Genomic DNA, 288,358 nt, shown 5'->3' with positions numbered 1-288,358 from the left:
TCTCTGGTAAGGCATTCTCTTTGAAACGAGGTGGTTGTGCAGATGACAAGACTGCCATCTGCCACCTTAGATCAATGAAATGGCAGAACAATGCCTTTTACAAGAATACTTCATACTTTTCTTATCAAAAATACTTACTGCCACATAGTAAAAATTTTCTTTAGGTAAAACAAGTTCATAGATATCATAAAGCTTTCTGTTCTCAATCCCTTCATCCTCCAGCCTCTATTGATACTGAGGATTGCTCTAACATAGGTGTAGGACCTTACACTTGGCTTTGTTGAACCTTATGAGGTTCACAGAGGCCCACTTCTTGAGCTTGTCCAGGTGCATCTCATAAATATAAATAATTTACACTGTTAAAAGCTTTTAAGCCCATGTTTCATCCTGAAAAGTCTTCTGAAGCAGCTAAAGCAGATCCTAATAAGAGCAACAACAAAGGAGAACAGGTTGGAATAGCAGGAAGGATAGCAGGAATGATGCCAGCTGTCTACATTGGTTTTTTTCTTTTGTTTATCTTCTGATAACACAACCATAGTTTTACATAGACAGCAGTAACAGGCAGTTATTCTATGCAGAATAGTGTTTGTGACTCAAAGATGATGATGTGATCCAGAGAGGGACAGGCCTGGTACAACAGCAGAGCCCTTGAACAGTGAATACATGATGCAGCGAAGCAGTAGGAAGGGGCACAGCCTGGCACTGGACCCAATGGCTAAGGTCACCCATGTTCAGTTAAAGAAATGCAGGTTAGGAGCTGGACAGAACTGGGTTTAGGGGTAACAAAGAAAACAAAGAAATAGTATCTATTATACATAAAAGACACCATATACAGTAAATTTGAGTGTAGCATGGAACTGCAGATCAATGAAGATGGAGAAAAGATGTAAAAGGGTATTGGCAGACATTTGAAATTGCCACAGGTTGATCACAGAATGAGGAAGAAGAAACCATCAACATGAGCATCATATCTGTGACAGTAGAGCCCAGATGCTGACAATTCACCATAGCAGCTCACAACTGCCACCAGCATGAAACCATTAAGTTCAGCATCTGGCATAGTGGAGATGTGAGCCTGATGCTGGGAGAAGAGGTAGACCATAGGATGTGTGTCTCTGTGTGTGTAACACTTAACTGCAATATTATTCTCTTTTAAACGGATATATTTGGATTAATTTTGGTTAGACTGCTTTGCATTCAGTTATACTAACAATAAACTTTTAGCTTTGCTTATGTAAAAGAAAGATGAGCTTCCTCTGTGGCCACAAGCATGATTTTGTGTAAGACAGCCCTGCAGCAGCAGAGAGAATGCTGGGGCAAATGAATGAGGAAAAAGGCTAGATGAATTTTTGAGTTATACGAATATTGAAGCAGTAATCCTCTCCTTAGTACACCAAATTCTAAAAAAATAAAATAAAGAAAACTTTGAAAGCTAGACAGACTCTGGCTTTAAATCTTTGGAGTAATGTGTAGAAATTAAAGCAAAGGTTGTCATTACTTAAGGGCCTATCTTGCTATTTTTAATGGAGAAATTCACACTAGTTTTTTTTGATCTTTAAATTCACAACCAAACCAAAAATCCTGAATTTACCAAATCTTCTCTATATGCAAAGTAATGTGATGACAGAAAAAAAGAGTAATGATACATAAGGTAGGAAATATTTAAAGTACTTATTGCCATAATCAAGTTTTTTCTCTCTGTCACAATGGCAAATGATGTGTCACAGGGGTAACTAGCTGAACTAATTTTGTCTGCCTAATATACCAGTGAGCTAAAATACTGTTCAGTAAGGACACAGATCTTGCTAATGCTAAAATAATAAATAAATGTGACTGAGCAGATGTGGTAAGAAGCCTATGGGTTAGTTACTGAAAGTAGTAAAATTATGAGCAATTGGGGGGAAAAAAAAAAAGTGCCTGGAGTCAACTAAAAAGTAGCTAAGATTAACTGTAAAACACTGCAAGATAGCATTTGGGGACAAAAAAGAGCAAGGGAAAATATGTCATAAAGCAATGAGCCACAGCAAAATCTCTTATGATCAAAGGCATAAAGCATGTGCTGTGAGGCTTCTCTCCCTCAGGAGCAGAGTACAATTATTTCAAACTAGCTTACATTTGTGATAGTAAATAGCCAAACAGCAACTTTGACTATAACTCACCAAAGAACTGGTGAAGATAGTGACTCACATGCACAAGTAGGCCAGGCTGAGCTTCTGGTGACTAGAAAATACTAAAAATGGTGATATAAAACCAATTAGTTAATCAAAGACAACTGAAGAACACACACACACACACACCCTGCCCTTACTACAGCTAGTAAGCTGAATGGAAAAATAATAAAGTAAAAAGGGAAAAAAATAAACTTTCCCCTATTTTAAAAGCCAAAAAGTATTTCAATAAAGAATTTCTCTCAACTTATCTGCATTTGGTATATCGTGCATATAACCAGTTGCTAGGTTCACTCTGACCAAAGAGGTCAACCTCAAACAAAAGCATATTTAATGACTACTTGTAAAATGAACCTAAACCACAGTGAAGGCACAGCTCAAGGGCATGAACTTGCCACTCTCAGATTTTTATGTGCCACAATTAAACAATATTGTGAAATGGCTGCATCCCACCGCTGCAAATTTTGGACTTTGCTTTTACAAGATTTACTTACTGAGAGTTAAATGCTGTCCAAGTTGTCATCTCCACATCAGTACATCAAATTAAACTGACTTTTCAAACGAGCTTCTAATCTGTTGGCTGAAAGATTTTGGGGGGGAGGCATGATCTTGCCACATAGTATTTCCCTTGTTGCCAGTTTGCATCCAAGCAATTTTACCTCATGGCATTTACTGCCATGTTAGATGACTTCATGTTAGATGACTTCATAGAGCTTATTTGAATTCGCTTCACTTTTCTGGCATTAGAGCAGGCTATTCACACACTGTACACTGGTTTTGTTACAAGCATATGTGAGATTTCTGGGATGGAGAAGTTGATGCACTAAAAAGTATGCTAACAGATTCAGCCAGCATACTGTCAATTTTCCAGTTGTAGAATCTCATCTTCATATAAGAGGGTGATGTAAATTTTTGTAGTCTTCATTGTAGGAGCATACAACTCTATCTGAATGGCTTTTCTGGCAAAACAAATATCTAATTCATGATATTTCAACAGAAAATGCTGAGGAGCTGTTTCTTCTCCACAGAAAAGCACGATAGTGCTGCAAGATGAAAAGAAAAAAATGCTGGATTTGGTTTCACCTTCGTACCATCTGTAACCATGGCCTGTGTGGCTTCCCCAAATCCTCTTTAATTCTAGGGATTCTCATGTGTTGGACTCCTTGGCAAGGTAAACACTACCTTGAAGAACAATAAAGTCTGTAGCTACAGAAGAGGTCCACTAAGTCTTGGATCTCAAAACAATTTCCCTGCAGTCTGGTAAGAACAGGGTAAAGACACAGCACTTGAGCACCAAGACCTATATAGGCATACAGTGGTATGGAGCAGAACTGTGTGAGCCTACAGAAAATAAACTACAGCCACAACGCTGGAACAATTTATAAGCTGTTATATCAGTAGGAAAAGGGTAAAAATTTAGGGGAAAACTGTTTTACTTATTTGCACAGCAGAGGGCCAGAGCAGCAATACAAATATGCTGAAAGCATGCAATAAATGGCAAGTGTCTCAAAGGATGAAAAAGATGCTATATTCACTGCATCAAGGATGAAAAGACCCTGACTGTTCAGCCTGAATCCTGCTAAACTGGCAGAGAAGACATTTATGCAACCATGGAAGCTTTACAAAACTTTCTAGCACTAAACTCATTAATTATGGAAGATTTTTTTTTTCTGTTTCATAAATAAAACTTAGAAAACTTTGTTGTTCAGCTACATGGCAAATCACTAAAGCTACCACGGCAACACCAGGTTGAGAAGACCTTAAATGATTCAGGAGGATAGATGACATAAGAAAGGAAGCAGCAGAAAATTGACTTCTTCATGGTATCTGCTTTGGTCTTACAGCTTGCACTAGAAATTCCAGCAAATACTACACTATGAAAAGCAGAGAGCTGCAACAACATTATGGGATCATGCAGCAAGGAAAGACATCCAGGTAGAAAGCTTGGCCCAGAGAACTCTCAAGGTTGCATGTTTTTCTTGGTTGTTCAAGAAGAAACAATGAAAAGCAGGAAGAAATGAGAGTTCACAGAACACGGACAGACTGGTGCAAAGAACCACAACCATCTCCTCCCAGAGGCAATACTAGAGAATTGCAGATTCATCAGTTGTGATTGCAACACAAAGTCTACTGAGAATACCATGGTACCCTGACAACTGTTTGATTTAAAAGGCAATAAATGAGGCATTTATTTCAATTACAAGGGGATAAATAGAAAAATAACGGTGATAGAAGATCTGCTATGGCTGATTTCATTAGCACCATTAATAGTCATTCTTAAAATATTTGTTTAGCAAGTGAGCCACACCCTCCTCGGCATGTCCATATGGTGACACATACTGTTAATGTCCTTGCTCTCCTCCCCCTTAGGGAAAATTTGTCCTTACATTCACACACCACCTCCTAAATGAAGTGGCCATGGGGTGAATCTGAAAGACAGCTCACCCTGTGGCAGTCGGAACTTTCCCGGGCCGTGCCTTCACGGAGGCACAGCCCAGCATTACAGGGCAGCATCCTCAAAGCTTGTCCGGGCACTGAGGAGTTTTTTGGTGGTGGCAGTTAAAGGAGAGAGAATGGTGAAATGCAACTCTGTTAATGTAAATGTGCCATGCTGGTTGTTTTCAGAGTTGATGAAGACACCCTAGTCATGGTTCATCACTAACACAGGCAGACCCACAAGGGCTCCAGAGGATGATGTTATTGACTTGGGTAGTCTGAGGACTGCAGCTGCACTTCCAGATGTCACTGTGATACTTAAAAGCCTACAAAATAGAGAAAGTCTGTGTATATCATCTTTGACATCCTAGATATATTCTAAAGGACTGATTAACATTTTGACTATAGCATATTTATACCTCAATGTGTTTTTTCAAGTATATAATGCATGGAATTGCTTAGTGTCCTTTTAACCAGTTCAGTAAATTCAGGTACCCCTGGTTTTTTGACTGCTGTGAGGGTAATAAGCCCAGTTATTAAAATCCCATTTTGTGGACTCTCAATGTTCTTGCCTTAGAAAAAGAACAAAGACTCAAGAGTTTCAAACATTTTTCCCTTTTCCCTTAAAGCTCCCTGTAGTCTGAGGTAAAAGCAATTTAATAAAGCCTCCTTCTGATGTTTACAGCTCTAAAAAGAAGGAGAAACTTCAGAAAACTTTACCAGAACACTAAGACAAATTGGGGGCATATTTTTTTTTTCTACCATTTCCGTGATGTCTTCCATACACTTTTACATGTCATCAAACCAATTAGCCAAAACAAGACCTACCAGTGAACAAACTGAACCAGAATGACTTCATCATTTAACAGGAATAGCACCTTTTCAAACACAACCATCCAACTGTCATTTCTTTGAACCATAGTGGGACATCAAAGATGATAGATTAAGAGCAAAGAACGGTAACTGCTGAAAAAAACCCTGACAATCCAAGAAAAAAGATTAATCAAATAGAGGTGCAAATTAAATCAATCAAGCTCTAGCAGAGATTTTAGTACAAACATTAATCTTTGCACATCAAAATATGAAGAGTGAAAAACTTTACAGAATTTTCCAAGTGTTAATTACTACAAAGTCTGGACTCCTGAAGAATGACTTAGAGTTTAAAGCTGATCTGTTTGCATATGTATGTGTTAGAACACTGGAACAAGACCAAAGAGGAAGAACAAATTGCTTTATCAGAAGCCTTTCTATGCACATAAGACGTTTTCAGTCTGTGTATGTCCAACATCCATTTATAGGAGACCATGTATGTAAACAATATTACTAATACCACTAATAAATGATAAAGGGATATACAAGCAGCTGCAAACAGGGTACCTGAGCACAGTAGCACTGAGCCAAGACATACTCCTAAGCCCAAAACCTTAGACAGCTTTTGAGTTTGTAGTGCCTGGACTAGGATATGTGAAAGCCAGTGGATTCTCAAAGGCACTTACTTTCATAGAACTCAAATGATATCTCTCAGAAATGAAAACAATCACCACCAAGAAAAGTAACATTTCTTTCTATTATGAAAGAACAACTTTCTGTTATGAAAGAACTGCACAAGTTAGAGTGATCACAGAATCACAGATTACTGGGGAGTAGAAGGGACCTCTGGAGATCATCCTGTCCAGCTCTACTGCCAAAGCAGGTTCAACTAGGTCAGGCCACACAGGAACACAGGCCACACAGGAGGGTTTTGAAAGTCTCCAGAGGATATTTCACAGCCTCTCTGGGCAGCCTGTTCCAGTGCTCTGTCACACTCACCACAAAGACATGCGTCCTCCTGTTGAGGTGGAACCTCCTGTGTTCTGGCTTATACCCACTATTCCTTGTCCTATCACTGGGTACCACTGAAAAGAGACTGGCACCTTCATCTTGATGCATTCAAAAGCTTCACATGTACCAAGTTAACATGAAGAACATAGAGCAACCTCCCCTGGGACAAGCAGTGAGATCTATGAGGTGGTCATTGTGCTGTCCTGGGAGGATGAGGCTAGACCTAGGGAAGCCAATATGGACCTGCAACAAAAAAAACACATACAGGTCATACTTTGATACTTAGAAAATTAACTCCTGCCCTGTTTTTACATAGGGAATCCACAATTATTAAAATTATTGCCAGCTTTTGTTACCCTTTCTTTATGCCAATGTTCCTGCAACAGCACAGCAGCTATTTCCAATTCCTTCCTCAGCGACAGACAGGCGTGAGAGCTCCTGTACTGAACACATTGATAATAAGCAAGGCACACATTTGGATGAAAAGTGCACAAATGAATTGTCTATCCTGTCCTCTGCCTTTTTCTGTTGTCCATGTGATTCCCACTTCATAACAGTGCTTTCAAAGGATTTCTCTGGGGAGAACACTAGAATTAAATTACATCTCTTTTTGATTGACTACAAAGCAGCTGTCAAACAAGCAAAGTGTCTCCAATGTCCCTCAGAAGCAATAGTAAATAGCCGCTGAGATAAACATTGCCAAGCTGGCTATGCCTAGCAGTGCTAGTGCTGAAATTTGCAGTGGTCTTAAATGGGAGGACAGAAAAGTATTTAGCAGCAAATAATAAAAAGAACATACAAAATTCATAAGACTCCAGCCAGTGAGAACTTGTGCGTTTTGAGAAGTAAAAAAAAAAACCAACAAAAAAAAGTAATGTAATGCAAATAGTTCACATTTGGTTACCAGAGGGCCTCCATCCCTGAAAAATATTGAGGCTTCTGTTATGAAAACACCATGGCTGCATCCAAAAAAAGGCCTATTCTGTATCTGTTACTAAGTCCGGGTGATGAATAATGTGGATGAGACAAAATGGTATCTTAATTGTTTTTCTGGCAAGAGACCCCTCCAGTCTGACCTGTCCTCCCCACCTAGCCACATTATCTGGGTTTTTACTATTGCGTGCTTCTACTGGAGGTCTACCAAGGACAGGACAGTGCCTTGCTCTGGTTCTCTGGGGAACTATCCCCTTACTGATACAGGGATGATGCTATAGTAAGATGACAGCCTTACAGCGCTAACTATGGAAGGCAGGATGCAGGCGGGGCAGGGGGGGGAAGCCAGTGTGGGAGCAAGGAGGGGAGAGAAATGTAGCAAAGTACCAGCCAGCAGCTTCTTAATGACAATGCTAGCGTCTACAAAATGAAACAGAATTCAACCATAAGCAAATCTTACGTTTCTTTATACTGTCAGCTTCTTGTCCAGTGTACATCACTGCAAACTAGGCACAGCGTTACCCCCCAGATCCACGAGGTGGCACTCTGGCCACAGCACTCAGCCTGCTCACTCACCGGCAGAAGGGGCAAACTGGGCTTTCTGCTCGTTCTACTGCACTGTGCAAACCTGAACACAACAAATCAACAGTTTCTTCGAAAATAAACATACAGTCAGATTTTGGGAGAGAAATACCCTGTAGGTTCTGCCAAGATGTTTTGGTGGAGTTTGTGGGGTTTTTTTTCTTGGTTTGTTTGGGATTTTATTGTTGCTGGAGTTTGGTTTTGTTTGGGGTTTTTTGTTTGTTTGGTTTGTTTGTTTGTTTGTTTTGTGGCAAATGCAGAAATAAAATCTGGAGGCTTAGAAGCATGGATTAGTGCACTGAGAAAGTCCCATCAGAGACCAAAAAAATCCCTTTTTTTCGTTCCTCCTCTCATTTACATGTCTTTGTCCCCTCCCCAAACCCCTCCCCTTATATACAGCCTGTTTTTTTCTGCCCCCTCCCCCCCTTTTTTTTCCCTCCCCTTCCCTTTAAAAGCCCTTGAAATTTTGCTGGGAAAGGCTGAAAAGCCATCTAAAAAGGAATGAACAGTCATTCTGGTAAAAACATGTAACTCCTCTACGCTGTTAAACCACCTGGAGCTCCAAGGACAAAGAAGCTGTTCTGATGGTAGGCTTGTCAGCTCCTAATCCACCCTGTGAACAAATAGCACTTGAGGAAACTACTTCTTTGGCACTGGCTTAGCGTCTCTCTAAAGAGGAGACATAATAGAATATTGTAAAAACACCCTCTCCCAATCTCTCCTGAAATATTGTACACTCAAAACCAACTTGCTTTTCCTTTGTACCTCTCACTGTTTCACAGGACTCACAAAAGCATGCTGATTATGATTTGATTCTTTAGACTCCCTCTTTTCACTGGAGAATATCCTGTCTACAAGCAAGAGGACATAAGGCTTGGCTTCATGGAGAAGCTGGTTTGCAGGGAGCTAGGGACTGCACTTACAGCACGCTAACCACCACAGTAATTTGTCACAGAAGCATAGTTTGCACTGAAGTTCTCTCTAGCACCTTTCTTACTCCCCTCTGAAAATGGGCTGTACTCCTCCAAGGGTTGGGGTGGACCAAATGTCTCATTCCTACCCCACTTTCCTGAACAGGGCTTACCTAGCAAGAGTAAATGAAAACTGCCTGTCTGGTTTAATGATGGTGGTGCTCTTACATAACTTACCCTCAAAATCGTTTGCACTCTCAGGGCTAAGTACTCACACTAAGGAGAATTGTTTTCTCAGCAGAGGTGGTAGCAAGGATTTATATCAGGGGAATGAAGTGTTTCTCTCCAGTTGAGCATTTTGTTGTGTATGTGTTACATCACTGAACTCAAGTAGCCTTCTGAGAAACAGATCAAGTTCTATGTGTGCAGGAGAGCCAGAAGGGGGAAATTCAGTCTCTAGCCTGTATGTTCTTTTAAGATGCTTGGTGGATAAAATATGTTGTAAAATACATAAGAAATAGGGCATGTTCAGGCACTAATAGAGCTAATTTATATTTCCCAGGCAAATAAAGAAAAAATTGCTCTCATTCACTCATAAATAATTTTTTTTTGACAGCATCCAACAGAAGGACACAGTCTCAAATGCTTGCCTTCTAATGGAAATGGATGGCAAGCTAGAGAGGTGCCCTAATGACAGAGCAACTGCCAAACACCCAAACACATTTTCTTAGGAAAGCAGAGAATCTTACCTAGAAGATGTCCTTAGGATACCAGAATCCAAAGTTGTCCTGCTTGAAGAGCTCTTTGCATCTCAGCGCAGTAAGGATGGCTCTGCAACTGGACCCCCTCTGTTGTTTGACTGGACAGTGCTGTGTTTTGCAATGTGGGTTACTCTAAACATTTCAATCAGCTCTATTTCACAATACACAAGGAAATTCAGACAACACACCCCCTTTACACAAACATCATTAAGATAAATACTCAGGTGGTTTTTTTTCTTGTTCCTTTTGAGGTGTTGGGGCTTTTTTTTTAACCACTTCTTTTCTCACTGAGGCTAATTAAAAGTGTGAACAATCATCCTACAGACGTACTTTAGTGTCACCTAAAGAGAAGAAAAGGCAGTTCTCCAGTAGTAATAAACACATGGCTTTTTTGTAAGACAGCACAAATCTAGTTCCAAAATCTGCACACAAAGTTATCTCAACAAGTGAGGCTGACCAGCAAAATGAAAAATCCAATAAAGGCAGTTAATAAGCAAGAGGAGCATTTATGTCAGAGAGTTTGGAAAACAAACACCCCACCCCACCCCACCCCCCCACCCCCAAAAAAAAAATACCCCAAACAAACAAACAAACAAACAACCCACAAAACAAGCAAACCCCACCACCCCAAACCCCAAACAAACACACACACCCCAAACAAAAACTTTAAAAAAAAACCAACCAGCCCAAACTCTGCTCCTTCAGATGCACTAAATCTTTCTTGGTAATCAGTGTAACGCAATTGAAACAGAAAGCCAGACACCTTCAGCCAGAGAGCTGGTAACTACCATGCAAGTTCCACAAGAGGGCAGCAGATGCTTGTCTTTGAGAAAGAAAGGTCATGGATATACTCTTTCCCCATCCTTTTCCCTCCTCCATGATTATTATTCCACTGAAAAACGTAACGAATGCAAACGTGCCTAGGCAGCTGGGGGGGTGGGGGACGACCACGACGCACGCTCCTATCTGACTGCAAGCTGACAAAGTAGAAGGTGTCATGTAAAATACATGAGAATCACAGGACGTAGTTGGAAGGAACCTCCAGAGATCATTCAGTCTAATTCCATCCCCCTACCCCGGCTGCCAAAGCAGGATCACCTAGGGCAGATCACATAGGAACACATCCCAGGTGGGTTTTGAAAGTCCCGATGGAGGTCCCTGTAGTACTATAGGCTTGTATTCCTGGCGCAAAAGGGATTTTAAACCTCTTGGACACCAGAGTTGATTTCTGAAAAATAAAAACCAAAAATTACAAATATTCTTAGATGCACACTTTCCACACTTCCATCAATCCTGTCATTCAGGTAAGAACTTTCCTGGTCTGTACACAGTCACAACCTTTTCAACAACAGAACTGCAGGATAAGTTCAGATGAGTCACTCTGGAAAACAAGGGAACAGAATTTGTCCATGTTGATGCAGAAAATAACCTCCACACCTTAATACTTGCAATAGCATTAAGAACAACCAAGTAAATTTATCTCTCTTTCTTTAGGTTAAAAACTGCCATTAAAGCCCCCTCGCTGCATGGAGAAGATTGTGTCTAACGCAGACGCTGGCTCATCCTGCTGAAGGGGCCATGGCAAGCATTAAGCTGAAATTCTTTTGATTTCTCCTGAAGCAGCCAAAATGACTGACCGCTCCCATTAGCATTTCTTGCTAATGAGCTGCTGTGCTGAAGGCTGTTTTTTACCACTAGCACATTCTGTGGGAGATGGGCCCCATTCAACAGAGATTTAGAAAGATGCTGGGGGGCTGAAAGAACAGAAAAAAACATCAGGCAAATATTTAACGACTAGCAGTGCCTGGCCAAACAGGGGCATTTGCTCCATTTTGAAAGTGATTTAGAAAAGAGTTAGCTATCATGGATGTCAATTAACATCAACTCTGTTATAAAACATCTGCAGATGGCATAAAGGTTCTTCCTTCACTTCAGTGCTTTTGGAAATCACAGTATTTATCATTACCCGGGCACAATGCTTGCACTCCTTTCCCTCCTGCCCCTGCATCTGCAGAGACAAACCTGTTATATATGTCTTTCAGATTCTCTCTTTGATACCCCTCTCCAGACTGATGAAAAGAAATATTAAGGGGGAATCATACAGGAAGCAAAACAAGGCTTTCAGATTCTTTCCTTAAAAGCAACAGAGGAATTGTGCTACAAGAGGTGGGTCATCAATAAAGCAGCAGCCGTCTGGACAGCTGTTTGACCAGGTTTTTGTCTTTCTGAGGCTAAGTCTCAGAGCCTCAGAGACAACCCCATCAAATAAACGTGGCAAGATTGATACTCCAGCACAAAGTCTGTCACATACAATCTTTTCAAAGAAGTCAATCATGCAAACAACTGCAATTTGCATTTTGTAGTCTAAAGATGGCATTTAACCGTGCCAGGTAGCCATATAAATGGACAGATAAATACCCTTTACATATGGTGTTGTTTTCTTGCTGTATGCTAAACAGTTTGTACTTGAGACTCCCTAGATGCCAGAACTGCATCAGTCTAGGATCACTAATGTAATCTGAAGGATTCATGCGAGTTCTCAGCTCTGTGGGTGATTAGGCCAGAGGAGTCTACCAAAAATAAGCAGCAGGAAAAGACTCCAACATTTACCAGTTGTGGCCTTTGGATAGCATTCAGCCAGAAATTTAGATTATGATTTTTCCTTCATAATAGCAGGATATTAAAAACAACAATAATAGGAATATAGCAAAAATTCATGTAATCCCTCTACCCATTCATTAAATCAGCTGAAAGATGCAAAATTCAGGTAAAATAACGGGGTCCCAGATATTTTTTTCCTCTTCAGTTACACCTTGTAACTGTGGATTTCTAAATAATCTGTTCAAGATGTTTCATCAGTTTTACCAGCAATGTTTAGATGTCCCTTTTTGCTAGAATGACTTACCTGCAAATATAATCCACTGCTCCTAGAGATTTTATGGTTGGTGGAGTTTTCTGCTCTTTGCTATCCTTCCTTTTACTGAAAAAAAAAACACCCTAAGCAAAACCAAAACCAAACCCAAGCAAACAAAAACCCCAAACCAACCAAGCAAAACAAAAAACCCCAAACACCACCAAAAACCCACACCAAACAAGAAGAAGAAGAAGAGCTCCATGAGAAATTCCAAGGAATGTTATAGTAAGGGTTTCACAGTCAGTAGTAGTTTATTTCACCTCACTGTTATTTGTTACAGGCTGCAAGCATTTGCAAAAGAAGTGATGCAAGGGAACTTTGATACTTAGGAGATATATTGGGCTGGTAGGCAGACACTCCACTCATTTCAGGACAATCTATGAGCTAGCTAGAGTATTGTAGGATAGCTCTGTGTGCTTGACACTTATGAAATTGCATTTTAGGTAATGATACACTTCCCACCTGCCTACTATCTATTTTCTAATCAATTCCAATCTGCTTCCCAGGACAGTAAACCAGTTTATTTCTGTTTAACACACACCTTTCTGGCTAATGACTACTTCTTTTGTTGCACATAACAGGCTGAATGTATATCAGTACCCATACTTTAACTGTGGGGGTTTTTCTGTTTTTCCTTTTTTTTTTTTCCCCTCTAAAGAAGTTTAAATCTTCACTACTCAGATTATCATATTGTATGGGAAAAAAATTATGAAACCCTAGGGAGATAAAAAGAAGTGGCACAATTAATTGTCCTCTGGACCATAGAATCACAGAATTGTAAGGGTTGGAAAGGACCTCAAGGATCATCTAGTTCCAATCCCCCTGCCATGGGCAGGGATACCTTCCACTAGATCAGGTTGCCCAAAACCACATCCAGCTTGGTCTGAAAAACATTCAGGGAAGGGGCTTCTACCACCTCTTTGGGCAACTTGTTCCAATGTCTCACCACCCTCATGGGGAAGAGCTCCTTCCTAACATCTAATCTAAGTTTCCACTGCCCAACACCCTAAAACATCCCTCCCCAGCTTTCCTGTTTCCCCCCCTTTAGATACTGGAAGGCCACAATAAGGTCTCCTCAGAGCCTTCTCTTCCCCAAATCAACAACCCCAACTCTCTCAGCCTGTCCTTATAGGAGAGGTGCTCCAGCCCTCTGATCACCCTTGTGTCCCTTTTTTGAACATGTTCCAGCACATCCAGATCTTTCTTGCTGTAGGGACTCCAGGACTGGACACAGTACTCCAGGTGGGGTCTCATGAGGGCAGTGTAGAGGGCACACATTCACAAACACAGTTTTCAAGGCTGCATATAAAATGTACTAGTTTCAACTTACCCTGAGATTCAAACAGTAGCTTTTCAAATAATGGAAATATCCCTACTTGATATAAGAGAGATGCTTCAAAATTTTCCAAGCAGGTCTCAGCTAAGTAATTTCTTTTTGTGGTACTTTTGAAGGATATGAATTTGAGGACACTGATTTTGCTGCCTCTGTATTTTAGTAGCTTTTTTTCCAGATGAGGTGAAAGAGATGTGCCACACTGTGTAACAAAGCATGGCACATTCTCAGGTTTGGACAGAGATGACGTGGCATATTTTACTTACTGTTCATGTATCATTTGCTTTATTTTGAGAAACTGTCCTTTCTCTTGGTACAGCATAGCTATGTTATATGAACTGTAAAAGGAAACTTCAGTTATTGTTCAAATGCACTTGACATCTTACTAAGTGGGGAATGTTATCGCTCTCTCAGATGTTTTGGCTTCTGAAGGTTAAGATCCTGGGGATTCTGCCAGAAGGCAGATGCTGGGCTGGCAGACGGCATATCCTTTCAGTCATGGGGGTGTTGTCCTTCACTTCTGAAAGAAAATTCTCTTGAATAGTTGTACAACAACCTCTTTTAACTTGCTTTTTTTCTATTGAAAAAAATCTAGTAGTCCTGTGAGAGGCCACCGGTTCCCTTGGGATTCATTCCCACTCTGCTTTTCCCAAGGATATTCATGATCTTATGGCCATCATCTACTTTAACTTTTGTTCTTCTTTTTCTTTTTTATGAGCAAAAGCCACAACTGTAAGCTTGGTTCTCACTTCATTCCTCTGACAGAGAAAGCATTCTTCCATTTGATCTAATTGGTTACTAGTTTATGTGTTTCCTTACCTCCCATGACACTTTCCTGATCCATATATCTAGCCTCTAATCCTAGCCAAAGGCAAACAAGGGTTACTCTGTCTGAAACTGGATTAGCAACAGAGCTCTGAGCTTAGTTTATCAGGAGAGGATGCCTAACAGCTCTTCTCAGTTTCTCTGTCCTTTTTTTTTTTCCTCTTGTGCATAACATGAGAACAAGATGTGTGACCTGCACTGAAAGAATTAGAAAGGACAATAAAACTCAAAAATCATGGTGCTCCATAAAAACAAAATTATATGAATATGCTTTTTATATATATATATATTTTAAAATAGCAGGAAAAGACTTGTTTTTCCTCTGGTGGTCTAATTTTGGTAACTCTTCTCAATCTTACAAAGGGCAATGGTTTGACATTAGAGAAGAGAAGAGTAGGTTGGATGTTAGGAATAGGTTCTTTACCATGAGAGTAGTGGAACACTGGAAGAGTTTGCCTGGGGAGGTAGCTGAGGCCCCATATCCAGAGATATTCAAGATCAGGCTTCATGAGGCTTTGAGCAACCTGATCAAATGGAGGATGTTTGTGCTGACTGCAGTGGAGTTGGACTAAATGACTTTTGGAGGTCCCTTCCAACCCAAACTGTTCTATGATTCTGAGTCTGTTAGGATCCTGGAGGCAGGGGACTACTGCAAGGTACAGGGAAGACTACCTCAAACCAGGGAAACTGTCATTGGGGGTTTTCAGGAGAAGACTTGATGGGGTGCTTGGTGCCATGGGTTGGTTGTTTAGGTGGTGTTGGGTTGGTTGATGGGTTGGACGGGATGATCTTGAGGGTCTCTTCCAACCTGGTTTATTCTATTCTATTCTAAACACAGGGTTCTCATTGAAATTTCACCTCATTTGCTTTACCAGGACATTTCCTCACCACCATAGCGTTATATCGAAGGGAAGGAAAACTATTTCACAGCAAATGACTTGTAGCTGGAGTTATTTCTGCTTGCAAAAATGTGCATTTTTAAAGTGGATTCTTTCCAAGTATCCCATTGCATCCACCATTTGAGTGCAACGACTCCTGTCCTCTGCAGCTAGACTTCTTGTTAGTGTGGCAAGTTGCCTGAGAGCAATTTCTGTCTCTTCCCCACTATCTGCTCTCGCCTCACCGATTTCTGCTCAAAGCAATGGAACTATATCAGCTGTTAAAGACAGATGTTCAAATAAATACCTAACCAGTTACACAATTGAATTTGAACTACAAGCAAGCATCATTTTCACCTTGTTCTTCAGAAACAAGAAGAAAAACATTTTCAAAATGAAAATGAGATTGCATAACCATATGCACTCTCATTCTCCAAAAAGTAATTATTGAAGTGCTTGACTCTAGCAATTTAAAACCTCCTGCTGTAAAAAGCAGGTATGGAAAAAAAAGTATAAAGAGGAAGACAAGTCTCTTCTTTTTAAGGACTGCTTGGAGCAAGGACTGTCTACAGAAGCCTGCATTCCTGGATGAATCTCAAGTCACCTTAGCTCTGGGGCCAATTTGGCTACCACTGGTATAATTTGTATCCTCCAGAGACACCAGTGATGAGGGACTAAGTTCTTGAGAGAAAGAGCACATAGGCTCTAAAGAAATAAAACCTTTTCTGAGAGGTTCAAGACTAATAGAAGCTCATATCTAGAGTAAGAGTGATTTCTGCATCTTAAAATAAATCTGGAAATCAGAACTTCCTGTTTTAAATAAGGTCTTTGTAAACCCAAATTCTTATAAATAATACAATTGAAAACTGAGTTTATAGACCATCAGACTCTCAGATGGTATTATTATCATCTGTCAACACAAAACAGAACACTGTTCAATGTTTCAAGAGTTTGTAGACACCTATTTCACAATCCACCAAAGACAGCAGCATATTATCTTTACTTATGGGGAAGAAGAATGCGGCAAACACCAACTAAATATCTTACCATGGGAGACAGAAGATTGTGCATCAGGTCTAAGAAAAGATGATAGCTTTCCTACTGCCTCAGTGATTCTTTTTTCATAAGGCCATTTTCCCTTCTCCATGTTGCATCCTTTTTTAAGAAAGTTTAATTACCACCTTTTGACAATCATTATATTGAGTAAATTAAAATGAAAATAGATTTTTCTTATTTTTTTTTTTCAAAGTAAAAATAAAATCAGTAAGATCCAAAACCTGAAAATACAGGAAAGAATGAGTAGCTTGCATTTTCTCATACCTCAGAAGAGAAAGAATAAAAAATAGCAAAGAAATGCTTCATTTTCTTTTACATTTTAGTAAGTATACTTTTATCAGACTTACCTTCCAAACACAAAGCTTAACACACTTGAGATATACTTGCTGGTTTTCACAGGACAGTAAGAATTGCAGCCAAAGGACCTCTTTCAAGTCTGTATTTTGGCTCATGTGTTGGATAGTTTCTGTTGTTTGTGAATAATAAATGAAGTGGATAGCACAACAAAAATGAGCCTTCCTTTGGAAGCATTGTACATTATAACTTCTTTCAGAGGAAAAATAGTTTTCCTTTTTGTAAACTTGGAAAAACTATCCCCACACAATTTAAGGCTGTTTGCTTTACCTTTTTACGTTTGATCATGGCAAATATTTTACTGAAAAACAGCTTCTTATTTTACAAGATCCATTTTCAAGTCAAGCAACCAGCACATCCTGCTGTAGTCACAATGGAGATGACTATGTACATTTAAAATTGTTGATGAGGTACAATCATTGATAAAGTGAAGATAAAATTGTCAATAAAGTGAAAATAAAGGAATGGCAATGACTTCCCAGTTATTTTCTTGAAAAAGCACCACTATAAGTTGTCAAGACAGTATGTATCTGCCTAATATATGGTAGGGTGGTAGGAAAAAGGTAAAAAGCAAGGCAGATGTTGCAGTCAAGGTTGGAAGGATGAGGGATGTAAGAACATGTGAGAATACATGCACAGATATATTCATATTCAAAATCTAGATAGAATGAATATTTATACTGTAATATATTCATCTTGTGTATACTTAAAATATTACATTATCTTCTATATAACAAAATCTTCTTAATATTTTAAGTGGAAGCATAAACTAAAGAATTTGAGTTGAAAATCACCACAAAAACCTAATTATAACCAATGTTCTATATCATATTTAAATGAGGGAGCAAGCAGTCCTACAAAAAGGGCAAAAATCCAAATTGTGGAATAAAGAGTTGGCTTCTTGTCTGAGTAGCTATGTGACAGAGCTGGGAAGTCACCTGTAAATACCCAGTTGATCTGGCTCCAAGTCTGAGCCAGCAAGCACATTCAAGTCTTGAAATGACAGTGTAGATGTGAAATGCAATTCATCAATATTGTCTGTTTTTTTGGATAAGAAACAGGAATTCAAGCTGGTATAAAGCAGAGAAAGTGTGCAGGGGAACAAGCTCTGGGGACATTCAGAAGTTAAGCAACTGGACAGCTGTGACTGTGTTTTCTGTTTGCCTCTTGTAACCTTTTCTTTCCAAACTTATGATTTCCAAACTTAGTCTGTAGACCTATAAAACTAATTTTTGCCTTACAGCTAAGTCTGCATGGTGTTGGAGACAGTGAGGATAAGTCTGAAACCTTGCAATATTTCCTACAGATTGAGTGCTTGAACCTATCCAGGAAGGAATTTGGACATGTCTGAGAGCTTCTGAAGGACTTTTGTAAACAATAGAATATTTTTAACACAGAACATAGTAGATATTTTGTAAGCAAGATATTTAATAGATAAAAATAGGTTTTCTCTGTCAGGAACCCTAACCAGCCCTCAATTACCATGAGATGAATACAGGAACACAGAAGCTACCAAGTGTGTAGTGAGTCCACAGAGTGCTGCCACAGATGATTGGAAGAGGAAAAATATATAACAAAAGTATAAAACAAATTTATATAACAAAAACCTCACAGTATGTTAAGAACAAAACTGGGAAGCATATTTTGTTTCCCTCCAGTTGTGATTCCTAGGCTCTTGAAACAGGCCATAGGATAGACATTGAATTGCAGGTTATGGCAAGGCTGACAAATTATTGAGTCTTTACACCTTTTGTGACAGGTTGTTCTGAAAGAAAACAATTAACCATGTACACAGAACCAGAACTTGCATTAATAATGATATTTTATTTAGCTCATATTGATAATTTGAAGCAAGAAAAGAGAATTCTGCAAAGAAGAAAGTATTAAAATAACGTGTGAGCACATGTGTTTGTGGTTCTTCAGAGAGAAAATATGCAAAAACGGGGAAAAGACTATGTATGTCTACAAAAAAACCCAAAACAAAACCAACACAACCCCAAACAGAAACAACAACAACAAAACCCCAAACCAAAATACAGAGAGATTTGCTGAATAATGCTTCCATTACACAGGGAAGAAAACAAAAGCAAAATAAATCTCCTTAATGACAAATATCCAGTGAATTAAATTACTTCCAGTAAAGGAAGTAAACAATATAAATTCCTGGACAAGATGGAACAAGAAGACTTCTAGAATAAATGAAGAAAAAGTACTTGGTGAACTAGAGCATCCTAAATGTTAAGACACTTTTAGATGGACATTTCCAGAAGAGTGCTAGGAAAGATGGTAAAAGTATGGTATTCAAATAACATTATATGAACTTGCATGTGAAAGTAACTCTGGAACAAAAATCCAGACAAGACTGGCAGTTGCTTACAAAAATTTAATATTTGTTGGATATTTATGAACTTGCAGAACTTGCTCACAAAGAGATGTAAAATTGAAAGGAATTCATAAGCTGTCCCACGTTTAAAATTATTTAGAAAGTGGAGCTTATTTAAGTGCAGTTGTCTACTTATGCCTTTAAAAGCAGGTGCCCACTAAATATCCAACAAAGCTATCAGGAGTTGTGATTACAAGAGCCTAATAGACAGGGTGAGATGAGCAGCAAACACAGGCAGAAATAAATGTCCAACTCTCCAAACATCAGAGAACACTTTCAGCCACAAACACACCAAGCCCAAAATAGCATTTTTGCAATTTTGGAGATTTATTATTAAAATCCTTAGCTGAGAGGAACATGTCCTTTTATTAAAGGCTGGTTAGTCATTGTGAAAGATAGAACAACCTCCACTTCCAATGACTCCATCTATTGGGAATAGTATCTTAAGCATTTAGTGTAACATCGGTTGTCTTATGCTACCTTTTGCTGGCTATTCTCACTTTGCATACTGTGCTGCAGCTCCCCAAGTTAAAAAGGGTTGGAGAGTGACCATGCTTAACCTGGCCTAATAGTTAAAAGCTGGAGATATCATACTGGTGAGCCAGTAAAGAATTTGAACCTGGATATTCCACTTCAGCTCTAAAAAAATGTGCTCCAAACTGACAATTCTAGCAAAAGCAACATGAAAACATCCCAAACCTTCCAAGTGATGGACTGCTACACATAAAGCTAAAGGCTGTCACCATCATATTACTTATTTTCACTGTCATTAGTGATCATAGTACCAGGCAAAAAAGAACCACCTGAATGTGAGTACAAGAGCTGAGTGCAGCAGTTACTCTTTGAAATAGGTCTAAAGTAAAGAGGCAAGGCTATTCATGGACAGGGGAGTTCTCTGATGGGTTTCTTTAAAGAACACGAAGAGGAACCTACCTTATAAAACAATGATAAAGTGGACATTATAAGTGAACAGAACCACCCCTCAAAAGCATTCCAGAGCTCAAGTCTAGGTTTCATAGAGATAAGCAGGAATTCAAATACCCCCTCTCCTCACCTTGCAATGTCTCTTGCTTGGTAATTACAGGATGGCAGTTCCCATTCCAAATCCATCTCACCCATCCAGCTTTGGTTTCTTCTCCAGGGGCAGGTACCAACCTGTTATGCACCCAAATTATGTGCATTCATTTATTCTACTACATCTAGGGCTTCCCTCAATCTGTATTTTACATCCTTGTTGCTAAAGTAGGTCCTCACGATTATGGGATGAGAAAAGGCTGTTAATGGTTAAAAGGCACTGATTTGCTAATGAAGTCTAAGATAGGTTCAGCTGAGGCAAATTTATGGGTGAATTGGTACCCTCATTATTTTCCTTGATGATGCAAAACTTTGTCATGCAAAAAGTCTGAAATCTCAAATAAATGTATTTATTGACATGAAAACTTAAAATGTAAGGGTCAAGTAATCAGGAAGATTCAAACTGTAGTGTATCTTGTGCATGAACATGAAATATCCTGTTGTTTGGTTTTGGGTTGTTTTTTTTTCCAACTTAAAAGAGCTATTATTAGAAATGCAGCTCTTTGTGGGTAAGTGTGGCAGATGGTGCATAGGAGTGAGTGGTGAGCAATTTACAGTAAACAAATTCTTTATCTCTGACGGGTCATGGGGAGAACTAACACGGTCCCCAATTCAGTAAGGGGAAAACAGTGGCGTTCAAATGTACTGATCATGATGAGACACATTTATAAAGAAAAAACAAAGCCAATACAAAGTCTTTAGATTATCATCTGAGAAACACTTTTTCTGCAGAAATTTTAAGGACATGCCTTCTGGGGCTGACAGCATGATGCAATTTGTAAAGGTGCTCCAATGTGCTCAGCATCTACTCTTGAGAGAGGCGTTACAGGCTCAGCACCACTGAGGTGGTCAAATTTAGTCCAGGTGTTTACTGACACACCACAGCTCTTGTTAGTGACAGTTATACATGGCCTATTAGGTACAAATAAGAATTTATAACTAATTTAACCACATGTCTCACAAGAAAAAAGTCAGATTTTCCTCAGCTTTGAGGAGTCTGTTATCTGTCTCAGAAGCACATAAATTCCTGTTTGGATAAAGCAACCCTAACTAAAGGAATGAGAAGGATTTTTCATACACAATATATTCATAATAAATTTAGTTCTGCTCATACTAGCTGCTGCTATTAGTGGCAGAACAATGGTTTTCAAACATAGTTTCTACACCTTTAAAATTTGGGCTCAAACAGCAATCTCTGCTTAGCATCACCAGTTAAAGGTGGAATAAGCAAATGCCTTCTTATGTAGACGATGAGCTAGCCAGGTTACAGCTATTCTATACTGTCCCTCCCTCCCATTAGACCTAAATTAATGTTGCATGGAAATTAATTGATTAATCAACATCTGGTTGGATGTAATATGTCTGAGAACTGTTTTAGTCTGAATGAAATTGGTAATGAAGCCACTTAACTTCTCTGCAATTCCATTTATTGAACTGAAAATACAAATGACTGCATTTTTCGCACACAGTGAAAAAGTAGCAAATCCTGTTTTCCTTATCTTAGCACCAAAACCCTACCAGCTCACAGCCTCCACCAGAAGCCTCTGTCCACCCCTGCTTCTTCAGTAATTCCTTCCAAAACCCCAAGATGTCACAGGCATGTGGCAATGCACTTCAACATAGATGTTGCTTCCCAAAAATATTCAATCTCCATATTTTCTTTTCTACTGTTTACTTTTCTAAGCTTAACTGACTCATATTCTCTAATTTCATGGATTCTATGAATCTGTGACTTTATAGCTTATAAACAGTCATGGACTACAGCAAAAGCCTCTGCAGATCTCCCTATAATTACTGTTGCTTGTAACATGTAAGTAGCATTTGCCTGTGGAGTCAGAAAAGATCGAGAGGTTGGAGAAGATTTCCTGAGAACAATGACTTGCAAAAATACATAGCAATAAATCTGTTTATAGAAAAGAAAATAAAGCGCTGAACGCATTACTTCTCAGTTTCTTATCTCATGCACTTTTTAAAGCCTCAAATCTTCCTTTGCCTGGCACTACAAGAACCATTAAAGCGTTCACAGAACCCAGTCAGTCATTTCCCCAGGGAAATTGCTGTGTCTATCGCTAGCATCAAGACTAACAAAATTACTTCTCTTCCATCCCCACCACCTTCAACAATGAAAAGATAACAATGGGATTTCAATAAATAAATGCTCTCAACTAGTATCTGAAATCCAAACATGGAAAGAAATATCATCGTCACCCATTTTCACAATGTCAAATAGTAAGAGAAAGGAGAATTCAGCTACAGGGTTGAAAAAAAAGTTGTTGTTTTTTAAATCCTTTTCTTGTCCAAATAAAATGCTATAAAATCATTGGTAAAACAAGTGTCTATACCAGGGGATTTTGGATCTGAGTTTGCTACGCCATTTCAGCCTGAGCAATCACTCATCTGTGTTGTCTTATTCTTTAACATAAATAAATACAGGGTTTACATTTCTAACACTCTTTGAGGCAGTGGATTCTGAGAACTTCAACATCTCCAGTGGCTGTGGAGTATTACTGTGATTTAAAACCCTTGCCCCTTGTGCTATCACTGCAGGTCTTCTCTACGATGGAGTAGGACTGTTTGCAAAGGCCTGTAGTGATAGGACAAGGGGCAATGGTTAGAAACTAGAGAAGAGCAGATTTAGGTAGGATGTTAGGAACAACGTCTTTACCATGAGGGTGATGGAACACTGGAACAGGTTGCCCAGAGAGGTAGTTGAGGCTTCATCCCTGAAGATATTCAAGGTCAGGCACAACAAGGCTCTGGGCAACCTGATCTAGTTGGGGATGTCCCCAGTCACTGCAGGGAGATTGGACTAAATGGCCTTTGGAAGTTCCTCTCAACCCAAACCTCTCTACTCAAGGGAGGTTTGAAATGTTTGTAACTTTATATATAGTCTGTTTTTTAACAGGAAAAAAATCTAGGGCCACTGGCAGGTTTTAGATGGTTGGCTGCACTTTTAAGACATCTGCATACAAGTCAATTCTATATGCTTTTGGAGGTGTTAGTCCGTGCTTCTTTATCAAAATTAACTTATGCTGTTTGAAATTTTCTTGATCTTTTGTCAGGTACCTGATTTGGTACTTCTTGATATTGAGAGCTACAAAATAAGCAGTTTGAAAAAATAAGGTGAACAATACAGCTGATTTTTCACTGCAATAATAAATAAGCTTGGAAATAATTATCTAGTTGCATCTCAGAGAGCTAGGTTCTTGGCTAGGAAGTACTGAATAACTTCAGGCAACTTCCTGCTCTACACAAACCTGCTTTAGCAGGGGGATTGGCCTAGGTGATCTCCAGAGGTGGCTTCCAACGTCTACCATTCTATGATTCTGTGATTATCTAGAAGACAAGTAAAATTCCTGCTTATTGAGGTTAAAAATGAAGAAGAAAACCAAACCAGAACAAAACATTGGGCTGGGAAACAACATTGAAGGTCATTTAGATGAACAGCCATTACTGATACACTGGATTCAGCTACTGAGTCCATGAAAACTCCAGGAAAGATATTAAACCTCTCCTTCTGACCTTTGTATCCAGTAAAATCAGGGATTTTTTATGACACAAAATTGTCCCTACCAATCTACACAGCAATATGTCTATATAAAAATGATTGTGTCTACACAGCTTCAAGAACATATATGGACAAACCTTTTATTATCAATCTTTCATCACATAATATACCTCCACGTCTTAGAATAGAAGCATTGTTTATGAAGCACAAATTATATTTTGCCTACATAAAGATATTTAATCTAAGAGCTGTAATGACTAAAACGTTATTTAATATGAGGTTTCTATGTACTTTAACTACTGTAATTCAGGACAAAACCACTGAACTATATTGCAAGAATGAAAGTAGGGTAGTTCCACTAACCTGTAGTTCAGGAATATGAATTTCAAGCTTTCCTCTTTCTTATCCCCATTTTTTTGTTTGTTTTATTTTTAAAGTATTATGAGTTAAACATGTCATTCAATTTTTTGGGCCACATTAGCTATGAATCTCTCGCTGCCCCCTTAATGAATGATCAAGGCTGTTTTGAAATATTCCAAGTTGGCTTCCTCAGAAAGTGAAGTATCCAAGTTGCTTCTTAAAAACATTGATTATGACACTTTTCCATTTTATATTATGGTAATACAATTAAAATTTTCAAATGAGTTATTTACTGAATATAGAACAATTTTAATCAGTTTGAAATCCTGGCTTTTCTGGTTTGGAGAGGATGATCATAACACCCCATAAGTAAAACTCTTAAAATCAATTCCTGATCATTTCTTTCCAGTTAGGTGTTGTAGTTCAGTATGCAAATCGTTTCTGCTTCTCTCTCTCTCACACATAGTCATACAAATATTTCTGCTTCTTTCTCAACAGCCAGTGCCCCATGTTATAAGAAGAAAGGAAGAAATTTGAATTAACTTGTTATCAGAAACTATCAGATGAACATATTAGTATTATTTATAATTGCTGCATTGTTGCCTAAGGAGCCAGTTGCCAAGGGAATCATTAAACCCACTGATTTCAACTTTTAAGGAAACCTCTTTCATTTTATCCACAAAGCAGAAAAAAGGCTAAACTAGGCAGAACAAATAGAACTTCTCTGAGATGTCTGATAGAAAATTCCCCAGGATGGAAGCTTCAAATGGGTACAATAAATCTTGATTTTAGAGTTTTACCTCAAGGGAAGCAGGGCAATGGGTTTGAGCAACCATCTTGCAAACAACATATCCATAACAGAGTATGAACAATGAACAGAGACATTGTATACTAATCGTTCAGGATGAATAATGAAATAATTGTCAGTGTAAATGTGCTAATTCAGTCCTGATCTATATATGGCCAGAAAAGCAGAGTGTAGCATCATCCTTTAACAGCCTTCTTAGACTCTTGCCTATGCATCTTCTTAGACTCATCTATACACCTTCTGTGCTGCCCTCTCTACACTCCCTGTGTGCTACTTACTTGATTGAGTTACTTTCTACATATTATTTACATATATATAATATAAATATTATATTTATACATATTTAGTTACTTTCTACATATTTGATTTAGTTACTTTCTGAAGACTCTCCTAAGGCGTACAAATACTGGCCTACATCAAGATTAATTTCTCTTGGTGTATTAAGTGGCAACATAACAGAGAGTACCTTCCAAAACTAACCTTCTGTTACAATAGCAGTACTATCTGATATGACTTTCAGTCATGCTTTTGTGTTCATCCTCCATGACATGACTAAATACTTTCCTCAGTTCCACTTCTCACCCTGAGAAGACACTATTGAGTCAGGATTATATAGCAAACTCCCTGGGCCTGACTTATTCCACTGACCAATTCCATTCATTTAGTGAAGGCACTCCATTTTGAAATACACGCCCATTAGTACTAGACAAGGAGCCATGAGTAAATGGTTTCAATGTTCATCCTACTATGCAGCTAAATCCTGTCAGCTACTGACTCCAAAGCACCAGCTGTTTTGGAAATAGTAAAAGACAAAGCAGAAAGAGAAGAAGAAAAAAACAAACAAACAAACAAACAAACAAAAAAAAAAAAAAACAAAAAAAAACCCCAACAACTGAGGACATAATCAGCAGTTTGAAAGTTGCTGTGGAGAGTGAACCCAAGGATCAATGCATCCAAAACCAGAAACAAGCAAGGGAAAGCAATCTTTTTTGATCCTCATTACATTTCTTCTGTTACCAGCATTCTTGCCTGAGTTTCTGCCCTGTCTCCTTTTCCAGGCTCTGGTTGTCCTCCACTTCAGATAATTTCTCCTGCTTCAGAACTGGAGATTCTAACATAAAGAGCTTTCCCTTATTCTGGGAGTGGTTTTTTAAAAGCACATCAAATTTTATTCTAAATCTTAGATTAAAATGTTCCAAGTTCTGACAATACTGTGATCTGCCTTGCAGCCCTTCCCAAGGGAATGTTTCACCTTGTATCATTAGATTTCTACATTCTAATATGTGAGCAGGCTCCAGATGTCTACATCAAAACATCTAAATTTTTGCCAAAACGTTACACCCACTTCCTTTGTCTCACGGCTACGTGTGATGAGTTGAGGCTTAGTTCCAACACTGGATGTACCAGCGAATCATTTCTGTACCACAAAATCTGCCTGGAAACTTTCAGTTTTAGCAGCAAACATGCAAAATCCACCACAAATATATTTTCTTTAACTCATGTACACCTTTGAGTGACTAGTACTACTTAGTAACTATAATTACTTATATAGTGTTGAAAGAGTGGATTACTGACCTGTAAGTATATCGTATTTTAATTGTAACAGAAAATTACCATTCAAACAGAGAAAACTTAAGAAGTTTGCAGTGTAACCTTTCCTCATCCAGTTTTTAATTTTTAAGGAGCTCTAAAGATATTACTCAATAATTTCATTTTGGTACAACTCGAGGTGAGGAGAAAGTTCTTCACTGAGAGAGTCATTCATCATTGGAATGGTCTGCCCAGGGAGGTGGTGGAGTCACCGTCCCTGGAAGTGTTCAAGAGGAGATTGGACGTGGCACTTGGTGCCATGGTCTAGTCGGGAGGTCTGCTGAGACAGGTTGGACTTGATGATCCTTGGGGTCTCTTTCAACCTTAGTTATACTGTGATACTGTAACTGTTGCAGTAAATAGTGAGAAAGCATGTAAAAGCATATTAGTGAAGCCAGATGAATGCCATGCCATAAATATCCTGTCTTATTCTATAACAAGTCTAAAGTTCCGAAGGTGTCTATAAAAGCATTTGGAATTATGGTAGATATTTTTAAATTATGACAAATTAATGATTTTTTTTAATCTAAAGAATTATTTTAACTCCAAGTGCTAAAGAGGTTATGGAAGATAAAAGGGATATTTTGCTTGGACAGAATACCAACATGCAGTATCCACATGGGAGAAAAAAGGATAAAGGTATGCTTGACAGAAAACTTCAATAATTTCACAATAAAACCCTTGTTAGTTAGCAAAAGTCAATGGAACAAACATTGATATCCTTTGTCCTTTTGTAAATTACCATAGGGTTAAAGATTCATATATTTGCCTTCTTATCTTTTTCATTATATCAGCATCTCCAAAACTTAATGCAAAATCTTTGTTCCGTATTATGAAGCATTAGGCAATAAAAGGATTTCAAACTTCTCTATTCTCCATTCTATCATTTACATAAAGAACATTTGCACCAAAAGATAAGTTCATACCAGTCCTGAGGTGGATCGTAACAGAGCAAGTGTGCTGAACCATGAATAAAAAGTGTCTATAAAGACCACAGGTAAAGTGTTAGTAGAAAATGATTTCTGAAACCTTCAGGAGTCTGAAGACTTCCTGAGATCAATTTTACTGTGTCCTAGTTTGGACGTACATGATGCAAAAATCTTTGTTATTGCTGTGAGATGGCCTCAGCAGTTTGCAACATTTAGAGGCTTTCCAGTCTTTAGCTGTAAAAGATTTAACAGCAAATTTTGTCCTTGGTAGCTGAAGAATATCCTTCTCTGTGTATGCTGAGCTTTCTTGCCTCTTATCTACTCCAATTTTCCTCTTCTTTTTTTTTTTTTTTTGCAAATTTTTGAAGCTGCAACATGATTAAGAGAAGACAGTTCAAATCCTTTGTAAAGACAAATGTTAAATACTTCTCACTGTTCTCAGAATATTCTCTCTATTAGCACAGTTATGATCTCTGATAGCTCAAAGCCAGATGTTTCGCAGTTGGATGGGGGTGGCCACAAAGAAGACTTTTATGTGCTTAATTAATCTCAAACAGGAAATTTCTGGATCTTGATAGATGGTGAGAGAACTATTTCAGCATTCAAATTATTATAACAATTCAATCTATTAAAAAACATCCCTTTAATATATGCTTCCTCTATAACATTTCATTTTATTTTTACAGAACTGTTCCTCTGCTTTCTGTAGCATCCCACTGCAGGACCAAAGCAACATCCTGGCTTGCATAAGGAATAGTGTGACCAGCAGGAGTAGGGAAAGGATCATGTCCATGTACTCAGAACTGGTTAGGCCACACCTCAAACACTTTATTCAGTTTTGGGTTCCTTATTATAAGAAAGATATTGAGGTGCTGAGATGGGCTCAAAGAAGGGCAATGAGGATGCTAAAGGATATAGAGAACAAGTCTTGTGAGGAGCAGCTGAGAGAACTGGGGCTGTTTATCCTTGATAAAAGAGGGCTGAGGGGAGGCCCTATCACTCTTTACAACTACAGGAGAGGAGGTTGTGGTGTGGTGAATGTTGGTCTCTTCTCCCAAGTAACAAGAAACAACAACAGGAAAGAGCCCCAGGTTTCACTAAGGGAGGTTTATATTGGATATTAAAAGAAACTTCTTCACATAAAGGGTTGTCAAGCATTGGAACTGGCTGCCCAGGAAAGTGGAGGAGCCACCATCCCTGGACATATTTGCAAGGCAGGTAGATATTGCACTCAGTGTTGGACTTGGCAGTCCTGACAGTTGGACTTCATGATCTCACATTTCTTTTCCAACCAAAATTATTCTATGATTCTATGCTAAAGATGCATTCAATTAGGTGAACTTTTTAGAGTGTCTTGTATCTAAGAGACCCTCAACTGCTACTAAAACTAATTAGACATACATATTTCAGCAAAAATGGAAACTCACCTGTCTCTTGAAATGTACTATTTACTGTTTTCATCAAAGTAGCTTCAGTAGAGGCTGTTAAAGTAGAGGTTATAACTCCTGAGTTATGGCCCTTTGTGTGAGGCATACTATAAACCCAGAAAAAAATACTTTTAAAAAAATAAAAAACTGACACTATCTGCCAGATCACAATACTTGATTTGAACAACACAATGAGTAATTTAAACCTACATATTCAGACTGTTCTGCACGTGCCAAGTTCAAGAAGAAGAGATGTTAACAAACCAAGATCTGCAAGTAACGTCATCTAAAATGTGTCTTTTAAGCAGTGAGCACATTAAGAAGCAACTCAAGGCATTGTGTGCACATGCTGTCCTGCATTTTGGGCTCTGAAGCTGCATAAACTCTTTTAATGCCTTCTGACAGCATGGTGATCTACCTGGCAAACACATTCCTGGGCTGCTTAGCCTGTCAGCAGACCTGAAGAGAAGACAGTCTTTCTGCTCCACCTGTCAGCTCCCAATTTGCTGTAAAGTGAGAAATCCGTCTGCTGAATTTGGGCAAATGATTGTAGAAACACTGCTCAGCAGCACCCAGGCTGTGGCACGAACAGCTGACAGCACAGCTTTGACTGGCAGGTTCCTATGTTTTGTGGTGTTGAGGAGAAGTCTCTGATGATTTGCTGAGTAAGAGAAATGTCTGACTCTTTTCCTGGAGAGTCATTGCACTCAACCAAAATGCACATGCAGAAATTCCTGTTGCTCAGGCTTGTCACTGTTGTGCTCCTTCCTCATCTTCTAATTCTTTGTAATGTCTCTGAAACAGCACAAATGGCACAGTTCATCAAAACATAGCAGGCACTGTAAAAACAAACATGGATAAAACCAAAACCCAAACCAACTCTAGAGCTCCATTATGGTGACCGAAAAAGCCTCCTGCTATGTAGTTCTTGCATTAAGCAGTAACTTTGCAAAAATCATTCCTGCTGAGTAATAATGCCCTTATTTTTTATTATGCTTTTTTAAATCTCTCATGTGTCAGGAAAAAAACACCACAGGATGTGAATGTTTGAACATTATGAGAATGAATTCATAAGCCAACTTTGTCTGCCAGAGTGTTGCTAAATGCTGCAGGGAGTGAGAGACTCTGCGCGTGGTCAACCAAAACTGCTCTATGAAAGAAAATAACAAGAAAAACACCCAAACAAACAAAGACAAAAAATCCAAAGCAAACCCAAAAACTCAGGGAAATGAGGGAGAGAAAAGATTTCTGACATCTATTTAAAGATCATGCAGCTACATGTGTCCAGCTCTGGGCCACTCAGTTTAGGAAAGATGTTGAGTTGCTGGAAAACGTCCAGAGAAGGGCAACAAAGCTGGGGAGGGGTTTGGAGCACAAGCCCTATGAGGAGAGGCTGAGGGAGCTGGGGTTGCTTAGCCTGGAAATTGTTTCTCAAAAGTATTAATCACTTCTTTTAAACATTCTTACAGTAAAGGCCTTGGCATTAATGCAACACATCATCTCATGTAAAATCCTGATCTTACTTGCAGTGACCATGAAAAGCATTTCACTCTCTGTTCTGAAACTTTTTTGAAGTGACACTTGCTCTTGACTTCTCATTAATTTGTCATTTCCTTACCTTTGCTCTTGACTTCTTATTAATTTGTCATCTCCTTACCCTCTGCCAAACACAGCAGTACAAGAATAAGTAGACTTTTAAATCAATCTTATACAATTAACAATAAATTCAGGGGTGAAACTGAGACTAGATTAAAACAACATCCTGGAGATTGAAACAGAATTAATAAATTGGCAAAATTCCAATGTAAATGCCCATCAGATCAATTTAGAGGACACTGGTATGTGCACAGTAAGATTTATAATGCCTGCAATGTGCTGTGGCATAATTAATAAAGCATGGCTGGGGTAAAAATTAAAAAAAATAGTTAAAGAAGAGCCACTCCATTCCAATTAGTTTGGAAATAAACTGTGTAATGTGCTGGAATTGTCAGAGTACATATCCAAGCACAAATACGACAAAGAGAAGGTGAGAACAAACTTCACACTGTACCTCACTGAAATTTTTATTAGACAAATCCAGTTCTAAATATTTCCATTCTGTCTCTAAATAGTTTCATTTACAGCTTTTTGGGTTCTCTTTCTCCTAATGCATATTCTTACCTGTTTACAGACCTCCTTTTTCCATAAAACCCAAATTGGTTACTGATGTTTTGACCAGCTGTGTCACCAAACTCCATTACACATCATCTTCCATGGTACCACACTTGTTACAAACATAGTAATGTTCCAAGTGTTACCAAATGCCACTCAGTTGTAAGTCAGCCCTTTAACTAATGGCAGTCCCATTTTCTGAAAACTTTAGAGCAGAAGCAGGGAAAGAAACATAACACTGCCATTAGACAATTTTTTTCCTTAAAACAAATGAAACTAAACCCAGAAATTAACTGTGGTGTGAGTGTGCCATCTCACAGACTTTCTAAATAAAGAAAGAAAACTTGGGTCATGGTCACAGAGAGGTAGCAGGGAAGATCAGTGCTTTGAGCCTAACACCAGACTTACAAATTGAAGGCCCCACTGCTGTGATACGGTCTGCTGTGCTTGAGCTGCACAGGGTTTGTTGCAGATTATGTCAAAGCTACTATATTTTATAGACATTCTCACTCTGGTTTGTTGCCTGCAGAGAAAAAGATTAATCTTTCTTTTCTAGACTCCTGCTTTTCTTGAAGGAACAGGTAGTACGGACTGCCTCAGCCAAAAGAAGAAAATCCTGTTCTCAGGCCTCTCAATATTTCTATGCTTCAGTTGCACTGTTAACCCATTTCACAGTGGTTTTGGGCTGTTCATTTGTAGCGTGCTGCTTCAGCCTCTACCTCTTCCTTCCTCCCCCTTGCAAGTTATAATCATTACAGTCATACGGCATCCGTCATAAGGCTTCTCTTTCACAGGACCTTACACTCAGAGACATCATGGTAAAAAACACTTAAAGGCATTCTAATGCTTTGTGCTTCGTTCCATTTATTGTTTTACCAGGCTCCACCACATAAGCACGCCATGTGGTCTTTCAGTATATGTGACGTTGCACCTCTACAAAGTCTTAAAACTCCCTTATGCTGTGTACACACTGATAGAAAACAATACAACAGTTACTGAACACTTGTCACACTCATCTGAAAGCAATTTTCAGAGCAAGAAAACACAGCCCAGTGATCTGCCCTAGAAGAGGCACACTGAAGGAGACACCTTCTCCTCTTTAAATTCATTGCACAGTCAGACTCATCACCCTGCACCACCATCAAGAGGTTGTCAAGTATAGCAGTTTGTTAAATTCACTGTCCCACTCCACCACACTGCTCCAATTTTCACCCATCAATTCAGTGACAAGTCAGAGTACAAGTATCTCTATCATTGAAATAACCACAGGTATCTCTATTATCAAAATAACCACCACTAGCTTCTACAAGCTCCATGCTGGGACTCTGCAAAAATTATCTGGGATAGTGCCTGGACTAGACGGCATGAATTTGATTTTATGCAACCCAGTATTGTAAAATGGGCCAGAATGACTACAAACAATTTAGATTCTGCATTATTAAAGTTAATGGTAATCTTGGACTGTTTTTGGAGTTCTTTTCAAATTTGTCTGTTTGATAGAATCATAGAATCATACATGGCTTGGGTTGGAAGGGACTTCCAAAGGTCACCTAGTACAACCTTACTGCAGTGAGCAGGGACATCCTCTACTAGATCAGGTTTCTCAGAGCCCTGTCAAGCCTGACCTTGGATATCTCCAGGGACAGGCTTCAACTACCTCACTGGGCAACCTGTTCCAGTTCTCCATCACGCTCATAGTAAAGAACTTCTTTCTAATGCCCAATCTAAATCTACTCTTCTCTAATTTCAAACCATTGTCCTTTGTCCTGTCATTACAGGCTTTTGGAGCCAGACCCTCTGCAGCCTTCTTGTAGACCCCCTTCAAGTAGTGGAAGGTTGCTATTAGGTCTCCCCAGAGCCTTCTCCAGGCTGAACAACTCCAGTTCCCTCAGCCTGTCCTCATAGCAGAGATGTTCCAGCCCCCTGATCATTTTTGTGGCCCTCCTCTGGACACACTCCATCAGGTCCATGTCTTTCTTGTGTTGAGGGTACCGGAGCTGGATGCAGTTCTCCAAGTGAGGTCTTACCAGAGCAGAGTAAAGTGGCAGAATCACCTCTCTCCATCTGGTGGCAACACTTCCTTTGATGTAGCCCAGGATGCAACTTACCTTCTGTGCTGCAAGTGCACATTGTTGGCTCATGTTCAGCTTCTCATCCTCCAGAACTCCCAAATGCTTTTCTGCAGAGCTGCTCATCCCTCAGCCTGTATTGAGGATTGTTCCTGATCAGGTGCAGGACCCTGCACTTGGTCTTGTTGAACCTCATGAGGTTTACCTGTGCCCACCTCTCCAGCCTGTCCAGGTCCTTCTGAATATCTATTTTATTGACATCATCATATTAATTCTAATCACAATTGTGTACATTAAGTTATTACTTTCTAAGACAAACTTTCCACTTTTCATTTTTTTAATGTCCACTAACATAAATTTTTAGTATATATTACTTGTGATCAAGTATTCAGAGCTATTTTTATGTAGGCTCAGGCTGATGGCCTGAGCAGAACTACTTACTCAGACCATTTTGCTCTAAGGACAGAGACGAGGTCATTGAAGCAGAATAAGCTAATCCAAGAACTCAGAAATGAGAGCAAAATGCTTGTGATGACCTTTCACTTTATGCAATAATTTATCTAAAACAAAAGTTCCTTTAATTTGCTTTATAATGGTAATCACAGGAAATGACTGGCCAGCACTCAGAGGTTTATCTGAAGTAATTAAACATTTTTCTAACCCAGAATTTCTTTTCCCATTGATGAGACTTGAAGTTCAGTTCATTTCAGCTGGAAATGCAGTTCTAGAAGGTCAAAAAATAAACTTGTGCCACTTCTTTCACCTTCTATTAAAGATGTATCAAACTACCCATGAACATTCATACTGTATATCATTGAACATGAATGGGCTCAATGGCCTGTACAGAACAAGGGTATTGAGCAACCTATTAGACATGCTGACAAAAATACAATATTTGGGTCATATTGTGCAACATAAAAATAATTACTTCAAAGTTACACTAAAAGATACAGCTTACTTAAAACTACAGACAACTTTTCTACTTCATAAGTAATTTTTCTAATAGAGAAGAGTAAGTATATTTGTGCTGGCTTACCATTATATTTAAATGCAGTCTTGAAGTCTGTTTGATAGCATTATATAGTCACAAGTTGTGTTTAGAATCTAAAAATAAGAGTGCACACAACAAGCACTATTTGGTCTTGGTTTGCTTAATTTTTGCCTTTTTTTTTCCTACTGAAGAAAAATAATATGAGTATTTAAAACCTCCAGTAGAACCTTAAAAAAAAACAACAATTATTTGCAGATTAATTAGCAATCTGATATCAGCAAAGAAAATAGTTTTCTCATCATTTATGACAGAAATGTCATCATGGTAAAGATTACAAAAAAGAAGTAAATAAAGCTTCTCTGTTATAATCAGGTTCAGATAAAGTTTAGGGTATGAACAGTCCCCACTAAACAAGAATTTTGCATTTAAGAAACTCTTTAATGTCAAAAACATCTCAACTTTACCAATTTGACTCATAAAGGACATACCTGAATGAATGAAAGCAAACCAGGAAATCTCATTAAATGTTGCCAGCAGCTTCAAATCATTATGAATTTTCCAATACAGCATCTGATAATTACATTAGTTTTCCAATAATGTAGTCAAATGTCTCTCATTACAACTAATTGAGAAAGTACAACAGATTACCCAGTCTCACTGTTTTATGAAAAGAAAATCATGTTTGGTCAACTCTGCCAACAGCTGAACACATTAACATGCACCCAAAGGTACAAACATAGAATCATAGAATTGTTTCATTTGGAAAAGGCCTCTACGGTCATTGAGTCCAACCTTTGACCTAGCACTGCCAAGTCCACCACTAAACTATATCCCTAAGCACCACATCTACATCCTAGGAGTCTGGCCAGCAGGTCAATAGAGGTGATTCTTCCCCTTTACTCTGCCCTTGTGAGACCACACCTTGAATAATGTATCCAGTTCTGGTGCCTCCACCATAAGGACACAGAGCTGTTGGAGTGAGTTCAGAGGAGGGCTACAAAGATAACTGATAGGCTGGAAGACCTCTGCTATGAGGATAGGCCAAGGGAGCTGGGGTTGTTCAGCCTAGAGAATACTCCAGTGGGAGTTTTATAACTGTCTTCCAATACCTGAAGGGAGCCTACAGGAAGGCTGCAGAGGGACTTTTCATTAGGGTATCTAGCAATAGGGCAAGAGGGAATGGTTTTAAGCTGAGAGAGAGTAGGTATAGACTGGATTTTAGGAAGAAGTTCTGCAGCACAAGGGTGGGGAGACTCTGGAATAGGTTTCCCAGGGAGGTTGTGGATGCCTCCTCCCTCAGGTTGTTCAAGGCTAGGCTGGATAAGGCCTTGAGCAGCTGAGTCTAGTCGAGAGGGATCCCTGTCCATGGTGGGGAGGCTGGAGAAGATGATATCTAAGGTCCCTTCCAACCTAGGCCATTCTATTACTCTATGACACATGTTTCTTGAATACCTCCAGGGATGGTGACTCCACAATTTCTGCATGTCAATGCTAACCTTTCTACCAGTCAGAATTCCTTTATCAGATACTTTCTCCTATGCAAACTTCCATAATTTACCTGTAGAAAGTGTGTGAGGCTTTATATTCACAGTCATTCTTTGATTACAATCATAAGCATTTTTAGTCACCAAGTCTCAATAGGTTGCTAATTTTCTCTGTGTGAAATTGAAAAGCTTTCCTGGTATTCCTGAGACCTAATCTGTTCTGACCTTCAGGGTCATAGTTCTGGGGCACAGGCCCATTAGCTTTATATGAGTGTTTCTTGGACAAAACCTGGAGGCAAAAGGACAGGACATAACTGGAGCTACACAGCCCTTACTACTGGAAGGGAGGTGTACACTGGAGGAAACTAAGGTGGAACTTGTAGAGTTGGCAGTCAGGCTGGTTCTCCTCCAACACAACAATAAAATCCACATCATCATCATCATCATCATAATTATTATTATTATCATTATTATTGCAGTTATCCAGTTAAGTAGAGCAACATATAGCAGAGCCCTCTATAGCTAAGTGCATCGGGCACTGATGTGGTAAGACAGGCAGAGCACAGAGAACCTACTGCCAGTTTGGCAGAAGTACTTTTCAAGCCTGGGCAAAGGGCATCTCTCAGTGTCTGCAGTGTGAAATCACCTCAAAACCATAAAGCCTACTTGGAGGCATAAACTAAATGGTCATTCAGTTCTGAACTCCTGTGTAGTCCTTGGTAGCTTACTTAAAACAAAACAAAACAAAACAAAGCAAAACAAAGCAAAAGTTGAAGTAATGAAAGAAAATGCATTTTTAACATGTCCCTTATAAGTCTTCACTCAGTGGTTCTGAACTCATAATTGCCTAAAACAGGATGAAAGAGGGAAGATGCAACTCTGAGATTCAATTATTCATGATAACATTTGGAGTCACAAGCATGACACCAAAAGCCTGCAACCAGAAACAGCATGCAATTACTGCTCTAGATCTGTTTTTGACACCATCCCCTATACATCACCCATGTGTTTCAGAGACTTCAGGGCTGGAGGCCATGAGAAGCATATGCTTTCTATTGCTTTACATACTTGTGCCTACCAACTAGAGACCAGTGTGGTCACTGCACTCAGCTATTTAGAATAGAATGGAATAGAATAGAATAGAATAGATCAGGTTGGAAGAGACCTTCAAGATCATCATGTCTAACCTATCATCCAACACCACCCAACCAACTAAACCATGCAACCAAGCACCCTGTCAAGTCTCCTCCTGAACACCTCCAGTGATGGTGACTCCACCACCTCCTCGGGCAGCCCATTCCAATGGGCAATCACTCTCTGTGTAAAACTTCCTCCTAACCTCCAGCCTAAACCTCCCCTGGCACAGCCTGAGACTGTGTCCCTTGTTCTGGTACTGGTTGCCTGGGAGAAGAGACCAACCTCTGCCTGTCTACAGTAGTGAATTTAGTAATTTAATAGTAAAGTCGTTCCCTTCGAGTCCTGGGCATCAAATGGCATCCATGGTTCAATGCCCCAGTAGAGCTCTTCTGTCCTTGTTCAAAGAAGAAAGTACAGATGATGAATTAAAAAAAAAAATAATAAAAATAATTAGGTGGAAATTCTGTGCAGCTAAGTCTGAATATATATCAGCATTTCAAAATCTTGGTAAAAAAATCCCATAGAAACTTTGCCTTTACATTTGAAACAAGTTCCTGCCTAATAAGCACAAGGGATATCTATAGTAATATCAATAACAACAATAATAATAATGTTGATAAAGGAGACAGCTCTGCAATGAATATGATAGTGATTAATTTGTCAGAACTTCCAAATGGCCATTTCAGCACTGCAGATATGTCATCATTGATTTTATTTATTTTTTTTTTAACTTACAGCTTTTAAAATATTTATGGCTTAAATCAGCAGCAGACACAAAATATGCATGGAAAACAGCACAGGGGAAGTTGTGGCACATTTGAAAGGTGCTGCATGGAGAGCTACAATTATTGAAGGAGTGGCAAAACATGAAAATACCACAGAAAAGAGCACACTAGAGGAGCCAAAAAAAATAATTGCAAAAGATATAAAAGGATTCATTCCTAATACAAATCAAGCATTGCTTTTTTCTACAAACCCTCCATTTCTGCATTTCTGATACCATTTTTCCTTATTAGTAAATAGGCTATCCAAAGCAACAGATTTATTTAGGAAGATGGGCAATGGGAATGGATAAGAGAGCACTGCAATGAGCCAATACATTATAGCTGTGTCATGTCTCCCTATTCAGGAACCATTAGCTGCCATCCTGGCTCCTTCCATGCAAACACTACTTGGTTAACATCAAGTACCAATTTATCACTCACCAATAATCTTTCCCCTCAGAAACTTAAACTGGGAAATGGCTTTCACTGACTGGCAGGATAGGTTATTCAAAGTCCTTCTTTTCTCTCTGCATCCAACATAATTTTTTTGCAAAAACCTTGGGAGAAAATGGTCATTATTTAAAGGTCAGTTTGAAGAAAATTAATGCATCTAGTTAAGAGTCCTGAAAACCATCAACACCAATCCTGAGCAGAAAAGATGGACTGTTAAAGCCAAGGAGGGAACACAGGAAGATGCACTGCTGAATATAAAAACTTCCTGGGTCCCTCAGTGACCATATTGAATAATTGAAGCCATTTGCAGCCCTTCAAAGGACCAAAACTAGCATTCAGAATGACTGTGTGCATGCTTGTGTGTATGCATGTGCACATCTACATTTCTGGGAGAGGAATAGAGCTTGAAATCATAACATTGAGATTAATTTATTTTGCTCTCATTTCATTCGGCATTTTTCTAAGTGGGGCAGACAGCGTCGCAGGTGTAGAACAGAACCTGCAATCCATAAAATTTCAGCTAATTCAAAAGAAAAACCTAAATTCTCCTTATCATGAAAACAGCAGTGATTTAAACGTTGGCAAACAAAATTATTTATCAACAGCTGCACGACTTCACAGAATGAAACCCAATTCAACGCTAGTCGCAAAGAAACCATATTCCTTTCTTTAATGCAAAGATGGGAATGAAAATGAGTACTGTAGTGACTGATAAAGGGGAGCTATTGCTTTCCAATAAGGTAAATGGCACAAGCCTGATCCCTGAGTAATTTGGCATAAAAGTGGTTTTCCTGGTAACATGAAAAGGACATTGTGTGTGGAGTCCCTTCCCATCGATTCATTCCTTCTTTTCAGGCTCCGGTGCTGCTGGAACAGATTGTCAGCTCTAGCGCAAACCCAAGTGACATCCGATTCACCCACTGGCAGCCATTCAAGCCTATCTGGGCAAGCAGGCCTCTGTGAACTGGGAACTTCAGGTTTTGTCTACAGCGTTTATCAGCAGTTTTCATGCTGCTGAAATGATCTTGGCAGGGCTGCTTACAGTAATCCCTCACCTCTTTGTGCAACCGCTGTTTGCAAACGTAGCTCTCCTTACTTCTAGGTGTGTTATCTTAAGAGACTTCAGCCTGGAAAGACTGTGCAAATGATCAGTTAAATTGGGCTCCTCAGACAATTCGGATGATGTGCAAAATCAATGCCCTGTAAAAACTAATATAGGGTGGGGTTTTTTTAATGCAATTAAGTTAACTAGCTGTATATTTAACCTTAGCATTTAGATCCTCCAAGAGTGTGAAGCCTGCAAGTGGTAAAGTACCCCAAACATCACCTAAATACATTTCCTTTGGATCCTAGTCATGTCCTTGGGCTCCAAGAGCCACTTTGGGGGTTCAATAATGAAACAAAACCCAATGTGTTAAATTCATATTAAGTAAGATGAGCCATATGCTTAAACAGACAGGCTGTGGAATAATAGAACAATTGGATGTATATATGAAGGGAGGAATTTAATTTATCTGTACCTACCATCATACCCAGGAGCTGGATAGAAAAGACACCAAGTGAAACAAATTGAGTTAACAGTGTGCCTCAAAATATCTATGAGTGAATGTCTTGCAAGCCTGAGGGAAGAAAAGGAACCAATCTATACCTATATATAATCATCAGCATATGGTACAGTGCTTTGTATCATAATTAGATATTATCCAATGAAAGTTTGCAAGAATAATGCTAATTAAGACCCAAACCAGGAACTCTGGGGAGTCCTGAAAATAACTGAGAATGAAAGCACAACCTATTTTAGGCATTTATTAAAGCATTTATCCATTCGATACATAAGCATTGGTTCTTCAAAGCCAGTCTGAAACACTTAGACAACTAAGATATAAACAAGCTAAAAAAGTACCAAACATATTCAAAACTACAAAGCTTGGATGAGAAATATTGCCATGGGTCAGTGCAATGTCAGAAGAAGAGGGAAGTTTTGCTATGACTACACTGAAAGACACCTATGCTCATAACACATTAAAAAATAACTTCACAATTCAATAGTTTGTATGCAAGATGACCAGAGTCCAAGAATAAAACCTATTTCTAAATGATTCCTGTAGCTGTTCCTGAAATGATATATTAACCATCTTTCCATCACATTAGTAGTGAAAGAGCTGAAAGGTAAAATATACAGTAAGTCCAGCATTCAAAGCAGAAAAACTCTCCTTGAATATAACCCTTAAACCCATTAATATTGTGTGTCATTTAAAGATCAGTGAAACATGCAAAGAGGTGATGGCAATGTTCTAGTGAGAGGAGGAATTGAGTAGTAAGATTCTATTTGTTTTTCAATAAGGAATAATTTATTGCCAAGATTAAGCAATGGACAGAAAATAGATTATTTTTTTTTACCTGCTAGTACAATTCTCATACTCATTCAAACACAGACTTACAGATTTACAGATTGCATTGGGTTGGAAGGGACCCTCAAAGGTCATCTTGTCCAAACCCCTTGAAGTGAGCCGGCACACCTCCAACTACATCAGGCTGCCCAGGGCTACATTGAGTTTGATCTTGAATGTCTCCAGGGACAGGGCCTCAATGACACATCCCTGGGCAGCCTGTTCTAGTATTTTACCCATTTCATTGTGAAGAACTGCTGGAGTGGGTCCAGAGAAGTGCCACAAAGATGATCAGAGGGCCGGAGCACCTCTCCTATGAAGCTGGGCTCAAAGAAAAAAAAGGCTCTGGGGATGCCTTATAGCTGCATTCCAGTACCTGAAGGGGACCTACGGGAAGGTTGGGGAAGGGCTGTCTAGAAGGGCTTGAAGTGACAAGACAAGGGGCAATGGTTTTAAACTGGAACAGGGTAGATTTGGGTTAGCTATAAGGAGGAAGTTCTTTATGATGAGAGTGGTGAAATATTGGAATAGGTTGCCCAGGAGACATTCAAGGTCAGGCTTGATGGGGCCCTGAGCAATCCAATCTAGTTGGAGGTGTCCCTGGTCACTGCAGGAGTGCTGGACAGGATGACCTTTGAGGGTCCTTTCCAACACAATGCAATGTGTAAATTTGTGAGTCTATGTTTGAATGAAGACCTTTGAGGGTCGCTTCCAACCCGAAGCTCTGTGATTCTGTGTATATACTTAAAGGAAAGTTACATAAAGATGACTACCCACCATGGCTGAGTGGTGTACCTCTTCACCATATCAATAGCATTCTTCAGTGTTTCTGTATTACAATGAGAGTCCTTAGATGATGGATCAATTATGCAAGTAAGCGCACTAAATCCCTTCATCCTGACTTACCAGTCCCTTCAGCATGGAATCAAACACTTCTTTATTCTGTAATAGCAACCTGCATGCTATTTTCCTTCATAAAAAATTACATTCTTACCCAAAGACTTCTTCTACTTACTTATAGTAGTCATTTAAACTATGAATTAAGCAGTCCAGTCTTGTCTTGACTCTAGATAGGTTGACTTAAAGTGTGCCTCCTGCCTGAAAGCAGAACGTGCTGATATCTTTCATCTGCAAATACTGATATTTTTTTAACATGTCTGCTCTCTTCTTATCATACCTAATCTCCTGATATACTAATGACATGAATAAAAACCAAAACACACTGTGATTTTTTTAAAATAGGATTTAGTAAAAAAGAACTTGGTCTGTAAGGCACAATCACAGTCCAAATATAATATAATATTATATTATATCCCTGCCATGCAAATAAATGAATATTTTATATCAAACACATGATCTCATTAAAAAACCCTCAGAAATGAATCATTAATTATCTTCACATCTTAAATTGATGCATGTGGGAAACTTTCTTGGATTTATTATATGTTGGTGGCATAAACTGCTGTGCTACGCATTCAGGTACAAGCATAAATTGTAATCAATTTTCAAGACCTGGCTACATACTACAAATATGTATGTATGCATTCTGTGATTCTATGTGTGTCAATAATGTGGCTTTTCATGCTATTCCATTAAGAAACACCCCAGAAATAAGCAAACAAAAGGGCATCACTAGAATGTGTCAATTCTATTTAATCCCAGGTTTAGTTTGTGTATATGCGTACATATATCTGGCGTATTGTGTCCAGCAATGGTGCCCTCAACAAAAGAAGGACATGGAACTGATGGAGCAGGTCCAGAGGAGGGACACAAAAATGATCAGGGGGCTGGAGCACCTCTGCTATGAGCAAAGGCTGAGGGAGCTGAGGTTGTTCAGCCTGGAGAAGAGAACACTCCGGGGAGACCTAATACTGGCCTCCTGGTACCTAAAAGGGGCTACAAGAAGGCTGCAGAGGGACTGTTTACAAAGGCCTGCAGTGACAGGATGAGGGACAATGGTTTGAAATTAGTGAAAAATAGATTTAGATTAGATGCTAGGAAAAACTTCTTCACCATGAGGGTAGTGGAACACTGGAACAGGTTGCCTAGAGAGGTAGTTGAACCCCAGGGAGGTATTCAAGTTCAAGCTCAACAGGGCTCTGGGCAACCTATCTAGTGGAGGATGTCCCTGCTGACTGTAGGAGGTTGGAGTGGACAACCTTTGGAGTCATCCAACCTTCCTGTGGACCTTCCAACCCAAACTATTCTACGATTCTATGAATTTCTATTTACAGGGCAACAGGCATTATGACAGTGTGGACTATCATTTGCCAACTTTTAGTGGAAAATGTCCTTTAGAGAGCTTTACTGTAATGGAAAGCTCAAATACCAGAAATGTAGGTCTGATGAGATAAACAGTGACAGTATAGAAATCAAAATATTTTGTTGTAAGACAAAAAAAAAATAAAAAACCCAGTCTCTGCTGAATTTTCTCACATGGAAATGAAAATTCTTTTGTGCAGTGACTGACACAACTTAGAAATGACTAATGTTAAAAAAAATAGAGGCTTCAAGTAATTGTTCAGCTGAAAACTTTAAAGATAAAGCAGAATGAATTAAGGAACACACATTGTTTCCCCAGCACCCTAAGCAAGAAAGTTTCTACCTTTTATTTTATGTTTTTTTTCCTCTTGCACTCTGAATTAATATTCTAAATAAACTGGACATTTGCAATACCTGGCAAACAATTTGATGTCATTTCTCATTACAGCAGTCCTATTATTCTATAGCATGCCTATGAACAGACATAATAAAAATATGCAAATTTGCCAGGAAGTCAGTACATTTTGCCCTTAGTCATATGCAGCACTTTGCTTACTGTGTATAATTAGCATATAAAAATAAATTGGTGTCAGGGTTCTTATTCACTTGCTTTGCTATAAATATAAGTTAAATCAACAGGTTGAATTAGGTTTTAGACAGGAAAACAAATAAAAGCACTAATCTTTAAATGCAGAAGAGTCATTCTGCAGCCATTCATATCAGAAAAAGTGCGTTGCAGGTTCCATAAAGGACATCCAAATAATTTCCTTGAATTAGCGAAGTTAAGTTGATAAACAGCAAGAGTTTGGAAATTCTTTCTATGCCAAATAGAAATAATTGTAATTTGATTAGAGTTTTGTCATAGTACAACTTCAGTCTATGACACAAATGTAATTTGACCATGTTCTAAAATACTTTTTATAGGAATACTCACTTGGTAGGATGGCATGAAGCATGCTAATTGTTCTCATTATTAGAAGACTACATTATGATCTCTATAAAAGCAGAAGACTATGACTTTTCCTCAAGCTCCTATATCCCCAGGAAGAAAACTGTATTAATAAACAAAGGTTTTTCAGAGTGGAAATGAAAAATCCATCTCCTACTATATATTAAATCGCTCTGTAACACAGTTTAAAACAAAACAGTACTTCTGGTGGCATTCAGTCAAGTTAAAATCAAGCAGATGGCAACATGGGCACGTGCTTGTGTGTGCTTCTATGTGTGCAGGGCCATGTGTGCGCACATTATTGTAGATCAGAGGAAATGATTCATCTTAATTATTTGCAGACACTTCTCAGCGTTGCAAACCACTTCCAGTTTAGCAAGAATGAAAGCAAGGTTCATTTTTTCTTCAGAAGAGTCCAGCTCAGAGAATACATAGAATAAACCAGGTTGGAAGAGACCTTCAAGATCATCGCGTCCAACCCATCAACCAATCCAACACCACCCAAACAACTAACCCACGGCACCAAGCACCCCATCAAGTCTCCTCCTGAAAACCTCCAGTGATGGCGACTCCACCACCTCCCCAGGCAGCCCATTCCAATGGGCAATCACTCTTTCTGTATAGAACTTTTTCCTAACATCTAGCCTGAACCTCCCCTAGAGCAGCCTGAGACTGTGTCCTCTTGTTCTTGTACTGGTCGCCTGGGAGAAGAGACCAACATCCGTCTGTCTACAAGCTCCCTTCAGAAAGCTTTGCAGATTTGGGTTCAGAAGCATGAGCAGGACAGTGTCACTAACACTGTATTGACCTAAAGAAAAGGTGAATAAATAATTCATAACTATACAAGGCTTCTTGACTAGATCTATAGTCATAGTTTATTTCCTCAAATATGTAAAATGTTTAGGGAAAGAATGCAGCCTCTGCTGAAGCAGTCAATACTCTAAACAATGTTACTTAAGAACACTAAGCTAACGGCAGCTGAAAAGTGTTGCCCACAAATGTCAGCTCAGTGTTCTTCTGAGTGCTGAGGAAATCAGTATGTCAGTTCAAAGGAACTAGTGCCTTCTGCCAGGATCCAGGAGAGGAGGCAGAGACAGCAGAGGAGACTTCAGTGGTGCCCTACAACAGGCCCTGGCTTAAGGTGACTGTAGTACAAACATTATGCTACTGACACACTAGCAGGACCTCCATGTGGTCTCAGACACTGTTAATGTGCCAGGGTCAGTTACACTTGTTAAGGTAGGGAATGTCACCCATGGAGATGATATTTACATAATAGAAGAGCTGAATGGCAGAGAGAGAAGGGCAGGTGCTTGGTTTTAATGATTGTGTTGACCTGTGTATTGTGATAAAGCAGCAATCTGTTACATGAAGACTACAAGAAGATACACAAGCCCAAGCCACAGCTCCTCAGAACCCTTCTACCATGGTGATGTACTTACAATGTCATAGCAAATCAGCTGCTTTTTTTTTTGTTTTGTTTTGTTTTGTTTTTTTCACATGAGTATAGAATAATTTCATAAGGCAAAACAACACAGCTTGTATGATCATATGTGATATGAATGACTCTGCTGCTTGCCATGCTAGCATAGTTTAACTCCAAAGAGTTCTTGCCAGCTTTGATTGTTTCCTTCTTTTTCATCACACCAGCTTTCTTGACATCAGAGTGTCTGTTGTGCTTTACTTCACCCACAAATCTCTTTTCTCCCAAATTCACTGATTCCATTACCTGTGCCCACATAACTTACCTTGCTTTGGCAGAAGAGAAAGAACGTATGGCCTCCTCCTCATGAAGTAATCAATACTGCTTCAAAGATAAGACAGCCAGCAAAGGCTTGTAAATAAGTGCCACTTCTGTCTTCAACAGCCCTCCATAGGTGACATTTGCAATGCCTTTAATCTCAATTGACCTGACCCAAGGGAAAGATGACAAAAGCCCCTGATGATTCAGAGCTCCTGAGGTTACTGTTTCACCCAAGAATCACCACCTTGTGTCACATTGCTTTTCTTTTAAAAATACTCAACCCTGGGGCTTTACAAAGATGTTATGTCCACCATGGATGAACTCTCTAATGAATGATCATCAAATGATGAACACATCTTTGTTTAAGGATGTACTCTAAAGAAGTATGTACTCTAAAGCAGTAACACTGTGGATTATACTCTGGGGTGATTGTATTTCTAACAGAGCATTTGGCTAATGTAGATGTAATGAAACACCGACAGCAGCTTCTACAGAACCACAAAACAGAGACAGCTACTAGAACAGCTCTGTAACCACCATTTTCTATGGGGACATTCTGTCAGCAGGGTGAGGCAGGCAGACCCTTACAGAGCAAAAGTTTACATCCATCCTTTTGAAGAAAGAGTGAGCAAGAGAAATGCTACAGTGAATGATAACCTAACAGATTAAAACACTGATTTAAAACATTATTTTCTACCTATAATTCTTTCCCCCCTCCCCCGTTTATTTAAAAGATGTTTCATCTATGGTTAGACATAAAGAGATGCAAAAATATTTATCTGTATGGAAGTAAACCAACAAAAGAATACAAGAAAAATATAACTTTATCTGTGTTCCCTCATAAACTGGTCATAAAGTGAAAAATATTAATTCCTTCCAAGGAATATCTAGGAGACTGCCACCATTTTTCAAAAATACCATGTGTGTACTGTCTTGCAAGTTTAAACTTGTGTGGCTTGTGATAAATTCCAGAGGTCAGTCACCTTCTAAAGATATCAAACTGCTGGTCAGTAGAGCAGGACTTGTGCACAAAGGAATGAAGAAAAGTTCCTGAAGCTTCTTTGCCATTGTCAGAACTTAGTGACATTTAATTGTGTCAGCTTCAGCTTCACAAGCATCACTTAGGTTTGAATATGTTTGAGTAGTTTAAAATTTAAGGAGAGGAAATAAGAAAAACAAACAAGCAAACAATTGAAAACCATTCCCAAGGCCAGACCGCAGTTCTGTTTCCATTGCCATGTATTTCTGAAGAGACAGACAGTAAAACAATAGGCCAAAATTGCTGATGCACTCTGAAAGGGAGTACAAAAATCTGCAATTTGAACAGTTGCACTATGAGTCTTACTTCAGAAGGCAGCGTCAGTGTGAGACTCAGGAGTTTACTTGGACCATTGATCGCTAAGGCCTGCAAGAGCTCAGCCTGCCACCTTCCTACAGGCTGAAAGGGAATGGCTGCTCTAGCGTGCTCCTTCCTGTCCTCCCTCACTGACCTCAGCATCCCCATGGTTGTCTCTCATTTTCCTCTTCTCTCCCAAAACAAAGGGATGTGCCCTCTTAAATAGGTGAGGTCAGAGGTGAGTCCAGCTTTGAAGCTGGTAGGAGCTTCTTGAAGCTTCTTTCAGGAGTCATGGCAGTAGCCCCATTCCCTGATAAAAAAACACCAAACACAAACTCAGCACAACAGAATAAAGAATGGGGAGGGAAAAGGTTGGACTTTTTTGTTTTAAGAATCTTAGTCATAAAATTTTTAAATCACATATCAAACATAGTAAATGATAAGCCCTGGCATTAAGAATTTAATATGCCACTTGATCTTATTCTAACAGTTAAAACATTAAAAATTATATTCAAAAATTAAAAGATATATGTCTTAGCTTGGCCATTTCTCTAAGGTCACTGTTGTCACTGTTCCATCAAAATCCTCAAAAGCACTTCCACCAAACTACCAGCAGAACAAACCCATAGGCTAGAGCAAAACCTTCACTAGGAGCAAAACCTTCTCTTGCTGAAACTCAGAATGGAATGAAGACTGCTTGATTCTCCTTCATTTCTACAGTTCCTAAATATTAGTGATGAGGTATTACTATAATTCATATAAAATCCAAACAATAGTGGCAAATAGTTATAATAATAAGGGCTCATTGTGAATGAAGCAGTAGAGGGAACAGGTCATGAACTTGCATGCAAGTCTATAATTAGGCACTTTATTTAATTGTAATAAATGTTTAGGTTTAAAATAATCTAAACCTTCTACCTCAGACTAACTGCTCAAACAAGAATATAAAATTATTAACTATGCTGGGAAAATGACATAGCAATTAATCATTTCAACAAACTAGTTATTTTCATTGGTATAGAGGTTACATCTTCAGTCTTATCTCAGACCCTAAGATGGCTTTTGCCCTACTGTAAAATTCCCTCTGAAGATTATCAAGCCTTGGACAATACAAAGGTGGGAGATTAATTCAACCTTGGTGTACTTTCAGAAAACATTTGGAACTGCCATTTTTCTGGTAAGAGAACCTAAATCAAGTGGGCCTTCATGACTTCAGTGGTGACAGCACGCCCAGACAAGAGGAAATCTTTCAAAAAGGACACCCCCAGGTTACAGGGCAGAAGCAGGGTGCTTGGTTATACATTTGTATTTAAATTGATAACAGAGAGAAACAAATAGGCCAAGAACAAGAGCTTTGTGTATTTTTCCTTCTTTAGAGAGATACTTTTACTTGAGATTCCAAGCAGTTTAGGGGACTAATACATAGAATAGAATACATAGAATAAACCAGGTTGGAAGAGACCTTCAAGATCATCGCGTCCATGGGAAGATTTAGATAAGCATGCTACTTTGCAATTAAAGAATGAACACTGAATTTCTTTTCAGACATAAAGCATCTCCTAATACTCCAGCTGATTCAATATTTGAAGGTGGGGTTGATATCTGAAGATCTAGATGAAAAAAAAATATATATCAAATGATTATTCAAATACTTAAGAAAAAAGTTTATTTCATGACACATCTTTCATAGCAAGATACTAAAAGATTCAGCGTTGAGTAATAAAAGATTCAAATACTGGTAACTGAAACAATACTAACTAATTGTATTTCAGCAATTTAAACAAAAACATCCCAAAGCCTTTCTTGTGGGTAACACAGTTTAGGTTCTAACTTTTATATATCACATCTCTTCAGCAACTAATTAGTGTTACTTATACCACAAGGGTTTTAAGCACTTGCTGAACACTGTCTCATAGAGCCTTTAAAACCTTCACAACTCATATGATAATTAAAGATTGATGTTTTCTCTATATTTTTTGTTGATTTGTTTCCAGGTCACTGGAATTGGCTGGTTTTGTCTCAATTTATTTCACAGCCCCAACTTGTAGACTAGCCAGAACTGGTTATTATCTCCCATCTATAGAAATGAAAGCTCTGACATCCACCTGGGAAAAACTTTTCAAACCCCAGTAATGAGTAATGTGTCTACGAGCCACAAGTTACTAGATTTGTTATATTGGTACTTCCCCAAATGTTTTCTCTCCATTTCAAGAATGAGGCTGCTTCTCCCAAACTCTATCACCTGTTCAGCTACATAGCTGAGTAAAAACTGATTTCTCTTGGTATCTCTCAGTGCAAATTTCATTTGGTACAAATGGTAACATTCACTATAAAACCTGGTGGCAAATTTATGCGGTAAAAGGAGAGATTTTATTCTCCCAACAGAAACTAGAAGTATGTAGCAGAGTAGTGACATTAATTGCTTTCAGCAGTAATTCTTTCTTTGTGTGACTTCTAATTGCTGATGCCTTGCAAGAGCACTGCAGGCTGCCTGGCTTTACCTGAAAGATATTGGCAGTGATCAAGCTATGGGCTTGTTCTGATAGACTCTTCTTCTACCACAAGATGGCAAACACAATATATAAACCTTCAATAATACACTAAAATTTACAGTTACTAGATCTATATGTATATGATGTTCATTACTGTCCTTACTGCATGAACCAGAAAAGAAACAAAAAAGTCTCACTGTACCATTATCTGCGACTGCATTCATTGTGTGTTATTATTTCATCATTGCAGCTATTTCAAAACAACATGACTTGGCAAGACAAGAAACAAAACCAAAACAACAACAACAACAAAACATGAAAAAAAAAATGGATCAGGCATAAAATGACTGTATTTTTGGTTAAAGTGCAGAACAATAGCACAATATAGGTATGGTAGAGCTTTTTGGTTTTTTTTTAATTCAGCTGTTTAATATGCTGTAGGTATAAATGAAACACTTAAACCAAGCATCAAAACCGAACCTTTCAGATGTTAATGTGATGATAGCTGTGTTATTATGAGCCTAATGATATCTAGTGCACACAAGAATACATAGGTGTCATGCTGAGAAACCAATGATCTGGCTCTCATTCTGACTGCAGGCAAAGAATATCTCATCAAGGCTATAAATTTCATGAGTCTGTTCCCAAATTTAAAACCCTTAAGGAAATGGTTTTCATGGTTCAACAGTTTTAAAGGGTTGCTCTTACTTGGCTTTGTAACAAGGAAATTAATAGTTCTTCCAAAACAAATCAGAATTATGCCATAGCTGCATGCATTTTCATGCTGTTGCCTTCAGCATTTTACTTCCCTTGCCAGATAACATCACTGCAGAATCCACATTGAATTCACCGTGGGGAAACATTTATTACCTGCTATGACTTCGCACTATAGCCTTAGATAGGTGATAGAAATCGTTTACTCATTTCTATGTAAAAATTGTTTTCTTTAGGTCATGTGAAATAGAGTCAGTTTCTAATCAACCTTCACTTTTCACAGAGTAAAACCTATCCAGCCTAATGTCAGGGAGAGTTAGTTTCTCTAGCGTGATGCAGAGCAGCCAACCAAGAGGTAGACAGCTTATGGGACTGCAATAACGAAGAAGCACTGAAGTGATCTACTTCTGTCAGGATGGTTTCTTCCCTGTAAAAATTCTGACCATGCAAATATGGAAGTGTCTGAGAGAAACAATCACGTTTAAAGAATTTTCTTAGTTTAAAGGCATAAAAATGCTTTCTAATGAGCAGAAAATGAATTTTGTTTTAGGATTAGCTGTTGTATGTCACATTTCATGCATATATGCACTATGACTAGTGCTACTTGGGAGAAAAAAAAAGCAAAAGCATAACTGAGCACCAAATGTCCAGCATAGCAATACATTTGAATATATCAATAACAAAATACTCTGAATTCTCATTTTAACCAGCAAGAAGTTACACATATGCTGGGATTAAAATACTGAGATATAGCCTGTGTATACAGAATACTTATGAATGCACAGAATTTTACATCCAACTATTTCAATGCCTGTAGAGCTATAAACAGGAGATAACAGCATTTGTGTTTTGTCTTGTGCCAATCATTTGGAGCCTTGTCTTTAATATGAGAATTTAGTGTTCAGAGTAAGGATCCTTGTGTGACAAAAAACCCCAAACAATCAGGTAATGTACTAAGGGAATTAATCTAATAGCAAACTATTGTACATATATCTATGCTGTATCTATGATATAACATAAACCATATTCTCATAAATCATAAATGTTCCTCTGTGGGTGAATGACAAGAATTTCCACATCTCAGATTGCTGACACCCATCGTGAGGCAGCTTAACATTCAGACGTCATTTTCGAAGAACAAAAATCATAGTAATAGACAAATTTGCTCTTCTCTGTGGATGAAGCCTGCAATAGGTGGAGTCCACAAAATTCACAAAATTCTCTTCCACTGGAGAGAAAGAGCAAACATGGAGGACTGAATATAAACCAACAGTAATCCATCATAAACTGCACAAAAAGCAGAAAATTTGCTTTTATATAAGGAAAAAGACGGTTTCTCCTCAAGCATGGAAAACACAATTATCTTTTAAGCCACCCCAAAATAGCTATCACTGATGCATACCAGAAAACTGCAATTCCCAACCAGAATGGGAAACAAACAGTTCTCCATCTAGCCTTTCAGAGCAGCAAGTGAATCCTAGTATCAAATAACTGCATAAAAGGAGAGAGAATAAAATGAAAAGGATATTGGCTGCTCAGGCACATGTACAGAGGGGTGTCTGCATATGACTACCTACAAGGAATATACTGCCCCATTAAAATGTCTGTAATCAGCCAAATTAAAGCTGTCAAAACTTTTTCTCATCCCACCTCTAAATTAGTGTTTGAGCATCTTTAGATAGGATTTGAGCTTCACCCTACAGGAAGGCTACTCTCAGCATACAAACTGGCTTGTGTTTGGCTGCAGCATGGACATATGTCTGATAAAAGCCACAATGTTCTGCGTTAGGCTTTCAACTTAGTTCTGATGAAGAGAAACAGAAGTATCATGTCATAGTCATGTGGGAGCATGTAGCAGTCACTCTGGAACATGATTTAATGCTCATGGTGGTGTTAGGTTGATAGTTGGCCTCACTCTTAGAGGTCTTTTCTAACCAAAACAATTCTATGACTATTGCAGCTATGAATTTTGCCCTGTGTGTCCAATAATAAAAACAAATACCCCAACAAAAAAATACCCCAACAAAACCCAACCACCTGATACTGGCAGTCTGAAAACTAAAAAATACACAAAACCCCCAATCTAATGCAGCCATAAGTTTTAATTATATCAGAATCAAGATTAAGGAAATGAAATCACCCACTTAAGTTTAAACCCCCCCCCCCCCCCCCCAACAGTAAAAAACACTCACAAAGACGTAAGAACAAAATAAAGTTTCCTCCATTTTTCTGGAAGGGATGAAGATTAGGAGTGCAATTTTGTTTCTGTAGCTTTTATCTCACTTCATCCCAAACCCAGCTGATTATGCTAACAGTGCTGGTCATTATAATTTTGCAGTAAAAGTTTCTGAATTTGGGTATCTGAATTTTGAATTAATTAACTTAAAGGGACAGGTTTTTATTGATCAACCCTGAGTATAGATTACTGGTGATACAGGTTGGATTTCTGAAAAAGGAATTGCCTAAAACTATGATTTATGTAATTATGTTTTCATGTTAAATTTTTAAGAATTTAAGAAAGATGCAGAAAAAATCCTTTTCAGCTCATCAGCATTATGCATCAAATGCATCTCTTAGTGTCTCAACCATTTTTCTCACTCAAGTGTTCAAGAGTCAAGTAATACATTTCCATACAAAACCTGAACATCAAATAACACCTTTCTCATCTTATGCACTTGCACAGTCCCAGGCTGTCACAGAGCTTAGACTCACAGCAAAAGGACAAACCTGCTGCCACAGATAGAATAGAAATAGATTATTTTGCATAAATTAGATCCTATCTGCTCACTTTGGATAGGGTCATTTGTGCAGATAAATCTAAACACCAAGTGCACAGGGGATGAGAGCGGGCAGGGAGGCCAAGACGTAGCCATAATCTATCCCTGTTAATAGAATCATAAAGGTTGGAAAAGATCTCTATGATCATTGAGTCCAATTGCCAATCCAACACCACCATACCCACTAATAAACCATATCCCAAAGTGCCATGTAAACAGGTTTTTTGAACCCCTCCAGGGATGGTGACTCTACCACCTACTTTGGCAGCCTGTTCCAAGGCCTGAACCACTCTTTCAGTACAGAAATTTTTCCTAATATGTAACCTAAACCTCCACTGGTACAATTTGAGGCTGTTTCCTCTCATCCTATGACTAATCACTAAGGAGAAGAGACCAATCTTCACCTCACCACACCCTCCTTCCAGGGAACTGTAGAGTGAGGCAGTCTCCCCTCAGCCTCCTTTTCTCCATACTAAACAATCCTAGTTTCCTCAGTCACTGCTCATAACCCTACCTTTGTCTAAGTCCTGCGAGAAACATCATTCTCTCATTTTCCTGTAAGTTGCTTGTTCTGTTCAAAATTTGGAGGCCTTTCAGCCTTTAATAATGGCAACCCTGCCCCTTCTGATCTGAGAACTGACCCAGGCATTCTGGGCTAGCTGGGAAAAAAAAAAAAAAAGAAGGAGAAACCTTCACTTCATTCTCATCTCCACAGTGATCCTACAAATCACTATGCACTGATAGGTTCATAAAGAGCTGCATGGTAAATCTGAGCCTCTGCATTTCCTAAATCTGTCTCTTTCACTGCAGTGAAGTCAAAATCATATTCCCCCTCCTTTCTGAGATGGCTATAGTGGTTGAGCTGCACCAAATGGACCAATGCTGAATTTATTTTATATGCTAATTTACATGATAGCTGCATTCGTTAAAATGAGATCTAGTGTTATTAAACTCCTGTAGAGTAATTGTGATTGAAATTTGTCCACGAGCTGCACACATTTGAACCCCATGAACCAGAAAAGAATTTATAAAAGATACTGCTTGAGCACAGGCATGTTGTTTTTAAAATATCTGAAACTATAAATTATACAGACAGGGAAAAAAATCGAGGACAAATACTATTTACAATCTGATTTAACACATCAATACAGAAAAACAGTAAAAATAAAGAAGAGTGGAAAAAGAGGTAAACTTTTCCAGATGAAGACAATTCATTTCACTCAAGGGACTTTCTGTGTGTTGCTCTAATCCTAAAACAGGATCAGTAAGATTTTTGGTATCTTCATTGCAGTCTGTGAAACTATCCAGCTATAAATCTCCAGGCCAGAAAAGCAGGGGCAGAACTGGAAATTGAAATGATGAGCATAGGAATTGAAGTTTTTTCTTTAGATTTTCACTACTCACTTAAAGGTCTAATGAGACAGCAAGAAATTATTTGATTCCATGAGAATGGAAAGATTGGTATAAAGGAATCATACCCTGGCAGGCTGTCCTAATCAAGACAAAAGCTTGACATTCATTAACTGAGAATGATCACCTGAAAGTGGAAAAGCTTACACAGAAGAAAATTACAATGTAACATGAAACAAATTATAAATCACATGAGAAACAAACATGTCCAACTAATTACTTGTGAAAACCTACTGCACATACTGAAAAATCCTAGCCTGCACCCAGTCCTCAGTAGCATTCTGATCAGAAAAAAAAAAATCTGAGAACTCATTTAGTGGAACATAATTACCTAACTTTTAAAAATCAAAGCTCATGCTCAGAAATACCAAAATATGTCTGAGTTATAACTATCCTTTAAGGATAACATTCCTTTGTAGAGGGGAAAAAAAATTAGAAGACTGACCTGTTTGCTTAGTAAATGCTATCAGGGATGAATAACCCATCAGCTTTCTAAACCGTGTTCAAAAAGCTTTTTGGAAGTTACTGGTATGGTGCTCAGTTCTGATAATTCAGCTTTTAACGCAATCAAGAATATCACCAGGAGCTACTTAATTAATTCCCCAGTGCAGCCTGATTTTCATTTTCAATGACTTTATTGAGAACTTTTCTTTTTTTTCGTTAATTTTACAATGAGAAACTATAATCACTGTTACAGAACTTGCAAATACTTCAAACAAGGCAGCGATTGCCTATTTTTTTGATTTTTTCTGTTCCAAATTCAGCTCCTGAGATGGATTTTCTGCCTCAGCTCCATTTTCATCTTCCTGTAAAAGAAAATGAAAACCTGAATGTTAATCAACTTACTGAAGAAATACACTTTTTGTACTTATGCATATGCATAGAATTCTGTACAGACTTTCACCACCTTTTTGCCTAATAAACACAGAAATAAGCAAAAAAAGGCCATTTATGCAAGCATTTGGTTTTGCTCAAGAATTGAAATAAAGATTCTAAGAAATTTAAACATGACTAATCACCTACATTTACAGAAGAAGAATAATTGAATGAGTAAGTATTTCACTGACCAGTTTACTGGATGGTTACCTGAAGAAATTACCACACCATACATGGATGGCAAGATATTCAGAAGCCTGCAGCAGTGTTGCACACCTTTCCTTTGTTCTTGACCAGAGGTTTCCACTAAATTACTTTCAGATGCAAGAACTTTCATCACTGTTCTAAAAATTACTTTTGAAAAGCATCTGCCATTGAAAAATGTTTCATTTTTTTGAGACCAGATACGTTTACTTCACCATTTGATAAAAGACAATAAATTTAACTTCAGAGACACTTTATGTGCTGCAGCATCGTATTTTTGTCCCATCTAGCATATTTTCTTGACAGGTCTGCCAATTTTCCAATTACTTGTACCACCATATGTTATCTGAAGTTCAGTCAGGTCTAAAATAGGAAACATGAGCATGTCAGGCAGCAGCATGCTTACAATATTCTACAGCTTCAACTCCAAGAGTAGGGCTCATAATTCTCTACAGGTTCCTCTGGATTTCACTGAAAAAATGAGGTGACATCATAATGTCCGTTTCCATAGGAATGGATACTATTTTGTATCCAATACAAAATCATGACTCCCAAAGTATAAATCATGGAAGACTGAGAAAAAGTTGCCTTTATAAGGCAACTTGCAACCCATTGCATTACGAACAATTCTCACCACGCATTTAAAGAACAGTCAGTTTTCCTGCCTGTTTTAATCCAATATACAGAGAAATGTCCTCAAAAACACAAAAGAGAACAAAGGAACAGAAGTTCAGGAATGAAGAAGCGTCCTAGATGCTGTAACACTACTCATGACAAGTCAACAACTGAGAGAAAGGAAATGCCAGAGAGTTAATTGGGACCCAGGAATCCAAGGTTCACTTTCACTGCTTTAAAAGAGCACCTTCATTCTTACCAGAATCACAGAACATAAGGGCACGGAAGGGACCTCGAAAGGTCATCCAGTCCAAACCCCATGCCAAAGCAGGATCACCTAGAGTCACTCAGGAACGTGTCCAGGTGGGTTTTGAATATCTCCTGAGAAGGAGATTCCACAGCCTCTCTGGGCAGCCTGTCCCAGTGTTTTGTCACTCTCACAGTGAAAAAGTTTTTCCTTCTTTTTTTTTTTTTGGACTTCCTTTCACCATCAAAGGGTATTTTGAAAAGACAATTGTAATGAAGGTTTAGAGACAAAACATATATAGGAGGACGATGTGAGCACCACAAAATAGAATTGCAGTGGTAAATCTCAAAAAAAATATGGTCACGTATTATGTGATACTATGCTAAAGTAAAATTGAGAAGCTGGTTGTTCTATTTGAGAAGCATATACTCCAAACCATTCTGCTTCTAAATCCTCCCCACTTCTGGGGATAGAATCACAGATATACTGAGGCTAGAATAGACCTCTGAGATCAAGTCCAGCTTATGACCTAACACCACCACACAGACTAGACCATGTCACTAAGTGGCACATCCAATCTTTCCTTAACACCTCCAGGGACAGTGACTCCACCACCTCCCTGGGCAGTCCATTCCAGCATCTAATTAAGCTTTCCACAAGGAATTGTCATTATTCCACAGAGGACATCTTAATTTTGTAGGGGCACATTTACTCCATCTCCACTACCCAAGAACAGAAACTGACTTTTCATTTTAAAACAGAAACGTAACCTCAGTGTCTCTGAATATGGGGGACTGCTGCACAAAACACAGAGCAATGATGGTTGATCTTTCTCACAGTATGAATTATCAAGGGAAAAAACTTTTTTTTGGTCAGATGTGACTTCAGCCAGATCAATTCCCAGACCCGTGCACTGTCACAAGAACAGTAGTGCAAGCACAAAAGAGATGGGAGAAATGATGGGTGTGGGACACTGGAAAGTATCACAGAATCATAGAATGATCTGGGTTGGACGGGAACTCCAAAGGTCATCCAGTCCAATCCCCTCTGCAGTAATCAGGGATGTCCTCCACTAGATCAGAGTGCCCAGAGCCCTGTCAAGCCTGACCTTGAATATCTCTAGGGATGAGGCAAGGCCTCAACTGCCTCCCTGGGCAACCTGTTCCAGTGTTCCTAACATCCAAACTAAATCTACTCTTTTCTAGTTTGAAGCCATTGTGCTTTGTCTTATCACTATAGGCTTTTGGAAACAGTCCCCCTTCAGCCATCTTGTAGCCCCCTTCAGGTACTGGAAGGCCACTATTAGGTCTCCCCGGAGCCTTCTCTTCTCCAGGCTGAAAAACCCCCACTCACACAGCCTGTCCTCATAGCAGAGCTGTTCCAAGACCCTGATCATTTTCACAGTCCTCCTCTGGACCTGCTCCATCAGGTCCATGTCATTCCTATGCTGAAGGCACCAGACGTGGATGCAGTACTCCAGGTGAGGAGTCACCAGAGCAAAGTGGCAGAATCACCTCTCCTGATCTGCTGCCCATGCCTCTTTTGATGCAGCCCAGAATGCCATTGGCCTCCTGGGCTGCAAGAGTATACTGTCTGCTCACATCCATCTTCTTGTCCATCAGCACCCCCAAGACCTATTCTGCAGGGCTGCTTTCTATCACCTCATGCCCCAGCCTGTATTGATAGAGCCACCAGTTCTGGCATTATTGCAGATTTCTGGCAGAAAGTAAGTGACCACAGCAGTCTGAAAATTGTGACCTGATGACCGGTTACTAATGACTGAAAAGTATCAGAAAATTTTGAAGAATTAGGAGTGCAATATGACTGCCAGGACACTTGGCAAAGGTTTGAGTGGACAATTTAGAGCATACAAAATTAAGTGTATTTCAGGATGTGAAGACTGTTTTTTCAGTTTGCTGACAATGCAAAATTCCTGTGAAATACTGTATTTTTTTTCCTTTTTTAACAGCCCAAGAGACATCCCAATGATTGCGCTCAGAATACTGAATTGGTTGGAATTTCTAATGCCATTATTAATGTTTGAATTTTCAGCTAAAGAGCCTATATAGCTTAATGCTCAAGAAATTATGCCAGACTGCAGATTAAACATATTTAATATATTTGTTTTACTAATTACCACCTATCATTATCATCATTATAATGCTTTTAATTCTGATGGACGGCAAACCTTTTATTTTCATGTTATCTGCTAAAATCCAGTCCATGATGGCGGAGTGTAAAGTTGTTATTACAACTGGCTACACAGCAGATGAAATACTGCATTCTAGTTTATTTCACAGAAATTCAGTTCACATTATTTCTATTCATGTCTCACATCTCTATTTTATACTACTCTTTATTTTGCTTCCATGTGCTTATGACTCTGAAATTCCTGAAACAGAGAATAAACATTTTGATGTTAAAATGGTCACTGGTCAAAGTAGGTTTTGCTAGCAAATGCCAGAAATCCAGTTTCTCTTAGTATCTCTTCTGACTGCAGACAACCACAGACTCAAATATTATGCAATGAATTTGGAACAGGCCTAAAAGATGCCTCAGCACACATCTGGTGACTTTTAAGAGTAACAAAGTGAAATACTCAAGACCATATTACATCTCTTGCTGAAAAAGTGCATTTAACAATATGAATACTATTTTTATGTTGAAATGAATGATGTTTCCTAGTCTGGAATTGTCATTATTTCAGATTTACAAAACCAACAGTGATAAGGATAAAGTACAAAATTTTATTCCACTAGTTGATGAAATTAAATCTGGGAGATTAAACAAATCCTAACTCTAGAAGGAACGTGACACTTTTATATGTAGAATACATCACAACCCAATTAACTGTGCAAAGAAATGCATAGATTTGTGCATTATACCACACCTGCAATTTCTAAAGTTAGAATAGAATAGAATTGCATCAGAACAAGAGGACACAGTCTCAAGCTGTGCCAGGGGAGGTTTAGGCGGGATATTAGGAAGAAGTTCTTCCCAGCAAGAGAGATTGGCCATTGGAATGTGCTGCCCAGGGAGGTGGTGGAGTCACCATCCCTGGAGGTGTTTAGGAAGAGCCTGGATGAGGCACAGGGTGCCATGGTTTAGTTGATTAGATGGTGTTGGGTGATAGGTTGGACTTGATGATATCAAAGGTCTTTTCCAACCTGGTTAATTCTATTCTAGTCTATTACAAAGGTATATTCAAATATGTGCTATGCAAACTGTATCTAAATTTAACAAACAGATATATACTACAGTATCATGCAAATGAATATCTGAATCATAACCAAGTATGCAAAACACAAGAATACCTTAATATAAAGAGGAATGACTGAAGGGGCCTCCATGCTACCACATAATATAGAAATACCATCTCAAAACGACTCAGGACCAAATTCAGATACTATTAGTTTTCATAGTATCTCAATATGACTGTTGTACTAAGCTCCAGTCATGGTGTCCAGCTGGTACTTCATCTGCCTCACAAATTCTAGCTAGAAAACCACCAGTAGGTGAAAAGACTTGTAACACTCTTCCAAAATACATCAGCAACAAGGGACTTCAGAAACTAGGAGAGCTTTTCTTTGTGTATGTTGAAGTCTAGCTTTCCAATGCCATATGCCAAGTTTGGAGGAAAATGAGTTTTGAGTAAAACCTGGGTGTTAAATCAGGCTGTTAAATAGGCAAAAGGGGAGTAAACAGCACTAACATTTAAGCATTACTTTTATTCCAAAGCCTAGGCTAGCTTTTTCAAATGTATTACTGACAATCCTTATAATGAAGAGTGGTGTAAAAATACAGAATACAACTGAAAGTTTTTTTGCCAACGGATATAAGAAGCAAATATAAATTTCTTGTAGAGATGACAGTTTTCTGTCAGAGTAGCTATGCAGTGATAAGGCAGCTGTTTGTTTCCCAAGAAAAGGAGACCCTTGCTACATGGATCATTTTCATAGTGACAGCCTTGACAAGTTTGGCATTTGCTTCATGAAGTATTCTGAAGCAGACATAAGAAAATGCCCCCTCTGGGACCTATGGCAAGCTGACAGTTGTACATTTTTACTGCACGTCTCCGTTAATTCTTACTGTCAAAGCCTCCACCCCCCAGATTCCTACAATTAAATCTCTGCTGCTCTGGTCTGTTAAAAAATGGAGGCTATAACTAAGCGTTATAATGCAAGCAAACATGACACCAGTTAAGTGGACACAGCTCTCCATCCCATTTTGTTCAGGAAGAGCAACATTTAGCTGCTGGTTTCCTTCACCAAAGCAGTACAAGGCACCGTGCTCTAGGTGGCAATGCAAGACCAGGAGATCTATTTTTGTACTAGAGTTCCTCTCAAGAAGCTACAAGCAGCTGTGTGTTTATCACAAACTCTTTCTTTTAACTTGTGCTAGTACAAGAACTGTCTTTTTGAAATGTTTGTCAGTGTTCTGTATTTTCTCTTCCCTTGTTTCTAATTCTGATTATACAGATGAATTCCAATGCAAGAGCCCTCACCATCAAATTTTATTTAATGCTTAGTACAGAAGTGGAATTTCATGCCAAATTTCAAATCTTCCATCTGTTTCTCTCCTTTTAGGAGGCAACCATTCCACTGAATGGCCCTTTTGGCTGACTGCCACTACAGTTGGGACGCTCTTCAGGGCAGGTGCCTCTCCTTGAAGAAAGTAGAGGAAAATGTTTCCTTGTTAACAATCTGAGTCTTTAAAGGTTTTGGTTTATGAACTTCAGAATCTGTCTATAAATGCTTATATATCACAGACCTGAAACATCAACTAAGAAAAAGATGAAAAGCAACTATTAAACAGGATTGTACTGTGCCTAGATGGGATGTTTCTCCTAAATATCTACTCTGGTCTCAGAGTCCACACATGCATGAATTTTCAACCCTTTGAGTCTGACACCATCCTAATTAAGATTTGTTTTTCCCTAAGGGGAGTTGTCCCACACTTAAAAGACTTAAATTTGTGTACATATGAACATATATATGGAAACTACAGTAGTGTTTTCTACTTCTTATGAATGATAAATTAAAATAGAAAGCTCTACTTCATAAATACTCATCATACTATTATGAGATAGTATTCAATAGCCTACACATGCATATTCTAATCAAACAAAGATGATTTCATGTATTCATTACTATACTCCCACACTACACATTTACTAAATTACAAGATGCAAAACTTCTTCATGTTTGTAATCTTGATACTAAGGCATCAAATGGCTTCTTACACTAACTACAAGAGAACAGAAAGGTGCTCAGGCCAATGAGGAATGAGTAGCTCTTATAAACAATTGTATTTCTAAGTATTGTTTAATAAAAACAAACAAACAAGAGGCTAATTTTTAACTCCCAAATTGTTAGCTTAGTTACTAAATTATATCTTATTTTTTTGCATGTTTTAACTGTTCACAAATAAGTTTGGCTACAGACAGCCTTTTATCTGAACATTCTTTGTCTCCAAAATGATTAACAACATTAAACAGAAAAGCAGGCCCAACTGAGTGATGGAAAAATGCTTGTGTAAGCTACAATCAAGGCATGCTGCCTACAGTCAAAGGCAGCTGAAAGACATCACTCTGAACATCACTGAAGTGCGTGTTTTTTGGTGGAAAAAGACAGCACTGCCACATGAAAGGAACACATTTATCTCAATAACAGAGGAAATCTAGACCCTAATGAAAATGTTTTAGGAAAAAATGAATGCATTGCATGCTTCTGATCAAAATTAATTAGAGTTTTAATGTTTTACATTCGCAGCATAATTCTGTAAATGGTGCATTTATTTCATAGTAATAAACACTCGGTTCATTAAGTAAAGTTCAAAATCTGTGTTACTCGCTACATTTAACAACCTTTGGCCCTCTTCCTCAGTATTTCTTGATTCAGGTTTCCAAAGCATTGAATAAGCAATTGAGGAATACAATTAAATCTCATGACTCTGCATATTTAGGATCCTTATTTCATCTAAGGCAAAGAGCAATTAATCTACCATTCTATACTGAATCCCAACGTTATCGAGCCATGGTGGATACTAAATGAACTTACAGAAAATGCTTAATTAAATTACTGTAAGAAGTATAACCAAAGTTTTTTTCTTATGACAAAAGAAAATGCACATTAAGTCAGAAAGAGCCTACTGCAGTGTTATAAATTTAATAACTCGGGAATTCATGAAAATATTGCTAGAATCTGACAACTAGCAATTTGGAAAGCTTCCCCCCTCCCCTTTATATTTCATCAGAACATTTCACTTAAATACAGCTGATAAGTAGAAAATTCTTGGAGTTGATGAGCAGAAAATTCTTTAAAAATAATTAGTGAGCTTAACAAGACTACAGAGTTGATAAAGAGATACCCAATTTAGTGAAATGACAAAATTGGTGAAGAACTCCCCTTATTATAATTGGTTGGAATGCAGGAAGGGGCAGATGGACCTTGAAGAAAGGAAGATCAAACAGGAACTGGGATTTTCTGTGAAATACTTCTGTCATTCTTAGATAGATAACCTTTGTATAGATAGGAAGAACCAGGACTTTCTGTGAAATATCAACATACCTCTGTCATTTTAGGTAGAAAACTTTTTGCATGTAAGCATGTACTGAAACCTCTGTTGGTACACAGGCTTTGGGAAAGATCCCCCTGTGTCCAGCGCTGTAATAAAAGCATAACACGAGAAACTTACCGAGTTTCTTGTCCTTCTCTAAATCACAGCCATGAACTCAGGCTCAAGGCATAAAAGATGAATCTTTCAATGGAGCTAATGTGATGACAAGTAAGTCACTTGTTTTCCAATATGTAATGTAAGTAAATGATGTAAATATGGCTTTATATTTGCTGTCATACTGTGTTTCTATATTTAGTCACAGCCCACAAGGTTGCCAACAAAATTGGTAGAAATGGATGAAGCTGTAGAAGGAGATGAAGGATGGACTATAACTGAAAATAGAACGTGCGCTACTGATAAATGAGAGACAGAAGAGGCTTTTGCTCTTTTAAAACACAACAACCCACCATTTCTTTCAGGAGGCCCCCCAAAACACATGCTGACATTTAAGTCCAAAATACAGCAACAGTAACTAGGTACATGTTTCAATGGTTTCAACATTCATTAAATAAAATCCCCAGAAGAACATTCTAGGCTAGGATCAAATCCACATCTTTGTATTAACAACCAAGGTGCAAACTCTCATGGAAGACCTGCACGATTCCTACTGCTACCACTCATTTAATCTAAATTAACACTGGCACTGCAGACATACCCACAAGTAAGCATCATTCCTCTACAAGCTGCATAAACATACTTTTAATTTGACAATATAATCCAAACAAGACAAAAAATCCGTGGCTTTAGAAATTGGAATTCAGCTGCTTTGATGGTAAAGGAAGGCTTGTAGATTTGTTTGGGTTTGTATGTTCACTTTGTATTTGAAGACAGCATTTACTCTTCTGATTCAGTAATGACACCTAGCAGTCCTGTTTCACACAATGTATCAACCCAGCTGTATTTGAAGCATCAAGGCTATACTGGCAATAAACAGATAGTCAACTTTGAGTCAAAATTGTACCATTTAATATATCGAGATTTCAACAGATGCAAGCTGAACAGTATCTAAATTAAAACATGAACATATTAGGTTTAACAGGAGAAAGAATTCTCTTTGATCTCCATTTGTTTTTGCCTTTCCAAGCCAAATATTTCTAAAGGCAAATATTATTTAATTCAGTGGATATAATAAGGGATGTTTTGGCAGTTTGTCATGCTAGTGATATTGCTTCACTGCATTTTTTAAACGTCAGAACCTGATGAAATTCTTTCAATTGGAAGTACAGCAATGTCCAACCATTTAAGGTAACACTATCATAAAAATGAATTTTGCTAAAAACCTGCCCTGTAAAAGCAGCAGCTGCCTCTAAGCACACTCTGATATCCTTCCCAAACTTTTTCCCCTCTATCAATATTTATACACTTTGTTAAAAATCAATCAATCAATAAATAATTGTCTTTCAGAAACTTAGAATCAGGTGAATTGGCAGGCCTCAGCTTGGCGCAGGTAGCCACCTCAAAAAGGTTTCCTTACCCCTTTTGGTCTATGGTCCATTTCTTTCTGATAAATTTACAAGTTACTGCTTCACTGTACTACATCAAAGTAATCTTTTGGCTTGTCAACAAGTTGCTTCCCATCTCTGCCTGCCCTCCAACAAATCACATGTAACTTTGTTAGAAGAAAACAAGAGAAAAAAATATTATGGTGTGACACAAGTACTGAAAGATTCCCAAAGCTAGGGATATTTGGATATAACTAATTAATGGGTTATATATTTGTGGTAGAAGAGCTCATTAAGGAGATCACATTATAAATCATTATTTATCTGCATTTGCCTTAAAACCCTGAAATGACTTAATATCATTGGTTGAAGCTCCTTTTGAAGTTCATTAAACTCCACTCCTCAGAAGACTACTCAATCTGAAGTGTTTTTTGTCTCCCACTACATGATACCACAGCTTTTCCAAGAGATAATATTCTTTATAACTGTTAAGGGCCACAACTTGCAAACACCTACATATGCATTGTTGCATTCAAGTCATCTGATTGCTGAACTGCACAGTTCTGTTTCCTGGTGTTATGTATGAAGTATTGAACACTGAATTGAAGTAGTCCCTCTATCAAGTATGGCAAATAAATTATGGGTATTTAAGAAGAATATCAAGCTATTTTCAAAGGGCTATTTTTTCCCCAATTCCTAGTGCTGCTAGTTAGTTGTCTCTAGAGCTTCTTCTGCCCAGCAGCACCTCACGTAGGGTTAGCAGTGGTCCCACAGCGATGCTTGGTAGTTGCTGCTCTCTGCTCCTGTACAAATAGCTGTTCCCATAACTGTCAGTATTACCTAACAATATTGAGCAAAAGCTTATATATTTGTTCCTTTTACTTAGCTGCAATCTATCTGTACGTTTTTATTCATCAGATTTTCTCTTACACATACAGGAGCTCCAGGAATTTGATATCATAAGTCTAAGAGTTAAAAGCCAGTGACATCTTTAGTCACAAAACAAAGTACAAAAAATATAAAGATTATGGTAAAAAAAAAAAAAAAAAGGCTCATGGTTTCCTGTGGCAAATGCTACCTAGTATTTGATACAAATAATTTTGCCTGCTCCCATCTGGAGGTACCTTCATCAAGGGTTAAGGCTGTCCCAGTCACTACATGAGTGATTAATGCCCTCTATTAACACCTGTTCCTTAGTAAAGGGAAAGAGAAAGGGAACGTGGGAGAGAGGCTTATGAACTGGAAAAGAAAACAAAAGCTACTTTAATAAACATAACATTAATAAAACAAAATATATACAAAACCCCTGGCTGGACACCCACTGGACTCAGTGGCAGATGGGAATCAAGTTCAGGAGATGAATTCTGGAACTGGATTAAAGAAATCATGGATTGGGACGGAAGGCATAATGGACAGAGTCCTCCTTGGACACTGATCAGCAAAGAAGAGGCTTGAAGCTTTGTGATCCCTCAGCTTTATACTAAATTTGATGTTTATGCAATGGAATTTCTTGCTTGTTGGTCCTTGTCTGCTCTTCCCCATAGGAGTACCCTTTTACTCTGTACCACCCATGCAGTGACCTTGGTCTGCACACCAATCCTTGCTACTAACTAGAAACAGCAAATACTATCCCTGCTAGAAGCAGACACTGTCTGCAAAGACATGCCATTGACTTCAGAAAAGGCAGCTACTGGGAAGAGACTGAGCTGAACAGTGAAATCATTGAACATTCTGTTCTAGCTCAAAGCAGGACAACATTAAACAATGCAACACATCAACAACTGCAGAAATCACTAACACTACTATTTAGATCAGCATTTAAATTTCAAAACAAATGGGCAACTATACAAATGCATCTGCTAATGTAATTTTAAAATGTTAAGAATAAGAAAAATACTATGAGGAAAATGCTCTCTTTTTGTAGGCAAAATAATCCAGGATCTTACTCCTCCTACGTTAATTGATGCATCCCTTTGCCTGTCAGTCCTCTCCTTAACGTCAGTGACAGTGACTAGCATTAATCATTCATGACTTGAAGTGAACTGATGTATTTTCAATCCGTCCAAATTCAAGGAAGCCTTTCAGGACATAAGTTCTTCAACAAAACAAAAATGCCAAAAAAAAAAAATTATTAGCTGTTTCTTCCCCTGTCCACTCAACCCCCACACCCAGAATGATGCTTTTTAAGGCCTGGATATAGAAAAGTCTCTACTTCCTTCCAAGATTTTGCTGTTCAATTTGATAAATGGTAACGTATCAATAAAACATTTACCTATCACATTAATTAATAATCCAAATCTTGGCCAAGTCATATCTTGCCACATACTCTACAAAGACATCTGGAAAGTCTGATCTTGCAGAGCCTTAAATCAGTTATGAAAAAAATAAAATGAAAGAAGGGCAAGAAGTAAAACCTCATGAAAGGTAAGTGGGTCAGGACAATAAGCACATACCTCAATAACATTGTTGTGCCAAGTGTGGCTAATAAATGAAGAATGATTAAAAAGTCCATCATCAAAATGTAGGTATATAATTCTTTATAAAACAAACATACTGCTTATACAGGACAGACATACACATTCAGACAGTTATTGCAGATGTCTTATCAAAATCGTACTGAGCCTTAAGGACTCAGCCTGCAGAGGTGTACTTTAAGGAAGGGAACAGATCTGAGGTCAAGGTGAGAATTCCTCATACGGTGTGCAGAGAAAGCTGAGAAAACCTCTGGACAATGAGCTGGAAAATGTCACTGAAGAAGAGGGAGAAATGGAGGAGTGGTATGCACCAGGATTTATGATGTAGGGGAGGGTCACTAACAGAAACCAGGATAAAGCTAATGCACGCATCTACAGTAAAGCAAGGTCTGAAACTCAGATGAGGAATTTCTCAGCTAAAATCTCTGACATTTCTCCCCCTACCATAATACATATTTGGCCTGGAGGTCGTGGTAAGTGAACTGGTGGTTACATTAAAGAGCTTACCCATAAAACGTGAATAATACTTTCAATGTCAGGCCGGAGCTCTATGCATGAAAAGATTTATACAAGTGCTAAGTGCTGTCATTGTTATTACATTCAGAAAGTACAGAAGACTTTAAAAGCATTAACTTTTCTAGTGCAGAACATCACCTGTTCTTTCTGAAACCAGCAAAGAAGACACAAAATGAATGCAGTTATTGCAAGAAATTGTCTGGTTTTAAATTCTGATGCATATTTTTTTGTCTCTGGGAAAAGCAAACAACCATTAATAGCAGGAATTTTATGATGCACGACCTGGTATAATATGCAGTAAGCTATAAAGCATATGAAAAACGGTTCTACTTTATCTAAACTTGTTTTTCATCAGGAAATTATTTAATTGCAAAGATGCTTTGAGAGCAATCTGAAGGCAGTGTATAAAATAGGTGTTTGGCTTGGAAGGATGAAAACAGAATGGAGTCAGTTTTTAAAACATAATGAAACAAGAAAGTAACTACTGAGTCAGCACTAGTACACCAGCCAGAGGGATCAACTATACTGTTATTCCTCTTTTTCAGAAGGACAAGTACCTGCTCTCAAGGAACACCACACCCTACAAGCATTTGAGTGGTCATCAGTCTCCTCTCTGTGATAGCTGCAGTGGTCAGCTTAAGTTAGATCAGCTTTTTCTGTGAACATACTTTTCATAGAATGACAGAATGCCTTGGGTTGGAAAGCACCTTTCAATGTCATCTAGTCCAACTCACCTGCAGTAAGCAGGGAAATCCCCAAATAGATCAGGTTGCTCAGAGCCCCATCAAGCCTGACCTTGAATGTCTGGCAGGCATTGGGCCCCAACCACTTCCCTGTGTAACCTGTTCCAATGTTCCACCAGCAACCTATTCCAGTGTTCCATGACCCTCATAGTAAAGAACTTCTTCCTAAAGTCCAATCTAAAAGTCTACCCTTCTCTAGGTTACAACCATTGTCTTTTGTCCTAGTGCTACATGCTCTTGTAAACGGTCTCTCCCCCTTCAGTCATGGAAGGCTGCTACATGGTCACATCAGAGCCTTCCCTTGGCTGAACAGCCCCAACTCTCTCAGCTTGTCTTCATAGGAGAGCTGCTCCAGCTCTCTGATTATTTTTGTGTCCCTCCTCTGAACCCTCTCCATCAGGTCCAAGTCCTTCTTGTGTTGAGGGCTCCAGAGCCGGACACAGTACTCCAGGTAAGGTCTCACCAGAGCAGAGTGGCAGAAACACCTCTCTCAATCTGTCTTACATCATGCAAGGGTAATTGTTGAAGGTGGGTCCCAGAATTACATCTTTGAGTGCACAACTTTTGGATGTTTAGTTTCTGATGTTGACTTTTTAAAATGTATTGTTTATGTCCTGCCTTGTGCTTACAATTCAAAATTTGCTGTTTACTCAATGGACATTGGAAGCTTCACACATGACATTCCCTTCATCCAGGAACAGCAATAATTCATTTGCCCTAGTAACACAACATTTTCGGATACAGCAAGCATTGCATCTACATAAAAATCAGTATTTCCTCCCTGAAAATTTCATTCATTGACAAAAATTAAAGGCAGTTTTCTTTGATATATATTTACAACTTCAATTACAGGAGGACAGCCCAACAGTTTAAAACACTTGCTCTGAACAGAGCTGTCACTAATACAGTATTTACAAAGCGATTTCTGCATGAATGGGATTGTTCCAGGCTGAAAGCGACATTTTTAATACCATAAACAAACAAGAGATGAATGCTCAAAATGAACTGTTTAACAGGGGTTTATGTACCCCCTGTGTATTGTATTTGGAAATGAAGCCCTTAAACTCAGAGGCAGAGGGATTCTCTGTGGATTAGGAGAAACACCCGCAGCCCTTTCAGCAGCATCCTTTTGTAGACAATTTGGCACTAACACTCTGTTTGCTTCAGCAAATGACATCACGCTTTGTCCTTTTAATCCCATTTCTACCTTTATATAGACTAAAGTGTAGTGAAAATACTGAAAGAGGATACCTGGAAATGAATTGTGTTCAAAACCTTATGCAGGTGGTAATCCAATCCCACACAGTCAGATCCCCATTAACTGGGAAGTTTAACCCACATCCAGCTTCATACAAACCAGCATTCAGCACTAGCTATGACCGGATATAATTATCACACATCAAGACATGACTCAACAAGGCAGATAAGAGGCTAGGTCTTGACAGAAAGAGGAGCAACAGGCACTCTACTGAAAGCCACGCTAATTGATTGTAACACTTATCCCAACTTGAATAGCTCAGATTTGTAGGTTATTACAGCATTAGGTGCTTTGCTGGTGCAGTCCCCAAGCGTATAAGCTACCCCATTCAGCAAGAGCTTCCTCGTTACCAGGTATTATCTCCTTGTTATCCATATTTCAAACAGCAGCCCCACACATAGTAGACAGGAGCTTATTCAGAAAACCCCTTCTCATATTTTACTGCCACAGAAAACAGTGATTTCCTAGTCAATGAATATTACTGTTTTGAATGAATACTTCTGTTTTTTCTTTCTTGGATTGATTAACCACAGGAAGCAACTTGGGCAATGTCCTGAGAACAAGAGGCCAGCAGCTTGCCACCCATGTGTGCTGGCAAGGAACAGCCAGGAATCCAGCATCACTGCATGTCTCCCTTGCAGAAGCTCTGAGCTTTGATGACTCAAAGGCTGCTTGTGGACATGATGTCAGGCTGCCTGTCTGCACAGTCAGATTCACCAGGTATTTAAAAGAAAAATAAACCCCCAATAATCTTTAAACAGCCTAAACATAATGAAAACATACTACCATCACAACATTAAGCACCACATACTTTTTTATCCTAGACAAACTAGTAGCTTTTCATAGAGGTCTCTGTCTTTAACTCATGCCTTGAGCAGAAGCAGGAGAAGGAAAATTGTCCCTACCCAAAAGAAAAGATTTCACTAAACTAATAGATTACAGACCTGTGATTCAATCTGCAGAAAAAGCACAAAGCAAGTGAAGCAAGTGCCAGAGCTCACTGGCAGCTCACTCTAACAACCTCTAGTAGCTAACTGCAGTGCTCCTAGTTCCCTTCACAGTGGGAAAATGTGACAAAGATCAGCCAAGGGTAAATAACTTAGTTCTCAGCCTTGGGGATCCACGCTAAGTTCTTAACTGGCTACTGCTGGCGTTTGTGAAGCAAGCATTTTCTTAATGTAGCCTCAAACTGGGGAGCCCAAAACTAGACACAATACTCCAGGTGTGGTCTCATATCCAAAAGCATGGGATAGCTGAACGTGAGTGGTTAATTTACAACAGGTATGACCTCATACTTCACTATAAACCTGTCATCATATTGTACCTGTCTTATACTGAAACAAAAATAGATATTGTAAAGGGAAGTGCGATGGGCTGTTGTGAATTCCAAGTTCTCAGTGCAAGCTACTGAAAGCTCTAGGTAGTTCTCCAGAAGCAGATCCATACAGATGTAGAAAGATTGATTTTTTGGAATGAAACACTGAGTTTTATTGATTCTGAATTGTGTGTTGTCTGCCTAGTCAATGTTTATTTTCAATACAAAATGTCTTCATTTTGAGGACAACTACACTGAGAGAAAAGCTTTTACAATCTCACTTAGGATAGTCAGTGGAAAATGGAATGGTTCATTTGAGTTCTTGTCTTTGTTAGTATTAATTTACTCAGATTCTTCAAAAGGCAGGAAGAGTCAGTGAACCTGCAGGTCAAGACCAAACATAAGTGGCTGTCTACTGTCCTGAAAATAACACTTTCCAGAGTGATGCTCATTATAAATTGGGCACATAGAATTTAGAGATACAACTGCACTCAATGTCATTGCTTCTCTCTCATATGCAGTGGAACCTACCAGTTAAACGAGGTCCTCATCCCATGTGTAGACAGCTATTTTGGTTGAAGTACTGTTATTTTGAGGCCTCTTGAGGTGACTGACCAAAATTTAGCATATCTAAACAACATAATCTTTAAAAAGATACCTAAAAGCCTAATCAAAATGTGAAGAGAGCTAATAATTTCTATGTGCCTTGATACAGAACCACTCTTAATTTCAATGACCATGACTCATTCATCTATCCTGTGTTGGAGATCTCTGAAAGGTAGACAATTTGCTTATGCAAGATACAGTTTGTGGACAGCAGAAGGAATACCCAGAACATAACTCTCCACCCTTATCTACCACACTGATGTTAGGATGGGAAAGTGCAACCATTTCCTAATATGTTTGCTAAAAAACATATGCCAAGGGCAGGTGGCAAGCAAAAGAAAAAGAAGAGGAGACTCAGGGGTGACCTTATTACTCTCTACAACTACCTGAAGGGAGGTTGTAGACAGACGGATGTTGGTCTCTTCTCCCAGGCAAGCAGTACCAGAACAAGAGGACACAGTCTCAGGCTGCGCCAGGGGAGGTTCAGGCTGGATGTTAGAAAAAAGTTCTATACAGAAAGAGTGATTGCCCATTGGAATGGGCTGCCTGGGGAGGTGGTGGAGTTGCCATCACTGGAGGTTTTTAGGAGAAGACTTGACGGGGTGCTTGGTGCTGTGGGTTAGTTGCTTGGGCGGTGTTGGATTGGTTGATGGGTTGGACGCGATGATCTTGAAGGTCTCTTCCAACCTGGTTTATTCTATGTATTCTATGTATTCTAAATGAAGACAACTTTGAAACTTTGTTTCTGCAGATTGCCTACCCAAGAGTAATTCCACTAAATAACCGCAAAAGATAAAGATTCAGAGTCTGGAGATATTGGAAATATCTGGAAATATTTACAGAAAGACTTAAAATTGAAATTGCCAGTTTCTTTCAAGCTACTGCTCATGCAGTATTAAACAAGTTTTGTTGCCTTATCGTAGTAATTAGTTTTGGTTTACATTAATGACATTCTTATCATGCCTAAGATGCTAACGCAATGTGACAACAGCAAATACCGTAAGATCATTTAGCTTATTCATGTCACTAGCAGGGACCTTCCCAACGTAAAAATTGCTTCCAAAATGAAGGACTGCTTCTGTGTTTTTGTCATGGAAAGGAAGGCTCCAATCTCACATTGTCCTTTAATATCCAATTATTAAAAATAAAGTAATTACCAAGTTCCAGGCAGCAGTTCTAAACCACAATGTTAAGTGTTCCCCATAAGATTATATTTACATACATTTCCAGTTTGATACATGACCTTCCCAAATCTTTCAGCTTGTTTCAATGTCACTGTGATGTCATACTAATCAATGATTAAAGTTAAATTTATTTCAGGGGGAAAAAAACCCTCTTGGTGTTCAAAGTAAAATTCTCATATCCATCAGAAACACCAAGACTTCAGTTCAGCTTTCTACTTGTTTGCAAATAGCTGCTCTGCCTGTAACAGATGCTTTTGGTCTTTCACGAATGAGAACAAAAATGTCTCTTCGGACCAAAAGCCTTGGAGAGCACCTCTCAGAAGACACAGACGCTCCAGCTGCAGCTGGAATTATGAAGCATGTGGCTGTAAGTGTGTGACGTGCTGCTGCTGCTGCAGCAGCAGCTCAGGGCATGAGAAAGAAAGAAAAGAAGCACAAAACTTAACCACTCGCCCTCAAATGGGAAGCAGGTACATTTCTCCCCTTGTTATAGAAATATATATGACCCTTGACAGCACTTCAAATCAAATGGCTGTAAAAAGGGACAGCTATAAATTCTGCAAAGCAGGTGCAGGGTTTCATCACACACAACTTTTCTCTTGTGCTATTATTCCATTACAAATAGTACCCACACTTTGGTGCATCTTCTTGTTAGAGAAACTGGAAGCATATAAAATGCGTTAAGATGCTGAATCACTGTATTTGTGTATAAAATGCTTCATGAGAAATATTTTGAATTCTAATTATATTCTTATTAACCCAATTACTTTGCTATGTATATATTTGAATATAATAATACACTGTGATATGCATCTCGTGGTTTAATTGATTAGGTGGGCTGGATTGGTTGATGGGTTGGATGTGATGATCTTGAAGGTCTCTTCCAACCTGGTCTATTCTGTTCTATTCTATTCATCTCTGTTATACTCACTGCTAAGGCTAATTTTAACTAAATGAAGAGTTCATTCATATATACTCACTACAGGTTGATTTCATGGTGTTTTTTTGGCAAAAGATATTACTCCCGTACAAAATAGTAAAGTGCTACATATCTCTTAAGCTTTCCAATATAGCTTAAGCTTTCCAGGACAATAAAATCTGTACCATTACACTGATACTAAATAAGCATCATGATTGTTCATGTGTTCTAAACAAAACAGCTGCAGAACTAGTATGAAGTTTACCACAAGCTTGGTCCAACTTTCACTTGACCTTGACTTTTTGTTTTAAAAAAACCCCAAAAACCTAAAACCCAAAATAGCTGCAGAATTAGTATGAAGTTTACCATAAGCTTGGTCTAACTTTCACTTGACCTTCACTTTTTATTTTAAAAAAAAAAAAAAAAAAAGGTTTTCTTATTCATATATACATTTCTGTTGCAGATGGGGTTAAACTTGTCAGAAGCATTTTAATAAAATACTGAAGATCTCCTTTAATTTATGGCAGATATATTTTCAAGAAGGAAAATGCTGATATTATCTTGGTTATAAGCTCGCTGCTGAAATGATTTAGATATTATTTTCCTTTCACACAGTATCAGTATAAAGCTTTTCTTTGCAGGCAATGAATTATAGTTGACACTTCAAGCCTATTCTATCAGTATCTTCCAGTTCAGAAGAATGAGAAAACATAAATATTTATTCTATATATACAGACGAGACAGAGGACTCTGATAAAAATGATCCATTATGGAATGATGAATAATTGTTACACGTGTCACACTTAGAATAGCAAAGGGCAAAAAAAAAATTGCCACTTTTTAATATGAGGATTTGAGGTTATTGTGTAAATAAAAATGCTGTCAATTTATCACATTGAGCCGATAAGTGTTTAAGCCCAGTGATTTCTGATGACATTCACTTCACAACTACATGGATGGTGAAGCTGCTTGATACAGGTCCTTGGTCTGATTTGATAAAGTCTATTAAAGCTCTGCTTTAACAGTGGAAAAAATATTTATGCAAACAGCCCTCCATTTTTCCAGTTTACATGTGGAATAATTCTCTAGCTTAGGCTTACCAATTAGTAAGACCAGGAATCCATTTATTCCTTTAAGTGATCCATTCACCATCTTTTATCCTGTTTCTATTACTACCTTACATTTCTCTATTATGCAGGCTATTATAACTTGCTGAATAATAAGCTCTATAGGGGGAAAAAAAGTGACATTTACAAATGTTTGAAACAATATTTTCAGTCTTATTGTCAGTCTTTCCTTTTAAAAAAAAGAAAATATCTCCTATGAAGTATAAACCCTAGCTAAAATGTAGTAAACAGAACAAATACAATTTGACCTTTTATTCAAAATGCCTGGTTCTATACTAGAAGTGGAGGGATATAATTTTTCCCCCCATTAATATTCAGTGCTTTTAACCATATAGCCCTGACTGTAAAACTGAAATGTATTCACAATACAAAACATGGAGTTAAAAATAAATAATCAAACTGGCAAGCTCTTAGGTAAACTTACCATGAGAAAAGTATAAAATATAATTGCACAGAGTTATTTTCTAATTTGTGTTATGGGTGCTTCATGGACTGTAACATAAAGATTCCTTGCTTATTAAATGCAAATTAAAATGCATATTGATTTAAATGAAAACAAACTAGCATTAATTCAGTAAACAAAAATCAGGAAGTTCTAAAGTTAAAATACTCTGTGAAAAATGGCAAAGCCAAAGTGCCACAGCTGTGTTAAACAGTGAACAGTGAGCTCTCAGATGCTAACTTAGCAGAAAACCAAACCCTGAAACCACACCACATATACAACACTGCATGTGAAAAGGGCTAATTTTTTACACTATTTCTTGGCTTAATCAGTCCACCTGGACACTGGCAGGTTAACTCTTGGCATAAGGTTACAATAAATGTTTATCTAGGTCAGTTTTTGTCACCTTCAATGGCCACAGGCAGATACCCAAGGAAGACTGCAAGATGAAGGCAAGAGTAAATCAAATTTATACATATTAGTTTCCCAAATTAAATGCTACTACTAAATAGTAGTAACTTTTCAGATAAAGAAATTGCATCTGAAAGGCTTAATATCATAGGAGGAACTTAGAAAACAGACTTTAGGAATAGTAATATTATTTTAAAGGACATTATAAATTCTTTCACTTTTTGTTCTTAGATAAAATAATTCAAATGTTTGCCTCCATGGCATATGGAGACATTTTGCAGGGTGTCACACCTATGGTGAAGGAGAAAGTTTTTTCTACTTGATCTGTCTTATAGGAACAGGAGTTGGAACTGGCTTTTGGTACATTTGTTATGTGCTTCCCCTGTTTTAATAACTTGATGCCTCTGCAGACATTGGAAGCTTTCTTCAGTAACACCATGACTTCAAAATTAGGTTATTTTTATTCTGCTGCTTATCAGGCTAAAATATGAATGATGGTGATTTTGGATTATCTACAGGTTCTGAATGGCACTGCATCATTTTTGCCTCTATCTGTATTTCAAATATCATCCTTGAAACTACAAAGAGGTTGTTAAAACAAGCAACATTTTGCAGAAACAAACATTTCAAATTTTGCACAGCACTCAGACACACAAATTATATTCTATGGGTGACTCCAGTTTTAAGTGCTGACTTACTGAGATCTTTTTGCTAGAGCTAACTATATAGACTGTCACAAAATAAGAATAACCACCTCAAAAGAAGAAACGAATGTTCTCTTTCTTCATGCTTCCTACTTTTTCATGTCTTGCCTTCCATTTTGAGTACTATTCTTCCCAGATTCAGAGCTACATTAGAACAAATATGTCCTTATTGGCTTTGTGTTTAATTTTCTACACTTCTCCAAGAAGATATTATCTCATGGTAGGACTTTGTTTTCCTAAGCTACGCATATTTATCTTTGTAATACCCATCCCGTGTGAAGTATATTGGATAAACTGAGTATCTAGAGAGAGAGTGCTTATATGCAAAGTAGTCCATTGAAAATTTGGAGAAAAATGGAGTCAAGTGCAATCAAAGGTTTGGAAAACACATTAAAATGGAAGACTAGAAGCTCACAGTCTACAAAGGCTTATATACAGGGAAAACTGAAAACAAATGAGCCTCTGATCTAGCTGGTGAAGATAGAAGCTGGACTAAGACAAATCCAGACTACAAATCCAACTAATATTTACCACTGAGGGTCAGCACATGAAGCAAACTATTATTCAGGGCCTCGGGTTCACTCTGCATAATTTGAAAAGTTTATAATGAACACAGATATCTTATTTGCAAAAATATCCTTTATCCACAGCAAATTTAGAAGAGAAGCACTATGGCATATACCACATAATAAATTAGAGTATCAAATAACAATCTCTCCTGGCCTTCTAATCTATGAACCTTTGAGAAGAAAACCTGGCTACTAATAAAATTGAAGGTATCACTAATATTTAACACATTAAACAAGTCCAACAATTAGCCAAACACACAGGGAACACTTCTATTGTCATTCTCTTGCACAGATTTAAAGCAACTTTCTACACTGACTGCTCAACTTGCAATTTCAGTCATAAATCTACCCCAAAGCAGAACCTCCTACTTAAATTCATGCTACATTTGGAGAGAAGATAACTCAGGTTAGAGTCCTAGATTTGAACATGGCTCCCTAGACCTTGTTGCATCCACACCAAGAACAACAGAATTCCAGCAAGTGAGGTGTAGACATGTACTAATACTCTGAAAAGATTTCTTCTGATAAGGATCACACAAAAATTCACCAGGACACAGGCAGGCATAACACTTTCTGAGTATTTCAATGCCTGCCCTTCTTGATTCAGAATCACAGTCTAAATTTTGTGTAATTACTCACCTATCTGGAAATCTTACAAGCAGTAATTGATCTTAATGTGCAGAAAGAAGAGAAGGATTTTCATTAGTTAAAACATGAAGCAGTAGCTCTTCAGCCACTCTCCAGAAGAACCCAAAAAGGCTAAACTGAGAAGAAGGCTGCAAAATGCTGAAAGACCTTATTGATCTATAAGAACCACCTGAAAGGATGTTGTAGTCAGGTGATTATCTCTTCTCTTTAGTAGCAAGTGATAGGACAAGAGGAAATGGCCTCAGGTTGCACTGGGGGATGTTTAGGTTTGATACTAGAAGAAACTTCTTCACTAAAAGGGTTCTCACAACACTGGCACAGGCTGCCCAGGGAGGTGGTTGCACCCCTGGAAGGGTTTCAAAGATGCAGAGATGTGCTGAGGAACATGGTTTATCACCAGATTTGGTAGAGTTAGATAATGGTTGGACTCGATCTTAAAGGTCTTTTCCAACTGAAACCATTCTGTGATTCTGTGAAAATGAGGAAGAAGTGCTCCTTTTATGTGGGTAAATAATGAAAAAGAAAGAAAAAAAAGAAAAAGAAGAGCCAGAGATACTAATAGGCATTTTGAGGTTTAGTTTAAGTTAATTCCTGTGGACCACTGAAATCACCATACAGTCTGTCAGTCCAGGCCCATTTAACTGCAGGCTGCTACTGAAGAGGGAGGTCATTCTCCATGGCCATGCATTACTATCCAACTCATGGATGTCATCCTATGATCTGCCAGATCAGCCCACAGACCCAGCTCACTCATATTCTGGTCTAGCAAGACCAGCAGGTAGGTTGAGGGTACAAGACCAACTTTTCAGCAGCAGTGTGAATCTGGGCAATGAAAACTTTTTGAGGACTTGCTTTGCTGGCCCCTGACCTGCAGAGCATCTCCTGGCCACTGTCTTAGCCAGCAGTGAAATACATTGCCCTAGGTTAAACCCTTCTCTGGTTGCCCTGAAAAGCTCTCTACAAGCAGTGAAGACAATCAATGGAGGCTTAAACAAATAATTTTAGCTAGCTAAGTTGTGCAGTAGGCCTATCTCCACCTCTTGCGAATATGGAGAATACAGAATAGTACCAAAGCAGTCCAGAGAGGGCACAAAAGTATCCTTACTGACAGAAGGTCTGATAATTTCCTGTCCAGACTTCGATCAGTTTAAACAGGAATCTCATCAAAGATACTGCTCCCCATCACAGTCTAAGTCTCTCTGAACTTAGTTGTATTTTCAATAGTATTTTTGCAGTTTCTAAAGAAAACAAATCTCATAACTATAGCACAAAATATGTATTAAAGGTCATATAGAGGCTTTGGGAGAGTAAGATAGCTGAGCAGTCACTTTAAAAAAATATAAAATAAAATTAATTATAGGAAACATAAGGACTTAGCAGGTCAGTGAGGGCTATGTGTGATAATCTACTTCACAGTCCTCTGAAAATACAAATTTGCCATGAACATCAATTTAGTGTTAATTTACTGTTAATTAGGCTAGAATAATGTATGCATGACTATCACAGAAATACACATTCATATCACAAAGACCTATTCTAATGCATAACACACCACAGATACTGCTGTGTTAAAATATTTCAGTAATATGAACTCTGGAATATCTAAATATTCTGCTTCACTGTGTGAGAAATTTAGAGAAACAAAATTTGATGAAGCAGCATTGCCACACTTTTGGGATTGCACTGCAGTTCAGAGATAACCCTGAAATAAATGGGCAGGGAAAAATCTATATAAGCTACGTTATTAATGACTACTGACTGACCTCTGCTTATCTTCACTACCTTAAAGATGACATTGAAATTTTCAAGTTGGCTCAAGCTTCAGTATCAGAAATCTAGACTATGATAACTTAAAAGGGTTTGGATATTTTCAGCCTGTCATATTAGAACAAACCAGAAAACTACTGACATGATATATCACCTGGAAAAAGGATCATTGCTCTGTTCACACAGGGCAATGTGAAGTCTAATATTTACACTGCATACAATGACCAGAGAAAGTATTTGCTTAATTTTTCATTCAGCTATAACAGATAAGAAGGTAATGAATCCCTCGAAAAAGAATGAAAAGAAGAACATTAAGAGTGTGTCCATAACACATTGAAGAAAGGAGTTATGTTTATATTCCTCCACTGTATATTACATGTGCTGCACAGCAGATGACATTGTATCATGCCAGGGCAGGAATCACAGAATGGTAGGGGTTGGAAGGGACCGCTGAAGATCATCTAGTCCAACCTCCCTGGCAGAGCAGGTTTGCCTAGAGCAGGCTGTGCAGGACAGTATCCAGATGGGTTTTGAATGACTCCAGAGATGGAGACTCCACCACCTCTTTGGGAAGTGCTCCAGTGCTCTACCACCCTCAAAGCACAGAAGTTTCTCCTTTTGCTTAGATGGGACTTTTTATGTTCGTGTCCTGTCACTAAGCACCACTGAAAAATGACTGGCCCCATCCTCCTGATACCCACCCTCTAAGTATTTATAAGCATTGATATGATCCCCCCTCAGTCTTCTCCAGGCTAAAAAGCCCCAAGTATCTCAGCCTTTCTTCAAAACAGAGGTGTTTTAGTCCCCTAACATCTTCATAGTCTTTCCCTGGACTCTCAACTGAACTGGGGAGTGCAAAACTGGACACAGTACTCCAGATAAGGCCTCACCAGGGCAGCATAGAAGGGGAGGACATCATCCCTTGACCTGCTGGCCATCTCTTCTTGACACACCCCAGGATGCCTCAAGACAATTCACTAATAGCTGACCAGACAGCGCACACAGGTACACTTAAGTCCACTGACATTAGTACAGCTATCAAAACATAAAGCAGATGGGAAATAGCCCTCAACTTGTACAATTTGTTGCTCTTTTCCCACCTAAAACTTGCTTAATTCTACATTTTCATGCTATTTTCCACTCTCTTCCTTTAGCCACCCTTTCAAATTTTTATGATTTTTAAGTGCGTCATTGGAGCTGAAATCAGAGCTGTCGTGTCTTCTGAGAACACAGCTGTCTGTTTAGCACTCTGTAACACCTTAAACAGGCCAAATATAACAAGATGTTTGTTTCAAATTGAATTAAGAACGTTTTAATTTTTTTGTGGACAGCGTGTTAACGAAAAATATTGTTTATATGCAGTAGCTGCAATTTGATTGCTTCTTTTGGTCCTATCCATTTTAAGGAATGTATCAAATTTTGGGGTTTCCAAACAAAAAAAAAAGAATCTGGTATCACAGCATTTGTTTTTATTATTATTTTTAATTATTTTAATTTTTATTTCTTTTACCTTTGAAGGTAATGAAATTATGACTGCCTTTGAAGGAGTGAAATTCCACCTCATCTGCATTCGGAATATGAATACGAATTTGAATGGAAGCGATTTTAAATGCTACTGGCTTTCTGTTTTCAATGCTGCTATGTTTTTTTCAGAGAATGTACCCACAGATTGATGACCCTTTTATGTGATCTGGAAATGCCAAAGAATAATAATAATACCTCAGGGAAAATTATGTTTTCGCTTGAGTTAAAATACTCATTTTTACAACAGAAAGCCCACATGAAATCCTAAAAATCACAGATAACTCCATCCAGAAAATCTATATATCGGGGGGGGGGGAGGGGGGAAGAAAATACATTAGTAGAGGACTAATAATTGTTCAGAGAAATTAATTTCAAACTAAAGCCATGGTAAAATTAATGAATCTCACAGATTAATAAACTGCTCACAGGGTAGCATTTATTGTGGCACATTTGTGCATGTTTCACCATTTCTCTCTGGTTTGTAATTAATTATGGCTATTTGGAATTGATGATCTCCAGGGTACACATCAGAGCCTATCAAGATTGATGAACGTGCCCCAGATGCTGGAGTCATGCAGGAGGTCTGTCCATGCACAGGATCTGTGCTGCAACCCTGAACATTCTCCTGCTGTGAACTTGTAGGCACTGCTGACAACAGAGATGTAGCTGACAGAGGAAATTCCGGGAGCATCTCCTTTCCCCTCCATCACTGCATGGGAGTCACAATCTTAGCTGACGTGTGAGTCTGTGCTTTTGACTGGGTACTGCTTGCTGCCCTGTGCTGTCTTTCAAACCTTCCCCCTTTTTTCTCCCCCAAAGGAAAGTCTGATACCAGATCAAAACACTTAGCTAACTTTTATAGCGTGCTTTTCTCTCTAGACAGTAGTGTCAATTTCTGAATTCAATTATCTGGATATTGGGACAAAAAAATAATCCAACAACAGTCAGTTATTTCCTAAATTTCTAGCACACTTTTTTATTACTTTCAGAAATATGGCTGGATTTCAGGCAATAAGAAAGAATACTGCAGGGATTCTTAGCTTTTGACATTTTTAATTGCCTCTGCTTTGGTTATTACACAACAGATATTTTCGTCATCTAAATACAATGTAGCTTTGTAAAACCCTTTAAAATATGATTTCAAGCCAATGAATGCCATTTTCTATTTGCCTTTAATTTTCTCTCAATAGTAAGTTCATCAGAGTGTAACAATTAATTAACTTAATTAAGCTAACTTAATTATGTTCTTTCATAGGTCAATATGTAGAGCTACTCAGATTAATAGCAGAGCTTGTAAAGTTAATCTTCTTGTATAATGCAAATGATGCCAAGTCATGTATTAAATACCTTCCTAAGTAACAGATGATATAGGACTGAATGTACTTTAAAGAAGGGCAGAGACTGTGAAAAGGTTAAATACAGAAAAATGACTTGGATTTGTGAAAATTTTAAACAGACCTAATTCATTTTTTAAATTAATAATGTTCTTCTAAGAGAAGCCCTCATTCCATAAGGCCATGTACAGCTTAAATATACATAAATAAATTTTGACTTCAAAAGCAGAACTGCACAACAGCATTTCCCAGCCATCTCACAACCTTTATGTTTTGCTATTAAGAAGATTACATAAAACAGTCATGTGAAGAGATTAGATGGAAAATGTGAATTCCTAACTCCAGAGCATTTCCATGCTTGCTCAGTTTCCCAGTTTATTTTACAGAGGAAGCACTTCAGTAGTCAAAGGTATTATGTTCTCTTCTCCATTATTAATTCACCTTTAACACAGACTCTAAAGCTTTTTAGGCATGTGGCTTAGCACTTTTATTACAAAATATTAATGGCAGCTACAGTAATCATAATAATTATTTGTTGAAGCATAAAAAGCAAAATCAAAACAAAACTCCTGAGTGCCAAAGGATCTGAACAGGTGACTCAACTTTTTTTTTTAATCATTTTTAATGCTAAATTAGTCTGATGGTTGGAACCCAACAGGCAGTGGGATTATGGGCCAAATCACCAAATTTCAGCCATTTCTGATTTATCCTCAGAAAAAAAGCATGGAAATTTCCAATTACTTTTCTGAGCAGGAAAGCACTGCAGAAGCTAAACCAAAAAAAACCCCGTAGTGCTCAAGAGTAAACATGAAGTCCAACCCACTCTGTGTGGGTAAGTGTATTTTCATTTTTTTTTTCAATTAGTGTGCCAGGAAGAACCACATTTTTATAGCAAGAACATTCTTTAACATTCTGTTAAATGATTTCAAGCTAGCAGCTACACTGAACAGAGGGAAAATATTGCTATGTCCACGAAGTTTAGAAAGGAATGCACAGCCTTTTCACAAGCACAAGCACAAAAGCTTTGCTTTTATACGTAGATATGCAAATGTGTATTTTCTCTAATCTTTTGTGTTCTCTAAGAGTTCAAATCTAGTAATGGAAAATCTAGCTATTTAATATTTCAAGTTTGGCCATGGAACTAGTTTTTATTCAGTTCTTTCAGAACATGGGAGGTACTTTGTTTAAATAGCAAACACACCACAGTGTAATAGAATAGCATAAGGATGGATTGTACACTGCTGCTGAAGCCTATGACTTCAGGCTTTGAAAAAAATTATTTTTTTCATACTAACTTGGAGAGGCCATGGGACTTGTTAAGACACAGTTTGATCCAGAGATCAAGGAGGGAAGATAACTCCAGAACCAAAAGCTAGTATCAGCTGCCAGTTGTGTTTACAAAAATTAAGGAATATTCCCTTTGCTTGTATATGAAACAATGCAGATGTCTCCCCCCAGATTTCCAAGAACAAAACAATGATTTTAACACCAAATTCTATAATCCTTTTTAAGCTGCTTGTGCCATGCTTAGTATGACTTACAGCGGAGGACTTAAGCATGGGACACATCTTCTCCTATAAAACAAAACTGTACCTCAGCTGTGCTTTACTAATGGAAAAAAGTCTGAGCTCTACTCAGATAAGCTGCAAGCACTGAATGTCTGATAGTTCATAGACAGATTAATGGGTACCTATCTTAATCTTCCTTTAGGTGGGAATCACAATGCTTTGCACAGCTTTTTTAGCTTTAATACAGCACTCAGAAAGCACCACGGATACATAGATTCATAGAATGGTTTAGGCTGGAAGGGACCTTAAAGATCATTTAGTTCCAAACCCCCTCCCACTAGACCAGGTCACTCAAGACTTCATCCCAACTGGCCTTGAACACGTCTATGGAAGGGGCATTCACAACCTCCCTGGGCAACCTGTTCCAGTGTCCCACCACCCTCATTGTAAAGAAATTCTTCCTGACATGCAGTCAAAATCTACCCTTCTCGAGCTTAAAGCTGTTCCCTCTCATCCTATCACAACAAGTTCTTGTAAAAAGTCACTTCTTGGCTTTCTTGTACGCCCACTCCAAGTACTGGAAGGCCACTCTGAGGTCTCTCCACAGCCTTCTTTTCCCCAGGCTGAACAGCCCCAGCTCTCTTAGCCTGTCCCCACAGGGAGGTGCTGATTATCTTCATGGCCCTCCTCTGCGTGCCCTCCAGCATTTTGTGCTCATAAGCTACCATCTTGCCCATCATGTTTTACCCTAAAATGCTCCAGAACATATATATATATACACACACATGCTTTTTTTTTATCGTAGGGGAAACTAGGTAATTAGTTGGTGGGTTAAATACTTTTTTCCCCATGAGAGAGAATGACACAGCATTTCATCTTTATCTATACCATTCTGGCAATGCAACCATTTATAAAGAACAGCTCTGTTAGCCTGTAGGCTTACACTATTAAAACATGATTAATTGATTGCCACAGGATCAGCAAAGAATAGTAATATATGTAATTCATGTATTTCTATTTTACTTCTAATTAAAGGAGATGACATGTCTCTTCTGAGACTCAGGTTTAAGGGAACTGTCAAAACTAGTCTCTTCTTGCTTAGATAACCGACCACTGACATCATCATTCCCCATACATTAAAATGCTGCCTATGAGAAATGGTATCAAAAAACAGCTCACCTATCTTGCACTTTAGGCAACACATGAAAAAGAGAAAGTAAAACTGCTTTAACAACAAACTCACCAGCACTAGTGGGCTAAATTCAGATGATACCTAAATTACTACACAAATAATGCATCAGTTAGCAGCTATAAATATATATTTCAACTATATATTCTCCAAATATTAACTCATTAAGCAGATACTGAAAGAATATAAAGGAGTGTTGTACCAGGAGACTTCAAATAAAATTACAAATAAAAGAGTTAATCTCTGCAAGCCCTTTTTTCTGTTGTTAAAGACCTGGTTTTTAGGGTGTAACTCACAAATGTTTATTTACCATGCTGACTTATCCACATGTAACTTGGCTGGGTTGTTTCAGGGTGGGTTCTGAATTTGGATATTCAATATACTGGTGCTCCCCTCTCAAGGTTCTCTGCAAATCCAACCACAAAACTCTTCCTGATTCACACCTCTCTGTTTTTATATGAACTGCAGTAAATATGATTGGAGAAAGACCAGTTCCCTTACAAAATACATGTAATAACTTATGACCCCACACTCAGTAAAGCATAAACTATTATTGAGATATCCAGTAAAATGCAAAAGTTATTTCAGCTCTCAGAAATTTCCTTTTCCCCGCCAGCATAGTTGGTTTTATTCCACAAAGGGGGATACTCTACGCCATCTTCCTCGCAGTCACCTTCCACTAAACATGTTTCATTCCTTTGTTTGCAGCACTTTTCCTCTACTTTTATTTTTAAATATCATCTGTGGTCTCAATTTTAATTTCTGCAATGGAGTGAGATAAGCTGGCAAAGCTGAGATTTAAGAGGTGGAACTCATGGTCCTCTATAGACTAGAGGTCTTGCTGATATTGCTCCTCAAGAATACACACAGAAGCGTTGCTAGAAGATTGTGTTACTCTATCCTCAGGACTGCTTAGATGTGATAACCTGACCTAGAATATGTGGCGATACCTCAAAATAAGTGAAGTAACTATTTGGTCTTAATCTAGAAGACTGATCTTAAGAATTCTCCTGGCCCCGTGTTGCGGGCTTCCCTCCTCTTCAGACAAAGTGACAAGACTACCAGAGGAAAGGAGAAACTCAAGAAGGTGTTTGGTAATTATGTAAAGACTGCACTAAAGAACTAATAAGCATCTCTCTGTTTCCAGTGGCTGGTACTTTGCACTCTCCTTTACTGGGAAAATTAGTGTCAAAAGAAATCTTCAGAAAAAAAATAGGGAAGACCAGTCTTAGTCTTTCCTGATAACTGGAATATCTTTAATAATAACAACAACTTTAATAATAACAACAACTAACCTGTTTGAAGAAGTCAAAATCTATAATGCTAAGGCTACTGCAAATTAAGGACTTCCCTCTCACAGGAAGAGTTAATTTAAGGATAATAATAGTTCTTGGAAAGGGTTATTGTGCCCACAGAATGATGTTTTAAGTCTGAGTTCTGCAGATAACATCTCCTCCAGCTATGGTGTACTGTGACAAGTATGCACTGCAAGGACAGAAAAAAACCAAGTCATTGGCTACATTATGGAACTATTTTATAAGCCAGCACCTTTTCTCCTAACAACAGAGATTATGGCCTGATGGTCATACTACATCATTAGCATCTAGTACAACTTTTTTTAAAACAAGGGCACCAAAAAAGAAAAAAAAAAGTGAAGGTCTTTACTTTGCACAACCCAGCAGCTAGCTGTATTTTAGTTTAGTGAAGGATGGCAATGCTTTTCGTCTACCTGTATACCTATGCACAGATTTGACTTCTAACTCATGTCATAAAGTTCAATTTGCCATAATCTAATGGGACTCCTGTTTCTGTATTGGTGTGAAGGATAGGAACAAGAAAAATATTTTCCCAATCACTAAGAAGTGGTATTAAAACGATAGCAGATGAAAGATTTTTGGCTTATAGGTACTGCTGATTAAGGCCCTGAGATTTACCTTGGTCTTGCATGTTGTAGGTATGAAAGGATAAGCCTGAGTTTTAGCTTTAAAAAGTCTCTGCTATGAGTAAAACATCACTAGGCATGAAAAAACAGAGGCCAATGCGTAACTCCCAACAATTAGTCTTGGAAAAGAATAGACACAGAATGTCCTACCTCTTCTGGACGTTTCTGTGCCACCGATACCAGCTCTTCAGAGCTACTTCTTGAGGTAGAGGGTACCACATTACCTGGAGCCTCTGAGACCACCTCATTTGACGGCTCGGAGTCCTGAGGGCAACAGAGACAAATAGACCCCTCAGCAGCGTGTTGATGTGGCACGCCAAGAGAATGAGACTTTTCAGAGGAACTGTGCTCTAAGCACAGAGAGAGAAATGAAAAAATACTTGAGGTCTCCAACTCTGCTGGTTTGCTATGGGCAACTTCTATCCCAGAGGCAAAACATATTTTCTCTTAAAATGGTAATACTTTCTTCACAAGAGAATTGTAAGAATTATTAAATGCTATACAGCATTTCAGAATTGCAAAGTTCTGAAGAAGCATGCTGGTCTTGCTCATACCTACCCCTGCTCCTGAACTGCAAGGAAGGGAATCGTACCTTCCATCCCCTTACTCAAGGCAGAGGGTTTTACAAAACAGCTGGGACCATGCTAGGATAACACACATCCCCCTACCCCTCCACCCAAATGTATTTTACTAATCTCTGCAAACCAACATAGCACACAACCCATTACAGTCATTAGAGTTGACTATGAGTAACTTTAACACTACACTAAGATAAATAAAATTGAAATTCTTAAGTAGTCTGCATGCTGTTTTCCACATTACTTTGATTTGGCAATGCAACACCGCTAAATCAGTCAAAAGGAAAAAAAACTTTAATACCTTCTCTGCTGTCCACAGTGGTTTTGATAGCTGCATAGATTGAGATATTTTACTACAGAGGAAAAAAAATAATCCATGAATCGGTACTATCTCTATCATGCTTGCTGTAATGCTCATTACAGAAGATATTTTAGATGTCATCACTTAGCAAGCAGAATATGTGCTTTTGATGTATCACTTTCTCTCTACAGTCACTAATTGCAAGGAAATCAAGACTATACTTTTGGAAACTGCAAGCTGCAAAGCTCATTATTAAGTTTTTCGCCATCACAACCCCAAAAAAGTAAATTAAAATTTCATAATGCTAATATTCAGCATTTGCAGTTCAGCCCAAAGAATGTTTGTCAGAAGGGAAAAAGCATGGTGGTCCAGCAACCATTACTGAATCACATGTAAGACTAGGTATTGTATGAGAATTTAAACAGAGAGTTGCTGAAGCATAGAAAGTTGGACAAGTTTCTTTAGGCCTGGATGGGGAGTACTCTAATATCTCTACTTCAAAGATCTTTTCAGGTGAAAGCCTTTAAAACAGATTCTGAAATTAAGTATTTCAAATAAAGCTTTTATTGCCTTCCTCATTGCATGACCTCTCTGTAACTTAGGAAAAAAAAACGACCAAACAAACATATTCTGGCCCATTTTGTGGCTTACCAAAACAGATTTAAGGTTTGGTGCGTGAAAGACATTTTAGAAAAATCAGTAAAGAATACCATTAACATAGTAATGAGGAAGCCAAACTGCCATTGCACTGAGCCGTTTCACAGGCTCAGTGGAAGAGGAAAAGCTGGCTAAACACAGCGAACTATAAGGAGCATTCTGATTATAAAAGTGATTTTCCTCTACCCAGGGTACAAAAGCCCTATGTTCCGTATGTCATCAAAATAAACTTGGCATGGTCTTCAACCTGACAGCTTACTATTTTCCCCAGCAGATCTGGACTTGCACAGGCAAACATCCTCTCTTCGAGCTCTCCTCAGTTTGATTCCCAGCAAACTATGATGACTCTTCTCGCTGACCCAATTAGGCATGAACTGACTCTCAGCACTGAAAAGAACAATTTTGTTTTCTCCTTGAGAACTGGGAACCTAAATCACCACCATGCAATTTATCAGCTCAATATGCTTTCAGAAGCGCTTCTGCACTACTTACAAAACCAAAAGTAACAACCACATCTACTGGAAGAAAATGATGCACTTGTCTGAATTCTTCGGTTCAGTGATTTCTCTCCTTGAATTTCATGTGTGAACAAACTTTTTTATTTTGTTTTTGTTATGTTGCTATTCCCTGTGGCCAGATAATGGTAGCAATATTTTTTATAACTTAAATTTTTTGAAAGTAAAAACCTGATGGTTTGCAAAAATTGTCTGAGCAGCTGCAATTTCATAAATGCGCATCCCTGTTTCATTCTTCCTGCCTCAAGAAGGCCAGGGCATCAAAGACTCTCTTTCCCCATCCAGTCTCAAATATCTTCTTTCCAAGTAGCTTGGTCATCCTTGTCAATAGTTTTCTTAAGAATCATCTAGCTAATATAAAACTTCTATTTTTAAGTAGGTGGCTGGAAATCAAATTCATTTTATTATTCAGAAATGAAGCAGAGAAAATGTGTTTCCTTTTCCAATTACACTGGTTTTATTATCTCTTTTTACACTGCTGTCACTTCTTAGGAAAACTGTATAGAGCCTGAGCATATGTAAGAAAGGCAGTCTATGTTGCTCTGAAGTACAGCTTTCAGAAATAAAAATACTCATTACGTGGGCCGAGATCCTTTCATGTAAGGTACAACAATAAAAATGCTGCAAAGTGCAAGCCAGAATTTTCACAAAGCTTCATCTCAGAATCACAGAATATATTTGGTTGGAAGAGACCTCAAAGACCATCCAATCCAATCCTTGACCCAGCACTGAAGGGTCAACACCAAACCACGTTCCCAAGCACCAGGTCCACGCGCCTCTTGAACAACTCCAGGATGGTGATTCCACCACTGCCCTGGGCAGTGTTTGAGAACCCCTTCAGTGAAGAAGTATTTCCTAATATCCAGCCTAAACCTCCCCTGGTGCAACTGGTAACACAGGAATTCTTTATCAAAATATAAATGTACCATAAAAAAAATAATTCAGAATGCTGAGTAATCACATTTTCCTTGAAAAATGCTGATTTTTATCAAGGCTCCTCAGAAAATAGTCCTTCTTGGGCTTATGAGACCTTGATTTGAAACATGAAACATATAGACATGTTTATGCAAGAACGATAACCCTGCCTCGAACTATGTCTCCTTCCATATGACCTAAATGTTCATGCAGTTTAAGATGCCGTGACCACAGTTCTGCCAAAACAAGAAGTCACTTGAATTACACGTTGACATAAATACATAACACATTGGATATTCTAGTCCTGGGATGAAACTTGCTTGCTAGTCTTGGCACCAGTTAGAATGTTCTTGTCAGCAGACACAGAAGTGTAGCTGGTTAAATTCTGAGTCTTGGGCCTCCAGTAATTATTATTTGTTTTTTGATTCAGGTCAGCCGAGATCAAGAGTGACTGGTAGGAGGTGAGAAATCAAAGGTGCATCCAACTGTAGCAGCTCCCTCAAAGCATTCAGTTCTTTTCTCCCCTTCATTTGGCATATTTGCTATTTGCATCTACTGTAATAGAAGCAAAAAGTGTAATTTTAGTTTTGTTCTTTTCTGTGCAGAAGTATCACTGATACAGTATGCTGAAACATCAACAGTGCCTACAGACCAGATGTGGACATGTGTGTGAGCTACATAAAAGTGATAGATTTTCAAGGGCAATATTAACATTTTATGCTCTGCTGATGCTGTGGCTTGAGGACTTGACTATTTTTATTTTTTAAAATCCAAACCATTCAATACAAGATCAATACACAGTATACAGATATGTATTGTATATGTAAATATGATACAGATGTGTATGTACAGAGAGGTACATTCATAGGGAGTGTTCACAGTAAACATTATGGTAACCAAATACTGTAATAGTTTACCAATCCATGTTGCTGTCAGCACAGATGTTGACTCATGCAAAACAGAAACTCTGTACAGCTTCTGACTTTGAAGAAAATGGAGAACTGATATATATATATATATATATATAAAATATGGATAAAATACTTTGCTAAAAAGCTTTAAAAGTTGAATTTGAAACAGGATGAGGGGGAAATAGCGTCTTACAATTGTATGTAAAACTCACCAAGCATCCACTCTTTTTTCCACCATTGCTACTTTAAAACAAAACAAAACTAAAAAAGAAACTTAAATTACTCAACCCACAAACCCTTAATAGATGATTTCAAGCTGGCAGGTTTGAATATATTATGTTAACTCTGCATCAGTTTTCATCTATCATCCTTTACCTGCGTCCAGTTGAAAATTACACAAGCCATAAATTAGCTTTAAACAAGTTCTGAATCAGCCTGGAACTAGTTTTCAAATTAAAGAGCCGTCACTATATTACATGGTACTGTCATTTTATTACCCCAATCAATTCTGTGTGGCCTGAGGAAGAAAGAAAATGGATGCTGTCTTCATTTGCAAAGGGTTTATCTCTCACACCAGGCTCTGAAAACATGACTGCAGTAATGAATTGGAAACCAAAGTTACTAACAAAGACTTTAGCAGTGGCAAAGTAGAAATATTTTTTGTCCCTCTTCAGACTTACAAAAGGAGGGGGGAAAAAAAGGCAAAAAAAAAAAAAAAAGCCCCTTCCCTTTCTGAAACATGAAGCCAGCTTCTTCAGGCTGAAGGACTGTGGGAAGAAATTAGCACATTTCTATTTAAGTGCTAAAGTGCTTGCAGCCTCTGAGAGTGCATTTTTCAGTGCTGCACAGGAAAAGCCTTCCTGGGTCAGAATGAAGGTGCCTCTCTAGTCCAGACAATGCAGCACTTCCTCATCACTCCTACCTGTCCTTACTCTCCTCTACACCCCAAAGGCATGCTTTGAAACCATTCATGAAATCTCTGCCAGAATTTGGTATAATCTAGTGAAGAGAAGCTGTCTCCTAGTTCTCTACACTTCACAGGTGGACAAAGCAAATCTCCAAAGTGGAGTTTATCTCCATCTACTTATGTGTGAGATCAATCACTGCCATCCCTAGAATTTACACTGCATCAGTTAATGAGGTAAGAACGCAGCCTTTACACTTTTAAGTCACGCTCCACAGCAGTAAAATTTCCCTCCTTCTTTCTATTCTGCCTTTGTCACTCTCTGCATGCTGATTTTATTTAACATCTGACAATCTCCAGTCTTCCTCTGCCCTCTCCCAAGAAAGAAAAATACAAATGCAACCTTTAATGCACGTGTGCTGACCTCCTGCACTGCCAGACACAGAGCCAACATTGTTCTTCTGCCCTTGGCTATTTTTCCTCTCTCTTGAGAAGGGGACAACAGCTTCTATGTTTATACACTGTTAACACAACAGGGTCTCATTCTCAGCTGACTCTGAAACTACCTCGGTTCAAGTAATAAACCATAACAGAACTCTAAAACTTCTGCCTGCTTTTAAAAAGAGAAACAAAACCCTTTGATCAAATTCTGTATTTTCCAAATATAGAAACTTACATTCTTTAGCCTCACACTATTTTTCTTTCAAACACAATGTGAATGTGAAGGAACTAATAAAGTTACAAAAAGCTTCCAATAAATACCCATCTGTTTCAATTTATTATTCCTCTATCACTCAGCAAGCTACAGCATTGACAAAGCAACTTGCATCTTTGAAATCCACCTACCTTTACAAGTGTCAAACGGTGAATTCCCACTTTTACAGGTGTTTTAAAATAAGGATGCCACTGTTGCTAATATTTTACTCAAAGTGTTTGAACAAAGCATGAAAGGGAAACAGGGTCATGTGTTTGGATTTTTTTTTTTTCAAATGGAAAAATTAATACTTTACATACATTTAAAGCTAGAAAAAGCACTCAAAACAACATTTTTCATATTTATTCTTTCAACTATATCACATGCAAATAAAACCAGCAAACAGCACAACATTTTGCCAATTGAAGGCATTCTCATTCACTGACCTCTGAAACTTTCCCCTTTCTAACTCACCTATTTTTTACATTTCCATCACTCAGTGTATTAACCTACCTCACACTGGACTGAATTTTCCACCTTTCAAAACAAGCTCTCCTAGATCACTGCATTTCCTTTTTAACTTTCTCATCATTCACAATTTCCCAACATTCAAAAGCTGTTCTTTCAACTACCTTTATCAATAGCTGCTTTTCATGACCCCAGAATTCTCTGAAATGTATTCAATATCAACTCTTAAAACACTATAATAGACATATTAGGATACAACAACTCGAATCAAATTTCACAATACATCTTCACCACACTCATATGCATAATGCAAAGGAGCACAACTTTCCTGTTACTATCATGGATTAAAGCCATTGATCACACAAGTATAATATGGCCCCAAATACTAGCAAAAATTTTTGCTTGAACATGATCACCAGAAATTTTTAGGATTACTTCAATAAAGGGCAGAAGTGTCAGCATCTATCCATTTTGTGCTAAATCTCATACGTCTTGTATAATTTGGTAATTATCTGGTGCACCAGAGCAAAAGATTTTATATGAATATAAAAATACTTCTCAGGATATTAATTATAGTGGCCAGACTGCTGTACTATGCTATTACCACTGCCTATGAGTAACTCAATGCTATTCCCTTTTCCTGTACACGCAGCTTTCTTATCACAGCATCATAGAATCACTTGGGTTGGAAGGGAGCTCCAAAGGTCATCTAGTTCAACCCCCCTGCAGTGAGCAGGGATATCCTCAACTAGATCAGGTTGCCCAGAGCCCCGTCAAACCTGCCCTTGAATATCTCCAGGGATGGGGCCTCAATCACCTCTCTGGGCAACCTGTTCCAGTGCTTAACGACCCTCATTGCAAAGAACTTCTTCCTATATATTGTTTTTCTATTTTTTTCTTATTATGAACTAGGTTACAGGCACATAATACAAAGGTTTGGTTTTTTCCTGATTTTATATTTTACTGAGTTCTAGAAGTTATTTTGTGGAGTTCTGACAGCTCTTTAAGAGAATACACACAGAATTTACTACTGCTGGATCAGGATATTTCACCTAGCCTATGCCCATTTTGTAAAGCTTTAATGTCTCTGAATCATTTTTTCCTCCCTCTGTCTAAAAAAACTTAGGCAAACAACCTAAAAGTTACAGAGTAAATTCTCAAACACATCACAAGCATTTATGACCCAGCAAGTGTCGTGTTTACTCTGTAGCTGTAGGTGTGTTGCATGACACTGCAACTGTTGACTTGGACATACTTACAGAGCGATGCAGGCACTTTACATCTATCATTTAAACCAAGATCTTCTAAACAACAAATGTACAAAGCCACAAATGTACAAAGCTATAGTAGTTGTGGAAGGCAGTGCTGCAGAACAATTGCTCCAGTACTAAGGCTACATTTGGGAGTGCAGTTATTTCCTTAAGCAATGTTTTTTCCCTTCAGAAGTGATTGGGGCTGACCATAGCAAACCATTTTCACAGTCTGTCTAAAACACAGAACCACAGAATCATTAAGGTTGGAAAAGACTTCTATGATCATCAAGTCCAACCATCAACCCAACACCCCCATGCCCTCTAGACCATGTTCCAAATTGCCACGTTGACTTTTTTTTTCCACAACTTTCAGAGATGGTGACTCTACCACCTACCTGGGCAACGTGTTCCAATGCCTGATCATTCTTTCCTAATATCCAATTTAAATCTCCCCTGGTGCAACTTGAGGCTGTTTCCTCTCGATACTTGGGAGAAGAGGCTGACTCTCACCTCACTGCAACCTCCATTCTGGAAATTGTAGAGTGAGAAGGTCTCCCCTCAGCCTCCTTTTCTTCAGACTAAACAACCTCAGGTCCCCCAGATGCTCCTCACAAGATCTTTTCTCTAGACCTTTCACCAGCTTCATTGCCCTTCACTGGACATGCTCCAGCACCTCAATGTCCTTCTTGTATTAAGTGCCCCAAACCTGAACCCAAGGCATGGCCTCACCAGCATTGAGTACAGGGTTACCATCATTACACTACTCCTGCGAGACACACTATTCCTGATCCAGGCTAGGACATCACTGGCCTTCTTGGCCACCTGAGGACACTGCTGGCTCAGAGTCAAACAGCTGTCAACCAGCACCCCCAGGTCCTTTTCTGCCAGGCATCTTTCCAGCCACTCTGCCCCAAGCCTGGAGGGTTGCATGGGGTTGTTGTGACCCAAGTGCAGCATACAGTACGTGGCCTTGTTAAATAGTTTTACCCCATCTGTATTTCTGTTCAAATAGTAGTTAAACTGGCCCAAACTTTTCATGCTCTTGGACTGCTGAGGCAGTGTCAGCTTGGGAGTAAGGTACAGCAGCAAACTTACTTGACTTCTCAGGGTCAAGCTGCAGATTCGCACAATTTATGGTCGAAGTAGTTTCCTTTCCTACACTTCAGCAGCTTGGGAAAAAGCACGCACAAAATTTACTCACAGTACATGGCTAACACTTAACTTGAACTAGAAGATTGAGCACTTCAGAAGATCTCTGCTCCAAAAAGCAGCTGCTTTATTCTAACAAAAATAGAATGTAGCTCAGAAAAGGCTTTCTTTCAAGCACACGATCGTCAGATATTGTGCATCAGCATGCAGAGTGTGTCTGTCAGATGTTGGAACAAAGCTTTAAATTGTACCATCTAACTTAATTCTCAAGACAGGGTCAGCACATTCATAAAGTGTTTGGTTTTTTTTCTTTCTTTTTTTTTTTTCTTCCCTTTGAGAAGTCCTTTAAGCAATATTTATTTAGCTCCTTACATCTTCATCAGCATTGATTCTTGCTTTTCAACTCCTTGAAGTCCAGATTTTCCCAACATCATGCAAAACAGAGATATTAAAATGTGTGATCACCAAAAGCATCATAAAATTGTTGAAGGCTACTTATTAAATCAAGACTTATTTTCATTTCTCCTCACTTGCAGAATGCTTTTTCCAGTAACAAGATGAAATAAAGGGATTGCACAGTACATAATTTTTTGCAGTCTGATTTTATTTTACAAGTTTTATAGGTCCCTAAACTTTCCTTTTCTGTCTGTACTTCAGAGTTTTCCTATACACACACTACCCTGTTCTGGAGGAAGGCTCTCTGTGTGTACTCTACATTCTTCTTTCCACTTTGCCACAGCCCCATTTCTTGATGCACCCCATTCTCCCCATAAGGGTTTCTGTGGGTTTTTTTCCAAGTGGAATTTTCTCATTCTTATGAATGTGTGTGTCCTCACATTTTCCCTTCTATGCCAAGGGTGATTCTTGCAGTACTATTATTTTTACCCACCCTATTTTTTTTCTCTCTCAAGAAGTACCATCATTTCCAACTGATAAAGCAGGAAAAAAAAAATCACTAATTAAAAGCTATAGAAGTATTTTAATAATCCATTTATTCTAAAGCCTTCTATAAAATTGTATCTTACACCCTCCTTTTCAGATCTACCTAACACCCGAATGTGCCTAATTAAAAAGTGTCTTGGACATCCTTTAAGGAGCTTCAAACAAATGTTAGAAACACTATTTTGTCAGTGCCCCTGAAGTAATTAATGAAAATTTCCATCCAATTTTATACTACTAAATAGATACATTAATACCAATATATTAAGAAATAAATATTGTTAATATAAAGTAGCTAGCTAAAACATAGGGATATTTTCATCCTGTCAAACTGAGCTAAACTGACAATAGGCTGCTTACTAAGAAGGGAACGACCACTCCAGTTGACACCATTTAAGATGTAACATTAATCAGTCATCTTCTGCTGAATCCACAGCATCTGAAAGGTCACAACTAGTGCTGCTGTGTTAAAGTATCCTCAAAAAGGCTTGGAAATTCTTCACTTTTCATGAATTAAGAGCACTATAAATGATACAGGGAATGATGAGGCTAAATGCACTCAAAATGTTGACCTTGTTGTCTTCTTGTAGGAGGCACAAATATTTTGCTTGTGTTGTGGGCTTCTTTTTTTAATGAAAGATTACATCTACCAGAGAAAATCTGTGGTAGAAAACACACATCAAGTCCTTACTCTTACATATAGTTGCTTAGTAACATTGTAAACTAGATTCTTCATTGAAAAGCATATGCATAAAGTGCTTGTACAAACACACAGATGATAATGCTTAACAGCTAGCAGTACATACCCACGTGTTAATTTTTAGGCTTTCAAGCTTGATATATGAATTCCACAACTTCTCTTACCAAAATAAGCATGAAATCCCTTTTGTAGTCAATGAAACTAAACCACAAGTCTAGCTGTGATACAGCAAATGTAAGAGTGGTTTTTATAGTCACTTCATGCCAGTTAGTACTGTGGTGCCATGGGAACAATTCTGTAGAGCAAGTCAGTCGGTGTTGAGGATCAGCCAGACGAGCTACACATTTCAAATATGTGACTACTTTGGTCACAGAGACAGCATGCCTATTACCAGTCAGAATACATCCACAGCTTTACTGTCCCTTGATGCCTATTACCGGTCAGAATACATCCTCAGCTTTAGAGTCGCTTGACAAGAACCTGGTTTGCCTTCTTGAGACCTCTCCATTATGTGAACCAAAGGCTAGCAGTAGGTGACAACTGGGTGATTCCTTTCAAACATGCATTCCTGATCTTAAACAAAATGCTGAGATAAACACACAGTAAGACACCTCAGATTAGGATCCATGAAAATGAGTGTAACAGAACATTGATCCATTTAAGTTGATCAACAGGAAGTAGACAAAATAACAAGGTATTTTAAATACCATCTTTATTCAGAATTCAGTAGTATTACCCTGCATTATCCACAGTTCCCTTACTCAGCCTGAGATTTACTACACTGAAAGTTCTCCAAAGTCTATGAACTAACTCTTCCCCCATTCTTCAACTGTAAAAGCAAACAAACAAACCTCCAAAACCCAGACACACTCACTGCCTTACTTTTAGACAATAGTTTACCATCCAAAATGAATTGGTGAACACATTCAAGCATCGTAGGAAAAATCCTAAAGTCCTGGTTCACTCCCCTCTTTTTCTTTTTTTTTTTTCTTTAGAGGGTTCAAAATCACATTTCAAAATCTCAAGGGATTGCACAAGTCATCTTACTAGTCTTTAGCTGAAGCAGTCACTTTGCATGGGAGACTGAATCACCAGGTAAAAGGATTCACAGTATCACAGTATATTGGAGGCTGGAAGGGACCTCAAGAGATCATCAGGTCCAACCCTCTGCCAAAGCAGGATCACGTAGGGTAGTCTGCACAGGAATGTATCCAGGTGAGTTTTGGTACCTGAGAAAGGGTACAAATTGGCTGCTGAATATTTTACTGTTCTATAGCAAGGAGCCTTTCAGCCTCTGTCCTGAACCCAGAAAGCACATGGATCATTCCTGTGAGATAACTAAATAATTAATAAATCACATCTCCCAAATCTCCAACTACTTTTATTTTCTCACAGTCATCTTTTAAAAGTAAGATTGAGACTGTCCTTACATAACAGAAGCATAACAACCTTCAAAGGGTTCCTTACCACCAGCAATTAAAAAAAACCAACCCAACAAATACGTAGAATATCATTTTCCTCTGAAGTTCCTCTGCCTTCTGCAACACTTTCAATCTATGAGAAGCAGTGGAGATATTAGAAGAAAACAGTAGGACAAGCTGCATATTCATTTATTACACAATGTATGTGCAAATATCAGTACCTGATATGTAATCCTGATTTACTGCAAAGGATGCGTTATACATTTAATATTCATTGTGTCAATGACTGTGACAATCTGCTGACACCCTTCTATTTCCAAAAATAAATATGTGAAGTGATTAACCCACTCCAAGTACACTTGTGTGTACCTTCCACAAATACCAAGTTATCTTGCCGTTTCCCTTTTGACACATCTTTTCTTTGGCTATTTATACCACATCTAAAAGGATGCCATCTGCCCTTCAGTCTTCACAAGATTAGTGGCTAGAGGAAAGATTCCAAGGCTTTCCATACAGGAGTTTTTTTGGTACTGTTTGACACAGCTGAAATACACTGAAGACCTTCTGAACATGCCCAGAGGTGTTTCAAACCACTGAACCAGGTAATAATTTCCAACAGTTACCAAAGACACATTTGCTATAAAACCTAAGATAAACTTAATTGCTACCAGAATTGAACAATGCACTATACATTTTAAGGGGTTTGTGAAAAAAAAATCTTTTCAAAAGCCACCTTAAAATTCCACGTAACATATGTGTTGTTGCTTGGTGGAGCTGATTGTAATGCTCTTACAGTTATATTCCCACACAAGATATTTGCTGAGGCAGTTTTTACGAAGAGGGAACTTTTCTGCTACAGAATGCTAAAATCCAAGCGATGAGACACTCCTTTGCACAGAAAGTGGCTGACACAGCACAAATCAGCAACACCCCAGCTGTCTTCTGCAAAATGTGATTAAAAGTGGCTGGCACTAAAAGAATCTCTGTTTTGAGAATGGCGACTAAACCTCACTACCCCTATCTAACACGACGGCGAAAAGCAAATCCTCTCTCTGCTACAAGTCATTACTTGCTTAGCACTTCACAAAATGGCACTTTTTTTGGTTTCTTGTTCTTTCTCTCTCCTGGTTCAGTATGATTAGATTTTGCCTGGGTAGCATTAGTAAATTATACTGATGACTGCCACGTTACTTGAAGCACCATATATGGCTGAATTTTTTGAAAGGCTTTAAAACAAAATCAACCATGAGAGTAAACGTGAGCAGGTAATTAGGCAGCTATGATGATGGGTTCAGATCTTATCCAGACACTAACAATTAAAGATCTAATTCTTCCATCATACAGAATATAATTACAGGTGGTGTGCTAAGATATTTGCAGAATAATAAATTTGGACTAGAGAGGAATTAAGATACATAATTCTTCTTTAATTACATGCCTTCCAATTCCATATAAAACAGAAGGCAAGAGCTCTATTTCTCAATAAAGAAATTATCTTGGTAAAAACAGAACACTACTTTGCAAAATTAGAGTGGAATGGGAGGCCGCCAGACTCTAGATATACCTTTGTACCTCTGAGGATTCCCTTTATGTTATTGCAAGGCACACACCTTTTGCTTTTTCAAAAGTCTCCTGTTCTTTATGACTATCCAAATTAGAAGGTTAAGCACAATGGATATGGTTTTTGCTACTGCCCCCTCCTGGCAGCCTATACAATATAAACCACAAATTTAACCACAGCTCAAAAGGTTAAAAAATTCAAGTCAGTGACAAGCCTTTCATTCACACATCTCTTTTTTGGGATGCTCTCAAAAATCAACATGTGTTCTATTAATTAAGTAAACAACAATCGAATTTTCCAATAGGGTTGTTAATAGATCATAGTCAGTTATAATTTATTGGAAAATTTGTTTATGACTCCACTCAGCATGAAGCCCCTAATTAGCAATACTCAAAAGGCTTGTTATTTTAGAAACTCTAGAACTTGGAAGGCAACCGAATTGACGAAGTAGATTTGAATGTGTATCAGTAATGTAAGCTATGATGCTTTGGCAGCTATAGTTTGGTGACTTTCAGACATGTAAATCTTCCTTTTGTGACTTCACTTAGAAGAAACCTAAAACAGAGAAAACTTGGATTACAACTACCATCTCCATGTCGTTTACCTTTCAATACAATTAGAGGGCTGGAGCACCTCTCCTGTGAGGACAGACTGAGAGAGCTGGGCTTGTTCAGTTTGGAGAAGAGAAGGCTCCAAGGAGACCTCATTGTGGCCTTCCAGTATCTGAAGGGAGCCTAAAAGAAAGCTGGTGAGGGACTTTTAGAGTGTCAGGCAGTGACAGGACTAGGGGGAATGGATCCAAGCTAGAGGAGGGGAGATTTAGATTAGATGTCAGGAAGAAGTTTGTCATAATGGTAGTGAAACACTGGAAAGGGTTGCCCAAAGGGGTGGTGGAAGCCCCATCCCTGGATGCTTTTAAGGCCAGGCTGGACATGGCTCTGAACAACCTGATCTAGTGGAAAGTGTCACTGCCCATGGTAGGCAGGTTGAAATTAGATGATCCTTGAGGTCCTTTCCAACCCTGACAATACTGTGAATCTACCACATACGAAATTCACTGTCACAATGCTGTTCAATATTATAAATGTCTAGAAATTGATTTTCAAAATCAAGAAAGAGAAAGCCTCTAGTTCTTTAAGGAGCAAGCATTTCCCTTGTCCCTCCCAGACACCGCTCGTCTTTCAGCTCTCTCACATCCTTTGAGAGTATCCATAGCTGCATACCAAAGAGGAGGTATAAAACCTTCCTGTTGCAGGGTGGTCCTTAGGGCTGAAAACAATGCTCTCCATTTTCGTTCCCTCCCAATGTGTTAGTACAAACCCAGGTTTAGTGTCTTTACTTCACACATGACGTGAGCTGCTTTTCAGATTTTTCCCAATTGCAGACACGTCCCAGCAGAGCCTCTTTGCCATTCAGTGCTACAGCAGTAGGCTGTAAATTCATTTTGTCATGGCTTATGAAATGTAAGTCATAATTCAGCAGAAGGGCTATTTTCTAGACAAAGTGCGCTCTTAAGCAGATTTTGTTAGAAACATGATCTAAAGAAGGAGTAGGGTGGTGTTTCCAACAGCTGCCTGTGAAGAAGTTTTGCTTTCTTAACCACTATCTTATAACAGGTAACAGTTATTCTAAGCATCTAAACTTGGGGGTTAGACATTTAACTACTACATTATTTATATTCAGATGAGATGCATTAAAAATTAGCAAGCATTATGCTATGATTGGGATTTACATTTTTTTTTCAGTTTACTGACTAGGTACTTCTTTAAAAGTTCCAATGGAAATTAGATATGGGTGTGTAGTTTAAAAACAGTGATAATAAGTGAGCAACACTTCTTCTTATGTCAGCCATCCTTCTTTGTTTTTACTTCAATCCCATATGTTTAGTTTCAAAAAAGCAAAACTCAGGACAACTTAGGAAAAGCAGGACTACCTCACAAATCATTTGATTTGAGGGTCACCCAAAAAGCCTCTTGAAAAAACAATTTGCCTCATTTAAATGTAGAGTAAGATGCATGTGTATAACGACAGCAGAATGAATCACACTTTACAGGAGTATTCAAAACCCTTTTTCCTCTCCTTTTGTCAACAATGTCCAGCACTACAGAAGACCTTAAATGATACTACTGCTTCCCTATTAAGAAAAAGAGTTTATATTAATGTGCAAAGTTTCAGCTTTGGAAAAAAAAATCTGTGCTATTGGGTTGTTTGTGAAAAGAAGTGACTGAAGTTAAGCAGCAAGTGATTTCTTGAAAGGAAAAAAACAGGGGGAAGGAGAAAATGAACCTTGGGAAAAAAAACGCCAACAAAATAGTTTCTGGAGCAAGTACCATTAAAACAGGGCTTTTTTGGACAGAAACAGTCACTTTAAACTCCTGTGCATAGTTTAAATCTTCATTCTCTAAGAATACACCACTGGGAAAACAGATTCTTATCAGGTTTATTAAACCTGCTGTTTTCTGACAAAGCTTACTCCAAGAAAAATCTTTGCATTCCAGTTCACACTCCTAATTGGTACTTTATTTCTTAAACATTTTAATTAATACTCTTTGATCTATCCTAGTGTTATTCTTCAAAATCAGAAACCTGCTTTTGAATTTGGAACAACAATACCTCATTAAGAAGAAGTAGAAGACCCCTGTATTCCAGCTTCTTTAAACTTCTGGCTGGTTAAGCTTCCAGCCAGTTAAAAAGAGACTTGTTCAGATGACATTATGGGAAAAACAATGCTGCACTGTATTGTCCATTTTTTCCTATGTTTTTTGATCATACAATCTTGAAAAGGCTTATGTTGGAAAGGACCTTAGAGATCATCTACTCCAACCTCCCTGCCACAGACAGGGATGCCATTCAACTACACTCAGCCTCTCAGGGCCTCATCCAACCTGGCCTTGAGCAGCCCCACAGAGGAAGCATCCACAACCTCCCTAGGCAGCTTATTTCAGTGTCTCACCACCCTCATACTGAAGAAGTTCTTCCTAAGATCCAGTCTAAACCTACTCTCCCTCAGCTTAAATTCATTCCCACTTGTCCTGCTGCTGGACACCTTTATGAAAAATTCCCTCTCCAGCCTTCCTGTAGGATCCCTTCAAGTATTGCAAGGCAGTTAGCTGCACCAGAAAAGTAGAAGCACTCTGTAAGCCTATGCTCAGGGTCTATCTGCCAGTAACATGGGTGTTGGTAGAACTGACTTTCATGTGGAGAAGAGCTAAAATACCTAATCCAAGCATCTATTCCAGAAATATTTTAGAATACTTTATTTTTCATTAAACCCTAAGCTTCCCACCTACACTATGGGAATCTTCTCCCAACTATGTGTATCTGATCATTTGGATTAATTTGGGGATTTAATACCAACTAACTTTACGCTAAGCTTATCTGCTATTTGTAAATCAAGTCCCATCTTAAGTTAATTTCAAGGCTGATTATTTTTGGAACATTTTATGGTATGAATTATTCATTACATAGATGCATTGTACCTGTTTGCCAGAAAATAACAGAGGCTGTGCCAATTTATTTCTTTAAATATGACACCTGGGGAGCAAATACTACAACACAGCTGGCACTATTTCAGCCAACTGATAAGAAATACCGTACACTGCAATTTCATGCTTTGGTTTTTTACCATCTTGATAGTGAAACTAATTTCTCTGCCAAGGTTTGGCATTCCTGAAGTTCTTAAAACAGGGCGTAAGTGGTGTAAGGACTTGGGTCAAGCCTTCACACAGCCTTACAGCTTTGGATAATTTTCTGTTGTTCAGTTTTAAGGAAATCATTTCAGTGCCAATGCTGACTGCCCCTTACAAACCTAGGAAGGCAAGAATGATTTCAAAATAGCACATTTTCCAGTTGCTATATAAAAACCATCTTTGTTCTGTGTCGCACAGGAAACCAAAGTCCTAATTTGATTTATGTAGTATCAAGACCTCTCCTCAGCCAACAGGCCAAAAAAAATGATCAATGGGCTAGAACACCTCTGCTACAACAACAGGCTGAGGGAGCTGCGGTTGTTCAGCCTGGAGAAGAGAAGGCTCCAAGGAGACCTAATAGCAGCCTTCCAGTATCTGAAGGGATACAGGTTGGGAAGGGACTCTTTACAAAGGCCTGCAGTGATAGGACAAGAGACAATGGTTTGAAATTCAAGAAGAGTAGATTTAGATTGGATGCTAGGAACAGGTTCTTTACCATGAGGGTGGTGGAACGCTGCAACAGATTGCCCAGGGAGGTAGATGAGGCCCCATCCCTGGAGATATTCAAGGTCAGGCTCAACAAGGCTCTGGACAACCTGATCTAGTGGAGGCTGTCCCTGCTCACTGCAGAGGCATTGGACCAGATGACCTTTGTAAGTCCCTTCCAACCCAAACCATTCTATGATTCTATACAAATACACACATAAATGTTTAACTCCATCATTCTTGATGACCACGTAATAAAATAGATCATAACACCCATACCCAGTAGAAGTGTAAACAGATTCTACCCTTACAAATGCAGTCACTGAATTACACTACATACTCTGTTATTCTGTAAACCTCTTTGATATGCTGCTAACTTGAGGCTGAAAAATGTTGTATAAAAATTGAACTTTTCTTTCCCATTATATTATGTTCTGCCTGTATCAGCAAGCAGATTTACTAGTTGTATTCTTTTATCATTTTTCAGCTGCAATGCTGTTTGCCATGATGGTGGCAGCACATTTGCTTGTATGTTTTGTCCTCAAAAGAAGTTTCTCTGATGAAATAGTCTCTTGTGTCTCTTGTGATGTAAGCTGACTAAATTAGAATCACAGCTTCTTTACACTCTGTCACCACGTGCAAGACAAACAAGGTGGAATTAATATGAAAGACTTTGAAGGATTGACTTTTTTGTTCATTGTCTGAAAGATGTTATTTTAAATCTAACTACTTCAAATCACATTGTACTGGGTGATAAAAACATATAATATTTAAAACATATCTAAGACATCATGTCTTATGACACATTACCACCATGTGGCAAGCTCATATACCATATTCAAATAGGGTTTTTTTTTGTATATATAAAAATATTTTGGCTTTATATGTATATATAAAAAGATTTTCCAAACCTTTAGTAAATGCTCAGATAGCCTGTCCATGCAACGCTGATTCAATCATCTTCAGTGTGTACTCAAGTAAGGAGAATCCCACCTAAACTACAACCCCTGCTAATCTGAACTAGCTGTCTTGACTCATTCCTGTCAGTGCACAGGAAAATGCAGCTCCAGAGAGCAACTCATGAAAATCTAAGGAACATGCCTAAAATAAGGGAGCAGTATTGGCATTTAGCAAAACAGGAGCCAAGACATCATCAGAGCAAGAACTACAATTTCTTTTAAATTAGTTACTCCTTTTGCAATAGCCCAGCTTGCATCAGTATGGAGATGCAGTACTTTCAAAACACAGGTTTACACTGTCACCTGCTGCAGCTCAAATGATTCAGCATTTTTGCATGTTGGGCCAAAGGATCCAAGCTGGGAAAGAGTTAAATAAGGAGAAAATTTACTAAATTGTCTAGCACTTACAGGAGCTCTGGGGTGAGATAAAGGGAAAACTCAAATTTCTGGTTATAACTCAGCTACTTCAAACATCAGTATCACAGTATCACAGTATAACCAAGGCTGGAAGAGACCCCAAGGATCATCAAGTCCAACCTGTTCCAACAGACCTCACAACTAGACCATGGCACCAAGTGCCACGTCCAATCTCCAATCAGGGTAGCTTCTTTTTTCATTTGTTTCTGAAATCATTGCCTTAGTTTCCATGTCTTACCAAGAGAGTACCTTCTCCAAATGCTCAACCCAAATCCATCCCATTTAGTGACCATCAACAGCTAAACCAGAGAAGGCAGAGGTTCCTATAGAAAAACAGTAATATCACAGCATGAAGTAACTAAAGGCTGCAAAGTCACATAACCACACAAAGCGCTGCACAGCATCTTAATTTTGGTATTTCCTAAGTTTTGAGAGTTTCAGTTCAGGATTCGTTGGTTTCCTTGTTTATTTTTTGAACACACTTCTGTGAGGAAATGCTCCCTGAGTTTGAAAAAATGGGCATAATGAAAAAGGTTACATTCCATAAACCACAAGGAGGTTATCACCTGCACAAAGCATGAGCAGATGAGAAACTTTCTACACTCCTCATAGCTCTTAAACACCAACATTTTACTAGAATAAAAATCCATGGACTACTGGAATTAAATTGCCTTTTTTTTTTTCTTTGTATATAACCAAATTAAGATATTTTAAAATAAATGTTCTAATTTCAAAGTTACTTTTAGTTTAAAATACTACTTCAAACATTATATCTAATATCTTAGTATTACAGTGTCCAATTCCATTGCCTTATTCACTATATAGTGAACTATAGCCCCAGAAACATGCTTCTACTTGGCTAATAAGTAAAATCATCCATGATTGCTTTCCAACACAAAAGGTGTACAAAATGATATTACATGCCAGGGTTGGTGTGTCATTCATCTGTAGTTCCAGAAAACATTTCCTGAGGGGTTTAGATGAGAATTCTATGCATATATACTGACAATTTATTTCCACTGGAAAGAAAAGAAAAAGGAAAAAAGCAATACAGTAAAAAGATGAAATAAAAGCAAACTAAACAGAAGCCTAGAGACAAGGCAGCTGATCTTGCAGCACTCAAATAATGACCTGACATGCACACTCTGCAGTGCTTTGCAAAACAGATTGTACGCAGAGATGAGCAGATGCAAAGCTAACTAACACAGTCGATGTGACCACCATGATAGATGTGGAAAATGCTTTGGTCCTTTGCAACATTTTCAAATTGAAGGAAATATTTTGAACAGCACTTTTTAAATGGAAGGCAAAAGAAAGGAATCCACATCTAATGATAATGAGACCTCATAATGAGACCCTTAATCGCACATAATGAGGGAATGGTCAGGCCACATTTATTCCTACTGAATATTACCACATCTTAATATTGAATAATTTGGTTTATGCTTTATTTTTTATTAATTTCAACTAAAAAGAGTTTCTGTATTAATCCTGAATATCACTATTTCAAACTACCAGGAAATGTATGGTTTGGAGTGGTTTGGCAGTCCTGAGAGCACACTGTAATCCTTTTGCAGGGTAGATGGATAATGTTACAGAAAAGGAGAGCTTACAGGTTCACTTCAGCTTTCATGAGATGTAACAAAATCTACAATGTTTTTGAGATGAGAGAGCTTGTCAGACCTTAGTAGTGAGCATCACCCATTCCACAAAAGTGACAGCAAGTATTACCAGCAGAGAAGCTGTTGCCCTCATGCCCTACAGCAAAGTCCCTGTCTGTCTATTATTTGACAGGCAGGGTAATATGGGAATATGTTACGCTGGTGGAAAAACTGACACGATTGCTGGAGAGTCCTGTGACCAAGATGAGCAAACTGGAAGTAGGATGTCCAACATTTGTGATAGATAACAATTTAAAGCATGTGTATATTACTGCTGAATTATACCCCTTGTACTGCTGACATCTGCAAATGCTTAGGAACATCTGAAAATAAAATCACATTCTTTGTTGTCAGCAATATGCAACTTTTCCTGAACATCTGAAACTGAAATTCATAATTAGAAATAAAAAGTAACTAAACCATTACATGCTGTGCATTAGAATCTCTCTTCGCACCAAAAGCGTGCAATTTACCTACCAGCTGTTTTCAAGATCTACTACTGTTACAGTTGATAGTACTGGGAAATTTTAGAATGCATACTACTATAACAGTGAATTACATTGAGTCACAAGAAATGAACAAAGCTGAAGGAATGAAAACTAAACAATAGACTCCTTGGTCAAAGCTGGAAATTCAATCCCATTTTGCTGCTATAATCCATACGAGAAACTTCACTGTGACACACCACAAATTGGATTTAGTGACTGACTGAGAGATTGAAATTGCTGGTAGCTCAGGTTTGCAATTCATCCACAGGTCAGGCAGAGTGCAGCAAACAACACAACTTTGTCTATGGTTTTCCTCTTCCGAGCTCTAAGCACACGTTTGAGAGACTTCCCTCACTAGTGAGGGGTAGAAGATGCTGTATCATATCAGCTCCTCCTGGCTCTGAAAAGCTGCACAAAATCACAGACATGTAACACAGAATCCTAAAGCCATACAGATTATCGAACTGGAAAATGGTACAAAGTACAGAAACAAAGCCCTAATCCTTTTAAAAATACACCCACACTGAGCCTGCAAGGAGTTTAACTCAACGCCATGGTGTTTGAATTTGTTAGGCAGCACAGAAAACCAAAAACAAGCTACAAAAAAAATTACTTTTTTAAAACACAGAGAGGATTGTAGCTTTTTTAGAGCAATTTCTCTGCACAGTCCTGTGGAAAAGCTATGGGAAAGTGACTACACGAAACCACAAGGAGTCCCCATAAGACAATTTTTCAGTATCTTTCATATTCATTACATTTTCACTCAAACACAATTCAAACTGCCTGTGCTGGAAAGTGCAAAAGACTTTATTTAAATGTGCTCATTAAAAATCTCTATGAATGAGAAAATTAGACACGATAACAAGCATTTTTTCCATGTGTCATAATCACTAAGGTAACACAAAATATAGCATCACTCTAACGAGAAATTTTGTTTACTCTTCAGAACATTGTATTTTTCAACACGTACCTTTAAACTAATACACACTCTGCACTAAGTGAAGTGAATCATACTTCATTTACATGATAAAGTATATTTCAAATTTTATCTGGTACACTGTGTGCTAATCTCCTGCAAAACACATTTAGAAATTACAAAACCCTGGGGTTTTTTTTTTTGTTTACTCAGAAGCAGCCAAGAAAACAGGAGACCGAAGATTTTAACTAACGTTATCAAGAACCCCTTTTAGTTTAAGCTAGTGACAGGAATTCAATAACCATTTTAATTCACTCTTGGAATGTCTGTTGCATGAAAGTGGTATTCAGGAAAGATTGCTTGATGTCCAGACTGTAGTGGACAGTTAATTTCCGATGTCTGTCTTCGTATCTCCTTACAGAACAATTTGATTAACTCCCCGGGGTGAAACCGAATACCGTATTTTTCCAGTTGGAAAGGGACACCAGCAAGCCAACAAAATATATCTCTGACATCCTGTATTTTCCAGTCTATAGAGTAATACCACGTAGGAGTTTAAGTATCCATGTATGCCAACAGGTAACTCAGGAGAGCATCTCTGCATAGCAGCATCCTCATGAATCCAAATACTGAGTCACTTCCTCACTAGTTAAAGATTTGTGTGAAATACATGGAGAGTGATGTAACAGCCAACAAAATGTTAAAACACTTTCCAGAATACTCTGTTATTTTAACATTCAGGTAGAGGATGCATTTATAAATCCAGTTTCCAAAATCAACTGGAAAGTGTCTCTTCAGAGGTTTATGGTGAGGACAGAAAAGAATGCCAGTACTAAAGAAGCTCCTGTGCAGACAAAGAATCAAAACCTTTATTTTTCAAAAAGTCAGTACTACAGAAGCACACTAATAGTGTCAATATTATTAAAGAGAGTTAATTCACGTCAAAAACTTAGCTCTAGGTTTACAATGTTATATCTGATCAAGGCATACCAATCCATATAAAGTAGTAATAACCTTCATACGGTTTTTCAGTGGAAAAACAAAAAACAAACAGGTTTACTAATTCAAATAATCCTCATTGATATAGAAAAGCATGCATTTTCTATCTCTGTCCTTAGAGGTTTAGGTTTTGTACCACTCCTGAAATACTTTCACTTGTCAATGACAATATCAGTCCTGATATAGTATCCAGACCCACTCCTTTCTCAGACAGAATTAACGTGAGAAAAAAAAGCATTTAACTGGGATCGCAAAATTCTCTTTATTGATTATTTCCGGTTTTATACATTCTGGTTTTTACCTGCTTTACAGAGATTCTGAAATCATTATTTTATGACCTGCTGTATTTCAGAGCACATCTATATCGAGCATTTCAACAAAAACTTCAGATGCTAAGCAAGACTGCTAAAACCAGAATACTTGAACTATTTCACAGGATGATTTAACTTACTTTGGAGGATGTAGAGTCACATTCCTGACAAATCCATCCATAGCCAGTCTGTTTAGGAGACTTTTTCAAGGGAGGGTCTAGACAGCCAAAATGGTAGCAAAGCCTGCATTCATCACATCTGCAACACAAAACCAAAATAGGTATTTATATATAAAATGGTCCTTCTACGCTATTTTAGATTGAGCTTCCCTACAGTTCTTAGCACAAGACTGACTGACTCATTATGACGGTAGGAAAAATCCATTTTCTACAAGGGATATTCTCAAACACAATCACTTCAGGTAGGTTCTGCCTAATTAGGATGATGCAGACACTCACACATCACCTTTGTCATCATCTTACACAAATGACATTTCAGAGACTTGCAAATTAAAGAAAAAAAATGTATAATCAGATGAATGTTTTATCAACTTCAATGCCATTCATTGCCATTTGTTTTCAGGAATTTGTGGGGTTTTATAGGCAGTGACAATATTGAGTTTTCATAGTTTAAAGACACCATTTTGCACATTTACTTTTTTCAAGGCAAATTCTGAAGTATTTTCTCACACACTCAACAATTCAAAGTATAATTTACAGCTACAAATTGGATTTTTTACAGTAGGACTTTTTGGTTGGTAAATGAATGCAAAAATACTTTCGGATTTGCTTTGAATCTTCTGGAAAGAGGCATTAGTTTAAAAAGACTGCACTGTGATCTTTCACTTATACATCCACACAACAATTTAAAAATTATTTTTTAATACACCTTTCATTAGCATTTTATGCTATGTATGGTCTGCATTAAATGCTCAAAACATACAGCATTGCTATTGTTCTCTTCCTCTTAATGTACCAGCACTGAAGAACTGCTACAGTGTATCAAATGCTTCAGGAAAGGATTTCTAAATCAGTACAATTATATGCTCAAAATAAGAGGGTTTTTTTTAAACCAAATAATAAAGATTTTCATATACTCTGCTAAACTTTGTTTTCATTGTATATCCCCTTCTATAATTTCTATGGAAAAGAAAGCTTTTTCCAAGTTTCCTTTAAAATATCATCTTCATTAAATGCCCTTAAGCTCTGAATTAAAGGCAGTATTAATGATCCAAAAATAGGAAAGAGAGTAAATGTTTAAAATAAAATTTTCTTAAGAAATCTCCTACACTTTCTTTCCCAGCTTCACTGGCCACTCATTTTCTCCTCTACAAAACACGCAAAGACAAAAATCTCCCAAACTGCAGTAACAGCATGGCACAGGCATCATCAGATCAAAGACAGAGGGATATAATTTATCAGCAGAATGTACAGTGCATCACAGAAAAAGGATTCAACTAACAGAACACACTGCTCTATTAACAGGAGAAAACGTTCACGTGACTTTTCTCTGAGGATTAGTCTCCAAATAAAAAGAAGTAACCATTTTCTGACTATGAAGCTCTAACCTAAGTAAACATTTCTGTCCTGGCTGTGAAGGCTGTGTTTGCCAGAGAAGCCTTCTGTTCTTAGCAGTTACCTGTAAGATATGAGCACAGGCAGAAGTATTGCATGTATTATGCTCCACTAAGTAGAAATTAAAAGCAATAATTTACCTATGTACAGTATGACTGCTGTTTGGTATTTTTAAGAACAGGTTATACCACAATACAATCTATATCCTTAGGACTGTTTAGGAATAATTTAATACCAGGTCAAGTAAAACACTTAATAAAAAGGAAACCACTCCCAACTTTCAAAGACAGAAGAGTTCTATGAATTACAATCAGGAATATACGCAGTATTATTTCTTGTGAAAGTCCTATTAAAATAATAAAAAGGTAAGAGAGTGGGAGCTGTCACGGGTCACACTCCTCCACCCCAACAGCACGTGTGACCTTCAGCAAAGATTAAGCCTACTTTTTGAGTCTCAGTGTTCTGACCTGTAAAGGAATATATATTTTACTAACCTATTACTGTATCTAGAATAATATTCATGTAAGTGCTTGCACTTGAGCACTGCTTATCAGAACTCTTGTCTTGAAATCTGTTTGGGATCCTGTAACACCAAATAAAGCATCACACTATTTCTGACTGATTCAGTGTGTTTTCAGAGATTAATCCTAAAATCCGTATCTGACTTCAAAAAGTATTAATTTCAATTTTTCCTGAAGTGATGGCCTATAAACACAAGTGTTTTTACATTTAAAAGTGCACCTCTTCTTCTTACATCTTTTCCATTTTGTGTCTAGAATGTGGCATTTCCTGACTGCAGCTTCAGCTGCATTTCAGAAGCACATTAGCAAGAGAGAGTTAGCAAAGCTGTGTGGAAAAAACCCAGAACATTATGAAATTAAATACAGATCTGGAAGTGCCATGTTAAAGCTGAAAACATTCTTACTATTTATTGTCATTAAATTTTGTTACATGAAAGCTGTTTTGTTTGGCTAAAGAAAAATTGCATTTTCCTAGAACGAGTTAAAAATATCTCTGTGAAAGTTTTCAGATGCTAATGGCTTCTATCTGCATCTGCACAGCTGAGAAAATGCAAATAACAAAAGCATATTTTCATGTGTCAAAACATAAAAAGCTGGCTGGTGATAAAAATGAAACTACACCAAATATTTTTAAACACTCCCTTCATACTGCTTTTTATTGAGATACAAATTCTGTGCTGTGAAATGCAAATTCCCCGATGCTGAAGCAGCCACAGCATGATGCTGAGAAAATGGATGAATAGACACTGCACCTTGGTTAAAGATGATGCCCCAGCTGTCTGGCAATCCTCCTCTGCTGATGCTGACTTGGGACACTATGTGAAGCTTATACACATCACAGTACAGAAAACAAAACTGGCATTCTTAATTTCCAATTCCAACGGAAAACCTTACACCTAGGTTGAAATGGCACTAGTAAAATGAGATTAAGCCCCCACACATAGACTATTTACTTGTGTTCTTTTGTCTGGCAAATTAAAACGATTGGGAAAGTCCACTGTCGGATTCCGAAAATAAGAAAGCAACACAAAAGAAGGATTTCTCTTGACTTAATTAGAGAATGAAATTGTTGGGTCACAAAAGGTGTCCTGCTGACAGTTTTGCAGCTCTTCGGTAAATGCACTCAGATCAATCACAGCAGGGACATGTATAGAGTAAAGGAGACACACAGCACTGTCATTTACAAATATCATCCACTTCCATCCTGAAGATGGCTTAGTAGTACAAGTTAAATTACTGAGCTGGAGGGGGGGGAAGGAGAAGGGAAAGAAACCATTTTCTCCATTTCAGAGGTTTAGTTAAAGATTTTACCCTTGTGGAGTCAAGGTCACACCTTCAAAACAGTCAAACTAGCAAATATTGTATTTTGCTTATTTTATATTTCATATTTGTGAATAATTTGCTCTGTGGTGAAGCACAAGATTTACAAATGCAATTAAGTCCACAGCCATCTTCAGTGGCCTGCCCACCATCTGTACTGAATACCTTGTGAAACTAAAAGCAGAGCTCCACACAAAGACAAGCCAACCTAACCTCCTAAATTACCTCTAACTGACAGGTAATTGCTTACTATCAAATGTTTTAACAAGCCCGAAATTACTTTATGCATCAAAATTAGAAATCGCTGTGTTCCTCATTCCAGCAATTAATGAGGATAGATAGATGTCCACTAAGCACTGAGAAAATGAGGAGTGAAGAAGAAAGGTGAATTCTAAAAGAGAGTTAGGTTAATGCATTTTAAAAACAGCAAGGAAAAGAAAAACTTTTCACTTATAAAAGCGTAGAATGCAGGTCAGCTGCATCTTCACAGCAAGAAAGCTTGATGAGGCATTTCCATGCCTGAAGTAAGTCTTTGTTCTTTAATAAAGTGATCTCCATCTGCTCATGCCCTTGGATTGTTTTTATTAGGTTTGTTGTGGGTTTTTTTGCAGTACAGCTGGCTGTGCTTGAGCCCTATATAACTCTGCATTTTCCTGTTCACAATTAACTAATTACACTCTAATCAATAGTGTAGATACTGATTTTACAATGTAAATGAGATAAATAAGATAATGGCTGGGGTCAATCTCATTTTATTTACAAAGCCCAGCACACACATCCAATTTCATTACATTACATCTACCTGCAGAGGAGGGAGTCTTATCAGTTGGCCTGCAGAAGTCTTCCTGTGAGCACCTGGGGGAAAAGACCTCTGTGCTTTTACAGAGCAACAGCAAATGCAAAACTTGCCCAGTGCTGGCACATTTATAAGTCACTGGTTAATATCATGGAAAACCACAAAGAGCTGATTCAGCTAGAGTGAAGAAACCTATTTTGCATTCACAAGACAGCATCACTCAACTATAGCTGTAAAAGTAATTACCTACATGTCCCTGAAACACAACATTAATAAGCTAATCTTTAAATACAACTTTCCAAATATGCTTCAGAGACCACAGAAAAATCTCCCACTTATGTACAGATCATTGAGCATCCTCTGCAGCACCATGCCAAGAGGTACCATGTTGGACAAAACACAGAACTGCAAAATATATAAACTGCTCCCTATTCATCACAACGTCTTAGGAAGATTACCTTTAATGAAAAAACAAACCAAACAAACCAAGATATAAAGCTTTGATACACCTTGACAAATTATCATCACCATTAAAATCAGCAAACTTCTTATGGAAGCCTTTCTCTGGCAAACTTAGAATAATTTAGACCAAAACCAGAACTAATCTAATGCAGAATTTTTAAATTCTCAGAGAAGTGCAGTGGGATGGATGCCCCCCACTAGCTGCGGGGGGGATGAACATAAAGGCTATTCTAGCACCTGTGTGGATTTAACTATTGCATCTTTCCTGGTAGGCTTGTTCTGACCTCATTTTTGACTAAAGGCTCTTACCACCTGAGGAGCAGATGTTTGTTCTCAGGCACTGATCTCTTCCCTTTAATCCCTCTATGTCCAAATGCTGGGACACTCTGAAACCGCAAACAGCTGGAAAGATGCATGGGGAGTCATTTTAAATTGCAGCACATTCTTGGATTCAGATGAACAGCTTAAAACCAGCTATGACACTTTAAGACACCATCACAATTTTGTTTCTTGTTAGTGGCTGTATGATAGATCCAATTAAGCGTTCCCCAAAAAATGAGAGTGAGCTGATGTAGCTCAAGCGAATTCAAGCATAGAAGCAGGACCGAGTTTAGACTGGAGCAGGTGAGGAATGCTCCTGTGCCAAAATAATTGCAACAACCACAAAAAATATAAATTCTGGGTGTCAGGAAGGAATACTATGGCATGGGTTATATTAGCAACTCTTCCATGTAATGTCAAAGGCAGCACTTTCCTGTGCCTTTGTTTAGGTAGCAAAATTAATTAAAGATGTAATGGTGAAATAACAGCATAGTCATATATTTAGTGTAGTGTTATCGCTGTCAACAAGTACTTGTATTCTACTTCTTGAGGGAGAACCCAGAAGAACAGCTCTTTTTCATTATGGAATATGTGGAAAAGAATCTCCTTTCTAGCTTTCTCTTCTGACATCTCTTGAAACAAAGTGAAGACAAGTGAAGATACTTTTTGACACACTACACTAAAACTCTTCCAATACAGCCCCATGGATTCCAACAGAAATTATTTTCATTTTGCTGTGATATGTCACAGGCCAAGCACAAACAAGAAGTGATGTAAACACTGTACTTAGACTCTTTAATAGGGTCTAGAGCTTTAGCAGCTCTTTTGTTTCTAGCCAGAATACTGCCAAACTAGAAAAACATATTAAATAGAAGATGGAAAATGCTGGCATTCCTCTTCCTGATTTCTACACTTGTTATATGCATGAATGAGGCGTAACATCTAAAAATGGATGCTCAAGTCATCTTGCAGCCTTTGTTCCAAGTAACATTTAAAGTAACTATTAGCACCAGGATAATTTAAGCCTTCTCACATAGGCCAGCCATGCTTTAATGACTTCTCCACCAGGAGGTGTGAAAGATTCCAACACTAAAACTCTTAGGTAACTGTACAGGCATACAACACGGGATATAAACCAGGACAGAGCACAGTTATAGAGCCTCCTCAAACAGAGCTACTCACTATCCTGAAAGGCTCTCATTTCCAGAGATGCTAAAAATTCAATCACATGTCACTCTACAGGAACTGAATATAATTTCAGAGTTAGATACAACTTTGCAGTCAATCCTGCTTTGAGTGGGTGGCTGGAACAAATGTCCTCCAGATGCTCTTTCCAATCTACTCCTTTCTGGATTCTACTATTTCCATAATTTTGATTTAAGTAAATTAAATACTCTTTCTGAGAAGGATAACTCTTAATGGTATTATACAAAGTAATTAAAAGCCACATTCAAAATTATATTACACCAGGTACAAGGCATATAAAAAGAAGTCCCTGGCTTCCACAGCTGATAATGTTAGATGAGACAATATACTATTATTCTTTTCTGTTGGGCCTGGAAGGGTGGCATGGCTATTGCTGAAAGGTGAGAGAATAAATCAGATGCAGGAAGATTATTAAGTTCTGGTTTTTATATCTACCTACCACTGATGGCAACCATCTATGGGCAAGATGGACATATGGCCTGATAGAGCAGGATGAGCTCACTGATCTCCAGCTAACAGGAGTTTCACAGTAAAATACTGCTACAATTTTGGACGTGGGAATCATACCATCTCTAACTCAAATTTCTGCCCGAACTCAAGGGCATTAATATAATGACTGCTCTTTTCTCTTTGGTGTACTATAATCCCATGGAAAAAGCTTCACTCACTCAAAGAATCTATGCTATACTTTTCAACATGTTACATGAAATAATTTTATTTATATATTTAGTTAGTTTAAATCCTGTACTTAGCACTAGTTATAACACACAACAGCATGAATTTCCATGGCTTTGACCTCTAGGAAGTTCTGCTTTGGCAAATTGTAAATGACACACTCTACCTATAAATTCAAAAGCAGAAAAACATTTATGTAGTTTCCATTCCTCACCCCTACAGATGTTTATCATCAAGGAACCTAAACATCAAGTACTTCATTTTAACAGAACTGACAAATGGTGTCAATCAATTATAAATGAGCACAGGAAAATAAACATTAATCTGGCAGACATTTCTGTAGCTAGGTTTATTATGCTAAACCCGAACCTGCCACCTCTCCTGCTTGATTTAACTCCTGCTTTTTAATACTAAAACTAACAACCAAACCTCCAAATTCAAAAACCTACCACTGGTGATTTATGCACAAGGAAGGATTTTACTTGCTATTGTTATATGATGTTCCTACGTAACCCTTTTTTTTTTTTTTTCAGAATAGTCCCCAAGTCATCTATTTTATGAAATTTAGTTTGCATGTACCCAATGAATTGCAAACAATGCTATAAAGAAACTTTATTTACTATACCTGCATGAACAGCTTTCTTCCAGCAAGAAATGTTCACCTCTCTCCCCCTCTCTCTTCACCCACCCCCAACTACAAAACCCATTCTGATAAATTATTTGGGAAAAATCAATAAGCAGACTATATTAACACTATGTCAAATGTGTTTCCTTTTGTTAATATTACACAGCCACTGTACAGAACTTCTATTTATAGTATTTTACATACCTCCCATGCATTAAGAAAACGCTACAGAAATTACAGCACCCCAAAAAGTCCAAAATTTATTCTTTCTTATTCTTTCTCAGAAAATTCTGAGAGACTAAGGATAACCACCTTGATAAACTGAAGAGTTTAAGATTTAAGAAAACTATGCATTAGACTTTCTAAAGTAGACCCTAGTCATAATACATGATTACATCCATAGTGGCATTCCCAGGTATTCAGACTAATGACCATACTGTATGGCATACTGGTTCTGAACTGCTAGAGTTGTCCATCACCATTTTGAATACTGCCACCAAACTTCTTTCAAAAGGTGAAATACCAAGTGTAACCATCTGCTTTCCACAAAAAGAAAGGCAAGTGACACAACGACCCATACAAATGAGAGACAGAGAACTAAACTAATTAATGCCAAAACAAAGTGTCAAGGAAGGCGCAGAATCCTACAAAGCAGCTGTGCTGGGGAAGAAACATATAAAATACAGCAGGAAATCACCTTAAGATATCAAGCATGCCCAGTGTGTATCAACAATATTCAAACAAATTTCAAACACAGTCATCTGTCCTCAAAATCCTCCAATAGCAGAGACTACTCAGCCTTCCTAAGAAACTTCTCTAGTGCAGCCATTATAGTTATACAAAGAAAACTTTCTATTGCCTAACCAAAATCATCTTGCTAAAATTCATCTTATTTTTAGACTGACTGGATTTGAAGAACAACTTCCCCCCCCCCCTTTGCAGAAATTTCTCTCTTCATCTTCTTTGTATTAATTTAGGCTGTTTGAAGACAGATTCCCCAGACTTCTCTACACTCAAGAAATTCAGCAATTTGAAGCTTTTTTAATTCATTGGTGCCCCCCCCCCCCCCATAGTCCTCTTACTCATCTCAGCCTACTTTGGACTTTCTCTGCATATTTCTTGCCAAAGCATACAGAATATGTCAGCTGAGGCTTTTCCAAGAGTGAGATACCACTAGTCTTCTGAATATTCAGGACTACTTTCATGTGTTACATGCAGCACCTCTCTTTGTACACCTCAGGTATGATCAGTTTAATTTATGACCAGTCTGTGCTCCAGATTCCTCCACACCATCTTTTTTGAAGATGTTATCTTCTAACTAGTTACCTCCTTGTACCACAATCATATATTAAACACTGATTTGCCTTTTCCTTTACTGCACTGGATTTATTTCTTAACATTGTAGTTTTGGGGTTTTTTTTATTCTAACACTGTGGTGTCTCACATCACATTGGTGTCACCTGCAAACGTAAGCAAACACTTTATTCTAGCACCTAATACACTAAAACAAAAATCAACAAAAACCTAATAAAACTGAATCCAGGAAGGTCCTGAGTGGAACCCAGTGGGTGGAAGGTCATTTAACAGTGAGTCCATGGTAACTTGTCTACTTTTCTAATCAGCTACACATAGTATAGCAGCTTAATTAACAGAATATCTCTCTAGCTTATTTAGCAGAATGTCACACACAGAAGTATTTTTAAAGACTTATTAAAGCCAGTACATGGCGCATTTATCATTCTCTCCTATTTAAAATACCTTGACTGTGTTACTTTAGTAACTGACCATAAATCACAGTAAACATTACTTTCTTTTTTCCCCCTCTGAACTCAGCATGATGTACAGGCAAACCGTCCCCCCCTCCCCCCCATTTATTAGTACAGTGTTTGGATATAACTTTATACTTCTGGAATTCTGGACAAATCAATAAACTTTGCTTTTTCTTCCTAAACACATTCATGGCTTCTTAATGAGCAAAGTCCTGCCTGAATGTCTATTTCCTACTGGGAATTTATTTTTCAAGTGCCTTTGTGTGCCTTGCCAATACAGAATGGTAAGTATCTTGGGTATTTCAGACAAAAATCTTACTCTGTTATCATCCCACCCCCTTTTTAAAACAAAACAACGTGTTAGACATCAGGTTAATTTTATTTAATATAATATCCAAACATGAAATGCCCTGGTAAGATATGACTTGTAGATAAGTATACAGAAATTTGTATATTTATCCTATTACTTATTACAGCATTTATTTCCTTTCTCAAATTTAAAAAATATTTTCAAATGGAAATGTGCCTTGAAGGATGACAAAAACTACCATATCTCAAGAAATTCAAAGATTATATGTCATCAAGTTACAAGTGTGAGTGTATTTGAGCCGAGTTTTTCCAAGCAAGTTCAAGATGAAAACGATGAAGATGTCAACACATTGCTACTGTAGATTTAAGAACTGGATCAGTACCATTTGTAGATCAAAACACTATGTCTGCATCTACCGGGATATATATGGACGAAGACGAAGATCTCAGCTGTCACGCTGTGTGATCACTTCTTCACTCCTTCCCCAACTTACATTAACAATTACACATCTGTATAGAGAAGAGATAAGCTTGTCCTGAACACTGCCAGAGAAGTAAGTCAAGTAAAACAAGTATCTGGAGATACTCAAACTTTTCTTTTCCTCAAAAATTCTTCAGAAAGCAATATAGATAGAGTTCTAGTCGCTCGGGTGTCTGAAGTCAAGAACAATTAGTTCATACTAATTAAGCGTAAAACCAATTTTTCCGTGGCAAATCTATTCCTTCAGTATAGTAAGTTTCAAGTGTTTCACAGTTCTCATTATCACTGAACATTGGTTTGGTTTTGTTTTATCAAGGAAACAATCCTTTTTACAGTAAAGTCTCTGTACAACACGGTGTTCTATATAGGAATTATTAAAGTGGATATAAGCAGAGCAGCAGGCGGATGGCAAACCGTTGCTTATTTCATTCAGTATCACCATAGAGGAACGAATAATATTTAAGTCCCACAGGCTTCTGTCACTCTTCAGTGAATCCAAGCATTGCATAACATCATTTGCCATTCGAAGCACAGGGGGAAAGAAGACATTACTTAATAGGACAATTCTGACAAGACATTTATCCAGGGATTTTTCAACAATGCACATATGAAATGTTCCTGATTAGTGCAAAAAAAAAGAAGTAAAAAAGGCAGGCAAATTAACTACCTTGTCAGTCCAAGAAACAAACCAATCAATTACATTCTATCCAAGCCTGACAAGCAAACTCAACTTTTTGTCATAATAAGCTTATAGTAGAGACAAGGTAGCTGTTCTCCTTTACTTTAGGTACTCTATTGAGAGCTTTATCCACATTTAAAAATCATATTATAAAAGGCTTCCACGATTGCCTCCGAGGATGAGTTGTGGCAGAGTTGTGTCTCATGAAGGGTATCTACACAGTAAAGTGATAAGAAAAAAATATTAACATTGAAAGATCATAGCAGCTCTGCTCTGTCTTATGAAACATTTAACATTACACTAAATTCAAGCAATGTGTATGCCCAGATCCAAACAGTTTAAGACACTCATGCTAAACTTCTAAGAGTCTCTATGTGTCAAAACATTAGACTAAGTATAGCATCCTTTTAACTTTTTCTCAATACAGCTCAAAGACAGTCCACCATAAGACAGAGAAGGGATTTTTTTCTTTTCTTTTTAATAATAAAAGCAACAATTTAATACAAAGAGGCTTGATTGTGAAGCCAGCATTTTCCTTAGGTCTGAAACCCAAAGAAATGCATCGATGGGATTGAGTAATTGACAAGCACAAACAATATGGGTACTGTGTACCTTAAAAATGCTTGGTTTATAGAATAGCACTTGAAGGAAAATCTATCTTAGGATTTTGGAAGCATCAAGTAAAGCAGGGTTTCTTTCATAATGCACTGTTACCAATTCAGTGCACAGAAAGATTTAGTCACTTCTGAAACAATGACTTTGGGGCAATAACTCAAAAGTCTTCACAGCTTTTCTTTCCTACTTGTACTTCCTGGGTTTTGATACTCTCATGACTATTCAAGGATGCTTAAAAAAATACATTTTAGAGTGCTGATTCTCTATGTTCAGCAGGCTCTTTAAAATAACTTAAAATACAGCAAATTAATGTCACTATGAAAGAAAAAAAAATAAATCACGTCTTGAAGCTGTGCTGGCACATCATATAGAAATCAGTTTCCAAGGGAAGACCTATTTAAAGTCTCCACTGGATTTTTCTTTTTTTGGTATCTACTTTAGAATTGTAATTAAAAAGGAATTATAAGATGTTGTCACACTTTAATTTAAAAAAAAAACCAAAAACAAACAACTAAACAAAACAATCTGATGAACAGAAGCCATAGTGTCACTTTGTGTCCCAACAACAACAACTCTTTGAAAGGGTGACGTTCATTTTGAGTCCAAGAATTAATGGACAGCAATAAAGCAGGATATGTAAATTCAGTTCTCATTTCATCTCTTACTCAGGACATGATAAGAATTTCAAATCAGGTGACCTGGTGTCCTGAATGGCAAAACTACAGTCCAGTTTTGAAACTGTAAAGAAAACTGAAGAAAAGCTGAGGTGCTAAACAGAAGTACTTTTAACAGTCACTACAATCCTCTTCCTTTAGCAAGTGCAACTGCTTTTAATCTGATCACCTTGGAGTGGGTGAGGTTGACACAAGTGCACATTCAAGTGCAGAAACATGAAAGGTAGCATCAACAAACAATTTGAGATAAGCTCAAAATCCTTCTGCCACCTCTGTCACCAACAGTATAAGTAGCTGTAACAGTACCATCAGAGTCAGGTCATCAGAATGTGACAGGCTATGGATACCCTGCCTGGGCTAGTAAGGTTTGGACATAAATACAATGATCCATACCTTTCCTGCAAGGTTTCATTTCTGTTTCTCAAAAGGAGTGTGCATAGATACACATGACTGTATCTCTCTCTATATATATATGTATGTACGTATGTATATGTACTATATCATTAACTCAGATAAAAATAAATTTATAAATTATTTTAATATAAAATTTAGATTGACACATATGCTTTTATTTGGGAAATAAACTTCACAGCTGAATTAATAAAAGAGTAAATTAAATTTTAACAGTAAGTTCACAAATCAAAGGAATCAAAGACAGAAAAGGTTCCCAGAAGAAAATTGTAACTCGAGAGCAGAGCCAAGATCCTAATTTTTTTGTAGTACTCAAGCAAGGTAGGGCTGTAAAAAGGCAGGCACCAAGTAGGAAATGTAAGTTAACCTATACCTGCTCTAGTGAGTGCTTTATTTCTTTGTATTAACAACCTATCTCAAAATTTTAAAGAATGTTACATTTACTGATAACTTAAAAGTTAATTTACTTTTTAAATAGTTGGATATTTTTTTCATTTCTATTTTGTAACAAACTTGACTTAACAGAGTTTATTTTTACATGATCTAGGGTTGTCTACATCCCTCTCATTTCCAAAGTATCATTTAGTTAAGGAATCACTACTACCTTTGATTAAATAGAGCTCTAACCAGCAACAGATTGGTAAGACAGAGCTTGTAATCACACATTCATTTGTTAACTCACTAGTGATGATGGAGAACTGCTCACTAAAAATTGTTCCTGGGATCTCCCACAGAGATGACATTCCTCCTGTTCTAGTCACCACTTTTCTCTCATTCCTACATACCATTTCCCAACTCTCCCTCATCCAGAGAACTCCTCCATTTCTATACCTCCACTCTAATTGCTACTGTCTGCAGCACCCAGAGCAGCCTGGGACGTCCAGACTTGCATTTCTAAGCCTTAGTTGGGAAAAGTGAGTGAAAGTGAACAGCTTTCCTTTCTGACAATTATATGGAACAAATATCATTTGGAAAAAAAGCATCACAGGTAACCCCATTAGAGATGCTTTCAGCAGGAAGGTTCTCAATTGCATATAGAAGGGTTGTTCTCTCTCAATTCTCCATTCCAGGACAAAAATAATTCTGAAGGCATATTCCTTCATGTTTTGGTACAAAGGGAAAGAAGCACATAAATCTCTTTCACTGTTCTCCTTGGGGAGGCAGTAACCTGCTTCCTCAGTAATACAGGGAGCCTATGCATGTGCAAATTCCCTTTTCACAGGAATTTACTGCACAACAATTTCCACAGATTATTACAATAATATCTACTGGAATTGCCAAAGGACTTCTTCATTTATGTAGTGGTTACTGAAAAGTACCAATTCCACACAAACATAATGCTGAAGTAAGTAGTTTCAATCTTTTTCTTTTTTAGCTATTTCAACATTTGCTTTTGTTTCATTAGGTTAAATATCTCTTCTCAAAACAATGGTTTTTGGCTGCTAACTGGCCACAAGTAGAATAGAATAGAATAGACCAGACCAGGTTGGAAGAGACCTTCAAGATCATTGTGTCCAACCTATTTGCAACCGTAACGTAAACTCAGTTTATCGTCAAAGGTCTGCAGGTAGGAAGCCGCTTCAGCGTACATTACCAATTACCAGGTAAGTCTGTCAAGTCTAAAAATGTATTTGGGGAAGCCTTTAACAAGCTAAGATGGTAATCAAAGAGAGGAAAACTGAGCTATTTAATTATTGAAGGCATGCTGACAAAGACCAGTTTTAGAAAGCAAGGAATCCTGTCTGCCGTAATCACCAAACCAACTGAAGTTGACATAAGCAATATGCATTTTTAAAATTCAGGCTGTTCAAGATACACCTCTTAATCCCAGGATTACCCACAGCTCCATCAAACAGATGAGAGTTACAGAGCTCTTTAGTGGAGAGAATCAGACCCCCAAAACAACTGGTAATTACCTCAGCTCTTGTCAGTACTGATCAAGCTATAAATAGTAATAAATGCTTCCTGCATGGCTACAGATTTCTGCTTGCCAAGTAGCCTGTGAAAAAAGTTATTTGCAGGACAAAACATAGCAGCATCTGAGGTACCATAGGAACAGAAAGGCTCTACTTCATTTTAATAAAGGGAACATTCATGGAGAAATAGCAACAGTAAGAGCTGGTCGCTGCACAAACACATTGACTGAGGTAAACAAATAAGACTAGCCGTGGTTTTGATTTTTACAGAATGCTGTTCTCCAAGTACTCCTGTGCCCACTTCAAAATAAGAACACATTTTCAAACTGTTTCAAAGCCTAGAAGAAGTGACATATCCTATACAAAAGACTAATATTGGTATCACCTACGTGAAACGATTCCCTTCATTCTGCACTGTCTTTGTGAGTACAAGCTGCTGAGAATCCATGAAGTAAAACTTCATTCAATACACTCAATACTCTGCATGAAACCTACCTTTCTCTTTTAAGAGACTGCATTTACAGACCTTGTCACAACAAGGTCCTTGATGTTATCGAAGCAATTTCAGGATACTTTAATCATTGGCAAAACTCAGTAACTTGACATGAGAAATTTGGGCCAGGAAGATTTCAGTGACTTGAAAGGAAGGTTATTGAGTGATGTAATTTCATTTGGATGTGACTGAATCCAATTGATCTGGTTTTTGCAATGCGTATCTTCCCTCTGCAGCTGTCTCTATCTGATTCAATGTGCAAGGACTGAGTATCCCTTTCCACTTCAAGCAAAAATCTTCCTTCCTCCTGCTATCATTTTGAATGAGCACACAACAGAGCATTTTCAAGTTTAATCTCTGTGCTCACTGCAAAAAAAATTAAATATACTCAGCTGAATGCCAACCCATGAATTCAACCAAGTTTTGTGACTGCTAGCACATTTATTATGTAGTTAGAAAAACAGGTCATAAACCAAAATTTTTATCATTGTTATTCTGGGGCTTACATGACACAAGGTCATGACAGTACAAAACTAATTATCAATCTCAACCTCACAAAAATCACGTAGTCTTCACTGTAACAAACTGTAGTTATTTTGAGTGCTTAGATGTGTTCAAAAGATACCCAATGAATATAATTTGTGAACACGGCTGTGTATGAAATGCAAGGCTGGTTTACAACAATTTTAACAGTAGGAACTTCACAATTAAAGTGACTTTTAAGTGGTATAAATCTTAAAGAAAAAATAATTGTGGTATAGATGGGGAGTTAACAAAGCATTGAGAAGTCATAGAATGGTTTGGTTGGAAGGGACTTTAAAGATCACAAGTGAGCCACTTTCCATGGCTCCTGCTCATGTAGATCGCTGCCCTGCTAAACATTGGAGACCTTGTTTTCATTGCATTGGAATTAAGGGGAACACTGACACTCAGACTCCAAGTGATTTATGAGTATATTCTTTAACAAACACATTTTCTCCAGAATTCAGTTTTTCAACTTGAGTCCCTTTGTTCCTGATTCAGGAAATGATCTTTTTCAGATACACAGGCAACTGAGTATTGATGGATAATGTAATTGCCATTATATGGTAATGAAACCATAGCTGAATTAGGATGTGGCAATTGATGCTGCCAACAATAGGTAACTGGGAGGGCTCCTTTTTTAAGATTGCAAATCAGAATTTCATGAAAGGTCTCTCAGTTTAATGAATAAGTGACTAGTAATTGGAATACAACTTCTAAACATTAGGCCTAACTCCTGCCTCAGAAAAGGTGTTGCTGCAAAAAGATGCCTTTCATGGAGATTCAAAAAGGAAACTAAACCCTCAGTTGTATGCTTGTAGCCCACAAGGACAATAGCATCCTGGCCAGCAGATGAAGTGAGGTGATTCTGTCACTTTGCTCTGGTGAGAACTCACCTGGATACTGTGTCCAGCTCTGCATGCCTCAACACAAGATGGACATGGACCTGATGGATTGGGTCCAGAGGAGGGCACCAAAGATGACCAGGGGGCTGCAGCACCTCTGCTATGAGGACAGGCTGAGGGAGCTGGGGTTGTTCAGCCTGGAGAATCCTCTAGGGAGACCTAATAGCAGCCTTCCATTACCTGAAGGTGGCCTACAAGGAGGATGGAGAGACCCTTTACATAGGCCTGTAGTGACAGGACGAGGGGCGATGATTTGAAATTCAAGTAGATTTAGATTGGATGTTAGGAACAAGATCTTTACCATGAGGGTAGTGGAACACTGCAACAGATTGCCCAGCGAGGTGGTTGAGGCCCCATCCCTGGAGATATTCATGGGCACGTTTGACAGGGGTCTGGGCAACCTGACCTAGTTGAGGATGCCACTGCTTATGGCAGAGGGGGTTGGACTGGATGACCTTTGGAGGTCCTTTCCAACCCAGACCATTCTATCAATGGAACATTACTACAAAAAGCCACATGTAGCCATGTGGTAAAGTCAGAAAGATAAAATACAACTAAAACTGCCCCCAGAGAGTGGAGCTTAGCAGCTCAATGCACCATCTCCAGTGTAATGCCTTTAGCACATGCTTAGTTTTTCTCAGTTTCTCTGCTGTCCTTGTTTTGAAAAGGAACAGATGGGAAGTCGTATAAATGCATATCTATCCTGACAGCAAAGTTAAACATTCTGTTCAGTTATTTTACCCAACAAGATGGACTTAACATGCAAAAATGTCAAAGCAAAAAAAAAGCAAAAGGCAGTATCAACACAGAAATAAAAAAAGCTATTTTATCAACAGAAATACACAACAATGTAAGGGCAGAAGTTGTAATTTTTGAATTATGCAAAACCAAGACTTCTTAAATACCTGAAATGTCACTTTCAAAATACTTCTGATCCCCTAAATAAGTATGATTTGAAATGTAACACTTTGCCTTACAAGAAAGGCATCTGGTACTTCCTGATACAGATGAAGGTTTATTCCCAGCTCTTTCTGCTTTTACTTTGTGAAGGTGAAATGAAGTGAAATTAGAAATTGGAGAAAACAATTTCACTGCAGAATTAAGTTAGACTTTACTCAGCCAGCCTCAGTCTTCAGCTGTGTGTGCACACAAAAACATGTTTGACCAATTAAACATGACTACCTGGGTTAAAGACCAAAAAATCCTATGAGCTTTCCTTTGGCAAGCTAACATAAAAAATGGAGCTAAAGCCCAACAGACAGTCCTTCAGTGCTCTCCCAACATTTTGTATTGCAGAAGGTGATATGAGTCTTGCTGTAATTAATTTTTTTTTCATCTATACACTTCAAAGTTTTAAATGTTGTGAAGTATCTATAGTGGCAGGAACATTTCAGGCTACTCTGATGCAGCATGCAGCCCAGATACACTCATAGAAACATTTGCTGAGAAACAACCCCACCATGGGTGGATGAGAAGCTGGACAGGAGCCAATAGCATATACTTGCAGCCCAGAAGGCCAATGGCATCCTAGGTTGCATCCAAAGAAGTGGGACCAGCAGACAGAGAGAATCTGCCACTTTGCTCTAGTGAGACCTCACCTGGAGCACTGTGTCCAGCTCTGGTGCCCTCAACACAAGAAGGACTTGGACCTGATGGAGCAAGTCTAGTGGGCCATGAAAATTATCAGGGGCCTGGAATACCTCTGCTATGAAGACAGGCTGAGGGAGCTGGGGTTGTTCAGCCAGGAGAAGACTCTGGGGAGATCTAATAGCAGCTTTCCACTATGTGAAGGGGGCCTACAAGAAGGCTGCAGAGATACAATATAATAAATTGGATTATAAGATTGACTTGATATTAAAAAAAATCCTGAATAAAGGAGTCATTTTTAATTAAAAAATGATCTTAAAGTATATTTTGTCATTATATTAAAAAAGTCTAAAGTAATTTGTTATTATTGTTACTATTGGTATTTGTTTACAGAAAAGGAGATGATGTAGTTTTTATGGGCTGGCTCTTTATCACTGGAAGTAGATGAGTTCTGAAAAGAAAATCTAAATTTCACTCCAATGTCTAAAATTTTAGCACTCAACAGTCATCAGCATGGTCTAAAGGAGTTGCAAAGTCTGCATGGTTTTCATGCTGCTGTTAATGACAACGCAGGAGAAAGTGGCTAAGTCATTAGCTATTAATTGTTTAATATCTGTGGAGCATTTAGAACCTACTGTGTGACTTCTATAGATTAAAGTCTAAGCATGACTACTATCAGAGCTCCACAAAAGGAGCCATATTAGGAATTCTGTTTTCTCACTCATTTGCTTTATAAAGCACATGACAAATAGTAAACGTGAGCTGTCCCATTGTAGGTAAGGGCTTCCTGTAAGTCTGCTAGTCTGCTCAGTCTAAAATACAGATTCAGGACTAACAGATGGGTATTTTTCTTTCTTTTTAAAGTAATTTCTTCTTCTAGACATTTACATGGATTTTTCTTCCCCAAACTCCCACTCCTAGAGATCCTAAAACTGTAACAGTTCTCCTCTGAGCTATTGAGGTCTCTACAGCACCACATGGAACCTCTTTACCGACCTGCTGTGTATCACAACCCAGGTCAAAATCAGTGATGCACTTGCTGTTATGACTGAGAAATGCAGAAATCAATTAAGATTAGGTTTTATTTATAGTTCAGATTGAGATGACTGATGGCACTACTGAAACTTATTGGAACACTGTGAGTGGAGAACAAAGGGAGGTGTAAGTAGAGTCTTATCACTGCTACAGTTTAAATATTACAAGAGAATTCACTACTACTTCATAACAAAGGGTACAAAAAGTGCTATCAGGGCTTAGGAAGAGGAAACTCCAGCTTGTCAAAGGAACTGCTAGGCAGAATCTTTCAGGGGGCTGTCATAAAAAAGAAGATTATAGTGAAAGAGACGATTTTTGAAAACAAAATCTCCTGAGAGCTCTAAGAGAAACATCATTCCACTGTACAGGAGATGAGCAAATCCAGTAGAAATCTGGTTAAGCAAGACGCTTCCTACTAAACTAAATATGCAAGATGAGTGGTGGTAAAATTCAGAAGACAAAAGCCCAGATGGATCCAAAGAGAAACAGAAAGCAGTTGTACAGAAAGGTAGGTCAGAAAAAATATGGATTGGATTTCAATTGATATAATGTAGAATGGGCTGGGGTGATTAAAGTCTTTGTGCTCAATGCTTCAGTCTGCATAGTGAAAACTTGCTCACAGACTTCCATGCCTACCACTGTGACATGGGGAAAAGACTTCTTTCCTGCTGTTGGCTGTCAAGTCAGGGTCTGCTCCATTTCAATATATTCCAATCCACTGGGATTATCCATGTCTAAAAGGAGTAAGAAAATCGGTTTCCTGCCCTCTTATAGACAGCATCTGACTATTAACACATGAATACTACATTTTTAAGTGGTGTCCAAGTCTGATTGATAATCAGTCTTCTTGTGCACAAATGGCAACATATTGTGCCCCTGGTACCCTCCTTAAATTCAATAGTATTTGTCACAACAAAGGCCCTTTTCTTTGATTGAAATGAAACTTTGTATTATACTGAAACCACGACACTCTAAACATTCCACCAAATGAAAGCCAGAGAAAGCTATGAGGGCAAGCTTCATACCTGTGAACATATGTAAAGCGTATTTGTAGCCATCAAAATAAACAAACATAGAGACAACAAAACCCAGAAACAGCAATAAAGATAAAATAATTACAATTAAAAAAAACCCCCAAACCAAAAAAAATCCACAAACAAGAAACACCAAAAGACAGAAAACTAATATTGTTGATGTACATTTTACAACTCCACAATAAAAGCCTTCACATATTAAATATTTTAAGTAAAAGATTCCCAGATGCTTTCATAAAACAAAATATAAAGTAAATTGGAAAGGAAAAGGACACAAAAGACATTCAGCCATCCCTGTATTTTAACCCTAAACCTTTTGTTTGGTTGTTTTTTTTCCAGAGACCAGAAATTTTTGCAAACTGAATGACAGATGCAGAAAGGCTAGAAAGATGTGCTTCAAAATGTATCTGACTAACTTATAAGGCAAACATTTCATATTTCATTATAATTTCACAATTCATTTTTCATTTTAAAATCTTTCTGAACCAAAAATGAGCAGTCTCTAAATAGGAAAGGACTAATGACAGGATAAATCTGAAATACACAAAGCCCAAAATATGGTTTTCTTTCAAACTAGTTCCAGAGTCTGCAATATTTAGTATGTAATGGAGACACAAAACCCCTCAAATATAAGGACCAAGAGAAGCTGAAGCACTACTTTCCCCAGAGCTCTGGTGCCCAAGACAGGAGGAGTTCTTTTATCTGTTTGAACAATGGAAATGCTACATCCATCTTATGAAATACCAAAATGAAAAATAACATGAAAACCATTCCCATTTCTGGGGTGATCAGAGAACATAAAATACACTCAAGCTACTATAAGTGGCAACTGTAGCAATATTTAACTGGAAACAGAGCTTTTTCTCTTTTCCACAGAATCTGTTAAATATATTCACTAAGCTCATTGTCAGTTGACAAATTTTGCTTAAGGTGACATGAGTTACATTTTGAACCTTATCACTTTAACTTTAACCCACAAGCTTCACATGAATATTTCAACAAGTATTTATCAGAGAAAATGTACTTCAAAAATGTATAATATGTATTTATCAGTGAAAATACTGTGCTGCTTAATTTCTGAAATTTTATCAGTCTTCATTACTAAGGAAATTAATTAGCACCTCATACATGTGACTTAAATGTAAAAGTGAAGGGAACACGGCAATTTTTCTCAGAAGCATCTCATGGAACAGTGAGGCTAGTTTGAAATGAAATACAAAGGTACTTTCAACACTGGAATGAGACAATATGATGTTTAAGTAGAACTAAGTACATACAGCATTAACTGAAGTTTCAAATGGAAAATGTCAGGTCTTTAAAAAAAAATCTCTCATGTCTTTTCTGTGGGAAGCAGGGCCAAATAAACAAAAAGTAAAATATATTTAGGTACCAAATATTATACACTGTAAACTTGATCCACATTTCCCTTCCCATAAAGTACTATAAACACCCAGCAATCAAATCATAGAGTCATTGAATGGTTTGGGTTGGAAGGGACCTCCAAAGGCCATCTAGTCCAACCCCCCTACAATAAGCAGCAACATCCCTCACTAGATCAGGTTGCTCAGAGACTCGTCTAGCCTGACCTTAGTCTAAAGACATGTTGCAGATGTGACCAACTAGCCAAGAGCACTGCTTTTTTACACAGCATTTTCATGTGAGTTCAGATGACCTGCAACATTTAAAATGCATAGCAAAATAATAGGCTTGTCCTTAGACAAAACTCTCAGATAATGTGCCAGGGGGTTGCACGAGAGACACTAGGCAGAACAGGAGGCACGATGACTACTGGGTGAGGAAAAGACTCATCAGCAAAAGGACACTGAGGACAGAATGAGTGTTAGTGTAAAAGTCTTTTGCCTATAACCCACAGCACAGGCTAGTGATTTATTTTTAAGGTGTCATTTTCTTTCAGAGAATCATCAGGAGGAAATGGCAGTCAAGAGGAACATAGCAATGTGTTAACCTGTCCTATCACTTACACTGATCACTTCAAATACAAGTGTTCACATATAGATACGATGTGAGCTACCATCTACAAGGTGAAAACAAGGCCACAATGGGTTTGGTATAGCTTAGAAACAAATGGCTAACTGGCACCTATGGTTCAGATTAAGTCCTCAAGGAACTAGGAACTGTATCAGAAAAAAAACTTTACCATTAGTATCCTGTCACTCTACAGAAATACAGGGTATTCCCAGTTTTCTTTGGAATGAAGGGAAGGATTTTAACTCTCAGCATCTGTTAAAACAGTGGTGTACCCCCACTACCCACCAAAGGATAACTTAAAGGCTGACAATCTTTCTGGCCTCATGGTCTCCATCCTTCAAGAAAAGGTCATCACCCCTCTAATGTAGATGTAGATCTGCTCTTCTGGCACTTCTAAGGCCCCACTCCTTCTTCCTAGCTACAAGGAAGTGTGGTGTTTTAATATCGTTATTATTTTCTGGCCTTGAATGGAATTGGCAAACAGCCCTTCACACTTGTTTTTTGGGAGCTTTTTCTCTCTCTCTCAGTCCACTGGTAAGGTAGATGATACAGCATTTTTAATGCAATTTAACAGGTGCCCACTTAAAGCTGCAGCTAGATGGGATGCTCTTTTAAAACACTGAATTTGGAAGAGCATTTGGAAAAAACAGTTTTAAAGGAGAGCAGAGGATGGGCTTGAATTGTGGATGTCTAAACGTAACTTATATAGTGGAGCCCTCCACTAACACAGGTAACTTTCAGTGGAAAATTGTACGTATTAGCATTGGTGTTCCTCAATGCTGCCCAATGAAGTAACCTTTTAAAATACAACTATGACATCATTTTCCCCAAATACGGATGTTAATGAGCCAAACTACTGGTGTATTTTTTCATCCTCATGTCCTTAATGACTCTAACTACACTGACTACAGGAAGACGTTTCTTTTACCAAATTTTGCCTGTTACACACTACAGACAAACTAATTTTTTAATATGATTTACTATTACGGACAATAAAGATGCCTTTTTCCTTCCAGTCAGCACTGGGGAAACCTCAACTGGAGCACTGTGTCAAATTCTGGGCTTAGTACAGGTCATGGAATGAGTTCAGCAAAGGGAGCACAAATATACATCATACAAACAGATGATGAGAGGGCTGAGATTGTTTAGTTTGGAGAAGGCTCAGTGGGTATCTTCTCAGTGGGTATAAATACATAACAAAAGGAGAAAACAAGGGCAGACTTCTTAGTGGCACCCAGTGAAAGGACAAGAGGGCAACAGGCAAAAACTAAAACAAAGCAAAACAGGGAAAAAACAACAGCAAAAAGCTGCCCCCAGAGGTTGCAGAGACTCCATCCTTGGAGACACTGAAAACTCAACTAGACACTGACCTCAGTGACATGCTCTATCTGACCTTATTTTGAGTAAAAGGAATGGACCAGCTCAAGAGATCTCTTCCAGTATCAACTATTCAGTGATTCTGCTTTCAAAAACATCAGAAATGGTTAAGACAAGGCTTTCAGAATTGATGAACATAAAGGTTCTGCAGTTTACTTATTATTCTTCAATGTGGAAAATTAAGATTGCCACTAGAGTTTTAAAAGCCTGTTGGTCATCTTCTCTCTTCTTAACAGCAAGTGTTATTAAACGAACTGTCAATAGCTGAGGACAGGCTGGTTTTATGTAAATTTAAAACAATTTTTCACTGACTGGCTACAAAGAAACAGTTTGGGTTTCTTTTATTTCCATTTGTTATGCATTTTAAGGTATTAAGTTACTGATTTCCCACTTTTCACATACCAGTACTTGCACAGTACCTCCAAAACCTAGGAAAAAACTTCAATTAAATATTACTAGATTGATTCACATCAGACAACTGGAGTACTAAAACTAGCACTACTGATTTTATTAATGCAAACCTGAAATCTTTAACAGACATTACATTTCCTTTCAAACCCCAGCATTTGAAGGTTTTTTTTCTCAAGTGCTTAACATCACTGCTTAGATTTGGATATTGGCAGTTACAGTCCTCACCAAGGAAGTCAAGTCTAAAAGTTGCTCTCTTTTCCTGTAATGTATTACAAAGCGGTCTTCGATAATGAAGCGATAGTGAAGCAAACCTCTTTGTAAACAATGTTGTTAGCAACTCCCATCCATTATTCTCTCTGAACATCTTCAAAAATCAACTCTTCCTCCTTTTCACTGCTGATTTTTTTGGTCACAGTTTTCACTATCCTCAAATAACTTCATCTTTCTTCCTGTCAATTTCTGCATCAAATGGTAATGGAAAATACAAACAGGAAGTTATGTACCCAGCAGTTTCTAGACTGGATTCCTTCCAGCCCCCATGTCAAATTTCAGATCGTCTGAAATCTACTGTGCTGAGATGGACAGAATTTGAAAGCTGACTTCTCCTCTATGCATTACTCATTCACATTCCTCTCTGCCTGCTTACCCCTTTCTCCTGTCTCATTTTCTTCTCTGTTTCCCAGACCCTCCTTCTTGAGTAGCATTTCCATAATTCCACCTGTTTCTCAGAACACTTTATGATACATAACATAAATAAAAACATAACTTAAATATCCTAATTGTCTCAAAAAGTAGTTGATGTTCTCGAAATTTGTTCTGGACTTGCAGAGATTCCTGTCAGTTAAACCAGTTATGTATCCTGTTGCATCTACTTAATATCTAGTTTAATATAGATTTATAATAAACCACACTTCACTTCCAGAAAATTCTACACATCTCCTCATACAGTCTGAGTTTCTCTACACAGCCAATTCAGAAAAGCACAGAGACTTCATTACCTCAAGAATATCCCTACAAAGGAAACAATAATCGAATTCACAATTTGAATGGACCTCACAATTTCATAGAGTTTATAAAGATTTATTTTCCTTTTAATTGCCTTTCCCCCAGCATAAACCATTAAGTCTGCACTCCCCCTTAGTTGTGCTAATCAGCACACTCTCTGTTAGATGCAAAAAGGCAGGCAGTATTCTCATACATTCCTTCTGATGTTTTATTCACCTGGATTGTTGAGTAGGGCTGGGAATACTTAAATAAGCAGTCTGTATCACCAGGTCCATTTTGAGGGCTGGGAAGGCTTAATACAGGCATACTTCTAGAACAGAAGATTTAACTTGTCTCCTCTGTTTCCCTAGGTAGCAACATCAGCACCAGGCATAATTTATTTCTGATTTTAGTAACATGTACACTTTAGAAAGCTCTTTAAGTTTATGAGATTTGTAAACCCAAGGATAAACCTTGGCTGCAGTTTACACTGAAGTGTGCACTTTTATTCATACAATATTTTCTTACCAAATTATAATCAAGTTTCTGGTATGCAATTTTGGTGCTGCTATTGCTAGCTGTTATTGCTGTATTAAATTGTTAGCAAACAGCTAAAGGCTGCCAAAACAATTTCATGACATATATTTCATTTTTAATAGCCTTTTGTAAGAAGTAGCTCTGAAATTATTGTTTACATATTATGGTCAAATAAATGTCAACAAATTGTATCATTTAGTTTATTGCCATTAGGGGTTTTACAATTATTTCAGCCTTTATTAGAACATTATTTTATAGAATTTACTAAGTTAACAATCAGTCTGCTATCACTGATTTATATTTGTATTTACTTCCACCTACTCAGGCTAAAACTGAGCGATACTTAATACTTCTAAGTATCAGCAGCACGTTTTCCCTCAGCTATCATTACCATTTCAGCTTCCTCTCAAAAAGACAAACAACTCATCAAAACTGTTTTAGCATATGTGGGATACAGAAGCTTTCATAAAGTCCTGAAGGTGCTAGCAGATGCCACAGGTTTTCATAAGATACATCCTACCTACCTGTAAACCAATTTTACACATTAGCATTCAAGAAAAATAGGGAGTGAGTTGTCTGTGTTCACTTCTGATCTAGTTCAGGATGTCCTTGCTCATTGCAGGGGAGTTGGACTAGATGACCTTTAGAGGTCCCTTCCAACCTGGGTGATTCTATGATTCTAGCTACAAATATTTAAATTACATATTTAATTTTGGCTTTAAACTGAATAAACTGAGGTTCTCTGCCCAGAACCTGAGATTATTTTGACTTTTTCAATGCCAGCATGCCTTCTTGACCAGCCAATAAAGAATGTGACAACAAGCATATTCCAACATACATATATATATTCTCTCAAGTAACTGTACAACTCTGTTTATATCCAGTGACTCCAAACCAAAATATTTTATTCATATTTAGATGTTCCCTCAGGGAAACAAAGATTTACACTAACAGCAACTGTGGGTAGAAGAAGGATAAAATAAATAAGGTGTCGAGGAAATTTCAGACATCCTTAAGAAACCAAAGGCAAAACCTATGCTATTCATAGATAAAATTGTATACTGTGCTAGAAACAAGCCAGGTTTTTCATCAGTTCTGAAACAGGAAATCAAAAGATGCCAAAGGATGCACCAACCACACTTTAGACAAGTAATTTTTCTGTCCAAGCATTCTTACACATCATTACTTTAGATGCAGACAAGCTCCTGTACATCAATGGGTAGCAGCTTTGTGTTTTCCCTCTCCATAAAAATTTATCCTTTTCCAAGTGACAAGTGCTGACCTTTCAGTGTACTATGTCTGCTCATGCTTTGCTCCCTGCTACAATCGTTTCTAGTAATGTAACATCAAATATGACAAGCAGAAATGCGTGCTGCATGTGCTGTGCTGTCTAGCTGATGAGCAAAATCTCTGTGATTGCTAATTAGAAAGGATGCTGGCTAAATTATCATACTTGATATGCTATTACTGCAAAGCAACAACATAAATTAACCTTACAGAACAAGGTGTTCAATATTGATGTTGGAGATCCCTGTGTTTTCCTACCCTTAAACCCACTAAAATGCAATGTCAGAAAGAATGTGTACCCAGAATGGCTTTGTTTTTTTACTTCAAAAGAAAGCGACCATTTCTGTATTGCAATTCAAATGCTTGGCCACCCTTCCTCTACTTCCCTAACCTAACTTTCGGGGTTTTTTCATAAGAAAAGGGAAAGTCAGCAAAACAAAGTATCAACATTAAATCATTTGGCAGCATTTTTGCATCAGAAATGTAATGGGAAATGTGCACATCGTGGGAAAGGTTACTGTTCTTCCAGAACATCTTTTCGCTTGGTTCAGGGCTCAGCGCTCTGCGTAACTGTGCAGGCATTACTGATGGTTGTTCTCCCTGGGCTTAATCTGGCAGTCGAAGGATTGTGGCATTTTCAGGGAAGCACAGTGCAGTGATTTTGGTGGTTATCCAGCTGAATGTGATGCTATGATTTAGAGTAATTACTCTGTTTATGTGCAATGTTCAAAGTCAGTTTCTAGACCACACATTCCAGTGTCAGCTGACTCTTTACTGTGTATTTCCCTAAAAGGGCATCACATCAGACCTCAGAGTCAGAATTAGTGGGATTTATTGTTCCTGTTCCACAACTGTAAGTACACATGCAATGCAATAGCATTATCATACTTAAAGAACTGCAAATTCATTTACCCTTGGCTTTTGCATTGTTGCAACCAGTAACACGAAAAAGGGAACAGACCCACATTCCTCTCTGCCAAAAGCAAACGTATATGATGTTTTGCACCCAAAGCTCAGGCCTCCAATTATCAAAGCCCCACACAGATTAGCTAACAACAGAGCAAAGACTTGTAGAAGTATTGGGCAGCAGTAACAAAAATGGGAAAAAATACAAGTGTAATGCTTATGAGTCACTATTTTGTATATTAAGATTTCTTACTCAAATAGTCCATAATTTACAATGATGGTTCTGTGGACAGATACCTAATTCAGAAAACCAACTGCAAACATGCTCACTTGACACTAACTGTAAGGTGTCAAAACTGATGCTGCAACACAAGTATTTAAATGGTTATTGCCTCCTGCTGTGGTCTTCTATCACATCATTTTAAGACCTGAACATGAACATTCTCAGGTTCTTAATTTTGTAAGCATACGTTTCAGCTTCATGGCTTCCATAGCAGCCATTCAGCTTAATGATGCAGAACAACTGAATTGATTAAGAATTTGGCATTTGTTTTCTAAGCATCCTACACTATGAAATGCTCTGATGTGATAACCTTGCTGCACTGAAAATGACCGAAACAGTTTGGCCAGAATGCTGGCATACCTTGACACATTTAAATGACAACTGAATTATTTGATGTAATGTTTTAAGAAAAGAAGCTACTGACCCCATCGAGATAGACATTTTTGCAGCCATAACCTGTTATTGGTAACTAGTCTGGGAAATAATTTGTTATCACCGAATGGGCTGCATTGGAAAGGACTACCTAGTTTCAACAATCCTTCTATGAGTAGGGACACCTCCTGCTAAACCAGGTTGCTCAAGGCCCCATCTAACATGGCTTTGAACACTCCCAGGGCATGTCATCAGCCTCCTCCCTGCTGTCACAGGTAATGTGATTTCACAGTCTTTGTACTTCATTTCATTGAAGAAATTTTATTCTTTTGAAGAAGCATCTCACTCAGTGACCACTTTGTCTAAAGAATACATTTATTATTTGTAGCAAATATAATTAGCACATCCTCAACATTGTGTATTTTTATTTTATAAATTCTTCTGAATCCTAGAAGTTACAGAAGACAAAAAGTAAAGGACTCTGAAGCATGTTATTTCCTAAGGCAATAAAAAACCCCCATATAAATCCTGAAATGCAGAGCTGCTTTGGGAACAGATGACAACTAAATGCACTGCCAAGCTATAATGTACAAACCCATAATTGCAGCATGGATATGATTAAGCAGCTGAAGGACACTGACCAACTAAATGGTAAAATTCTATTTGTTAGAAAACAACCCAACCAAAGTAACCCTTTAGAAAGGATGGATTGAAATTCTTACTTACAAGTTACATATTTCTGAAGTTTATGAGACTTGTACAGAAGCTTTTTGGATCAGCAGACTTTAAATAACAACACTATGAGCTTCTGAGGAGTTCATAAAATTCTACTGTTCACAGATGTTCTACACATTAAAACCCAGCATACAAGAGCTTGGTCTACAACCATAAAAAGATTTAATGCTGAACTTTAACGAGGTTTGACTGACAGATGACTAAATGGTTCAGGAAACAATGTAAAGAAAAACATTTGGAGGATGCAAGCATTGCTCCCCCAAGTACCTTAATTACCTAGTAAGAGGAACACTAAAATAAACCTTGCCAAAGACAGCAATAATGTTTCAACTGGATTTTACAACTTTCATAACACTGAAAAGACAGACACATGATTATTTTTTTCCCCTCTGTTCTAGATACTTTGAAAAAAAATTACGTTTTTTCACATGCCTTATTTTTAACAGGAAATGTCATTAAATACCAAGTAAAAGAGAAATTAAAAATTAAAACTATCCTACCTTTTCCCTTGGGGGGGGGAGGGGGGAAAGAAATAAAAAATTACCCTTTGCTGTATCAGCTCTTGATCAAAAAGCACAGGTAGGCAAAATAACCTGTTATGCTTTTCTTCTCTTTCTCAAAATCAAGACTTAACGCTAAACTTTACACAAAAATAGTATTAGATGGTTCCATGCTTAATTCCCAGCTTGGCTTTCCCAACTGTGATAACATAGGCTTGAATGGTAACAAAGCTTTTAATCACAGCAATACCTCAGAAATTTCAGTTTTGGGTCACTCCCACACAGAACACCTCTAAGTTGTTTCAACATGATACAGTATCCAAAAAAATCAAACCTGAGATGGAACATAAAACCAGGATTCAAAGACCTGAGTTTCTATTCTTTAGATGGCTTAAATTTCTGTCAGAGCTGGCCTAAATTTCTGTCAGAGCTAACCAGCAAAACAGAGATAAAAATAATTTGGCCATCGATTCAGATCCTGCTGTCTGATTTAGGGAAAATAACAGCCAAATATACTAGAGAAATTCTTTGCACACCAGGTAAATAGACTGGTTCCTAATGAACAGAAAATTCAAGTGTCTGATACAGACCTTCTGCTGTACAACTTCAAATGTTCTAGGCTACCATGTTTAGGTATCTGGGTAGCCCAAATCCAAACTGCTTTTAGACAAGCCCTGAATGACTGTTACATGAGTCTTTCTATCAGACCTCTGACTGTCTTTCTAGTACATCACGGGAAAGCCTCAATGTCTACATTTCTTTCTAGATGTCTAGCACACAAATTGACTGAAAGTCTGTGGCATTTTATAGTAAAATTCAATGCAACATAGGTAATTCAGCTTGAATAAAAGTCCTCCAACAGGCATTTGCCATTTTATTTATTATCCTGCTATCTAGCACAAAAATAAATACTTTTTAAAGGGCAATAAAATTAGGTAAATGACAGGAAAAATGACCTAACAGGTAGTTAACATGCAGAATAAATCTCTCAATGATATAGCCAAAATAAACTACACAACTAGATGTTTTCTTTCATTGAAGTAGTTCATTCCAATAACACAATGCATTTGTAATCCTCTGGAAAACAGAAGATTGTGTCAAGTTGTGGCTGAATTAACTAGCATTTTCCTTGTGATTAATCTCTACATTAGCAGCCTTAAACTTCTAAAGCTACTGTAAATCATACACAGCTTTCAATTACTATGATTGATTGTTAATTTGTTGCAGCGCATTTAACGTAATTAATAATTAATGTGCTTGTTCAGCTTGTGCAAAGCTTCAAAACTAGCAGCTAACAGGCAAAGAAGAGATCCTTAACCTGAAGGCTTGTATGCCTCTCTGCATGGAAAGGCAGACACAAGCATGAACCTATACATGACAAATGCAATTCATGAAGAACGGTGGGAAACAAATTTCAGAAAGGAAATTTCCAGAGGATTCAGAAGAGCCTGTCTAGAATCCACTATCTGTCAAAACCAGAACTAAAGTAGATCACTTTGTGCAGCTAAGCAATCAATCCTTTATACAGTATAATCTTATCTTAAATTTGATACATACATTTTTAGCACCAGAATTGCAGATGTTACGTATTTCTTTAAAGTTATTCAGCCATGGTATGATTTGATGACTCAGTGTTATGCCAAACCTTACAGTCAATTTTACTCAAGAATTCTTTTCTTTACTAAACATGACACTGCAAATATTCCCCTTTCTCCCCCTTCCTATACCTCACCTTTCCCTTTTAATCCTGCCTTATACAGTGACTGCATGTGCTGAACAGGGCAGCTGCTTGAAACCTGAGACTTAGTGTAACTGGGAAAAAGAAATACTTGCACATTTAGCTTATATGCTAGCAAATATTTGCATTAAAAATAAATACATACATGCATAATAATTTGATTTGCAGCTCTGTATGCTTTTTGAATACTTTATAAGCAGCATTCAAACCTATGTTTTCAAAATCTCTATATTGTTTCAAACACATGACTTGAGACTATTTTACTCTCTCTGTAATGCTGAAGTAATAATTTTGCTTCAGTTCCTGCAAATCAAACAAAATGGAAAATTCTAAGTGGCAATAAAGTATAAACATTCAACAAACAGAATTAAAAAGGAGGATACTACGAGCTTGCTCTGAAATGTGGGATGAAGAAATCCAATGCCTTTGCAGAGATTTCTTTAACCTGATCAAATAGGATTTTGCTCCATACATAAATGATACTCAGATTTTCATAGAGAACTTGTTGAGTTTTAGCATGTAGCATGCTTATTTTTGGCACATCTAAATTAGCATTAAAATCTTCCAGTGTAGTGAACAAGACATAGCACTAATTTTCTATTGTAACTAATTTTTATTGTAACTTAAATAGCTAGGTCTTCACAGCTCTTTTCTCAGCTTATACTTTCTGTCTTCCACGTATTATTTAAGACTGCTAGAAAAAGACTGAAATAGAAAATAAATTCACTGCTTTTTTCACAGTAAAGCAAAGTACACGCTCCTCCCAGGATTCCTTCCCACAACAAATTGGTCTTCTTGTATCTCTTACTTCTCACAGAAAGCCTTTTATCTTGTTGTGGGCAGTTAAAACCTGAATGCCACCAGTTCTCAGCAGTATAAATGTATTAGCAACCACCGCAATATCCCACCTCTACTTCACAGTCTGATACTGAGCAGGAGCTAGGAGTACCTAGCAGTAGCAGCTTGTCTATGTATGAAAGTCACACCCTGCGTTCAATTTGGAAATGAAAACACAATCTGGCAAACAACCCTTAAAACTGATCAACTTAAATAAACTTACATTAAATCAAAAGCTGTAATTGATGCTAAAATCAACTATTCCGAGTACAATACATGTACCTGTGAAACTTGCATATGTCAAATATTCTGACCTTCCTCATAACTCTGATTCCCTGAAATAAATTAAAAGATGCAATTTGGAAAAATTATTCCAGTCAAAAACATCAACTATTTCTGAGCATAAGAGGAGATCTTGTTCAGAAAAATCTAGTTTTAGTATATAGGCCCTAAATTCAACACTACTTTCTATCTGAACTTACTGTGAGATCATGTTAGAGAAAGCTGAGTAGATTCAGCTAAAATCCACTTTCTGGTTACTAAGCTTCATTCTTCATTCAAGAATTGTATGCAGATTTTACAGCTTTGCAAAGGGGTCACAATGTCTGCTATAAAGTCAAGATCGGCTCAAGTTGTGGTCAGCCATAGCTATTCAATGGCAGTAGCTCTACCTTTTTGATTAGATTTCTGCAACTATTAAACCACTATTCAGTAGATATCTTTTTCCACTTATTCCAGGTAAGAAAGATGATTATTAAACCTTTTCATGATCTTCATTAATGGAGATTTAAAAACCCATAAATTCCTCATAATCTACACTTCTGGTCATCAAATTGTTAACAATAATAAATTATTTACTTTTAGGAGGATACTGTAACCTTAATATCATTAAATTGCTGGTTTGTTTATTTCACTAGCCTGTTCTAAACACTGGCAATTCACTCTGAGTAATTTATGTCTCTTATGTTAGAAAAATGGGTTATCTTGTTTATTTAGGTCTTAATCCATACTGTAAATGCATTTGGCAGGTCAATAAGTGAATCAAGTAAATATTTCTGATCTCATGTTTCCCTTAAAATAAGCTTTTGTTTGTTTGGGGTTTTTTAAAAGCACATTTTCTCCATTACAATCACCATGACAAAGCGATAAAGACGGAACATTAATTCTTCATAAGGTTAGAATCTCAAACCTACCTGACTAGATTCTCATTGTCTCCAGTCCCTTTGCAGGTAGCACATTCAGTCCTTAAATCCTCAGACTTGGGCTTCTTTTGTAGAACAGACTGTCGCTGTCTTCTTTCTCTGGGAATCCGTTCCTGTCATAGCAGAAGGCAAAAGAAAGGAATGGGGGAAAGGAGGGAAGGAAAGCAATTATTTTCAGCTATAGTACTGAAAGTAACACTTCAGCCCAAAATTTTTTTTTTTTTTTTGGTGTGTGCTACTGTTATAAATATATAAAATTAAAAAGGAAAAACAAAACACTAAATTCCAACCTCAGGTTTTTCTTCTTCGGGCACAAAGCTTCGTTTTCGTCCTCTAGTTCTCTAGAATATAAAATATATTTAAAATTTAGTATTAGGCAACAGAATATTTCTTGCTATTATCTAGCAGTCAAAACAACAGAAACATACTGTAAAAAACAATTTGAAGCATTAACTATAGAATTACTGCTAGACAACTACAGTAATTGAGCTTCAGATTCTGGGTAGATGTCTACAGAACTAGCCAAAAAGTAACTAAAAGATGTTTGTTGACCTGAATGTGTGGAGTGCTATTTTTAAAAAGACTGCTTCCAGAAGTAATAATGTCTTACACATTTTGCACAAATTCTCCAGCAGTGAAATGCATAATTTGAGAATTTATATGAACAGTATATTAAATTCCTTGGGCACTTAGAAGTTCCTTACTTGTAAGTCAAGGGATAGCATTAAAAAATTGAAACATTGAAAAACGTCACCAAAAGAGAAATAGAAAATAATTCTTATAGCTTTTGAGGACTAAGCAAGAATTAAAGCTTTCAAATTGAAACTTAATATAATGGGTATGTGGCTGATGCTCATGAAGCTGTAGCATATGACAGGTACACAACAGCAATATAAAAAGCAGACATTATTTCAGTATTGCAGTTGGCCAAAAAATCTGCATATCAGTGTGGCACAAAAGAGATTTCTATAGAGTGTAACAGTAAACATCAAAGGTTTACAAGCAGCTGTCAATAAATACATGACCCAAGTCCAATTTCAGTCACTATGTTTCTATCTGTCTCTGAAATAGCATTGTACAACTTCCATGTGTTAAGCAACTGCTACAAACCGACCATATTACAGTCTCTCCTCCTCCTTTAACATGAACAGAAAAGTACAAGGGATACAAAGGAAATGAAAAACATCAGAGACTATTCCACAATGTCTGATAAGTCTACTGAAATAAACAGATGTTAAAATGCTTGTTATTCTGGAAGGAAATCATCATAGTCATTTATCATATGATAAAAAACTACTCACTCCTTTATGATTTCTTAAAACTTCTTTTGAAGCAGCCAGTGCTCAACTCAGTAAGAGGGAAAAACAGGCGATTACTCCGACTGTATATTAGGAAGAATTTCTTTACAGTGAAGGTGGTGAGACACTGGAACAGGTTGCCCAAGAAGTTGTGGATCCCTCCTCCCTGGAGCTATTCAAGGCTATGTTGGATGAAGCGATGAGCAACCTGGTCTAGCGGAAGGTGTTCCTGTCCATGGCATGGGGGTTGGAACAGGATGATGTTTAAAGATTCTTTCCAACCCAAACCATTCTAAGATTCTGATTATATGCCTCTTTAGAATACTTTAATTGTCACTGAGATTCTCTTTCGTATGTCCCTATATACAATTTATAAAATATAAACCTTATTTATTTCATACATTATCAGTATTATTGTATATTTACTAATACAGCATTAATTGAGGTGTTCTGCCTTCCAGAAGCCACACAGTATATACCTGAATGTCCAAATCTAGAAGAAACTAATTATTATACGTAATTTTATTTATCAGTGCATTATTAAAGGTATTAATGTAACATAGAATACAAATCAGCTACAAGTTACACAACCAAAGGTCACTGTAAATTAAAACTAGACAAAACCAAATCTGATCAGACATCAGCACACTAACTGCCAATTTTACTACTTTCAACCTCTGGCATCAATCCTGAAGCCACTTTAAAAACTTTCACAATGTTATGCCATGTAGTCCCTGCTGAATGCAGCTGTGCAAAGATTAACATTGAGCAGGTGCAAAGGTGGATGTCAAAATATGCAGGGCCATGGTCCTCATTCTTCATGTTTAAGCACAATAATGCATGCTTTGTACAGCCAGAGTAATGCCATCTCTATAACTGTGATCTATATTTGCAAATTACCTATCAATGTAATTATTTTTTTACCCCAAGATTAAAAGTTAATAACTATATTTGAAGAAGTGATGAATCATGTTTAAACTTCAGCAAAATGGAAATACAGGATTTATAAATAAGTTAGTCACCTTTGACAATAAAATGCTGCTTTTCATGTGTCTGCTATATAATGTGTGATGCATATCACAAGGAATGCCACACTGAATTATAGTCATGTTATGCTTCCATTAGATTTCCAAACTTTCAAAGATCCTTGAATGTTTGAGAACTGCTACAAAATAAACATTAAAATCAAAATCTTTGACATACATGTTTGTAGGATTTTTACTATGCTTCCAAAGAATTTTACACTAATGTTTTTCCAAACTGTCTTCTTCTACACTTCAACATATTTGCAATGCCAACTTCTGCTTACAATCACTATACTATTGGCAGCATTCACAGCAGAAAATAACATCAAATTTGCAACTGCAAACTGAGTATTTTGTGATTTACTATAGCCTTCCAGCAACCAAACATTTCTAATTTTACAGGGTTTCACTGAAATTACCTTGCAGGTTCACAGAAAACAATCAGATAAACCTAGATTTCTTTCTCCAGTCTTTTTCATTGCCTCAGAGTAAAGTGGTTGCAGTTTAAAATGCTTTGAACAATTTCTGCCCATTAGTGGGTTCAGGATCAGAACATCAGGGATTATGAAAATGAACTATTAGAGCTGCAGGTACTTGTCATAAATAATTTAAAATTTAAGATTTCTTGTAAAGGAAAAGCCTCCAGGAACAGTGTTATTTTATATATGTCCTTTGGTAAATACAACTGAGATAAACACAGTCATATTCAGAACTTACTTGGAAAGAGAGATGTTAACCCAGTATGAGATGCACACAAAGGCAGACATATTTTTATTCCTAAAGGTCTCTCTCTCACAAAAAGGAATCAGTTTTGCATAACTTGTCCCTTTACTTCCAAAGTTCTCAGTTAAGTTTGGAAAGCAAACAATCCTGTTATCAGCACCCAGGCAAAATCTCCATTAATGCCAGTGCTGTCCCAGCAGGTTTTTTTTGTTTCATTGCAATAGGCAGGTATCTACTATTTGGAATGGACAACTCAGTCCAGAACAACACACAGGTAGATCTAGATTAGACAAATGCAATCTATACATGACAACTGCTACAGGATGACTCCTTAAAATAGGAATAAACCCAAAGTTCAAAGAATGCAATGTGGTTTAAAATATGTATCTATATCCTTTCCTATATATATAGAAGTAAAAAATTAATTTCAAATGTTGTTATTTATTTAGTGGTCTGGTTGCATGGCATCCTAACTTCTGTACCTGAACAATTCTGGAATTCACTCAGTGTGCACTCATACAAGAGTGCTATGTACTCAGATACTTCCCTGCTATTAATGAAGATTCCAGCCACTGAACTTTAGATCCCAAAGCACCAATGGAATTACCATGCAGACACATGCTGGTTACTACACTGGCAACCTAATATTTTGGATAAAAATTAATTATAAACCTGATCCTGTATGAGGTTAATTATCCCAGAAAATTAGACTAACTTAAGTCCAGGTCATAATCATGACACACAAAGTGCATACAACTTTTTCACTTCATATCCCGTCACAAACAGGACCTTTAAATAGTAGTAACAGTAACAGCAGATGCCAAGCCCAGCCAAACTAGACAAGTTTGACTTCCTAATACTATACCATCTTATTGCTTTTCCTCCCCTTCTCCAGAGACTTCTTACTGGAACATGTACCTTATAAATATCTGAGGGCTGGGTGTCACGAAGGAAGGGACAGCCTCTTTGCACTTATGCCCTACGACAGGACAAGGGGCAATGGATGTAAGCTATAGCACAGGAAGTTCCACCTCAGTGTGAGGAAGAACCTCTTTACTGTAATGATCACAAAGCATGGGAACAGGCTCCCCAGAGTGGTTGTGGAGTCTCCTTCTCTGTGACCTGCACAAGAATCTATGGTTCTGCTCTGTCAGGAGGGTTAGACTTGAAGAACTACAGAGGCCCCTTCCAACCCTTAACATCCTGTAATCCTGTACTACTCTGCTACATTCAAACCACATTTCAGACAATATCCCCAAGTCCTCCTTATATTCCCCAACTAAAGTGAGGATATCCAATCTCATAACTATGAGAACACTATGGAAACATTACAAACAACGAGGTCATGGCAAGGAGTCGTTTCATTACTACAGAACAAAAGATGTCTTTGATATGAAATATAAGCAGAGCAGAACACTCTCACAAAACAGAACTGGGAAAACTTCCACTACTACCTATCACTGCACAATCAAGACCATGCAAAATATAGATTTTCAAAAGCCTGAGACAAAAAAAGCAGCACACAAGTTGCAGTTGCAAAGACAATGTGACCATCCTTCTGTTCAACACAAACTGTGACCATTTGCTAAGGCGGCAGTTTTTAATCCCTGATGTCATCCAATCCTCAGTAAGAATACAATGTTATAAACATCTTTTGCCAATGAGAAAGTTAGTGAGCCAGCTGCACAAAAAAATCACTTTGACTTCCTTTGCTTTGTTAAAAGGCAGAAAAAAAAAATTAATGGTAGCAAACAGGCACAAAATTGTTTAAAATGAGGGTAGGGACAGGTATATAGACACCAGATGGCACACTCACTCAATACAGACTCAAAGCGACTACCTTAAATGCTACCTTTCACTACTATTCAAAATATCTCTCTGAAATAATCATTTGATTTTCTGCAAAGCTTTCAGTAATAAAAAAGGAACTGACAGATGAAAAGAAATAGCAGTAAATAGAAGTATGCTTATAAAGAGGAATGCATCAAGCATGAAGTTTAATTACATAGAATTACAATTTTCCCCTTTTTTTTAGATTCCATTCTCCTGGAAACTTTTATTTTTAAACAGTTGGGCTTGATGATCTTTGAAGTCTTTTCCCATATAACAATTCTATGATTTATTTTCTAGAAAAGCAAACATTTTGCCACATTCCTGCTGTCAAGGTATACTACAACTGAATCTGGCTGTTAACTTGAGCACACGGTTTCTAAGACTTAAACATGTAACACGAGTTTGAAACCTCGGACTGTCTTCTCTTCTTTTTAACATTAATTTCCTCCAAAGCAAACACGTTTGGAGTACTGAAACAGAAGAGAGAGGGCAAAAAGGCGAGAAAAGGTCAGTTTGCAGATGCTGCTAAACTGGAAAACAGATCTTAAATGTACTTATTTGTAAGAAGTGATACTTATGCTAGTTAACTTTACTTACAGAGATAATGGAATTTACTTCAGAGCAATCAGACATCTCTCAATGTAGCAATGAAGAGGCTTGGCAGTTATTACACAGGCCTCAGGAAAAAACAATCTTGTCTTCCTATGAATTTCTTTACAATACCTTATATCGTACCTTATATGTTTATTAACATATACCCAATATGTTTATTAGCATACCTTATATGTTTATTACTACTATGAATGTCTTTCCTGCAATACATTCAGGGGTGTTTTTTTCAGTTCCACAATCATGAATCCCCAACCCTTAGTACCACTGCAATACATATAAAAACTGGGAGAAGAAAGAAATAAAAAGGGAGAAGAGATGCAAAGGGTTCAGTAAGCAGGAACATGAGATAATTCTTCTTTCTGTGTGAACAGCATGACAGTCAGTTCAACCTACACAGACAGTTATAAGAACCTTTCTGTTCTTACAGATAGTGAAGGGAACTTCATCTCAAAAGAAAGGGAAAAAAAAAAAAGAAAAGTTTCTCCCCTACAGAGAGGCTCTCAGCTGTAAGGGCTATGTTTCAGGGCAAACTGAATTTTCTCTTATTCTGTAATGTGTAACCCAGGTAAAAGGAAAAACTTGTTCAGTAACGTGTTTCCCAGATTTTTTACTTTAGAAAAGCTTTATCTTTAACACCAGTAATAAAGCATTAAATAGCAGAAAGGGAATAAATAACAAAAATAGACTATGAATCCATTTGAAAACCTGTAATTCAACATGTTCAAAACAGGCCATTTTAAACTAAATTCCTATGAACATGAACTGCATCATGACAACTAAACTATCATTTACCGTGTTTCTGATTGGAATTTTCTTCGGTTCCGGTGGCACATCCTGAGGAACAAATTTAACTGGTTCCTTAATCTGCCTCCTTGATCTTTTGGTCCCATCTGGTAAGGTTTCCATGGCAATATCAGCCTCCATGTCACTGCTACCTGCCTGGTCACACTCTGAGCATTGCCTGCAAGGCAGAATATTTTCTATTAAAACTGCAGTCAAAAAAGCATTTAAAGCTCAAAAGTCAAGAAAGCAAATGGATACCTGAAAGAGCCTCTTAAACACATGGGGTTTTAAATTCCTAAGCAAAAAATGAACAAGACTTCTTATGGTTGGGTTTTTCCCCCTGTCATTAAAATTCTGAAAACCAAAAAAGTAGGGTTTAATCCTCAAGAAAGATGCACCCTATTTCAACATTTGCACCCTACCACATCCCCATTATTTTTAATGCTGTCCCACTGATCAGTAATCCATTCATTAACTGTTACTGCAGTTCAACCTTTACAATGACACACTGCTGGATTCACTCTGATGATAGCGCTGTTTAGCGGCAGGGATCTACAAGACATGTCGGTTATGGAAATTAGTGTTATGTATTTTAATAAGAGACTGTGTTTTAAATCTGAAAACAAATTCGTTTAGAGACAAAGATACAGAAGCTGGAGATGTACATTAAAAAACTTGGAACACTGAGTTGAAAGAAATGTCTATGGAGTGTCTGAAAAAGTGCAAAATCACAATCAGAACCTTGCTAAGAAAATGCCATTAGCAACCAGATCAGCAGAGCACTTTAGAGCCCTACTTGAATATAAATAAATAAAATATTTTAGCTTTAATATTATTGAGGAAGACAGGAAAAATCTCCATCAGATGAGGTACTGCATGCAAGGTTTAGAAATTCCTTTTTTTATGACCAAGCTTGGTCTGAAACAAGTGGTCCAAGTGTCACAGCAAGCAAAATTTGAAAAAAGTAAATCTACAAAAAGAAAGCAGCAGAATCACAGTATGATAGTGGGGATGTGTTCAAAGGGTGGTGTGAATGGCAGAACAAAGCTTCACAAATACACCAAAGGTGAGGGGGAAAAAGGAAAATTATGAACATGAACTTAGAAGCAACCTCTTGATTTGCTGGAATAGCCTCTACTATCACAGACAACCACATCCCAGCAACCCTATTATAAAGCAGTCAAGCCCCAGCTATAAAGTAGTTTGTTTGCTGGCTCCCATAGGATCCACAGAAAAGCTATTACAGACACACATTCCTCTGACTTGGAAACAATCTTCTAACTTTCAGCTCCTATTATGGCTTATTTCAATGGGGTTCTTGAATTTAAGGAACTCTTTTTCCATTCTGCTGTTCATTCCAAATACATTCACAAAAAGCAACCATATGACTCTACTTCCTTTTGGCTGCACTCAGCATCATCCTTATTTAATGTCACCTCTTCAAGGACAATTGGTAAGTAAAGAACCTACCAGAATGGGTCACCTTTCTAACCATTTCAAATTAGCAAGCACTGTCATGCACCCCATGCAAATTAACAGGAGAAAGGGTGCCAAACATTCAACTTCTGTACACATATATTGTTTTCCTTTGTCTGGACTTGCCTTATCTGGACTCAGAGAAAAATGAGTGGTAGGCAGTAATACATCTATTACTGAAAACTACTGGAAATGCTTGATCCATTAAGAATTCTCAGTGATGATTTGAAACCTTTTAGTCATAAAATATTTGATTAATTGCTAACAACCTGCAGCAGAAAGAAAATTGCATGATGTGGTTGTTTTTAATTTGACTTGATACAAGAACCAGGGGTAGCTTCCCATCTCACAAAGCAAACGGATCTTCTCAGCTCAAAAGGCAAGAACAGTTAAGCGAGAAGGAACACACACTACTAAATTTCACAATTCATTACTGGTCCAAGCTATTACAGTGCATGACACAAATGTTACTGCATTGCCTGGTGACAAGGCAATTTTTGAGCACAGGCAGCTTCAAGAAACTTGTGAGCTTATAGGTGGGGCTTTATTTCAGGACTTTAGTAAACCCCAAATACTGAAGTGTGCTTTCCATTGATGAAGTTTTAGAACCTGATAGCATAAGGCCTTGAACAGAGAAATTCACAAAGTGAAAAAGTGAACATCTACATTAGACCAGCTTGCTCAAGGCCTTGCTTGTCAATGCAAAGCAGGTTGGAAACAGATGATCTTCAAGGTCCCTTCCAACCTAAACCACCACTCTTAGGAATCTATATCTGAGAAAACCAGGAGGGAGGGAGAGTTTGGAGATGGAATTGGGTTTTGGTGAAGTGGCAATGAAAACAAAGATGACTACTTCCCCCAAAATCTAGCTGAAATGATGAAATTATGATGATTCTTTATGCTGCAGCTTTACACATCAAAAAAAATCTAAATATGCATTGATTGAGGGGCCTGGCAGATGGAAAGTTGTGAAATACGGTGGCAAAACCTGGAGAAACACTGAACACCATATGAAGCAAAGGTCATGAAGCTAAGAAACTGAAAAATTCCACATATTTAAATAGAAGTATGCCACAGCATTTTACACTGTGATTAGAAGTGCTTGTCTACTTTGTAAGTACCACATCAAACCAGAAATAAACTAATGCTTTCATGTTTTATTATGTAAAACAGTTGTTATGCTATTCCTTTCAAAATAAATCCATCTGAAATGAGGACAAGCTTTGAACTTACTACGTTACAAACAATTTCTTTCTATAATATTCAAGATGCATAAATTTTACCTTGGAGAAAATTGTCAGTGCTCTGAACTGGGGAAATTTTTTAGTATTAAGTGCATGAACCCAGTTTCTAATAAGCTTTGAAACACTGGTGCTCACCAGGGCTAACATTTCTTATAGTTTCACTAAGAGTAAAATCATTACCTCCTTTAAATATTTAGAAGCATTGAGATAACTAGTAATAATTTGTGCAAACAAATTAGCTTTTAAAATATTTTTTAAAAAATTAATTTTTTCTGACCTTTACATGTAACAATGTATTTCATTAATTTCTAATTCCCTTTTTGTATAGTGAAATTTCAATTTCTAGTAAATGCTATACACGAAATGGGCAAAAAAAGAAAACTATTAACTAAGCTACATAGCATTACACACACAAGCTGAATCATTTGGCATCCTCAAACATAGTTTAAAATATGAAGCATATGGGGGGGGGGGGGAATCATACTAAGCTCCTCATGTTTAAGTAGGTATGTATTGATTAAGTATATGACTCTATTCACCAAACCTTTTGCAAAGGCTCACATTAATAATGATGAGTAAAGGATTAGTAATGGTAATAGACTACAAAGTCAAAACTAAGAAACAATTATTTTAACTGTTATCTGCTTACTATTTTAAAAGAGGATTATATTCAACGTTTTCATAGCACTTTCAATAAATCTTCCAACCTGCCTAACATTTCAAGGAAATTCCCACTATATCTCATTTTCTTATCTTTTTGCTAAGTTTCCATTCTATCCTATACAAATAGTTGAAAAGTACATGGCCCCTGTATAAAAAAATTAAAAATAATATTGCATTTTTCTTCTTAACTTAATCAAAAGATTATTTTTTTTATTCAAAACAGCAGGGGGGGAAGCCTGCTGAACTCAAATTTAGATTAAAAGTCCATTCTATAGGGTCTCTATTGATTCTGAAGAGAATAAAGGCATGTTCAGTGATGAAAAGAATCCAATCAGTACAGCTCAATTTCTCTGCTATAATCTCACACTTCAGAATATGCCTTAGCTAATTAGAAGTAAAAGCTAAGTTTGTGATCTGAGATGTAATTGAAGCATGACATTCACAATAAAGGTAAGTTAGAGCTTTGAAATTAAATTTTACTACCTAACCTGACCTATTCTGCCTTTAATGCCTATAGAGAGCTGTAGTGTTACATCTTTTAGACTGATGGCTTTTAGTGAGCCTTTTCAACTTGGTTTAAAAGCAGAGCAAAAATTAAGAACCTCCTGTGCCAATGCAGAAGAAAAAAATGTTTCCATGTAACAAGTACTTGGTATATTTGACCAAAGAGCTCAAAATGTCTTTGAAATACTGGAAAGTCCAAAATCACAGACTACATAAAATAATTAAAGGAAAATTAGGTTCAGAAAAATATTAGTAATGGTGAAAACCTTTCTGGGATCTTCAGCTATTAAAGGAAAACTCTATTAATTTACTAAGCAAATTTACTGGGCAAAATCCAGGTTTTGTCCTGTTAAGATACAAAAAACCAAAACCAAAACCCAACACCAAAAAAACCCCACCACCAAAATCATAGACAAGACCTGTCAATTCATGTACTGATTATCTTGTTCTGCAGATAATCATCAAAACTACCCAAAAAAGTAAATGTTCTCTGGAAGTTGTTAAAAAAAAAAAAAAAATCAAAACATTGAGGCAAAGTTTTCTTGATTGCAATAGTTTTACTGTATTTTTAGAAGGAATACTTCTACTATTTTGATTCAGTACCTTATTAACATTCAGACAAGGGGACAATGCTTCCTCAAGATGCTGTACATTAACTTCTTGCCAGATAAAAACTGCTTCTAACACATTTCAGAGGAGTTTAGAAACATGCAGAATGTTAACATAACACTGCAGCAAACTGATTTTATGACAGTTTGTAAATCAGCACCCTTACCACACTATCAGTTCTCTGTTGTACCTCTTATCTTTCTCTGTGCTTCAGCAGCACTAAAACATTTTTAATTCATGGAAATGCAACTGCAGTAACTATGGTTATGCATATGCTGCTGCCATTGTAGATTTGAGTCGTGAGACAGAAACGTATCCAACTGATTGACAGGTTGGACGCGATGATCTTGAAGGTCTCTTCCAACCTAGATTATTCTATTCTATTCTATTCTTGATTTCCCATATTGCAATGAACTAATCTACTACTTACAAGTTTGAGTATTTACAACTGTTTTCCTAAAGATCCAGAGAGCTGCATATTAGTGTCCTGAAGGCAGCCTATAGTTGCCTACCATTATTATATAGCATCATTAATAATCACAAATGGTCTCAAAAACTAAGAAAATTGAAGCTATAATATACTTATATACAGTGACTAGTAATAAGAAAAATCTTCACAACTTTTGGGTTTTTTACCCTTGAAAAATCACTGCTAATAAAAATAAATAAAAACTCAGTTCAGACTGAATTACAGCAATGTCTAAACCACTTGGCACTGGCAGGTCTGTTCATGTTTATGTCCTGCTCTAAGTACAGAAATAGCAGAAAACAACACACCAGTTGCATTCTTACCAGTAACTGTTTTTGGTCTTCCTTGGCATCCTTGTAAGAGGTGGATCCAGGCAACCAAGATGATAATGGAGTTTACAAGTATCACACAGTAGCAGTAAGTGTTGATCATGGTTCTTCTTGCAAATTCCACAGCTTTTAAAGCAGACAGCATAAAATCATTATAATTACAATTGAAATCATAAAAATTTAATGATACGTCCCAGCACATTCCCCAGTTTCAACACAAACATGTGGCAACGTCAATTTGAATGCATCACTTTAGCACATAATTACTTTTTAAGCTTCTACCTATTTACAGTAAAGTATAAAAGGGACCTAATATAGTCAACAATAAAATGGTTTTCAATCTGATATTTTTAGGACTTCTAACTAGCAAGTAATCACTCACGCTTCCACAAAATGTACCAGTGCAAGGGGAAAAAACACTACCTGTGCCACCCGAATGATTAAGTAGAAAACATATGCTGCTATTATCAATCTTAATCAAATGGTTAGTTTAATACTGCAGGCACAATGAAATACATCTGTGCTGCCATTACGTTGGGCAATGTAGCAACTCAGAAGAAATTACATTTCCTTTAATTATTAGTAGTATCATTTTCACAGAATCACAGAATGGTAGAGGTTGGAAGGGATCTCTAGAGATCATCCAAGTCAAATCCTCTGTCAACGCCAAGTTCACCTACAAAAGGAACATGTCCAGGCAGGTTTTGAATGTCTCCAGGGATGGAGACTCCACCACCTCTCTGGGCATCCTCTTCCAGTGCTCCACCACCCTTAAATTAAATAAATTCCTCCTCATGTTTAGACAGAATCCCTGTGTTCAATTTCATGCCTATTACCCCATCCTGTCACTGAGCATCACTGAAAAAAGACTGTTTCCTGTTGTCCTTAAAGCACTACTGTCAAATCAGAAAAAAAACCAACACCTCAACCTTGCTGATGTGAGCTGAGATGAAGAACTGACTGCTGTTCAAGTCAGGCTTCAGAAGTAAGCGAAATACATAGACAACTCTGAAGCATTTTGTTAATCAAAACTGAAGCAAACAATTTTCTCCTAACACTTTTGTGAAACTGTAACTCACTCGGTGTTGTATCTAATCAATCAAGGCTTTATTACTTGCCTATAAAGTACAGCTGGAAGTGCAGATGTCTTTTGTGTTCCTCCTTCCTTCTTACTTGGTTTCCTTTCCTTAGGAGCACGTAAAATTGCTGGGATGTTCAATTTCTGTTGGGTTTGAACAAAGACAATACACAAGTCTTGAGACTTTTAAGGAACACGACTGCAATCTCAATGCATGAAGAGTAAGACTCAAATTTTCAGTGTGAAATTGCTTAGCTAGCTATTTTTCAGACAGGAGCAACTACATATGTTTATCTCACTATGATTTTGTAATATAAAAATCACATTATATGCCTGCTTCCAATTCAATAAATGAAAACCACATAGAAATGCTAGCCTTTAAATTTTTCCTTCAGGCTCTATACAGAGGGATAGACAAGGATGCCTTTTTCTAGGCAGCTTAAAGAAGCAAAGGCAAATTCACAAAACTGACAGAATACTGAAGCAGTTTTTTTTCCCCAACATCCTCACTACACTGGCGCTTGATAGGTTAATTAGAAAAATTATCTTATTGGACCAAGTCCTCCACAAAGCAGACGAGATTCTCTTTGGGGTTCTACTAATCTGCAGTATGCTAGCTTCTCAGACAGCAACCATCTATCAAAGTCATTTCTGAGCAGCCCCATGGGTCTGCATCTGTTCAACCAACTGGAAAAAAAATTGTCATGCAAGCTGTGTAAATGAATTCTACTAAAGTACTACTTTTCTTTTTTTTTCTTTCTTTTTTTTTTTTTTTTTTGTTTTTAAATTTAGTATCATTTTCACCAGAAAATACATTTTGGAACATTTTCTGAAAGTCATCTTAAAGAGAAGGGGAAAAAATAATCTTGATTCACAACAGAATCTTTCTTCACAAGTAGAAAAAAGAGGCGGACAAATACAACTACACAAACTAGCCTACTTTGAGAATACTTCTGCATAAAGAAAGGATAAGCTTCAGTTTCTGAACAGCAGCACAAACTCAGCAGTACTCAAGGGCATGGCAAAACTGTGACTTTCTCTTCTCCTATATATTTATATTCATTTAACCAAAATATTTGGCTCTGTCCAGTTAAAACCCATCACATACATACTGCAGTTTTAAAGACTTACACCTTGAAGAGTTACCATATAATCTGAAGCCTGCTAAGTAACTAAAGACATTGTGGGGATAAAAATGGTAGGATTAACTCATGCTTCATGTGATGATTCATCACAAATTACAGGTCAATCAGTTACACCAAATGAAAGAATTTTACAAACAAGATTGCTGCTACAACAACAAAATTAAGCTGCGGGCTCCCAGTAGGTGGTTTGCAGAAGTCAAGGTATTTCAATCAAGATAGAATATCCCCAGAGTAAAGTCTGAGCAAATCAATTTATTTGGCTATAGAAGTCACAAAGAGAAACAAAAATGCCCATTCCTGGAAAACTAGGTCTGCCTATGAACTACAGAGACAAGAGAAAAGAAAACCAAAAACTAACCTGTCCAATGATTCTGCCCAGCAGAGCCCAAATGCCTTGCCCTTCATTTCGCAGTTTTCCATTCATGTTTTGTAGCTCTTCCAAGGACTCACACAGCTGAAAAGGTTAAAGGAGATTTTTGAACAAAAAAAGAAAAACAAAACCACAATGGAACTCATGTCAATATAACTCAGACCAGTGCAATCATTCAGCAATTTAATAGAAATAAGATGAAAAACTAGGTAAACAGGTTCAGAAAGAACACACAAGCATAACAAGAGATTGCATCAAGGGCAAAGAAAGAGCTATGGATGTCATTTGGACTTCTGTAAGGCTTTTGACACAGTCACCCAATAGAACTTCTGTGCTTGCAGACAAATAAAGAGTTTTAATTCGTCTGCATCAAAAGCAGTGTGGCCAGCAGGTTGAGGGAGGTAATTTTGCCCCTCTACTCTGGTGAGACCTCATCTGGAGCACTATGTCCAGCTCTGACAGGCACAAAACTGTTAGAAGGGGTGCAGAGGAGGGCAAAAAAATGATCATAGATGGAACAGCCCTCATATGAGAAAGGCTGACAGAGATGGGGCTATTCAGCATGAAGAAGAGATACATCCAGGCAGACCTTATAATGGCCTTTCAGTACTTAAAGGGGCTTGTAAGAGAGATGGGGACAATCTTTTTATAGCAGGACCTGTTGCAACTGGACAAGAGGTGATGGATTCAAACTAAAAGAGAGTAGATTTAGGCCAGCTATAAGGAAGAAATTTTCTACAATGGGGGTAGTTGAAAAGATTGGTGGTAGAAGCCCCATCCCTGGAAACATTCAAGGTCAAGTTGGATGAGAATCTGAGCAATCTGATCTAGTTCAGGATGTCCCTGATAGCTGCAGGGTGGCTGGACTAGATGACCTTTAAAGATCCCTTCCAATACAAAACATTCTACGATTAAATGAAAACAAAACAAAACAAACAGACATTAGTCAAACTGTGTTGTCTCAAAATCTCAAATGAAGTGCACATGAAAAACAAAACAAAAAAAGAAAGGCCTGGAGACATAATTCAGTCATGAAAGAGACATGTCTGTCCGTGTGCAATTTGAGACTGGAGATCCTAGTGGGGACAGTTAGCGCTTAATAAATGACACTGTAGAAGCTGATTCTCCATGTGCGGGGAGGACAGACCACAGAATGTTTGAAAAAGAATAATCTTTTTTTAAGTATTAAAGAAAAAATAGTTTGTATCTTTCTTCCCAAGTTGTTTTGTACAGAAAGCAAAATGCTATCAAAGTTAACAGCAGCAACACTAAAGCAGTACAAAGTTTTAGTACTTTTCCTTCACCTTGTTATATTCCACGTGAAGCTTTTCTTGCTCATTTTCCAATTTATCCTTTATATTCTTCTGTTCAGCCATATTCTCCTGGATTTGAATCATACGCATATTTCTCTCTATTTAAAAGAAAATGGCATTATTTCTTATCCCTGGATATATTTTCACGTTTTATGCACTGAATAAAAAGCAGCAATGAAAAGCATAAAATCGTAATGGCACACAAACACAAAACTATAGTACACAGATTTATTACACAGAGCAAAATGAACAGTCATAACATTTACGTTTTGCTGCATAAATACTAGACCTATTTAAATAATAAGCTCCAATCAGCCATCCACTAAAGAGTCCCAAAGTCATACTATTCCATGTAGAAATGGAGGAAAATGTTAGAGAAAAAAATAATACCCAAAGGTACATAAGCTTCTACTCCCTTCTTGGCAAAACAGTTCAGCCTCCTGTTTATATTTGACAGATTTTCCTCTTTTCATAAATACCTCTTATTAAAAATCATTTTCTGTGTAGATACCAAGCAGTAACATACCTGACATAAAAAGAAGTCATAATTCACATGTATTTATTAATAACAAAGAAACACAAGTAAAATAAAAAAGCCAATAAATTAGAACAGTACAAGTACAGCACAGTGATCATTTTTCACTAAGAGAAATATGCAATTTTCATCCTTACCAAGGTAGTAATTCACAAAATCAGCAGTGAGAGCTGGCTGTTTATGTTTTCGTCTCCCATCAACACTGGAACTGGTATCTGAAGTATCCACTGGGAAAATGTCTGTACTGATTCCCATTAACTCAGCCTTGCGCATGAGCTTACGTATGGCTGAAGCACTGCTAGTAAGTGGTCGCGGTAGCTTCTCCCTGGGAACCCAGGCCTGAGGTCTGGTGGTGCGGGCCAGCTCCGCCTTGGCACGATACTGCTGTAGCCTAGCATTGATTCGAGCCTGCAATAAAGAATTCTCTAAATTAAAACCAGAAGGGAACCAATTCAAAAAACCAAACAAGAATTGGGTTTGAGTTACATCCTTTTGGAACGTGTCGACATGTTATTTTCATTTAAAAAGCCACACGATCTAATCAATGCCATTTTCCAGAAGAGACCCACAACGATGACCCAAGGGCTGAAGCACCTCTGCTATGGGGATAGGCTGAGAGAACTGGGGTTGTTCAGGCTGGAGAAGACTCTGGGGGGGTACCATAGAGCTGCTTTACAATAAGTGAAGGGAACTTACAGGAAGGCTGGAGAGGGACTTTTCATAAGGGTGTCTAGTGATAGGAGAAGCAGGAATGGTTTTAATCTGAGGGAGAGGACATTTAGACCAAATCTTAGGAAGTTTTCAGTACAAGGGTGGTGAGATTCTGCAAGAGATTGCCCAGAGAGGTTGTGGATGACTCCTTGTTGTAGTTTGAGCTGGGTGCCCCCCCGGTGCATTCACTTCCTGTGTCCAGAAGTCCAGCCCAGAGGGATGGACACAGGAAATTGTGTATTTCCTACCATAATTCTTTGCACCACTATAAGATCCAGTGCGGAGTCTGGCACTTCCTCTTTCCTTCCCTCTCCGAGACTTGGTAACTGGGGGAGAGATCTCCCGGCCATGGGCCTGATTGGGCCCAAGGCCACAGGGGGATGGGCAGCCTCAGGCCTGGCCAGCTGAGACTAGCCCAGCAGAGGGAGGGGGAAGAAGGAGCCCTGGGGGTTTTGGATGCACCCTCAGGTGGGGATGGGATCTTTCTTTGTCACTGCGCTTTGGGTTTTCTGTAACATTCACTGCTTTCTATTTAAACTTTCATCACTTTTGCAATCCGTTTGTCTGAGTCGTTATTTCTGCCTGTGGTGGGGAGGGGATCTGCCCCAACCCATTACACTCCTCCCTGAAGGTGTTCAAGGCTAGGCTGGATGAGGCCCTGAGTAACAAAGTCCAGTTGAGAGGCATCCCTGCCCATGGGAGGGAGGTTGGAGTATACAATCTCTAGGGTCCCCTCCAATCTAAGCCATTCTATGATACATTCCAGAACTCAAGAAATACCCACTGATATAGATGTTTGGTTTTACTTCAAAATGCATAGAGAGAAAACTTCCTTTCATGAGGTTTTTGAGCTATGCACAGGTTTCTTGATGAGATTTCCCTGCCAATTACAGCAGCACAAATGATTGCTGGCTTTCAGACAGTTCCTTCTAATAATGATAATTTGATGGGACTGTGAAAACTCTCTCCTGGGAAAAGCTTTGGCTGATCTCTCAAAAGCACATTTAGATACACTTTAAACTGCTGTCTATGTGAGTAATAAAAGTTGAGGACAAGCATTTTTGCTGTATTTGACATCCTCTCACAGGAACTCTCTCAGTGCCAGATCTCTTTATAAATGTTAACCTAGCTGCTTATAATGTGCCAAAACCACAATTCAAACAGAAATTAAGTAGGGCAGAGAAGCTCACAACATACATTGTTGATGACATCTGTATACTTGTGACCATCTGGGATATCAACCCCAGAAGATCAAGTTGTTACTGACAGTTAGAAAACTGTCTTGTGGTAACTACATGGATTGGCAATTCTGGCAGAAAATGACACCAACATACAAACCTTCAGAGGCAAAACTCCATCTGACTATCAGTTAGAAGTTGTTTATTTGCCTGCAGAAAGAAGAAACTAAACTAATCCAACTGCCCCACCATATGGTTATGAGACACTCCTGAGACAAAAGCAAAAGTGTGTGCATACATGCAAGCAACATCTCTGATTACAAAGAGAATCATTGAAGGAAATACTACAGACAGTTTCATGTGTTACCTTACAAGGGCTTGAACATTAATGGCCAAGAAACAAGTCAATTGTGGCTTGCAGGCCAGCTCTGCCCACAAGGGCTTTTTCTTGGATCCATGCAGCAAGCAACACATTCACCTCCACTGGAAGGATCATGGATGGTTTATAGCTTCCTCAGCTAAAGACACTTCTTTACTGATTACATACTCAGTTCTGAATTTTTTGGTATCATTTGCCATACAGCTGTACACCCAGATTGAAAGTATTAATGTCTAAATAGAACTCCAAACTCAAGCTACTTGGATTTAAGCAATTTTCAAGTATATTCTTTACTCAAGGAATGTACTCAAGGATGTGAGAAAAGTACTTCAGTGTAGAACATCTCCCAACAATCAGTAAGAGTCCTAGACAGCTTTTTTGGACCACATTGACTCAATTATTACTGTCTGGGCTACAAAGTACCCATTTTTTATCCTTCAAAAGTGTGCCTCTTAAATCCATGTTCACAATACCAATAAATTACTTGTACAACTGCACACTTACGCAGGTTAGTTTGATTTTTGTGAACTTTATGTAAGCCTACAAACTCCCCTGGATCCAATATGTACATACACACACTATATGTATATATAAATTTAATCTTACATACACTATATGTATATATAAACGTAATCTTTTATTCCAGACTAAGCTGTCTCAAGACTCTTATTTCCCAGACAAAATCCTAATTTAACAAAGATGGTTGAATCCATTGGTGAGATTTTAACTGTCTCATGCAGACAACATATGGTAAGGTATGAATTTACATGCGCTTCATGTCAATACCCCAACCAGACATTTCTAGTATGTATTAAGTACCCCTTATAGTTCTGCATTTCTAAAAATGCACAGAAAACACTCAAAGACAATTGCTTCAAATAATTCCATTACATTCAAATGGACATGGTAATGTATTTTTCAACCATGAAACCTGTTTCATCCATGTAAACTCAGGCACACAGGCAGTCCTAATGCAAACTCGTACATCAGAGCCGTAACAGCGAAATAATCAGGCTTATAAAAGGTCTGCAAGTTATTAAATTTGTATCACTGTCACTATGACCATGTCAAGTAACTCCACCTGCAGTTTTCAGCATTTATTCTTTCAGTTTCCAAATATATAATCATAATAATTAAGACTAAGGTGAAAGAGGAGGAAGAGGAAAATGCTGGGAACTTAGTAGCATTAGCAGCACCACATAACAAATGCCTGACAAGAGAGCTAACAAGCCCTGATGGACACAAACTGATTTTGCACAACCAACACTTACCATTATATTGGGAAGAATTCATATTGTTGTTTTCTCCACTATAAAGGCATATTTTCAGACTTAATTGAGAACTGAGTGTATTCAGCAAGAACTATGTAACCAATCTTAAATCAAGCTTCATGAAACTCCATACCCCACATGAACATTTTGTTGTAAATTCTTCTACAATAGTGTTTGACCATATTCATTCTTGACTGCACAGGTCCTTTTAAATTAAGATTCTTTTCTCCTATTCAAAGACCTTTGAAGAACTTGAAAGGTATGACTTTTAAGAAGAGAAAGTGTGATGATATGAAGATTCATACTACAATTCTCTGTTCAAAGAAAAAGTAGCAGCAATTTCTCTCCCACACAGTTTTTCATTATTTACAGGGTCTGCTACTTTTTACAACAAACCAGGCAGGATTTATTCAAATAATAAGCTGCCTTTCTACACAGGTAGTACAGACAATAACGTACCTCAAAATACACCAATTCCCTCAAAAGGGTTGAAATCTTTAAAGCAACAAGACATCAGTTGTGCTTATGCTCAACTGATTAATAGTAATTAATTGATTAACAGTAATTATTAGTTTTACATGGATCTGCCATGAACTAGGGACACAGATGTTGCCTAAGATGTTCAGGTAACTCCAACTCAGCAGCACAGAGTCAATTTTTCCATCTACATTTTTTTTTTCCCCTAGGAAACCTTTACTATGAAAGAGTCCAGCACACAGACACATTGAACTCTCCTTAGGTCTACAAAAGTGACAAGTGATCTCACAAAAAAACTTCAGGCAAGATAAACTCTTCTGCCAAGTTCAAGATATGAAAAAGGGGCAAAAGTGGATTTACACTGAACTTAGATGTAGCAACATGTTTAATGTCACGTCTGGCTGTCTTTTTTTGTTAAGAATCTTGAAGAAAATGTTAAACAAAATTATGAATGATACTGAAAATGTAATTACTGACTTCTTACTGACTTCTTACCAAACAAAGGAAGACTTTTTAATTCAGACAAGTACAGATATCCCTACTTGACAATTAATTTATTAAGAATTGTTCTTAGAGACCAAAACATACAACTACTTCAATACTTTGTTAAATAAGCATGCACTATCAACACATTTCATATTTCATTTCCTATTATAATATAAATTTCCCATCATCCTTACTGCTGTCTCATGTAACATGGATGATTAATACAGACACATTTGTGTCACAAATACAATACCTGAGCTTCCGGAGAGAGCTGTTTCTCTCTTTCCTGCAAGGACATTTTACAGTAAGATTGTAATGCCAAGTAGTTCTTCCGCTTCCATTTTCTGTCTAACCTGTCCGCATGCTGTTTACAATAAGCAAAAAAAGGGTCAGCTATATCCTGTTGCAGAAAAAACAAAGGGAAAAGGAACAAGAAATAAAGTAAGATACAGAAGGCCAAAAGGCTCTGAGCAGCACAAACACTCTGGTAATCAGCTCACGTGTTCTAATAGCCATGTTTTGAAAAACGAGGATGTCTGTTTCTAAATCAATTTTGTTACGTTGATGTAATTTATCATACAAAGTGGTTCTTTTTCCACTGTCTTCATTGCATGACCCTAAATGTTTCTAAATTCATTAACTGTTTAACTCTCCAATTTCTGCACTGTTTTCTCATTCCTAAAAAAAACAGCAGAGAAACTCATAAATACAAATCCCTTTAACACATAACACGCAATGTTAACCTCCTTTTGTTTCTCTGTGTCTTCTGCATTACATCCTACAAGGGACTAACAGTTTTGTATAATAAAGGCAATATATTTGGTTTTCTTAACTGGTTTTCAAAATGTTTTTGGTGGGTATACTCAATGTGATTTATCTTCTCCTATATGATTTTGTTTTTTACAGTTTTCATCCTTTGCTCCATCAGATATGCACGTTATCATGGCTGGAAGTTTAGAGCAACTTTTAGCATTTGCAAACCTTGTAAGCAGAATACAAATAACTAAGTCACAGGGAGGCATGGTTTGAAAAGTGTATTTCACTGCCAGGATAATTTCAAAAGTGTAGAACCATCATCATAAATCTACAGACTAAGATGAAAAACTTAAAGCAGTCTTCCTTCATAAGGTAATAAAAATAGTAATAAATAATTTTCCTATCAAATTTTCCTTTACTCTGCCTATAAAGCACAGACTAATAAAATCTAGGCAGACTTCCCTTACAAAGATGTTTTATTTTGACTTAGATTTTCAGAGTGTGTGAGAACATTCTTCTAGAAATTAGCAGCACTCTACAATTAGACTGTGATTAGGCATTGATTAAAAATATTTTGGTTACGGAAAGCACTTAAAATTTGAAGGTGGAAAGCCAAGTAAATGCATATGCCTAGAAGAAATTCACACAGAGCATTTGAAGGATCAACATTACACAATGTATCAGAGACAACAACAAGGGAATTGTATTATCTTCCTACTTATCAGTCTCACAGAAGAAAGTATTTTGTGATTCTTTTAAGAATAACTTAGTGGCCTACTATTTTCAGAAACCAAGGTGTCAAGGCCAATACTGCATCTAATACTTGGTTTTGTGTTACTTATGCTACTTACTAAGGCAATGCTACACACCCACCTGACAGGCTAAACCCAAGTGATACCTATCATGATGAAATTTGGTAAATTAAAAGTACTTTTACCATAAAAATCAATTTGGAAGCAGAAGTTTCAAATCTAAATTGCTTTAATCATATTACAAGGAAAAAACTGGTAAGAACAGATATTAAAAAGTTAGCAGTAGGTTATAAAAGTTTGTCTTCCATTCTGCTTTCTAAGATCAGAGGAAGGTTGTGGATGCCTCCTCCCTGAGGGTATTTAAGGTCAGGTTGGATGACGTTTCGAGCAGCTAAGTCTAGTTGAGAGGTGTCTCTGCCCATGGCAGAGTAGATGATTTCTAAGGTGCCTTTCAACCTAAGTCATTCTATGATTAATGTTAACACAAAGATGTCATATAGCTGTACTTCAATTTGAAGAAAATACTGCAAAACATTCACGAAAAAAATTACATTATAAATGTAGATAATTTATCAAGATGGTTCTATTTGGTATGAAACAAAGATTGTTATACTATATAAACAGCTAGATAAGTATGTCAGCCTAGGCTGAAATTCAAGAATTAGATTTAATGCATATATTGACTGTCAGTCTGTTAAGTGAAATCCTGTGTTTATCTGTTTGTCCAGGCTATTTCAAAAGGTGCTTAGAGTTGGACAATTTGGTGAACAAAGACCCTCTCTGGACAGTCCCTTTACTCAGCCCATAATATGCTACTGATTTACAAAAGCTTAGCTCAGCGTCAGTGAGCAACAAAGACACAATTTCAGGTAGCCTTCACAAGCTTTCAATACAACTTTTTTTTTTCAGTCCTTCCCACAGCTACCTCTTCTGCTGCTGCTTCTGAGAGGAGGCCTTCCTTCTGAGCACAGGTCACGTGGAAATAAGCTCTGCACATCCCAGCATCGCAACTAATGCACACCCCAGTTCTGGCAAAACGAGGATCTTCACAAAAACTGCATTCCTTTACGGAGAAGAGTGGAAAATGCCACTGTTAAATATTTCAGGTGCCTAGTATTTGATAATTTGCATCTTACACATAAAAACTAAACATGTAGTTTTACTCCTGTGTGGTACATGAACCAAGCACGCTGCTGACAGTTGACATTAGACTTCACCCCTTCCCAACCTGTACCATTGATCTCATTCGCAACAAGCAAAGGAAAAGCTTTTAAACAACCTAAACAGCATGTTCAATGAATTTTTATATGAACTTCCATGTCTTGTATTCCCTTCTAGAGCAACAACTAAATGCCACTCAAGCAATTCACGCATAACTAATTATAAGCATGGTATCACAAACAGCACTACTGCTCAGCAAACGTTCAAATTGTTCAACAAGCTCAGAGGATAAATAACAAAAAAAAGAGCAGCACTCTGGATGACTGAAAGCCATAGATAATTACAGAGATGTCCTTTGATAAGCAATGACTGAGAAGTAAATGTGACAATGCAGAAATAAATACTCAAGAGCTGTAAATATGAGTAAAGAAAGCTGTAATTTACTTAATTACTGCACTATGGCTTTAGCTACATGCATTCTAGGCATAGGTTTTTTTCCAGGACAGCAATCTGACATCCCCTAATGTGACCTGGGGATAAAAACACCTTTTTCAGCCAGATCAATTGCTCAGTCTGTTTCACCACAAATTCATACCCAACAACTGTGCCTGCAAACAAGAGTGATGAGCACCTAAGAAGGAACAAGCAAATGGGAACACAGGCTGCTTAAACAGTGCTGCTATCCAGTACATAAAGACAATCTTAGAGGTCTTTTCCAACTGTAACAATTCTATGATGTGAAATTGTACAAGTGTACATTTTTTAATCGTTCACACACTGAATACAGAGTAAAGTTGTCTATCACCTGCAGAAAATGTCGCCATGCAGACCAGTTAACGACAGAAAGGAATGGTAAAGAAAACTCAAAAATCTCAAAATACTGCATAAAGTACACTTGAAGGACACCCTTTAAAACCAAGACACAACAGGTGAGAAATTAAGGGGGGGGGAGGGGAAAGTTACACTCCTTTTGCAGAGGGAAATATGCTGAATAAGTTGCACCTTCCACACTTGATAAACAGCATTTATTTCAAGTTCTGCAAGAGTAATGAGTCCTCATTGGTGCCAGTCACTTACACCTTGCAGTAAGAAAATACCTCCAAAATTCTTAGCCCTAATCCTACACAGTACCTGTGTTAATTAAAAAATAAAAATAAAAAAAAATAAACAAACAAATCTATATACATTGCAACAACAGAGTGCAAGGTTTGGGGAGCTTGCTCTAACTTATTTTTTTATACAAACATTTCTAAACAATGCCAAATGCCTCAGCAAACCCATGAAGAACATGCTCCTGATACAGGTATGTTGCACACAGGCGATCCAAAGTGTTTTAATTTATTTTATACATTATATGGGGTGTAAGAGAACTATATATTTGCATTTAATATTCAACCTGACATCTCAGAACTGACTATGTGCAAATGACTCATTAGAGCAGAAGTACAACCACATTCCATCACACTAGCCTAATAGGGCTTCTCTACAGTGTTTCCATTAGCTATATAAAGAGTACTTAGCAAATCAGCAGGTCCTGTAGTGATGGTTTTCTGTTTGTGCATAGAATCCTAGAATCAATAAGGTTGGAAAAGACCTCAAAGATCATCAAGTCCAACCTGTCACCCAAGACCTCAAGACTACTAAATCATGACCAGTTCTGATCTGGACACAAAATACGTACATTGTAAACCCATTTTAATTTTAAAGCCATTTTTCTGTTCATGTTGAGGGCCACATGCTGTTGTGTGGGTTTTTTTTTAATACTGCTTTGCAGTAAACTTTTTATATGAATTCTAGCTCATAATTACAGAGACTCTAAAGCAATTGTTAGTGAACGCACATGAATGTGCACCAGTCACTTTCTTAATCAACCTAACCTTCCGTTTCTTCCTTTTTTCATCCCACAAATCCACTTCCATATTTTGGCAATCTGCCATTAACTGACTTTAAAAGAAACTAATTAGCACCTGTGTAAAAAAAATAAGGGAAATAAAGGGGGAAACAGTGACAGAGATTATGGAGAACAGTGGTAAGGAAAACAAACAGGGAAGGAAGAGCAAGGGTAGAGCAACCATGAACAAAGTTCCACCTCATTTTTAGCCCTGAAGGTCATTGCAATTGCTATGAAATCATTTAGTTGGGAAAATGGTACTCTATTACATGTAAAAATGTAAAATGAAGCTGTTGGCAGGTCCATCTCTTCTTAGCTTACCTTGGCACCATACTTGGAATAATTCATTTCTGTCAGCGTTACTGGCCGCAATTTGTCAATATCTCCAAATGCCACTCCCGGAACATAGAGGGCACAAACGATATGGACCCACCTAAAATAGCAGGTAAAATTAGGTTACTGCTATCAACATTTTCATCATACATTGTACTCACCATCTCCTGACTGCTTCCTACAAAAGCAATGCAGGCAACAACATATTCCTGCAGGAGACGAATGGAGCATCTGGTACCACCTCTTCCCCTCCACACTGTATCCACAACTGGAAGCAGTTTGGCCTAAATCATTACCTTTATGAAATATTCTTCTACAAAAATGTGTACATAAATGTGTATTTTTTAAAATATTATGCCTTTACCTCATTTAAATGAGTGTATTCTACATATTTTTCAAAAGCAATCAATTTTTTCTTCTTTTAAATCAAAATACCACATGCAGAATGAGACCTGAAACCACAAGATAAAGAAACTGCAAATAAAAAAATCCATCTCAATTCCATGGGGCTTCTTTTTCACACTCTTCCACTGAATTAAGGTGAAAAAAGTTTGTATAAACAACTGTTAAATATCTCCACAATTACTGTTGTAAAAAATAAAATTAAGAATCCAAGTTTCTGCTTGAAGATCTTTGATACTAAGTTTTAATACAGCCTCCTAAAGTGTACCCTCTACAGTTCAATATAAAGATACACATCTTCTACAAGCAGCTGCTTCTCAATTTAATTTGCACAGTTTTTTCATGCTCCACTGGTGTATTAAATGCTGCTGCACTCTGTAGGAGTTTATCTATGATAAATCCAACAGCTGGGCTGCTTGCTTCATATTGACCTTCTCAAAATGTTTTAGTACATGTCACCCAAGTATTACAGCATTACAGATTTAAACTGCCATTTCAGTGTGATTGGCACACAAGTGCCTCATTTCTTTAACGACCTATATGCGAACTCAGACCTCAATATATTAAAAAACATACACAAGTCAGTCAAGTTCACAGCTGAGGCAATTTCAGCTGCTTTTAATACCAGTTCTAAATATTCTTCTGCTCATTTGTTTAGCTGCACATGTTTTAGAAGCTTGTAATTAAAACAAATTGGGTAATCAAAGAAGAATAATCTTCCTTGTTACTTTACTATCCATTGCTCCAAGCTAAATGATGACAGATGTTGATTAAGGAAGAAGGGAAACTCCATATCGAAACAAGGATGGAATTCATATTCTTGGATAATAGCATTTTGAGAAATAAAATTTCATAAATTCAAATTTATGCTTGTGAAAATGAGAGGCTAATGTGAAAAGGCATCTGCTAAGAAATTCAGCACTTCATTATTCTAATGATTCACCTTTCAGGTAGGAACAGAGAAATTACTCCAACTTGATCATGAAGAGAAACAGAATAGGTTTGGGTTGCATAATTTCCAGCACTGATGCACATGAAGAATTTATTTGTAAAAGGTAGTAAAGGAATGGAGAGCAATGCTAAAGTAAAGGATTCTGTTATTCAGTAGTCTCTTTCTGCTAGCATTTCAAGAAAAGAACTGAATTGGGCTGTAGTTTACTGAGTACAATGAAAATTATTATAATAGACATTGTCTGCTTCAGGACCCTGCCCTTAGCCTGTAGTGCCCAATTATCTTTAGGATTTCAAACTTGTATGTAAATGATAGAAAGAAAGAGCACATAGGATTTTCACATTACTTAGTATTTGGGTTTTTTACTACATGAATTCAACATAGTTCAACATATCCAGAGAAAGGCAATAAGGCTCAAGAAGGGCCTGCAGCACATGACCTACAAGGAATGTCTGATGGAATTGGGGTTGTTCAGTCTGGAGGACGCTAAGGGGAGACCTCATTGCTCCATACAACTGCCTGAAGGGAAGTTGGATCAAGGAGCAGACTATCCTCAGCTCCTTGATGGCAAGTGACAGGAATAGAGGAAATGGTTGCAAGCTGCACCAGGGGAGGTTCAGGCTGGATATTAGGAAATACTTCTTCACAGAGAAGATTCTCAAATATTTCAATGGTCTGCCCAGGGCCGTGGTGGAGTCACCACCCCTGGGGGTGCTTAAGTGGCATGTGGACCTGGCACTTAGGGACATGGTTTAGTGTTGACCCTTCAGTGCTGGGTCAAATGTTGGACTGGATGATCTCTGAGGTCTCTTCCAACCAGATGTGTTCTGTGATAAGCTCTATCCATCTGGGAGAATAAATGTATACTTATTCATGATACTTATATCACATTACCTAACAGGTAAAAATACCATAATGACAGTAACAAATTGCGTTAATGCTCACAATCACCAAAGCAGGCATGTGCCTCTGCACAGAGAACCAGTGTCATGGAGAAAACACTTGCACATTAACCAAAAGCAAAGCACCATTTCACAAGAAGAAATGTAAGCAGTTTTGAAAACATTCACTGCAGCTTCTATCACAGTTATGTGAGAAATGACATATCTATGGTGCTTAAACTGCCTTGCAGAACACAGGCATAAAGAGGCTGAAATAAAATTTGCCAGGTTGTATTGGTTCTCACATTTCCTAACTTAGACAATTTACTTCAGTCTTTAAAAACGTATTTTCCATTTAGTAGCATTACTATTAAACCAGAAAACAGAACTGAAAAATATGATGTGGAACAACTTTATAAGGGAGACAGAGACACTGCTAAACCAAGGGCAGATCAGAAACTGAGGATCTGAACACCAGAAGTATTTTAAAAGAAGCACAACTGCTTCTATGAGTTTACAACTATTCACTTTAAGTTCTGACTCACTTGTGCAACATTTTTTCCATGAAATAGACAGTAATTCTTCTACTTTGTCTCCTGTTTATAAGATGCATATGGAAGACGTGATAGGAAAACAAAAAAAACTTTAACATGCTAAATGTGTATCTTCAAAATGTATCTCAGCTATCAATTGCAACATTCAGCTCAATGTATATTCTGTGGAGAAAGGAAGATGCCTCCAGAGGTTATTTCTAGCATCTGCATCCAATGGTCAAAGTTCGGTGTTATGAATACCATCACCATGTTTTAACTCCCAACCCAAACTGTTTTTGTTACCAGGAAGAAATGCAAACTAAGGGAGAAATGCAAGGGAATGTGCAATTTAATCCACAAAACTTGTGACATTTTAATGCTGTATTTACTTTTCTGAAGACAGATAACAAAGCAGGTCAAAAAAACCTTTCCAAAACTTTATACTCAAACTCAGCTGTGTTGAGCTTTTAATGATGGCAAGACCCGGCAGTATTATCAGCAGTAAAGTCTGTGTAAGACCAACATTTTTTAAAAATTAAACAACAATAAAAATACAGAAAACACCAGAGAACTGAGTGGGAAAAAAGGCAGATACAGATTAAACTTTAACTTCCTTTTAGCTTACTTTCTAGGATTTCATGCAAGTTCAACTAGGGAACTCTTCACAATGAATGAAAGATTAAGAAAGCTTCTTTTTTCATCTGAGCAGCCTTACCAACTAATTATTGCCATTAACATGATCAATGAAAAGCTTATGATAGGCTTATAAAAGCTCTGTATATTACCACACACCTGAAATTTACATTACTATATAATGTATGGAAAGAAAACTCAATTGTCATGGTCTAAAAATCGGTAACACTGGGCTTAAATCACACATCACTGACAACCCTGATCTTGATCATAGTAAATTAGTTACCATTAATATCTACATCTTAATTTATTTTCTAAATGTGACAGAATGAAAGACTTCAAGTGAGAATTAATTTGGTTACTGTCAAATTAGACCTGAACTCCATCCTAGAAAGCCCATCTCTGGCTGAAATCTTCTGAAGTGAAATGTGCTGTCAAAAACGAAGACTGTAATTCAAAACAATCATAACACAGTAGGTCTGTCTGAATACCTTCAGCACAAATTCAGATTGGATGTTAAGAAAAAATTCTTCACCAGGAGGGTGGCGAGACACTGGAACAGGTTGCCCAAAGAGGTGGTGGGGGCCCCATCCGTGAAGGTTGTTATGGCCAGGCTGGATGGAACGCTGAGCAACCTGATCCAGTGTGAAGTGCTCCTGCCCATGGGAAGAGGGTTGGAACTGGGTTATCTTTGAGGTCCCTTCCAAACCTGATAATTCTGTGATAATTTTCTTCTATTTTCCATTACCTGACATTAACAACACTCAATCACTGTCTCTCCTATAAAGCAGAAAAGAGTTGTCTCACTTCCATCATACTTGAAAGTCAGTTGACTTGAGCAGTCTATACAAAGCTGCAGTGGTGTTACCTTGCATGAAGCCGAATGCTACAAGAAAGTATGAAGTCCACTTTTCCTTTCTTGAAAGCACGTCTTGATTTTCCTAAGGGCCAAATGCTTCTCCTAATCCAGTAAGATAAGAAGCCTGAAAGGTATTTCCCCTTCTGCTGCAGACTTCTTCATTCTTTTTTGTGACATTATTGACTGCAGAAGAGCTCTTTAGTTTTGCTACTCTTCAGGATTAACCATGAAAGAAGCACAATACTAATGAGGCATAAATGCAGCTTTCTGGCAGCTGATTAAGTTGAACTAGCAGAACACATGCTCAAATTTTACAGTGACTGATAGCAGATACTAAACACTAACTACAAGCTCAGTCACCATTAGAGAACCATTGTGACCAGCCACACCAGTTGGCCTCGCCAGAACATAATACTACCATGACTCAGCAGTTAGATTCAAGGGATTCAAAGCCTGCTTTTTTTACTCCAACCCCCAAGCTTGAGCAAACCCAAATCAACCACACAATTTGTCCCTAAGTTTCAGGTCCCCAGACCATGCTGTTGATAGTCACTGGTTCAGTGAGATATCTTTCAAGCCATTATCCTTGCAGATATCTGAATACAAAGCAAGAGTTTACAGGATATTAACTTCCTCCACACAGGAAACTTTTCTGTTCAAATCTAAACTGCATTCTTGATGCAAATGAAAGACAAAAAAAAGAGGTTGATTTTTAAAGACTCCCATGACCTTCACCAGCATGTTTTTTAAGACAGAAGTATCATGTAAGTAGTTTAATTGAACAAAAAAAGTATGTTCTAGTATATCCAGTAAGACATCTCTAAACACTAACAATAAATGGTGACTTTGAAGCAAAGAACAGGACTTATTACTCCCTGAGTAAAGGCTGATCCTTCTTTCACTGAGGTGCATCTTTTGCTCATTGATGCATAAATTTTCATGCTTTAATTTACCTTAAGACAACATATTCCTAGTATTATAATGACCATGAAGATAATGAGGAGCACACAAACAAAATTAGGTGACTGACTACCCAAAGAGCATCCAACTTGACAGTGAGAAAGAGGATATTGCAAAATGTAATTTATGATAACGTCACTCTAGCAACAGACTAGGGCAAACCCCAATCTTTTAAACGTAAGATGACATCAGATTCAAAACATTGCTTCTTCACTCTTACCTGCCTGCATCAGTCTCCTTGAAGATCCCATCCTGGTTAGGGCATAATTCACAACTAGGTGTGACACCACATTTGCACGCATCACAAAACCAAGGTTCAGTGGAATTTTCGGAAGCTGAGCTCATGATAGAATCACTCTCTCCATCAACACCGTAACAACCTACACACAGGAAAATATGAAGAGCAGTATAAGACAACTGTAGAAATAAGACAGTTATGATTTCAGCAGGAAATGTACACGCATACAGAGGAATGATGCTAAGAATCCCAAGAAAGCTTACAGTATGTTTGCAAATAGTATCTTCAATACTAAATCAACATTTTAATGAGATTCTGATTCTAAGTAGAGATTTATATTTTGTGACTGTCTCAGATTACAACTGCAAAACAAGGAGAAAAAGAACATTTTACTTTATTCTTTAAGCAGTTTTCCCAAACTATCCATTATGAATGAAAGAAATCCATACACAAAGGACCAAACAACAGGGAGAGCACCTCAAAGCATTTTTTCAAATAAAGAAATACATTTCAAGTTAAATTAAAGAATCTATGGAATTTATGGAAATAAGCATCTGCAGGCTTGTCTTGGATATTCCTATCTTTCTCCTCCTCCCTTATTTTGGGGAGGAGTTTGAACTGGTTTTTTTGAGAGGTTGCCAGGAATACACAGGCAACAACCTTAACTCCCTTTTTCTACTTTGCATTCAGCATCCAAATCAACTAAAACAGAATATACACATGAAATAAAAAACACTATTTGCATACTTCAGGGGTTGTAGGATTGAGTTTAAAAGACCTTCTACAGGTTCAAAATCAAAAGTATAGTTTGCAGAGCACAGACTGACAGTTTTGAGACACCACACTGGTGACTCATGAAGCCTATTAATTCTTCTTAGGCACTCTCATTTTCACCTTGTTTTAAATTAAGGCTTGACTCAATCATTCAGTTTCTCTAGTCTTTGTTATATCCACTGTGTTCCTTATGATTGTTAAGGCACCTCTGCTTGTTTAATCACCACAAATTTAGGAAAACAGTATTTTTAAAGTGATTTCAAAGATTGTATTTTCTGCACAAAAGTAGTATTGCAAGGAAATGCATATAATAATATAGTATGATAAAATAAATAAAATAAGGAAAATTTCAAAGTTTATCACCACAAAACTATTTCTGCATATACCACACTTTGAACATTTCTTTGCTAATCATTAAGAGAAAAAAGAAACAAACATGATTTCACTGTCAACACTTAGAACACAGTAGAGACTTCCTAAAAGATTAAATGCAGCCATTGAATTTTGCAATTAAATTACAACATGATTTGTTACTTTGGTTCATTACCCACTGACTGTAATAAAACAGCGACAGTGCTCAAACTCCCCTTGTGACAGAAACAGAGGTCTGCGTAATAGTCTAAAACTACATTCAGGAAATAAGCAATAACACTGTAGGAATCATTTAAAAAAATATAGTCTTCCATTACAGAATGAGGCTCATCAATAAGAATTAAAATCAGAAGCCAGATTGTTTCTATTCATTATAAAAATATTTCAGAATCACCAGACAAATAATACAGTGCATCCACAGAGAAGTTTTGTCAGGTATGGAAAAGATCTTTTAGGTCATACATAAGGTAACTCTCTTTTCTTTATGATGTGGTATTAGCTTTAAATAGCATCCTAGTAAGTAATTTTTTAAGTTCTAATAACACAATCTTGAATACATGTCAGTACCACTTCTTGGGGCTACCTGGCAGCAGATTTCACCACTCTCATCGTAAAAATTTTCTTCCTTACGTCCAGTCTAACTCTACCTTCTTATAGTTTAAAATCATTACCCTTTGTTCTGTTGCAACACACCCTACAGAAAGCCTACAGAAGTAAACCAGGTTGGAAGAGACCTTCAAGATTATTGCATCCAACCTGTCATCCAACACCATCTAATCAACTAAACCAAGCACCCTATCAAGTCTCCTCCTAAACACCTCCAATGATGGTGACTCCACCACCTCCCTGGGCAGCACATTCCAAGGGGTAATCACTCTCTCCCTTCAAATAGGATTGTCCCCATCTTTCTTACAGGCTCCTTTAAGTACTGAAAGGCCATAAAAGGGTCTCCCTGGAGCCTTTTCTTCTTCAAGCTGAACAACCTAAGTCTATCACAGCCTTTCCTCATAGCAGGGGGTGCTCCAGCCCTCTGAGCATTTTTGTGGCACTCCTCTGGACCCACCCCAACAGACCCATGTCCTTCTTGTGCTGAGGAGTCCAGAGCTGGACATAGTACTCCAGGGGAGGTCTTATCACAGCAGATTAGAGGAGGAAGAGCACCTCCTTTGACCTGCCAGCTACACTTCCTTTGAAGTGGACCAGTTAAAACTCTTAGAACATTTACTGTTCCACAAACAGCATCTCCTACCATTACAGCCAAGTTGTGTATTGATGTGTATGTTATTGAACACAGAAAACAAACTTTTTTATTCCCTGTTTTTAAAGACATTGTAATCTGTCAATTGCATTTTGGTTTTTTTATGTGACTGTCATTAAAACAAAACTGCAAGCACATTAAAATGCTACCATTAGAACAACTGGTCTGAAATTTATATCACTGAGGAAAATAAGGAGACCCAATTCTTGCCTTAGCTTCATCTGTTCCTTCATTTCTCTTGGAGGCTAATTTTTTGCCAAAGAGAACATCTGCACACACTAAATACATCTACACACATTCTGGAACATGGCCTTATTATAAAGATCATGAAAATGGATCATAAAAATGGTAACTTAAAGGTAAATTGTTGTTTTTTAAATATGAAATGCTGAGATCACAACATTCAAAATGTGTTATGTTCAACCCTTAATTAGACCAACACTTGTATAATCATGACATTACTCAATTCAAGGATCATAAATTCAGAACAGTATTTTTATATAGTAAATGAAGAATACTAAAGAACAAAGAACATGATCTCACAAAATCAATTTTCAGACCAGAAAGCAGCAGACTAGGGTAAGTGACAAAATGAAAATGCAAAAATTATCTACTATGCTGTTCAGCAAATGGTAACTACCCTAACAGCTTTCAGCAAGAGGAATTTTATTCCTCGACACACAAATCACAGTAAAGTAAGAAACAAATAGAGGGGATGCAAAAAAGGGGGAAAAAAAAAAATGGAAAAATGTAGAACTTCTCTCATTTAATTCACAAAGAGTAACTCAAGGACAGTAGCTGGCAACTGAACTACCTTCAGCTATGGCACATGCTGTGACATGCACCAGACATTTTATTCAGACACGTTGCAATCAATATGTCAAAAATCCTGACACCACAGTTAGAGGTGTCCTGCTATTAGATCTCACCACAAAAGCATTTATCCACAATGACAGATTAGTGCCCAAAGAAGATTTTTAGAAAAAGAAGTATGAATTCTACCCACCTAGAGGCAAACACAAATTCAGGGACAAAGTTTTGTGTTTGTTTCCCCCCCCCCCCCCAAAAAAAATTAAATATTTGCCTTGTTTGGGTTGGGAGTTTTTTTTTTGGGGGGGGGGGGAAAGGTTGAGGTGTGAAATGAGAACTTTTTTTAATTGATGGACATATTAATTACAGGCTGTTTGACATACAAGATGAACATAAAGTACAAAAGTGAGTATTAAAATCGTAGGCTAGTAATTTTTAGAGGCAAATACAGATTTCTATCATTTTGATCTAGTTATTTGCTCTGCAAATGTATAGATTTTTGGACATGTCTGCAGAGCAAAGATAGCTTTTGGATAAGTGATGCAGGCCAGGCAGGTGATATGGACATCACACAGTAAACAGTTGCATTGGAAAGGAAATTTCATTTCTAAGAACCTCAAAACTTGCCAATAAGTGAAGTGAAAATGTTCAGAATGGGTCCGTGAGTCTAGGTCTGAATCAGAAACCCTCTCCAATTCTTGGCCATATTGCCATGTTCCACATGAGCACTGGCAGAATGGCTTCCAGATGACTTATAGCATCACAGAATCATTTCAATTGGAAAAGATCTTTAAGATCATCAAGTCCAACCAGCAACACAACACCACAATGCCCACTAAAACGTGACCCCAAGTGGCATGTCTACATGCTTCTGAACACCTCCAGGGACAGTGACTCCCTGGGCAGCCTGTTCCAATGCCTGACACGCTCTCAGTAAAAACACTTTTCCTAATATCCAACCTAAACCTCACCTGGTACAACCTGAGACCATTTCCTCTCATCCTATCACTTGTTCTTAGATAAAAGAAACCAGCCTCCACCTCAAGTGTGTTGTAGAGAACAATGAGGTCTCCCCTTGGCGTCGTCTTCTCCACAATAAACAACCACAGTTCCCACAACCGCTCCTCCCCAGACCTGTTCTCCAGACTGTTCACCAGCTTTGTTGCCCTTTTCTGGACACACTCCAGCAAAGACAGTCAAAGAGAAGATAAATCCAAAGAAGAGTTATCACCCTTCTTTTCCCCTGAAAGTCCACACCAGTTAACACAAGCAAGCAATCTTCTTGATGAACACAATCTTGTCGATTAACACCAGTGAGCAAATCAAAAAGAACACAAAGCAGGACTCAATGGGCAGCTGCTGCACCAAGTGCTCAAGAGTAGAAGGCACTAGTGCCAGGTACACAGGTGTACAAGCAATGGAGCCATATGCACAGCAATATACACCTAGAGCAAGAGCTCCCTTCATGGAAGGAAGGGAGCCCTGATGTACAGAAGTAGGCTTGACTCAAGAATGGCCACCATACAAAAACCTTTTTAAGTCACCTGAAAGGTTCTGTGGTAGACAGAAACTTCCACATTAGCAGAGCACAAAGTCACAAGCCAAGGGTTCAAGACCCCATCCTGTGAAGCAGTTTATCTAACAGTCAACAATAAGAAAGTATATAAGGTCTATAGGGAAACAACAATCAAATCACCGGTATCATCATTATTTGGTTTCCTGGGCTGGACACCAGCAGGGTGTGAAAAGAGTGCACTTTCTTCCAAACAAGTATCTACAGTGATATAGAAAAGTAGAGAAAACACATCAATTTATACTACAACTTGAAATTGCATACAAAAACCATGCAGTATTCCAACAGTATTCCAGCAGCTTTGTTTGGATATTTTAGGATAACAAGCACCTTGAGCCTAAGATTCTTGGGAAAATATATCTGCTAAGTATCAAAATCAGTTCACAGACACAGGCATATTATTCTTCACAACTTCAGGCAAACACAGGTAAACATCACTGCATCAATTTCTATCCCATTCATAAATAGGAACCTCTTCTGTGCTAGAAACTGCATTTTCTGAAAAACTCAAAAGCTCAGATATTAGAACAAATTTCCTGACACAGCATGGTGTCTGCAGCCACAGCAATCTACCTACTAAAGGCAACTTGAAAAAATAAGAACAAATTCTGGAATTCCAACATGTTTACAAACCAGACTGACTTATTACTGGAACACATTTTTCAAACTACAAAGCAGCTGTGTGTAAGAGTATGAAGGACTCTTAGCAACATAGTCAATGTCCATACAGTTATACAATACAGTTATTAATGCCAGTGATATTAAGAATACATCTTGCCTCTATGAACATTAACAAAATCATTCTCAAAGTTGAAAGCAATGTTTATATGATTAGACAGTAACTTTTTCTTCACCTGCTTTCTCACTTTATTTATTGAAATCATCCAAGTTGAATGATTAGGCCAACAGGAACAAAAAAGTAATTGCTGCATTGCATTTTGGTTTTGACTGCAACTTCTTTATGACTGTTTTTCCTTTTAGAAGGCCTCCTTTTCTCATGATCTTAAATCCCAGTTCATGCAGTCAAAATCATATACTGAAATCAGTAAGACAAAACACATTTAATAGAATATTCTGAAGTCCTGAAAATACACTGCAGAACTCCAGTATTTACAGGCTACGATTCACTACATCAGTATCTGTAGACCAGAATTGCTTATACTTGCTTTACTAAAGTAGAGGATGTATGTTTTACCATTAAAAAGAATTCAAGTAGTGTTACAAAAAGTTGCCTGCCAGAGTTCAAAGGTTTCAGGGGTTGTTTTTTTGAAGCAAGCAAGTAAAAATAGAATTAAAAGCAAAGCATGTGCTTTCCTCCCACAATGAGAAAGAAGGGTTGTATTACCTTCGTGCACTGTTATTCCACAGTTGTCACACTGGATTATTTCATCAGCATCTTCACTGTTATCTCCAAGACAAACGCAACAAATCAAAATATGGTCCATTTTCTGGGAACTCCAATTTTGAGACTTCTCAAGGATCAATGAGTCCTAATATTGAGAAATGAAGACACATGGATTATGCTAGGAACTTCCATTTTTATTTAAAACAAACAGAAGATCTGTTATGTGCTCAATTTTTGAATAACAAACAGAAAAAAGATGAGCAATTTTTTTCACAAGACTAAAACTTTCTTTGTGGTCAGAACATTTAAACACTTCATCCACAAATATAAGAGCTAGGAGAAAGGATGGATCTCAATATGTATCTACAGGAGAAAGGATGGATCTCAATATGTATCTACAAGACTGTTAAGATCAAAAAGCCACAGAAGGGTCTTATTTCCTCAGATAGAAACATATGTCTGTAACATATTTATATTCCACAACGAGAAACAAACATACATTCCTTAAACAACATTTAAAAGTTAAAAGGAAAACACTAAGGCCAAATGTGACCTTCAAATGTCCCAGTATTTGGAACATTGTTAAAATCTGCACCTTGCAAACAAAACAACCAAACACCACCACTCATGTGGATCTAGAAAATCTGAAAATACAAACAAGCCTGCCAAGTTTTCACTTACATAAACTATAACAAATTACCAACTCAGTTCAACTTTGTTGTAACACAAATTTCTGTGTCTCTAAGTAAAAACCGTATCATTTATTAAAATTATAACAACTTATTTTCATCTGATTTCATACAGAAGTAAGAATTTGCAGAACAAATACATTTCCCTGTTTTGGCAGCTTTCTTTAAGTGGATTGTGAACTACACCACTTAGAGAAATTCTCTGTTAAAGGCTGCATTCTTTAAGGAAACACAGAAAATTGTTTTACAAACCAAATAAGGGTATAGGTAAGTTTATTCACTTTTCAATTACTTCTTTTCATAGAGTCCATTTAGGCTTTGCATTGTGAGAAAAAAAATCACTGTCTCTTCTACTAATATTCACAGCTTCCATACATTTTCTTTTCTTTTTCACTAAAGGCAAGCCTTGAGCTTGAACTACATTCATTGGTGGTATGAAGGTATAGAAGCAAGTGTGAAATTTGGGACACCATTGAAAAATAATTGCAATATAAAGAAATGGCAGATTAGAGGCTGAGAGTTCAAGCCTAAATGGTATCCCTTCAAAAATAACAGAATATTCCAAAACTGTTGTGGTATTCTACAAACAACAAAAAAAAGAGTGGAAGATGCCCTCTCTAAATATGGGTTTTCCCCCCCTGCCCCCATTTTCTCATTCTAACCTCCCACTTAAAACACAGTATCAATATTGTGCCTGTGCAGCCTAAGCAGGTAAGAAGTATCATGAATGCTACCTGAAGTTGGTTTTCATCCTCAAGGATCTTAAATTCTCACACTAATCTATACAGTTATTCATGAGAGCCTCTTGATCTGATACAGTTAAATCTCCACACCAAATTTACAGTGAATCATTAACAAAGTCTCTTTGTGTTTGACATTTATGTGCGCATCTATTTGGAGGGCAAGGGGAGAACTGCTGCTGGAATTTAATGCAAGATAAAGATGTAAAATAATCTTACCACCTAAAGCTGGATTCAAATAGTTTATCTCAAGTAGCAGAGGTGGCTGTTGCAACATTTTTGACCTAGGAAAGGTCAAACACATACTTGTAGCATTTAGGAAAGGCTTCTGGGTCTCTCAGGCATTTTCTCTTAACAATATAAGGAAACAACCTATAAAAACCCCCAATCTCTCATCCAGAAGTAAAACTCTAACATTATAAAACCATTCCCACAGTCATGCTTGCTTACAGGACTGCAGTTAATTGTGAAAAAGGCAAGATTCTCCACTACAGACTTCAGATTTACAGAGCATTTCTTCCAACATCCTCTTCTTAGGAGAAGTTCCAAAGCATTTTAAGGAAAGCAAGAAACTTGCCCTTTTTTTTTTCCCCTTCAAAAATACTGTGGCCCATCATTACTCAAAATACCCACACTTGGCTTACCATTCGTATTACAGATAGGAAAATGGCAGTAGATACTCTTAACTTTGGCAGAATTGCTGTGCTGTGGCACATCCTTCTCAGATGCATCTGAGATTTACAGAAATCAGCTTTTTCTGACAGTACCTTTGACTTAAACTGTTACTTGGCTCCACTAATGGAAGTCTGAAAGAAATTTGCAATCTCTACTGCTACAGAAGCCTAAGATCTGGTAATTTACAAAAAAGAAGGGAAAAAAAAAAGGCAAAACAACAATGAAAACCTGTGGCCGTTTGACGCTGTGCCTTTAAGGAAGGGGCACACTGGCTAAACTATTACTTTAAATTAAATAAACAGAATTGCAGTGTGCAAACAACACTGAAGTAGCACCAGGTGTTTAGGCAGAGAGAACATATACAAACATGGGGGTGGGGGGAAGGAAAAAGGAAAAAAGCAATAATGGAAGGGCATCAAATTTGGATCTAGTTTACATTACATGAAGACAGCCAGCAGGTCGAACAGAATAGCAGAACTTATTTTCTGGGCAGAACAGACTAGCAGGATTAATTTTCTGTGCAGACATGGAGAGGGAGTGATCTGCAACGTATGCTGCTCTCTCTCCCCTGCTTCACCCATGTAAACACCTGGAAGACCCCATCCCAAAAGCTGAATCCACATCTAAAGAATGGGAACTTTCATGCAGAGATGAAACTGCTGCCATCTCCTGAGCAAGTCCTGCTCCCTTTTCAAGGAGGAGAAAAGGATTTCAGCTAAATCACTATGTCATTCCCATTTCTGTGGTGTTAATGAACAAGTGAGCATTTCAAGCAATATGCCTATATAAATCTTTTAGAGGAATTAAACAAAAATTAATAAATAAAATAACCACCCTACTGAGAACAGAAGAATCCCATAAAGTGGTTAGCAATTATAAAAACAGAAAAGCACTATTTATCTACTAATGATGCTTGACCCTGGAGAAGAAAGCAAAGTTTGTATTCTGTGCTTAAAAGAGTAGAAAAGCACTTAGTATTTCCTTACAGCACAAGGTAAAATACTGTATCTGCAGACCTCAAAATATTTTTCTAAAGTACAGAAAAATAAAATAGAATTTTACACATAAATAACATCTAAACAACTTGCTGTCAACACCCTCCTCCAACACCCACCCTAAAAATGTAAGGAAAGGAAGAATGCATATTAAGGACACTATCTTATGTTCAGAGTTAATTACCTGAACATTTTTTCTTTTATTAATTATGCATTCAGACAGCTGCTTTTCTAAGAACTTACCTTCTGCAGTGTAATGAGATTGTGCAAGATTTGTCTGCTAGACAGAATACTATTTCTTCCCTACCATTTTATGACATTATAGTAGTGGAGAGTACACGGTTATAATACAGTTAAGTATCAATCTAAATATTAGTCTATAATCCAGTCTACTGATACTCACTGCTGCAAGACTTAGTAAGATAAACAGTACTTTGCTTTACATGCAGTGAAGATAAATTATCAGTTACAAAATTACTATCTGAACTTCAAATTTTCAGAGTTTGATTTTATCTTTTGATCAGTGTCCTAAATCCAAGGCCTGATGTGCATGCATATTAAGATTCTCCACAGAAGATACATGAGAGACAGCTCTGAGTATCTGAAATAAGCCTGATTTTTTGTTTGTTTGTTTGAGTAAATGGAAATTATGGTTATATTCCTAAGTGTGTAGACTTGCAACTCCATTCCAATATGGGAAACAACTCTGAAAGAAAACTACCCATGTCTGTTTGAAGTTCTGATCATTAGTATTGGTACAGCACTTTCAGGTCCTAAGCCAAAAAATATGGGTAACATGACTAGAATTACAGAGCTAGACAATGAAAGAGGACTATGCAAAAAAATAACCAAAAAAAAAACCCCCAAAAACCCCCAAAACAGAATTATGCCTCTTTTTTTCCCAATCACAATTATTACTGGCAAGTAAAACAGTACAGCTCATCTGCAGTCATATAGATATATATAATACAAACCAAAGTATCCAATTCTTCCAAATACTGTCTAGCTCCCTGTCATTTTACACACTAAAATAAAATTTAAATGGAAGAGCAGAACTTTAGTGTCATACCAGTATTACTTATCAAATGTTATGTTGACATTGCAAGTATTTGCTGAAAACTGAATGTAGTTTGCTACAGCAGGACATGAAGTCAACCATTCTGGCAACCTAACACCTTTTCTGCAGGCACAACCTTCAAGGCAATTCTACTTGTGCAGAGGAAAAAAGGTTGCATTATTAAACATTCAGAGAATTTTCACATACTGCAATCAGAAGATATTTAATATAATAAAAATAGTTCCCAAATGCTTTTTAGTACTGTAAGAAACTACCTCATTTGTGAGCATTGTAAGCAAGCCTGACATCAATTACCATGACTGCCATGATTTAAAGCCCAGTGTGTTTATTTCTTTACTTAGAATTCTTCTATCTAGTGAACTTAGTGTTCAGACTTTGATGTTTCTCTCAAAGAAGGGGTAGGATAAATAATAATCTGTCATTCAGCTACTTTATGAATATGTCACAGATGTTTTAACATTTAAAACATCACAGATATTCAACATATATGCTCAAATGTAAGTGTTGCATACTGGACCTCCTTTGCTTCAGAAACAATCCAATCCCTCTTAAAGTCAAGAGAAGCCATTCTATTGACTTTAATGGCATTAGATTAGACAGACTGTCCAAGCAAGGGTATTTAATATGTAGGGCCTATTTAGCACAGTTTTGTTGCTTTGTTTAATCCTGTAAACAGAATTCCAGCCAATCAGTTTAACTTTTCAAATTAACAGAATAGATACTAGGGAGTAGCTTCCATTTGTCAAGAGATAGATTATAGAAAGGTGGTTTCACTACCTCATTACTCTTGCTTTGTGAAAGAGCCAGGCTATCATTTGTCAATTCCTCATCATCTGCATTATTCCTGTTAAGAACTTTACTCTTCTTCTTCTTGGATCCTCCATCACTAGCGGTGCTGCTGTTATCTTCTTCATTACCTTCCTCATCATTGTCATCCTCATCACTCCCGCTTCCATCATCTTCATCATCCTCGTTATCTCCATCACTCCCCTCTTTTCGCAGTGCATTTTTACCTTTTTTTTTCTCAGCAGTAGGCCTCCAGTCATTGTCATCTTCGCTGTCATAGTCATCCATGTCATTTAGCCCTTCCATCGATACAAAATCCAGCAAAGGTCGGTTCCTGCGCAAATTCCATTTTTTTGGTTCATTTGTCTGCTCATCAGCCACTGCGTCAGGTTCAGCTGCTTTCTCCTTCTCTTTCTTCTTTTTTGGCTTTTCTTCTTCATCTTCTTGCTCTTTCTTTTCGGTTTTAATTACCTCTTTGTCTGCTGTCGGTACCTCTTCTTCGGTGGAACTTTTTGGCTGTTGCTCCTCTACTTTCTCTTCTGTCGGTTCCTCCTCCAAGATATTTTCTTCTGATTCAGTACAGGAACCTTCACCACTGTCCTTTGATGCATCTTCACTCCCATGACCACTTCCTTCAGAATCTGTTGAGCATATGAAAATTTAAAAAAAGTTCCGACACAAATGTACCCCAAAAAAATAAAATCTGTTGAAGCAAGTTGCTAAACAAAAGAATGATGCATGTTCCTCCCTCATTAGGTATTCCACCTATTTTTCAGCTGGTGTCCAAATACTGCTATTTCGAGTGGTATGCTGAGAATCTGTTAAACATGAGTGCATAAGATGGTAAAAAAAAGATGGCAGAATTTCTTAAATGAACATTTAAATGTTCCTTTGAACTGCAGCTCATTAACAAAAAGCAGTAGCACAGAATAATTTCCATGTGAAGTCACATCTTAAAGAAAGAGCATTCCAGTTTTTAAGTTCTGGAGGTGTTTTCTAAAGAAATCTTCAAAATAAAACACCTAACCAACAGAAGAGGTTTAAAATTACAAATTGAAGAGTTTATGTAACAAGTACTAACAATAGTATGGATAATGCTACACCTTCATTTTTAGTACACAATTATTTTCCTGATTTAGGGGAGCTCTTTTAATTTCCAATATTATTACACATATTGATCCTGCATAAGTTATGCCTCGGTCAGTGTTGCACCTTCACAACCATCCTTAAATTCTAACCTTATACCATATGGTATTGTATCATATCTCATCTTCTATCATATGGTATTGTTCTGTATGTAGTCACTACTTCCATCAATTAACAATACAAAAACCCCCCAGGTTTGTATTAAAAAAAAAAAAATCACACACAAATAAGCCATCTGTACTATAAACTACATGTAAATAATACTGGGAAATAATGTTAACTAGTTAAAAATTTACAGACGTCATCCATCTCTACTATCTCTCATCCTATACTCACCTACTACTTTCCATTTATAGTATTAGTTTTAATGATGAAAAACTAAAAAAAAAAATAATTTTAAATTAGCAAGAAAAAAAGAAGTTGCTTCATCCAGTGCAAGATCAATTAGGCAATGGTTCCGTTTTCAGCTTGTTCAGAGCCATCACCAAGTTCTCGATAAAGAAACAACACGTTGATGCTCAATGGTCTCTTTCAACCAAAGCAATTCTATGAGTCTATGGCTACAATTTGTTTTTAAACCCTTAACTGCTTTAGTTACCACATGAAACACCCCACCACTATCACCTCACACAGAACCTGTGCACACCCATACCTTTATAAAGCCAAATAAACTCAACAGTGGGGTCAGCATGCTACACACTTGACCTGGCATTTATTACCACCCTACAGAACAAGGTCTGCGGCTAGCTAGTAACTCAGTTGTTACCATGATAGAATCTGGAAGTACTTGAAGGAGACTGATTTGATTTTGTTTTGGTTGACTGTCACACAATCAGCAGTATTACTAGTGATCAGGACATTCATGTGATCAGCTCCTTACAAGCTGCTAATAGAAGGTAAAAGTTCCCTGCAAATATTCTAACCTTTAGAGAGACAAAGAAAAGAGAATGGAGTCACACCAGGTATTGTGCAGTCTTCTAAGCGAAAGGCTGCACAAAAATGGAGAAGCTCTTTGGAAGGGATAGGCAGGGAAGGAGAGGTGTTACAGAGGCACTCTACGTTAGGGAGTGTTTTGATTGTGTAGAACTCAACAACTATAATGCTAAGGTCACATGCTTATGGACAGCAATTAGGGAAAGGCCTACAAGGCAGATATTCTGTTACAGACCACCCGGCCAGGGTGAGGGGGTTTATAAGGTATTTTACCAGCAACTGGAAAAAGTCTCCAAATCACCAGCCTTTGTTCTCACAGGAGACTTCAATTTACCAGATGTCTGCTGGAAATACAACACAGAAGAGAAGAAACAATCTAAGAGGGTCCTGAAGTGTGCAGAAGAGAACTTCCTGACACATTGTATGTGCCTCACTAGACCTACTGTTTACAAACTTGTCAGGACTTGTGGGTGATGTGGTGGTCAGAGGCCTTCTTGGGCTTAGTGATTACAGAATGACAGAATTCTCACTCCTTGATAAAGTAAGACTGGGGGATGGGTGTGTGGGTGTGTGCCAGTAAAACTGCTGCCACAGACTTCCAGAGGGCAGAATTTGGACTGTTCAGGATACTGGCCAAGAGTGTGCCTTGGGAGACAGTCCTGAAGGGCAAAGGGGTCCAGGAAAGCTGGACATTCTTCATAAAGGAAGCCTTAGAAGCACAGGGGCAAGCTCTCCCCATGTGTCATAAAACAAACTATCAGTGAAGACAACTGGCCTGGATGGACAGGTAGCTCCTGCAGGGGCTCAGGAAAAAATGGCCAGAGGGCTGAAAACTCTCCTGTGAAGAAAGACGGAGTTGGGGTTGTTCGGCCTTGTGAAGAGTAGGTTCCAGGGAGATCTTATTGCAGCCTTTCAACACACAAAGGGGCCTTATCCCAGAATCACAGATTGGTGGGGGCTGGAAGGGACTCCTGGAGTCATTTAGTTCAATACCCCCACTAAAGCAGGGGCACACCAATAAGGCTTCACAGCAACACATCCAAATGGGTTTTAAAATTCTCCAGTGAAGGCTGCACAACTTCTCTGGGCAGCCTGTTCCAGTGAGCATTTGGGTAGAACTTCTTGTGTTCTAGTTTGTGCCTCATCTCCTTTATCCTATCACTGGGTGACACTGAAAAGAGACTGGCTGCATCCTCTTGACATCCACCCTTTACATATTTTTAAGCACTGATAAAAGAGACTTTTCATCAAGGTGTGTAGTAACAAGAACAGTGGAATCATTTCTAACCTGGAGGAGGGTATGGAGGAAGAATTATTTTTTTTTACAGGGAGGCTGGTGAGACACTGGGACAAGTTGCCTAGAGAAGCTATGGATGCTCCATCACCAGAATTATTCAACGTAAGACTAGATGGGGCTTTGAGCAATCAGATTCAGTAAAAGATGTTCCTTACCACAGCAGGGAGTTAGCCTAGATGATCTTTAAAAGTCCCTTCCAACCCAAGCCAGGTTATCATCTTTGCCAGCTCTCACAAACACTTCAAAGTAACCCCTAAAGCTAGACTCTCATACTAGACATTACAGATTAAATGCCATCTACGTCTAGAAAGCAGAATGTAGTTTTGTATCTCACTTCACAGATTCTGAGTGCTAATGTGCACTACCTGTCTCATTGTAAATAAGGTAGTATAGAGTTTTCTGTTTCAAGGGGATTTTTAAGGTACCTTACATTATTTTATTTTGTTTTACTTTCCCGTCATAACTCCACAACAGTAATTTCTTTGGATACATTAACTGTGCTCTTTGATTTCTAATCATGCTTAGAATTCTTAAGAATTTGATCTTTCACTTCATTTCGGAGGGGAATTTTAGTCCAGCTATAGTTTAACCTTTAACATCATTACTACAACACTACAAATACCTTCCAGCTGTTTTATGCCTTGCAAAGAGCATAAAGCAGAGAATATATAAATATTAGTTGCATTCACTTCTCTCCAGCCAATGTTTGTTTTTTTCTTATTTTTTGCACATTACACTTTTTACTCTTTCTGCCTGCATGTACACACCAAATACCTATAGTAAGGAATATTCCTCTTCTATCTGAATGCATCCACTGTGCTAGGTGCTTCTGTAGAAAGAGCTATTCTGTGATAACAGCTATTTTTGCAGGTGTTCCTCTGTCAGACGCACCTTCAGTTAGGAAGAGGCCGTAGTATACAATTTTCATCTTGAAAGAAATTCTTAAAGAATAGCTCTTTCAACTTGGCAACCATGTCATGTCATTCCCTATGGGAGGAAAGTCAAGCTACTCTCAGCGCAAGATGAGGCCAGCTATTCCATCAAATAGTGAAGTACATAGAGTTACACTGAGAACAAATATGAGAGGTAACAGTTGTGAGAATGGCATAATTTATTTCTGTACACCTTGTGTACCTTTAGCTCTGTGCAGTGTAACAGCAGGTGGCAGTCAAATCCAAGAAGGATAATTCGGAGAGGAATTCTCAGGGACAGAACATTAGGCTCAAGAATTAGCATCAAAAATTGTAATGAAGATAAACAAGTGACTGTCAATCTCCATGCACATCAGCTTTGGAGTCTTGTATAACAGACACTATGCACAAGACCTCAGTGGAAAGCCACTGAAATCACTAAAGCAGTTAAAATTCTCTCAGGGTTTTGCAGGACTATTTTGTAACACCCTGTGAATATATTTTATTATTGTAAGACCATCCCTGTACACAGAGAGTAAGTGCTACACTGTGTAAGTAGACAGCTCCCCACTCACAGAAGACAGGCTGATTCTTCAAAACAGTATTTAGCTTAACAAGCAGCCCTCTAAAAGGGAGCTTTGTTGCCTGTTCTAAAGTGAAATCAGAAGGATAAAGGTAGTGAAACACTTTGAGCTCACCTCTTCCACTAACAAAGCCTAGCCAATGCCAGATAGCAGAAGAAAAGCATCTGGAATAATTTTGGAAAGAGAAAAATAAATGAAGCTCGTTTGCTAAGTGGTTTCCTCACTTCTACACTAGCAATAATTGTATCAGCATTTCAGTAGACATCTACTCAAATTACAAAATCACTCAGAACTAAAGGCTGTCAGTTTTCACTTGAGACATCAGGAACTGCCTTATTTACAAAGCTATAACCCAGATGGCACTGGATACTCTATCTCATGAATCTTCTTCAGGTTTCCCACTTTCTAATGTTACCAAACCTTACTTTTTTAGGATGAAGTGCTGCATACCCCATGATTTCCCTCTGCAAAGCTACAGTCCTGAGTAATGCATACAATTGGATTTCAATATAAATTATTGAATTGTGAGCTGGAATATTTAAGAAACACCTAAGGGAGGTCTTATGTAAGGGAAGTGACATCTGGGAGACAGCTGAACATGTGTCTGGGACACAACATGCTGAGTCTAAACCCCTATAGTACTGTATTAAGCATATGCCCAAGGAACACTTGAAACATCCCATCTTCAGTGATCATGTCTAGACTCTCAGAGGCTGCAAACAGACCATCCCACCAAGCTAGAGTTAGTAAAGCAGGGAAGAACCTTCACCAGTTGGTAAGTAATACAGAAGAGACAGACATATACACACAAAAAAGAGATGCAAGAGAAAGTCAAGTAAGAATAATAAAGTTGGAGACCATAAAAATACTGTTCAAGACCAACTGAACAAGCAGAATAACACTGTACCAATAAGCCAGGGTTCCGTAACTGACAGACTGGAAAGACAAGGCACAAAGAGTCACATTTGGAGGAGGAGGGGGAAAAAAAAATAAAAATCTCATCCCATCACTAAATCCATCCTGCCCAGACACACTGGAATCAAAGCCTAGATTTCTGTTACATTATTTCTCTACTTTCAGTAAATACATGGATGAACAGAAATCTCAATGTTTTCAAAGACAGTGCAAGTTCAAAATACTTGTCAGTCACTCCAAAGTGTTACTTCAAGTGCTAGGCATCTATAGGAATAAAAGAGATCACTTGGGATGAAGACAACCCAAGAGAACATAATGCCCATGGTTTTCATTTTCCTGATGATAAAGAGCCCTCTGGGATTCCAGTATGAGGGGTTACATATTACAGTTCCAAAGCCAAGCCTTGAAGTTACTGTAACAATTAAGATTGTGCAGTTAAATGATAATTTACCAATGAGTGGCTGTTCCATTTTTATTTTTACCATCACTGTCTACTGAAAAAGCCTACAACTCTTCCATTGCTTATCAAGTTTTAGTCTTAAAAACAAACCTACTAATTTCTTCATCAACATTTCAGTACACTATTTTGTATCACTACACTACTTCGGTGCTTCACAAACATTTCTTTATATTACAATATCCTGTACAGAAAAGCAAAAGTGGAATCTCCATTGTGCTGAGAGGAAATGAATTACAGAAAGATAAAGGTATTTGCAACTTTTTATTTCTAGATAGTCACAGGTTTTTCAGAATACCTGATATATGCATTTATATAGGTCATCACATATTTTAAACAAAACTCCTACTGCCTTCAATAGCAGTAATAGTACATAATATTTTTGCAAGTCAGGCTCCACACTCAATACCAAAACCCCAAATGGATACAAATGCCTCTGAAAATGAGTCTACAAGACATGTACCAGAAGTAGTGACAGAATCCAGTTCTTTAAGGCAGTGTTCAGCGACACTCCTCTAAGCTACACTGAGATAGAGAGACAGCCCTTAAATTCACACATCATTTTTGTTCAGGGACCACACTACATTTCTCTGCATCATTTCAGTATATAAGCTGACAAAACTGACCAACTTCACCAGTGAAGAGAGAAGAAAATTGGTAAACCCTTGCTTTGGAATTGTGATGGGAATTACTCTACAACTATGCACCAAAACTTCATTTGGGTACATTACAGTATTGTCATTTTGTCACATATTTGCGCCTTCTGATTCCAGATGGGCAAGGTTTTTGACTGATCCCACATTAAGATTACATACAACATTCTTAATAAAGGAGCACATTTTCCAATATGTTTATAAAAGACCAGAAAACTACAGTACTTTAAAACATGGCATTACTCATTTCTATCACATAGAAACAGAAAAGCCATGAAAATACTATTTCACTCAATATTAACAGAACAAAAAGCCCACAGGCCTGAAAATTATTTACATTAAGCAAGTTTACACAAATATAACAGTTCTAAAATCAGTCTCCCTACAGAAATGCCAGAATGGTGAGGTATTTAAACTGGAAAAAAGCAGTAATAGCCTGTTGATGTGACTTAAATCAAAAAGAAAATAAATTTGCTGTACTGTAAGTGAAGGCCATATCTCCTACGGATTTCTTTTGGTGGAAATGGAGGTCAGGTGATTAGAAATTTTATCTGTACTGAAAAAAAAAAAAAGTACCAAAGCATCAAGATTCTGAATACAAACATTCAAAAATGTTGATTCCTTCCTAGAAGAACTTAACATCAACTTATCAAATCCTTACTGCATCTCATATTCCCAGAAATCTGGCAGAGCAACGAGCATGTGTAAAAGCTTCACTGTTCAGGGCTCAGTCCTCCTGGACTTGCACAATCCTGTCTACAAGCACGTATCACTTGACATCCTAGAGCTCATGCATATGGATGCAACATTGTGAGCAGGAAGTAAACAATTTTAGCATTCTTTTAATTCAGTATTCAAAAGGTCCTTTTACTTCTGACTTCCAAAGGTTTTTTTTGTAAACCATCTACATATGCATTTGTGAATCAAATAAATATATATTGCAGAGCTGTGGAACTACCGTACTTCCTCCTTCTGCCACATTTGTTTCATTTCGTAAGGGAGCTACACAATACAATCCTGAATTCAAACAAACACTAAATACTGATTTGCAACATGCTGCACATGGAGAGACCTCTATGGTTAATAATAATTTAAAAAAAAAACCAAAAAAACAAGGCAACAGCCCTGACAGTATTGTAGAAATATTCATCATGCTTTGTGACAAGCAGAAAATACTGTTTTCTACCAGCAACAATCCAGAATTTGTCTAGTAGGGTTGCTTGCACGTATACACACACATTCTTCATGTAGGTATATATATAAAACTTTGAAGTTATTAATTTTATTTGTGTGTGTGTGTAAAAAAGTCACTTTGTTTCAGCAGTTTCAAATCTAAAGAGACTAGATACAAACAAATTTTAGGCTATGTTGTTACAGTTCCAGTTTAAATCACAGCACAGATGTTCTGTTTCAAATGTCCCGCAACTATTACACATATGACATGTTTCTTTTTAACTTTCAATTTAAGAGGCTATATGTTTAATAACTTCCTATTTGCCAACTTCTCCAAAAGCCCACAAGTTTCTCCTTTCACACTGAAAATCATTGAATAATATGCAAAATGTCAGTCTGCTGCTGTTTCAGTGTTTTCATTAAAGTTTAAACTTCATTGAACAGAACATTAATTCCTCCTACAAGTGATAAATATAGATTCTGAAATGTTAAAAACAAGGCTGTATGAGATACATGAACACAAACCAGTAATTAGTAAAACTTTTTAAGTAGAACTTTATGAGGCTTTTTCTCATATGCTTTTTTCAATTCAGTGCTGCTTTTTCAAGGGAGGCTCCATCTAATTTCCTCAAAATGAAACCAAGATTAAAATACTCTCAACGCTAGACACTGACCCCTCGCCCTGTCTACATATGACATCCTAAAAGTCAAAGAGGATTAGTAATTACAAATTAATCCCCTGCATTTAGACACAGTTGAGACAGAAAACTTTATTACTGTTTGATTATTGTCTTTTATTCAAGTAACATATTGTTCTGAATTATGTATCCATCTCCCATACTCCATTACCAGTTCTCTTCTTCCTTTAATTCCTGCCTACACTGCTGTTCCAGAATAGGGAACAGCAAACTAAAAATAATTCCCTTTTATGACAAATTGTCTTCAAAAATGGTAGTGCCCTTACTCAAAAAGAAATTATTAAAAATCCCCCAAATAAGGGTTTAAAAGTAAATAAAACAACCCTCACAAAAATCTTAGCATGAAATTGGCAAGATGACATCAGTTATAGTCTCTTAAGTCAATTGCTGCCTGCTTCCACTAGATGAAACATGGCTAAGCTTGGGGGGAAAAAAATGATCCCAGAAGCATTAGGGCTTATCTTAAAACTAGCAGTGGAGCAATTGCTATTAAGCACTTTTAAGTTCATTAATAAGGAGGAATCTGCCAGATGTGGGGAATATTTTTGCACAACACATTCACATGAAAACATAGATCAGTGTTTCCAGGGCAGAAATATGAAGCAAAGTCATTTAACAAGCTGTCATAACACTTCCCTTACATCTTACACATCCTGCACCTCTGCTTATTCCCCTGCGCATATGCCACATAATACCCAATGTGCAACTGATTCACAAACATGGTCCTGCCCCTCCTTTCCCTTCCCATCCTTCCAATATACTTTAATTTATTAATTTTATTTTAGCATCTTGCTTGCTTGCAGTTTCTGTGGGTGTTTACTGCAGACACAGGAATCTGCACACATAGGAAAGACTGCAGAACAAAACCACTCTGAGGCAAAGGCTTCCTTCTAGTATGAAATGCATACACCTTTCTGCACAGCCATCTGCATGGACACCTTGTCTATTGTTTAAAAAAACAATAAAAACCTGAACAGATCATCTTTCTGCTTAAGGCTTTCACTCACCAAGTGCAACTAACCTTGAGAAACAGGCAAGTTCTTAAGTTGACAACCAACTATTATGCTGACTGATTCAAACCAAAACAGTTTTAGAGCATTATTACAATATTAAATGTAGTGAAGACTTCAAAAATTACCTCTACACTGAAGAAATAAAAAGCAACAAAATAAGGCAGACAGCACAGGAGCTACTCAAATGCTTCTGCCAAAACATACTGATGTTTCTCTTGATAAAAAAATTAAGTATTGTATAGATATTTTGCTTAATCAGCTGTTTCTTATCTACAGGATAAGAATTTCCAGTTATCCAACTGAGTTACTGAACTTCAAGTGGCTCCAAGTCCCAGCAGTTCACTAACAGCTTTCTGTCTCCCTATGATATTAAATGAGCAACCATAAATCAAAAATGAGATAATTCTGAACCAAGGAGATGAGGAAGCATATTTACCTGACGCATCTCCAACTTTAAAATCACTGTCATCAGAGCTATCATAATCTAAAGCTTCCAGCAGCGAAGCTGCCAAAGGCTTCACTTGTCTCCTCTTCGAACTGCGGTCCACTGCAGGAAAAAAAAACATGGTACGGTTACTAGGTGGCACAATGAGAATTCGGCATGGTTAAAGATACTTAAGTTGAAAGGAGGAATGGCCATGACAGGCAGCAGCGGTCTCCGCCACACCGTCGGAGCAGATCCAGATGGCACCGGGGTCCCAGAGTCATCCATGCCCACAAGTGATGGAGGGGAGAATGGGAGGTTTACCCACAGCTAACCAGGAGGGAGCTGCCTGCCCGGCGGAACAGCCGTGCTCCCTTCAGGCGTAGGAAGGCAGCACAGCACCGCACCGAGCGAGGCTCCCGGGCTGCTCGCAGCTCCTGGCACCGGCAGAAACCCAGGGGAAGGGGGTGGGGGGAGGAAAGCTGGGCGGGTTTGCCAGAGGCTCCCCGAGCCATGAGCACCACCTAAGACAGCGACTCGACGTGATCCACCAGCGCCAGAGGCGAGGGGCACGGGGAAAGGGAAGGGAAAAGGGCAGCCGGGACCACGAAGCGCCCGAGGGATAACGATGAACCCTCATGGGGAAGGGTGCGAGGGCGTTCGGCGGGCATCCCGCCATCTCCCCGAGCCAGGGGCAGGAAAAACCGCTGAGGACCACTTACTAAAGCCTGCGCAGGTGAGCGGCGGACGGGCAGAGGCCCTCAGATGTAGCGCCGCGGAACCCCGGGCCCCTTCCCCAGACAATGGGCACGGCGGCGACCCGGATGCAGACCCGCGCCCGCCCGCCCGCGGCGGCCGGTCCCGCTGCCGCGCCTGCGCACCTGTCCTCCGCCCGCCCCGCCGCGCATGCGCATAGCGGGAGCGCCTGCGCCGCCCGACGTGGAGCTGAAGAGGCGGCAGTACCCATCCTCCGCCCGCCGGCGGTCGTCATTCTTTTGGATGCGGCGGGGAGTAGGGCTCGGAGTGACTTGGCTAGCATTGGGATCTCCCGTAGGGAGGGACACGGGTAGTTCCAGGAGTCCGAAGCACTTAACACAAAAGTTCCAGTGTGGATCCATTCATTCTCGGGGGAGGGGGCGTGTTCAGGGTCTCATTTATTAGGAAAAAACAGTCAAAAATCAGTCTGCTTCCCCCTACGGAAATGAAGCAAAACTGCTTTAATTTAGCCCCTGTTCTCAGAACCAAGTTGGTTATGGTATTGTCAAGCTCGTTCTATAGGTCCCAGGTGGGTGGTGTTGGTCTCTTCTCCCTAGTAATAAGCTATAGAACCAGTGGAAATAGCCTCGAGTTGCAGCAAGGGATGCTTAGGTTGGATATTAGAAGAAACTTCACTGAAAAGGTTCTCAAACACGAATAGACTCCCTAGGGAGGTGGTTGAATCTCCATCCCTGGAGGTGTTCAAAAGATGCAGAGATGTCATTCTGAGGGACTTACTTAGATAACGGTTGGACTCGATCTTAAAGGTCTTTTCCAACCAAAACAATTACATAGTGCTAGGATTCCTGCAAGCCATCACATTTGGAAAATCAAAGGAAAAAGAAAATATCCAGGGATTTCGTTTGACCACATCACCCAAATCCAGGAGCTAAGCAGAAAACCTAATGGTGAGGGGTAGGCAGCAAAGGAGAGCAATGCAGGGCCATTGCCTTTTCATAGTCCTAACACCTCAGTTGTGAGAAGCACCTCCAGCCCCTGCAAGCATCCAGTGTTGCCAGGCCTTCGCATAAAATAACCCACTGCACAAAACTTTCATGGGATGTTTAAAAGGACTGAGGGACTCAGATGGGTTTGGGTGTTTTTCTTTCTCAAATTTCGTAACTTTCATAATTAGAAGGATGACTTCTAAAGAAGGGATGGTCTGGCATAGTGGTATGCCTTCAAGAGCCTGAGAATCAAGAACAGTGCTGAACATAAAAGCTTGCTAAGAATTGTAAGAGCAATATTGAAGATGTGTGTTTAATGATGGACAAGTGCAATTAGGATCAAATCAATTCTACAGTATGGAAGAAACAAAGTATGTCATGTATAGGGTATGTGCCAAGAGCCAGCACTACATTCAGCACAGCTATGCATGTATCACCCATGCAGGCTTTCCTGAGCCAAAACTTCTCTTGGCATTGCAGGTAGTGTGTTATGGGTATATTAGTCATCTTTTTCAAAAACTAGTTGGTGTATGATGTAATTATGTATCTGAAATACTTTCAGTAATAGCTTTCTGTGTTTCAGATTTTGAATATATTCAAAGGGTAGAAAATTCCAAAGAAAAATGTGAATTCTACGTTCATTCTGTGCTTGAATTTCTTAATTTTCACATAGTTAATGTGTTCACACTGGCACCTCCCATTTCCTCCACCAATTTTTGGCTCCATAGAGTAGCCTGACTGCATAATGCTCCATCTCATTTTGCCTTCACTACCCAAATATGCTCCTGGCTTATGCAGTCTAGAGTTCCTTTCAAAACTCTGACCACCCTTCTGTTCTAGTAGGAGTTGCTTGTCTTAGCTTTTCACACCTCAAAGGGTTTTTGCCCTTTAACTGGCATCCTTATCCTACTTTCTCTCCACACACAACTTCAGTCTTAACAGGACAAGTAGCAGGGCTCAGATCCCTTGATTTAGACTCTGCAGATCCATGCTGATGCAGTAATAAGTTCTGTGGAAGCCTTTGCCTGACAATGGACAAGCCCCTCATTGTGTCCCATACATGGTGATTGGCACAACAACTCAGATCACACATAAGGGGAAGGAAAAGGAAACAGAACCGACCTCAGATTTAGCTTTATGTAGAAGAGCAGACTGTGGGACACAGGCAGCTTGAAGATGGAGAGTTTTCTGCATTTAACACAAATAAGGGGAGGGGACCACCCTGTAGAGCAGTGGAGGAGCTAGGGAATCCTTTCAACATGAAAATCAAAGCAGATATATGGACTGGCTTTCACTTCAGCCTTTTGGGGCAGCCTGCTATGCTAGGATTATTGCATTTTCTACTTACACAGTTCTGGCGAGAAGTTAATTAATGGCTGCCCCTGCTCTTCATCAGCACCTCCCACTGATGAACCACTCCTCCTCTTTTTTTTTTCCCTTCTCCAGAGGGATAGTCACACCTATTTCTGTAAAGAGCATGCATGCATTCTTTGTTATCTTCTGTAGTCAGCTTGTATACTTCCCCCAATTCTGTATCAGAAAAAATCCACATCAATAAAAGGAATACAAAATTTATTCTGGTACCCTAAACTTCTGAGCACTGCAAACATAGAACTTACCAACAAATCCCTACAAGTTTAATAATTAGAAGTAAATAACATATACAGCATCAAAATTAACTAGAGCTAACAATTTATCTTTTGATCACCATTCTTTGGCAATCTCCAGCTATTAAAACATGTTAAAAGAGAAGTTTCTCTGGGTAGATGCTAACCTCCTTTAGTAGAGTTAGCCTGTTTCAAGTAAAGGGAGAAGGGAGAATTCTTGCTCCAACTGAAAGAAACCTTCAGAGAGAATGTCTGATTCCATATTCTGGAAGGCCACTGTCTATCTTAGCATATAATCAAGGATGTTGAAACCTTCAGTTGCCTTTTTGGTTGAAAAAATGAGGTATTACTGGCACACTGCTGAGAGCTGAGCACTTCACTGTTGCATCAATTCAATTGTAAACAGTGTCAGTTTAGCGCCTTTAAGTACTACCCTCATACACCTAGAAAAATTATCTTAAACCATCATTTTTAGAGCAAAATTATGAAGAGCTGAAATAGTACATCAACTACAAAAATGTCCTGGTGGCTCCATCACTAACTTACCTAAAAAATTGCCTAGAAATATTTCAGAATATCAGGTCATGTCAAGCACATCACATCTTTCAATTATCTCAGCATTCCAGTGGTTCTTTTCAGAACAAGCCTTCAGTGCACAGCCTGTTGCAAGAGCACGTGCATGAATCTCCATTTCAGTGCTGCTCTTCAGCTGCTGAAGAAAGGTAAAATAATATCTTCTCACTGCAATTTAGCCATTAAAAAAAAATAAAATAAAAAAGGAATCTTTGCTGGGGTTCTCTAAAGACCATTGTAGAAGGAATAACACAATAGCAAGTCAGCAGAGAATACAGTCACAGTCACATAAATTATTTTTAAAATATCACTCTGAATTTAATGGAAGTGTTGAGTTTTCAAAGAATGAAATGGAATAACACAACTTTTCTTCACCTAGGGAATAAACTCAAAGTATATTTTTAATTCATCCATCAACTGTGTATGGACAAATAAAAGAATGAAATCTTGTTGTTTGTTTTTTTGGTGGGATTTTTTTTTGCCTGTCAGTGAGCAGACAATTAAAGCCATCACCCTACCTGTCTGAATCCAAACAGCAAACTCTTTTTTTGTCCATCAAAACACCACTATCTGTAGTAGGGAGACTGACCTCCTCAAATATCTTTCTGAAGAGCTTTCACTCTTTAACTGTGCCATTATAGCAAGCACTTTACTCGGTGATCTTTGCTCTTTTGTCTAGTACTATATGGTAAAATAGAAAAAGACAGAATCGGATGTCCTTGCTGTTTCAAACTACAAAGGGAGGAAATTCAGTATCAGTAGCCTCAGAAGAGTAAGACTTCGAAATAATAAACTGCAGACTGCTGCAAGGTCTAACACAGTCAAATGCTGCCAGGGAATGTTCCCAGCAGATATTAAGATATTTGTTTCACTCTTTAGCCTATGTGTTGCTGTAGTCCATTAATTGTGGGTTGTTGATTTGGGTTTCTGGTTTGTTTGTTTGTTTGTTTCATTTATTTCATGATACATGTTGTAAAAGAGTGTTGTGATAGATCTTCGATAGCAGAGCTTTCTGCAGAAACAGATAAAGATTGCAAAGATTGAGAAATATTAGAATTAGGGCTATTTATATCTTTAGTTCTGTGTGAATTGTCATGCTGAGTAATCTGTGTCTTTTTTGGGATTAGGCATAGATGGGTTCTACTCACTCTCTTACTTGCTGATACAGGATGCAGGTGTTAGATCCAAGAAAGATGGATTGATGTATTTCTGTTGCAGTCAGGTCCTATGTGAGGTACCTGTGTTCATATGGATGCTCACAGGTAGGCAGACTCCTGACTTCCATGCCCTCTCTTCCCCACTCTGTTAAGTTCCAGTCCTACCACTCTCTAACCAAACAACTATTTTAACTTTAGAAAAACATGTCATTTTGTAGAATTTTCTCAGTTCAAACCTGACAGGGATAAAAGAGAAATCTTCCCACCTTACTCTATATGCCTATACCTCCTTTTCAGCCACTGTGAGACCTTTCCCTGTCATTCATGCCCATATAGTGGACATCACGCTCAACTTAGACCTTGCTGCAGATCCTGCAACTGAAGTCATGCCTGAAAGATTCAATGCAAAAAACACCCAAGCTGCAGGTTTCTTATCTGCCATGTCAGCTACAGATCTTGTCTGGGCTCATCTGCCTGGGTCTGCCATAATTTACATCACTATTCCTTCCTCTGGTTTTAAAATATGCAATTCTAATGTTGCCCTATCTACTGTAATGATTCATCTCAGTTTCTACCATCTTCCTTTTCCATTTTTACCCCTCCAGTGAATTCACCTCTGCTGCATTAGGCATAAGTTTCTCAGGTTTGATTTCAGTACATTTCACAGATTGTTCTTTCTTTCATCTGTACAGCAGATGAGATTTGTCAAATTTGTTTAACACAATGTATTGTATTAAATACACTATTGTTCTCTGTTACATTTACAGACCAATTTGGGGGGGGGTGTTGATTTTGGTTTTGTTTTTTTCAGACATCCTTCATATTTAAAATGTGTTCCATGTAATACCTGCAAATTCAGTTCACTTTTCCTCTCAAAATACTCTTCCACCATAATGCTCCCAAAAAGTGTTGTAAGATCCAGTGTCTCTGATGCTGCCTCACAGCTTACTTGTGCTTCTCTGCTAGAGCCCTTTTTGGTTTTCTTCTGTACTTGCATTTCTAATCCATTTGGGGCAGACTTAGTATTTCCATTTTGTATTGGTTTTCTATTATTTAGTTCAGGTGCAGCAGAATTTTGAGTCATGATTAAAGCTCCTAAACATAAAAGCTATAGAAAGAATACTAATAATTTTTATCATGTGACTTTCAGATAGTGAGATCATCAAATAACTAAGCCACAGTCTTTTTGTTTGTCAAGTACATATAATTTGGGCCACTGTATAAAGAAATAAAAATACTTAATAAAGGTGTTTTACTGATTCAGATTAAGGGTCTATCTAGCTTAAGTGGACAGCCAAAGAAAAGCAGGAATAGAGCAAGTATATATGATGCTATCTCCTGATTTCCCAATTTCCATTTATTTTCAGCTTTGAGAATTTCTTGATTCAGATGTGGTTTGTCCATTTAATAGCCCTCAAAGAATCCATCTTCTAAGAATCCATCTTCTATGAATCTTTCTTCTAAGAATTTGTCCATTCTCACTTATAACCCACGTAAAGTCATTTATTATCACAACAGTATTTGGCATGGAATCCCACAGATCTACTACCTTACATATGAAAGCAACCTTATTTTGTGTGGTTTGAACCTGGCTCCCACTATCTTCTGCTATACATCCCAAGTAATCTCTTCCCTAGGCTGAAGAATCCCAGATGACACAGTCACTTCTGATAGTGTGACTCAGACTTCTATTTCTCCAATGATCCTTCTTTTCCTCCCATGAATGTTTTCCCGTCTGTATACACAGCCTTTCTGTAATGAGAAGACAGCACTGAGACACAGACAAATAGTGCCTTTATTCACTTGAACAATGCTGCTTTCTGTTTTGTTCTTTAATCCTTTCCTAGTAATTTTTCCAAATTTTCCTGGTGCACCACAACCAGTTACCCCTTCACAGCAATTCTTAGATGCTTATGCAGACTCCCCACGGGGGTTTGCCACCCAATAGCTACTATGCTAGCCTGCAAGCCTCACAGGATCACAAACCTACCCATCCTTATGAGCAGTGACAGATTGTCCCACCAATACAACCTATTTCCTTCCTTACTATTGGAGAAAGAATTTATGTGCAATGCAAGTAAGGAATGTTATGCCATTCCTTTTTAATAATCAAGGCTTACTCTCACTTAACAAGATATGAAAAATGTAAGCATAAGCCAGTGATTCCCACTGATTTCAGTGGGCTCTGGCTCAGGTTTTTAATGATGCTGGCTAATACACTTTTTCCAGATGCAGTCCTTCATCCATCAAACCATTCTGTTGTTCTGAAAAAATCCAGGATGTAAAGAACATCTGCCACAATGAACATAAAAAGCACAGACCTGCTGTTACCAATGGGAAGTATTCTAAGGGCTTTGATTTTTCTTATTTTTTAAAAAAGTTAATTAATTTTCCAAGAATAATTACTTTGAACATCAGTGCCAATGACCCTTCCCACACAAAGCTTTTCCAATACAATCTTGGTTTGGTCTCACTGAGGACAAAAGATGCTTCAGCTATAGGGACAAAAATCTTTGTGAATTGCTGCACAATAAATTATACTCAAGGAGCTGCTATAGCTTCCTTTTAAATTCTGTTTAGTTATTATCTGTAAACAAAAGAAGCTAAGCTGGCCTGATTTGGGTTTGTATGAAAAATTATAATGAAATAATAAACCCAGTAAGCAATAAAGAAAGGAAGTAACTGCTTTTAATGTTCTCTGTTAAATGTAATTGTGACATTTAGGAATCAATTTGCTTCTTTTTCTACTATTATTTCATGGATTAGCACAATATGCAGCAAAGACATGGAAGATGTGTTTGATCATCAAAGATTTTATAGAGACTAATTTACCTTTTTTTTTTTTTTATCTGGTTTTGCCAAATTGCACATTTTTTTCTTGAAAAACTGTATTTTAAGAACTTGAGCTGATTTATTGCAAAAGGAAAATCATTGAGTTATAGTAGAGCTCCACTTCATCAAAGCATCTTTATATTTTAAAAAAGAAAAGCAATTGCCAAGACATGTCTTTGTTAAGGTAACCTGCTGGCAGCATATGGCAAAAGTACTGGCACCTTGCCTGGAAAGTGCAGCAAGAACTGATAGATCTGATCTCATTCTGTGGCTGGGGAGAAAATAGACTTCAGTAAAGGCCAATCTTATGGCCTGTGACCATCTATTGCTTGGCAAGAAACAAAGTTCCTGAAAACAGACAAGGGAAGGTGAACTGATTTGGCAAGTCAAGGAAAGACATTTTACATTCCTAAGTGATGGCAGAGCCCCCAGAACAGTCCCTGTCAGGGCTGGACCTTTAGAAGTCTCTGTGTAATTTGTTTCATTGGTTTATATAATGTTTCATGTGATACTGTAAAATAAATATTCCAGAGTATAAATGCTTAAGAAATAATAGTGTGAATTTAGTATTTTACAGGTCAGTCTCAATTCAAGTGTTGAGAACTGGGATGAAATCCTGCAGCTGCAGGCATTTTGAAAAAGCAGCAGATTTTCTTCCATACTGTCATACTGCTGAGCCAGATACTTAGAGTCATGACATAGTCCATGTGAAAAGAGAAACACTGACTTTAAAAAATGTATTATTTCTACATTATTCAAAACCTAGCTTGGCAGTACTCAGTTCTGGAGGATTTAGTGGTAGTGGGTAGGGAAGGATGATAGTGGGTAGGGAAGGAATCTACTGTAATTGTGATGATTCATAAACCAGAGATCCTCAAGAGACTTCAACATCTCCAATTCCATTCCAGCAATGAGCTGGAATTGATCCAGAGAAAACTTTTTGTTTTGTCTCTTTTGCACAGCCCTATGTGAACTGGTGTTGGCCAAGAGTAGCCAAGGGCAAAGGGTGGATAAAACTGTCTCTCTGAGCAGCACTTTTGGCTTACTATGAATTAAAATGACTGTATAATCTTGGTCCTAGTGATTCACTGCATCCTTTACTGTTCCATGGAATAAAACCATACCTCTCTGTGTTCTCATTATTTATTTGTATTCTGTGACACAAAGTGACTCTAAAGAAAAAAGATTTGAGGAATCCACAGTGCAGAGTCTTTTCTGTCATCCCTCAAATGACTCTTCTGTCTCTTCCAGATTCCTCAGTCATGAAAGAGGATACCAGCAAACTGATTTAAAAGAACAATGATCTTGAAAATCATGCTTCCTCCCCTCCCAGACCAAATGGGGCAGTGGAGAAGAAGAAACAGGGAGTAAAAATTTTCACTGTCCCGATTTGTTTCCTTGGAAGATGCCATGTGGACTACTTCATTTAAAACTCGCTTCACTGGAATTTTCTGATTTTCAATCACATTATTTTCAGCTTGGCAATTTTTGACCAAAGAGCATTTTACCCTACCAACAAATGTACTGAATTAAAGTTTGCTATGACAGATTGTTATTTTAAAGACCTACTTCTTTTCCTTTAAACAATTTTTTTGTTTTGTTTTAATTAGCAGTGATTCTGCTGTGGCGAGGTTGTGTCAAATGTTACCTCCTACGAGACAGATTTTTTTGTCATGGGTATTATTTTTCAGAGCTCCAGCATTTTAAATTATGCTTGCAGAAAATACCAATTTAAAAATTTTATTCATTTCATCCACATCCATTCTGCATTCCATGGAGAAAAGACAAAAGCACTGGGTGCCTAAACACTTTAGGAGTACTACATGTGTTTGTTATGACAACTCTTTCACAGGGGTTTCTGTTCTGCTTATGTCTTCATAACTAGAGACGGCAGCCTGAAGGAAGTGTTTCTTAAGGGCAAGACCCAGATGAACAGAGACAGTATCAATGGAGTAAAATCTCCAAGTATACAAGCATGTAAGTTAGTCAGTCAAATAGATTAGTGAAAGACAGCAGTTAACTTCTTTGGACCAAGGATGTTCTGAAATAAGCAGGCAAAGAGAACATTCTGTTGTCTTTAATCTGATTCCTTATGCCATGTAAGATGAAACAGCATTTCACCAAAAAAAAGGGAAAGCATTTTACAAAATGTCTTTGCAATTAAATTAGCTCTTATGTTCTGCCTGTTCTTAAATTTTTTGATATCTTAGATACAAGAAAAGCCATTAAGATATGCAGTAGTTTTCTCCTTCACGTAATTTTCACTTCAGTCTAGCCTCACTCAGCTGTTCAAATAAAACAAGAAATTCGTGCTCAGAAGTCATATTACATGTATATATTTCATGCAATCACACAATGTGAATCTTACAGATATGCTGTATACATCCTTCAAAGGAGAAGGATGGGCTTAGACACAAATCAAAACCTGTTCTTGTCCTTCTCTCATAAACCTAATAATACAATATTCTACCTTTCATTGGAACTGTATTTACAGAAAAGATTATATGGGAATACTACTTCTTGATAAGTGGTACATCACAATTTTTGAGTTAAAACAAGTAAGCACAACTCAAGAGTATCCAAAACAATTACTTTCATGCACTTTTTGATAAAGCTTTTGTGATTAATTAACAAGGTCAGGGAATAGAAACAGAACACTCAGTTTTGTACAAATCTAGATAAATTAATATACAGACAAAAGATGCCATTTCTCAACATTTGTGGCAGATTAGTTAAGAGTACAATGCAGTACTTCAATCTGCACCCAGGCTGAAACATGGTCTATCTCCTTTCTCTGAAGTAGAATGAGTACAGGAAATGTAGTGGCCAATGCCCAGAAAGGGGGCAAAGTGGGACTGGATTTTATATTCTACAAGAAATTATTTGCATAAAGTACTAATGATTAAGTGAATGTGGTAATTTGAGATACTGTAATTGATGATCTTTGAGATCTCTTCCAACCTTGGTGATTCTGTGATTCTGTAAAAGGGCAATGGCTTGCCGATCCAGCATTTGCTTCATTGCAACAACCTGGCACTATGCCCTTACGTGCAGATTTTCTTTCTCTACATTCTAATTCAGGAGACAAAGTCAGGAAAAGGTTTAAACCACTGCCAAAGAATCAGTAACTTATCCTCAGTTAATTCTACTGTCTGCAGAATCAGGCTGCTGACAAAACTGATCAGTCCTTGCAGCATCTACATCATAGCCCTTGTAGGAAGAACCTGAACCCCAAGACTAATCTTTTTGCACAGTGGGAACCATGTGAGAATACCAAGAAAAATATATTATTAGATGTTCTGTACAAGCTGCTCAGGTCTTACCAGGTTCATACCAGGATACTGCAGGTATTTTAGGTTTTCTCTGAAGGGTAATGAAAACATGAGGTTTAGCCAGTAACACTTTCTGAAATGCAAGTGAAATCTGTCCTTGTGCATCAGCTTGTATCTCCAGAAATTTTGGCAAGGGCCATGAACAACATCCTGAAAGAGGGATTTATTCTGGCTCTTCTTTAGATTGCTTCTAGAAGCCACCTGTATCTTTCTACCCATTCCTGAAGTTGTGTGAGATGTATTGCCCCTACAGAACTGCCATTCACTGAAACACAATCCAAATATGCTCCACATTCATGCTTTTCAGATAGCTCTGTGTCACCCAACAGGGTCAGCATCTGCAAGATAATTCAGACTCCTAAAGCAATCAATAATAGTTCTGTCACCTGGTAATAGCAGCTGTATTGACATGTCCCTTCTCACTGGGATGCATAAAACATAGTGGACTTCTAAACTACCTGCAAAACATTCTTGTGTAATTTCTACACAGTAAACCTTTCTACTTCGCAAAAATAAACCTTCCTCTAAAAACTACATCAGAAACGAGAAGAAAATAATGTTTTCTCTGGAAAGTGCATGAATGACATGTTCACTTCCAAAACCTGCACGTATCTATCGTGCTCATAAATCACCAGAATACATCTTTACCTTTTCGATAAAGAAAACAAGAGCATACAACTCATGTTAGTGGAAGACAGATGAGATTTTCTTCTGCCTAGGTTTGTGGAAAATATCTTGGTCAGAATTATGTCTCATCCTGTCCTCTAAAGGCTCCATCACTATCTTAAATAACAACAAATTTTGGCTTAAGATTTGGGAGCCTTATTATTTTCTGTAAATTGTATTTCCATTAAAATACTAATAGTCTCCATTAAAGGGGAAAAAAAACCCAACAACAAACAGAAAAATAAATTAGAACACAGAATCTATTTATACTTCTCTGTGTAATCCTTTGTTGGCACAGCTTGAGCAGATAATGCTTTAGAGAGGCAAAAGGTCATTTAGAGCTTAGACTGGCCACTTCTGTGAAAGACAACAGAAATACTTTTATAAATATATTAATGGCAAAAGGAGGGGCAAGGACAACCTCCACTCCTTAGTGGACATGGAGGGGAATATTGTAACTAAAGATGAGGAAAAGGCAGAAGTACTTAACACCTTCTTTGCCTCAATTTTTAATAGCAAGATAGAATAGGTTGTCTTCCCAGCAGCTATCCTCCCGAGCTGGCAGATGGAGTCAGGGAGTAGTTTCCCTGTAATCCAGGAGGAAGCAGTCAGAGACCTGGCTCAGCCACTTGGATCCCCACAAGTCCATGGGACCGGATGGGATCCATCCTACGGTGCCGAGAGCTGGCAGATGAACTGGCCAAGGCAATCTCCATTGTTTACCACCAGTCTTGGCTCACTGGAGAGGTCCTAGATGACTGGAAACTTTGCAACATGATGCCCATCCACAAGAAGGCCGGAAGAAGGAACAGTACAGGTTACTGAGCATGGTCAACTGCAAGCATGTTTTTCTTGCCCATGGTTGTATGTTAGCCAGATTGAACTGGCTCTGGCAAAATAAAAAAAGGTTGGATTATGGAAGAATAAGCAAGTAATATGATGGGGGGGGGGGGGGGGGGTTTCTGACATTTATTATGAAAGGGACAATTTTAGACAACTCTTGCAAATAGGCAGAATCCAGTCTGTGGTACCACTAAGTGTAATATAAAAACGTTTACTCCAATGCATTTATTCTTTGTCATGACTTTTTAATTCAAAATTTTACTTTGCTACACATCCACACAAGCCACTTGCACTCATGTGAAGTTATTCTGCTTCTAGGAAAGGGCCTCTTAGACTAATAGTATGCTGATCTTTAATCTAAAAATCAATTTCATGATTGGATGCAAACTTTCCCTTTGAGTTAGTGAAAGAAATCATACATCAAATTGGCTGGTGTTCCTACCCAAAGGTAGGCATCAGGCTCCCAATTCTGTAGGTGATGACATGCAGCAGTGAGGACAAAACTCCTAGGGCAGCACTTGCACTCAGTATTATGTAGTACTTGGTCTTGCTGCTTATAATGGCCTGGCATGAAAAATGAATCCAGCCCAACCTTGCTCAAAATACGAACTTTGTCATTACAAACCTCACCGCCAAAGGTAGCTTTTCACTATGATTCTACGTTAAATTTCAAAACCAAAGTTCCCTCTTAGTGCTGCGTATATGCCCAACTTTTATCACCCTAACTGTAGCAAGAAATTTGGAAGCTTTTTATCTTTTTATCCTTTGCAGGACAACTGAACTCTCGTCTCAACTGTATGCCACCCGCTGAGGTTTTAGCCCGGGTGCCTGCAGACACACCTGTACAGCGAGGTTTGCCTCTTAGAGAAGACAAAGGCGGCGGTAGGCCTGTGCCCCACACGCCGCCGCACACCTCCAGAACTGTGCCATTGCCACCGAGCAGACAACAGGCGCCTTTCGGGAAGGGGGAAGGCTGCGGCGGCTTCTGGCCCCTGCTTGCGTGGCAGAGGCTCGACGGCAGTACGAGGCAAGGGGCAGCCCTCAGCAACTGCCTGTTGGGGAGCCCTCAAGCTGCGCCATGTCCCCGCGCCCTGCCCGCCGCACCACCCCCTACCCTCAGCGCTGGCTGTGCCCGCGCGGCTCTCAGCGGCGGGCGGGGCGAGGCAGCGTTGGTGCCTTTCGGCTGCCCGAATCGGAGCGGGTTAGGGGTGCCCCCGCAGGTGCCTGCTCTTTGAGCCGATGCTGCCAGCTAACCGCCCGGGGGCCGTGCTGCCGCCGGAGCTGCGAAGCCCGAGGAACTCCGTGGTGGCGGCACGGGACACCGAGGCGTGGCGCCGCGTCGAGTTGCCGCGGCGGAAGGCGGACAGGCAAACGCCGGAGCTGCTACATCCGGGCTGCGGCGGCGGCGGGCACCTGCCAGGCAGGGGGCCTCGGTGACATTGGGCCTTGGCAGCTGAACGGGGAGGACGGCTCCGGAGCCTTGTAGAGAGTGAGACCTTCGGCTGCGCCCGCTGCAGCCATGTTTCGCGTTATACTCACCCACGCCAAGAAACACCCCAGCGTGAGTACCCGGCGGCAGTGCTCTGTCTGCAGGGGCACCTCGGCTTCAGCGGCCGCCGCCCTCTCCCTGCGCTCGCCCCTGCTGGCAGTCGTAGTCCCCGGCCCCGCTGGTCGCCCCACTCCTCGGTCTTCCGTCCCCTTTCCCTGTGGATGGGAAAGGGGCCCACCTTCCCCTCGGGTGCGCCGGGGCTGACGGCATGTGGGCAGATCAGGGCTGGTCGCCGAGACATGGTCAGGTCCCCTTTCTCCTCTAGTACGTGTGTGCCTTTTCTCATGATGCAGCAGCAAGGCTCAAGGTAGCTCTACATTCTTTCTCATCTCTTTTCTTACATCCCCTCGCTCCCACTGTTTTACTTTATTATTAGTGGTACAGATGGTGTGGGCTCTCTTAGGCAGTGGAAGGACTCATGTTTGTTGGGCTGTTAAGCATATAGCTGTATTGTTTTTATGTCTGTCTCTTCCTAGCAGCTTAGTAGCTCTCTGACCCCAGGGGTGTCCAGTAACACGAGGAGATTATGTCAGGGCTTTACAGGACAGTGTGTTATGGTTCAGTGTGTAAGCTTATTCTTTAGGTTGTCACTGTTTTTGTCCAAAATTCATGTAATAATGCCATTTTCCTATATTGTGGTATGATATTTTCGTTATTGTTGTAGTTGATCCCTCTATTTGTGATCATCGGATCTGGAGGCATTGGTGCAGGCCTATATCTCATGCGCTTGGCAATGTTCAACCCTGATGTCTGGTATGTATAAAATCAGTCACAGTGCATATGTTAAAGGAAACTTCACTGCCTTGATCTTTATGTTTCTGGAGTCCTTTAGCGTCATGCTCCAATAGTACTGGCATTAATTGTGTGGATATTTCCTTGATTGGGAGATTTATTTACTGTATGATACTTCGAGACTGCTGATGGAGGACTATGTCATTTTCTGTGGAAATGTACTTGGTTGAGTGATTCTCCATGGTCTGATAACCATAAAATGCACACAGATTTTATTTATTTTGAAGGTACTGTGATTCTCTTAAGTTCTCATATCTTGCATTTCTCTCAATAGCTGGGACAAGAAAAACAATCCAGAACCCTGGCAGAAAATGGCTCCCAGTGACCAGTACAAGGTAAAATGAAAAATACATATTTTTAAGAAATAAAATGGGGAGCCTGCTGCTTTAGGGCATTTGAATATATTTGAATGTAGTTGAAAGAGTGATGGGTTACCTCTGCTGTGCAACAGCTCTGTTTCTAGAACAGAGAGGCATGAGCTTAAGATCTAAAATACTGCTAGAGTTGCTTGAAAACGGGATGAAAGGAGACGATACAGAAGTAGTCACATATATTGCATTCAAAGAAAAATTACCTGTGGGGGTAAGACTGCCTCATAATAGAAATGAACTACGTGGAGGACAAAACCTCACTTGAGCTCTGAACTACAGAAACTGTTGGCTTTGCTCACGAGAAACAAAGCACGAAAATCTCAGTGTTTAACATAAACAGTGGTCAGTCCACAGCTTGCTTGAAAGTTGTCTGTAAGTAATGATGCTACAGAAGTGTTCTTTGAGCAAAATCCCAGTTACTTCGTTAATAAAAAAGCCTGAAAATGTGTGTAAAACGTTTGGTAGTTTACAGAAATCAGATGTATAAAGTGATGCTTTATTTATTCTTGTTAAGAATATATTAAAATTACTTTCAAACAACCAAAAAAAGCAAGCCTGTTGTATTTTCAAAGCTAATGCCTGTTCAGTACCATGTCTTCTTCTTCTAATCATTGAAATAAGCCCAACCCCCCCACACACCAAAACAAAATACTTCGCATTTCCCTTGAAGTTCCAAGGAAGAATATCATACTGTGTTTTCTTTGCCGCTTCTGGAATGTTGCTGTTTCTTAAGCATCTAAAAGAGGCAAATTCAACATAGTGCGCAGCACAAATTCTTTCAGAGTGCATGCCTTGTGTAGCATTCCCCTTCTGTCTTAGCATGAAAACACAAGCTCAGGTTTTACCATATTTGGGTGTGTGTATCATTGGGGATTCTTTTTTTGCCAGCTCTGCACTGTGGGAAATGGAAAGGCAGATACTCTAAAATGGGGATGACTTTAATAAAAAACTCTGATACAAGAAGTTTCAGCCTTTGAGGGAAGCATTTTTCTTTTTTATACTTCTCTTTGTAATACTAACTTTCTCAGTGTTCCTAAGGAGATGAGTTGAAGACCTGACTCCTGAAGACTCCTCTGTGTAGGAGTCACACAGAAAGATGTAGTCTGAATATGCTGTAGGCTGCTTTGTTTCCTCTGAGGAAGTTAAAAAATAAAAATAAAACTTGGGCATAAGTAAAAGTAATCAAGCTAATAACTGTTTTTTATTTTCCTTTAAAGAAAAACAATAGCATCTCATGCTTGCTGTCAGGTCAGGTTGGGATGCCAAAATAGCTTTTAGTCTGTTAGTTCATTGTTGTCAGTGACTATTTGGGCTGTTATGAATTGCTCATAACAGGATCCAACTTTATTAATACAAACTGTGTGAAAGGATCTGTTGTTACTCTTCTTCCTTCTTGTTACCATGTGACAATAGCTGTTCACCTATGCCAGGCTTTCTGTCACTTGGCAAGCTTGGGTGTTGGCCTTTGGTATAGAGAAGCACATGGCTTTGGGGGAAAAAAGGATAAACTCAGCAGTACTACAAGAATTTCCTGTGAATTGGCTTTTCATTCTGGGGTTTAAAGAGAAGACGCCATGGGTTTTTCTCCAGTTGTAGACATGACCGTGGCAGACCTTCTAATACTGTATGTAGGGTGGAGATAATATTAGAAAGCTACTGCCCTTAAGTTTATCTGTTACTCTCTAATGTACAGACTTAAGCTTATTTCAGTTTTTTGATGAGTTCAAAGTTTTTAGTAAATTTCATGAAAAATATATATTCAGGCTTCTTACTCATTTTTTTCCTTCCCTCTCCTAGTTCTACTCAGTTAATGTAGACTACAGCAAATTTAAAAAGGATCGTCCTGACTTCTGAACACCACACTCATCTCCCTAAGCTGCACAGAAGGTCTTCCGGAAGCCGTCCGTACAATTGTCATGCTTAATCATCCAGGAAATAACCCAACTTGCCTCACGCTGCACTTGGGCATGTGTTTGGAAGTGTTTTGATGAGGCTTAATAAACGTTTGAAACTTGGAAGTGTCTGTTCTTCAGTTTTGCAAAGTGAGGATACCCTCCTGTAAAATTTGTTGTATCACAGTCAAAAAGTAAGCTAAAGACAAATCATGTTTCCTCAACAAGGAAGCAAACTTGTCTTGACCGATTTTACACCTAGAAAAATAATTGCTTATTCATGCAGTATTCCAGCCTACAAGGATGTGAAAGCTTGTATTTATGTGTGTGTATGTGTATATATTTTCTTATTGCCCCTGAATTTCTCATTTTAAGAAGTTTTGATAGCAGACAAGTCCATGCTAACAAGTCCTTGTCCAGCAGGAAGGCAACAGACATTACCATATGTTGCTGGAGGGAATCAAAAATCCCACATAAACCCCAGAAAAGACCAAGCCCTCTGCAAAAGACTTTATTTATTTCTCTCTTTTTCTAAGTCATAAGCAGTTTGTTAATAAGGCCATGTACAACTTAAGAAAGTATGTAAAATAAAATTGTAGGAACATATTGAAGATTCTTGCAGTTTTAAGGAAGTGCACAAAAAGCAGAACAGGATGCAGGATTTGGAAAACGCTTCCATTTTGCATAAGGACAGAAATAGCAAGGGCAAATTTTCATACTTCAGTACTTAACCAAGGCTTGCTGAACCCTCACACCTGTAGAGATTTTAGGCCACAATACTTACTGTCTTAAATTATTCTTTAGGCAGAAATTAAGTGCTCAAAAGCTTCACCTCTCAGACACAGAATCACTGAAATTCACCAGCTGTATTTGTAGCATGACAGTTTGTGTTCTTCAAAACCCTAAAAGAAAATTTTCACAATTTTGGGTATTTTATGCTTAAGGGTTAAGTAATCTACTAGTTCATTTCTGGTATCTTCAAACTATTTTCTCAATAGTTTGGGGATATTTATATTTTCTGATTGGTTGATGTGGTTCTTTTTAAAATATTAAAATGCACTTTCTGAGATCCTTATCCCTTTTTTTGTTATTACATAAATTTGGTTTATTTGTAAAATTCCAGTTTTGAAGATCTTCAATTCCTCCTTTCCTTTTTCCACCCTCAGTTTTCCTTAGGGACAGAAGAACTATTTATTTCATGTAAAACAAAAGCATGTGCTTGGTCCTAGCATGTAACTGCTTCGTAGTGGTCCATCAGTATCCAATAAATTTCTTTGCATTTTTTTTAGTACACTGTTTCTGAAAGAGAACAGCTTCCACATCTTGGAAATATTCTACCTCCATTAAAATATTCCATATATCCTATAAAGCTTCTTTAAAGCCATCTTCTACCACTTTCTTCCATTAAGTTGAAGATGGTATTCCATGAAGAAGTATGAAGAAACAATTGTAGTTTGGATTTTTAGGAGTCTAGCTTCACCTTTGTAGAATCACAGAATGTTAGGGGTTGGAAGGGACCTTGAGAGATCATCTAGTCCAACCCCCCTGCCAGAGCAGGATCACCTAAAGCAGGTCACACAGGAACACATCCAGGGGGTTTTGAATGGACTTGGTGATCCTGAGAGTCTTCCAACCTGAATGTTTCTGTGATTCTGTCTCCAGTGAAGGAGACCCCACAACCTCTGTGGGCAGCCTGCTCCAGGGCTCTGCCACACTCACAGTGAAAATGTTTTTCCTTACGTTCACGTGGAACCTCCTCTGCTCCAACTTGCATCCATTGCCCCTTGTCCTGTCATTGAACAACACTGAGCAGAGTCTGGTTCTGTCCTTCCAACACTCACCCTTCACATCTTTATAAGCATGAATGAGGTTACCCCCTCAGTATCCTCCAAGCTAGAGCCCCAGCTCCCTCAGCCTTTCCTCATAAGGGAGATGTTCCACTTCCTCCATCATCTTCTGTGGCTCTGCGCTGCACTCTTTTAAGCAGTCCTGAGGTCCTTCTGGAACTGAAGGCCCCGGAACTGAACACAATATTCCAGATGCAGCCTCACCAGGGCAGAGTAGGAAGGGGAGGAAAACCTCTTTTGACCTACTAGCTACACTCCTTCTAATGCACTCTAGGATGCCATTGGACTTCTTGGCCACAAGGGCAAATTAGTGGCTCATGGTCATTCTGTTGTCCACCAGAATTCCCAGGTTCTTTTCCCTAGAACTGCTCTCCAGTGGATCAGCCCTCAGCCTATTACTGCTTCATGAGGGTGTTCCTTCCCAGATGCAGGACTCTACACTTGTCCTTGTTGTTTTTCTTTAGATTTCTCCCTGCCCAACACTCCAGCCTGTCCTTTAGGATGCTAGTTAACCTTTGGCTGTTAACTGTTATGAAACAACTAAATCTCATCACTAATAAGTACTTCATGGCAAGTAATTTTGGTTGAGCAGGTGTCATTTGTTATCTGAAAGAGACTGAACAACAACCTTCCAGTACCTGAAGGGGGCCTACAAAAAACATGGAGAGGGACTTTGCAATTGTCTGTAGTGATAGGATGAGCGGCAACAGCTTCAAACCAGAGAGGAGTAGATTTAGCTGGATGTTAGAAACAAGTTCTTTACCATGAGAGGAGTGGAGCACTGGAAGAGGTTGCCCGGGGAGGTAGTTAAGGCCCCATCTCTGGAGATATTCGAGGTCAGGCTTGACAGGGCTCTGGGCAACCTCATCTAGTTGAGATTTCTCCTTCCTACTGCAGAGGGGGATGGACTAGATGACCTTCCAACCCAAACCATTCTATGATTCTATGATTTTATATTCTGCTGCCTTATGTTTTTGATGGATACAGCTGCTATGTTCCAGATTTTTGGGAATACTCAGTGAAGGCCTGACACACGTGTTTTGTTAATGAGCCACCTACAGAAGACTTGTCTGTTATTCTTACAATAAAGCATTGTGCCTGCCACTGTCAGATTTCTGTTAATGCAGTTATTTTGCACCTCCTTATCAGTGATCCTGATACACAGCAGGGTGATCAAATCTGAAATTAATTCTGCTCACATATATTTCATGTAGCACATTGTAATTTGTTTCCTTTGGTTGTATTTTTAGTATAGCCAGTGAGAAGGATTTGTGTTATTTGCCTGCAGTAAGGGAAGTGCCTTGTGTCTATATAATATCTAACTACCTCTAAGAAATTAGGAGGCCATGCTGATATTAAAAGAACAATTTAAATTTTGCATAGGACCTCTAGCTAAATGTCATCAGAGGAAATACATTTCAGATGTGTTTTCAAGCTCTGCTTTACCTTTCAAGGTAGTTTGGTGTGTGACTATTGAATGACCTTTAAAACTAATCAAATGTATGTTTAATGCTGATTGGACTGTAATGCTTTGTCAAAGAGAAAGGTTGAAAAGTTATTACAGGAATTTTTTAAAAAAGTATTTAGAACAAACAGAAACTGGGTTATTGAAAAAAATAGATATGTGGAAGTGCAGACAAAGTTCTTGTTTCTACTCATTGGCCAGCCTTACCGTGAAAGCAACTGTATGAGCTGGAAAACCCTTTATCCAGGACAAAGTATAGCAGAGCGAGTCTATGAAAACTCAAAAAAAATAGGAATTCACTTCCATCATTGCCACGGTAGTTTTTCAATATTCATAGGAAAACTTGCTCTTCAGCCCCCTTTTTTGAAATCCAGAAGTTGGTTGACTTCATCCTTCATGATCCATCCACTTTCCTTAGAAGTGGTCTTGGCATCAATATTTAGTGATGAGGAGTTCTATGAAGTTCAAATCATTTCATCTCCCTCTCTGATCTCTAAGCTTCTTAAGAGTGTCTCTGGATGGCACGTTTCCCAAATGTGTGTCAATTCTGTTGCCATCTGTCTTGGATGAACTTTGAGTGTTTTTCAACTATTTCCAAATATCTATGATTGGTAAGACTTAACACTTTGTTAGTGTGAATGACATGCACCAGTACAGCACCAGAAAATACATCCCCCTTCCCTTCTTGAAAAGCAAATTTTATTACTGAGTGTAACATTTATCTAGAGCAGAAAAATACCCTATTTTTTTTTCCTTTGCTCCCTTTTAAAAGCTTCATTCAAATGAAACTAAAAAAGTAATTTTTAGACATTCTAAGCTGATGTTATTCTCAGAGTTACAAGCTGAAGAAGCCTATAAGACCACTTGACTTGCTAATTTTTTTTCTCCTTTTTCAGTCAGAATCAATATTACTTTAGGTAATGTGAAATAAGAACTGAAGTATGCAGAACAATTCATTTAAACTTTTGATCGTTTGCTATCAGCATTTACCTGACATTCCTTTGCTACTAGAACTGATACATGGCATGCAGAACTCCTGCAAGAGACAGCAAGGTCTGAAGTTAATCAGAAAATAGTCTATTAACACATGGCAGTATTTATATTACGAAGGAGAATAGAAATTCTGCTGAAAATATTCATGGCTATTGGCAATACTTTATAACTTAGACACCTCAAATAATATTTCTAGGGTCATTAATTTGAATTACTTTGGGAAAAAAAATAATGCACTACGCCATTTATTGTTCATCACTATAATGCAAAGACAACTTTTTCTGGTACTGCTGCACAAGACATAACCCAATAGACGAATTTATGGACATTTTTTTTTTTCCCCCCACATTGGAAGCAAACTAACTATGAACATGAAATGTTTTCTAATTTTAGTTTCCCTACTGCAGGCAAATGAAACAAACTGCTGAGAAGGTAATGAAAACAGATTACTTAATGGTGAAAAATCTGAGTGCCATTCTTTCCCTACCAGTGGTGCCACTGCTGGAATTTAATGGGGTGGCACCAGTGTGTCTGAATGAAGATGTTGGTTCTAGCTGTTTAAAAATAGGGTTGAATCTAATAAGATTTCCTCAGTCTTTTGTTTGTTGGGGTTTCGTTTGCTAGTTTGGTGTTTTTATTGTCGGTTTGGGGTTTTGTTTGGGTTTTTTGGTTTTGTTTTCTTCCTTTTTTTTTTTTTTTTTTTTGCTGGACTGAGAGCAGGAAAAGAGCAGAACTCATATCAGCAGGAAGAAAATAGAATTTCAACTCAAATTTCCCTCTCTAGTACCACTTACTTCTCATAATAATATATAGGATTTTGATGCAATGTTCAGGGGAAAATTTGCTTCAGATGTTCTTATCTTCATGATGCGTTAAATATATTTAACTTCCTAGCATTTGGGGAGCTTAGGGGAAGACAACTCATCCCTGCAATAGAGACTGTGCTTGAAATGATCAGGGACCACTGCAGTAGTTTTCTGCACGTGCAAATCATATCTCTCCCTTCCCTTTATAAAAGCCCAGGCAAGTTCAGAAATTATTTGAGGAGGGGAGGAAAGGAGCAATATACATGTGACAGAATAGGCAGATGGAGTTGCATTTGTTTTTACACCAATTACAGCAAGTTCTTGGGTTTAGTGCACAAACTTTCTCTATTTATGTCTATCAATTTCTGTATGTATTTGACAAATGCAAAAGTTGTTCATTACACAGACTGTGACAGCTTGGCCTGTTAGGATGCAGTGAAAATTAGACTGAGAGTAAAAAACAAAAGCATGATGTTCCAGTGGGTTTAAATTATTGCTCAAAATGAAAAAAAAGAGGAGTAGCAGAATAGCTGCAGAAGAAGTCTGGTTCACCCTGTTTGGAATTTAGACTATTAATAATAAGTTTGTATTAGGTCAATAGGGTGAAATAAAAACAAGTTGATGATCAATTTTGACAGTAAAATTCTTTATTTCTACAGAGCATCATAATGTCATTCTTTAAAGATTAACTTCTAAAATATTCAGATCATGTAAAATGTATACATGAATCATGTCTGAGATTTTTCTTAATGATTTCAGTGTCAGCAACTCTTCATATTAGTTCAAGATCGTAATATTGCATGCAGTTTTGGGCTCCCCAGTTCAGGAAGGCCAGGGATCTACTTGAGAGAGTCCAATGGAGGGCTACAAGGATAATTAAGGGACTGGAGCACTGCCTTTCAAGGAAAGGCTGAGAGACCTGGGGCTGTTTAGTCTGGAGAGGACAAGACTGACAGGGGATCTAAAAAGTGTCTATAAGTATCTGAGGACTGGGCATCAAGAAGGAAGGGACAGCCCCTGCTCATGTGTGCTCTGTGATAGGACGAGGGGCAATGGATGTACACTGTAGCACAGGAATTTCCACCTCAGCATGAAGAAGAACTTCTTTAATGTAAGGGTCACAGAGTACTGGAACAGGCTCCCCAGAATGTTTGCGGAGTCTCCTTCTCTGGAGACTTTCAAGACCTGTCTGGATGCATTCCTGTGTGACATGTCCTAGATTTTATGGTCCTGCTCTGGCAGTGGGGGTGGACTTGAAGATCTCCAGAGGTCCCTTCTAATCCCTAGAATCCTGTCATCCTGTGATTTTTTATACTTCACTCTACATCTCTGTACCTGAATAAAAACTTTTTTACATCTTCAAACAGAAAAAGAATTTTAGAAGATATTCTATCTTAAATCTAACTTTACTTATGAAAATTTAACATATGGATGGATGGACAAGTAGTGCAAATCCACCATCCAAAATGTTCTTTATTAATCCCTGATGTGAATAAGGTCACGAGTTGACTAATGGACAACAACAGCTGGGTATTTAAAGGTGATCTAGACTGCCATGCAATATTTACATGGTTGAGGATAAAAAAAGATGATTTAAACATTACCTGTTTCCCATATGAAATCAAGTCTTTCACAGCTGGTCTGTTATCTGGAGTAAAGATTAGTTGAGTTTTTACAAATGCTACAATTTAGTAATGTGAGCTTGAACTGATAATTAGTAGAGGCCAAGGGGGAAAATCAAAATAGAATCCTTAAATTTAGAGTATTCTGCCAAAGAAATATTTCCACCATAGAGAACATCAAGCAGAGGTCAGACAGGTTGGTAAGATTTGTATCATTTATAGCAATAGACTTCCTCATCCGGAAGCTTAGGTGCTTGCCCCAGCAGTGAAATGAGTCTTGTAGCTGCATTCACTGACTTGTGGAGCTTAAATAATATGCTTCAGAAACAGTGGAGCTCTTCTGGATGAAGCTTAATATTGCATTATCTACCTGTGTGCACATCAAACACAAACAGTCCAGTACTGTAGCTGAAATTCTACTTGGATGTAGTTTTCTGTTTGTGCTCAGCCATTAGAGAGAGCTTTTATGGGAAAGAAGAATGAGCTTTTTGAGAGCCCAGAAAAAGAGATTTGTTACATCCAAAGTAAGGAGAATGGAGAGACAGAAACAAGTGGCCTACTCACTCAGGCATAGGAAAGCAGAGGATGTAAAATGTGCAGTGGAAGTGTAATGAATTCCTCTGTTACAAATTATTGTCACAGGGAAATGTTTTTGTACATGAATTTTGACACAGAAAATTGGATGGATTTTTTGTTTGTTTGTATGTTGCATTTATTGAAAATGAAAAGAGCTCGATGACAGCAGTGTATAAATGTGTATGGATATGTTGCCTGAGGTCTCCATTTTTCTTGTCTTCAGTCTTCATTCTCTCATCCTTTTCTTCAGCTAGATATCCAGGGTTTCTGCTTACTAGCCTGATAAATCCTCCCCACTCATGTATCTTCTGCTTGTCAGGAGCTTTACTTCTGTTAGGCTATGCTGTTTCCTGACATGGTAAACTCACAGGCTACTTTTGTGTTAAAAGGAAACAGCACCTTTTTCTATCAACATCTCATTACAGCTGTGACACCAGCTTTCTGAGTAAGCAGGAAAGTTAAGTGATCCAAGTAAAACTTTGTAGAATTTGCAGTAGAAAACTGCCTTGATACAAAAATACCCCCAAACAGTTTGAGGTTCACTGGGGGAAACCTCACATGTCTGAAAAGAATGAGATCAAAGTTTCCCTTTAGGACTGGATTTTCAGTTGGGTAGAAATGGTTCATAAAAGCCCCATCTAGGGTGGCAGAGAATACTTTTAGAGTTGCTTTGTATATTTACTATTTTGTATATGCATACAAATGCATTTAACTTTAGCAAGGCTGGGTTTTACATACGTGCTGGACTCAACAAACATTAATTCTGTGGAATGCATGCTGTTTTGAGTTTTAGTTCTCTTTCTTAAGCCAAATAAATATTGAGGGATTTTTTTAAGCAGTCTTGACTATGTTCATTTGCTTAGGACTAATTAGGATATGTAACTTCCAACAGAGAAGAAAAATTAGATTTCTGGTGAGAGGTGTGCTTGGATGTTCAGGCTGACACTGTCAGTTAAAGGACTGTACAATTAGTTTTCAAGTATGCCCTGTGCCTTAAGGAAACTTATTCAGCAAAATGTTGTGCTCTGCAGCGGTACAATTTTGGGCAAAGAAGCCTATTTTTTCACCCCAGTAGCAGTCTAGCCACACGAGCACAGCACACTGCATCTAGCAGAGCTATCTAACCATGCTGTAAGGCCACAACTGTTGGTCTCCAACCTGCTTGTGAAGAGCTGTCTTAATTTTTGCTGTGCAGCACTGCCCTCTGCCTTGTGAATTTATATAGTTTAGAGCACACAATGATTTTAAAGGGCAAGACTGAAGGATTTAGTCTGTTTCTATGATGGTTTTGTGCTTGCAAGGAAAAAGAGCCATGAGAATTCTTGGCTTTGTGCTTGCACACTGCAAAATGAAGAAAGGATGAAGAATGCACATTGTAAATAAGTGATTTTTGTACAGTTGTGAGTGTAAAATGCTTTGTACTGAAGTGTGCACATATCACAGAATCAGAGAATGTTAAGGATTGGAAGGGATCACAGGAGATTATCTACTCCAAGCTCCCTGCCAAAGCAGGGTCACCTAGGGCAGGCCACACAGGAATGCATCCAGGCAGGTTTTGAGAGCCTTCACAGGCCTCTCCACAACCTCTCTGGACACCCTGGTCCAGTGCTCCATCACCCTCACAGTAAAGATTTTCCTTATGTTGAAGCAGAAAGTCCTGTGTTCCAGTTCGCATCCATTAGCCTTATCCTATCACAGGGCATGGTGAACAGAGACTGCCCCCCTTCTCCTGATACCCACTCTTAGGGTATTTGTAAGCATTGATCAGATCTGCTCTCAACCTTCTCCACATAGCACACGAGATATATTTAGCATACATGCTTCTCTTTGCACTTCAAGCCATATCTTAGATATTACTATGGTGACACGCATGCAGCCACTGCACAGGAGTTATCTCCCATGGCATTTAAATGGCGTATGCTCTTCTCCATGACCATGATATGTCCTTTTGCAGCTGAATCTATATAAGGATGTCAGTTCATAAGGGAGAGGCAGTCATGTTGGGCAAGCAGAAGGCAGGATTTCTAGGGCTGAGCTCTATGTCCCCAGGGCTGGAAGGGGGCCACTGAACAGTGCCAACCCTCCCAGCCCTTCCAGCTGCACTTACATCTGTGCATCATTAGAGCAGCAGAGGCTACTGCAGTCACCCGGTGGCTGCTTATGAACAACTCTTTTACCATTTTACTGCCTGGAAAGGAGAATTTATTTTCTCTCCACTAGTTTCCTATGTGTGTGAAGTGCTATGGTAGTTATTAGGCTCATACTCTGTATCAGGCAATAAGCCTATTTCTTAGCATGTTCTAATATTCCATGTTGGTATTCCAGCATGCTTGAAAAGCAGACCTTGCTGGTGTTATGTCCCTATTCTTGCAGAAAGTTAATGATTTTCTAAGTAAAAGAGGACTTTTCAATACTTTTTAAAGTATGGCATTACTATTGCTGAAATATCTTCCATCTTCTGCCCTGAGAAATGATGTATTTCACACAAAATTTGGGGGTGTGGTAGTACTGTATTACAAATGGCAGAGCTTTACTGTGAAATCTTGGTTTCTTTCACTTTATATTTACTCTGAACACTTAATGCAGGCATAAGCTTTGTTTAATCTGTCAAATTTATAAGGAGATTTTACTTAACAGTAAAAAGGCATCTATTTGGGTATTTAGGAGTTTAACAAGTGTAACAAACCCAAGCATCATCCTATTAAGTGCATTTGTATGACTTATTGTTGCTCTCATTTAAAACTGAAAGGGCTTTTATTGTGGCTAAAAATTCAGGGTAAAATCTTGGACGTAACTGAATGCAATGAGAATTTATTGTTGATTTAAATGGAGCCAAGATTTCTTTTGGAGTTATTTAAAAGTCATTAGTGAAAGCTTTTGCAAACCGAACTAGTGTTTGCTTATTCCTTGTGTTTTCAGTGGAGGAACGTATTTATGAAACATGCATGAGATGTGTGGTTCTTGGCAGGAAGTGTCTTGGCTGCTTTTTTTGCTGCAAAGCATTTCATCCTTGGCAAAAATAAAAGGAACAAGCTTTAAACAGATTAATAGTTTATCTGATTCAGTGATCATCTTGCTTTAGGATAGAGTTTAAGCCATCAGAATCTATTTCTTGATCTTACTCAGAAAGCATTGACTGAGAAGGGGGAAAGCTGCATTTAATGCAGATGTACTATCACTGAAATGGATGGGTGTGGGTGTTACTGTGATTTACTTTGTGTGTGCTATTCTAGGGCAGGTAGGTTGCCCTATTTTTGTTAATGAGTAGATATATGATATCTATATATCTATACCTGTGATTTGTATTGTGATAGGTTTTGAATATAATAAAACATTCAGAAGGAGGATTTGGAAATATTACTTATCATTTGGAAATATTACTTATCATTATCTTTTTTTTTTATTGGTTGCTTGTTTGGGTTTTTTTTTTGTTTTGGTTGGTTGGTTTGGGTTTTTTGGTTTTGTATTCAGAGATAATGCCTGCTAAATAAACAGTAACACATGCAGTCTAGATGGAAATGTCCAGCTGTGAGAATCTCTATTTTTAATTGTTTTTATTTTATTTGGTAAGTGTTTTTTTGGTTTTTTGTTTGTTTTTTTTTTTTAATAGCCTTGTGGTCCTAGAGATCAAAGAGTTAGAGAATACATCCTTTTTGTCAGCTGCAAAATTCTCTTGAATTTCCCTCATTATGTTGTGTATTGTTCAGGTTTAGAAATCCTACACTCCCCCAGCAGCTATAAATCTTTATCCTTGTGAATATTCTAATCTGATTAAACATTGGCACTGTGGTAGCTCTAGGATCCAGTGCATGTTCCAAGTACTAGACTGGCCTTTCTCAATGATTGTGCAGGCTGAATAAATAAGATAGGAAGGAGTCAGGGAAGGGGTGCATGTTAATCTATATTTACAAAAATAAAAGTAATGCTTTTGTACAACAGTACATAACCCTACTTTTATTGAATGGATTGCTTCACTTTCATTTACTTTCATTTATTGGGCCTGCCATATGGCTGCACTTTTTCTTAACAGCCACTGATATTATCTCCTTTTCTGTGCCAGTGTCCTAGCCCTTGAAGTTGTTTAACCCTGGGAAAAAAAAAAAAAGAAAGAAGATCAAACTTGTAATCCACTGCAGCAACAGTCTACCAGGCTCAATCAGATTTCTTGTTAATCTCCTTGACAAGCATGAGTGTAGCTTCCTCTGCCCGAAGAAGAGCTTAGAGTTCACCAAATCTCTGGTTCCCTGCATAGCTGGTTATAATTCTCACTTTTTGAACTCTGAAAGCTGAAAACATCAAGTTGGTCCAATTTATTTTTAACACTGGAACTGATAAACATTTGTAGAATTGCCTCAACCTTAAACTCAGCAATGTGGCCACACTGGACATAAAAAGAGTAGGAAAGATACATTTATAAATAGAATAGCATGGCCAAGGGAAGGACAAAAAAGAGGAGGAACAAATAAGTATTATATTGTTTTGTACTCAATTTTAAGCACCTTCAGAATTACCAGACAACTAAAATCTAACCAACAGGGTTTCTAGACCAGCAGAGGAATAATAGTAAGAAAAAAAGATGCTATGTAAGAAACTGAGAACAATTTCACTTGAAGGTTTGGCTCACAACAAATCCCACACAGTACTAAGTCATGTCTGACACATGTCATATTCGCCCTGCCCTGTACACACGTATCTCTGCAGGACTCGCATGTCCTATAGGTTAGCCCTGATGCAAGGTAAGTGTAGATGTCTGTAGAATCATTCAGGCATGACTCCTGCTTCCATTTTTCTGATTCTGTGAAGCATAATCAATTACAAGGCAGGGATGGCTCATTTAATTTCTCTATGTATCCATTAACACTCAAAGTGGCCATTTCTCTGAAAATACTGAAGAGAATGGAAGAAAACATGGACATATCTGGGAAGGTGTCACTATCTGTCAAATTGAAACCAAACCACATCATTCAAGAAAGAAAAGTTTGAGTGTAGCTAGAATTTCTGTCTCCCTGTCCCATTAAGTGGGATTCCCTCGTGGCAGTGATATAAATGAGGGTACTCAAAGTTAAATACTTTGTAAAATGCATTTAAAGGATTGACCTAATAAAATGGAAGGTCAAATGAGAGCAGACATTTTGTTAGCAAACTACGTCTGTCTGTACAGCCATTATCCCATATGAAGGACTACATGAATATCTACCCCCAAAATTCTTATAGGCTCACTTCTCCTGTGTTTTATTATTTACCATGCCAAGCAAGCCCTTCTGTGAGGGAAAAGAAAACTGTTTTGTGTAGCTCAGCACAAAATGTTCAGGCAGTAGCAAGAACTTCCATTGTTACATTATAGAGCAAAGAGAATAGGATTGCAGAAAAATTAAAAAACACAGTACTTGAACATGAGGTTGTGTAAAAGTCTTGCTAAGAAAAAGACTTCAAACATGTCTTGTAGCATCTGTACCATCTACTGGGTATAAGTTGGAGCAGCTAATTGTGGGAAAAGATGAGAATCATTTGTCAAGGGCTCATCAGAAACAGGGAGTTGGTTACTTTTCCATTAACATTATGTATCTTAATCAAGGTTTGTAAAACCAAAGTCACTGTAAGAAATCCCAACACTTGGTAATTGCATACAGATAGTCTTTGCCCTTACACACTGTTAGAGGAGGGAACTGAGAGGAAAATTGCAGGATAAGAAGTGCTGCAGGAAGGGAGTTGGCAGGTCTCATTGACAGGGCTTTAAACTAGATTTGAAGAGGGAAGGGACTGAAACCAGTCTGCCCAGACAGGAGTTTGAAGGCGGTAGGCTGGAGTCAGGGGTGAAAACAGCAGCCCAGATGAAGTGCATGTACACTAATGCACACAGTATGGCTAACAAACAAGAGGAGCTGGAAGCCTTGTTACAGCAGGAAAGTTATGACGTAGTTGCCATCACAGAAATGTGGTGAGATGACTCACTGGGGCACTGTAATTGATGGCTACAGGCTCTTCAGGAGAGACAGGCAAAGGAGAAGGGGTGGAGGAGTGGCCCTGTACATCAGGGAAGCTCTAGACACCATGGAACTAGAGATTAAGGATGATCAAGTTGAGTGCCTGTGGGTGAGAATTAGAGGGAAGGCCAACAAGGCTGACATCATGGTTGGAGTCTGTTATAGACCACCCAACCAGGATGAAGAGGTTGATGAATTATTTTATAGGCAGGTAGAAGCTGTCTCAAGATCACCAGACCTTGTTCTTATGGGCGATTTTAACCTCCTTGATATCTGCTGGCAACTTAACACAGCAGAGAGGAGGCAGTCTAGAAGGTTCTTAGAGTGCATGGAGGATAGCTTCTTATCCCAGCTGCTATGTGAGCCTACCAGGGGTAAGGCTTTGCTTGACCTTCTTTTTACAAGCAAAGAAAGGCTGGTGGGAGATGTGGTTGGAGGCTGTCTGGGGTCCAGGGACCATGAGAGAATTGAATTTCAATATGCAGTCAAGCTAAGAGGGGCAGCAAGAAAACCTCTACTCTGGACGTCCAGAGGGTGGACTTCAGGTTACTTAAGGAACTAACTCAGAAGGTACCTTGAGAAACAGCCCTTAAAAACAAAGGGGTGCAGGAGGGCTGGACCTACGTCTAGAAAGAATTCTTGAAGGCGCAGGAACAGACTGTGCCAATGTGACAGAATGGGCCATAAACTTCTGAGGAAATTAAGGGAAAAAAAGAGGGTGTATCATCTTTAGAAGGAAGAAGAGGTTATCCATGAAATGTTTAAGGATGTTGCTAGGTCATGTAGGAAAAAAATTAGAGGCAAAAGACCATTTAGAGCTTAGACTGGCCACTGCTGTGAAGGACAACAAAAAATGGAGAAGAGGAGACTCAGAGGAGACCTTATTGCTGTCTACAACTACCTGAAGGGAAGTTGTAGCCAGGAGGGGGTTAGTCTCTTCTCCCAGGCAACCAGCACCAGAACAAGAGGACACAGTCTCAAGCTGCATGAGGGGAAGTTTAGGCTGGATGTTAGGAAGAAGTTCTTCACAGAAAGAGTGATTTGCCATGGGAATGGGCTGCCCAGGGAGGTGGTGGAGTCACCATCACTGGAGGTGTTTAGGAAGAGACTGGATGAGGCACTTGGTGCCATGGTTTAGTTGATTAGATAGTGTTGGATGATAGGTTGGACTTGATGGTCTCAAAGGTTATTTTCCAACCTGGTTAATTCTATTCTACTCCTATTCTATTCTATTCTATTCTATTCTATTCTATTCTATTCTATTCTATTCTATTCTATTCTATTCTATTCTATTCTATTCTATTCTATTCTATTCTATTCTATTCGATTCGATTCGATTCTATTCGATTCTATTCTATTCCTATTCTACCTGGCCAGGCTCAAGGGCTTGCTCTCCATCTCTGTTGCTGCCAAGGTGAGGAATAAAAAAATGCTTTTTTTTTTTTCAGTGACTTTTTGTGTTAGAAATGGAAAAACTGAAAGCTCCTTGGTGAGTTTTACACCTTTAAGCAAAACCCTAAGGAATTATATACTGAATTTTAATTAAGCAGTGCTTTTAGGTACACTTCTTCCTGATAAACTTAAGAACATTGGTTCAAAGGAATATTAAAAAAAATACTTTTGAAAATTTCTTTAGGTATTTTGGAGGACTTCTTTTTCTACCATGCCTATGAAAAAACAGGAACAAAGATAACCTCTGCACACCAGCTTACAAAACTGCTAGAAATGTGCTGGTTTATATGTGAATCAACACAAAATATTTAGATACTAAAATCAAGTGTTTGCTGTTGGGTTTTTTAATTTATTTTTAAATTTTTTATATCAGTTGCACTGGAATCTAACCAATGATTGCAAATCAATTTATTAAGGAAAAGAATGGTCTTGGTTCTTTTTATTTTCTAGCACTTATTGCTATTTATTTTTTGACTGAGCATAGTGTGACCAGTACCTGCCTGGATTATTATTTTTGTTCATATATTAGCACCATTCAGTTCACTGCATGCTTATGTAGTCTGGTGTGGCTCAATAACATATTATTTGGTTTAAAGTAGTAAAACTTACTGATTACTAAATAACTCCAATAATAGTGGAATCAGTGAGAGGAATTATCTTTCTCCATCTCCTTTCTCATATTAGGAATAGCATTTATGAAAAGGGCAAATACATTCTACTAGCTTTCACTTTAGAATGCTATCATGGTAGAAAATGTTTATAGCTGGATTGCTGTTAGGAAATATGTGTGTACGACATTTGGGATCCTGGATAAGTACAGGTAGCTAGGGTTTGAGTGAGCCTCTGTTCTAGAAATGGATACAAATAGCAACATATTGTATAAAGGGAAAGTCCTTAAAACAAGTTGCTACCTATCTAACAGGAAATATTTTTTTTTTTTTAATTTTCTAGATAAGGTACTTGGTTTAACACAACACTTTTTCCTTCTGCATCTTGTTTTTTTCTCAGTACAATTTCTCTGCCAACCGCAGCAAATACTGACACTGCCCAGATACACTCAGAGCTTCCTTTTGTTAAGCCTAACATGGATCCAGAGGAATCAATGTGTTGTTAAGGGTCAGAGTAAAAAGCTCAGAGATGCTGTAAAGCTCTGCAAGGCTCCTGTAGCACAGTTTATAACCAAGCGGGAGCAGGCACATCCTGCTGCGAATGAGCAGCTTAAAAACAAGTTGAAGAGTGACTTAAGGTGTCCAGTGGTCTCCATCAACTTAGTGCACAATCAAAAGGACTGTGATATTTATTAATTTTAAGCAGATTTGATTAGCTCAAATTAGCTAACCTGCAATGAACCATGGAGAAATTTTACTGAGAGATCAGAGCTAGCATGGAAATCTGTAGTGATGCTGCTGTTTCCACTTAACTTCCCACCCAACTCAAGCATAGTTTGTCATCAGCACAATTCCACTAGTGCATTTAGTGTAGGTTTGACCTGTCCTCAGAATATTTTGAATAACCACATAATTAGGCCAAGATGGCCAACTTTGAACTTTAAAATATAAACTTATTTTTTATAAAATACAGCATTTCTGTTATTGTGAGCTAAATGCTTAGAAATTGCTTTAGCAACTGACCAGGGCAGACTGGAAACAGAGCAAATATAGCTGCCTAGCAAGAAAAAGAAAGAAACATTTCAGAGATTGTGAACCCACTTTAAGACAGAAAATTATATGTTTTGAGGTTGTCACATTCTGAGGCATGTACTTTTGTGTTATTTTCTTGTATATAATGTGTAAATTGAGAAAAAACAGTTTGGTAGGAGTGATGGAACTATAAGGAATGATGGACAAGAACAAGGTGATTTGGGAAATAATTTAATCAGTGAGAAACAAAATGAGCACAAATGGAAAGAAATGTCAGAATGAAACTAACTCAGGAGGAAACACTGTAGTTTACATATATATATGTATGTATGTATACACACACACTTAGCTTCCTAACTGCTGTGAAGCTAAACTGACAGTTTTGTAGTCATCCATCAGTGGCAATTAGAGCATCTTCCTACCAAAGTGCTTACCAAGAATACATTAGCAGCTTTATTAGAAGACCATTGAGTTTTTAACAGACTTGTAAAAAAATTGTCCCAAGATGAAAAAATGACAGGAAATTATTTGTCTATCTCCTCAAAGTTCAAGATGTATGTGTATGTGTATGTATGTATATTATGTAACTGACTATAATATCACAATGGTAAATACTTAAGTAATAATTTATACTTGCAATTATCTATAAACAACAGAAAACAAAAAAGAGCTTACTCAGTTCTGCAGCACCAAAACAAAAACAATACTACTGTGGGCATTACTTGTCATGACTGATAGGATACATCAAAAAGGAATATTTGAAGGAAGGACAAAATAATGTTCACTGATATATAGATAAATAAAGATTCTTTATTTTATGAGAAACTATCATAAAATTCTGGTGAGGCACTATGGTATTATTGGTTCAATTGTTTTAATTTATTTGAGTACAACCATTGTCTTTAATATTTAATGATTCCAACTAAATTTTCAAAGCTTTACTTGCAGTAGAGTCTCACTAATCTTGTTAAAGTCAATGAGCACCATGTTTTTAAATCCCAGGCAATTCATTGCAAGTTTAGTAGTCATGTCAGAAATCCTGGAGTTTTGGTAATGAGGATACTTGTACTGGAACACACTGGGGAGACAGTAGTAGCTTCATAGCAGATCTCAGCATTTCAGAAGGAAGAAAGAAAATAAGCCAGAGCTGCAATGCAAAGAAGCATTCCAGAGTTCTATATCAGTAGATAGGTATTCTATAAGTACTGACATTAAAGCCACATAAAAGGTGGTATAATATTTTAAAAAATGTAATATTCAATGCTGAGTATTTTTTCAGTCCTTCTCCAGATATTCCATCTCCCTCAAAATTACTATGTTTTAAGGCCTTAAGTAGCATGAAGCAGCTGTAGGACTAGTAATAATAATAACCAAACAAACTTGCTACATATATTTTTTTTCCATTTTCTGTCAAAGGCAGTATTTCTCTCTAAAGATTTGCATGCCAAATGATAGGATCAGCCAGACTGCCTCTCTGTTAAGATTGTTGCAAGGAACTAGGGAGAAGAAGGTGTGGGAAAGGTTACGGGCGGAAGTCATGCAGTGAGAAAAGAAGACAAAGAATTAGGGAAAATAACATCTTTCTTCCCCTAATACAATTCCCTACTCACGGTTAGAAATTACTTTTTCTGTGATTCTGAAAGTACTCCATTAAAGTTCACTTATTCCCAGAGAAATATGATTGTTTGCTATATGTTAATAAATGAATATTCACATTTAAATAAATTAGAATCGCAGAAACTACAGAAAACATCTGGTTGGAAGAGACCTCAAAGATCATCCAGTCCAACCCTTGACTCAGTTTAGGGTCAATCCTAAACCATGTCCCTACACGCCAGGTCCACATGCAGCTTCAACACCTCCAGGGATGGTGACTCTACCACTGCCCTGGGCAGCCCATTGCAATGTTTGATAACTTTCTCTGTGAAGAAATGTTTCCTAGCATCCAGCTTGAACCTCCCCTGGCACACCGTGAAACCATTTCCTCTAGTCCTGTTGCTTGACACCAAGGAGAAGAGGCTCTTTAACATTTTTTGAGCTAATACATGAATAAGCACAAGAAGATCAAGTTATTTTGTGAGTAGTGCGCTTATTATCACCTCATTGCTGACAGATTTTAATGTTGTCCTGTAACTCTTCCAAGAAAAGTAAGCTCAGGTTTTTCCCTCATCTCATGGCACCCACCAGGAGCATGTGTTGTGGGTAGCCAGGGTGCTAGATGCACGCTTGCACAGCTCTTTGGTTAATTCCAACCACAGGCAGTACCATATGAGTTTGTGTTTCTTCTCAAATTAGAGATGCTTATTTGGCTGTCCTCCTTCCAGCTGCCAGTTTTCATGAAGCTTGTAGTATCCTAATCATTGTAGAGATGTAAACCACTTTCTTCTGTCTTGTAAAAGTGGATCAACAGATTTATGTGTTGGAAGGGAAGGATAAATGGGCAGATAAAGAAACAAAGGCTTAATTTGTTTTTCATAGGAAACCTTACTTTCTTTTCAAAAGCTGATTAGAAAAGAAAGCACAATCAATTACCTGTTAGGTTTTATTTATTTTGGCACAGTTTAAGTTTAATCAATCATGATGGTGTTTCTTAAGCTCTGTAAACATGCCAAATGTTTCTTAGTATTGAGGAGAGACTACTAGATTTGGATTATAAAGTGGGAATAATATTAAGAGACTATTGGTGTGTGAAATTGGCTTTACTGGAGGATAACTCAATGTTTCAGAGAGTTCTCTGCCCCAGTGAGCCTTTACCTGTAACTGTTTCTATCATTTCTTCAGCATTCAGAATCAGGTGCAGCATTATACTGTTCATAATCTATTAGCTGTTTTTCTGAAGACCCCTGGCTCTAACTGCTGCCATGTATGAGCCATTTGACCAGTAAAGTTAGAAGAGTTCCTACAAGTTTCAATACAGTGTAAAGAATACCTGTTGTGTAGCCTTGCAGGATGAATAACTGCAAAATCTCCTTCTTGTGGCAGCAAGGAGCTTTGAAATCCCCCTAACCATTTTCTTCCTGAAAGAAATGCTAAACATTGCTAAATGCTAAACACTGGGGGAAAGTGTAATTTAAATCTGTAGTATTTTGAATTTATTATATGGATCATGTGAAACTTTCTTCCTAGCCACTAAAGTAGGATAAAATAAAACAAAAGTGACTCTATCAGTCTACTACAGTTAGACTTCCAGATAGAGCACTGGGATCTTGGTACATAGAAGAAGAGGAAAGTAATGTAGATTCAGGAAGCCTGGTGAAATAAGTCTGTGACCTGAATAGACAAATTAATCTGTATTAATTAGTTAGCATTAACTCTCTTTAATTCTTTATGTTATAGTTTTGTTTTTTTTTTTCTAGTGAAGTGATGACTGTATCAGTACTGCTTTACATGGGCCTTCAAATCAAATTTCAAAGGACTCTGCTCACCGCAGTGAAAAATCTCTGTGACAGAAAGGACATCATAGCTGTTGGCTCTCCTTTTGGCTCCTGCCTCTGCTGGATGAGAGCTACTGCAGCTGCCCTCCTGCTCCTCAGCCACGTGGCCGGACCTGATCCTTCTCCCTGCTGCCTCCACACCTCCTCAGAGAAAGACTGGTTTTGTATTATTCTTTTTTATGCCCCCCCCCCCCCCCATCCATCCTTGTTCCTTGCCCTTGTGAACCTTTCCTGTTATTGTTATATGTATATTGTGTAAAGAAAATTCTTCACCTCTCTACTTCCAAGCCGACTCCAGATTATTGTTTAGTGGATTTGCTCCTTTCCCTTTTTTTCCCCTCTCTGTCTGGAGGGAGAAGCGGGGAGTGGGGGAGAGATTCTCAACCTTTCCCCCATCTGGGCTTTTAACTCCCAGTTAAGGCTCAAACCACTACACAGGATGATACCAGGAGAGCTGGGATGAGGGCCCCTAGCATGTCCCTACACAGTGATGGGTAAGCATGGGTGCTCTGGGAGCGGGATGACACTGGAGCTCAGCAGGGTGGGTGCCTGGGACCCATGCTGGAGGGCAGGGGAAAAAGCTACCACACTGCTCACAAACAACCTTTCTCATTGCCTCCGCTTGCAGACCAATAGCCTGGCATGGATGGTATCACTGTCCTGCATCAGAAGAGGCAGGCTGATGCCAGGACAGCTGGGCTAAGGGGCCCTAGTGTGTCCCCTACACTGTCATGGGTAAGCATGGTGGGATGACATGAGCTGAGAGGTGCGGGTGCCAGGGAGGCATGCTGCAGGGCAGAGGAAAGGGCCACCACACTCCTCACAAACAACCTTTCTCATTCCCTCCTCTTCCAGACTGACAGCCTGGCACAAACGGTACCACTGCCCTGCTGATGCACTGTGATGCACAACAGCTGTGCCAAGGTCCAAAATGGCAGGCAGGAAGTGTAGGAAACAGACACAGTAACAGTTATGGGTAAGCATTAAGCATGGCTGCTCTGAGGGAGGATAACATTGGAGCTCAGGGGTGTGGGCTCCTTGGCATCATGCTGAAGGCAAGGGAAAGGGCCACCACACTGCTCACAAACAACCTTTCCCATTGCTTCCTCTTGCAGACCGACAGCCTGGCATGGATAGTATCACTGTCCCACATCAAAAGAGGCAGGATGATGCCAGGACAGCTGGGCTTAAGGGGCCCTAGTGTGTCCCTACACAGTCTTAACCTCATGGTCTTTTGAAGAGTTATGAATGGACTCCTTAATAAACCTTTTCACTTCTATAAGGTCTTGTACTGTTGATTGTGGTCCACAGTGCAACTTGCATACATTTTTGCAGGTATCTCTTATTCATGACTAGTAAGATGTTATTAATCATAAATATCTGAAATCATTGGAATCCTTTTTGAAGTTACAATCTTAGATTAGGAGGTGTAGCATAAATATGTATAATAAAAATATGGCTGAAGGAGGGCCTTTTTGTGCTCCTACCAAATTTAAGAAGGAATAACAGCTGGTGAGATTATTAATATCTGAGGAAGACTTATTTACCAAAGAATTCTGCTTGTTTATATGGGACTGACATCTTATCTTCTTGAGAAATACTAGTATCAGTCTCATCAATGAGAAGCTTATGTTTCTCCCCTAGTTTTAGTCAGTCAAGAAGAATAGGTCTTCACAAGCATATATCGTGATAACACTTCCAAAGTACAGTCATAAACATAGTAAGTGATACTAGGTGAAATCCAAAGCCTAATTGAAATTCCAGTTGTGTCTTTCTTACCTTCTGCTCACCTACAGTTAATCATCATTGATCTGATAAATCACCAGGTGAAGATCTTCCTTTTATTTTTTCTGAACCTGGAACACAGTTCATAAATTTCTTTTCACTTCATTCTCTAGGGAAGTAAAAATGTATTAATGATCATTTGAAACAGAATCATTGTAGCCTTTTATGCTTTTCATCAAGTGCAAAGACAGTGCCTGTGCAATATAAATGTGAAGTCTACCAAACAAAATAAATAATATAGTAACACTTGTTTGTATTGAAGCTTTCATGAAGAAATAGTATTTTATTGTTAAACTGTAATATCTTAGAAAGAAAAAAATACTTTCAAGCAAGTGCAAAGTTCAATAGCAGCTAAATCTGCTGAAATACCCCAAAGCCATCATCTTTTCACATATAATTTTAAGCAGAGAATTTGGCAACCTACACTCACAACTGTGTATTTGCATGAAGCCTCCAGTCTAACAAACGTATCATCACAAAACCAGCAGCCATCAAATTGTACTCCAAAACTGTGTTGTGCAGGCCACATCCACAATACCATCTTCACTGTTATCCCTGCCCTACTTTTACCCCAAACGTGCAGCTACAGCTCTTTTTGCAGGTTTTCAGACAGAGGCAGGGTTCTTGTACAGAAGAATTATATAAAATACATATGAGGGGTAAGAAATGACATTTAATAAGGACAGTAACTCATGCTCACATGATTGTTGATATGAATGTTCTCATTGTGTTTGGATACTCAGATGCCAGGTAGGCATTCTTTTAGAAGAAATAAATCCACACACGGTGGCAAGGACGGTATTTCACAGACTTAGAGAAACATGGGGCAGCTGTAAGTCAGATTAACTTGGGAAGCTTATAAGCATTAAAGGCAGGAAATTTTCATATGGAAATGAAAACAAAGATGAAAGTAAGAATGCAAAGTTTTTCACAAAGACTCTCTCAGATCCCGTAAGTGTTAATTAGTGTGAATAGATATGTGAATAGTTTCCTTTATTTGGAGTTCTTGTCTTTATTGTATTAAATATTTGGACTTTGCGAGAAAATAATGGCTAGAATCACAGTCATCAAAAATAACTCTGGTAGGATCAAACTTTGGGGGTTGCATCCAGCTCATGTTTGTAGCATCAAAGAAAAAAAATATCTTCAATTCATTTTCATGGTCCTTTCAACTAAATTTCTCACCCAACCACTAGTCTGTGGCTTGATGTGGTATAAACCCCTTTCTTTGGCAGGCACAGTGTAACAACTGTACCTTTTCTTTTAAAATCCACAAAGCTCGTCCATGATGATTCAAAAGAACCAACAGATTTGTCTTAAATGTGTGACTCAATGCTGAACGGCTGTAGCATTGTTAAAATATTCTGTTTCTAGTCTATGTTTTTCTTCTTCTCCAAGTTTATTATAGTAGGGCAAATACTGTAAGCTGTTAAGGATATGCAAGGTAAGTCATAAGTCATATGGGCCAACAAAGGCAAGACTTGGCCTTGCCTTTGACAGAGGTTGTAAATTTGACAACACTGACCTAGACACATGGGCACAGCTATTAGTTAATTCAAGTACATCTTCTGAAAGCTCTACAGAGGCCCAGAGGCTAAAGCTGTTCTTTCCTGGCAAAGTCTTTGAAACAGGGCAGCACTGCAATTACTCTTTAAAAGGTGGTGTAAGGTGCAGCCAAACTGCAATTCACACTGAAGCCTACAGAACCAAACCGAGAGACTTCATTTCAACATTATGATTCAGTTTATTCTGCACCAGTGAGTACCGTTACACTGAGTATACTTCCAAAATCCTGTTTATAGGCAAAACCATGGGGTGTTTTCATCTGAAAAGCTCTAATGGAAGAGAAGGACTTGCAGCAGTCAAATAATGAAAAACCCAAATAGATATCTTGTTTATTCTTGTTATAATTAGTCCCCTGTAGTGTTGCTCATAAAATAAATGACAGCCAGAAAACAAGAGAGAAAACAGAACATCCACTCTATAAAAAAATAGAATATCCACTCTTTTCTTTGCAGTTGCTTTCAAGAGGCCCTAGGCTTGGGTGATGAATTGTTGCTAAATGAGAAAGAATTTTCCTCTAAAACCACAAGACTTCCTTTACACTTTTATCTGATATTCAGGCAGAAACAGTTTGTGAGTTGTAAAATGAAAAAAAAAACCACCCCAAACCCACAAATTCATGTGAAGCACTAATGTATTTGTAGATCCGTGGCAAAATTGGACAAATATGTAAATACTCTACCACTTATCACATGGAGTAATTTACTTCCCCACCATGTTTCAGGACTGCTGCTATGTGACTAGAATCATTAATCAGTACAATGAATCAAATAGTGGAGATAACAGCAGAATGTCCTTCTACTTGAAAAATATAACATGTGTTTTTATCAAGGCTCCTTATATATTTATATAAAGCAGTCAAATAAAGGAATAAATAGAAATAGAAAGGAATAAATAGAAATAAAAAGGCATAAATAGCAATTAAAATGATTAAGGCACAATTTTTTCATCTTATATTCCTGGAAGCAACAGAAGAGTGGTTAGGAGTCTTGGATTGCTTGTAATGCCTGGTGATTACCTTATTACTGTCCTTGAAAAAGTTACCAAAATAAGGCTTCACAGAAAAAAAAAAAATGTTATAAGCTTAAAGAATTGTTTGGCAAAGTGAGAAATGATTTGCTCAGATCATACATCCAGCAGACATTGACAAGTCTAATCTTTCTGATTATCTCTTCAATAAATCTTAATTTGGGGAGAAAACTGCCATTTGAAAGCCTTTCTTTCTTTTTTTTTTTTAGCCAGCAGAACAATAAAGAGGATGATGGAATTCCTGTTTCATAAATCACATTGCAGAACATATATCCAGCTCAAAAAGAATGTCTTCAGTAATATTTTACCAATCCTTTTTCAGATGGATGAATCCTTTAAAGACATTTCTGTATCCTGTAATAATTTAATGGCTTGCCTATCCATTCAGTAATTCCTATCAATAATGTTACCTCTCAGGCCAAGCTTTTTTCACTGGAGACTTTATGAAATTTTAGTCTTACTCTTCTTCAAAAAGCCCAGTGCCCTTAACTGTTTGGTACATACTGCAAGACATGCTGGAAACCAGTAGGTGAGACTATTGCTGTGCCTTAAATGCTTTTATTGTTGCTTTCCTGGAACTTTCAGCCTAAAATCCAAGTCTAGTGTAACCACATTGCTAGAGTGATACCAGCTTTATTTGCCTCACTTGGAAGGTAGCTGCCATGGCCATTTCTTCAGCTTCTCATATACCACAGTAATGGCAGAGCTTCTTATTTCCTTTCTCTGGTAAACAAACAAACAAACAACAAAGTAACAGTCACTGAAATTAAATAAATAAAATTCATGGACTAGCTTACACAGAAATACAGGCCTTGCAGTACTGGGAATTGTCCAGTATGAATAGATCCTGATTGTTTTCCCAGTCTGAGTCCTTATCCTAGTTGCATCATCTATCTGGGCATTAGCAGGTAGAAATGTATGACTTAAGTATCTTTGAAGAGTTGTATCTTGTCAGCATTTGGTGAATAAAAATAATTAAGACAATCAAGGCATCTTAGTGACAGAGTGGCACTGATTACCAAAATCTCAGGCAATGACTCAGATCAAAATGGACCATTTTCTTTCTTTTGTTCCCTGCAATGATTTTAATGTTAATATTCTGCTATACATTAAACTATCTCACTGATAAATATTTCCTTGATGTCAAGACTGTTTATACTCTCCCATTTATTTCCTAATATCTAATGAAATTAACCTTACAAGGGATTTTATGTATACTCTGGGACCCTTTGAAATGGGATTGACAGTATACAAAGAAGGGTTGTAGCCAAACTGTACTTTCAGATGACTCTTATTTTTGTCTGAAATCATTCTCTATTAGCTATTCCATTCTAAGCTTTAAGACCAGAAAAGAAAATTCCTTAAGAATTAGCAGAAATATGGGAATCAGCTTTTGTTTGTATCCAACTGACAAGTTAATAGATACTAAAACCTGAAGAGAAAAATAAGAATGCTTGACTCAATTTTAAATGATAGAACACTTTTTACACCCTGGTTTTATACTATGTCCTGGGAAATATTCCTGTGAAATATTATGTAAAGCTATTTTGTACTGTCATCTTTAAAATACACTGGTTTATGACAGAAAAACTATAATAGCCAGGAGTCAGAGAGTTATTTAAGGGTGTAGTTCACTTCTGATGGCATACTTAATTTCAATGTTACTATTTTGGATGTAGAATTATTTTATGATTTAAAATTAGGTGTATTCATTTCATAACAAACAAATGCAAGATGTATTTATATTTAGGTTTAATTGTAAACCAAAGAGTCAAAGCTAATTTATTTTTAATAAGAAACAGAGTATCACATTCATCCCAGTAGCTGATGTGTAGCATAAGAAAACCTTATTAATGGAAATGAGAATAAATAAATGTACAGCTTGAATGTTTAGGAAGGGAGGTTGATAAATCTCAGTGCAAATGCATTGAGCTTGGTACAGAGCTATACTTTACTGACTGTACCACAGGAAAGGTGCACACAGCCTTTCATAGTTTGCATTGCAGTTCTCCAGGAGTGCAAATTGGAAGGGAAATTAAAGTCTTCTGACAGTTTGAAAGTTCTTCAGTTTCTTTTAAATGAGCTTATCTGCATTTTCACATTAGATTTCATGATTTTTTTTTCTCTGTATCATTTGATTATATGCTGTTGGTTTAATCTAATTATTTGCTTTACAAGCCTAAGAAAAGAAAATATCCTTCTCATTTCCTCTTTTTATCTTTTCTAATACTCAAGCCTCTCTCCCTTTCTCTGCAATGTGGTAGCTATGCATACAATTTGCAATTGGCTTTTTTTTTTGTACAAACAACTCATGATTAATATAAATGAGCTCAGATAGATTCAGATACAAGAGGGGCTGAAGAGTGATGGCTGATGCAAACAGGAAGGGTGATTAGTATTGTTTTTGCTACATGATGAATTACACTACATCATGCATTAAACCAATGAATTGTCCTTCAGGATATCAAAGACATTAGCAAACAACATAATGGTAAATATATTGTCTTTTATCTGATGGGGAGAGTATACTTCACAGAAGATGGTAAGGCTAGATGAGCATCAGCAGGACTGTTAACAGGATTTTTGGAAGCTGGTTGTGTGGAGAAGAGCACCTGCTTGGTCTGTGAAACATAACTGACCAAAGTAAACCTTTTACAGTGAGCTCTCTTGATGACTTTTTGCATTTTAATCATCATCACCATCACCACCAGTGAAATCCAATCAACTCAATCAAGAGTGGAGACCTGAAACAAGCTGTGATTTTCTGGTGCCAGTCCCACAGATCTTTCAGAGCAGTGGTCCATATCTCCAAGTCAGCCTTTAAAAAGTCGACATCTCCCCTGTTTGACAATCATAATGCTCTCGTTCTTCATTCTCCAAGCCTGATATGCTCAAGTGGCAAATGTTTCTGAAGACACAGCATGCATCCCATCTCTCTTACAGTCACACTTATGGGAGAATTTGCTTTGTAGGCCACTGTATGGCTAACCATGGAATTTTTCAGTAATATCTTCATGATAGATAGCAAAACACACCTTGAGTACTGTGTCCAGTTCTGGCCCCTCAGTTTAGGAAAGATGTTGAGTTGCTGGAACATGCCCAGAGACAGGCAACAAAGCTGGTGAGGGGTTTGGAGCACAAGCCCTATGAGGAGAGGCTGAGGGAGCTGGGGTTGCTTAGCCTGGAGAAAAGGAGGCTCAGAGGAGCCAACTACCTGAAGGGAGGTTGTAGCGAGTGGGGGTTGGTCTCTTCTTCCAGGCAACCAGCACCAGAACAAGAGGACATAGTCTCAAGCTGTGCCAGGGGAGGTTTAGGCTGGATGTTAGGAAGACGTTCTTCACAGAAAGAGTGGTTGGCCATTGGAATGTGCTGCCCAGGGAGGTGGTGGAGTCACCATCACTGGAGGTGTTTAGGAAGAGACTGGATGAGGCACTTGGTGCCATGGTTTAGTTCATTAGATGGTGTTGGGTGATAGGTTGGACTTGATGATCTCTAAGTTCTTTTCCAACCTGGTCAATTCCATTCCATTCCATTCCATTCCATTCCATTCCATTCCATTCCATTCCATTCCATTCCATTCCATTCCAAATCTGTAAATGAAATGCACCACAAACACTGACTTCAGGCCAGCTGTTGGGTTGTGAATCACATCCTTACAGTTAAACTAATATCTCAGGACAGTCTGGCTGCATCTACACTACCTGGTGGGACCATTCCATGTCTTGAACTAAATCCGATACCATATCTAGGCATGGTCAGTGAGCATGCTAAAGTGAAGCTGACTCTTGAACCTCACTGGCAATGTGAAAACACCACCATGTGCTGGTGCAGCAGCTCTGATCCTGTGTGATCTGTAGACAGTTTTCTACTGCTATGTCTGTTGTCTTGTCTTAAATAATAATTTCTTCTTATGTAAGACTGCTACTTTTCCCAGTATGGGTTGTGCTATTACTGTGGCTAATCATTGTTTTTGTATTAGCCTGTAATGGAATTATTTCTTTGGCATTGTTGTAGTAAATTTCTTTCACTATAGCATACTGCTTGAATATCACAAGCCACGTTGCTATTTATGAATAGCATTATGAATAGCATGTTGCATTTAATTGGCAAAACCCACTTGCAGCACAAATATAGGAAATGAATAGAATCAACAAAATCTTGCACTTTTAACTACTGTTTCCAGTGATCTGGTGGATTGATGACAGGGAAAATACGTGTGTTGCTTCATGGTCAATCAGACACCTCCTGGGTGTTAATCATGAGTTCTAATTGTACCTTTCTTTGCTTTATGAAGAGTTCAAGAACCTGCACCTTTATTTATACACACTGTGATGGACCCCTTCACCAGTAGGTGTTCAGGACCATGCCAGAAATTTAAGTTCACATGCAAATGTAGGGAAGTAAGACTTCAGATAATGAGGAATATAAAACATGGTTATAAGTGCACAATTTTCGCTCTGCGTAGAAATAATACCCAGCACCCAACAACAATTTTAAACTCTCTCCATTATTCCATCTGAACAGATAATTTACTTTGTCATTAAGCTATTTTTTTGCCCAATCAAAACTAATCATCCTGATCAACTCTAATGACATAATGTTTGAAATAAGAATATTTAGCTTGATCTGTTGCAGGGCATTAAAAATTGTATTTCCTTCCAGGCTAGACTACATTAGTTCTTGTTCACTTGCTTAGTTTCAAGGGAAACTTTAAGGAAACAGGCACTAATTTTCATTTATTTAGAATGCCACTGCTTTCAGCTCTGAAGTACTTCATTTCAACTTTCAGCAGTAGTTTTCAACTTTTCGTAATGTATTTTTGTGTCTAAGACAGAAAACAATTTTTTTTTCAGACATCATTGTTACATCTTTAAGAGAAGGGTTTCTTTTTGTGGAAAAAAAGTATTTTCAGAAATTTTTAAATGTAACTGAGTGATGCCTTTGGAAATTTCTGAACTGCCTCTAAAAAAATCTGATTTGTCATATCCACTTGGAGTGTACTTAGGTATCCATTTATGAGTACATAACATACGTTTGTCATACCAAGAACACAAAGAGTGACAAAAATCACCATGCTGAATCCCATCAATGAACCATCTACTCAAATACTTGTCCAGCAGCTGCCAGATGTGGAGAAGTTTTTTAAACCCTATGTTAAGTATCCAAGGCGTGTGCTTTGTTATGGAAAAGCCTTAAAACTGAAGAATCCAGGGTTGGTCCTGACTTTCCTTCTCTGCTTTGAAGTAATTTACTTCTTATCTGTCTCGCCGGAGACAGCTGTTTCATTTCACTGATAGATGTTATGTCACCTTACAGCTATTCTGGACTTCTTTCACTTTATGAGGGCTGTTTTCCTCTGCATGTTCTCATTTCAACTCTTGTCTTCTTATATAAATGATGAGCTCTTTAAAAACATACTGCTGTAATCTGTTGACACAGATCAAGGAGTGTCTGCAATCCAGAAATGAAAGTGGTGTGTGGGTTGTGGTTATCTCAACTCTATTCTATTCTAGAGACCAGAATCGTAAACTTTGACATTTCGCAGAGGAAATGAAATGGTCTTATATTTTATCTGGAATACCTATATCCTCGTTTGTTTCAATTGCCTTGGATTACTCTGGCAATATCTACTGTTAGTAATAAGACCAGTTATAGCAAAGATAATAATAAAAATATGTTTGTTTCAGACTGAACTGAATTTTCAATTTAGTTGCCTTCCAAAATAGAGCAGTAGAAAGCAAAGTACATTAATCTGTACAATTTAAGCTTTAATGGGCTAAGAAACATGCTTTTACATTAATATGATTTAAAGCTAAAGTACTGCAGTTCTATTAAAAATAAATCAGCTTCTGCACATGTCTGAATAACCAGGGGTTTTGCAACTTTTATTACTTTTTCTTTTCTCCAAAAGGAGGAGACAATCCTGAAGGGATTGACGTGGGGACTGCAAGCTGCAGTGAGTAATGAAAACCTTACCTAAAAGCAGAGGTGCAGGCTGATCTGAGTATCTTTAACATGCTTCTGCCTTCAAGATATCTACAAGCAAACTACTTTAATCTCTGGGACTTCTTGTTTTTTCCTTCCATTTTGCTGTTGTTTGAGGCCTGATTCAAAGACAGCATCCAGGATTGTCAAGGGTTAGGGCTGGGCAATCAGCTAAAGGAGTGACAGACACTATTAACCCCTTTCCCTTCCCAAAGGGGAAGAGAAAGGGAATAAGAGAGAGAGAAGTGGAAAAGAAAATGGAACCAGCTTTAATGAAAATTATAACAATATCATGAAATACACACACCCAATATCAAACCAAACCCCCTCAATGGCAATTAGTCACCATCACCACTGATGATGTGGGCAGGCACTGGGCAAGTCCCATACTGGACTCTGTAGCAGATGAGGAGCTAGATTCAGGAGCTGGATTCAGAAACACACAGATTGAGATCAAAGGATGGAGTCCTCCTCATACACTGGCCCTTGGAGAAGAGAGCTTGACCCTTGTGATCCCTCAGCTTTATACCACATATAATGTATATGGAATGGATTCTCTTATTGGTTAGCTTAGGGTCAGCTGTCCTATCTGCTCATCTCTTCATGTGTGACCATTTACTTTCTGCATCCTCAACATAGTACACAAGACATTGCAGTGCCCTGGATCTGCATATCAGTCCTTGGTAGGAACTATAAACATCAGGTGTTATTACTTCTAGAAGCTTACGCTGTGTTCAAAACATGCCATTAACATCAGAAAATGCAGTTACTGAGAAGAGTGAACTGAAAAGTGAAATCGGTGAACAGAATTAATTCTGTTATAGCTCAAGTCAGGACAAGGATCAGCATAGGAATCAGAAAACAACAGTTACACTTGGTGTATGTACATGTTTTTTTGGCTGTTTCTGTGTGAGGGCTGTTATACAACAGTGTGGCTTCCATGAATCAGTGGGGGGAAAGGACTGGAAGCTTGTCTTGATTTGAAACTGAATGTTAACTGCATGCGTTGGAGAAACTAAGCAAACATCGAGCTTCACTGTAGGAACCCAAGTCTAGTCTTTAACTTCAGAATGTGAGAAACTGGGCCAGTGGCTTTTATACATCAGTAAAAGGCTGATAGTGGTGGCGTAGTAGTATATATTGGGTGGGGTTTTTTGGTTTGTTTGAGTGTTATTTTTCTACTATTATATTAATTTATTTTATGATATAATGCATTTTTATGAATAAATATGAAACTAATAAGTAGACACATTTTATTAAACCAGCTTTTATTAAGTTTTAAAATATAGTAACTTTTCTAGTTTCATATGGACTTCACAGAAATTGCAGTTTTATAGTGCTTTGCCTTTTACTGAAACTTTAGTCCTTGTCTTCCACTTCCAGAGTGTGTTGAATGTAGCTTCGCTGTGGCCTGAAGTATGCTTAAATACATTCTAAGTGGATATGACAAGCTCTAAATATTCAGTAAGTATCTTCATTATAAAACTCTATTGAAAAGAGAAAAAAGATGTTAAGACAATAATGCTAAGGTTTTATAAAGCCAAGTGTTTGAAAGTAAAGACACTCTAATGTGCAGCAGAATTTATCACCTCTTCTGCTGCTAGCTATTTATTAAATCACTAAGTAGTCCCCTTTTCTAAGAAATGTGCTTCTGTGAGCAGTGGTATTGTGACTTATTGCTTGAGCAGTGTCTGGAAATAAAAATAATTAGCAATAAACCGAACATAATGCAGGCACCTCCACTGTTAACATTCATTCTTGAAGTTTAGTTGGTCCTTCGGCTAATGTGCTTTTGTGCCTGAATTAGGTACTGTTTTAAGCAGGAAAAGAAAGAAAAGAGGCTGAGGTAATGAGTATTCAATAACTAAGAGGTTATCCTACTTTGAGGAAAGACCTCATTGCCCTCTACAAGTACCTCAAAGGAGATTTGATTGTGGTGAGTGTCAGTCTCTGCTCACATGCAACAAGTGACGGGACAAGAGGAAAGAGTCTCACATTGTGCCAAGGGAGGTTCATGCTGGATATTAGGAAAAGTTTCTTCACAGGATGGGTTGTCAAGCACTATAATGGGATGCCCAAGAAGGTGGTTGAGTCACCATCCCTGAAGCTATTTAAAAGACACATTGATGTGGTGCTGAAGGGTGTGTTTTAGTGGCTTAGCAGTAGTGGTGGGATTATGAAATCTAGGTGAGTGGTTGGACTTAATGATCTTGAAGGTCTTTTCCAGCATCAACAGCTCTATGATCCTATGATTTGTGAATGACATTTGAAAATAGATCTGGGGCTTAGTACTAGGAGCAGGTAAACACTTTGGGAGAAGAAACTTTTCACAAAGTGTTCACTACTTTAACTAATGAAAGATAAATGTTATGTTCAGAACATGTAAAATCTTAAAAAAACCTTTAAAATTCTTATGAATATTTGGGGTTATTTTAATATTTAATCTTGAAGTCTAACTGTTGTATAACTTTTTCATCTTCAGAAACACTAAATCAGTAGAATCATAGAATCACCTGGGTTGGAAGGGACCTCCAAAGATCATCTAGTCCAACCCCCTTGCAGTAGGATCTCCCTTGCCTAGGACCTGGCACTAACATTGTTCAGAAAGAGTACATGCTGCAATAATTGTAACTGTAAACTATATGAAACAAAGACTTTAGGTGCATGAGAAGAGAGGATTTCTACATTGCCTTTTGGCCACTCAAATACTCTGAGCGTCTTGAGGAGATAAAAGCACACATGAATCCAGTCATTTGGTCTCCAGCACAGTTCGGCTAGGCACTGGGCCACAGAATCACAGAATTTTCTAGGTTGGAAGACCATTAAGACCACTGAGTTCAAACATGAACCTAACACTAACAAGTCCTTGACTAAATCATATCCACAAGCACTATGTCTACATGACTCTTAAACACCTCCAGGGATTGGGACTCCCCTGCTGCCCTGGGCATCCTGATCCAATGCCCAGTATCCCTTTCAGTAAACAAATTCTCCTAACTTCCCCTGATGCAAATTGAGGCCATTAATAGGAAATACTAGATATGTCCTAAATTTGTATTTATTTTCCTTAAAATCCTGTTTCTTTACTCCTTGTGTTGACTACAGCTTGTCCATATTGGAAGAGTTGAGGTTTTCCTTTCTGCTACTTTGCCAATACTTGATGATCTCTAAGGTCTTTTCCAACCTGGTTAATGCTATTCTATTCTATTCTATTCTATTCTATTCTATTCTATTCTATTCTATTCTATTCTATTCTATTCTATTCTATTCTATTCTATTCTATTCTATTCTATTCTATTCTATTCCATTCCATTCCATTCCATTCCATTCCATTCTATTGGTTGAGGTCCCTACCCCAGAAACATTTGTTTCTATAACAAAGAAGATATGACCTAGTAACCAACCTCTTAATGAGTCTGTGTGGTAAATGCCCACTATTTTAAGTATTACATGTCAGCTAATACAGAGAAATAAGATTTAAGACTTTTGTAGGTAGAAACAGGGAAAGGGCTTACTCATAAAATCAAACAAACCTCTATTGTATTTTGTAATAAATATAAATATGGAAATTATTTAGACTGGGATGGTGTTTTCTAATGAAGCCTCATTAGCAGAGTATTATATAACTGTATTGAGGATACAGTCCTTTGACAGTGATAATTTTCTGCATTTTCACAGAATCACAGAATGTTAGGGGTTGGAAGCGACCTCGAAAGATCATCTAGCCCAACCCCGCTGTCAGAACAGGATCACTTATACCAGATCACACAGGAACACACCCAGGAGGGTTTTGAATATCTCTGGAGAAGGAGACTCCACAACCCCTAGGCAGCCTGTTCCAGTGTTCTGTCACCCTCACAGTGAAAAAATTTTCCTCATGTTTCCATGGAACTTCCTATGCCTCACCTTCCACCCATTGCCCCTTGTCCTGTCATTGGGCATCACCCAGAAGAGCCTGACTCCATCCTCTCAGTGCTCACCCTTTATATATTTATAAACATGAATAAAGTCACCCCTTAGGCTCCTCTTCTTCAAGCTAAAGAGCCCCAGCTCCTTCAGTTTCTTCTCACAAGGAAGATATTCCACTCCCTTAATTATTTTTATGGCTCTGCACTGGACTCTTTTCTCTTGCTCTGGTGAATTGTTTTCTTAGGCAGTAATTAATGAAAGGTCTGTTTAGGAATCATGAGCTTTTAACACAGCAGTGAGTAGGTATTCCACCTTAGGGTATAGCACAGATGCCTAAAAAAGTAATTTGCTGTAACAGGCAGCACCTAGACTCAGTTGGGAGCATTTCAGAGAGGGTTGCATTTTAGCCTATGCTTCTGGATTACTAGTTACACTTCAGTAGACTGCCAAACAAGTACAATATCTCCTACTAACAACAAAGAGTTTTGGATTAGGAGTAATTTGATTAGTGGCTATTTATTTTATCTGAGTTTGGAGCATGAAATGATGATTCAACATATCACAGAAATTTAATTTCTTAAAAGCTCAGCACATACTTAGTTATTAGTCATAAGGAATTTACATGTGAAGACTTTTTGTTTGTTTGTGGCAGGATAATTTCCTGCAGCCTATATTTCTTTGTCTTTTAGAATATACTAATGTTTTCCAGTTAATTTCTGTCATTAAACCCTGAAGCACTTACCGAAAGGAAAAAAAGAAATTATGATTCTATCCCTTGCACAGAACTGGAAATTTGCTAACCTAAGATTAGGTAGAACACATTAGCATGTGCACAAGTACTTAATTACATTAGTGATGCAAATGTTTTGCTAGATTAGGGTCTTGTAAACAAAATGATCTTTTTATTATAGAGAATTTATGAAAACTGCAATGTGAAGGAGGCTCAGAGACTATGAGAAATGAGGCATGCTACTGTGTTTAGTGCCTAAACCATGGGTTTCTTCAAAAACCATTGAATCCTCCAAGCAGTATTAAAAAATCACTGCTTAATTTTACATAGGAGAGTCTGTAAAAAATATCTTCTGGTGTGATTCTTGTTCTGGATGGGTTATTTTAACTTTAGCATAATATAGCTGGAGCTATTTTTCCCTTGCTAAGCTTCTGGATGTTCTAAATCCCTAACAACTGAAAACACATGCGAGTACTGAACTAATTTCACCCCTCCATCACTAAATTGTGGAATACCTATTCATATACTGAATTTATAAATATTAGAAATTACATTATGTGGTATGGAATATGTTGCAATGAATAACTAGGATTCTTAGGAAATAGGGGCTCATTCACTCCTGGCAGAGGTCTGCACCTTGAAAATTAGCGCTTATGTGTCTAAATTATTTTCTATCCATCTGAAGGTGTTTACTAAGTTTCTTACATTTGCATTTTAACATTAAAGTGTTCACTATAATCTCTGTAACTTCTATAACTTCTTTTTACTTTCTCTTTTTTTGGGGGGCTGTATTTCTTCATCATCTGTATATTTTTGTTGAATTCTGTGGGAATCTTAAGTGAACATAGGTAACAGAATTGACTGTAAAATGTTTTTCTTGCTTAAATACAAAATATTCTTGCATGATTGGCAAATAAGACAATTTGAATTCTTCTCTGATGACCTTCATAACTCAGCATGGTTTTTGCCAGGGGCAGGCATTCCAGTCTTACAGCTAAGACTGTGCTGACTGTGTCAAGGCACAGCAAGGGCTGGCTGCTCCCTAAGGGACAGGGAGCTAGGAGCAAATCGTGATGTGAGAACCATTTATATTATGGAATATATAAGAGCAGGAAAAAAACAAACAAACAAACCCACAACATTATTTAGGCTATAAAATCATGTTCACAGAAATTAGGATGCACTAAGATGCATAGTTGCTGTGCAAGCCTCATTCCCCTTTCCTCTGTGAGCAGGTTGTGTACTTAAGAAAGCAAATGTATTCTGTGAAAAATAGTGTGCCATTGGTTAAGGCATCATAACATTTTTTTCATAAAGAAGAAGAAAGCACATATTTATAGAATACCAGGTTGGAAAGGACCTTAAAGATCATCTGGTCCAATCTTTTTCTGGCAAAAGCCCAGTCTAGACAAAATAGCACATCAGCCTGTTCAGCTGAATCTTTGAAGTGCCCAGTGTTAGGGAAAGCATCACTAGCAGGTTTAAAGTGAAACTGTGATTTTGAAAACTAACCCTCCACTGTTTAGAGCAGAACTTAAACTGTTACTTCCCAGTTTTCTTAAAGGAAAGATTTCAGAGAACCCCACAATCCAATTTTTCCTTATTTGGCTTTGAGTTTTAAACATATGACCTACTTGTGCTGAGTTTCAGCATTTTAACCACGTACCGAGGGGAAGTTGGTATTTCACTGTGTTTTCTAAGGAATATGTTAGGACACTCAGAACCACAATAGTGCCTTTTATCACTTTAAATCTAATTAAAACTATTTTTTTTTTTTTCCTAAAAGGAGAACAAGCCTGGGTCTGTGTCCATAAACACTGCACAACCTCCAGCAGCTCATGATATCTCTGGTATAGCATATTGTGAAGGGATTAGTCCGGGAATGTTTATTCTGAAAAGGACCATAACTTTTCAGAGGAATCCAGCCACTGAAGGACCAGGCATGACTTTAACCATGTCTAATAAACCAACCAACAAATAAATCTCAAGCTAAACATTAATGTAATTTCAAAGCCTTTTTATTATTTTTTTTTTAACTCCCATGGATTTTCTTTCTGCTTTCTTGATTTTTGCCTGTTAGAAGATGTTAGAAGACATAAAAAGGGCATAGAATATTTTAGAATGGAAAAGGAAAACCATGTACAACTCACTCCAAGTTCCCTTATGATATATATTAATACAAACAGATGCATGCATCCATGTGTATACACATTTACACACATGCAGTGTCAGATCCTCGGCTAGTGGAAACAAATTATGTACCAACTTTATTTGTGACAAGATGAGAATGTGTCTGATAAGGACAGATACAATGACACAAACATAAAAAATAGAAGCTAAGCAATGCTATCCTATTTCAGCATTAAAATCTAAATCTCTCTCTATATATGCAGACATATATAAATATATATACACAGATATGCAAGAGATTAGTTTGCAGCTGTCTATCTCTCCATTTATCTATGTAATTTCAAACAATTTCTGTAATACCATGATGCTTTATTGCCATGAAACTCATTTCATATTCCATCAGTCCCTTTGAAAATGATGAAGTGAGATCATTTACCCTGTTCTTGTTAATGGGCTGGGCTTTTTTTATTCTTACTACAACAAAATGAGAGAATAGCTTGGCAAATTCATATCCATTACTACAACAGATGTACTGCTGTGATACTAGTCAGATCATGTTTAATATTTGTGCTAATAAAGAAAAATATTCTGTCACTGGACAAAGTCTGAAATGAGAAAACTTGGTGTATGTTCCTTCAGTTCTGCAAAGAGCCCATGTTCTGATTCAAAGAATGCTTGACCTCCATCTTTATGTGAAAACTGTGAATTTCAAGAATGCTTGGGTACATGTGACTTTGGGTCTTGTGTAAGTCTAAAGTTATCTACTTTTAGCATGAGGCTCTAATTAATAATAATTTGTGGGCACCCAAATGTCTCTAAACCTTCTGTGAGATTTAATTAATGCTTGTAGCAACCTGGAGAGGTAGTCATGGGAGATAAAGGAATTCTTTCACATGAATTGAAATGCATCTGCCCTTGGACTGGCATGTAGAAGCTGTTTAGTGGGAGATGGACACACTGTTTAAGGCCAGGGGTGAGCTAAAAGCAGGAGTAAAATTCGGTAGTAAAGATGCAGTGTCCAAGGTTGTTTAAAGAGTGGACATTATGGCAAATGCTCTGTTGGATGTATCATGATTCTGTATGCCTGGCTTATGATAACTGGTCTGTTGTAGATTAGAGAAATAGACACTTTACTAATACATATCTTCTATATACTTAGACGGACAGATAATCAGGTACAAGCAAAACTGTATTTTGATAAAAACAATGTGCCAAGTGGTACTTCTGATTTCCCCAACAAGAGCAAAGCCCCACAAATAAAAGCAAAGCTACTGAATTATTTTTGGAACAGTCTCTTGTGGATGTGTGGAGAAGCAGGAGTAATATTTATCTAAAATAAAGGGGTCATTTTAGTTCTCAAACAATAGGATGCAAAAATAAAATGAAAATAAGGTAATTCCCCATTATAATATTGCTACTGGTGGAGGTTTCTTAAGCATTTTGGAATCCTTGTCTGCAATAGTGACTGGAAGTCTTTGGGAAAGCAAATGTGGTCACAGAGCAATTCTCCATAATACACACATTGGAAGTGATGAACGTGTATGTTGCAGTTATCAGAGTAATTTCTGTATACAGAATTGTCCCTTTGCAGAGTTTCTGGCAGCAAAAGCTTTCAGGAAAAGTGGCTTGACATTACAACATGACAGTCAACATCCACACATTTTTACTTGGATTAGATTGGGCTGCACCTTTGGATGACTGGCCGTTGATATGACATTAAAACATCCATTGTAGTTCACTTTCATTAGTGTGTATTAAAGGCTTAAAAGGTAATACAACTCCCTATTTTCTGCTGTTGTAGTTCATACAATATTAATATATTAAATATCATTACTTTGAAATGAATTGTGATAAAGGGAGTCAGCAATGTTCCCCTGGGTTAGTTCCTTCATTCAAAGAGACATGCTTCTACTGCAGAGCAGTTATGGCAATAGTAATTTGACAAACAGCTATAAACCAAGAAAAAAATCCTACTTTCCAGTATTAATCCATCAGGAAGCTTTTAGGGATTCATCTTGTCTGAAATATTCATAGGCAGCAAAATGTCCTGAATGCCCTACAGAAATTGTGCAGAGTCAGGTAGGTGATTGATAGTGAAGTTCTGTTCTGAGTCACTCACAGTATGTGATTCTATTTGTCTTGCCAAACAGTAAAGAGCAAGCAACTCATAAAACCTAAAGGTAACAGGGCTTGTATTTTCCCCCATTTAAGAGAGAACCTAGTGTCTCCACTTCACTAAACTTCACTGGACGTAACAAATTTCCATTTAATCAAAGGAGGAAGGCACAGTGTTCCTAGTGGAGCACTTAGGAGCTGTATTAGGCAGGTGTCATTTATTGTATCATATATATTTGTGTATATGATTTCAACAAACTTCTCCACATTATTATATCATAAGCACCTGAGATAAATCAATAGACAGCTCTCTCACTTCATTTATAATGACATTGAAAACATATTGAAGATACAACCATTCAGTCCTTAAGCAAAAAAAATCTAACAATACCTGTGCTTTCCTAAGATATATATGTCCAGTTCTGGGCCCCTCAGTTTAAGAAGGACATCGAGACACTTGAACGTGTCCAGAGAAGGGCAACAAGGCTGGTGAGAGGCCTTGAGCACAAGCCCTATGGGGAGAGGCTGAGGGAGCTGGGATTGTTTAGCCTGGAGAAGAGAAGGATCAGAGGTGACCTCATTGCCCTCTACAACTACCTGAAAGGTGGTTGTAGACAGGAGGGAGTTGGTCTCTTCTCCCAGGCAACCAGCACCAGAACAAGGGGACACAGTCTCAAGCTGTGCCAGGGGAGGTTTAGACTCGAGGTGAGGAGAAAGTTCTTCACTGAGCGAGTCATTCGTCATTGGAATGGGCTGCCCAGGGAGGTGGTGGAGTCGTTGTCCCTGGAGGTGTTCAAGGGGAGATTGGACATGGCACTTGGTGCCATGGTCTAGTTGTGAGGTCTGTTGGAACAGGTTGGACTTGATGATCCTTGGGGTCTCTTCCAACCTTAGTTACTGTGATACTGTGATAAATAGTAGCTTAATTTTCCTGCTTATACTATGACAAAGAAGAGAACAAAATACAAACCAGGTTTGTTCACTAACTTTGGTTAAGATGCCATGTAGGTTTTTTTGTTTGGTTGGTTTTTTGTTTGGTTTGGTTTTGGGTTGTTTTTGTGGTTGGTTTTTCTTGTGATTTTTTTTCACCCAAGAAAATGCTGGTTATATCTACATCCTCTAAGAATCGTTGAAATCACTAGTGTAAGCATCCTCTTTCAATCTGCAGAAAAGACAATTGAAAAAAACCTAAATAAGATGTAAAAGCAGGATTACTTCCTTCTGGCAAGATATTAGTGGTACCGATTATACTCATCTCTTATTGAAGTATCAATAGGCCAGATCCATTGGACATTAGGAAGAGGTTTTTTGGACATTAGGGAGAAGTTCTTTACTATTAGGGTGGTGGAATACTGGAACAGGTTGCCAAAGGAGGTGGTGGAAGTCCCATCCCTGGAGACATTCATGACCAGGCTTTATGGGGCCCTGAGAAACCTGCTATAGCTCAAGATGTCCCTGCTTACTACAAGGTGGGTTGGACTAGATAAACTGTAAAAATCCCTTCCCACCCTTCCAAATCTATGATTCTATGATCCTCAGCTGATATAAAGGGATATCAACAGTGCTGATTTAATATCCCAGTATCCCAGGTGAAGATAACATTCCATTTAGTGAAAGCCATGTTTCACCCTTGGTTCCAGAATCTAATCACTTGGTAGTGCTGGGGAAGAGAGGAAAGTGTGCTACTTACTGAGTCTCTCTCTGAGCAGACAAAGGGCTGATTGACTCCTATTAAGTACTCTAGAGTGCACTGTAGTTAAACAGATACCTGTGAAAGGTATAGCTGGCCAAAAATCAGTCAGCTGCTTCTCTGCTTAAAATGTGAAAATAGAAAGAAGGACAAAACTCACAGTCAGTATTGTCTGGGTTCTGGCTCACATCATGAAGCTCGTGTAACTTCTACTCTGCTGATGGTTGAAAATCTGTTTAATTTCAGTGTGGCTGGTATCACTGTGTAAGATGGTCAACAGGAAGACTCAGGCTGTGATTTCTGTGCTCTGGGCAAGTGTAAAGGAAGGTAGAATTAATGCCTTTTGAAGCTGGTTTTGTGGGCAAACCTGAATGGCAAAAAGGTTAATTATTTACACTGTGTGCCAGCAGTGTAAGAACAGCATGTGTTCAGAACGGGAGTCAGACTCCTGCTGAGGAATATGATCAAGATAAAACAAATGCCAAGAGACTGATAAAACAGTGCAAATGACAGTACTTGCCTGGCTTGGTAGAGCAGATGGAACAGGATAGAAATACTAATCAGGTGAGGTCATTCTATGAGGATGTCACCCTATGGAGGCAAGAATATTAACAATAAAAAACCTTGATAAAGGACAAAAATGGAATTATCACATGAATAGAAGATACATTTACACAGAATGCAGTTACAGAGAGATGGTGAGATATTTTGATGAGTACTTTAATGAAGAGCTCAATAAATGTGCACAACCATTGGTTGAGTTCACTGTTGAGGAACTGAATTTTGACAAGTTCGAAGAGGCATCAGGAATATTCAAACAACAAAGCTTCTGGTATCAACCCACTGAATTCCACTGAAGCATTAAAGACATGAAGGGAGAAGCCAAGCAAATTCTCTACGCATTCATTTCATTTGTTTGGAAGTTTGAAAAGAAATCAGAGGACTTTTCAAAAGAAGTGACTATATACCCAGTTTTAAGAAAGGAAGGTAAAACAAGAATCACAGAATCACAGAATTGTCAGGGTTGGAAGGGACCTGAAAGATCATCCAGTTCCAACCCCCCTGCCATAGGCAGGGACACCTCACACTAGATCAGGTTACTCAGAGTCCCATCCAGCCTGGCCTTGAAAACTTCCAGGGATGGGGCTTGCACCACCTCCCTGGACAACCTGTTCTAGTATCTCACCACCCTCATGGTGAAGAACTTCTTCCTAATATCCAATCTGAATCTACCTGCTTCTAGTTTTGCTCTATTCCCCCTAGTCCTACTGCTGCTGAACATCCTAAAAAGTCCCTCACCAGCTTTCTTGTAGGTCCCCTTAAGATACTGGAATGCCACAATAAGGTATTCTCAGAGCCTTCTCTCCAGGCTGAACAACCCCAAGTCTCTCAGCCTGTTCTTATAGGAAAGGTGCTCCAGCCCTTTGATCATCTTCATGGCCCTTCTCTGGACATGCTCCAACATGTCCATGTATTTCCTGTAATAGGGGCTCCAGAACTGGATGCAGTACTTAAGAAGTGTGAAGATATTCTATTCCTGCTTATACCAAGCAACAACCTATCTCTGTGGTTCTTTCATATTGGCTGATTCATTGTAGAAAGGCAATATAAGCTAGATAATGATCTAGCTGATTGTAGGATCAATATGAATTCCGGCAGACATTCAAATTCAAATTTAGCTAATACTTGAGAAAGGTAAGTAATATAACATATTATACATATTATTATATTACTTTCAGAAACAAGTAATAAAGTCCCACGTAATGATTTATGAGATAAAAGATCGTAATGTAGAAGCTCTTACTAAAGTAATTACTTTGCCTTGGTTGTGTATCTTTGGCTCAAAAAAGCCAAGTAAGTAAGGATTAGAATTTCTGTTTGGTTTGATGGTTGTCAGATTTTGGGCAAGCCTAAACAGACAGTCATAATTTCCAATTTCAATACTGAGATAATTTGCTATCTATAACCATTAATTGCTAGTAAAAGTTGACAAGGGAAGAAGTTTAGGCACAGACAAAAAGCTTGAATTCTTCTCTTCTAGGCCTGTAGAGAATTGTAGCTCTGTTTAGCTACTAAGAAAGACCCTGTTTGAGTTGTACCAGGGCAGGTGTTCCATGTGAACATGAACTCGGTCACTTCTCTAAGGAAGAAAAATACAAACAAGTAAATTGAAAAAGGGGATGTGATTTTTTGTGCCCACTAAGGCAATACAGGGAGGCAAAGTGATAAGAAGTGATAGGAAGCTATGCAAATGCACATGTAGCACAAAAAACAGAACCAGAGAGGGCAATATTAAAAAAGCAGTTAGTATGAATGATCAACAATTAAAAAGATTTTCCCAATATATTAGAGAAGATGGATTCAGTCTGTGAGAGAGGTCATGTATGGCCTAGAGAGCCAGATCCCCAGTGAGACCTGAATGTCAGTGGCCATCAGGAGTAGAAAACACATTTTGTCTTTATGCCTCCAACACTGGGAACTGGTGATGAGTTTGCTATAAATGGCCTGACTTGTGTGGAAAGTCTTCTCCGGTAAAGAAAGTTTCTTGAGTCAGTAAATAAATGTGAATGTAGAGGCTAAACACAGAGCTGATCTTAGCAAAATCTGGCCTTTGACTGAAATTTTCCTAAATGCTAAGTGAATTATCCATCTTTTCTTCTCCTCAGATGTTGTGTGGAAGTATTTTTTGGTGCTGCCTTATCAACTGATTCTCATATGCATATTCTTGTGAATATTTCTATCTCTTTTCTGTTACCATAGCCATCACTGCTCCTGACTCCTGCCTCTGCTACAACACTTTTTGGTTGGAGATCTTCACATTGCACATATACTTTTGTATAACTTATTATCCCTTACATTTAAAAAAGAAAATGTACTCTCTCATTTCACTTTTTGAACAGCCACTTTTCTATTCTGACAATGGCTGATAGAGAACAAAGATTCCACTCTCACAGAGCTCTTTCCCCTCCCCCCACCCCCCAACTACATTATCCACAGCTTCCCTGTTTTTTACCTTTGGTATTTTAAAAGGCAGAAACTGAAGTGGATTTGATGCATTTCATTTCATCTGAGGAATAAAAGCAACACAGAGTTGAAAGCTTAGAGATGGACAAAGGGTTATTGGAATCTATGACTCCTCTTGCAGTTTTGTCTTCTGTAAGTCTTTCGTCTTGATATTAAAAGCTGATCACTCAGTAAAAAGTATAGCAGGGAAAAAAAGTACTCAAATGTCACTTTTGCTATATTCAGTAAGCATTATAACTCTATGATGTGCTATCATTTTGTAAACCTATGTGGATGTCTATTTTGACTGCTTTGATATTTACAATTTGACAAATAGATGTGTTCATGTCTCTGTGTATACAAATGGATTACAGGATATAATTTATACAAGAGAAATACACTCACCTGCCAGATACAGGGGCTTCTTCTCCCGCTTAAATGTTACTGTTTTTTTTAACCCTATGGAGCTATTTAAACTGTAACAAACAGAAATAAGACTTTTTCTGCTCCAAATAACTTGCACTTCGTGTTTAGTATCTGACAAGTCCCTTTCCAATAGCTTTTCTTGATGCTATTCTGCCTCTAAATACAGAGAGAATGTTACAATTTTGGGCTGACTTACAAGAGTTTAGAAATGTGTTTTCACTTCCTTCCCAGGAGGCATTGTTATCTTTTAGCAACTCTATTGTCTGGTGTAGCAGAAGGAAGCTTACCACTTTGATTCCTTTTAAAGCAGTGCAGAGTATTAAACTAGTGATTCAGAGTTGCAGAGAGTCAAAAACAAACAGTGCCATTTCAGAGAGCATTCATGAATTCAGCTTCAGGAACAAAATATTCCAACAACTCATAGATAGAATAGCAACATTTAATTTTATCTGTTGATGTGTCACTTAAAAATTAGCAGTATGAACGGCAGCATAACTCAGGGCATATAATCTTTATAATTAAATTGTGATTCAGAGTTGACCCTGATTAAGCAGGAGAGTAGAACTACATTATTTTAAGAGTTCCTTCCTAACCTCAGTGGTTCTCTGTGAGTGTGATTTGAGGGCACATTAAGAATTTTGTATTGCACAAATCGTTCATTGCCACGGATCAGTAATAACAGCTGCTTCAAAAACCAGTTTGTTCTTATTATTACTTCCAGACACCTTCCTTACCCTCTCAGTTGACACACTTTGTCTTCTACCAGCCAATGCAGTGGAAACCATTGGTAAAGAGTCAAAGGCAAAGGGAGTCCTGTATAGACAGATAATCCTAAATCTCTGAAACTGTGTTTCATGTCAGGGACAGCAGACATTACCTATCTAAGCTAATATATCTTAGAGCTGAATCAATGAGGGACCATAGGCATAAGCATGGGGAATAAGTTGCAGAAATGACATTCCTGGCTGAGAAAGCAACAGTTGAAATACATGTTAGATATTATGTTCCATCTCTCCGCTGCTTAAACTCATGCCCCTCTGTCAGTTTGGCAGAATGCTGACTAACAGTGCTATGTGCCACTTTATCGAGTCTTGGGGTAAACTGGAGATACACTTAAGTGGGAAGCTTGACCATAACACTAAACAGGCACACACTTTGTGCAGGAGTCACTTTGCTTGGATGATGGTAGGATGATGCCAATTTGTGCCTTTTCTTGTGATTTTGACTTACTGACATGAATGCCAAAGATAAGACAGACAAGGAGAAAAAACTAAGAAAGTCTTGAGGGAGAAGTTGCTGCCAGAAGGACAGTCTGCAGTTTGTAGACAGTACGAAAGACTCTTTAAGACTTCAAGCAATGTAAAAGGTAAGCTTTGAGGTCCAGGAGTATATAGAATATTTTCTTCAGAAGCTGAATGCAGAGGATATACTTTCATGAAAGGAAGTCAGGACACAGTTTCAGTTACAAACTTTCCAGACTAGCTCTCAATGCCATTTTGTGCAGCTGAGAACGTAATCTGCAGGGCAGTGAATGGTATCAAGCTGTGATTCTTAAAAACTTATTCTGATATTCAACTCTTTTTTTTTTTTTTTTTTTAAATCGCCTTATACAGATAAATTTCAACCTGCTCATGAACAGTTTGCTTGCTATCAGTAGTGTGCAGTAGTGTGAAGTGTCCATTAACAGAATTTTGCTTCTTGGTATTAGCTTTGCCACAGTAAGGAAGTTATATTCTTAAGGTTTTAAAGTTTGGCGTGAGCTTCAGTTCTTTGTTGAACTAAACAGCATGAATATAATCTTCATAAATTGCTTGTGTTATTCCAAAGTGCCAATTAGGAAATAAGCTTCATTTTGGAACAGGCTGCATTCATTTATGAAGTAAAATAAAACTCTTCTGCCCTCTGAGTGGCCCGTGTGAAGAGGATGATAGATCACAGCTCAAATACTGAAGGATGCAAGAGCTCCTTATTAAATGTTTCTGAGAGGTAGATCTCACCAGGAGATGGAGCTGCCTAATGCTCCATTATGCACTGGGTGTTGGAAATTTTTGGAGAAGCAGGGCAAAACAGGCTCTCAGGCAGCAGCATAACCCTTGAACTTCATGGAACATTCTTTCATCTGATTTATTTTTGTTTGTTTGTTTGGGTTTGGTTGGTGTTTTGTTTTGTTTTGTTTTGTTTTAACCCTGTGAGGCTGTAGCTACAAGCCTCTGACCTTGTCCATCATGATTAAATGGATCATGTCCATGTGAGTCTGTGGTCAAAACCTGCTCTCTGGGGCCACTGAAAATAACACCTTACTTTGCTTGATTCTGCAGATGTGTGAGCTTCATGGGAGCAGCTATTGTCATATTCTGCAAGGCTGAGACAGTAGTGTATGTGTCCACTGCTCTCCCATGGATGAAACAGCCCTGCTTATGTGGAACTGGAGAAAAAGCAAGGAGAAAAGACCAGGGGTGCTTCCAGTATTGAATGTTTTTGCATCAAAAGGCTGGAGGTAGAAGACTGACAGTAAACTGTAACCATGGAGATGCCTACCAATTTATAAGTTAAAAAAAGAGAAAAGATAAAGAAGAAAATAAAAATCTCTTTTAGGAAAATTGCTGCAGTGACATTGTCAGTCTGTTGGAGTTAATCCATCTTTCACCCCTGTGCGTGTCTGTGCTCTCCATACAGGGTACAGGAGCAGCTTGCTTTTGCATGGTTGAGCCACTGTCAGTGTGGTTGACTTCCACATGTGGCCATGAAGAAAAGAGCAGAGATGGCTCCATCTGTGAATGGTAATGTGATAGAGTTGTGCCAGCAATGTGGGATTTCATCTGGGGAGTGGGTTTTTGTTCTACTCCTTTCTTACTCCCAGACTCCTCATCCCCTGTTTGCACCTTTGTTGTGATTGATTGGATTTGCCAGGTGGGTTTTGGGAATTGGAGAGGAGCAGCAGCACAGCAGTAAGGATTTAGGTGTTAGGATTGCAGCAGGAGCAACAGACAGGAGCTAATAAGCAGCACAGACATTTTCAGCCTACCCTAGGAAGACTGTGTCAGAAGAAGAATGAAATGTTATGTTAATTTTCATTGCAATAGGAGGTGCCTGTCAGCTTGTCCATCTGCCTATGTGTTGCTCATATATTGCTCCAGAGAATGGTGAGAGAAATGCTTCCTTTGTTTAATACATGAATGTTCACATCCCCACTCCCTAACCCCCAGTGCAGAAATATTCATGGTCCCAGTTAATATATAGGAAAGCTGTGATTTTACACTAAAAAGTGAGATACTTGTAAAATTTGCAGTAAGAAATTAATTTTTGCACAAATTAAGATCTGATGGCACTCCAGGATTTATGATGTAAGCAGAGCAGTCCACTCACACAAATACTGATGTCTCAGAAGCATTTGTAATGAAATGAGTAGAGAGAGAAACAGAATTTTTGTCTGAATAGTTCATGATATTGCCACTCTAATTATTATTGAACCAACAGATTTGAAAGGAAATACCCTCCTGGAAATTATATGGGCTATTCATTCTTCCTGCTAGAATGTGAATATTAAGTACATAAAACTAAGCTTCAGCCTATAGTCTTAAGTAACTTTTGTATTTATTTTTTTTTACTATTATAGGTTGTCCTCCTGCTCTACTCTGCCCTGGAATACCGTGTCCGGTTTTGGGCTTCCCAGTTCAGGAAAGACAGGGATCTGCTAAAAAGAGTCCAGTGGACAGCTACAAGGATGATTGCAGGACATGAACATCTCTCATATAGAGAGAGACTGGAAGACCTGGGACTGTCTTGAGAACGCTGAGAGGGGATCTTATCAACCTCTATAAATATCTGAGGGGTGGATTTCAAGATGAAGGTCCCAGTCTGTTTTCAGTGGTGTCCAGGTGTAAGACAAGGAAAAACAGGCACAAGGTAGAACACAGGAGGTTCCACCTCAGTACGAGGAGACACTTCTTTATGGTGAGGGTGATGGAGCCCTGGTGCAGGCTGCCCAGAGAAGTTGTGGAATCCCCTTCTCTGGAGATTTTCAAAACCTGCCTGGATGCATTCCTGTGTGGCCTGCCCTAAGTGATCTTGTTTTGGCAGGAAGGTTGGACTTGATGATCTCTGAAGGTTCCTACCAACCTCTAGCGTTCTGTGATTTTGTGTGATTCAAGATAGAAATTCACTTCCTCTGATCAAACTTCTATTGTCTTTTATAGCAGGTTTCCCATGACAAAGCTGTATTTCTTGGCTGACTTTGACCAGCACAAATTTTCTTTAGAAACAGTTTGATATTAAAAAAAATCTCAGCAAGATTTATGCCTCAGTTTTTTAGATGTGTGCCTTCTGAAACACTTTTGTAAGTAATAGAAACACTTAAAAATAAAAAATGTTATTTCACAAACAATGCTGCTGATGACAGAGATCAATTTTTATCAAGATTCACAGTTGTTTTGCTTTATTTCTGCTCTTTCAAGATCACACAGTTCGGTTAAAACATTGTAAACAGTTGTATAGCAATAATTTAACAACGCAAATGTGTTGTGTTGTTTTTATTTGGTCTATGTTGAAAAGGTTTACTTTTCTTTTACAGCAGTGACTGATCATTTTATGTTTTGTTTAGTGCAGTTTTCTGCTCAGTGTTTCTAGAAGCTGGGTTTAAAGATACTATAAAAAGTAAGTGAGACTAGGTGAGCTTTCAAGGGTTGTATAAGTCAACACAAAAATAAAAATTAAATAAATAAACCCCCCCACCACACCACATTTCCAAAGGAACACCAGAGAGAGCTTTCTGTGGCAGTTGGCAGCTACATAAAGGCATTATTTTGCAGATATTATTGTTGATAGGTTTGATATACAGCATGGTTTGTCTGAGCCAATGGGACATTGTCCTCTTAACAAATCTCGTCATGCCAGCAGTGTTGCTTCTATAGGATGGCTTATCAGCTCCAACCAGAGTCTGCTACACTTGCACTTGCCTTCATAGCCTGAGAGGAAAATAAATTGTTCCCAAGCAGTTAATAAGAAAGAATTATTGTGAGTGAGATGCATGACATTATGAGAAAGCATGGTGTTTTACTGACTAAATGTTTCTTTGTAACCATCCCCATCTCCTCTCGCTTGGCAACATTCCATCTTCTCTCCCTCCCTCCTGAAAAAAAGCTAAACACAACAAACCACACACCAAAAAACCAACCAAACAACAAAAACTACCCACCCCAGGTTCAGTGTAAATGAAATGAACATTTCATTTCTGGAAGAGAGTCTCTTTAAACACTGCTACTGATGTGCTATTCTATTTCAAGAACTGTACTTATGACATTTCTCTTCTGCATTTCATTATAGATGTTGGGGCGGGCTGGAGAAACATTCCACTCCTGTCTGTGTTATGACAACATGTCTCTTCATTTTTGCTATCTGTACAGTTATAAGTGAGCACATACAAATATATTGCACAGTATGTTCATACTGGATCTGATACAGCTCTCCTTTTTCTGTGGGTTAGTAGAGCCACTCCTGGAAAATTAGGAGGTTCTAGTATTGAAGGTATGCAGCTTATGGGCTGAATGCTTCTCACCTTACATACATTAGTGGGTCCATTTAAACTAATGGAGCCATACAGGCAGTAATTGTGAGTGAAATTTGGTTTTCCAGTCAGCGGATCAAAACTATTGCTTGGGAATCAAAAAACAGTGGGGTCTTGGACAAACTCTAAGCTCATATGATTGCTCAGGGAAGGAAAATGTAGGCATGTTGTCATGCAGCTTTGCTGTCTTTTATGGTGGTATGAACACAAGAAATCAAGCATACCTTTAACTTTACACCCCTAATCATATCACATTTTGGGGAAGGAGAAATGCGAAAGGTTTGCTAAACTGTGACTTTATCTGGTGCAAAGAGGGAAATCAGATATCATATTTTTAATTGCATTTATACAATTCTGTCTATTTGTTATCCCAGTGCTGTCATGTGGGGTGTCTTGGAAAGAACTGAAAATTCTTACTCAGAAACCACATCTGAGGGAATTGTTCAGTATTTTTTTTGCTTTGAAATGGAAAGTGACTGTGAAGATCAAAGCATAAGAGAAAAGTACTGATAAATACAACGCTATTACAACTCCTAAATGTTCTGGACTTTGCTAGTATCTGTAATCTGTGGCTCTCAAAGCATTTTCAAATATTATTTAAACTTTGTAACATGTTTGTAGACAAAGTTGTTCTGTTTTATAGGTAGATAATATTGCAAATAGAAGTGTTCACCTAGTCTGTGAGAGGCACTAAGTGACAGAGTTGTCTGAAATAGCAGGGAACTGACTGAGAAAGTACCATATACTTGTGCATACTATTGAGTCCATACAGTCAATTTCTAGACATCTGGAAGTTGAACTTGTACCCTCCTTGTCAGTATTCCTCCTCCTTTATCCTGTTTTTCATCATGTTTAGATATAGAGCTTGTCAAACTCATGACATAAATTTGAAAGACTGTGAATTCCAGCTGATTTCACTGTTTTAATGCAAATCTGTACAGATCACTGTGAGGGTGGTGAGGCACTGGAACAGGTTTACCAGAGAAGTTGTGGAGGCTCCAAGTCTGGAAGTGTTAAAGCCAGGTAGATTAGGTCCTTGAGCAACTTGGTCTAGTAGGTGTCCCTGTCCATGGCAGATGGATTGGAACTAGGTGACTTTTACTATTCCTTCCATCATTTCACTGCAGTATTTGATACCCTATAGGCAAGTTTTGACACTTCTGCCAAATACAGCTCAACTAAAAACTTTCCATGACATTAATTAAACAGCACAAGAAGTTCCAGGTCCCTTTTCCAGTGAAGCAACTCACTATATGGAGATGTATGCATATAATGCTGAAGTATTACACCAACATGTTCACATACTTTTCTTACAAGGCTGGCTGAATCTTATCTGTTCTCACTCTATTTAAGGAAGAAAAGTATTAGGTGTCTGAGATTTGCAGAAACAGTAATCACACAGTGCATCAAATCTGCATGTGTTGGCAAAAATAGTCACAACAAAATGTATTATGCAGAACGAGCAGTCGATTTGATTAATTCCCATTCAAAATAGAAAAAGAGTAGGAAGATTTATTTCTTTTTATTATTCTGCTTTACTAAAGCAAGTAAGAAGAGAAGGGGATAAGGGATAAATTGAATTCAAATAGAGATTGAGACAAGCAACATTCATAAATTCATATCCATGCTGTTCTCCCAGAGCTTCACAACTAATTGCTTTGAATTTTTCTCTTTTTCCTATCTAGGCCATCCTCCATATGGCTCCATATGACTGAGTTTTTTCACCTTGAATTAGTTCTTTGTGTTTTCTCCCCACCTACCCATAGCCTTTCTTAAAACCCATATGTGAATGCCTTAGACTTCTCTTCCTTGTGCTACTAACAAGATATTTAAAATGATCTGCATTAAAACACTCTCTAAATAAATTTATGGTTAAAGTGCCTGCTCAGTTTTTTCTTTTTCCTTTTCTTTTTTTGCAGCAATTTGCAGTCCGAGTCAATACACATCAGCATATCTAATGAATTCCACTCCATGCTGATTCTTCAGTGTTGCCACGTCCACTTCAGAACTTTGAAACAAAATGCAGAGAGCAACTAAGAAATCAGCGACCTCCTGAGACTGTTTTCCTGCAGAGAAACATCTGTTGTGCTAAAATGGAGTCACAGGCTTAAAATCAGGCAGAACATAATAGAGACTTGTTAACTACATTGGGGCAGCAGAAGCCTGAAGATGTGGAAGAACTCTAACTCCACACAGGAAGTTTTAAAGAATAAAATAATAATTAAAGAAAGCAATTTCCTTGCTGATTCATGAATGATAGCAGATTCTGCTGCATTGAAGCTCCTATAACATCTTTAAAAGGTATCAGAAGGAATCTTGTTGGCAGACAGCTCTGCCCTTCACCCTGTCAGCGTAAAGTAGATATTGAACTGTAAGTTTGTAGTTGCACAACTACTGTTATTCTCCTTGCATCTTCTGGACCTCTAAATCCCAAAGCACCAGCTCATCTTCTGGCTTTGACACAAGGTTTAGCTGGATTCGCTTGCTTTTTCTTCTTCCCACTGTGCAACTCTGGTTCATGTCCAGATGATGTGTTGAATAAGGCATAGGCTCCATGGAAAAATAGTATATGGCTATGTAATTTAAGACTATATGTTTAAGATATATATGTATAATATATATATGTATAATATATAACATATATGTGTATAATATATATATGTGCAATTTAAGACTACATATGTTCTCTGCTACCCCTATAGGAACACAAAGTCCTTTTGCCTTTGATCACAGTATAGATGTCAAGGAAAAACTTTATTTAGTGGAGAAAAGGGATCTGGCAAGACTATTCATTAATTTAATGATTATTAGATGGATGGCTGGGGATCTTTTTCCATGGTCCAAGAAAATACTAATCTTTTAGATCATGCATGGATTTTTTTTTATTATGTCCTCTTCACTTCACTCCCATAGCTCCTTGAAGTTTTTAATTATCTTACTTTCCCAAGTTTCTTCCCAGTAATTTCTGTCTGATCTGCTGAACTTTATGAAATGTTCCAATGTCTGACTCATGTGCCAATTACAAGCTGCAGCATTCAAAACCTGAACCCAAAAAGTGAAAGCAAGATTATAATTTCTTTCCTTGTTTGCTCCCTGCCAGATGTAAAACATCATCTATACTACTTATAAAAAATTAAGGCACATTTAATTTTCCTGCACAACTCTTCATCTTGCTAAGTGTCCTCCAGCTGAGGTAGACACTGCAGGCTCAGGCAAAGACACTAAGGCTCAGGCAAACAGCACATGTAGGCTGAATTAACAGGGAAACAAAAGGTTTGGCATTTCTTGATTTCTGAATTTTCAGACAGAATATTCTTTCATTTATTTTGTTGTTTCTTTGGTTTTTTTTTTTTTTTGGGGGGGTAGGGGGTGAAGGGGAAAATGTAACATGTTTGAAATGATTTCCTTTCACCTGAATGCCCTAATATACAACAGTAGATTATCTGTGAGTTGTGCTTAGTCACAATACCTGGTACCTGGATGTAGTTGCATAGTGAGTGTTCTGATCACCTTACTCATGCTAGTTTACAGCAGCTGAGAGCCTGGCCTACTACTACCCACTATGAATGGACTAACTCATTTGCCCTGGACTGCCTTTTTGCTTAGGGGTGCTTCTTGTTCATAGTAAAATCACAGAATCATGTAGGTGGAAAAGACCTCTAAGATCAAGTCCAATGGTCAATCCAGCACCACCATGACCACTAAGCCATGTCTACACATTTTTAACACCTGCAGGGACAGTGACTCCACTGCCTCCCTGGGCAGCCTGGTCCAATACTTGACCACTCTTTCAGTAAAGAAATTTTCCTTCATATCTCATCTAAACCTTCCCTGGTGCAACTTGACGCCATTTTGTTCTGTCCTATTGCTAGGGAAAAGACCCCCACCTCACTAGAATCTCCTTTCATGTAGTTGTAGAGAGCAATAAGGTCTCCCCTCAGCATCCTCTTCTCCAGACTAAAAACCCCAGCTCTCTCAGAGCTGCTCCTGCTGCTCTGCAACCAGATTTGTTGCCCTTCTCTGGACATGCTCCAGCAACTCAATGTCTTTCTTGCAGTGAGATGACATTAATGTACCATCTCAAAACCTGATGAAGCAAAAAAGTTTGATCAAAACCACTTTTGCTCACTGGTGATATGTATCTTTACCCTTTTGCAGGTTGCTCAATATGTTGTCTGCAGTACCTGAATGAAATTATTTTAAACTTTTCTCTGCAGGTAACTATCATATTGTATTTGCTTAGAAACCTTGTTTATCCTAGGGAATGCTAATTTAAAAAAAGTAGCAAAATAGTAAAAGATGAACAGATTAATAAGAAGATTGGAATGAAAAAAATAGGGTAAAGAAAAAGGAGAGGAATTAGAGGCTCTTGTTTGTATCAAGAGTAAGGTGAAAAGAAAAAAAGACAAAAAGAAGAGTGAAGTGAAGAAAACAAAATCATCATCCATTGTACTATTGGGTTTCTTGCATGAAGGAATGATATTTAAATCTCAGGGGCAAATATGTTTTAAAGAGTATGAAATTAGTGTCAAAGTGGAGATTTATGTATTAGGTACAATGTTCTCCTACCCTGGGAGTTGGAAATGTAGAGTGATTATTAGCCAGGCTTCTGTTTTTGTTGAGCAGGTATCTTTTCTGTTATTACTCTGTTCCACTATATGATCATATTTCTTTGCATAATTTAGATCTGATATATGCAAGTACCTCCATTTTGAGCAGGCCATATGGAGAGCTCCATGAGTGCCCAGGGAACCAGAAGCATTCAATGATTAACCAGGGTTTCTGTTATTTGTTGAGCAGATGAAGAGCTGTGAAATAAACGGCATTTCATGATGGTTTCTATGTCCTTGTACTGTCCTTTATTTGGTTGTGCTGCACTAAGGGAAAAAAAAAAGAAAGAGAAAAGGTTACATTTAATATAGCAAAGGAAATTGCATAGCCATTCACCACATTCAAAGTGAGACACAAATGAAAAGGTGTCACTGGAAGAAAAGACACTGATCAATATAATAATTCAGTGATGATTAACTAAAGGAGGGATTAACTACACTAAAACTAAGGGATTAACTATACATTGCTATACATATGTATACATTTTCTGGATGTATATTTTACTGGATCTAAATGGTGAATAAACAGATAAAGTGAAAAAATACACACAGAGAGGAGAAGATTCATAAGACATGAAACATCATAGAATCCTGGAGAGATTGAGGTTGAAAAAGACCTTGAAGATCATTGAATCTAACCTCATTCTGCTAACCTCAGCCCATCGATTTAACCGGTCCAGATCTCTCTGCAGTGCCTTCTCACCCCTGAGAAGATAAACACTCCCACTCAGCTTAGTGTTCTCTGCAGATTTGCTGGTGGTGCCTTCAATCCCCTCATCCAAGTCATTAATAAAGATATGAACCAGAAATGACCTCGATACTGAGACCTCGGGGACCCAGGCAGTTTTTAATTCAGCAAAGAGCCTACCTACATGGGCTGCAAAGTTTTCCAGGAGAATGCTGTGGGAGATGGTGGCAAAGGTCCAGATAGACAACATCCTCAGCCTTTCCCTCATCCACTGGGCTGGTCACCTGGTCATAGAAGGAGATGGGGTTGGTCAGCAGGACCTGCCTTTCAGGAACCCATGCTGGCTGGGCCTGATTCTACCATTATCTAAGGAGAAAAAACCTATTAAAATATTTCTAAGCTATCACTAATATCTCTGAAACTTTAAAACTTCAGTTTAAAACTTCAGAGCTAGTACCATGGTGAAGCATCCTTATGCATTAAGAGCTCAGACTGATGCATATCTGATGCAGAATAGACCAATTCTGTTTCTTGGATGCAGTTAGTGCACTGTTTTATGTCATCTAGATAGGACCTGTGTGGCATGTTTCTTTTGCTTTTATACAGATGGAGGCTTTGGTTGATGTTCTGAAATTCGGAAATATTAATCTCTTGTTTGAAGTGGAAAATACAGAACTTTGTAGAAAATAATCAGAAAATACAAAGAAAATGAGTGAGGTAAATTAAATTATTCATGTTAATTTAGAAATTGGAGAGAAAAGAGAGAGAAAATAAAGCTGGAAAGACCCCATGTAGGCATTCATTATGTTTGATGACATGAGATAAAAGGAGGAATTATTCTGATTTTGTTGACAGACAAGAAAGAACAAGGATAAATGGTAATTACCAGCAGGAGAAATTAAGTCTTTCTTGTCCTAGAGGTTAGTCCTTTCACTGGGGTTCAATATGATTTTTAATAATAATATTCAATACAGAATTGAATAGTGCAATAATGGAGAGAACAGTATTTAGGTTCATTAAGACTTCAAAGTCATGAAGGAAAGAATGCAGCCTGGTGTAATTCATGAGATTTAACCTGACATAAACTTGGATTTGAGATTTCATAGGGAATAATTGCTCACACAAAATAGTAATGTATGGAAAACTTGCCACCCTCAGCCACTGTCCTCCCTGGAAGGACCCCTGTTTTCACCATTTTTAACATAATTTTCAAATCTGCTGAACAGCACAGAGCCCTTCTTAACACCATTGATAATGCCTGACCTGTGCATTTATTCTTAATCTTTTTGCTGTATATTTGAACCAAAATATGTTTTGGCATCAGTCTTACTCACTATAAGGTTGCTGTACCTTGAATATTTCCTTGGGCTTGGATTCTTTAAGTACTTTGCTGTATTTTGTGCAGCTTCCATCTTTGGCTCATTGAGAGGAGCTAGATGCTCTCACTAGAACTATTTTAAGTGAATGCGTAACCAGAATCACATTCCCCAGAAAACTTCCTAATCTAACCAGTTGCTTAGAGAATTTTGGGGAGCATTTGAGGTGGAAAGGTGATAAAGAAGGGGTTTATAAGTATAATTTTGGGACATGGTGAAAAAAATGTGCATCTCCAGTGTCTTCAGTGTTTTTTTAGATAGCTGTTATCAAAATTCCATCCAGCGTCTCTGCTGCTTTGGACCTCGTACACTTGGTTGTCCAGCTTCAGATGTTTAAGCGTGATGATGAAATGAAGAATGAAACATCAAGAGGAAAGAGATTTTATGTTTGATAACTTCACTAGACTGATTTGGTATTGTTTCTGCGAAAATCTTTATGATTGCTTTTTCATTCTGTGCGTGAGGTCACTGTTCATCATGTTCTAGTTGGCCTAAATACAGAGCATGTGTCAAAAGGAATGGAGAATGTTCCTCTCAGAGACTGATTATAGATCTTGAGAATTTTAACTGAAACAGGCACAACAGAAGAAAGATCCATAAATGCTGACAGAAAGGAACCATGTCACAATTAATCTAATATGTCATAAATGCTAGACTTCATTTGTCAGTCCTAGTAGAGAAATCTTTATTTTCTTCCTAAGCCAAACACTTGCATTCTTTAAAGGCAATACTATATGCAGAACCTGTGATGTTTTGACAACTGTTTAATGGTCTGATTTGAAAGCTTGTTTGAGAGATTCCTGTTAAGAATCATATGTTTAAATATAACTCTATCAATGAAGTGGCATAATAAGTGCTTAGAATCTTATGGTTTTGAGTAGGTATTTCTTCTGTGAATTTTTCACTAAAACTATGTTTTGTGCCACCATTCAGAATAATTGATGAAAATAAAATTTATTGCCCAGGCAAAATACTTGTAACTGCTTTAGGTAAATATGATGGAAGCACATCTATGTCCAAACACAGATAAGAGTTTTTGTGGTACCATTGTTACCCCTCTTACCAAACTCTGCAAATTTCAGACTTATTTATGGGCAGATGACTACAACTGATTCTTCTGGGCTTTAAATAGACAGCTACTGTAGGTGTCTTTTAAATAGAAAAGCCTGCATCTGATGTGTTGAGCCCTGCCTACAATGAATGAAAATCTACTCAAAACCCCCAAGCGATGTGGTTACTTCTTCCAAGAATAGATATTTCACCTTAGCTGAAAGATCAGATTCTGAGACCTATATCTTGAGAAAAATTGCTCTTCCACATAGCCACATTTCAAAAAGGGAGAAGAAATGCTAATAAAAGTATATAAATAATCTTTACTTGAAATGCCCTTTATACAGTGAAATGGAACCATAATTAAGGTGTGTTATTAAAGCTATATATACTTATACTAAAGAGCTGCTTTTTTTGGACACCCTTTTTTTGAGAAAAAGCAACCTCTTTTAAGCCCTAATAAAGCATTTGGAAACATCCTTTAAAAATATTTGACAAAGAATCTCTGGCCTTCATTCTTCAAATATCTGATGAACACACATATTATTTCTGAAGCACAAACTCTTGTTTGCAGGAGGGAGAGAACACAAATCTGACATTATATTCTAAAGGGGATGCACCACAGAGTAGCAGCTCCCTCAAAGACTATTTGATGGGAATAGTCATGATGTTTTGTGTCTAAATGCAAATCTCAATAATTTAAGAAATTAAAATCTTGACTTTAAATAGTCTGTGAGACTTTCCCATGAGAGACTCTGAAGTATAATAACACCATTGTGTATACAGAAACTGATCACTGATTCAAGCACCAGAAGGGCTGGTTCTGAGACTATCTCATAAAAGCATTGAGGCACTAAAAGCTGATATTTGTTAGCAACTTAATCCTGTCAAGCCTCTGCAGAAGTCTTTTTTTCTTCAATTATATCCTCAATAATTCTACCAAGAGATACTTATATTTTTCTCTGAACTAAAATTCACCTTTTATTACTCCTATTGCTGCTGCATTCTCACTCTTGCTCTCATTAACCATCACTCTTCTGTGCATTTTATTCAGTTCAGCTCTACAGGAAGCAAGAGAACGATATGTGGACAAGACAATGAAAAAGAGAAAAAAACCACCCAAACTTGTAACACAGTTTCAGGAAGCAGAAAAATGCCTGCAGTGATGTGATGCAGACACTGCAAACAAAAAGGGTCACCAAGATGTTTACTTTTTTGTGTGTGTCTTTTTTTTGGTCTGCAGTTTTAAGAACATGTTGAAGTACTGCTATCATTGCAGGCATTACCATCTTGAACTGGTTTAAATGAAGATTTGTGGAGAGATGTTGACCTCAGTGAGCAGAGTGAAAATGTGCAAACTGTGCATCCCACAGATAACAGACTATAAAGTCACACTTGTAGACTTTCTTCCTCAAAGTCCTTAAAGAAAGAAGCATGCAGCTCTTTTAAAACTTAATTTTCCATTCTTATGTATGCAGCATTTGATGTTGCTCCTTTGTGCAAATAATATGATAATGTCTCCACCTTTGGGAGACAAGATTCTAATAGCTGAAGGAAAACACAGGCTCTCAAAGGAACTGATCCAAAATCAGTTTGGATGTAAATATATGCAGCCAATTGTTTTCAATGGAGTTGTATCAATTTGGAGCTAAATTAGGTCTATGATTGGTCCAACACTATAATCTTCATTTAAAACTTCCATTATTATAATTGAAGTTTGTAGGATGTAACTATAAAAAAGAAGATAAGTTCAGAGAGCCACATGTCCCATTTGTCTTTCAAAAGGAAACTGCAAGTGTTTTTCCCTTTGATCACAGGGTCAAACAATATTTTTGCCACTTGGCACAACATGAACATATAAATTATGAGTCAAATCTGTAACTGATATAAACACAAATTCGGTTACACCACATCTGAGTTTACCTTCCTTGTCCTTTGACTGGAATTAAATTTTTAACAATGACATAATTAGCTCTGTATGTGTCCCCATCCCCAGCATTAATGTGCAAAGAAAACACATATGGAATAAAATAACCAGTCCTGCTAGATATATAGAACATTTCATCAGTATTGTTTGCACCTGGATCACAGCACCACCATGGTAAGCTTCAGATGTGGGGAGGTTTGATTCTAAAGCTCCAACTTGGAGAAGAACCTGGGGGGTATTGGTTGATAGTCAAAAGTGACTCAGAAGAGGTCAGGTAGCCAAGATACAAGCCAGGATGCCACAGGCTATTATAAACACTGTGGCCAACAGGCACAGGGAGATGACCTTCTCCCTGTAGTCAGCAGTGGTAGGCAACACCTCAAGTATTGTGTTCAGTTCTGGGCCACTCACTACAGCAAGGATGCGGAGGTGCTGGAGCATGTCCAGAGAAGGGCAACGAGGTTCATGAAGGGCCTGCAGCATATGGCCTATGAGGAGCCTCTGAAGGAGGTGGAGTTGCTCAATCTGGAGAAAAGGAGGCTGAGGGAAGACCTCATTGCTCTCTACAACTACCCGAAGGGAGGTTGGAGCAAGGAGGGGGCTGCTAGCTTCTCCTTGATGACAAGCGACAGGACTAGAGGAAATGGTTCCAAGATGTACCAGGGGAGGTTCAGGCTGGATATTAGGAAATATTTCTTCGCTGAAAGGGTTCTCAAATATTGGAATGGTCTGCCCAGGGCAGTGGCAGAGTCACCATCCCTGGGGGTGTTCAAGCAGCATGTGGACCTGGTGATTAGGGACAAGTTTTAATGTTTATCCTTCAGTGCTGGGTCAAAGTTGGACTGGATGATCTTTGAGATCACTTCCAAATAGATATATTCTATGATTCTGTGATTTAACTGTTGAGAGAGAGCAGCAATATATATGACCTTTTTGCTTACAAAAGGAATAGTATGTTCTGTTCTCCATCTTTTAAATTTAAGAACAATTTTGTACCTATGTAAAAATCAGCTTCCCCCCCACCCCCTATTTTTAAAGTAAAATTCCTGGTTATAATAAAGTTTTTTTTTTAGAAAGGAATCTTATCTTTTATTAAAACTGGACCTGAGTGGTTTTTTTAAGACTTGAAAATGGTAAACTTCTATCTCCCCACAGCTGCCAGTTCAAAAACCTTTTCTTACCCATTACTGGCAGATATTGAAAGAACAGAAAATGTGCATGCAGTCTCCCAGTTGGCTTTCTGTGATTTATTTATAGATGACAGAAGCCTTAGAGAAGTCCAGGCAGCTGGACTATGTATAAGACTTCCAGTGAATGATTTAATTTAGAATGTTGTTTTGGGGAGATAATGCAATTAATGTACCTGGGAAATGAGAAATCTCACACACTGCATCTGGAAGTTTCTCCTTAGGAAATCCTTGTAGCTCACTGTTCTCGTCAAGCAGGGTAATGTGCCTGTAAGCCACCTTTGACAGAAAACATATCACTGCATCAGAAGGATCACAAAATGACAAAACATGCACCATGTGGAAGAGTGAATGCCAATGTCTTTGCACTAAGAAAACTGAGTCATAATTAAAAGGAACATAAATCAGCTAGAAGTTTGGAAAGTGCATCAAAAGAACAGCCTGAACTAAGATATTCCACTGGTTCCATTAATAGGTATATAAAGCACTTTGAATAAGTGAGAAGCTTCAGTATTAGGCATAATAAATGCCTGCTTTGCACAGGAAACAACATAAGAAGCCACTACAGCAGGTAATAAGTTTTGAATTGAGGTTTTGTTTGCTTTGTTTCGTGCATTGTAGCTGCCAGTCTAGAGTGGAAACCCAAGGAAATATGAGGGCAAATATATACATTTCCAGATTGCATAAACTTATAAACCTGAATATTCAAAGGTCTCCAGAGACAGTAATCTATATAACTTTTGTCTACAGGCTTCCTTGCCTTTCAAGCCACATTTTCAAACTTTTCCTATTAGCCATGAATCCAGAAATATAAATAAACTGAACCGCAAGGAATCGTTAAAGATTTGAAAGAAAAATTAAAATAAGAACACTCTGATCGAGGGCTGGTGGCTCACTTCCTTCAAAACAAATCCACCTCATTAAATTCTAAGCTCTACTTGAGCTAAGCAAATGCTCTGTGCAGACTGTTTTTCACCTGTGGAAATTATATAGTGATAACTACATGCTAGTTGTGCAGGCATGTCTCTGATGAGGATGCAGCTTGGGTATACCATTAATTCAAATGAATTATGCACCGAAAGAAAAAATGTTTTACATCCTTATATGGAAAGAAAAAGGTAAAAACAAACTGCTGTACATCTTAAAGGGGTGGTTATTTCTTTATGAATTACTATTAACAAATGCAATCACTATGGGTTATCATAAAAATAGTTGGAAATGGCAACCTGTTCTACTACGGAACTATAACAATGTGTAAATGCTCTTCAACATAACAATAAAAATCTATATTTGATATTTCAAACAGAGATTCATGGTTTTAAATTCTTGGTCACAATTGCAATCTTTATCTAAGTACATTTAGGCCAGCTTATGATATGGGTATCACAATATTATCTTTCAGTCTGCTGCTTTTAACAGACAGACTTGCAGAAATGGTTAACTAGTGTGATTTCTTAGGTGCTTTAAATACTGGTTTAACATCTTCTGCAACAAGAGAAGAAATATTCCATTGCTCTGCTTATCCAGATCGTTGAAAGTGCAAAAGATTTTTAAAAAGAAATGAAAGTCTAAATGAAATGACAGTTTACTTTAAGTGGCAATCTTGCACTTCAGAGCGAGTCTCTAATACAAAACTCAGTTATTTGACTAGCAATGGTAATTGTAGTTAATAATTCTTAGGTTACATACTACGCTTTCAGGCTGTATTAATCTTGCTTAAATGTTTCCCGAGCTCCCTTGTAACAATCCTAATTTGTTCTAACCAAAAGATGGCAGCACTCCATGCAGGATATGCTGCCTTTCCCCATTATTTCTATTCGCAGATCTCTCTAAATTCTATTTTCATAGTGCTGTAGCCTAAGCTATCCTATACAGAGAGCTACACAGGAAGCTTTCAAAGGAGGAGATATATGTTTATTATTTTGGGAAAGTTAACATGGTTTTGGAAAAAAAAAAAAAAATTCCTTTAAATACAGTTTCTTTAGGATAGCTCCAGACTAGCTAACCATAAGCATTAGATAAACAGAACTGACAAACTCAAACCTGAAATATGTTTTAAAGAAACTTATTCTGCTTTCCTGGTGACTTAAGCACCAGATAATTTGTATCATATAGTTCTGCTGGCTCTTTTTGCACCCCACCATACCCTTTTGTTTTTTAAATGTCTTGGTTTTTTTTTTTAAATGTCTTACTTTTGCTGTTCTCCTGTTCTCCTTTCCCTCCTTGTCCCACCTCATTTTTTTTCTGTTCCCTGAAGTCCAGCTGGGAGAACCTCAGTGGCTGTGCCAGACACCAGCTCCCTAATGTAAACCCCTCCTTTAATGTGCATCACTATTCCTCCTCTGGCCAGAGCTGCTCTGTGCTACCAAGTGTCTCCACACTGTTGTACCCACAGTGGTACGAATCCACGTTCCTCAGTGAGACTGAACATAGAATGAGGCAGCTCTTACCCAGTGATATAAGTGCAGGTGCTCAGTGATGGTGTGTCCCTAACTGTGTCATCTAATACAGAAGCATTAATACGTAATGGTGACTTCAAAACATGCTCCTTGCTGTTCAGAATTAAGTCGAGAGCAGTCAAAGGGAATTACACAATGGTCACTAAAATGTTGGAATTTGGGTTGGTTTTGAAGGTGAAATTAAGGACTGAGACCTGTCACACATAATTCTTCGTTTCTCCTACTGCACTTTGTTATAGAGTTCTGACTTACTAAGGGATTTTGTTAACAGAGGCTATTCTGAAGAATTTTCTAGCCCTTTTATTTTGAAGGTGGTTCCATTTAATACACTAACAAGTTTTTGACCTTAAAAACTGTTGCAGAAATGAACTGAAATCCAAGGCCTTGGGAAAGGTGAAGCAGAAAAAGGGCTAACCATTAATATTCTGGGACCTTAAGGTATTCTAGTGTAATCTGTTTTGAGTAGTTCCTTTGATATCTGGATACTGCTGTGTGTCATGATGAGGTTTCTACTGAAAGAGCCTCACAGGAAAGAAATAAAAGCATGTTACAGTAACATGCAGTACAGAAATAGATATCAACAACAAACCAATTTCAATTAAGAGCTTCATTTCCCCTAAAATATATAAAAAATAAGGAACAAAGTGCTGGAGAAAACTCAAAATGGTGAAATGATTATTAATTTTAGTAAGGGGATTCTGAAGGAAACAAGTAGATACCACACCATGAAAAATCCCCAACCAAACAAAAAAAATCAGAGGCACACGGAGTTTCTCAGTGGTAGGAAGCTCTTTGAGGTAATAAGATAGTATAGGCAGTAGAGCTGATGATTGTTGACAATAGTTGAGGAAAATTGAGACAAGGAAAGAATTAAAGCCATATTCAAGACAATGCAATCACATTTCCGTAAGAGAAGGATGTAATAGAACAAGATGCCTCTGGAATTAGATCTTCACGTGTGTGTTCTGTGCAACTGCTAAGTAAGTGCTTTACTTACCTAGAATAAACAGGATTGACAAAGAACCTAAATATAAAGGTAGGACAGAAAAAAACCCAAACAGCTTGATTTTTGAGAAGATTCCATGTGTGAAATGGCTCTGGTTACTTGATCCTGAGACAAAGTGGTCTTAATTGGCATTCTTACTTATCTCTGACTTGCTGTATCCTGTGCAACTGTGATTATACTCTGAAATGTTAAGAATTAATCTGAGGACCAAAAAAGGGCATGTCTTCCATAGTAGAAAATAAAATTATTGCTAGCATTAAGGATGAATTGATGGGAAGCCCAACTCTGGAAATTTTCATGTGCTGAGATCCCATGCATATCTATGCAATAAAAATAGATTTCTATCACATATTTCTATGAAATCTATGGAGTCAGAAATAATTTCATTGTATTTCTGTACCATATGAGTACAGCAGGTGACCTCCTGACTGTACAGGAAAGGAATATAGGAGAATCAAATGAAGCAGAAGAATGTTCCAGTCATGCTCAATATAATAGCGACCATTAGCCCTGGGAGCAATTAGCCCTTCTAATCCTTAACATTTAAATTCTCAGAAAATGTACAGCATTTAAGAATACCATCATGTGAAAAGAAATCAGAGAGCAGACTGTGATGAGAGAAGTGGAAAAGTCACTTCAAATTATACAGTATTGCTTTACTATTATGTGGAATAAAGTGCATTTTAATTTTTAATCAACATTGAGCCCACTCTCTATTGTAACTCAGCATAAGATAAATTAAATAACTATTGTATTGCAAAGTGACTCTCTAGAAAAGGGAATTGTGCTACAAACCCTGAAATACATGCTATGTAAACCTACTTTTATTCCTGAATTCAGTCCTTGTTATACTTCCTTTATGTAATATACCTTTCACCCAATTGCCCACAATTGGTAGCACTAACATCAGCACAGTCCCTTGTGAAAATATTGAGACTGAAGATCATAAAAAAGGGCTTAACAAGCATACATTAACTTTGCTTACTTTCTGTTACACTTCACAGAATCACAGGATTATTGAGACTGGAATAGACCTCAGAGATCATCAAGTCCAGTGTATGACCTAACACCACCACATCAACTAGGTCATGTCACTAAGTGCCACACCCAATCTTCCTTAAACACCTCCAGGGATGGCAACTCCACTACCTCACTGGGCAGGGCATTCCAGTGTCTAATTACCCTTTCCATGAGGAAGCACTTCCTAACATCCAACCTAAGCCTCCCCTGGTGCAGCTTCAGGCCATGTCCTCTTGTCTAGTCATAAGTTGCCTGGGAGAAGAGCCTGATCCCCACCTTAATACAACTTCCCTTCAGGTAGTTGTAGAGTATGATATGTTTCCCCCCTGAGTCTCCTTCTCTCCAGGCTAAACAGCCCCAGCTCCCTCAGCCTCTCCTCATCAGACTTTCCCTCCAGTCCCTCCACCAGTCTCATCATTCTCCTCTGAACCCACTTCAGCACCTCAATATCCTTCTTGAAGTGAGGAATTTCTTGAGGTAATATTACAAAATAAATCTGCATGCCATGGTCTGTGTACTGAGCCACTGTATTTAGTCTCTGAGTGACAGAACCAACCCTGAGAACTTCCTCATTTTAGCTTAGTTAGCAAAAATATATTTTTTTTGGTGGGGGTGGGGAAATCCCAAACCACCAAAACCCTTAGCATTGTTTAGAAACAAACTCCTCTGGTGGAAAACAGTGTCTCAGATCTAGTAGAAAAAAACACCCTATTTCCTCCCCCACCTCGAAATGTCTAGTTTTAAGAAAAACACCTTGCCTTTATTTCTGTTGTGCTTAACCTCAGGACAGCAATATGTGCCCTTGTGATCAAAAGGCATGTTTACTGTAATTCTCTAATAGCTTATGCAGGCTTTTCTGTTCCCTGCAGCTTCTTGGAATGCAGAAGTGTGTTGGCTTATTTGAGCAACTCTGATACCACAACCCCCTGCCAACATTCTCTAAATTTGGCTGCCCAGAACAGTAGAATAATTTCAAGATGTCAATGTTTGTTTTTAAAGACTTAAAATAACTGTCCTAAGGTAGGTCTGTTCAAAGTTTTGTTTCTCTGTAGCTGTGCTCATCTTCTTAGTAATTTTGGATGCCTCTTAAGTTAGAGTGGTGTGAATATACTTTAGTTGTAGCAAGAATGGAATTGAACATACTCCTCTTTGGCATTTTTAACTTCCTGCTTGCCCTTTTTTAGGCAACATCTGGTCAATTTGTCACTTGGAGGGTGTTAAGAAATTATTATTTCAGCTTTTAATTTTTTTTATATATATATAAACAGACTCTCATGAAATATGATTGATATTCTTCTCACTATGTACACAAAACTTATTTGACTGCATTAGGGGCTGGTTTTCCCCCCCTTGGAATGACAAGATCCACACACCCCACACTCCCCCCCCCCCCCCCCCCCAAATCAAATAACTGGAGTAATCTGGAGTAATTCTGTACAACTCCTCATCTGGAGTATCCTCACAATTTCATTGTTGTAATGCCAGAGTTAAAGAATCTCATAAGGAAAAAGAGAACAGATATTGATGAAAAAAAATTTAGAATAGAATACATAGAATACATAGAATAAACCAGGTTGGAAGAGACCTTCAAGATCATCGCGTCCAACCCATCAACCAATCCAACACCGCCCAAGCAACTAACCCACAGCACCAAGTACCCCGTCAAGTCTTCTCCTAAAAACCTCCAGTGATGGCGACTCCACCACCTCCCCAGGCAGCCCATTCCAATGTGCAATCACTCTTTCTGTATAGAACTTTTTTCTAACATCCAGCCTGAATCTCCCCTGGCGCAGCCTGAGACTGTGTCCTCTTGTTCTGGTACTGCTTGCTGAGAATTTCTGGTTAAAGATGGTAGCTTTTAGCCCAGCTACCATCAATTAGGTGCACAGTCTGTAAGAAATATCAGCAGAAGTTTTACATCTGAGGAAGCTCTAATCTAGATTGTTTAAACATAGGGAGAAGTAATCCATGGCAGCTCTGCTTCACTGCAAGTTTTACATTGTAGAACTAGGACTCTGAATACTCAGGAAGTCTGGTCTCAATCCCAGCATATCCACAGGCAAGATTACAGCTAAATCACTTACACTGACTTGTTTTGGAATCAAATCCCCTTTTGCTGACTAGCTAAACCAGAAATTTTGGAAGGAAAAGTGAATGCACCAGGCCATGGAGTTCCTTAATGAATACAAGGAGCAGGCCAATGGTCAGTAGGCAGAAAAAGTGGAAAATGAAACTAGAACAAACTGAATTTTAAACTCTGGTCCATCAGTGGCAGAAAGGGTAATGTTTCACCCAAAGTCTGCAGTGTAGGTATACAGCATCATGGGTGTCAACATGAAATTTACACAAGGTGATCACCATAATACACAGCCTTACAGCATGAGAAAATAGTTTTGGAGGCAATTAATTTTTACTTGCTAATATCTCTTTAGGAATAATCAATTCCATCTCTGCTTTAAATCATTCATGTATTATACTCTGATCACAGTACTTTGCTGTGTTTATGGAAGTTAACCATAAACATAAAAAAAACCACCTTGAGACAAAACTAAACCCACAACTACAAAAAACCCCCCAAAATCCCCACCAAACCAAAAAACCCACAAAACCCCAAAATACAAATAAAAAATAATTATGTGGGGGGTTTCTGATGCATCATTACCTTCAATTTCATTATGAAAGAAGAAAAACTGTATCCCCTCTCCATGAAGATACTGGACCTGATTGGTTTTTAAAAAATATTTTAGTAAGTAGCAGATAATATTTTTGCCTAATCTGAATTTGCTCCTGAGAGTATAAATATGTCTTATTTGTTGTTGAACGTCTATTCTGATATAATATACATCTTATATATTCTACATATGTGTAATATATCACAGGATCGCAGGATGGTAAGGGTTAGAAGGGACCTCTGGAGATCATCTAGTCCAACCCCTCTGCCAGAGCAGGATCATATAATCTAGCATGGGTCACACAGGAAAGCATCCGGATAGGACTTGAAAGTCTCTGGAGAAGGAAACTCCACAAACTCTCTGGGGAGCATCTTCCAGTGCTCTGTGACCCTCACAGTAAAGAAGTTCCTACTCATGTTGAGGTGGAACTTCCTGTGCTGTAGTTTACATCCACTGCCTCTTGTCCTGTCACAGGGCACAAGTGAGTAGAGGCTGTCCCTTCCCTCCTGACACCCAGCCCTTCTATATTTATATACATTTATTAGATGCTCTCTTAGTCTTCTCCTTTCCAGACTAGATAGCCCCAGGCCTCTCAGCCTTTTCTCATAAGGCAGTGCTCCAGCCTCTTAATCATCCTTGTAGCCCTCTGTTGGACTCTCTCAAGTAGATCCCTCTCCCTCTTGAACTGGGGAGCCCAGAACTGGATGCAGTATTCCAGGTATACATATATATACACACACCCCTTATATATATACCTTATTAATGTTTGTCAAGCAAGGTTGATATCTATACGTCTAATAATTTAATTGTAATTATTACAAGCCATAAGAGCATGTAAATATCTAATCCACAGTCTCTGAAATGACAGTCATCTGAAAGCCTGAAACGTCCTTCATTCTCCCCTCACAAATGTCAGCCTTAACAATTATTAATGTGTGGGGCATGAAACAATTTATTTCTCATCTCAGCCCAATGCTAGAAGCAAAAGAGAACAGTAGTCTCTTTTGTGCCACTTTGCATCAACTGTTAAGGGTACATTTTACTAAATGAGGGACACTTTTACTGCTTGTACTTGTCCTGAAAATGGGAAATCTACCGCCATATGCAGGCCTTGCAATTGAATTGGGTCAACAAGTATAAAATAAATGAAATGGATTGAATTTTTTCCTTCACTTGGCAGTAGCCATTGAGTTGTGCCTGTGTAAACAGAAGCAACATCTTACATATATTATTAGTGCTTATGCTTCTGCCCTCTTGAAAGTGAAGATTTAGTTAGTAAGCTGCATTTAAGGTTAACCCTGCAGAAAAGATGGACTGAAGTACTGAAGGAAAACACCAGTCTGGCCTATCATCTCTTAAAGCCAAAAGAAGGCACAGTTACTCAGTGATTTTCTGTGGGAAGTTGCAACCTTTAAGACTAATGCTAACACTGACACAAGGCTATCGTTGAAGAAAATCTTACCATCTGGTAAGATTTGACACAGTCTTTAAGGCAACCACCCTTACTGGGATCATTTGGAAGCTTTAAGAGACAAGGTAAAAGAGGAAATCTGCTTCTTTAAAATGACAAGTAGCTGCAGCAGTAGAGCATGCTAGAAAAAAAATATTAAATGGAGCAGAATAAATGTGAAAGGGTGAAAGAACAAAGCATATAAGAATATAGATCTGAGTGGAAAGACATAAGGGATAAACATGAGCAAAGATCTTAAGCGTAAATTTGCACAATAATGGGAAAAGGAAGTTTTTAAAAAGTGCTGGTGAGTCTGCAGTGGCTCATTAGGATTTCAGGGTTCAGTGAGGATTAGTGATCTGTATTCTGGCTGTGACAAAGTGAAAGTGGTTCAGTACATGGACACTGGAGTCCATTACAATAAATCTGTGTGTTTGCACTTTCATGTACATAAGAAGAAGTGTTATTGAATAAGCAACTGAATCTCTTGTACCTTTATTTTGTGCTGTAATTAGTTCAGCTCTTATTGCAAACCCATCTGGTCTGACTTCTTGTTTACTCTTACATTTTGTCTTTATGACACTTGTAATTATATGATCTTGTGTTCTTTCTTTGCTCTTTTGCTCTTCTGCAAAACACAGTATTAGCCCTTCAAAAATGTGTTTATTTCTATTACTTAGCTTTCAACCACTTATTGGATATGTCACAAATGAGTAGTCTCCAATTATCCCATTCATTAATTGTTCAAGTCCCTGAAGCTTATTTTGACTATCATTGCATTGCCAATGTCAGTGACCCCATCTAAGAGCAGCTTTTGTGTGATAAAAATCAACCTTGCCCAAGTGGTGCAGAAGTCTCACATAGGGAGAGTAGTCAGACAAGACTACCACCTCGCACTCTCAGAGCTTCCATGTCACTTCACCTGCCAAATGCTACCAGAAGTCTGGCACAAGGAGTTACAAGATGACAGAAGTTTTGGTGCCATACAGCATGTTCAAAATAATCAGAAAGCATGTTCAGCAACCAAGGCTCCAAGGCTTTATAACTATCAGTGGTGATCTGAACCACAGGACATTCTCATGCTGAGAAGAGAAGGGGTTGAAAACTATGTCTTTTCCAGCATCTTGAGTTTTGGGGTGGGTTTTTTTTTGGTTTTGTTTTTTGTTTGTTCTTATTGTTGCTCAAGCCCGGGGAGGTGGTGGAGTCACCATCATTGCGGGTGTTCAGGAGGAGACATGGGGTGCTTGGTGCCATGGTTTAGTTGTTTAGGTGGGCTGGATTGGTTGATGGGTTGGACGCGATGATCTTGAAGGTCTCTTCCAATGTGGTTTATTCTATTCTATTCTGAAGTTTGCAACATGCTGTTATACTTGAAGTGGATTACTGGAAAAAAATGTAATCCTTCCAGGAACTGCATGACTTTTCTGCTGCATGCAGTATGCTTTCAAGATAAGTATTTTTCATATGTAGCATTAGCAGAAGGGTCTGTGCTAAATTTATGCTGTTGGCCCAATTTTCACAAAGGTTTACCTTAAAATAACCCCTAGAACTCAGGTGCTGCTGTTTCACATTTTTATGACATTAATGTGGGTCACTGACATGATGACAGCAAACTATGATTTCATGTCAGTAGGGTTAAAATTTCAGGCTTGAATAAAATGTTTCAGTCAGAAGGGACAATACTGTCAATGAACAAAAAGACATTTCCATTTATCTTATCTGACAGTAGAAAATATAGAGTGTAAGAAAAGTACTACAGGAGCACTTGCTAGCACCATTACAACTATAGGGGACTTTCATGCCTGAGAATCTTTTAAGTATTTTACTTCTAACCTGGATTCATTTCCATTGCAATTACCTTTAAGGTGTTGTATCATTTGGCTACTTCCAAATGCTGCTTTTACTAATGCATGCCCTCTCCTTCTCTTAGTCTACTTTGCAGTCAGATTAAAATATGTGCTTTAGTGGCATCAGAAACGTTATTTGACATACTCTGATGTCAGAATTAAGGCTTTATTCTATAAGGAAAGGTTTTCCATTCTGAAATACTAAAGCACCTACAATTAATAAAACAGCAGATCTTTGCTGAAGATTCAAAATAGAAACCAATGACATCTATAGGCATGAGAGCTGTACCTAGAAAGATGTACAGAATTTTAAAGTCTCACTCTAGAATTACTCTTTGCATATTCACCCAGCACCAAAATTAACATGTCTTTTTATTTATTTATTTTTAACTCTATTATAGAACCATTTTATGCCTAGAGTCAGAAGAGACTTTTAAAGGTCATCTAGTCCAACCTCACTACAATGAGCACAGACACCTTTAACTAGACCAGGTTGCTCAGACACCATCCAACCTGATGTTGAGTGTTACTAGAGACTAGGGATCCACTACCTCTCTGAGAAACCTGTGCCAGTGTTTCACCACTCTCATTGTAAAAATTTTCCTCCTTAGATCTAGTTCAGTCACCCTTTGGAGTGGTCAAGGTGACATGTCAGAAGCAGCATTGCTGAATTTTCTGGCAACAGGCAGGCAGGGTTTTCAAGCACACAGACCCAGACACATGTATTGTTTTGAAACAACAGAGGATTGAGCTATCACATTGAGGCCAGATTAGAGCTATCACCAGGAAACTCCCAAGCCCAGCGAAACTCTCAGACTGCTATTCACTACTATTCTTCCATGTGGCTGGTGAAGAAGCTGTATCAGGTAGTCTAAGGACAATTAAAAGAGCCTTTAAGGCCCTAGAATAGTGAAGAAATCTGTGATGCAGGTTATGTTTTCCTCCTCATTCCAGTGGTATGCAGAGACACTGAAAGGGACAGGTAAATCCATTCCATTAATACTTGGCTCTGTGATTGTTGTCACCAATATTAGTGGTGATGATGGAAGACAGAAGTTACTTTGTCTCCTTTTTGCAGGGAGATGATGGCATGTCTGTGAATTATCTTGGCTAAACTGAAATCTGGCTTATGCAGCCTTTCTGTGGCATTCATAACGGGTAGCAATCCACCACCTGTGAAAACAAACATTCTTGAAGGAGGGAAAAGAAAAGCAGAAGACAAGTTTTCAGTAAGACAGAGATTCTGCTGGTAAATTCTTGATCTTGCCTTCATGTGCACTCAAGATATTTCTGTGGACCTATGAGACTAGGACTGAAAGAGAATCACAATTCAGTGCAAGTTCATTTTGTATACCTATAGCAGGTTACAGGAAACGTTAGGAATGTCTTTTTAACAGATCCATCTGATAGTTGTCAGTGACACCATTAAATCTCTTGTTCAAATGAAAAAGTGTGGACTTAATTACAGCAAGCTCAGTTATGAATGGCAGTGAAGCCATTCAAGCTTGGCTTTGAGCCACAGCAATTTGGGATTCAGCTGCTGGGTAAGTACAAACAGCCTCTTGTGTCAACTCTGCTGAAATTTCACTGGTGAAGGGAAAAGTGCTGTCAAACAATGTCAAAACAACTCATGAACAACTCATGAAAATTAGAACATTTCTTTGTGAAATGTTCTCAATTCAGCTGTTCTTAACTTTATGTTAAATAAAATGTTACAAAATGTAACCAAAAAAAAAAAAGTTACACCCTTCATCTTCCCAAAGCAGCTCCTGCTCCATCTACACCATTCTCCACCCTGCCTAAACAGCTCCTGCTCCACTATCACCCTTTTTGCACCCTTCCCAGAGCCAAGGTCAAGAGCCTCAAGCAGCCAAGATACCACACAGAGGAGCTCAGCCCCAGTAAGGAGCCCCAGCCAGCACCCATGGATGACATTGGAGTAGCCATGAATCCTCTTCCTACCTAACCGGGGGGCCACCAGGCCCCCCGGCCTTTGTTGTCACCACCACCACCACCCAGTGTGCACCATGGGCACTCACCAGTGATGAGAGGAGGATCCCTCAGCCCAGAAGGGCTCAGCTTAGGGCTGCTGCCCTTCCTGGGGGGGATTAAAAAGGGGAGTGGGTGGGGAGGGCAAAGTGGCCACACCTGGGGTGGGAGGAGACGCCAACAGAGCCCAGGTGCTCTGGGACTTGAGGGAAAAAAGAGGGAAAATGAGGCAGGTGAGGGACTTTTAGGGTGTTAGGTAATGATAAGACTAAGGGGAAAGGTGAAAAAAAAAAATTAAAAATGGGGGATTCAGATTGGATGTTAGGAAGAATTTCTTCACTGTCAGAGTGGTGAGACACTGGGACAGGTTGCCCAGGGAGGTGGTAGAAGACTCATCCCTGGAGGATTTTAAGGCCAGGCTGGATGTGGCTCTGAGCAACCTGATTTACTGTGAGGTGTCCCTACACCATGGCAGGGGGTGTCTGAACTATATGATCCTAGAAGTCCCTTCCAATCCTAACAATTCTATGATCCTATGAAAACTGGAAAGAAGTAAGTTCAAGACAAATTTCTGTTTGACTTCAGATGAGCAGGTCTTCAGAATCTTCCAAAACAAAATATACCATTAACCACTCGTACCAAAAGTACCACTTTCAAGGGCAGTTCTCTGTGGTAATTTTTACTCTGTTGGAGTCTCACTTTAACAAATTCTCATGAAAAAAAGTCGTTAGCACATCCCACAGAGCAGGTAAGAGACACTCTCCAGCTGTTCTGACAAGGTTATGTATTCATGAATTGCTGAGTCACATTCAAGGATAAACCCCAATTCCCTGAAATCTGTAATTGAGGAGCTAACTTGAGAACCATTGCGAGCGAGAAAAGACCAGGCTGAATGACAGAGAGATAGACTGTAAGCCTGATGCCATTACATGCAGCATAAATATCCAGCTATTGTAAAGCAGGTAATCATCTTTTGTGTATATTAAAAAAGTATATACCTGGAAGAAGCTAAAAGGGAAGCAGTGTAGCTATCAGTGCAAAACAATATAAATTCTGGAGAGCTTTCACCAGCTAAACCATGGTCAGTCCGTCTGGACCATATCACATTTTTTTTACTGTCTTACTTCAGGTAATATCACCATGTTTTAGCTTCATAGGGTAATCCACTAACTATTTATATGCCTGATCATGCTGAATAGTTCTAGTCAAGTTATCTGTCAAAAGTAGAGAAATTGAGCACATTTGCTCCTTTGATCTGAAGGGCAATGGAAGGAAGCAGTCATGGCAATTTCATATTTATTCTGGTAGAAATGCTACTGCTGAAAAGTAAGAGGGTATTAAGTCCTCTTGCTCCACAATACAAGGAAACAATTTCTATTTTTGCAGTTATCCATAAATTCATCCACTTTTTAAAACAAGCAATTAAAAAAATAATAAAATTACATTCTTTATGGAGTCATATAGACAGGTGGGGGTTGGTCTCTTCTTCCAGGCAACCAGCACCAGAACAAGAGGACACAGTCTCAAAGTTTAGGGAAATTGAGGCTCGAGGTGAGGAGAAAGTTCTTCACAGAAAGAGTTATTTGCCATTGGAATGTGCTGCCCAGGGAGGTGGTGGAGTCACTGTCCCTGGAGGTGTTCAAAAAAGGATTGAATATGGCACTTGAAGCCATGGTTTAGTTAGTCATGAGGTGTTGGGTGATAGGTTGGCCTTGATGATCTCTGTGGTCTTTTCCAACCTTACTGATTCTATGATTCTATATTATATTTAGTCAAAAATTAGTATTATTCGGGACCTCACATACTTGGCAAATTAGGATGATTTTGCTTCTGTTGGTCATGTGTATTAGATCCTAGAGATCTAAGCAGCTTTGTTGGGATTATGGAGGCTTAGTGGGATGGCTCCCATGACTGAAATGTTGCAAGGGAGTGCTACAGGCTTTTTAGGAGAAACAGGCCAACCAGATGAGGGGAAGCTGGCCTCCAAGTGAGAGGACAACTGGAATGAAGGGAACTTTGCCTTGGGATTGATGATGAACAGAATGAAAGCTTATAGGCAAGGACTGAAGAGCAGACCAATATGGATGACACCATAGCATCTGTTAAAGGCAACCTGATCCTCAAAAATAGATGACCAAGTTATTTTACAGACAACTGTAGGAGGTTTAAATTCACAGGTCCTGGTCCTCAATAGTGGTCTTCATCTACCCTGTTAATCTGCTGTAGGAACAACACATCAGGACATAAGCAATTAAGGAAGTTCCTGGAGAGAATAGATGGCAACTGCTAGACCATAGTCATAGAGAAGCTATTGAGGAAAGGTGCCTTGCTGTATCTCATACTTACAAACAAGGAAGGGCTCATTGAAGATGCAAATGTTGAAGGTAGCTTTGGCTGCAGTGACCAGGAGATGGTCAAGTTCAGGATTCTGAGAGGCCCTAAAAGGAGGAGGAGATCCAAGAATGTTGGTTAATATTCAAAGCTAACCTCCTCCAAGTACTGTTAGGGTGACTGAGCACTGGAACATGCTGCCCTGAGAGACTGAGTACCTCCATTGTTGGAGGCATTCAGAAGACATCTAGACATGGTCTAAGGGCCACTGCTTAAGCAGTGGATTTAGAAAAGGTATCTCCAGAGGTCCTTTGAATCTCAAACACTCTGTGATTCTACAATTGTAAGATTCTCTCAACTGGTACATAAAGATTAAGAAACAGTTTACTTGACCTATGTATTAAAATATAGTCACAAAATTAACCAGGTTGGAAAAGACCTTCGAGATAATCACTTCCAACCTATCACCCAACACCATCTAATCAACTAAACCATTGCACTAAGTGCCTCATCCAGTCATATTTTAAACCCTTTTAGGGATGGTGATTCCACCACCACCCTGGGCAGCCTATTCCAATGGCCAGTCACTTCTTCTGTGAAGAATATCTTCCTAGCATCCAGCCTAAACCTCCCCTGGCGCAGCTTGAGACTGTGTCCTGTTGTTCTGTCAGGAAAATGAATTTACTAAGACAAATTATTGGTATTATTTTAACTAACTAGACTATTTCTTATCCTATATTTGATATTTGGGTGGTTTTATGCTAAGAATTAATAGCTATTTCTTGAGAAAAATTAAATGTACTCATAATGTGTAACATCTAGAAAAATCAATCTATCTGTTACTAACAGAAGCTGTTCTCCAAATGAAATTGAAGCATGGAGATATCAGAAGGTACACCTACAGCTGTGTTTGGTATATGGCTAATCAAAGAAAGAAGCTGTTTGCTTTGATTCTCATCCCATTGTCCTGCAAAGAATTAATCCAAGCATCTGACAATCTAAGCTTTTACCTTGTGAAAAATGGAAATCAAGGAAAAAGAAAAATGCAAAAATCACCATAGCACAACTGCCTCCGAAAAATGGAGTAATCTAAATATCAGTTTATTTTCTCAATGTAGATTTTCAAGTTAAAATAATAATAATAATTATAGCTTGGCAGATGTATCAGTGCTCTTTATTATCAGT

The 288,358-nt window shown here is 38.1% G+C and overlaps 2 protein-coding genes across 2 annotated transcripts; one reads left to right on the top strand and one right to left on the bottom strand.

Moving 5' to 3' along the window:
- Window positions 1–54,830: 54,830 nt before the first annotated feature.
- On the bottom strand, window positions 54,831–195,368 carry PHF14 (PHD finger protein 14). Its single transcript, XM_054161128.1, has 19 exons — window positions 195,220–195,368; window positions 194,510–194,620; window positions 184,285–184,934; window positions 179,331–179,475; window positions 173,181–173,340; window positions 167,729–167,840; window positions 165,281–165,418; window positions 163,101–163,247; window positions 158,483–158,753; window positions 157,802–157,908; window positions 156,486–156,581; window positions 155,023–155,126; window positions 153,899–154,030; window positions 148,620–148,788; window positions 142,627–142,677; window positions 142,328–142,449; window positions 109,389–109,506; window positions 86,507–86,620; window positions 54,831–54,980 (listed from the first exon to the last, which is right to left on the bottom strand). Coding segments are annotated over exons 1-19 (2,823 nt in total). The 5' UTR covers window positions 195,221–195,368; the 3' UTR covers window positions 54,831–54,905.
- A 13,255-nt stretch (window positions 195,369–208,623) lies between these two features.
- Window positions 208,624–211,940, top strand: NDUFA4 (NDUFA4 mitochondrial complex associated). The gene is made up of 4 exons (XM_009898918.2): window positions 208,624–208,771; window positions 209,424–209,512; window positions 209,826–209,886; window positions 211,720–211,940. The coding sequence occupies exons 1-4, from the start codon at window positions 208,730–208,732 to the stop codon at window positions 211,774–211,776; spliced, it is 249 nt and encodes an 82-aa protein (XP_009897220.1). The 5' UTR covers window positions 208,624–208,729; the 3' UTR covers window positions 211,777–211,940.
- The last annotated feature ends 76,418 nt before the right edge of the window (window positions 211,941–288,358 follow it).

Source organism: Dryobates pubescens, chromosome 4, assembly GCF_014839835.1.
Source record: "Dryobates pubescens isolate bDryPub1 chromosome 4, bDryPub1.pri, whole genome shotgun sequence".
Taxonomy (NCBI): Eukaryota; Metazoa; Chordata; class Aves; order Piciformes; family Picidae; genus Dryobates; species Dryobates pubescens.
Note: the sequence above shows the minus strand (reverse complement) of the source record. Positions and strands in the feature narration are given on the sequence as shown.

Bases quoted from the DNA above. Each gene is read 5' to 3' on its own strand.
- NDUFA4 (XM_009898918.2), top strand. From the start codon at position 208,730: ATGTTTCGCGTTATACTCACCCACGCCAAGAAACACCCCAGC. The intron at 208,772-209,423 runs GTGAGTACCCGG...TTATTGTTGTAG, and splicing joins ACGCCAAGAAACACCCCAGC to TTGATCCCTCTATTTGTGAT. The intron at 209,513-209,825 runs GTATGTATAAAA...TTCTCTCAATAG, and splicing joins ATGTTCAACCCTGATGTCTG to CTGGGACAAGAAAAACAATC.
- PHF14 (XM_054161128.1), bottom strand. The intron at 179,476-184,284 runs GTAGTGAAACCA...TCTCAATATTAG, and splicing joins CACAAAGCAAGAGTAATGAG to GACTCATTGATCCTTGAGAA. The intron at 163,248-165,280 runs GTAGCTGTGGGA...TTTCTGCAACAG, and splicing joins CAGAAGCAGCAGCAGAAGAG to GATATAGCTGACCCTTTTTT.